This window comes from Salmo trutta, chromosome 5, assembly GCF_901001165.1.
Source record: "Salmo trutta chromosome 5, fSalTru1.1, whole genome shotgun sequence".
NCBI classification, from domain to species: Eukaryota; Metazoa; Chordata; class Actinopteri; order Salmoniformes; family Salmonidae; genus Salmo; species Salmo trutta.
Window position 1 is genome coordinate 42,178,532 of NC_042961.1, and position 259,262 is coordinate 42,437,793.

At 43.2% G+C, this 259,262-nt stretch overlaps 9 protein-coding genes, 1 non-coding gene and 1 pseudogene across 20 annotated transcripts; 3 read left to right on the forward strand and 8 right to left on the reverse strand.

Annotated features, from left to right (window-relative positions):
- Nucleotides 1-22,632: 22,632 nt before the first annotated feature.
- Nucleotides 22,633-72,934, reverse strand: LOC115194195 (protein Dok-7). 3 transcript variants are annotated; one of them, XM_029753660.1, is made up of 14 exons: nucleotides 72,750-72,934; nucleotides 72,606-72,651; nucleotides 70,158-70,388; nucleotides 68,200-68,400; nucleotides 57,711-57,830; nucleotides 54,256-54,360; nucleotides 52,891-53,720; nucleotides 49,941-49,989; nucleotides 49,422-49,664; nucleotides 48,996-49,307; nucleotides 47,931-48,052; nucleotides 47,144-47,213; nucleotides 26,746-26,922; nucleotides 22,633-24,454 (listed from the first exon to the last, which is right to left on the reverse strand). In XM_029753660.1, the coding sequence occupies exons 1-14, from the start codon at nucleotides 72,801-72,803 to the stop codon at nucleotides 24,318-24,320; spliced, it is 2,697 nt and encodes an 898-aa protein (XP_029609520.1). In that variant the 5' UTR covers nucleotides 72,804-72,934; the 3' UTR covers nucleotides 22,633-24,317. The 3 variants fall into 3 exon arrangements, with proteins under 3 accessions (XP_029609520.1, XP_029609519.1, XP_029609521.1); XM_029753659.1 differs by having other exon boundaries at nucleotides 48,996-49,664; XM_029753661.1 differs by lacking the exons at nucleotides 48,996-49,307; nucleotides 49,422-49,664.
- A 246-nt stretch (nucleotides 72,935-73,180) lies between these two features.
- Nucleotides 73,181-91,313, reverse strand: LOC115194196 (hepatocyte growth factor activator-like). The gene is given in 15 exon segments (XM_029753662.1): nucleotides 73,181-73,475; nucleotides 74,246-74,388; nucleotides 76,398-76,538; nucleotides 77,149-77,288; nucleotides 79,297-79,582; nucleotides 81,943-82,040; nucleotides 83,011-83,044; nucleotides 83,047-83,142; nucleotides 83,433-83,543; nucleotides 84,440-84,571; nucleotides 84,900-85,043; nucleotides 86,347-86,420; nucleotides 89,905-89,998; nucleotides 90,660-90,723; nucleotides 90,878-91,313. Coding segments are annotated over 15 exon segments (1,785 nt in total). The 5' UTR covers nucleotides 90,932-91,313; the 3' UTR covers nucleotides 73,181-73,301.
- Nucleotides 91,314-92,725: 1,412 nt separating this feature from the next.
- Nucleotides 92,726-161,918, reverse strand: LOC115194197 (regulator of G-protein signaling 12). Of its 3 annotated transcripts, none has more exons than XM_029753663.1 (18): nucleotides 161,803-161,918; nucleotides 158,221-160,196; nucleotides 155,876-155,992; nucleotides 126,318-126,339; nucleotides 122,604-122,776; nucleotides 122,097-122,189; nucleotides 121,734-121,877; nucleotides 120,995-121,168; nucleotides 120,481-120,634; nucleotides 119,899-119,996; nucleotides 119,293-119,493; nucleotides 117,223-117,296; nucleotides 116,896-117,022; nucleotides 113,818-113,917; nucleotides 111,806-111,876; nucleotides 111,179-111,275; nucleotides 109,876-110,466; nucleotides 92,726-93,287 (listed from the first exon to the last, which is right to left on the reverse strand). In XM_029753663.1, the coding sequence occupies exons 2-18, from the start codon at nucleotides 160,102-160,104 to the stop codon at nucleotides 92,965-92,967; spliced, it is 4,443 nt and encodes a 1,480-aa protein (XP_029609523.1). In that variant the 5' UTR covers nucleotides 160,105-160,196; nucleotides 161,803-161,918; the 3' UTR covers nucleotides 92,726-92,964. The 3 variants fall into 3 exon arrangements, with proteins under 3 accessions (XP_029609523.1, XP_029609524.1, XP_029609525.1); XM_029753664.1 differs by having other exon boundaries at nucleotides 161,798-161,918; XM_029753665.1 differs by lacking the exon at nucleotides 161,803-161,918 and adding an exon at nucleotides 160,856-161,027.
- A 1,420-nt stretch (nucleotides 161,919-163,338) lies between these two features.
- LOC115194933 (myb/SANT-like DNA-binding domain-containing protein 1) lies at nucleotides 163,339-165,090 on the reverse strand. Its single transcript, XM_029754850.1, has 3 exons — nucleotides 164,550-165,090; nucleotides 164,062-164,343; nucleotides 163,339-163,639 (listed from the first exon to the last, which is right to left on the reverse strand). Exons 1-3 carry the CDS (start codon nucleotides 164,801-164,803, stop codon nucleotides 163,339-163,341), a joined length of 837 nt encoding a protein of 278 aa, XP_029610710.1. The 5' UTR covers nucleotides 164,804-165,090.
- A 2,789-nt stretch (nucleotides 165,091-167,879) lies between these two features.
- On the reverse strand, nucleotides 167,880-188,655 carry LOC115194198 (E3 ubiquitin-protein ligase DTX1). Of its 4 annotated transcripts, none has more exons than XM_029753668.1 (10): nucleotides 188,514-188,655; nucleotides 186,263-186,398; nucleotides 183,787-185,893; nucleotides 182,897-183,111; nucleotides 178,856-179,966; nucleotides 171,856-171,917; nucleotides 171,363-171,524; nucleotides 170,878-171,260; nucleotides 170,628-170,717; nucleotides 167,880-170,508 (listed from the first exon to the last, which is right to left on the reverse strand). In XM_029753668.1, exons 4-10 carry the CDS (start codon nucleotides 183,102-183,104, stop codon nucleotides 170,278-170,280), a joined length of 2,247 nt encoding a protein of 748 aa, XP_029609528.1. In that variant the 5' UTR covers nucleotides 183,105-183,111; nucleotides 183,787-185,893; nucleotides 186,263-186,398; nucleotides 188,514-188,655; the 3' UTR covers nucleotides 167,880-170,277. The 4 variants fall into 4 exon arrangements, with proteins under 4 accessions (XP_029609528.1, XP_029609529.1, XP_029609527.1 ...); XM_029753669.1 differs by having other exon boundaries at nucleotides 184,375-185,893; nucleotides 188,514-188,653; XM_029753667.1 differs by lacking the exons at nucleotides 183,787-185,893; nucleotides 186,263-186,398; nucleotides 188,514-188,655 and adding an exon at nucleotides 183,294-183,604 and having other exon boundaries at nucleotides 178,856-179,927.
- trnaa-cgc (transfer RNA alanine (anticodon CGC)) lies at nucleotides 184,396-184,467 on the reverse strand. Its single transcript has one exon. It is a non-coding gene; the product is annotated as a tRNA-Ala (tRNA).
- Nucleotides 188,656-190,503: 1,848 nt separating the features above from the next.
- LOC115194200 (coronin-1B) lies at nucleotides 190,504-204,129 on the reverse strand. 2 transcript variants are annotated; one of them, XM_029753671.1, is made up of 11 exons: nucleotides 203,926-204,129; nucleotides 202,269-202,474; nucleotides 200,414-200,536; nucleotides 199,456-199,585; nucleotides 198,221-198,402; nucleotides 196,235-196,354; nucleotides 195,884-195,988; nucleotides 195,622-195,767; nucleotides 195,340-195,397; nucleotides 194,802-195,128; nucleotides 190,504-192,906 (listed from the first exon to the last, which is right to left on the reverse strand). In XM_029753671.1, the coding sequence occupies exons 2-11, from the start codon at nucleotides 202,470-202,472 to the stop codon at nucleotides 192,784-192,786; spliced, it is 1,518 nt and encodes a 505-aa protein (XP_029609531.1). In that variant the 5' UTR covers nucleotides 202,473-202,474; nucleotides 203,926-204,129; the 3' UTR covers nucleotides 190,504-192,783. The 2 variants fall into 2 exon arrangements, with proteins under 2 accessions (XP_029609531.1, XP_029609530.1); XM_029753670.1 differs by having other exon boundaries at nucleotides 203,665-204,128.
- Nucleotides 204,130-212,407: 8,278 nt separating this feature from the next.
- On the forward strand, nucleotides 212,408-218,366 carry LOC115194201 (proline-rich receptor-like protein kinase PERK9). The gene is made up of 5 exons (XM_029753673.1): nucleotides 212,408-212,775; nucleotides 213,210-213,261; nucleotides 213,402-213,948; nucleotides 217,702-217,838; nucleotides 217,995-218,366. Exons 2-5 carry the CDS (start codon nucleotides 213,247-213,249, stop codon nucleotides 218,100-218,102), a joined length of 807 nt encoding a protein of 268 aa, XP_029609533.1. The 5' UTR covers nucleotides 212,408-212,775; nucleotides 213,210-213,246; the 3' UTR covers nucleotides 218,103-218,366.
- A 10,464-nt stretch (nucleotides 218,367-228,830) lies between these two features.
- On the forward strand, nucleotides 228,831-241,268 carry LOC115194934 (la-related protein 7-like; annotated as a pseudogene).
- On the reverse strand, nucleotides 241,251-245,284 carry LOC115194202 (stabilizer of axonemal microtubules 2). 3 transcript variants are annotated; one of them, XM_029753675.1, is made up of 4 exons: nucleotides 245,219-245,284; nucleotides 243,216-243,398; nucleotides 242,891-243,090; nucleotides 241,251-242,667 (listed from the first exon to the last, which is right to left on the reverse strand). In XM_029753675.1, exons 1-4 carry the CDS (start codon nucleotides 245,254-245,256, stop codon nucleotides 241,628-241,630), a joined length of 1,461 nt encoding a protein of 486 aa, XP_029609535.1. In that variant the 5' UTR covers nucleotides 245,257-245,284; the 3' UTR covers nucleotides 241,251-241,627. The 3 variants fall into 3 exon arrangements, with proteins under 3 accessions (XP_029609535.1, XP_029609536.1, XP_029609534.1); XM_029753676.1 differs by lacking the exon at nucleotides 245,219-245,284 and adding an exon at nucleotides 244,340-244,490; XM_029753674.1 differs by lacking the exon at nucleotides 245,219-245,284 and adding an exon at nucleotides 244,074-244,490.
- Nucleotides 245,285-248,949: 3,665 nt separating this feature from the next.
- On the forward strand, nucleotides 248,950-254,234 carry LOC115194203 (perilipin-2). The gene is made up of 8 exons (XM_029753677.1): nucleotides 248,950-249,101; nucleotides 249,436-249,475; nucleotides 249,903-250,098; nucleotides 251,236-251,318; nucleotides 251,625-251,943; nucleotides 252,812-252,996; nucleotides 253,210-253,320; nucleotides 253,518-254,234. The coding sequence occupies exons 2-8, from the start codon at nucleotides 249,446-249,448 to the stop codon at nucleotides 253,911-253,913; spliced, it is 1,320 nt and encodes a 439-aa protein (XP_029609537.1). The 5' UTR covers nucleotides 248,950-249,101; nucleotides 249,436-249,445; the 3' UTR covers nucleotides 253,914-254,234.
- Nucleotides 254,235-259,262: the final 5,028 nt, after the last annotated feature.

The window sequence follows — 259,262 nt, forward strand, 5'->3', positions numbered from 1 at the left end:
AAACACTCATCCAGAGGCGGCACTCCTAGTGGCTGGGGACATTAATGCAGGGAAACTTAAATCTGTTTTACCAAATTTCTATCAGCATGTTAAATGTGCAACCATAGGGGAGAAAATTCTAGACCACCGTTACTCCACACACAGAGACACGTACAAAGTTCTCCCTCGCCCTTCATTTAGCAAATCTGAGCATAATTCTATCCTCCTGATTCCTGCTTACAAGCAAAAATTAAAGCAGGAAGCACCAGTGACTCGGTCAATAAAAAAGTGGTCAGATGAAGCAGATGCTAAGCTACAGGAATGTTTTGCTAGCACAGACTGGAATATGTTCCGGCATTCTTCCTATGACATTGAGGAGTACACCACATCAGTCATTGGCTTCATCAATAAGTGCATTGATGACGTCGTCCCCACAGTGACCGTACGTACATACCCCAACCAGAAGCCATGGATTACAGGCAACATCCGCACTGAGCTAAAGACTAGAGCTGCCGCTTTCAAGGAGCGAGACTCTAACCCGGAAGCTTATGAGAAAACCCGCTATGCCCTCCGACGAACCATCAAACAAGCAAAGTGTCAATACAGGACTAAGATCGAATCGTACAACACCGGCTCCGATGCTCGTTGGATGTGGCAGGGCTTGCAAACCATTACAGACTACAAAGGGAAGCACAGCCGAGAGCTGCCCAGTGACACGAGCCTACAAGACAAGCTAAATGACTTCTATGCTCGCTTCGAGGCAAATAACACTGAAACATGCATGAGAGCACCAGCTGTTCCGGATGACTGTGTGATCACGCTCTCTGCAGCCGATGTGAGTAAGACCATTAAACAGGTCAACATTCACAAGGCCGCAGGGCCAGACGTATTACCAGGACATGTACTGCGAGCGCGCGCTGACAAACTGGCAAGTGTCTTCATTGACATTTTCAACCTCTCCCTGTCCGAGTAAAAATACCTACATGTTTAACGCAGACCACCATAGTCGCTGTGCCCAAGAAAAGTAAGGTAACCTGCCTAAATGACTACCGACCCGTAGCACTCACATCTGTAGCCATGAAATAGTTTGAAAGGCTGGTCATGGCTCACATCAACACCATTATCCCAGAAACCCTAGACCCACTCCAATTTGCATACCGCACCAACAGATGATGCAATCTCTATTGCACGCCACACTGTCCTTTCCCACCTGGACAAAAGGAACACCTATGTGAAAATGCTATTCATTGACTACAGCTCAGCGTTCAACACCATTGTGCCCTCAAAACTCATCAATAAGCTAAGGACCCTGGGACTAAGCACCTCACTCTGCAACTAGACTTCCTGACAGGCCGCCCCCAGGTGGTAAGGGTAGGTAACAACACATCCGCGAGGCTGATCCTCAACACGGGGGCCCCTCAGGGGTGCTTGCTCAGTCCCCTCCTGTACTCCCTGTTCACGCATGACTGCACGGCCAGGCACAACTCCAACACCATCATTAAGTTTGCTGTTGACACAACAGTGGTAGGCCTGATCAACGACAACGATGAGACAGCCCTGTCGTGTCTTTGGCTATGCCGGATTAATTGATATGACATGCTAACTTATAAAATTATTTCTCTGTAATTAATATTACCTGATTAAGCTAATCATGTAAATGTAATTAACTAGAAAGTCGGGGCACCACAGAAGAACGTTTATAGAGCTGTTATCTTCCGAATAAACTCTTAAAATACTTAGTAATATTTTACATCGATAGCAGTCAATATTAACCCTTATCTTATTTTCAGTCTCATAATGAAAGTTGTAAATTCTTGGTTATCTTCACGAACCCTGGCTAACAAGTTGAATCAGCAATACAAAATTGGGTTTAATTATTTATTTACTAAATACCTAACTAATCACACAGAATTACAAATACACAGAATACATATGATGTCATACAGAAAACGTCCTGGTGGACGGAACCTGTATCATGGCTGGTTACACAAAGGAAAGGGGGTTGGCTTGAATGAAAGGGCGGGAAGATTTAGGAACAAAGAAACAGCAGCTATGCTATCGTAAATACATTATCTTATGCATTCTAAATTACCGCCCATTTGGAAAAGGAAAATGCAATAAATATTTACTCTGAGCTGCGCTTTGGTAGATTGGTCGTAGATGCTGGCCGGGTTGGCCACCAGATCTTCCTGTAGTGGAAGAATGTCAATGGTGGCAAATTGGATACGTGGTGGTATCTTCGTCTGGTTGTTAGACTGGATCCGTCCTTTCCTAGCCCACGTTAGCAGCGCTAACTCAACGGCTAGGAAGTATCACTTCTGTAGTGAATAAGCTCAAAGTTCATACCATTCGCCATCAAAGCTCACGCCAAGGTTGGCTTAGTTCTGTCCTTGATATGTGTCTGTCCTTCTAACGTAGAGGCTGCAGACCTCCCATACTGGAACACACTGGTTATCTTTTCGTCAAAGACTTATATAGTGGAGAGGGGGAAAGGAGGTGTTTCATCGTTTATAACCCCATGTCTCTTCACAGGGTTGGCCACTGATCGGGCAGGGCCCTTTCCTTATGAAAACCCAATTCTCTCATTTGGAAGCTAAAATTACATTTAATCTCCTAACAAACAATTTCAATATCAAACATTTCAATTGCATAACAATTCCATGTGACTCTGATAACTAGAGGGTGTATACTTTCTCAGGTACAGTTTATGTCGTCCTGTCATCAATCATAATGTCTCAGATAACAATGAACTGACATACATACTCATTACGTTATCAAGCATATTTCCAACTGGTTTTATTATCAAAAGATGGTTCCTTTTCCCCATTTGTTTGATGTTCCCAGACTCTCTATATTTAACACAGGCTATTCAAGTCCTTCAGTAGGGTCAGAGAGAGAGGGGAAGGGAGAAGGGTATTTATGGGGAGGTCATAAACCTTACCCACAGGCCAACGTCATGACAGCCCATAGGGAGGAGGTTAGAGACCTGATCTTGTGGTGCAAGGACAACAACCTCTCCCTCAACGTGATCAACACAAAGGAGATGATTGTGGATTACAAGAAAAGGAGGACCGAGCACGCCCCCATTCTCATCAACGGGGCTGTAGCAAAGCAGGTTGAAAGCTTCAAGTTCCTTGGTGTCCACATCACCAACAAACTAACATGGTCCAAGCACACCAAGACAGTTGTGAAGAGGACACGACAAAGCCTATTCCCCCTCAGGAGACTGAAAAGATTTGGCATGGGTCCTCAGATCCTAAAAAGGTTTTACAGCTGCACCATCGAGAGCATCCTGACTGGTTGCATCACTGCCTGGTATGGCAACTGCTCGGCCTCCGACCGCAAGACACTACAGAGGGTAGTGCGTACGGCCCAGTACATCACTGGGGCCAAGCTTCCTGCCATCCAGGACCTCTATACCAGGCGGTGTCAGAGGAAGGCCCTAAAAATTGTCAAAGACTCCAGTCACCCTAGTCATAGACTATTCTCTCTGCTACCGCACGGCAAGTGGTACCGGAGCGTCAAGTCTAGGTCCAAGAGGCTTCTAAACAGCTTCTACCCCCACGCCATAAGACTCCTGAACATCTAATCAAATGGCTACCCAGACTATTTGCATTGCCGTCTCCCCCCCCTTTTACGCCGCTGCTACTCTCTGTTATTATCTATGCTTAGTCACTTTAATAACTCTACCTACATGTACATATTACCTCAATTACCTCGACTAACCGGTGCCCCCACACATTGACTCTGAACTGGTACCCCCTGTATACAGTCTTACTATTGTTATTTTACTGCTGCTCTTTAACTACTTTTACTTTTATTTCTTATTCTTATTGATATTTTTTAAACTGCATTGTTGGTTAGGGGCTTGTAAGTGAGCATTTCACTGTAAGGTCTACAGCTGTTGTATTCGGCACATGTGACTAATAAAATGTGATTTGATTTGAAATCAAATCACCTTGCAGAGTCCATGCCCCGACGAATTGAGGCTGTTATGAGTGCAACTCCATATTAAGAAGGTTTTTCTAATGTTTGATATACTCAATGTATGTTGGTTGTTGTTGTGGTTTTTTGTCAATTTCAATTCACCCCAGAATTTTTTTTTTGCTGTGTGGTTGACTGTGTAATGTTCCAATGAAGAACCACTTTGGGTGTTTCAGAGTAATTTTATTCGGTTTTGAAACACTTTATGTGTATCATAACGCTTACATTGGGTTTACATTCAAACACCCTCCCAACACCAAATATCAGGTTAGGTGCATTACTTTCCATGGTTTTAATACACAATTATGGTGTTTTGAGTCTTTCTATTTTTACAGTGCATGTAATCTTATTCAAATCCAAATTATGCTGCCCACTTCTCTTAACATCCATGACCCTCTCCTCCAATTGGCAGTTATTGCAGTGTAACATGTCCACGCATCTCTCATCTCTGGATCTACTACGCATTTGTCTCCCTGCCGCTATGTGAATACTAATTTAGACCAAGTAGCCGTCTGCTGCTTACTTGGGTATCAGTCCTCTCCAAGCATAACATAATCTCCCTGGGGCAAAGTGCAAAACATTTATCTTTTCATGCCTTCTCTCTATTCCTTTGCTTTTTATTAATACCTGCAATTTCTGTGATCTCCTATCTTGTGTTAGGAGTTGTTGTTATGCAAGCCCAGAGCAGTGGATTGTGGAAGTGGAGGCACCTGATCACTGTCGCTGTTACCTCCTGGGAAGATTGTTGAGGGATAGCTGGGGTCAGAGGGAGGTCATGGGTCATTCCCACGCATGGCAGGCCCATCTGTGACCATATCCCAGACTGCACTTCAAGGATCGTGTGGTTGTTACCTTGAACAAGGGGCTTCACGGTCATTACTTACTTTCATGGTTGTTACTAGGCTACCTGGCCATGCTGGAGAAAAGCACAAATGAGAAGTAAATACCTTACCCGAACCTTAACCCTATGTAAAGCACATACAGTAGAGCTGATTTACTTGCTCAGCGGACCGCAGTTCTGATGTACATTCCACTGTAGCATGGCTGGGGATTCCTTACATGGCTATTGGATAGTACAGGACTCATTCCTCAAAAATCCAGTGATATTGGAAACTGACCTTCTGTGTCGGACATTTTATTCAGCAGAAAATAATTACGTGCCAAAAGACAATATGCTTTGTGTTACAGGGGATTCTAGAGTGGCCTAACTACAGTTTCTACCATAAAAAATGCTTCATACTCTGTGTATGGGTACTGGGTTTCACCTAGGAACTGAGCTATATGGGCTCATCTGAAATGGATCTGTGGTCAACTTCGCATCAAAACTAGTTCGCTGTTCTTAGAAGATATAACTTTTACATTATAAATAGTATATTTTAATACAAAGGAAACCTTATTCAAATCTCTTCTTAAATACATTAAAGTTAAGATGACACTGTAAAACCTGTTTGCCACTAAGTGAGTCAAATCTAAGCATCTTAGAATTGCACAGTGCTGTTCAGATTAGTTAAGGATGTTACATAAAGCATATTTTCGTAGTCGGCAGATTTGTTCAAACAAAAGCAATGAGAAAGTCAGCTCCATTGTGAACAGGATTGAGTGATTACATTGCAAATTTGTGTTCTTTATGTGCTGGGCTTTGAAGCAAAATATTTTAGTTGTCAATATAGAAATGAAAGGGGGGAGTTTTGGGGGGGAAATGGGCAATAAACTCAGTGTGTGTCATAGAATGTGACAGAAAGCTGGAGTCAGTGAAAAGGGAGTGAGGAGAAAGATAAGATGATAGAGAGCGAACAATTGCAAAGATCAGTCTGAATTGAAACGTTGCAAATAATAGCTTCAAATTAAGAGTCATTTAGAAACAGGAGTTTGAGATACAATGCATATTCTGAGAAATGGTTATATTGTGCAGTTATTTAGCATTCGCTAATGGCGCATTAACTGATTATTAGCAGCAATTTGTGCAGTTAGAAGGCCTAATAATTATGTGATGGCATGGTCTTTACATTTTCCCTATAAGTTAATTGAGAATCATTAGAAGACAGGTACTGCTATTAGTTTTCCTAAAGGTCGGGTCGTATTTCATATCGGAATGGTCAGTCCGGTTTTACACTGAACAAAAATCTAAACGCAACATGTAAAGTGTAAGTCCCATGTTTCATGAGCTGAAATAAAAGATCCCAGAAATGTTCCGTACACACAAAAACCTTATTTTTCAAAAGTGTTGTGCACAAATTTGTTTACATCCCTGTTAGTGATCATTTCTCATTTGCCAAGTAAATCCATCCACCTGACAGGTGTGGCATATCAAGAAGCTGATTAAACATGATCTTTACACAGGTGCACCTTGTGCTGGTGACAATAAAAGGCCACTAAAATGTGCAGTTTTGACACAAAACACAATGCAATAGATGTCTCCACCAGAGCTGTTGCCAGATAATTGAATGTTCATTTTTCTTACATAAGTTGCCTCCAACGTCATTTTAGAGAATTTGGCAGAACGTCCAACTGGCCTCACAGCCGTAAATCAAGTGTATGGCGTTGTGTGGGCGAGCGCTTTGCTGATGTCAACGTTGTGAACAAAGTGCTCCAGTGGCCTGCATACTCACCAGACATGTCACCCATTGAGCATGTTTGAGATACTCTGGATCGACGTGTATGACAGCGTGTTCCAGTTCCCGCCATTATCCAACAACTTTGCACAGCCATTGAAAAGGAGTGGGACAACATTCCAGAGACCACAATCAACAGCCTGATCAACTCTATGCAAAGGAGATGTGTCGCACTGCATGAGGCAAATGGTGGTCACAGCAGATACTGACTGGTTTGCATATCTGTATTCCCAGTCATGTGAAATCCATAGTTTAGGTCCTAATGAATGTATTTCAATTGACTGAATTCCTTATGTGAACTGTAACTCTGAAAAATAGTTTAAATTGTTGCATGTAGCATTTATATTTGTGTTCAGTATAGCTGCAGCCACTAGACTTGATCCATCACCAGAATTCCCCTTTCTCCGAGTTTAACAGTTTGTACTACTACAGCTATAACAGTGTCAACATCGACATCAACTGTACAGCATGTCACCCCCCCCCCCCCCCCCCAAGACTTGGTAGCCCTCCTCCCCTCCTTTGTCACTTGTGTGTGTGCATGCATGCATGTTCCATCAATTATTTTACCTTGATGTAGAAATTGGACAAACAGCACAAGGCTAGAAGCATGCATACATCACAACAAGTTTCAGTGCACACGGAGAGAAAACCGCAGAGAGATGAGGAGTCATATCTGTCACATCTGTTCTTCCCCCGCCCGCCTCACACACAGACTGGTATTATGTGATCCAACCTTTGTCACAGTTTATTGTTTGCCAGTTTTCAAGTAAGTGACAGGTACAATTGGGTGTGCTGTTTAAGCATTGAATGTCTCGCGGCGGCATTTTGTTATTGTTCATTGTTTGCCCATCTTCATGTATGTGTGACATTTACCACAATTAAAAACACAATTAAAAGTCGTTTTTTTATTAAAACAATTAAAGGTTATTGTTTACATTTCAAAAGTTGTATATTTAGCCTATTGTTGAAGCATGAAACATCACATAGGGACATTCAGAACAAGACATACTTTTAACAAGCTTTTACATGCTCAGCGGGAATGATTTCATGGAAGTGACCTTTGTGTTTTTGTTCTCCAGATGAGATTTGTTTTTCATTATTTAGTCAAGTCCAGAAGTTTCCCAGCGGCTTTCTGTTTGATGCTTTCTGCCATTGTGTGGCGTTTTGACTAACCCCTTAGGGCAGGGGTAGGCAACTAGATTCAGCCGCGGGCCAATTTTTGTCGGAGCGCATGGTCGGTGGCCAGAACATTATAATTATAATTCTATTATAATAATTTGTACACTGCAAATTGACCACAACTAAGGCCAAAAAATTATTTTACAAAATTGATTTTGAAATTACAATCATTTCAAACCTTGATTACATTGAGATCATATTCGTGGGAATATTACAGATTTCCTTTTGCTGAATTCCTGGTGATTTGAATAGTCTTTTTTGACCAGAAATGAAAATATTATATAACCTCTTCACACACAATGAGGTAGAGGAGAGAGAAGCTTTGCTGTTTGACAAGTTTGAGATGAGTGCTAAGGTGAGTTGTCCCAGAGGACAGGGCACTTGAGAAAACTGAAATTAATTTGAAGGATGTTATGAAACATTGTTTCTACAGAGGCAGGATTAACTACTTTAGTAAGCATTGTTAACATGACATTTAATCAGTAGTGTAAAGTACTTAAGTTAAAATACTTTAAAGTACTTCTTAAGTAGTTCTTTTGGGGTATCTGTACTTCACTTTGCTCTTTATATTTTTGACTACTTTTACTTTTACTTCACTACATTCCTAAAGAAAATAATGTACTATTTACTCCATACATTTTCCCTGACACCCAAAAGTACTCGTTACATTTTAAATGCTTAGCAGGACAGAAAATGTTCCAATTCACACACTTATCAAAATAACATTCCTGGCCATCCCTAATGCCTCTGATCTGGCGGACTCACTCGACAGAAATGCTTTGTTTGTAAATTATGTTTGAGTGTTGGAGAGTGCCCCTGGCTATCCATACATTTAAAAAAAACAAGAAAATTGTGCCATCTGGTTTGCTTAATATAAGGATTTTGTTATTATTCGTCATTTTACTTTTACTTTTGATACTTAAGTATATTTGAACAATTACATTTACTTTTGATACATAAGTATATTTAAAACCAAAAGTGACTTTCACTTTTGCTTGAGTCATTTTCTAGTAAAGTATCTTTACTTTTACTCAAGTATGACATTTGGGTACTTTTTCCACCACTGCATTTAATGTTATTCTAAACTATAAATAGTTAAGTTTCGAAGTACTTTACAGGTCAGAAATTGAGACGTACACTCAGATACAAGCAATCTCTCTGTGTATTTTGAACATGATATAGGGGGAGTGGGGTAAGTTGAGTCAAAGGGGTAAGTTGAGCCACTGTTTGAAGGAAACCATAGACAAAATGTATAATTTGACCAAATATTTAGGAAGAGGTCATCATTTTATGACCATGGAAAAAGTGATAAGCAAGTTAAGTCCACAAAACTGATTTTCACCAAGTCAAATTAATTTCTTGTGTTAGACATTTCATGATGCTTGTATCTAAACCAAAATAGATCATTTTAAGATTGTTCTACAGTATACATCAGCTGCGGTCTCTATAAGCTTCAATATGAGGTCCTAAACCTAGCATGAAAGTGCATCCTCGAAGCTTTGTGAGATAATATAGTCAAAATGTTTGCCATGGGGTAAGTTGAGCCAATGGCCATGGGGTAAGTTGAGAAAATTGAAGTGTTTTCTTCGCATACGTAACGCAAGGTATTATCACTGGGATATGAGGTAACAGCAGGGCCTGGCCTATGTTAAAAGTGTTTAAAAAAGTATGAAGTGTTTGTTAGGAGTGTTAAAAGATTAAAAGATGCTTAAAATGACTAAAATACAAAAAAGTGATTGTTTTGAATTGTGTTTGGGAAATAAAGATAGACATGGTTTTAAATAGGTAGTGGTAATATTTTATGTAGACGGCTTAACTTACCCTGTACCGCGGCTCAATTTACCCCCAACCCAGTGTAAATTGTGCCAAGAAATGTACCCCATACCCGGGGTAAATTGTGTTGTTGTTGTTGTTTTGGCTCTGTACCCTATCACTTTGGATTTGAAATGATACAATTATGAGGTTAAAGTGCAGACTGTCTAATTTGAGGGTATTTTCATCCATATCGGATGAACCGTTTAGAAATTACTGCACGTTTTGTACATAGTCTCCCCATTTCAGGAAACCCAAAGTATTGGGACAAATTCACTTCTATGTGTATTTTTAAAAGTTGTCAAAAGTTTAGTATTTGGTCCCATATTCCTAGCACGCAATGATTACATCAAGCTTGTGAGTCTACAAACTTGTTGGATGCGTTTGCTGTTTGTTTTGGTTCTGTTTCAGATTATTTGGTGCCCAATAGAAATTCATGGTAAATCATGTATTGTGTCATTTGAGTCACTTTTATTGTAAATAAGAATAGAATATGGTTCTAAACACTTCTACATTCATTAGGATGCTACCGTTATTACAGATGGTCCTGAATTAATCGTGATTAATGATGAGTGAGAAAGTTAGACGCACAAATATCATACCCCAAAGACATGCTAACCTCTCACCATTACAATAACAGGGGAGGTTAGCATTTTTGTGGGGTATGATATTTATGCCTCTGCCACTTTCTCACTCATCATTAATCATGATTCAGTCAGGACTATGCGTAATCATGGTAGCATCCACAAATCAAAGAAATCAGCTGTAATCAAAGTCAAAAATAGGATATACATAGTTGATAGCACATTATACTGTATATCATTATTATCAAGCCGGCGAATGAGGAACTTTACTTTCTGAAATGATAGAAAGGATATTTAAGAAATGTTTTAACCTCGGATAAACAGCTGGGTTGACCCTGTATTAAACTATAAATATCTATTCACACTCCTGTTACCTGACAGGTATTTCAATGTCAAGGCACATATATTGATTTGTCCAAAGCTGTATATTTACCCCACCAACAGAAAACTCATACTATACACTAAATGGAACGTTATAGGTTACCTAAAAACTTGCCATTGGCTTAGAATCCAGTTGTTGCTGTTCAATTGTTAAGCGGTAATTAGTTCTTGCTAGAATGCTAGAACATGAGTCATTGCGTTGTTAACCGACTTACAGACAGATTCATTTCACCAGTGCACTGGAATCTCACAGAGCTGAATGTGTTGACTATCACTGCAAGTGCAGTGTGAGTGCATTACAGAGTCAAGGTAAGAGTGAACGGAAGAGTTGTATATGCCACCACAATGGTATACAGTACTTAGTCGCTTACAGAACAAGATGACTGTGTTTCAAGATGTCAATGACCGAAGGAGGCCAGGATCTCTAGTCACGGCTTGTACAGAAAGAGGTCTGATACTCATTTTTACTATAGGTTCATGAGATGAACTAGAACAGCCCAACCACCTTTGAAACTGCTGTTCACTTATTGGTTTTGTGAAAGTTCCCAGGACATTGGTTAGGTCGCGTCAAATGTTCTCATTACACAAAAACAGTCCAGTCGTGGTGATGATTATAGAATGTTTGTATAAAACATTTGCCTGATGTTGCAAGGAATGTTCCTAGAACACATTTAATCTGTTCTTTAATGGTTCCCAGAATGTTTTATTAGGTTGTGGGAACAGTCTGGTAAAAACAATGTGGAGACATCACAAAAGATATGTTCCAAAAACACAAAAAATGTCCAGTTGTGTGGATGATCCTACAATGTTTCTATTAGGCTGCAATTAATATTCACCTGATGTTACAAGACTGTTCCCAGAACACTTTTAATCAGGTCTTTAAAGGTTCCCAGAATGTTTAATTCGGTTGTGGGAATAGTCTGGTGGTAACATTGTGGGGACATCACAGAAGATATGTTCCCAAAACACAAAAACTGTCCAGATGTGCTGATTATTACAATGTTTCTATTAGGTTGCAAAAAACATTATTTAGATGTTGCAAGAATGTTGACAGAACAACCTTTCTGAGTTCTTTAAAGGTTCCTAGAAAATTCTATTAGGTTGTTGGAGCAGTTTGGGTACATTACAAGAGATAGGTTCCCAAAACACAAAATATGCTCAGTTGTGATGACATTCATACAATGTTTAAGTTAAGTGCACAAGATATTCCGTTAATGTTGTAAGAATTAAATTGTCCGTTTTTATTACCACAACCTAATAAAACATTCTGGGAACCTTTAAAGAACAGACTAAATGTGTTCTGGGAATATTTTTTGGACCCTAAACGAAACATTGTAGAATCATCCGCATACTGGACACTGTTTGTGTTTTGGGAAATAAGATTTTGTGACGTCCTCACAATGTTCCCACCAACTGTTCCCACAACCTAATGAATCATTCTGGGAATCGTTGAAGAACAGATTAAATGTGTTCTTGCAATATCAGGTGAATGTTTTATACAAACTTTTTATAATCGTAACCATGACTGGACAGTTTGTGTTATGAGAACATTTGCGGTGACCTAACTAATGTTCTGGGAACTTTCACAGAACTAATTTTGGTTTGCTGGGAAAACATTACTGGTACACTGTGTTATTACATTTCCTATAAACCTAATAAGAACTTTTGGGTAATGTTCTGTGGTGGTTGTTATAGATGTTGTGCACAACATTTTAGTGAATATTAGAACATATTAGAACAAGTGTATTTCATTTTAAAAACATCCAACATTCTTTGAATGTTTTTTGGATGTTATCATCCTAATGTTAGATAAAACCTTAACCATAACTTAATGGGAATCTGAGGTTTAGCTAAGGAAATGAGGGTTTAAGATTGAGAATATATTTTATGTATGGTTTTGACTACAAGACGCTATGGATCTTGTGCTTGTAGTGAATATTTTAATTTTTTTATTTTATTTAATTTTTTTACACAATTTCGATCTTGTCTCATCGCTGCAACTCCCCAACGGGCGAGTCATGCGTCCTCCAGAACATGACCCGCCAAATCGCGCTTCTTCACACCCACCCACACCAATATGTCGGAGGATACACTGTTCAGCTGACGACTGAGGTCAGCCTGCAGGGGCCCGGCCCGCGACAAGGAGTCGCTAGAGCGCGATGAGCAAAGTAAAGCCCCCCCCTGGTCATACCCTCCCTTCACCCGGACGACGCTGGGCCAATTGTGTGCTGCCCTATGGACTCCCGATCACAGCCGGTTGTGATACAGTCCATGATCAAACCCGGGTCTGTAGTGACACCTCTAGCACTGTCTTAGACCACTGCGCCACTCAGGAGGCCCCTTGTTGTGAATATTGGATTTGTACAGTAGATAACTAATGTGGGCAATCATAAATCTAACTTCCTGCTGAAGGACAATTTGTCCAGACCATGACACATTTTACATTTTAGCAGAAGCTCTTATCCTGAGCGACTTACAGTAGTGAGTGCTTGCAAGCACCATGCTCTACCTACTGAGCCACACCAACTTAGCCACATGGGACATGACATCACAATACACCATTCGTCAGACCATCGTATGACCGAGATCAATTGAAATCAATAAAAAAATTATGTAAAGAAATACTTTTAAAAAAAAGTCAAAATCTCATCAAGGATAAGCGCAGGGCTGCATAATCAACACAGTGACGTCATTGATAAGTGGATTGTTTTTGTGATTATATCGCCTTTAGTTTTGCGGACAGGGAGGATGCTCTGCAGGCACTCCAAGGTGCTTGCGCACGACAGTCAAAGCTCAATGTACGAGCTGCGGATTATGATGCGGCTTAAATGTTAGTCATCACATCCTCTGGGTGGCCAGAAGTAACCTCGTCGAGTTCTGATGACAGCACCTCTCTGACGCTTCCATTTCATCCTAATTGGCCTACATGTAGCACACTATACTGCAAAAAAGTTTGTGAGGAGTTGCAAAGACAAAAGTGGTTAACTGATCATTTTGTTCTGAGCCTACCTTGAGCCATGGGGTACCCCCCCGAATATTCAATTTCACCCTAATTAGTCTACATGACTCATAGCACACTATACTGCGGCGAGTTACAAAGACAAAGGCCATTAACTTATAATGTTGTTCTGTACCTTGAGCCTTGTTTGTGCCTCTGGAATCTTCCATGAAGACATCACAGAGCCGGTCTTGTGTCCCCCACTGGCAGTCATTCTGTCAAGGAAGGGCCTAACACAGACAATAAACCGCATGGAGTGTACCCATTCACATTATTTATTTATTTTCTTATTTGAAGTTTATTAATTCCAGATTTATTTCAGGAACATCACTTCTATAGTTTTAGCAACAACGACAAAAGCATTCTCATCAAGGTGTGTCAATCAATTTGAAATAGTGTAACATCAGTGTAACGTGTATCTGCAGAGAGAGAGAGAGAGAGAGAGAGAGAGAGAGAGAGAGAGAGAGAGAGAGAGAGAGAGAGAGAGAGAGAGAGAGAGAGAGAGAGAGAGAGAGAGCGAGAGAGAGAGAGAGAGAGAGAGAGAGAGAGACCAAAACAAGAGAGCATCAGCTAGTGGAGCAGCAATAACAACAACAACAACAAGAAAGAAAGAAAGAAAGAAAGAAAGAAAGAAAGAAAGAAAGTATTATACATTAAAAACAATGAGATTAGGACATCTCTCCTCCACAATGCCTCGTGGGTACTGCGTGTAAGAGCTGCTTTCTGTGGGACATTAGGGGCTGTAATCGAGTTGCGTTCAAAGAGGCCAATGACCAGGGCCCAATGACCAGGACGGAAAGGTCAGTGGCCAAGGTTTATTGGGTTGCCAGGCATTTGGAAATGTTACCCAGCCCTCCAGGCCTTGACCATTCACAACAAATCACGTCCGACAGCTAAACTGATAAGCTGCTATTTGTGGAGGCATAGCATTTACTTAGAATCGATGCAGGTTGAAGGTTGGAGCGCCAATGTGCGTCAAAGACCATTTTAAAACACTTGGAAACCCTTTCCGAACACTTATGAGGACGAGCATGACACCTATTAATTGACATGCTTGGCATGATAGTCGTGATGCTTACTCACAGAGCTGCTTTAGTGGAGGGGGTACATATGAGGTCTTTACCATTCTTACATAAGCATAATATGACACTCAACATTAGTACTACATGTCATTTGAATTGACATGTGCATTATTTTACTTTCACATTGCATGCAACACACTGAACGAGTGCAAAGGCATTCAAATGTCAAACGAATGTGTCAAGTGTGTCATGCTTCTGTTTTCCAGTGCTCAACTGAAAGCCTTTTTAAGTGTGACTCCTTCCTTTCTGCCGTATACACCTAGCTGCATGAATGACTCGAGCAAAAAATGATTAATGTAGATCGAAACAACGTCGGGAAAAAAGGCGATTAAGTAAATCGACAAACAGTGCGAAAAGGGTGTTGATCGATAAAGTCAATGGGTAAAATACTTTAGTGGCTAATGTATTATATCACTCAATATGTACTTTTGTAAAGTTGACCCGCACAGTGCCTTCCTTCCTTTGCCTTTGAAAGGGTTTGTTGGGGAAACTGATGGAGACAGGATGGGGGAAGAGGGAGTCTATCACCTGGTTCTGATCATAGAGCTGGTTGTTATGCTTTTACACCTCTTTCCATCTGCCCTTCACTCCTCTAGTTAGCCAGCCCTATTTTCTCTCTCCTGCACGTAATTAAAAAATAAAAACAACAGATAAGGGTGAGATATTGGCGACCTTTTGGATGGAAAAAGTAACAAGAAGGGATGGAGAAAAAAAAAGGAGAAAAGGGGAGGGGAAGAAGTGAGAAAGGTCATTGTGTGGTCATGTTGACATGAGAGAACTGACATGGTGTTATGCTGACTCCTTCCCGACCATGTCACTATATACCCTGGAAATATAATATCATCATATTCTCAATGTTATTAACTAAAGCTTATTAAACCATGCCCAGGCTCGGCTATTCCTGTGTTGTCCGCTCTCTGTGTTTGATGATAAGGTGCAAAATAAGGCTCAGTCTGCCTCTGTTGTTGAATTTTTTATTGAATTTGGTGGTTTATTCGTTTTAAGTTGTTTGAAAAAACAGGAATGTAGACTGCTATAAAGCTGAGTAAGTATTTTCCAGCAAAATTGCGCCTGAATAATTGAGAAGTGTGCAGTTATTTGAATTGGTTTTTGACGAGACGTAAGATTGACAAATCAAACATCAGGTCTCATTTTCAGGTCTACATAACTAATTCAACAGTTGTAATTTTCTCCAAAGCTAAAAGCTAGAGGGTTTCCGAGACAAAACAAACTCACTGAACTCGTTAAATGCTCTCTCTCATAGGTCAGCTACATCATTGCTTTCATAGGCACTTCACATTGTAGTAGGAATCCTGCTTGGTGAGAGGAGGCTTGAACCAAAGATTATGGATATACTGACAACATACTGTACATGTCTTTCCACCCTAACAATGGGAGTTGTTGTCCACAAAGCGGCACGGCAGGCTATCTAGCTCCCGCCTATCCTGTCTTTGGATTGGTGGATACATCTCATTAATGTAATCCTTTTTTGAATTTCGATGAGGGTTTTCGACGGTTGTTGACATCAACCGCATGTATTCAATGGAGAGAGATGCTATTTTACTAGCCTCATGCCATGAATATGAATAGCCACCTCAAGTCAACTCCAATATAACGTCTACTTATAGCAGTACACTCGTAACAACTTAAGCATTACAAAACTACTATTCGATCAAATAAACCTCACGTAGCAAATAAGCCATTCATTTTTGTTGTTGACCAACTTCTACACTCACATTGACCTCCATACAAAAGCTTCTTGCTTGGTGGGCGAAACAACAACAAAACGCCACCTGCCAGAGGGAAACAGATTTCCCCCAGTTGGGCCTCTCTTCGTCTCTGCTTGAACATACAGTATTATGCATGCCAATCAAAAGAGGCAGGAACATCACTTCAAACACACTTGAATGACAGAAAGATTTCACTACACTTGATTGGTCTTACTGCGGGCAGACAGAGCAGTCGGTTGGCATGGCATCCTGAGGAAACCTCAGACCCATCTCCCTCTGGCTCGGAGCCTCGGATGAGGAGACCTCAACCTTTCCCATTTCAACAACAATCAATCAAAGTGTTGGTCAAAGTTGAAATGAAACTTCAATACATTGAAAGTGGTTGACTGTAGGTTAGGCTATATGTGTCACGGGTGTCGTAGGGTGTAGACCAAAACGCAGCGGGAAAATGTATACTCTTCTTTTATTTAGGACAAAGAAGGAAAACCAAAACAAACACGTCTACAAAAACACAACGACGATTAACAGTCCTGTAAGGCATGAAGCTATACATGGAAACAATCTCCCACAAAATCTCCTGACAAACACACTCCTAAATATAGGACCTTCAATCAGAGGCAACGATAGACAGCTGCCTCCAATTGAAGGCCCCAATCCCCATTACCAAAACATAGAAATACAAACACCTAGACAGAACATAGAAATAAACTAACAGAACGATAACCCAAAAACCCCGGAATACATAAATCAAATACCCCTCTACATAAACAACCACCCCGAACCATATAAACCAAATACCCCCTCTACATGAACACATACACAAACATACCCAGAACCACATAAAACAAATACCCCCTGCCACGTCCTGACCAAACTATAAGAACAAATAACCCCTTTACTGGTCAGGACGTGACAATATGTATATTATTTCACATCCGGGAACACTTTTTACGTGGCCAAGATCCCAAGCTTGTGGGTGTCTAGGTCTGTCTGCCTGTCCATGGGTTACCATGGTGACCTGGTTTGCCTAAAGCCCACCAAGCCAGTGTTTACAGTAAAACCAGGCAACACAATCCTAGAAATCAACGGAGACCATGGAGTTACTTGTGGGATTTACAAACAGCAGAAATAGTGCGAGAGCAAGCAGCAGTTCTGCTAAAACCTTACCAGCTGCCATGTTGGGAGACTAAAGTGGTGTTAATTACCGATCTGCTGTTGCTGGGAGATTTGGGGATGAAGCTCAGCTGTGTGGCTTTGGACAACGTTTGCCTTGTCTGTGGTGCTGATTTGGGCCAAGTCATATTGGCTTTGTGGTTTTCTGCCTATGTAGTCTATTCATAATGTTTTTATGAATAATTCACATCATGTTTGTGTAAAACATGTAAGCATGCTGTCTATATAGACCCAGAGGTATTGAGTAGAATACGCTGTGCCTGTGTCAAGTGAAGTTTATTTGTCATACGCACAGGGTACACATGGTACACAGGGTACACACGGTACACAGGGTACACAGGGTACACAGGGTACACATGGTACACAGGGTACACATGGTACACATGGTACACAGGGTACACAGGGTACACATGGTACACAGGGTACACATGGTACACAGGGTACACATGGTACACAGGGTACACATGGTACACAGGGTACACAGGGTACACAGGGTACACAGGGTACACAGGGTACACAGGGTACAAAGGGTACACTTGGTACACAGGGTACACAGGGTACACAGGGTACACAGGGTACACAGGGTACACACGGTACACAATACAATGAAATGCTTACTTGCAGGTTCACTCTCGACAATGCTGCATAGTAAGAATTTTTTTAAAGGAATAATGAAATAGATTTAGCTCAATGGAATAAAAATAGAGTACATTTTGCAGAAATATAAATACAGGTAGGTATTTAAACAATTTAAAGGGGGCAAACATTTCCAGTAGGATATTTACACGTGCCAGGAAGAGGGAATTGATAGCAAATTGTTGAATGTGCAATAATAGCTGGAGTCGTGGATATGTACCGTGAAAGTATGTGTGTGTGCGTCCGTGTGTGTATATGTGTTTACTTTGTACATACTGTATGTGTGCTAAGGTGTGAGATCCAGTGCAAGGAGACTGTTGGTATGCAGGTGGTTGGTCCCGATTCAGGTGTTCAGCAGTCAGATGGCTTGAGGGTAAAAACTGTCTCTGAGCCTGCAGGTTCGGATCTCGATGCACCGATACCGTCTTCCCGAAAATAAAGGAGTGAACAGTCAGTCCGTGGCTGGGGTGTGTGTGTGCGTCCTTGATGATGTTGCAGACCTTCCTGAGGAACCGCTTGGAGTAAATGTCCTGTATGGGTGGGAGCTGGGCCCCAGTGATAGACTGGGCTGTCTTCAGCACCCATTGAAGGGCCTTGCGGTCGGGAGCGGAGCCGCTTCCGTAACAGGCCGTGATGCAGCCTGTCAGAACGCTATCAATTGTGCAGCGGTAAAAGTTGCAGATTGTTCTGGGGATATGCAGAATTTCTTCAGCCGCATGTGGTAGTAGAGGCGCTGTTAAGCCTTTTTGACTAAAGTTGTCGTGTTGTGGGTCCATGTCAAGTTCTCTGTGATGTGGACGCCGATTAACTTGAAGCGCTCTCTCCACTGTGGTCCCACTGACAGGTCTCTGACCTCCTCCCTGTAGCCCGTCTTATCGCTGTAGGTGATCAGGCCTACAACTTCGGTGTCATCAGCAAACTTGATAATGGAGTTGGTGTCGTGTTTCGCCACGCAGTTGTGGGTGAACAAGGAGTAGAGCAGTGGGCTGAGCACTCATCCCTGAGGGTCCCCAGTGTTGAGAGCCATTGCGGAGGAGATGTTGTTGCCAACCCTCACAGCCTGTGGTCTGCCCGTCAGGATGTCCAGGATCCAGTTATAGAGGGTGGCCCTGAGCTTGGAGGGAACAATGGTGTTGAATGCTGAACTATAGTCAATGAACAGCATTCTCACAGATGTTCTTCTTGTCCAAGTGTGATGGAGCTGTGTGGATTGAGATGGAAATGGCATCTTGAGTGGATCTGTTGGATGGTTAAGCAAATTGGAGTGGGTCCCAGCCTAGTATCAGCCTAAAAACTTCCTGTGACGATTTTGCAAAAAGATAGATATGCATCATGCATTCAATGGGAAAAGATGAGTGTCACAGTAGTTGATGCTTAGGTCAATACATTGCATTCAATGGGAAAAGGTAGGCGTCACAGTAGGGTCATTGCATTGCATTCAATAGGAAAAGATGAGCGTCACAGTAGTTGGCGCTTAGATCAATACATTTCCTTCAATAGGAAAAGATGTGCGTCACGGTGGTTGATGTTTAGGTCAATACATTGTATTCAATGCAATAAAAGCTGGTGATAAAGCTGCAATGGGCAAATTGGTGAGAGACACAGACAGACAGACAGACAGACAGACAGACAGACAGACAGACAGACAGACAGACAGACAGACAGACAGACAGACAGACAGACAGACAGACAGACAGACAGACAGACAGGGTTACGTTCAGGTTTGAGGTTAGAGTTAGGGTTAAGCCTGGCTGTGAACATAAAGCTAGGGTTAGAGTTAGGGTTAGGGTTAAGCCTGGCTGTGAACATAAAGCTAGGGTTAGAGTTAGGGTTAGGGTTAAGCCTGGCTGTGAACATGAAGCTAGTTAGAGTTAGGGTAAGGGTTAGAGTTTGGGTTAGTTTTAGGGTTGAGCTGGGAATGGACATGAAGCTACTGTAGGGTTAGGGTCTCAACCATAGACATAACCCTAACCTTAATCCAATTAGGAATTAAGTAATTTGCCCTTCCCCCCACTGCATGGCAGAAAGGTAGGCCTCACTTGAAGCCTGCCCTAGATTTAAGGTGCTTTTGAGTGACATCAACAGAACTGTTGAGGCTGGAAGCACAATTCACATATGGTATCATTTAGCTGAGGTTAATTGGAGGTCATATGGGGAGTTTTCCTAACTTTTACATATTTCTGACTGGAGACGGTAGAGACCCGGCATGTGAAATTTGAAGTGAATTGGTCCAAAAGTATTTTTGGCTTAATTGGACACAATGGTCTTGCAGTTCGAGAAACTAAGAGCCTTGTCAGAATGAATTCGGTCACATTATTTTACATTGACTTGATACTGTCTGTGTCTGTCTGTCTGGCTGTGAGTGTACATGTCTGTCTGTGTGTCTGTGAGTGTTCATGTCTTGTCTGTCTTTGAAAGTCTGTCTGTCTTTGAGTGTTTATGCCTGCCTGCCTGCCTGCCTGCGTCGCTAAACAATATCCCTATTGCAGCTTTATCACCAACTTTTTTTAATTGAATGCAATGTCTTAACCTAAGGATCAACCACTGTGATCCTCATCTTTCCCCATTGAATGCAATGTATTGACCTAAGTGTCAACCACTGTGACGCTCATATTTTCCTATTGAATGTAATGTATTGACCTAAGCTTCAACTGCTGTGACGCTCATGGTTTTTCCATTGAATGCAATGTAATGACATAAGCGTCATGTATCGTGAGACTTCTATGATATCATGTTGCAGCCCAGCTCCAGTGTGTCTGGCATGCTGGTCTTGATGTAGTAATAATAATAATAATAATAATAATAATAATGATGATGTGGGCCATGACCAGCCTCTCGAAGCACCGTTATGACAAGGGTTAGTGCAATGGGGCGATAGTCATTTAGGCATTTTTAAGGCCTTTTTCGATAGCATCGATTTTGTTTGAGAATGGAAGCCAGAAGCTACTCTACTTGGAACATTAAAACATGCATTACATAAAGGCCTGAATGACTAGAATTCAAGATGTGTTCGCAGGTCTAATCACATATCAAGGAAGTGTTTGGTCAAATTATTAGCAGAAATTTCAGTTTCATGCAGTAAAAATATCAGTTTGCAATCCTCGAAGTGGATGCGATGTTCAAGTGCACACGAACACTCGCTAGTCTTACGAGAAATACATTTTATAGCCTAGTAATGTTTCCTTTGTTTATAATTTGCGCGTCTCGGAGCTCCATGTCTGTCTATCTGCTTTTAGATACCAATGTCAAATATATGTTAACAATCCTTCCTCCAAAGGGCCATTCTATGGATTAAATGTAGAAAAAAATCATCATCTTTTTTTGGCCTGGTTTGAAGCGGAATCACCCCATTGGCATAAAGTTGTCTGTTTATCAGAAGTGCTGTGCTTCACTTCTGTTCTAGCTCAGGTATACAGTATGAGCTGAAGGAACAACATGAAAAAAAGAGTGCTGTTTACTATAGAATACTACAGTACTTACTATAGAATTCTGTAGGAAACACCGACTATACTGTAGAATACTATACTACACACTGCAGTATCCTTCTATGTGTGGTACTACAGTATTATCGGCAAAAAAACGTTGTAGTGAATACTACAGTAATGTCTGCAAAAACACTAGTCTGCAAAAACACTATACTTTTTTAACTATAGTAAATACTACACTATTTAATTTGTAAATGTCCTGCCCATTCCCCTCCCCCATATCCCAAGTTGTGCCACCCATAAGTGAGAAACCTACATGCCAAGAATAGACCATATATTGTGTTCCCTACAGCTTATAGAAAAGAGCAGAAGGCATGAATAAACTCTCTGTTCAGACCCCAGTCCTACCTACCTACCAGTTATGGTAAATGTACTCTTTTAGTTTTTATCCAGTAGGTTTCCTCAAGGAGAACGCTTCAATTTCAATGTCAAAGATAATAAAACAAAACCACTATAGTAAACACTACAGTAAATACTATAGTATACTACAATCTGCAAAAACACTACATTAATTACTAAAGTATATATATAGTACAGTTTTCTTTTACACTACAGTTAACTGTAAATATTACAGTATAGTACAGTAAATACTACAGCATGCTGACTTAAGTCCACAAACACAGTACAGTGAATACTACAGTGAAGTCTGCAAAAACACTACAGTGAATACTATAGTATTTATGCCATAGCATATTATAATATTTTTTCATGTGTGGTGGCCTGGTATACCCCAACCTGCCATAGTTGTTTTGGCAGGGTAGGCCTGATTTTTAGTTTTTTTTAAATAAAATTCAAACCAGTGTTTTGACAGTATTTGAGAATCTGCCTATTTTGTAAATATTTTTGTAGTCCTATGTAAATATTCATTGGATTTCTTACACTTTTTGCACCGGATTCTGTTGCCTCCTGTTACTTACTGCCCTTAAGGCAGCTCCAACATCCAGTCCCTATGACAAACAGGACTAGACTCTTTTACTCCAACCAAAACAAACAACCATTTGATTGTAAAGGTTGTTTTAAGTGCAGTGTAACCATTGGCTTTATGTTCAATGAACCACATGAGGATAAAAATAGTCCAATCAGTGAACCAGTACATAAAGAAATTAACTCACACGTCAAAGCAATGGTTCTTATTTGTTATAAATAAAATGTTCAAATAAAAGGCTTTTGAAAAAATACAGACATCGTATGTAAAACTCTTAACATTGATCTGTACATACACATTATCTTCAAATATATAATGTATGGCAGTCCAAGACATCTAGAACAGAAACAGGGAAATGTATTTACAGATACTGGAGAAATATATGTTGGTTTTAATACAAATATATTTCTCTCTAGACAAGGTTACATTTGCGTATATGAAAAAGTGATATATGGATTAAGATAATGAGAACCGCACTAACATCACAAATAAAATAATGACTGTCTAAAGTATCAGCAAAACAAACGCATACATTCAACACACTGTAGGGAATACAGACAAGAAGCAATTTCTATTCCAATAAGGTTACATTTACATAGGAACTCCTGTCTTAAATCATCTAGCTATTTAAAAAAAAAAAAGATATACGTTTGCATAATGGGGGGCCACAGGCGCTTCTGACAAACATTTCTGAGAAATTGTTTTTCATTTTTCCTTTCTGCGAAGCTGAAAAAAATCCTATGAATTATTTATAGGGTGTATGTTGCTGAAGCTCTGTCTGTCTGTCCCTCAGCGAAGCCACGTGAACCGTGAAGTTGAAAAACAAATGGAGAGCGCCCAGAAACGAACGCTACGGATGTGGTCAACAGCGGGCAATTAGGCACACTCAAGCCAACCAAAGTTCATTTAGCCAACGCGGAACAATTACAAGCCTGGGCTGAGTCACCAGAACCCAATAATGAGGGCTTAATCGCGTTGGTCTCATTGGTATACAAACACCGCCGGAACGTCTATGCCCACTTTGTCGCATTAGCTTCATAAAGTTCTTAAAAAGTTTGTTGAACGTCGCTGTAGCTTCGACATTCTGAATGAGTAAGACTGCATGTACTGTACAGGATAAACATAGACTGATTATCTATCTGGCCCTGTGCTAAACTAGCCTCTTTCAAAAGGCCTCAATCAAGGCTTTCACACTATAGAATTAGTATAACGATAATCAGAGAGGAGTTATGGAGGGTGATGCTTTTTTCAACTCCCTCCTCATCTCCCCCAAACGAGATTCTAACCGTATTGTATTAGATTAGGAGTGGCACAGGCAAGGCTGTGAAAAACCCACTGCTCCTCCGGGGGTTTGAGCCTGGGTAATGACTCAGTTCCAAGACTGGCACTTTCAGCCCCCCACTCCTCCGAAGTCTGCCCAGGGCTGTGACAGTGACAGTGATGCCTTCTAATGAGATGTCTGGTTCCATAAGGGATTGAAATGTCCCCTTACATGCCTTAAATCCATGCAGCAGCTTTTGTCTTTTTAATTACAGTTTGTTTTCATGTTGCTTCCATGATTGCAGAATGACAGTACTGTCCGAAGACGTCAACAATTGATGTTAGAAAAATCAAATGTGGCAGATCTCTGAGGAGTTTGACATCATGGCAGCTGGAGGTGCCCCAGGAAATCCAAGTTTCTGGTGAATTCTAGAGATTTATACAACAGTCTGGTCTGGGCCAGAGGCCCTGTGGAGGTCAAGATTAGAGGTGTGATGTCACTGTGGTACTCCCCTCCTCCTCTGCTCTAGGGTGTGAAGACCCTCCTCTCGCCCCAGGGCATGCTGGGTACCCGTTTTGTGGGCGGCATCCGTAGCAGTGATGTCAATCTGGGCATATTTAGTGGAACTTTTCCCTGTAGAGAGAAAAAACAAGCAGTCTATGAGATGAGTAATAATGAGTATTGTTGACCCCACTTTCAGGGTGTCATGCATAAAAATAAAATAAACATGGTAGAGAGGTTTATTCAAAAACACAGTGACAACACTTATGTATGATTATCATTCAAATGAGAGAGAACAGCAATATCTTCCTGTCCGTGAACTACAGAGGAAGCATTAAGTACCATTGCTTCAGTTATACTTTCTCCAGGCAGTTTCATGAAGTGGAAAAATGAACAAACACACAACACAGTCTGGGAAGACGACCCCATTAGAGCAAGTGAATTCACCGCGGTATTCTGAACGCCCTACGACCTTCCGTCTCGGCTAAGCTGGCACACACTCCAAGTGACAGAAACCGTCAAGATGACATTGGAAATTAACCTCTCGCCTCGAGCAAGGGCGTCCCTCATATTCCCGGAGAGTAACGACGTTATTAGACCGCGCTATCGCATCCCCGCACCTGATGACAGCAGCTTGAGTGTCGCTCGGCAAGACGGGGAGCAATCAACGTGATCGTTGAAGGGTTATTTTCTTATCTCTAACTAAGCGGGAATCGAATTGAGGATTATCATTTACTAAGAGTCTCTTGAGTCTGATTTGAATCGATAGGCTAGTGGTCGCAAGCTACGCTGTCGCTCTTCACCACTCTGTCCCTCTTTGCCATTCTAGTGTGAGAAATCTGAAAGGCCCAGTGCAGTCAAAAACTGGATTTTCCTGTGATTTATATACATTTCCACACTATGAGTTTGGAATAATACTGTGAAATTGTGAAAATGATGATAATGCACTTTTAGTGTAAGAGCTGTTTGAAATGAAATGTCAGCCTGTTTTGGTGGGGATGGAGTTTTAGCCTGCCTGTTGAAATCTCAGGCAGTAAATTAGTTAAAGGCCCAATGCAGCCATTTTTATATCAATAACAAATAATTTCTGGGTACAAGCACGAATTTGACTTGGACTCTGTGGGAGTGGTCTGAGTGGGGACCCACTGGACAAAAACTGGTTGAATCAAACTTTCCACATCATACATTTTTTAAATCAATGCGATGACAATGTGGAAAAGTGATTGGATTTTTAAAAAGTCATCAACATAAGGGAATTTCAACTAAATCCAATGACATGGTGACATTTTTTGCTGATTTCATGTTGAATTCACGTTAGTTGACAACAACCAAATGTAAATCAAAAAAAAAAATCTGAATTGTTGACTGCACTGGGCCGTTAATTGACCAATAAGAAAGAGAGTTCCAAATCTCTCTGCCAATAACTCCCAGACAGTCCTAACAAAATTCTTGGTTGAGAAATTGCTATTTGCTAAGAAGCAATTTGTAACGGCCGTCGTATGAAGTGGACCAAGGCGCAGCGGGTTGAGTGCTCATTTTTACTTCATTTGAGAGACTTAATAACAAAACAAGAAAACGAACGGACGACAAACAGTCTTGCAGGCCACACGGCCGGCCACACACACACACACACACACACACACACACACACACACACACACACACACACACACACACACACACACACACACACACACACACACACACACACACACACACACACACACACACACACACACACACACACACACACACACACACAGCTATGCAAAAACAACCTCCCACACTTCCCATTAAACACACCCCTATACATACGACCTTCAATCAGAGGCAATGAGGAACAGCTGCCTCCAATTGAAGGCCAATCCCAATTAACTAAACATAGAACTAAACACCCTAGATCTAACATAGAAATACACTAACCTAGAACATAACCCATAAACCCCGGAACACTCTAAACAAACACCCCTCTACATAAACACATATACCAACAAATCCCGAACCACATAAAACAAACACCCCCTGCCACGTCCTGACCAAACTATAATAACAAATAACCCCTTTACTGGTCAGGACGTGACACAATTTTTGTTTATTTTTTACCATTCACATTAATGGTAAATATATTGAGATTAAAAAGAATGGCTGCATTGGACCTTTAAATACAAATGGTCACATTTGAGTATGCGGTGCCCTTACTCTGCTCACACAAGAAATATGTTTGCCACTTTATATTTTCTTTGACTACAACATCACTTTTGAATACAGTGTACCTGCATGTACACTATTGCACTTCAAGAGGCACATCATGTCAATTGGCTATAGAAAAATTTGTAGCAAGATCAAAGACATTGGAACCACAGAAGAGCAAACCACCAATTACCTACAAAAAACTGGTTGTTATTGAGAAAATGGGCCCTTACTCTGTCCTGGGAATTGTTGACCAGTCCCCCTGACCCCAGTTTGCTCCTGATGCTCCAGCTCCATGTAGTTCAGCTGTTTCTTGGATGTGGGGCTGATGGGAATATTGACGTAGGTCACTCCATCACCGCGGGGTCTTTCTGGAGCCGCCATTTCTGGCGGGAACACAAACATGGCCCCTGCCAATGGAGAAATACCAGGATGTTATTCAACCACAAATCTGTCTGGGTGGCCTAATGAGGCCGATTTATCAGCAGGCACAGGTGAGGCTAGCCCAATAATGGACTAAAGGAGCCTCACGTTACTCCTTCTAGTCCAAGGACCCTACATGTTCTGTTTAGAGGAGAATTGGCAAATAGTCCATCTAAACGTGAATCGATTCTCAATCGCGGTATAGTTCTAGAAACATATCACATCAAAATAACTTCACAAATATATACGGTTTTAACACAGTTGCAGCCGACAACACGTTTGTTGTGTCCGTCTTCCGTTTCCACACAGGTGTTCGGAGACACAGATAGCTAATTAGCACAGGTAAGCCTATGTCTTCCATCTGTTTGATAGGACCTACAAGCTACAATATGTATTAGCAAATGTGTGCAACTATACATACTATACATAGTACTACACAGTACTAGAGTCATAATTTATTGATGAACAGTTGAAATGCTGTGAAAAATGTGAATGCAACCAATAGCTGTCTTTTATATCCATTTGGCAGGAAAGTATTTTCTGCCAAAAACACAAATGAGGGAAATACAGCGAGTCAATATGTTCAATCAACACGCTTTGAACCAGCTCTCAGATGTGCACAGTGATAAGAGGAGGTCTCCAAAGTGCTTTGCCTGTCATAAAGCTGAAAGCCATTCAGGGTAAAGAGAGGAATACATTGCTGGGTTGCTGAGTGCCATTGACCTCAATGTCTTATTCATACAATGGTATAGACCACAGCTAAAATATGTGCATTTCAGAGAAGTGGCTTTTAATCAGCTACAGTAGGTGTCAACACTTTTCTTTTTAATCCCCCAACAAAAACTCCCTAGTCCTTGCCGATGACAAGCATACCCATAACATGATGCAGCCACCACCATGTTGACAATATTAAGAGTGGTACTAAGCAATGTGTTGTGTTGGATTTTCTCCAAAGATAACGCTTTGTATTCAGAACAAAACGTGTATTTCTTTGCCACATTTTTTGCAGTTTTAAAATCTACAAACAAAATTCCACTTAAACATTATGGAGTATTGTGTATAGATCTGGGACACAAGGCTAAATGTAATACATTTTAAATTCAGGTTGTAACACAACAACATGTGGGAAAAGTAAAATGGTGTGAATACTTTCTGAAGGCACTGTAAATCATTACTGTTAACGTGACTACATCTGCTATTCTAGCCTACTAGCAAAACACTGGAAGCAGCTCTTCTTTAGTAAACATGATTAAATCCACACATCAAATTCATCTTTCTAGGTCAGTGTATCTAGCTACTCTCTAAAGCCAAGGGCCATTTTATGGAAGAACAAACACTGCATTAAAGGCACTTTATATATAAAACAGTTATGTTGTGCGTCTGACTGTGAAAACAGTGGGATATCAAAACAGATATATCTCTACACAGACAGCTCTCAACAGACCATGGGAGGATTGACATCACTTTCTTCTGCAGTAAAGTTAGCTAGCTTCCTTCGGGATCTAAAAGCACCAAATACAAATGTTTCACAGATACAACTAGGATAAAACCTTTTATTCAGACATTTGGAACAACACAAATAAATAATCATAACATTTAAAACTATATAAATAAATATAAATATATACAAAAATAAGACTCATAAATATCAAAAAGACGTAACAAAGACAAATAGAAACAAATTGTAGTATATAAATACAAATAAAAAAGAGAATCAAATTATTACCCCATTGCTATAAAAAACACACAAATAAAACTAAATTGCACAAATCCTATATCACACAAATACACAACTATAATAGCACACTTATAAAGAAGATATCCTGATTATTACACTATTGCAATTCAAACAAGAAACACACAAACTAAATTGCACAACTGCCATCTGGCAAGTTCTTCAATTCCTGTGCAAGCTCTCTGCCATCCAATTCTGAGTGATCTTTATAGTTCCATGTAATACACTGCTCAAAAAAATAAAGGGAACACTTAAACAACACAATGTAAATCCAAGTCAATCACACTTCTGTGAAATCAAACTGTCCACTTAGGAAGCAACACTGATTGACAATAAATTTCACATGCTGTTGTGCAAATGGTATAGACAACAGGTGGAAATTATAGGCAATTAGCAAGACACCCCCAATAAAGGAGTGGTTCTGCAGGTGGGGACCACAGACCACTTCTCAGTTCCTATGCTTCCTGGCTGATGTTTTGGTCACTTTTGAATGCTGGCGGTGCTTTCACTCTAGTGGTAGCATGAGACGGAGTCTACAACCCACACAAGTGGCTCAGGTAGTGCAGCTCATCCAGGATGGCACATCAATGCAAGCTGTGGCAAGAAGGTTTGCTGTGTCAGTCAGCGTAGTGTCCAGAGCATGGAGGCGCTACCAGGAGACAGGCCAGTACATCAGGAGACGTGGAGGAGGCCGTAGGAGGGCAACAACCCAGCAGCAGGACCGCTACCTCCGCTTTTGTGCAAGGAGGAGCAGGAGAAGCACTGCCAGAGCCCTGCAAAATGACCTCCAGCAGGCCACAAATGTGCATGTGTCTGCTCAAACGGTCAGAAACAGACTCCATCAGGGTGGTATGAGGGCCCGACGTCCACAGGTGGGGGTTGTGCTTACTGCCCAACACCGTGCAGGATGTTTGGCATTTGCCAGAGAACACCAAGATTGGCAAATTCGCCACTGGCGCCCTGTGCTCTTCACAGATGAAAGCAGGTTCACACTGAGCACGTGACAGACGTGACAGAGTCTGGAGACACCGTGGAGAACGTTCTGCTGCCTGCAACATCCTCCAGCATGACCGGTTTGGCGGTGGGTCAGTCATGGTGTGGGGTGGCATTTCTTTGGGGGGCTGCACAGCCCTCCATGTGCTCGCCAGAGGTAGCTTGACTGCCATTAGGTACCGAGATGAGATCCTCAGACCCCTTGTGAGGTCATATGCTGGTGCGGTTGGCCCTGGGTTCCTCCTAATGCAAGACAATGCTAGACCTCATCTGGCTGGAGTGTGTCAGCAGTTCCTGCAAGAGGCAGGCATTGATGCTATGGACTGGCCCGCCCGTTCCCCAGACCTGAATCCAATTGAGCACATCTGGGACATCATGTCTCGTTCCATCCACCAATGCCACGTTGCACCACAGACTGTCCAAGAGTTGGCGGATGCTTTAGTCCAGGTCTGGGAGGAGATCCCTAAGGAGACCATCCGCCACCTCATCAGGAGCATGCCCAGGCGTTGTAGGGAGGTCATACAGGCACGTGGAGGCCACACACACTACTGAGCCTCATTTTGACTTGTTTTAAGGACATTACATCAAAGTTGGACCAGCCTGTAGTGTGGTTTTCCACTTTAATTTTGAGTGTGACTCCAAATCCAGACCTCCATGGGTTGATAAATTGGATTTCCATGGATTATTTTTGTGTGATTTTGTTGTCAGCACATTCAACTATGTAAAGAAAAAAGTATTTAATAAGATTATTTCTTTCATTCAGATCTAGGATGTGTTGTTTAAGTGTTCCCTTTATTTTTTTGAGCAGTATACTAAGGGCCTCACATTGTTCTGTCAGCTCCTCATTTGAGAGACTTTGGAAGGTTGACAGCACTCCAAACTTCTCTCCCACATTTTCCAAAGTTGCAGGTTGAGGCTGCAGCATCAACAACGAATTTGAAAAATGTCATCCCCAGATTCTTCAGTGCATCACTCAAGGGCTCATCAAATGATTCGTAAGAAAATTGCCGCTTTGTGGACCTCAGACTTCTTTGTTGTAGAACGGTCTCTACATTCATATCCTCGCAAATATCCTTGGCTGACGTTTGTGCAGTCATAAAGCCTGTTGCCCTGTAGTTACTGAGACCTCTCTGTCTTTCTGAGAAGACTGACTGCAACATCCACATTCATACTGGGAGACCGCATCAGCTTGCTCACATGTTGGATCTGGCTCAAGATGTTATACCACACCACTGTACAGATGCTGAAGATGTATGATCCCACCTCCTCTGACAAGGACTGGGCCTCAATTTTTATCACAGGGTCTTTGGTTTGATCCCTCACCTCAATCAGTGCCTCTCTCACCGCTGCTGCCTGATACCGCAGTGGCTCAACACTCTAAACTTTACTCTCCCACCTTGTCTCAGTCCACATCTTCAAAGTGATGTCCACGTGTTTTTTCAGGATGACCCATCGCTGTGTGGAGGCTGAGAACAAGGTGTACAGTTTGTGTAAGATGCCAAAGTAACCTGTGGCATCGACAGAACTTTTAGCAGCATCAGCCACAACCAGGTTCAATGTGTGAGCCCCACATGGCACAAATAGAGCTCTTGGATTCATTTCCAGGAGTCGGGCTTGGACACCTTTGTTTTTGCCTCTCATGTTGGCCCCATTATCATAAGATTGTCCTCTGCAGTCCTCAAAATGAATTTTTAGCTCCTCTAATTTTTTGAGAATCAGGGATGCCAAATGTTGGCCCGTGGACTCCTCTGCCTCCAAAACTCCCATAAAATGTTCCTTTATGTGGGGCTCCTCCTTCAGTGCCACAATTCTAATCACAACTGAAAACTGTTCAGTGTGGCTGACATCTGAGGTGGAATCTAGAATGATAGAGAAGAATGTTGCCAGCTTGATGTCACTCACCATTATTTAAATGACCTTGCTGCTCAACAAATCAATGAGTTCATTCTGTATTTGGTGGCCAAGGTAGCTGGTGGTGTGACTTGAAGTCCCTTTTTGGACAAAGTTAAGGTGCTCTTTCATGACTGGTTCAAATTGTGCCATCAGTTCAACCTCTGAGGATATTTCCATTTGATGGAGAGTACAGTGTTTCTGTGTGTCCCCTTAGTGCCAGATTTCTAATTGCCAGAGACTGCACAATAGCAGTCAGATGTGTCAACACCTCTCTTCATCTTGTCCTCCCATCCTCCATAAGTGCCACCTCGTGCTTATCAATTGTTTCCCCTTTTTTGATCCTAATTGCCAGTTCTTTCCATGTTTTCATGCAGTTTTGGTGTTCTGGACTGCTGCCGTGTGAAGTCAGCAAAGTTTCCAGTCTGTCAATTCTGAGTTTGCTAATTACATTTTCTTCTTAGAAAAGAGTTTGCAGCTGAAGCAGAAGAGGCTGTTGTTTCTTTCAGAATACACCAACCAACTTCTAGGGATATTTTCACCACTAACCAAGGTCTTCCTGAAATACTGGTGGTGGCGACTTCTTCTATCACTCTCATTCCTTGGGAAAACAAAGTTAGGTGGTACCTCACTTGGTCCTCTGCAAACTAGTTGTGTCCGAATCTGTCAGTCAGTACTGAAGGCCAGTCAGCAGGGTCTGTAGACAGTGGTTCATCCTCAGCAGCAGGATTTGGTGAGGATGCTGCTACAGGCATTTCTAATGGGCATTAGTTTACACACGTTATTCACAGAATTTATAGTGGTGGAACATCCCACATACATCCCCAGTAACAATAAAATCATCATTGTTACCTACAATATGGAAACTTAAAACTTAGCAAAAGGGAAATTATTGATTTTCTTTATGTTTTGCAGGGATGCACACATAAACACATGTGCGTGTACCCACACACACACACACACCTGAAGAATCCTGCTGGGGAGAAGTGGAAGCAAATGGGTCTTCATCTGTCATGTCCTAACCAGTAAAGGGGTCATTTTAGTTTGTAGTTTGGTCAGGACGTGGCAGGGATGTGTTTGTTTGTGTGTTTCGGGGTTTTGTTGTATGTTCTATATTTTCTATTTCTATGTTCCATTTTATGTTGTGTATTTCTTTGTGTTGGCCTGGTATGGCTCTCAATCAGGGACAGCTGTACATCGTTGTCGCTGATTGGGAGCCATACTTAGGTAGCCCTTTTTCCACCTGTCTTTTATGGGAAGTTGATTTTGCATTGCTGTGTGTGTAGCCTGAAAACTGTCTAGCTGTCGTTCGGTTTCTTGTTTTTGTTTAGTGGTCAATAAAAGTTAAAGATGAGCACTCAACCCGCTGCGCCTTGGTCCATTCACTACGACGGCCATTACAGAACTTCCCACCACCAACGGACCAAGCAGCGTGGAAGGGAGCAGCACCAGGAGTGGAGCAAGCAGCGTGCTCGGGAGGTGATGGCATCCTGGTCGCTGGAGGTATTAGAGGCAAGAATAGACTTGACTTGGGAACAGCTATTGGACCATTGCAACAGCCTGCCGGGGAAGCAGGTGGAGGTGAAGAGGCAGCCCCCCAAAACATTTTTTGGGGGGCACACGGGGAGATTGGCGGAGTCAGGCATTAGACCTGAGCCAACTCCCCGTGCTTACCGGAAGCGGTGTGGTACTGGTCAGGCACCGTGTTATGCGGTAGAGCGAGCGGTGTCTCCAGTGCACGCTCATAGCCCGGTGCGCTACATCCCAGCCCCCCGCAAGTGCCGTGCTAGAGTGGGCATCCAGCCAGGTAGGAGTATGCCTGCTCAGCACATCTGGCCACCAGTGCGTCTCCTAGGCCCAGGCTACCCTGCGCCTGCTCTACGCACGGCAGCCATCATGCCTCAGCACAGTCCAGTTCGGCCTGTGCCAGCACTCCGCCCGTGCAGGGCTACAGTTACCACCCAGCCAGGACGGGTTGTGCAGGCTGTGCGCTCCAGACCTCCAGTACATCCTCAAGACCCGGTCTATCCTGTGCCTGCTCCCAGAGCCAGGCCTCCTGCATGTCTCCCCAGTCTGGTGAGTCCTGTGCCTGCTCCCAGAGCCAGGCCTCCTGCATGTCTCCCCAGTCTGGTGAGTCCTGTGCCTGCTCCCAGAGCCAGGCCTCCTGCATGTCTCCTCAGCCTGGTGAGTCCTGTGCCTGCTCACAGAGCCAGGCCTCCTGCATGTCTCCCCAGCCTGGTGAATCCTGTGCCTGCACCGAGCCAGGCCTACTGCAAGTCCCGCCAGTCCGGGGCCGCCAGAGCCGCCCGCCAGTCCGGCGCCGCCAGAGCCGCCCGCCAGTCCGGCGCCGCCAGAGCCGCCCGCCTGTCCGGCGCCGCCAGAGCCGCCCGCCTGTCCGGCGCAGCCAGAGCCGCCCGCCTGTCCGGCGCAGCCAGAGCCGCCCGCCTGTCCGGCGCAGCCAGAGCCGCCCGCCTGTCCGGCGCAGCCAGAGCCGCCCGCCTGTCCGGCGCAGCCAGAGCCGCCCGCCTGTCCGGCGCAGCCAGAGTCGCACGCTGCGAGGGTCCCCCGTCCGGGGTCGGCGGCGAGGAACCTCGCTCTAGTGGCGCCACCAAAGTGGGGTGAGCGAGTGGTGGCAGGGGTGTGTTTGTTTTGTGTGTTTCAGGGTTTTGTTGTATGTTCTATATTTTCTATTTCTATGTTCCATTCTATGTTGTGTATTTCTTTGTTGGCCTGGTATGGCTCTCAATCAGGGACAGCTGTACATCGTTGTCGCTGATTGGGAGCCATACTTAGGTAGCCCTTTTTCCACCTGTCTTTTGTGGGAAGTTGATTTTGCATTGCTGTGTGTGTAGCCTGCAAAACTGTCTAGCTGTCGTTCGGTTTCTTGTTTTTGTTTAGTGGTCAATAAAAGTTAAAGATGAGCACTCAACCCGCTGCGCCTTGGTCCATTCACTACGACGGCCATTACATTATCCTCATCCTCAGTCTCAGACAACATTTGTGAAGACACGTGTGGCTGAGGAGGTGAATCGCTCCTCATCTTGAGGCTCCGAGATAATTTCTGAAGAGGCCTGTGTGGCTGAGGAGGTAGATGCCTCCTCATCCTGGCCAGTGCCAGAGGGTGCTCCAAAATATTTCAGAAGTGCCCCTGAATTTGCATTGAAATACTGTATATGAGTCTGACACCCGAAATACATTTGTTGCACAATTAAATATACATGTCATTATGCACAATTTATCAAACTTTCAGAATAGGAACCAAATGAACCATACAACCTCCTTGGCTAATTCTAGGCATAAGACACCCCTTAAGACTCAATATATCACACAAGATACAAAATATCAGCATAATATAGACGTATTTTAAGTTAGCCTACAGCATTGGAAATTCCCCTTACTGAGCTCAGGACCTAGTCAATACAATCACAGAAAACCTTTATGATGTTACCTCAATGAAAGTTAACCAAATCAATAATGTGCTAGTTAGGTTGTAATCGTTTTTTCTGCAGGCTACACACATTATCATGATAAAACTGTGTGAAATTATATCCAATGTTATGTAAGCTAGTTGGACAGAAAACGGAATATTGTCACCCTATGTGTAATAGCAAAGCAAGCAACATATGCTAACAAACAAGTGTTTTACTAGCCTATTTCATTACATGCATAATATTATACTCATAAAGAGATGACATAGCTGCATACCTTTATCTTTTGCACGTTTCTCCTCTTCTTTCCTCTTTTTCCTAAACTGGGAACCTGATGGCTTAGACCTTCTCTTATCCATTTGTGTTGATTTGGCACTTGAGCATCAATACATTACCCATCCCATCCCCCAACACTGTTGACCAAGAGTCAAGACTAAACCAATTCACCTTGGTGGTGTGCAGACTGGTATTATATTATTCTTAATGATTTCGCACAAACCAGAAAAAAATGCAACAATATGTCTGTGAAACTATATATTCACAGTATTATGAATGAATTGTGGTTTATTTGGTAGCATTTCGTAGTGTGACTGATTTTACTAATTGCATTAGTACTGTACAAAGTTAGAGGTGCGCTATTTGATAGATTCCCCCGCTCCCCCTACCTCGGGCTTCCAGTGGGGAGACCTGAGGTCAGCCTACCCCCGCCCCACTCCCCATTTCATACTTCTGAGTGGGAGACCTTCCCAGGCAGTAGCCTTCCTAGCTCACAAACTCAAATCAGGGCGCCCACTCCGCAAAGGTTAATTGACCCACAGTCCCACACAGTGACATGATATCATTGATGTGACGTGCAAATGAGTGATAGGAAACCGATCATGCAAATGTCACCATTCTGAATTTATTTGTGCGGGCACCCCGTGCCGCCTATACCTAAATCCGCCCCTGCCTACAGTGTTTGACACAAGCCTCTGTTTAGTTTAGCTTCTCTCAAAACAGTCAAACTACAGTATTCCTCATGCCAGTCCCTCCAGGATTTGGCCGATTTTTATATATATATATATATACAGTCGTATGAAAAAGTTTGGGCACCCCTGACAATTTCCATGATTTCCATTTATAAATAATTGGGTGTTTGGATCAGCAATTTCATTTTGATCTATCAAATAACTGATGGACACAGTAATATTTCAGTAGTGAAATGAGGTTTATTGGATTAACAGAAAATGTGCAATTTGCATCAAAACAAAGACAGGTGCATAAATTTGGGCACCCCAATAGAAAAATCACATCAATATTTAGTAGAGCCTCCTTTTGCTGAAATAACAGCCTCTAGATGCTTCCTATAGCCTCTAATGAGTGTGTGGATTCTGGATGAAGGTATTTTGGACCATTCCTCCTTCCTAAACATCTCCAGTTCAGTTAGATTTGATGTTTGCCGAGCATGGACAGCCCGCTTCAAATCATCCGACAGATTTTCAATGATATTCAGGTCTGGGGACTGGGATGGCCATTCCAGAACATTGTACTTGTTCCTCTGCATAAAAGCCCGGGTAGATTTTGAGCAGTGTTTTGGGTCGTTGTCTTGTTGAAATATCCAGCCCCGGCTTAACTTCAACTTTGTGACTGATTCTTCAACATTATTCCCAAGAATCTGCTGATATTGAGTGGAATCCATGCGACCCTCAACTTTAACAAGATTCCCAGTACCGGCACTGGCCACACAGCCACACAGCATGATGGAACCCCCACCAAATTTTACTGTGGGTAGCAAGTGTTTTTCTTGGAACGCTGTGTTCTTTTGCCGCCATGCATAACGTCCCTTGTTATGCCCAAATAACTCAATCTTTGTTTCATCAGTCTACAGCACCTTATTCCAAAATGAAGCTGGCTTGTCCAAATGTGTGTTTGCATACCTCAAGCGACTCTGTTTGTGGCATGTGTGCAGAAAAGGCTTCTTCCGCATCACTCTCCCATACAGCTTCTCCTTGTGCAAAGTGCGCTGAATTCTTGAACGATGCACAGTGACACCATCTGCAGCAAGATGATGTTGTAGGTCTTTGGAGGTGGTCTGCGAGCTGTTTTTGACCGTTCTCACCATCCTTCGCCTTTGCCTCTCCGATATTTTACTTGGCCTGCCACTTCTGGCCTTAACAAGAACTGTGCCTGTGGTCTTCCATTTCCTCACTATGTTCCTCACAGTGGACACTGACAGCTTACATCTCTGCGATAGCTTTTTGTAGCCTTCCTCTAAACCATAATGTTGAACAATCTTTGTTTTCAGGCCATTTGAGAGTTGTTTTGAGGCCCCCATGTTGCCACTCTTCAGAGGAGAGTCAAAGAGAACAAAAACTTGCAATTGGCCACCTTAAATACTTTTTCTCATGATTGGATGCACTTGTCTATGAAGTTCAAGGCTTAATGAGCTCACCAAACCAATCATGTGTTCCAATTAATCAGTGCTAAGTAGTTACAGGTATTAAAATCAACAGAATGACAAGGGTGCCCAAATTTTTGCATAGCCTATTTTTCACATCTGATTTAATTTCATACAACTTAATATTGCTACACTAAAAATCTTTGTCTGGACAATACCCCAGTACTCTGAATGGCATGCCACTGTGATCATTTGCTGTGACGACAGAGTAAATTATTATGCAGCCTCAGAGCGGTGCCCAAACTTTTTCATACGACTGTATATATATATATATTTGCGGGCAAAAATGCTTGATTTTGCTGTGGCAATTCTGACATTTTGCATGGCAATATGCAATGATTTTTATCCAATTTGTCACGAAAATGCGTTGACGGGAGAAAACGTTTGTTGACGTGTGGCTTGCTTGATTTTACCATTATGAGGTAAATGTGCAGCGATTGGTTGAAATTGCGAGCCGTCTTCTTGTACTGCGGTGATGGGTCATTTTTATGCAATAATATTGCAATGATTTGACTGTTTTATGCGGGAAATAGTGCGGAGACTTGTCAAATTTGCAAGCCCTCATATAATATACGGGGAATTTATGATTTTGCTAAACAATTTGCGCGGACGGACTGTCATGCATACTAATACAGTAAATACAATTATGTTAGAGTACTAGCGTCCTATCCTGTACATCAAGCTGCCTCACGCTACAGTAAGTAAATAGGCTCCTGCCCTGTAATCTATTCTGGCTCGGACAAAGCTACTTCTACGGTGATTCCTTTCATACATTCCATTTAAATCCTTCAAAATGGCGACATGGACCCCCTAATCAGCTGCGCACCAACAGTTACAGGGCAATATTTCTCCACAGTCATTGCGAAGCCATTAGAGACTGCCAGAGTCTCTGCGGGTCTGTCCTTTGGCATCATCTGTGAGGTCTGATGCCTATTTGATCACATTAGCCGGCCCTCGCAATCACAACAGGCCATAATGGCTGCCCATTACAACAGTGGGCATGCCCACAGCTTAGTGCAGGGGCCCTTTAGACAGCGTTCACACACAGTTAGCCCAGCAGGGGGGAGGCCATTTTGGCAGATGGGTCTTTGTGAAGCAGCACCGCTCTGTGGATTCTCTTTGAAAGTGGATGTCACGGAGGTAACCCCTGGCTAAGATTAGCAACAGAAGCTCAGCACAGTCGACTGCTCCAGCTTTTAGAACAAAGTGCCAATGGTCGGTGCCTATGCAGTAAGCAGGGGCTCTGTGCTTCTATGCTAGCTTTTTGTTTGGGTCACTGGCAGTGAGGATTTGTTTTATTGAGCCCATGTGAAAGATTATGTTGTCACAGACGTTCTGTGAATTTTGAGAAGAACGGTTGTTTTTAATAAGGAGCTAAAGGTGACCAGTTTTGAGAAGCTCAAGGAATTGTGCAGCACATGTTGGTGGGCATAAAAATGTACAGTCGCTAGACAGCTAATGCTTTCATAAGGTTAACAACACTGTCCCCAGTGCTCATGACCAAAGACCTGTCCTAAAGAGTGTTCTGAGTTCTAGAGGGAGTTCTTGCACTAATTAATAATGTTATGGCTCCAACAGGAGGAGGGTGGGAAGGTGACATGGGAACTAAAGCCAGGTGCGGCAGGCAAATGAGCGGTGGAGTGAGTGATGGATGTGGTGCCAATGTGTGACAGCGGTAAGGATAGTGGCCTTCCCTGTAGCTCAGTTGGTAGAGCATGGTGTTTGCAACACCAGGGTTGTGGGTTCGATTCCCACAGGGGGCCAGCACAGAAAAAAAAAATGTATGATATGTATGAAATTGTATGAAATTTATGCATTCACCACTGTAAGTCGCTCTGGATAAGAGCGTCTGCTAAATGACTAAAATGTAAAAAAAATGTAAAATGCAGAACAGGTGTGTAAAGGACTAAGGGGACGTATCAGGAAGTGACTGGTGCTCCCCTGTGTACGCATGTGTGCGTGTTCTTCTCACAGCTGTAGCACAAGAATGTGTGCTTGTTATGCAACATGAGTTACTGAGTTACATAAATACAAAGGCAGAGTGAATCTCTCAGCAATTTTCAAAGGCACAGGTGAGGTGAGCCACTCAGACATGGAAGCAGACAGAGGCCTGAGAAGTATACAGTGTGTTAACAAAACAAGTTCTAACTCACTGTACAATACTTCAATGCATAAAGCTAGCCTGACACAGGCACTACTGTGCATTCACCCATTATTGTCCATTCTGTAATGCTATTTACAGATGTTAGGTAAGGCACTCTAGAGGTCCGATTCAGATAGGGGAAATGTACTCCTTTCTTACGCATGTCTTTCCTTCTCAGCGTAGTTCTCTTGCGTGCACTGAATACCTTTAATTCAACCGCTGAAAACTCTCCCACTTGCTGGCCAACAGAGTTTTCATTCAATAGGGTTTCTGTACATTTTCTAAAGCCATCCCTTCAAATTTGGTGTACCTTTTCATTCGAATTTTCTCTACAGACTAATGCACAAAATATATTGGTGAATAAAAAAATTGTGGTTTGATTCATCCTGAAAGTTGTCAAATGTAATTGTTCAATCGATGAAATATTGGCAGGTGAGAAAAGTGTACAATAGGGGCTAAACAGTAGTGCTATAAAGCTAACCTAATTATCCTTGCTAATCATGGAACTGTGACGACAACAGTCCAGTCGTCATGAACCATGCGCCAGGCTCCAGGTTTAAATGGCTACATATGGTCTGCGTTCCATATTGATTCAAATTGGCTACATGTCCTAAATGATTTGCCAATTTGTAATACGTTAGCCTAATATCATCCACTATTGCTAGCGATCCTCAGGAACAACCACACAAACGTGACAGAGGAAAGAAAGGTAAACTATGTAATGCAATGATGCAAAATGTATGGAAAGTAACACTAAAGTGACAGTTATAAATGTATGTGGGTGTATAACTAACATTGGCTACTGATAGTGGCTAATTTAACACAAAACACATTTTGTAAAAAAATACAGTGAAAAGTCAGAGCATATAATTAAACATTCTAGAAATCCTAAATCAACTCGGTAGGTTTGGCGCTCTGTCATTTGAGCATGGCTACAGAAGCCTATTGCTTGGGTCTCCAAATGTCATTCTTGAAAGTTATAAGGTCAGCATTTCATAAACCTCACTGTGGAAAAGGTGATACTATCACGGATTACAAAGGGAAACCCAGCTGCGAGCTGTCCAGTGACGCGAGCCTACCGGGCAAGCTAAAGAGAGTTTCAAGTTCCTTGGTGTCCCCATCACTAAGGAACTATCATGGTCCAAACACACCAAGACAGTTGTGAAACGGGCACAACAACACATTTTCCCCCTCAGGAGACTGAAAAGATTTGGCATGGGTCCCCAGATCCTCAAAAAGTTCTACAGCTGCACCATCAAGAGCATCCTGACTGGTTGCATCACTGCCTGGTGTGGCAACTGCTCGGCATCTGATCGTAAGGCGCTACAGAGGGTAGTGTGTACGGCCCAGTATATCACTGGAGCCAATCTTCCTGACATCCAGGTCCAATATACTAGGCAGTGTCAGAGGAAGGCACAAAAAGTGGTCAAAGACTCCAGTCGCCCAAGTCATAGACTGTTCTCTCTGCTACCGCACGACAACCGGTACCGGAGCGCCAAGTCTAGGACCAAAAGGCTCCTTAACAGCTTCTACCCCCAAGCCGTAAGACTGCTGAACAATTAATCAAATGGCCAACCAGACTATTTATATTGACACCCCCTCTTTGTTTTTACACTGCTGCTATTCGCTGTTTATTATCTATACATGGTCACTTTACAAATTACCACGACTAACCTGTATCGCCGCACATTGACTCGGTACCGGTAACCCCTGTATATAGCCTCGTTATTGTTATGTAATTTTCTTGTTACTTTTTGATTTGATTATTTAACTTTAGTTAATTTAGTAAATAATAGCTATTTTTTCTTGAACTGCATTGTTGGTTAAGGGCTTGTAAGTAAGCCTTTCACGGTAAGGTCTACACCATTTGTATTCGGCACATGTGATAAATAACATTTGATTTGAAAAGATTTGGCATGGGGCAGATGTTCCTCAGAAAGTTCTACAGCTGCACCATTGAGAGCTTCTAGACTGTGTCGTGTCTTTGGCATCATTAAACTGAAGACTTATTTTTATCAAAAATTCTCTAATTATTATTAGGTGATTAAACTAACTTACTCATGTAACTGTAATTAACTAGGAAGTCGGGGCACCAAGGAAAATATTACAAAGTTATAATTTTCCTAATATAACTTTCAGATATTTTAAAATCTGATTAATGTATTCCAATTAATGAATTATTCTTTACCTCACGTTAGTCTCATTCCAAACGTCGTAAATTGTTGGTTATCTCCACGAACCCAGTCTTCATTCACTATGAGTCATCCATACATTAATTGTTTTTAATCATTTATTTACTAACTAAATAATCACAGAAATGCACACAAACAAAAAGTAGATATAGTTACAAGGAAATGATAGTGGAGTTTCCCTAGTGGGATAAACCGGTATCGTGGCTTGGTGGACAAAAGGGAAGTGGGGGTCGACTGAGATAAAAGACACTACAAAGTGATAAATATTACAATTGAAATGCTAATCCTTTGCACATGAATGCTCACTCATTCGGGAATAATTGCAATCTATATATAAATATATATAGTGTGTCGCCGTGATCTCTGTTGGAAAGTTCATTTCTGTTGGAGAGTTTGTCCGCCCTCTCTCTCTCTGCCGTGGTTAGAATGGATAGTTCAGAATAACATTCAGCAATGTTGTTATAGAATAGATGTTTCGGCGGTTGTCGGTCTTCGCGTTCAATGATGCCAAATTCCTAGCTGCAGACTAGTAATTTGTATCAAAGATTTGTTCTTATTCTGTCGGTTAGATAGTCTCAGAGTTTAACCACATGGTATGGTTAAGAATTCAGCAATGGACTCAAACCTTAGCCCTCTCGTAATTGAGAGAAGCATGGTCTGAAGAAAAATTCCCAAGGTGGGGTTTATATTCGGAAGAGCAGAAAGGGGCAGTCCCATGACGCCAGATCAATGTCTGCGCTCATGGGGTGGGCCCATGACTTAGTTAAACTCCAAAGGGAATTGGAGTTTCCTTCATTAAACAGCCTAAAATCACATTTTATAATTTCACAAATAGTTTCATCTTTACTCATTCATCCCATACAACAATTAGATGCAAGCCCCACAACAGAGACACTTGTATAAACAGGGTTATGGTAATGTGGCTGTATTGTCTCTCATGAGTTTCACAAAATTGTACCAAACGGACCAGTTTGTAGCTGGCTACCTCACCGACCTTTTATACATTCTCCAGAACATGAATATTGTTCAGTTCTCAAGTTCTGTGAGGTGGAATAAATTCCTTTATTCTCTCTATGAAAACTCCCTCTCTCTCTATACTGTCTGGCCATGAGGAAGAATCTCCTCCAGGAATTTATGACCTGCCTAACAGCAGCCTGGGTGTAGGAGAGAGAGAGAGAGGGGGGGATGGTGCTCGCTGTACCCAAAGAGGGCAATGTCATGACAACTGGCTGCATCACTGCTTGGTATGGCAACTGCTTGGCAATCGGACCGCAAGGCGCTACAGAGGTTAGTGTGTACGGCCCAGTAGATAACTGGGGCTGAGCTCGCTCCCTGCCATCCAGGACCTCTATACCAGGAGGTGTCAGAGGAACATGGCCGAGGGAAGAGGTTTAGTGGTGGGGGTGCTGAGAAAATGTTTGTCGACGCCAGCCACCCAAGTCTCTGACCGTTTGAGCAGATACATGCACATTTGTGGCCTGCTGGAGGTCATTTTGCAGGGCTCTGGCAGTGCTCCTCCTGCTCCTCCTTGCACAAAGGCGGAGGTAGCGGTCCTGTTGCTGGGTTGTTGCCCTCCTACGGCCTCCTCCACGTCTCCTGATGTACTGGCCTGTCTCCTGGTAGCACCTCCATGCTCTGGACACTACGCTGACAGACACAGCAAACCTTCTTGCCACAGCTCGATGCTCTGGACACTACACTGACAGACACAGCAAACCTTCTTGCCACAGCTCGCATTGATGTGCCATCCTGGATGAGCTGCACTACCTGAGCCACTTGTGTGGGTTGTAGACTCCATCTCATGCTACCACTCGAGTGAAAGCACCGCCAGCATTCAAAAGTGACCAAAACATCAGCCAGGAAGCATAGGAACTGAGAAGTGGTCTGTGGTCACCACCTGCAGAACCACTCCTTTATTGGGGGTGTCTTGCTAATTGCCTATCATTTCCACCTGTTGTCTATTCCATTTGCATAACAGCATGTGAAATTTATTGTCAATCAGTGTTGCTTCCTAAGTGGACAGTTTGATTTCACAGAAGTGTGATTGACTTGGAGTTACATTGTGTTGTTTAAGTGTTCCCTTTATTTTTTTGAGCAGTGTATTTCTTTCTCAAAATGAATATCTCAAAATAAGACTCTCCCCCTTAATTAAAAACAATTCCGTTCCAAAATACAGTAGATATCGACCTGGCTACAGTAGGCTAGCCAAGACAAATACTAACGTGTATTTTTGTAGCTTTCTTTTTGCAGACTATCAGCAGTAGCCAGCATATTGATAGTATGTTCACTATTGAAGCTTAACTTTTGAAAAATCACTTTCCCTAAAAGAAATAAGCTCACCGAGTAGATTGATGGGCACTTCTTTTACCTCAGGACAATTCGCGTGTGCTGTGTGAACGTAGCTATCAATTTCTGTACTGCTCGAGTGCTTGAGAAGATCTGACTCGTGGGAGCATAGTGGTGCTTGAATGTACGGCCAATCATATGGCTCAAATACGAATAAGAAGACTTTTTCTGCGTGTAGTCTTCAATGGTTTTCAATGGTAGACTGACAGAGTAGGTGAATGTTGAACTGGAATGCAAAACTGTGCTGAGAAGTTAGTGGCCCGGTCGTTGCTGCTTTGAAAGTGGTGTGGCGGCGCCAAGCAATATTGAAATGTACAGAGGAAAATGCTGTCTCGACACACATTTTCCAGCGGCTCTGGGTCTCAATGAAATAGAGTAAGCCTAGGCTGCCAATTCAATGGGCGGAGAATCACATGGCATTTGGGCTTTCCAACGAAATTATCTTTAATATGATTAGGCTATTGTATACCACAGTGTCTGTAAATAAATATTGGTAATGGAAAGAAGTGGCAGGCGCTTAACCAACGTGATTTGAGCTGCAATCAAAAATTTTATCATAGAAAAGGAAAAGGCGCAACGCACGCATAACATAGCCCTTTCCTTTTCAATAAATATTGATAACCTATTTATTTGTCTCTGCTTTCAAATCGTCCCACTCCTAAAAGGTGGGCTATATCCTTTATGCAATACGTAGGTCAAGAGAAAGTGCAAGTGTCTGCTCTCATCATTCTTGCTGCATCAAGTTCAGTAGCTTACCTCTCCTCTCCTAGTTGGGCATGCGTGTGGGAGGGTACTACGCTAACATGGAATTGTTTTAAGATGGTCATGCAATGGATCATTTAGCTATTTATTTTGGAATTTTAGGACCCCTTTAGGACCCCTTTGGTCCATAGAAACGCATTGAATAACACATTCAAAATGGCAAAAAAATATCATAAATCATATGGAATAAGGTTTAAGTGTCTGTCCTATATTTAGGAGATGTAAGAAAGCTCTGGAAATATTTTTGTTTTTTGGACACATAAGCTGTGTTTGAATACTCATACTAACCGCGCTAACCATACTATTTGTGATGTAAATTGAGTATGTAGTATGATTATTGTTCATAGTATGGATATAGTTAGTATGCCAAAAGTTCCCGGATGTCGTACTAAATACGCCAAAATATGAAGTATAGAAGCAGTTAACACTATTTCCGTGCTTTTAGGGCCCATAATGCAATTCTTCTGAATATGGCCGTGGCTTCACAACATTTTCAGATTTGAAGAAAGTGGCAGAAAATATGCAGACAAAGTCCGACGAGACCGGATACAAATTCATTGCAAATGTTAAGAAAATGTTGAGGAAAGTAATAAAGCAATGACTTTTCAAATAAGTTACGTTGCACGTTATGTTGTCTGACAATTTGTTAGCCACGCTATCCTTATGAACCGCATAGCATTACAGCAATATGTACCCGTATGTTAGCTAGTTACCTAACGTTAGTTGGCTACTAATACATCAAACTTGCCAGGCAGTATATTAACTATAATCTAACTAACTATCCAACGTTTATTGACTTCATTATTCACGTTGTTCTTAGCTAAGCGGTATAGTCGTTGTGCGTTCTCAATGGACATTGTTAATTCATCCGATTACAGAGCACTCTCCTCTTAGTGTGCCAGAGTACAGAATAACTGATGAACTTATGAACACTCAACACCCGTTGAATATACGGCCGGTGTCAGTAAACATTGGCAAAAAAAGCGTAATTAAATTGTTGCCGGCAGCACAGTTACAGTCACCGCTCTGGATAACGTGAAAACAGCCTAACCAGCTCTGCTAGGGCAAGTAAAATGGTCAGAGTGAGGTGTTTTCTCATTTGTGTCTGGAAATAGCTAGCAAACTAGATAACATTAGCCAGTTAGCTTGGGTGCTTGACTGCCGTTGTGAGGTCAGAACGCACAGCTCAACCCTACTCTTCTGCCAGAACGTCCAGTGACGCGCTCTGAAAGCTAAACGCTCTGAATTTACAAACGGACAATCTAACAATGCTCTGGATTTAGGAATGCCCAGAGCGCACTCTGGCACTTCAAATTGAATTTAAGAACACACCATAAATCGTAAAATGTCTAGCTAGTCATTTGTTATGCTAACAAGCTAGCAAGAGGTTGCATAGCAACAGCATCAACTTCCGGTAGACAGGCGAAGTGCTAGTACACGCAACTGAAAGGATACCGTTCGGAGAACATCATCGTGTTCGTGAGAGTCTCTCCATAGTGAAGTAATATTAGTTTGTAGCTCAAACGTTTCAGATCCTACAGACAGAAGTTGGCGCATCAGCGTTACCGACTTCAGATGAGTCCTGTGACACTTGCGAGGGTCGTAGAGCAGCAAAATGGAGAACGCCATCATGTTCGTCTCCCCTTTCCATAGAGTCTAGGCCAAACCGTTTGGACACTACAGATGTTATTGTGAGGAGACAGTTTGGACAGCTGTAGCTCGGCCACCTCCCACCGCAGTTGCGGAAGGACAAAGGTGGATTGAGACGCAGCCCAATGCAAAAAAACTGATATCTCTATCTTAAACTGACAGATTTTGATGGGGAATATTTTATTATGTTACTTAGCACAGGTGCTCTTAAATGAAATAGAGTAGGCACTGGACAGGTATCTTTCCAAGGAAATGTACTTCCTAAATATGATTAGGCTACAGTTTACTACATTGCCTGGAAATAAATATTGATCACCCATATTTGTCTCCGTCTGAATATCGCCCCGCTCCAAAAAAGGATATATGTAAAACGCAGCTCAAGAGAAAGTGTCGGCTCTCTCTCCAACTCAGCTCTCTTCAAACTACGTCTAGTATATTGGCTGATATAGCCCAGTAATACTCATAGCCTAATATAATGGGCAAAGTGAGAATCGCTGGTAATTTAACCTATTTCTTAGGATATTTTTGCGGAGTGGGCAGATCCAGTATAAAAACCTGCGAGAGCGGACAGGAGTGGGATGAAGAAATCAGTCCAGCACAGACCTCTACACTGGAACATAAAATGCACTCACCTTCAGTCTCATGAAGGAACCGTTGTTGTCCACAACTGCCCATCAGCTCGTACTTGCTTTTCTCCTCTGGCTGAAAGACACAGCACACAGTAAATAAGATGCTGGTTTCTAAGTGGTAGCTTAGGCTACATCTAACTAAGGCCAAGCCTGAGGCTGGAATTAATTACAAAGATTTCAATCCAAGTTGAGTAAAACAAAATTAAACCGCAGACAAATGCTAATCTCTATTTAACAGTTCACTGGAGGCACTCGAGTTAGATTTAGACTTGACTAATTTGAGTGTACTGAAACCTCACAGACTTGTCTACTTAAGTTGAAAAAAGCATGTAGCCTGAAGTGTCTCTTGTTCTTATTGAAGCTTATTCATGCCTTTCCAACTGAGTCAAGTGTTCCGGTGGTTTTGCTAGTCTCTGGTGTGAAAACATGGTGGAAAGGTGCAGCCTCATTGCCCTCTGCCTGACTGAAAAGTGGGATGTGACTGAGATAACAGTAGTCTGAGCATTACTGACATTAATTTAACATTGTTGACATTTGCCAATGTTTGTTCCACTCATGTTAAATGCCAGTCTCACAAGGAAATGGCATATACTAAATGTATGGGACAATTATAAAAGCAGTATAAACAGCCCAGTCATATCTTGCGTGTAGCTGTTATTAAGGACTTCCATACTGCAGTGTACACCCTCTAAAGTATTCCTCTTTCTTTCATAGACATTGGCCTCACAGGTATTTAATTATAAGTTTGGACCATAGTAAGAAAACAATTGAAACATGTGAGTGTGATGACCTTAAGAGGATTGAGTAATCCCACTTCCTGATGCTCCACCTCTGAACTCTTCTCCAACGCCCGGCTCTCCATGATCTCATACTCGACTTTGTGCCTCTCCTCCTTACTCTTCTGCTTCTTGTCTGGTGGAAAGAGGAAAATAAAGTGCGATTGATGTGCAACAATACAACAGACTCCTATTACACTGCAGTAAAGCCTGTGAGGATCAGATCCCTATATCATGTTCTCCTTTTCGTCTACTACATGCTGTGAACTAATGCAGTCAAAGCGGCGTCTCTCGGTCCCCAAACACACATAACCTGTTTGATCCAAGGATGGGAAACGACTTGGAAGACGTTTGCAAGGGACAGATTAATCATCGTCATACAAGACCGCAACATGTCAGAGGACAGGATATAGCATTACATTGTTGACGTTGTCTAGAGCTCCCTAGTGTGGTTGGGATAAGTGCTGTATTACTCATGGGGATGGCTTTGTTACGAGCACAGCAGCCAACACAGTGGCCCTGATGTCATTTCCAGTACAAATGGAAACCTCCACAAAATCACATAGTCTAAATAACTGTCAGAGCGATGCTATACAATCTGGGGTCATGCTGGACAAATATGACAATTGTCATTTCAGTTTGTAATTTTCTTGTGTACCGTCACAGTCATGTAAAATGCCATTGTATCTAGTCACATTTTGTTTCATACTGCAGCAACTGGTAGAGCTTCTCTGCATCTATCCCAACCTTCAAAGCAGCTCAATCACAAAATGAATATAGCATGAAGAGAACACAGAGGCATCACCAGCTTGCAGAGGGAGGAGAAATAGTCCCCCCAAAAATACAGAGGAAACGAAGAAGAAAGGATATTTTTTTAATTAAAGTCAAAGAAAAGAACAGGGAGGAAAACATTAAAGAAACAGTTTTAGGGACGCGGATGAGAAGGAAGTAAGGAGGGAGGAAGCCAGAAAGGAAGCCAGAAAGGAAGCCAGGAAGGAAGAGGCTGACTTTGTTTGTTAGCATGAAGTTCATTCCATGAAGAGAGGAGAAGAATAAATCAGAAGTGGGCGTTCTCTTACCTTCAACCGATACTGAATGATCTTTCACCTCCAGACATGGAAGGTCTCCATCTTGGAGTGTAGGGTCCAGCAGTTGCACTTCAATAGGCTGCTCTTCGTTAGATGTCTTTTCACAGTCCACACTGTTCTTCAAGGGCTCAGAGGGTAGTGGCTGTCCAAAACATACACCACTGTGGTGCATTTGATCAACCTGAAGGACAAAGCTGTTCCGGGGAAATGCTGGTGTCTCCCAAGGAGGTGGATGGCATTCCTCCCCTTTCTTGCACTTGAAGCAGTTTTCGTAAATGATAGTCCCCTTGTCCCCTTGTCTTGCTGAGTTCAGATCATGCAAAAGTTCACAGTTGATAACAGGTTGTTGGGATCTAAGCTCACGTCCCAAAATAGAAGCCATTGACTCATAAAGATTCAGTTTGTTTGTCTTTGTACCTGGCTCTCCGGATGTGCCGCCGTAGCCTACTAGGTCTGCTAAGAGGTCAGCTAATTTCCCCTTGCCTTTCTTCTGTAGAGGTGCTGATCCCTCATTCCTCATCTTTAGCTTCTCAGAGCTGTGATTGGTCACTGAGGCAGGTGAGGACGTGGTCTCTGTAGTTTTCCTCAGTGCGTCAACCTTGATATATTCTGAGGAGCTGCTGTTGGGTCTGCACGGGCACTTATCAATACTTTCACCTGCTGGATTTTCAAAATGGGAGGTTCTGAGGCAATTGCCAATCCTCAGTCCATAGGTTATGTCCTTGGAGCTTAACACATCTCATTTCTAGTTATACAGGTTAGGAAATCTGCACATCGGTTTAATAATTCATCGGATTCATTCATAAGAACAAACTACTTATCTAAACACGCTGCAAAGTAAACACAGGTCTGAAAAATCTATTCATGCTTGGACAGGGATATTGAAGGGAAATCATGGCATCGGGTGCGCACACACAACTAGTGGAGCTGACTTACCTGGTACGGCTGGCATTGCTGAGCCCCCAGTGTAGGAGAGTGGAGTCCCCTGTGAGAAGATGAGGAAAGAGAACATCTTCAATAACTAGATGAAACAGTGTCAGCAGGTACAGTTCCTTTCACAATATTATTTTTGTGCCAGAGTCTATCAATGAATACTGCTAAGGCATTGTCTATTGGTAAAAACATGAGAGTTGCTATGGCTTGTTCACATACAGTTACAATGAGTTATTGGAACCCTTGGGCCCTTAAGGGTCTTTGTTTTCCTAGCTGATAACTGAGGTTGAGTATTACAACTGTGTTGATAGATGTCCACCCACACAATGCTTTATCCCATACGACTGGTGCTAGGTAACTAACAGAGGAATTGTTGCACTGTAAGGCTGGAGCTTAACATCACTCTCGGGAAATATCTTTCAAAGAGACTGAATGCTAGACTTAATATAAGTCAGAGGAAACAACTGACATTTTATTTTTGTTTTCTACAAAGATCATCAGAAATGAACCTTGATAAATGTGTCTCTCCAACCAATTTTGGATGATTAATATCTAAATGCACCACCAGCAGATGGGGCTCTAGGTTTAAACGATCAACAGAAAGTCACTCATATACGGGGTAGTAAAAAAACATAAACATCAATTGAAGTTGTTTCATCAGAGAGTAAAACAGACCCGCTTTGACCAAAGAAAAGCACTTTGTTTTATGTTTGAAATTCTGATGGTCTGACATTTTATTCATTGATTTGGATGTCTTTTTAATATAATCAAAAGCAATGCTTAATAAAAGAGGTATATTTTGGATGACAAAGAAAAGATCAATGACTATAATCAGTTATTTTATTCCACAGATCATTTTTTATGAATAAATTGGGATCTAATCACATGTCATACTCTGTATGAATATGTCCTTTTTCAAAGTATATGAGTATGAGGCTTTACGGTGTAAATCACTTGTAAATGAGATTCATCTTCAAAGATCAAACGAAAGGGATATCCTTTCTTGTTTCCATAACAAGCAAAGACAGTGGAAGAAAAAGTTTGTAACGAGAAGTTAGAATGAATTTCTTGCACTTGGATGACCTCAAAGAGAGAGAAGAAGAGCATCAGTTTGAAAAGCCCAAGACAACCCAGACTGATAGTGCAATCCCAAAATGGAGGTCCAATTAGAAGAGCAGTAACTATGGTGACACAGAGGCTCTTATGAAGACACTTCTTACAGAGATGGGAGTCTTTGAGAGCCTATAAAAACAACATCTACGCACAGAGGAGCATGTCCTGACCTTTGTGAGTGAAAGAACAGATAGAACCTCAAATGGCTAGTAGAGTGCACACCTTGCCAGACAGACAGGCAGCAAGAATGTTAATGTTCCAACACCAATTGCTGTGAGATTTCACAGTAAAGGCCATATTGACAGCTATAGCCGACAACAGGTGATACCAAGATGACTAAGCCTTACTTGCAGTCATACAAGCTGTTATAAAGACTTGTTATACAAGAGGAGCAGAGCTGCAGAAAGCACTGAGTTGGGAGTTGGACGGACATGCTACAGTAAATGAGAGTGGGAGGGAGCTATGTTTTTTAATGCAAAGATTCAGATACAAACCAAAAAGGAAGCAATTGCCATACATTTTTCTGTCAAAGACCGCTTTGTTTGTGAATCTGAATGATGAAGTCTAATCGAAAGCTGCTGACAGTATTTTTGTACTTTGGTAGTTGGTACTCATGAGACAAACAAAGCAATACTGAAGAAATGTAACATTTTGTCCCAAACTGTATCAATTTGATGATGATAAAAGTGAGATGAACCAGTGGAATACAGTCAATTGGATGAAAATAAACAAAGGGTACACTTTTCAACCATAGATTAATAAAAGTAACCAGGGCAGCATCTCAATTGTATTTCCTTAATTCCTCGTGTCTACTCTCCTCGCCTCCTTTGCAAAACGCATTGGAGGAGAGGATCAAAAGTTCCTCCACTCCAATAAGTTTTGAGAAGAAACTCAGGAGAGAGGACACACAACCAAGCTAGCACATTTGGTTCCTTGGAAGTTGTGGGAACGTACATTTTTGGTTTCTCGTTGGTTCTGGGAACGAAGCTGTACGATTCCTGACCAGTAAAAGGGAAAGTTATTTTATTGTTCTGAGAACAGAAGTGAAAATGTCGCCTTTTCTAGGACCGTTAATTTTGTGGTTGCAGGGAGATTCTGAGAATGTTTTACTATGGTTCCCTGAAAGTTTTCCTGAGAGGTTTTATTAACGTTCTGGGAATATAAATGATAAGTTATTTGAATGGAATTAAATAACGTTATGAGAAAATGTTTTAATAAGACTGCTAGCTTGACTGTTTTGAACTGCAAGCACAGAACATATGGAAATAAATGTGTTTATTCATTCAAACACATTTATTTTTATTGTGGCATGGGGGTCAGTGGGACTCTAACCTATGATCTTCTGTTCTCTATCTATGGCAATAATCCACTGCCCCACCAGGATGGAGCTAGCATGCCATGTTTATTACTCATACAAAGCTGTTCATTTTAGTCTATTCAAACAGACCACATTTCAAAGAAAACAAGCACTCGTTAAGATCAGGTGTGGCCAATTAGTGGGTGCAGCCAACACAGCTGAACATACTTAACGAGACAGAGGATAGAGAGAGTTTTGTTGACACTGAGAACGGAATGTGTATGTTTTTAGAATAATAATCATTTTTTGAATGTTACAAATGTTTTATTGGAAAGTTTCTTAATGTTCTGAGAACATTACTTTAAATAGAACCATGCTTAAACCTGAAGAAAATGTTATGCTAAAGTACTGTACAAGTTTGTATGCAAAATAACAATAGGACAACCAATCTCTCACCAAGCTCTAAGAAACATATGGTTCTCAGAATGTTATGTGCTAGCTTGGAAGGAATGAAGGAAATACAATAACCCCAGCTGTCTGTACCTTGAATCCTCCACAGGTGGCGCAGATGGTTAGGAGGGTTTTGGAGGCAGTGGCTTGGGAACTGCTGCATATCTGATAGGAGTCTGGGTGTTGACTGTCACTAGAGGGCGCCATCCTGCTCTTACTCTCCTCTGAGTGGCCCAGTAAGAGATCAGCCGTCGAGCGCCTGGCAACAGTGTCCGAGCGACCCCCGAGATGACCCTCTTTTTCCCTCTGTACTGACTTACATGATGGGGGTGATTGGGGTGAACTACCCGCCTGGTCCTTAGATGTTGTGGAGGTCTGGTGCCCCCTGGTCCCTCCTGTTCCCCCCTGCAGTAGATTCCGGGGGGTGTCGTAGAGGTATCTCAGTGACGTGGGGACCTGGTACTCCTGTCCTGGGGCTGGGGGGCAGGTACAGGGGGCCAGGTCCAGGTGAGGGGGCAGGCTGAACAGGGAGCCAAAGTCATCGCCCCCAGAACCAATGTCCAGGCTACCTGCATAGGAGGAGAAACTCCCAGAGTAGGAGGAGTGGCTTCCTGTGGCGATGCCGCTGTCGGATGAGCTCTGTCGACCAATCTCCTGCAGCTGCCGGGACCGAGGGGGCTTGGCTACTGCACGAGCTCCACCCACCTGGATGACGGACAGTTTATCCTCGGCCTGTAAGGCCACCTTGAGCCCAGACTGGCCAATGATGGTCTCTGTGGGGGCGGAGCTTGTTGTGACGGGCTCAGTCCAAATGGCCAGCCGGCTGCCGATGCTGGAGTCTGATTGGCTGGTGTCGGAGGTGTCAGAGGAGCCTGATATGCTGCGGTCGTCTCCCGCCACAGACAGACCATACGTGGAGGAGGCTTCCAAAACCACATAAGAAAACAGATTATTTATTCTATAAAAACAAAACTATTACTTATACACCTTATCTACACAAGCACATCAATAAAGCATAACAGATTATCCAAAATAGGTCTCCTCACTTGCCTGACTGGTATTCACAGTCATAATACTCACAATAAATCAACAACATAAGACACATTTCAATATGACGCAACAGAAACGTACTTTTAGAAAGTTACGATAATGCAACATGTATCATTTCCCATGGATTAGTCATGGAGAATACTAACTCTAATACATGTTCCATACGTTGTTGAAGGAAGATGAATGGTGAGCAGTGGATGCTGGTGTCCCTTTTTTTTCACTCAAACTATAATGTAGCATTATGTTCATTAGCCCATTGTTAATACAATCCCCAAAAAAGGGTGCATGTCAGCAGTCCAGTTTTCAAGATAGAGCACTTTCAGTACAGCGCAATGACTGTGATGATTTTGCATTGAAGGACAGGCTCATGGTAATGGCTGGAATAGAATGAATGGTGAGGTAATGCACCTGTGCTGCTCTGGTGAGACAGCATGCTAAGGCGTTTCTCCAGCTCCTGGGCCTCATGGTTTACCCTCTCCTCAGAGTAGGCCTGGTTGGCGGCAGCGTTGGGGTCTGTCGGGGTGAAACACAACAGTATTATTTTTACTTTACAATTATTAAAATAGCAGTCAACAACAATACATAATATCAATAACACACTATAGCAATGATATAGTAATTCCAATAAATGATATTCTACTGCTCTTTGGTAATTTACTACAGTATCCTAAAATAATATATCCGTTTAGACAGGCCCCTGTGAGACAATTCAGTGGAAAGGACAAAATTCTGTTTATGTCTGTTGATTAATAGTCGTAAATCTCGATAGGAGGCCTACTGATAATAGTATACATCATTATCTGTGAGGAAAGGTTAACCTTGGGTGCCTTTCTGATGTCACAGTGACATGGGATCAATAGAGTGACGCAGAGTGTTTCGTATTGAGGCACCCTCTGCGGGGTCATTATTAACTGGATGCATCCGGTTTTCAGGGGAAATGGAAAGAGAGCCTGTGACGTGACTTCCGCTTTTGGACGTTAACAAGGCAACACTATCTTAACTCCTCCTCCACATTTACTGGATTGGTTCAACAGTGCAGAAGAGAACCTCCCCTGACAGGACTAGAAAGAAAGAAGCGCTGCTCAGGCGTTTATTTTATGCCCGCTGCATTAGGTTAGTATTGAGGTGACACTGGGACAGATGTGAACATAAATCACCAGTGTGCCAATGAATCCTTGGGGGGCCGCTGTGATTAGGGTGATTACATGTCCCGGAATGTGCGGTACAGTCCTGCATTTTAGCGCTTCGTCCCGTGTCCCACAACCAAACAATCATGTACCGCATTTTATCATAACAGTTCTAACACCATTCATTTACTTTTTTTTTGTATTTGTTCCATATTTCAGTCAGGCATTCTAACATGTCTCTTTTGCAACAGAGAGGAAGAGGCAAAGTGAGAGGTTTCACTCCCCAAAATCTGTCCAAAATAAGCACTATGTACAGATCTCTGTTTGGAGTCAAGTTGCACTTTTGACAAGATTATATAAGGATGTGGTATCGGAGATATTAAACACTTCTCCAATCGTTGTTGAGATGTGATATTCTGCGCAGCATAAGGTGAGACGTAGGCCAATGTCATCGTCAACCAATCACATTTATCAAATCCTTTCGGTCGAGAGGACAGTTAAAACAGCATGCTGAGGAAGAGCTACAAAAGTAAGTAAACAGCCGTATTAGACTGAAAATATATATAAGGTGATTTTTTCAAACTTGAGGCTCTCCATGCTCATTAGTTGCTCATTTAACATATTTGCTGCTACTTCACTCAATCCAGTTTTCAAAGTCTCCCTTCCTAACTGTTTTAAATTCACTGAGACTGACCAGAAATGTTGCCTTGGCCAAGAATTGCCAGATATTCATATAACAGACACACATTTGATCTCTTGTTTGGCATGACAAAAATGTGCACGAGGTGTAGCCTATAGGCGCTCTTCAATTAGCTTGTTTGGGCTTTTTGTGTGTGTGTGGTGGTGGGGGTGGGGGGGGGGGGGGGTTATGGCGAATAAACATGTATTCATGTCAAGCAAAATGATCCCTTTGTCCCAGTTTATACACAATTTACATTTTCTCTAGCACGCATCTAATAGGGCAGGCAGTATCAGTAGACGCAAGTACAGGGTCCTGTTCAGTAGGAAGAAAACGGACCCTAAACGAAGTCAAACCGAAAGGTAATACCTGAATGTATCCAATAATACAGATTTTTGTGTTCCTATGCAAAACCTTGCTACGGTGTGCCCTACTGAACATGGCCCAGTACTGAGTGCTATCGTTGTGCTGTCACGTCGCCCTCTATCTGTGAGGGTGAGAACGCCAGGCCTTTAGCGAGGTAATAGAGAACAGGGTCACACAGGGGTACACCTTGCTGTTTGTGCAACACTACATGTGTTTATTAATAGCACTGCTTGCCACGTGGCCCCTGTGGTACGCGTAATGGAGATGGTGTGGCAACGGATCATTAGTACCGCGCCGAGGATCTAATGTAAGTTACCTTAGTCCCAATCCAAGGTCAGCTGTTATCGACCTTGGGTTGGTTACGTTGATTTCCTGGTCAACCAATATTTTGTCAAGGGTCATTTCCAAGAGTCATTGTCGTTTTGATTGTGCAAGTAGAGTGCAAAATGACATACAAATGGCAAAAGACGACCTTGAGAATTTCAAATGGATTGCCGTTTATGTGATACCGGCATATCTATCGGTTACCAAACGGACTGCAATCAACTGGATATAACAGCTGACATCTGCTTCAGCTTCTTGTCAACAACCCTGTTCCCTTTGCACGAGAAGGGACAGTGGTGTTTACAGGAGAGTAGGGATATTAGAAACAGAGAAATGGGGGGGGGGCAAAGCAAGGGGAAAATGTGAAAGAGACAAAGAGAGAGAGAGAGAGAGGCACAGAGTGTGTGCTGGTTGTGGTGGGGGAGGGGGGGGTGCAGTGGACACAGGAATCCTGGGGATGAGGTTACACACATGCACAGAGTGATTAGAAGGGTTTGGTGCGCTCTGCTTGTGTGAACTGTGACTTTGACCTCCCGCTCTCCCTCTGACATCGTCCCCTGCTATTTATTCTACTACAGACTACAATAATAGGAGATGAGCTCAAGGCCTGATTGGCGAGAGGATGTGTGAAACCAGGAACACCCAGTGGGACAAGCCACAGCTGCAGCGCCCACCCTAACCCCTACTGTACCTCTCTCACGACGCGACAGACTATACAGAGGTGACTGGATTGAATTTGCTGCTATAATTACAGTTAGTACAGTGGTTATCCTATTACATATGTATAAGGTGGCCCCGTTGTATACACTGCTTACGGTACAGTTAGTCCAGTGGTTATCAGATTATATTCACTAATATTATAGTCTGTACCCAGCTAATCCAATTATGTATAAAACAGCTGTCAGTCATAATGCTGTTGGATCAAAGTACATTGGATGGAATCCATGGGACTCAGAGTAACAACCTCTGGAAGTGGCTGCATTCCAGAAAGCACATGGTGGGCCACTATTATAGTGAGGATAAATCCCACACAAAGTATCTCTTGAAGAACGCTTGTTTTAATTAAGACAGCAAGTGTTCGATTTAAGTGTTTGCCTTAAGTGTTTGCCAAGTCAGAAGGCGAAGGTGCAATGGATAATATACCTCTACATAACTTACCTCAGAATGACCACAAGGATACATTAAGGCTACATTTCATCCATATTCCCCATTTAAATTGGCCAGAAATTTGATAAAATACTCTAACTCCCATATGTCCTGTACTATAAATTCACCACCCTGGTCTGTATGTACTTGTTTGGGCAAGCCGTATAGCTAGCCGTGACAACTTTCATACCTACGTCGCAGTAAACACCTTTGGTACTGACCAGGCAGGATTGGCCTCAGTCCAAAAGGGCCTCTGGTGGGGGAGATGCCCCTGACGATGCAGTCGAACAGAAAGCTGATCTGCTCGCCCTCCACGGACGATAGGAAGAAGACGCCAGCCCCTGTAGGAAACACACATAGTCCGCCGGCTTAATGTCACATTTCGCTCTTTAGATAGAATGTTTTACCACACCCCTCTGGGTCAATTATAACTGGATGGAAGTAGTGTACAGAGATACATCTTTGTACTGGCCAGTTGGCACACAAGCACACTAATAGCTAGCACCCACTCATTTTGTTTGCAGACTGAATGGACATCACCATGGATTGTCATCCGTCGACTAATTGACATCCATTTCAATTTAGCCAGATTCTGAAATAAGAGCAGCATTGAACTTCTTTAGATATAAAAAAACTGCTGAGGTTAAATTATGTTAACCCACCACATTCCAGAATACATATGTATGATCTTAATTTGAGCCAGTTTGCTGCAGCAGGAAAATATTCATGCAACAATTTCAAAGATTTTACTGAGTTCCAGTTCATATAGGGAAAGCAGTCCATAAATTAATTGGGCCCTAATATATGGATTTCACATGACTGGGAATACAGATTTTTTATTTTTATTTATTTATTTCACCTTTATTTAACCAGGTAGGCAAGTTGAGAACAAGTTCTCATTTACAATTGCGACCTGGCCAAGATAAAGCAAAGCAGTTCGACAACATACAAAAACACAGAGTTACACATGGAGTAAAACAACATACAATCAATGATGCAGTAGAAAAAAATAAGACTATATACAATGTGAGCAAATGATGTGAGATAAGGGAGGCAAAAAGGCAAAAAAGGCCATGGTGGCAAAGTAAATAAAGTATAGCAAGAAAAAACACTGGAATGGTAGATTTGTAGTTTGAAGAAAGTTAAAAGTTAAAATATAAATAATATGGTGCAAAGGAGCAAAATAAATAAAATAAATAAATACAGTAGGGGAAAAGGTAGTAGTTTGGGCTCAATTAAAGATGGGCTATGTACAGGTGCAGAGATCTGTGAGCTGCTCTGACAGCTGGTGCTTAAAGCTAGTGAGGGAGATAAGTGTTTCCAGTTTTAGAGATTTTTGTAGTTCGTTCCAATCATTGGCAGCTGAGAACTGGAAGGAGAGACGACCAAAGGAGGAGTTGGCTTTAGGGGTGACCAGAGAGATATACCTGCTGGAGCGCGTGCTACAGGTGGGTGCTGCTATGGTGACCAGTGAGCGGAGATAAGGGGGGACTTTACCTAGCAGGGTCTTGTAGATGACCTGGAGCCAATGTGTTTGGCGACGATGATGAAGTGAAGGCCAGCCAACGAGAGCATACAGGTCGCAGTGGTGGGTTGTATATGGGGCTTTGGTGACAAAACGGATGGCACTGTGATAGACTGCATCCAGCTTGTTGAGTAGGGTATTGGAGGCTATTTTGTAAATGACATCGCCGAAGTCGAGGATTGGTAGGATGGTCAGTTTTACGAGGGTATGTTTGGCAGCATGAGTGAAGGATGCTTTGTTGCGAAATAGGAAGCCAATTCTAGATTTCACTTTGGATTGGAGATGATTGATGTGAGTCTGGAAGGAGAGTTTACAGTCTAACCAGACACCTAGGTATTTGTAGTTGTCCACAAATTCTAAGTTAGAACCGTCCAGAGAAGTTATGCTGGATGGGCGGGCAGGTGCAGGCAGCGATCGGTTGAAGAGCATGCATTTAGTTTTACTTGTGTTTAGGAGCAGTTGGAGACCACGGAAGGAGAGTTGAATGGCATTGAAGCTCGTCTGGAGGGTTGTTAACACAGTGTCCAAAGAAGGGCCAGAAGTATACAGAATGGTGTCGTCTGCGTAGAGGTGGATCAGAGATTCACCAGCAGCAAGAGCGACATCATTTATGTATACAGAGAAAAGAGTTGGCCCAAGAATTGAACCCTGTGGTACCCCCATAGAGACTGCCAGAGGTCCAGACAGTAGGCCCTCCGATTTGACACACTGAACTCTGTCAGAGAAGTAGTTGGTGAACCAGGCGACGCAATCGTTTGAGAAACCAAGGCTACTAAGTCTGCCGATGAGGATGTGGTGATTAACAGAGTCAAAAGCTTTGGCCAGGTCAATGAATACGGCAGCACAGTAATGTTTCTTCAGATAAGCATCTGTTGGTCACAGATACTTTAAAAAACAAGGTAAGGCCGGTGATCAGAAAACCAGTCAGTATCTGGTGTAACCACCATTTGCCTCATGCAGCGCGACACATCTCTTTTGCATAGAGTTGATCAGGCTGTTGATTGTGGCCTGTGGAATGTTGCCACACTACTCTTCAAAGGCTGTATGAAGTTGCTGGATATTGGCAGGAACTGGAACATGCTGTCGTCATCGTCGATCCAGAGCATCCCAAACATGCTCAATGGGTGGCATGTCTGGTAAGTATGCAGGCCATGGAAGAACTGGGACATTTTCAGCTTCCAGGAATTGTGTACAGATCCTTGCGACATGGGGCTGTGCATTATCATGCTGAAATATGAGGTCATGGCGTTGGATGAATGGCAAGACAATGGGCTTCAGGATCTCGTCACGGTATCTCTATGCATTCAAATTGCCATCGCTTAAATTAAATTGTGTTAGCTGTCCGTAGCTTATGCCTGCCCATACCATAACCCCACCACCACCATGGGGCACTCTGTTCAGAACGTTGACATCAGCAAACGGCTCGGCCACACAACACCATAGACTTGGTTTGTGGTTGTGAGGCCGGTTGGACGTACTGCCAAATTCTCTAAAACAATGTTGGATGGTAGATAAATGAACATTCAATTATCTGCCAACAGCTCTGGTGGACATTCCTGCAGTCATTATGCTAATTGCACGCTCCCTCAAAACTTGTGACATCTGTGGCATTGTGTCACATCTACTCTCGCTCTCCCCTCTGGCGCTCGACGTCGCCGGTCTACTAACCACCGGTCCTGCCAACCCATCATTACGCACACCTGGCAACCATCATTACGCACACCTGCGCCTCATCATTAGGCACACCTGGACTTCATCACTTCCCGGATTACTCCCCCTTTATCTAGCACTCCGTTATCACCCATCGGGCAGTATTGTTTCTGTGTTCATGTTCAGACACTACTCTAGTTCGTGTATTCACTTTGTTTGTTCGTATTAAACTCACCGACTGCACCTGCTACCTGACTCCCTGCGTCTTTGTCACACAATGTGTTGTGTGACAAAACTGCACATTTTAGAGTAGCCTTTTATTTTACCCGGCACAAGGTACACTTGTGTAATGACCATGCTGTTTCATCAGCTTCTTGATATGGCTTACCTGTCAGGTGGATGGATTATCTTGGCAAAGGAGAAATGCTCACTAACAGGGATTTTGTCCACACAATTTGAGAGAAATAAGCTTTTTGTGTGAATGGAACATTTCTGGGATCTTTTATTTCAGGTCATGAAAATTGGAACCAACCCTTTACATGTTGTGTTTATATGTTTGTTCAGTGTAGTATGTAGATTATAATTAATAGCCATTTATTATAGGTCTTGATATATTTTTCATTAGGGCAAATCAAGTCTTTAGAAGCCTTTTCAAACCTTAAATACATTACAAATGTGCATTTCCTGCTGTGATCAAATTCAGATCCAACATCTGTATGCTAAATAACCTAGGCTAAATAAAGCCTCACACAACACAAATGAACGGTCAAAAATCGAAATCTCTGATATAGAGCTCCGGTCACTCAAAATGTAAAATTCAAAGTGTAAAGGTGGCAAAGAGTACAAGGGTGTGAGGGTTAATGAGTCAGGAACTCTCCTGCCCTCTTGCCATTCCCAAGCCCAAGACACACCAGGGGGTGTCACCAAGAGGGTCTTTCTGTCACCTGGTCGTGAGACCACCCACCACAGAGCTATCCCCTGTCGCATGTTTTAGATGCCACCGGCCCTAAGAAGGGGTCAGAGGTTAGCAGCTAAAATCACTCAGATGTTTACACTGAGGGGGACTCACGACATATGTTACAACTAGTGGCGGTCGGTGCCGTTTAAAATGAGGGAGGATGATAATCTTTTTAATGAGCATCGCCTTATTTCTATTACAGCATATTGGATGACTGTCATTCATATTACATTCACCCAGCTCAATATAACATCAATAGGTTTAGCCTATTACATGATACAAAAATTTTCCCTACAGTGAGGGAAAAAAGTATTTGATCCCCTGCTGATTTTGTACGTTTGCCCACTGACAAAGAAATTATCAGTCTATAATTTTAATGGTGGGTTTATTTGAACAGTGAGAGACAGAATAACAACAAAAAAATCCAGAAAACCCATGTCAAAAATATTATACATATACAATAAGTATTTGACCCCCTCTCAGTCAGAAAGATTTATGGCTCCCAGGTGTCTTTTATACAGGTAACGAGCTGAGATTAGGAGCACACTCTTAAAGGGAGTGCTCCTAATCTCAGCTCGTTACCTGTATAAAAGACACCTGTCCACAGAAGCAATCAATCAGATTCCAAACTCTCCACAATGGCCAAGACCAAAGAGCTCTCCAAGGATGTCAGGGACAAGATTGTAGACCTACACAAGGCTGGAATGGGCTACAAGACCATCGCCAAGCAACTTGGTGAGAAGGTGACAACAGTTGGTGCGATTATTCACAAATGGAAGAAACACAAAAGAACTGTCAATCTCCCTTGGCCTGGGGCTCCATGCAAGATCTCACCTCGTGGAGTTGCAATGATCATGAGAACGGTGAGGAATCAGCCCAGAACTACACGGGAGGATCTTGTCAATGATCTCAAGGCAGCTGGGACCATAGTCACCAAGACAACAATTGGTAACACATTACGCCGGGAAGGACTGAAATCCTGCAGCGCCCGCAAGGTCCCCCTGCTCAAGAAAGCACATATACATGCCCGTCTGAAGTTTGCCAGTGAACATCTGAATGATTCAGAGGACAACTGGGTGAAAGTGTTGTGGTCAGATGAGACCAAAATGGAGCTCTTTGGCATCAACTCAACTCGCCGTGTTTGGAGGAGGAGGAATGCTGCCTATGACTCCAAGAACACCATCCTCACCGTCAAACATGGAGGTGGAAACATTATGCTTTGGGAGTGTTTTTCTGCTAAGGGGACAGGACAACTTCACCGCATCAAAGGGACGATGGACGGGGCCATGTACCGTCAAATCTTGGGTGAGAACCTCCTTCCCTCAGCCAGGGCATTGAAAATGGGTCGTGGATGGGTATTCCAGCATGACAATGACCCAAAACACACGGCCAAGGCAACAAAGGAGTGGCTCAAGAAGAAGCTCATTAAGGTCCTAGAGTGGCCTAGCCAGTGTCCAGACCTTAATCTCATAGAAAATCTGTGGAGGGAGCTGAAAGTTTGAGTTGCCAAACGTCAGCCTCGAAACCTTAATGACTTGGAGAAGATCTGCAAAGAGGAGTGGGACAAAATCCCTCCTGAGATGTGTGCAAACCTGGTGGCCAACTACAAGAAACGTCTGACCTCTGTGATTGCCAACAAGGGTTTTGCCACCAAGTACTAAGTCATGTTTTGCAGAGGGGTCAAATACTTATTTCCCTCATTAAAATGCAAATCATTTTATAACATTTTTGACATGTGTTTTTCTGGATTTTTTTCTCCCACTGTTCAAATAAACCTACCATTAAAATTATAGACTGATCATTTCTTTGTCAGTGGGCAAACGTACAAAATCAGCAGGGGATCAAATACTTTTTTCCCTCACTGTATACCCATCATGAAGTTGCTACAACCTATCCTATGAATTCAAGTTTACAACATCCTGTAGGTGCACAGATCGAGAGAAATTTGAAGGTGACAGACATTTACACATTCAATACCGCCTTGCACAATCTTGCCTGCATTTGGGTGATCTAGGGTGTAATCAGTCCAACAGTTGCAAATGAGATTTTCCATTGAACAAATTCAGGTATGTTTATCTAAGTTTTGTTCCGTTTGCTTACGTTTAAGAAATGTTTTTCAACAGAATCGGAGGAATTAATACACCCCTGATCACACACAAACGCATTTCACTTTCATAGCAGCCTGCCAGATCGTTGTATAATTCCTTCTTGCATCTACGCCACAGTGTTACGCTGGTATAAAGGATTTTGGAGACAGGTGCAGGAATACACAATAGGGGTTTTTCATACACCCATAACAAACACATATACAAAAACACTGGGCTGTACCCAAACAAAAGAGCAAGGGTAAACCTTGTTAAACGCCACGGGACGATACCCGTAATACACTATATATATATATATATATATATATATATATATATATATATATAGCACGCAGCATAACAGCTGCACCAACGCATAGGCACTCACACCACCAACGGACATGGGAACAATAACCGACAATGACAGAGGGAACAGAGGGTGCATATATAACATACTAATCAGGGAAAATGGGAACCAGGTGTGAATAATCAGACAAGACAGTCTGGGGTTGATGATAATGAATCCCGTTCAGTGAAGCCTAGAAAGCCGGTGAGGTAGACCTCCGGAACAGAATGAGCATCAGGTTCGGGGGGTATACGTGACACAGGAGGCTGCTGAGGGGAAGATGTCTGGGATGGAGCGAATGGAATTGCATCAAACACCTAGAAACAATGTGTTTGATTTAGTTCATAACATTCCACTGATAACGCTCCAGTCATTATTACGAGCCCGTCCTCCCCAATTAAGGTTACACCAACCTCCTGTGATCTTTAAGCTTTCCTTCTCACACCTTTTTTCCCTTTGCTTGTGGACACACAGCTTAGAAAGTTGTCACCATATTAGCTAACGTCAAGTCAACAGCATAGCTACTATAACTAACGCCTTAGTAAATCCGCTACAATCAGTACAGTGTACAGTTAGCATGCAGTTTAGCAGTTACACCGGCGGCCCCAGTGGCAATAAATTAATAAAGCCAAAAGCTTACCTTCACTTGGAAGAGTTCTGGAGTTGAATAGCCATAGTCAGCTAGGTAACATAGCATCCCTATCTGTTTGAGCAGGGTGTTTGAGTAGGCTCAACTAGCTAGCTGGAAGGGGGTGGGAGCCTCCTAGGTTTTGTATTGAAGTCGATGTACCCAGAAGAGGATGGAAACTAGCTGTCCTCTGGCTAAATCACGGTGCTACCCACCAAGAATGCTGTTGAGCCTACTGTAGACCTCCATTGAAAACAGTGTTTTATTATCAATTATTTGGTGACGTGAATATATTTAGTATAGTTTTGTCAAAAAGGATCACTTTTTTAATGTTTCACTATTTAAATGTTTATGAAATTCACTGAGGAGGATGGTCCTCCCTTTCCTCCAATGAAGAGCCTCCACTGGTTACAACATCTCCTGTTCTGAATATCATCCTGTTCTGAATAAAATAGCCAATTCAAAAGGCTAGTTAATCATCTCACTTGAGTATCATTTACAGTATGAATGGGTTCAACAGATGCAATGTCTACTACTGCATCGATTTATTTCCGTACTTGAGTGAAAAGTCATCTGTCATAAAGTAGTGCTTTGAATGAATGAGTGGTGCTTTGAGGACAACTCAAGGCTCCGGCTACAACAACAACAAGCAACAGGTGAGATAACTAACTTCCTTAATAATGACATCATGAAAAGGTTTCAACAAAGCTAAGCAGCACACATCACACCATCCCCACTCCCACCCTAACGTAATGGACCTCTCCACTTCTACATAATAAAGTCAGAACCATAGGACCAAACCAAGGCACCGCCATTCGCTGCGGGGACAGGATTTTAGACAGGTGTGTAAATAAGTTCTGCAGCGAAGGAATTGTCCGTAGAGCTCCGAGACAGGATTGTGTCGAGGCACAGATCTGGGGAAGGGTACCAAAACATTTCTGCAGCATTGAAGGTCCCCAAGAACACAGTGGTCTCCATCATTCTTAAATGGAAGAAGTTTGGAATCACCAAGACTCTTCCTAGAGCTGGCCGCCCGGCCAAACTGAGAAATCGGAAGAGAAGGGCCTTGGTCAGGGAGGTGACCAAGAAACCGTGGGTCACTCTGACAGAGCTCCAGAGTTCCTCTGTGGAGATGAGAGAACCTTCTAGAAGGACAACCATCTCTGCAGCACTCCACCAATCAGGCCTTCATGGTAGAGATGCCAGACGGAAGCATATCCTCAGTAAAAGGCACATGACAGCCCGCTTGGAGTTTGCCAAAAGGCACCTAAAAGACTCTCAGACCATGAGAAACATGATTCTTTGGCCTGAATACCAAGCGTCACGTCTGGTGGAAACCTGGCACCATCCCTACGGTGAAGCATGGTAGTGGCAGCATCATGCTGTGGGGATGTTTTTCAGCGACAGGAACTGGGAGACTAGTCAGAATCAAGGGAAAGATGAATGGAGCAAAGTACAGAGAGATCCTTGATGAAAACCTGCTCCAGAGCATTCAAGACCTCAGACTGGGGCGAAGGTTCACCTTCCAACAGGACAACGCCCCTAAGCACACAGCCAAGTCAACGCAGGAGTGGCTTTGGGACAAGTCTCTGAATGTCCTTGAGTGGCCCAGCCAGAGCCCAGACTTGAACCTGATCGAACATCTCTGGAGAGACCAGAAAATAGCTGTGCAGCGACGCTCCCCATCCAACCTGACAGAGCTTGAGAGGATCTACAGGGAAGAATGGGAGAAACTCCCCAAATACAGGTGTGCCAAGCTTGTAGCATCATACCCAAGGAGACTCGAGGCTGTAATCGCTGCCAAAGGTGCTTCAACAAAGTACTGAGTGAAGGGTCTGAATAATTATGTAAATGTCATATTTCCGGGGGGTTTTTTGCAAAAATTTCTAAAAACCTGGTGTTGCTTTGTCATTATGGGGTATTGTGTGTAGATTGATGAGGGTAAAAAAACGATTTTATCTATTTTAGAATAAGGCTGTAATGCAACAAAATGTGGAAAAAGTGAAAGGGTCTGAATACTTTCTGAATGCACTGTAGATCCCATGTACACACAAACACACACACATTTTTCCCGTCTTTAAAAAAGGGATGTGCTTTCCTTTTTTTACGACGCATGGATTGGAAAACTCTCCCCGATGTGACCTTCACGATATTAAGTTGTGCCTCTAGTGGAAGACTGAATGGAGCTAAATAAATCACGGTTCACATACTGGAGTCTCGTGTTTCCAGTGGATCGTGTGTATTAATATTGCTCTGATGTCTTCAGCTATGTGGCGTACTTTGCGTGCCTGTCTGCGTCTACTCCAGGTGTTGACACGCGTCCATTCCCTCTCTAACGGTTTTGTGTCTATTCCAGGACGTAAACTGCAAAATACCATACCGCAAATCACATACACATGTTTCAGATATGGAAATGAACTTAATGTGCTCTCTGATTTCTCAAGTATGACTTCTCATTGACTTTTTTTTATATTTACAGATTAAGTCTTGCTGGACCAAGGCTAACTGACATTGGATTTCTATTCAAAGCCTGCAAGCTTTGTGAAACAAAATCGCCCACGACACCAAGTCTTTTATTTCATGTTTTTACCAAAGCAGATGCAATACACAATACTTCATATACACAAAGATACATTTGTATGTTTCTGTGTCTCGCCAAACGCCATTGAGCACATTTAATGTGAGTTGGCCCCAAGGAGAGCTACACTGGAGTCTGAAAAATGAAGAAACACCCAGCAACTCTGTTCATCCCTCTAATCACTAGTCGTAGTTCCGACACTAATGTTCCCTGTCTGAATGATGCCAGCTGGCACGCTGTTCCAACAGGGTCGAGGAATCTAAGAGTAAAAACCCATGGAAGTGTAATAATGCAAATCCTCCGAAATGCCAAACGTGTCTTTCATGCTCTCAATGAAAAAGTCCCAAAGAGGAGATCAATCATAGAAACATGTCAGTTAGACAAACTTGTGGTGTGATACAACAGGCTGAAAGAACAAGTCAATATACTGTGCATGTGAATGAGGTGTGAAACAAAGCAAACGTGTAGTTTGAATGAACTTCTGTAACTGTCCACTTTCCTGTCATTAAATCCCCTCATCATCTTAGATCAATAAAATCAAGCCTTTTGTCCTTTCAAAGTACCCAAAGGTCATCGGAAATAATAACAGTATAACCTACATAAAATGCCAGAGTGCCATTTGACTCATTCTCTCTTGTCACATACTGTTATGTACTGTATTGGATTAGTATTCTTATGACTCGCTCAAGCAGATACATCCTATTTACTACTTCCATGGTACTTAATCAGATCACATAGACATAGATGTTTGTGTCAGTTCTTAGAAAACAGTCCAAGTCTAATCTTATTGGGTTTAGGTTCAAAGGATCCACATGCTGAAGCCAAATGTCAAACTGGAAAGCACCAATGACAATGCCATTCTTTTTCCCCGTGAGACAACAGAACAGCACAATGGTTAAAATGACGTAGCGCAACAACAACAGCAACTTCAGTCAACTCACAGTAGCCACAGCGCGTTCCCCCCTCAAAGACGAAGCCATTTGGTACAGGCCCATATCTGCGCAGGTCCGGGAGGTTCCACTGGCCGATGATAACAGGGGGGATGTCCCTGGCCAGAACCAGCAGGTTGTTACACAAGTGAAGGATCGCAGGCCCACTCTCCAACTTGGTGCCTGGTAAGATGCCAACGCTAAACCTGTGGACTAGACAGAGAAGAAGAGAAGTTGAAAACCACTTAAACAAAAGACAAAAGACAATAAAAACAAATTAGGTCATTGACTTCATAAAAACGTATCCCATTATAGCCTATGCCTCCCTCGGCTTTAATGGTAGGCAATAACTATAAAGGGATAGAGAAAACTATTTAATTCCAAACATTATTGCTCCAGTACGGCTTTGATTTAATTGCTAAATAAAAAGAAGGGGAAACAGTTGAGCGCATTGAGAGTGAGATCAGTAGGCTTGAATTAAGAACAGAGTAGAGCTCAGATCCGAAGCCCAAATGTAATCAATCAGAGCCTGTCACTAACAACAATGTAATAGACTCAATATTTTCGTTAATGAGCAACATAAGAGGAAAGACAGGCCTGGCCAGGGTAGGAACATGTGTTGTGTGTCTATTTATCTATCTGTTTTAAGTGGTGTGTGTGTGTGTGTGTGTGTGTGTGTGTGTGTGTGTGTGTGTGTGTGTGTGTGTGTGTGTGTGCGCGTGCGTGCGTGCGTGGGTGCGTGCGTGCGTGCGTGCGTGCGCGTGTGTGTGTGTGTGTGTGTGAGAAACAGTGAATGAGTATGTGTAAAGGTTGTAGTTCCTCGATGCTAAACAGGAACTACATTAAAACACATGACTGATACCAGTGAGTAAACTCTGTTAGGTGAGAGATTGATGGCTTCGATGATGAAAAAATGACGGCCAGTCCCGTCACGTCATCGCTCAGTTTGAGAGTGATTCATGAGGTGACACAACTCACAACAAATGCGCTGGCGCACAGCAGACCTCAGGCACGGCCTGGCAGGTGACATTTCTACGCGCCTGGCCACACTTCAGACCAGAGCACAACAATCAGTACACACACACACACACACACACACACACACAGTGGAACACACACACAGTGGATTGGAACAGACACACATTGTACACGCACACACAAACTGGCATAAACTTTGGACACACAGACACACACAGCACAGGACAGCTGTGATATGTTCGCCTGACCATTCCAATTATACTCCACACAATAGATGAATACCTCTGTGATTTGTGACCTCTTTTACACTCATTTGTTCCACAACACAAATCAGTTGGACTCTGTGGAGTAATTGAGATTCCAACAAAATCTGAATTGCATTAATAAACTTTTAAAACAACACCAGAGCATCGAAAGGTCGAAGCAGATGTAAATGAATAGGTATTTCCAGGTGCTGACAGGGATATGAGTCGATACAACCCGTTATACCCTTTGTTTCCATACTAAATCAGTTATGAAACCGACATCTAAAACACCTCACTGTAACATTATTTGGTTTGATGCCCATGTTACATATCCATATTACACAACACATGGGTCACCCAGAAGAGCATGTAATTGGAGAACACTGTCAACAAGGACCTACTCATCAGACTACCTGTTGCCTATGCTGTAGCAGATACCGATGCGCCAGCTCAAGTTATACCAAGCTGAATTGACGCAACGCCTCACAGAGTAATACATATGATCTACTACCTACCTGGTGGCATTAACACTTTCTTAGCCCCAGGCTTTGTTTTGGCCCCATGTTGATTCAACCACAGAAACACAAAAGCCTAAGACTTTGAGCCAAAAACCTTTTGGAAGTTAAAACTTCAAAGTGGAAAAGACCTATGGTTTTGCACACCTATTAAAAGAAGACAAATCTAGTACAAAAACAAAATCCCAAATGAATGAATGCTCCCAAAAGTTCAGAAAAGAAAGTATCCCACCTTCACCGAGGCTGTAGCGGATGCGGATATCCCAGGCCAGCAGAGCCTCCTTGCCGTCGAAGCCCAGCACAGCAACCTGGCTCAGGCAGAGGATAGCCAGCGTGTAGTTTACCCCCTCATAGGAGAGACCTGTCTCCAGTCCACAGATGTCCTCCAAGGTGATGCTGCCCTTCTCCCGGTGGCCCTGGGCTTTATCCGACTTGTCTTTGTAGACGAGAAGTACCAAACAGTCTAGGAAGATGGGGAGAGAAAAGAGAACATAACAAAAACCTTACATTTGACAAAATACTGATGGTCTATAACATACAGGTTCAGTTTTCTGGACACAGGCTACAACTTAAAACATGTTCAAAGGAAATCTTCAATGAAAGTGCTTTTTAGTCCAGGACTAGTCTTAATCTGTGTCCAGGGACCTAGCTCACAGTCTAAAAGCAGTCCTAGTTGTTGGTGAATGTTGAGGCTAGGTATGACAGGAACTTAAATACAACCAGGAAAGTGTGTTATGCATTGAGTTACCATAGTATTGAGAAACATTCCAGGAAATAGGATGAAGTGAGAATCAATTTGAGCTTTTAAAAAACAGGTACTCCTTGAACAGTTAGGCTAAAAAGTTCAACCGTGTATTGTATCATATCGTCCTGTATTGTATTGTACTGTACTAAATTGAAGTGTAGTGTACTGTACTGACTGTTCGGATGTGAGAGGATGAGATGGGGAGGAAAAGAGAGAGTAAAGTAACATTAGAAAATGCCAGTTGTTACACTCGACTTCAGTGGATCCCTGCTGTCTAGGGAAGAAATACGGCTGAAATAAATGGACCATATCGTCAAGCCTGCTTCTAAAAGATCAAAAGGACTCTGACTTCACTATAATATCCCGGAACGCTACACTCAACAAGCAACTTTTTCACTTTCAGCCAGCCTGGTGACAGCACCTGGCTCCTGTAAGACATGGCTACATCCCATAATAGGCCTATGCCATTTAAAACATGCTGATTGTTCTCTAGTAGTCCAGTCTCATCATCACTCAAGGTGATCAAACGATAACAGGCCTACTGTAAGTACCAGTACCCCTTGACACGGCATGAAAGTCAGAGGGTAGCCTACAGATATCTTGAGTGCTTGGCATTTACTGTGGCAGCACAGGCACGGTGAAGATAGACAGTAGTCGGTGACAGAGGCCTCCTCGCACCTCTCTTTGGTACTTTCGAAGTACAATCACAGTGTCAACAGACAAAACAAGACCTTTTATTATCTCTGTCACACACACTCTGGCGCAAAGCGCGCACACACACACACACACACACACACACTCACACACACACACAGCTCACGCATGACCGTGGACAGCTGAGATAACAGGGACTTGAAAGGGACGAGGAATGGTTGCATCCAACCTCGGCCTGGTCCATTAAACACCTAGGGGCGGGCAGAGCCCAGATAGGCAAAGAGAAGGAGGCTATAGTGTAACACAATATGGCTGCTCCATCTATTTCCACTGCGGTTGCATAATCAAAGTGTGGAAGAGCATGAAAGCCCATGTCTTTGTGAGTTACCCCACTTAAAAGCATGAAATGTCAGTCAATGGTGCGAAAGAGTTGGCGCCCGCTGCCCTGCAAGTCTTCAATGCGTGCAAATGATTTCCACTTGAGAATAGTGGGCTATTCATGTGGTATCCCACAATCACAATAACATGCACTGAAGAAAAGTCAACACTTCACCAGAGTGCATTTACTATTATATCTGAACATATAATAAATAAACACAATAATTATAACATAGTAAGGGTAATCACTTCCAATCAGAAGACTATAGTTTAAATTCTTTATAACTACAGACATTTTACATTTAACTATAGGCCTACATTTTCTACATTGTATTTACAGCTTAATTGACTGATATTCATGGGTATAAACCAGTTATACCCTGAAGATGGCACAGTGATCATGAAACGTTGGCGTTTTAACCAATAAATGACTGGGAGTTTATACATATGGAGTGTGCGACTCTCTTTGTTTTTATACACCAGTTATAATCACAGGCAACAGCAGCCTCTTTAAATGTACCCTGGTAGCCTACCAGAACACATTAACTTTAATACAGGGGCCACCGGGATAGCCAAAGTTCTGAATGAGCAACCTGAAATTCGAACCTATCATCAGCACAGTGGCCTATGCATGAGAAAATATTTCATTTCATGGCATGCAGTAATGCAACTTCGTTTTCGTTTCCAGTTGCTTTTCATTTGGGATGTTTAGTAAATGACAAACAGAAATTATTTATCAATTTACTAGTGTAGCAATAGATCACAGTAGTAAACTTCCAAATCAAATGGTTTTAAATTACCACATACATTTAACAGAGACAAACATTGTAAAGCTGTGCGCTGTTATTCCAACAACGTGTGTTATTGCGCGCTTTGAAATGTTGAACAGAATGAGCGACGTACCTGCTACAGGCGATGGCTTGCGAAGTACGACCCACCTAGTTTTCCACTGAAAGAGATAAGGGTACAAAATAGACGCAAGCGTTAAAATGCCGAATAACTTTGAAGCACATGCTCATTCAATTAATGATTTCGTTTTGTAAACACCTTTTTTCCATCTCTGAATTTGACATATCCTTCCACGACAACCGAATCCGTCATCTTCAGTCATGGTTCCAAACAGCTGCAGTGTCGCTGTCCCGTGCCCGAATGAGGGGTCACTTTCAAAATAGCTTTAGACTACTGGTGAGGGGCACACACTCGTTTCGTGCACCCCCCTCTGGTACCAACGCACACAACCGCACACACCCAATTAAGACATTTTCCTGGATATTTTTCAGCAGGTGATTTTTCAAGAGGTGATATTAATCGAAATATAAGTATAATAAAACCTGCTTGCAATTGACTCTAAGATTAATTCCAATTAATAAAATATTAAATTGCTATCATCTGGGGGTGGTTCACTAAGACAGAAATAATGTACAGTTACCCCTTCATCAAATTCCGATTTTTCAAGACAGGTGGACATACACGTTTAACAACATTTAAAATGTTTATTCAGTCACAAAATAATATTTATTTCACAGTTGTGTAAATATCACTATTCTTCCACAGTATGTACACATAGTACATATATAAAATACCAGCTGTAATGTCCATTTATTTAGACTTGGGCTTGCGCTTGATAATTGTGTTGATCCAGTTCACGTAGTTAACGACTTTGGTGTAGACGCCAGGCTTCCCAGTCTTTCCACAGCCATCGCCCCAGCTGATAATTCCATACAGGAAGCTGACATCATCCTTCACACAAGCCAGGGGGCCTCCTGAGTCACCCTGGGAGAATACATACGCAGAGCGGCACACACGCATACACACACACACACACACACACACACACACACACACACACACACACACACACACACACACACACACACAAACAACAAACAATGAGTCATCCCCTTGAAATTTTATATTACACACACCAATATAAACCAATTCCATTCCTACCTAAACGCAATATTTGTCATTACAACACATAAACAAGGTGGGACGTTAACCATAACTTTTCATTAAAGAGAAAGCAACTGAAGGCCATGCAATTCTTACAGCAGCCTCCATATGCATGTTCTGTGAACCAAAAGCGCCACTAGCATTTTGGGGGCCGTGAGCTAGATTTTGTCATTTTGGCGGTGGAGAGAACAATTTCAGCATTAAAGTTAATGAGCATAGGGAAAAATGCTATTGGTCGGGGGTCCTATGAGCAGCACGTTGTCTGCGTATAGGCAGAGCCGCTTGTTCTGTAAACTTTGCCCAGTGGTTCCTCCATATTATACAGTATTTTTTTATTTATTTTTTATTTAACTAGGCAAGTCAGTTAAGAACAAATTCTTATTTACAATGACGGACTACCCCGGCCAAACCCGGACGACGCTGGGCCAATTGTGTGCAGCCCTATGGGACTCCCAATCACGGCCGGATGTGATTCAGCCTGTATCACACATCATTATCTCATGGCTGGCTGTACAATCTACAAGAAAACATTATCTATATCATTCTATTCCAATTTGGGTCCAGAGAGCCATAGATCTATGCACCATTACCTGGCAGGCATCCACACATCGGTTGGTCCCGGCACAGACCATGTTGGAGGTCACATGGTTGCCGTAGACTTCAGGCAGGATACACCGCTCAAACGGGACGATCCTCACCCCGGCCTCCTGCAGGTTGGTGTATTTATTTGCCTCTTTGGAAAAATAAGACAAACAAATCAGTAATGAAAGGGATAGAGTCATATACTATAAGCATTTGGTCATATGGAAACAGTGTCATCCATGAGACATTCATGTAAAGACATGAATAGGAAGGACGTGCCTATATGGGAGCGCACATGATTGGATATGATGCATATACAGTGGGGGGAAAAAGTATTTGATCCCCTGCTGATTTTGTACGTTTGCCCACTTACAAAGAAATGATCAGTCTATAATTTTAATGGTAGGTTTATTTGAACAGTGAGAGACAGAATAACAACAAAAAGATCCAGAAAAACGCATGTCAAAAATGTTATAAAATGATTTGCATTTTAATGAGGGAAATAAGTATTTGACCCCTCTGCAAAACATGACTTAGTACTTGGTGGCAAAACCCTTGTTGGCAATCACAGAGGTCAGACGTTTCTTGTAGTTGGCCACCAGGTTTGCACACATCTCAGGAGGGATTTTGTCCCACTCCTCTTTGCAGATCTTCTCCAAGTCATTAAGGTTTCGAGGCTGACGTTTGGCAACTCGAACTTTCAGCTCCCTCCACAGATTTTCTATGGGATTAAGGTCTGGACACTGGCTAGGCCACTCTAGGACCTTAATGAGCTTCTTCTTGAGCCACTCCTTTGTTGCCTTGGCCGTGTGTTTTGGGTCATTGTCATGCTGGAATACTCATCCACGACCCATTTTCAATGCCCTGGCTGAGTGAAGGAGGTTCTCACCCAAGATTTGACAGTACATGGCCCCGTCAAACGATGCAGTGAAGTTGTCCTGTTCCCTTAGCAGAAAAACACCCCCAAAGCATAATGTTTCCACCTCCATGTTTGACAGTGGAGATGGTGTTCTTGGGGTCATAGGCAGCATTCCTCCTCCTCCAAACACGGCGAGTTGAGTTGATGCCAAAGAGCTCCATTTTGGTATCATCTGACCACAACACTTTCACCACAACACTTTCACCAAACTTCAGACGGGCATGTATATGTATTCTTGCAGGCGCTGCAGGATTTCAGTCCTTCACGGTGTAGTGTGTTACCAATTGTTTTCTTGGTGACAATGGTCCCAGCTGCCTTGAGATCATTGACAAGATCCTCCCGTGTAATTCTGGGCTGATTCCTCACCGTTCTCATGATTTACATTTACATTTAAGTCATTTAGCAGACGCTCTTATCCAGAGCGACTTACAAATTGGTGCATTCACCTTATGATATCCAGTGGAACAACCACTTTACAATAGTGCATCTAAATCTTTTAGGGGGGTGGGGTTTCATTGCAACCCCACGAGGTGAGATCTTGCATGGAGCCCCAGGCCGAGGGATATTGACAGTTCTTTTGTGTTTCTTCCATTTGCGAATAATCGCACCAAATGTTGTCACCTTCTCACCAAGCAGCTTGGCGATGGTCTTGTAGCCCATTCCAGCCTTGTGTAGGTCTACAATCTTGTCCCTGACATCCTTGGAGAGCTCTTTGGTCTTGGCCATGGTGGAGAGTTTAGAATCTGATTGATTGATTGCTTCTGTGGACATGTCTTTTTTACAGGTAACAAGCTACGGTTAGGAGCACTCCCTTTAAGAGTGTGCGCCCAATCTCAGATCGTTACCTGTATAAAAGACACCTGGGAGCCAGAAATCTTTCTGATTGAGACGGGGTCAAATACTTATTTCCCTCATTAAAATGCAAATCAATTTATAACATTTTTGACATGCGTTTTTCTGGATATTTTTGTTGTTATTCTGTCTCTCACTGTTCCAATAAGCCTGCCATTAAAATTATAGACTGATCCTTTCTTTATCAACCGGCAAACATACAAAATCAGCAGGGGATCAAATACTTTTTTCCCCCACTGTATGCCTATTTGAGATGTTACAGTGTAGTTTTGAAGGTGATATGAAAACATTCAAGACCATAATGACATATCTGACCACTACACTAGAGTGAAAGACACACAATGAAGCAGAAGCAATGAAGCAAAAAAAGTTTTTGACACAACTCTTACTCTCATGCATGTGGCCCCAGCCAGTAATCTGACAGCAGTATTGGTCCGGGAAGGTCATGTCTTTATCGGGCAGGCAGATTGGCCGTATAAACGGGCTCTTTTTCACACAGCGGCCATCTTGTTTTTTCAGTTTCACAAGAACTGTTGGAATAGAAACATTCTCATCATAACACAGGAAAATGTGACAAAGAGTCAACAGCAGTTGTTATTTACTGAACCTGTATTTAACCTTTAAGTAGGTAAATTAAGAACCATTTTTCATTTCCAATGATTACGCCCTTGATCGGGTGAAACATCCAAATAAGTTACAGAACGCTGTATGATGTACTGTCATCGTTATTGAAATGTTGAATCATGAAATCACAGAACGATTGCTACACTATTGAATAATGTCTGTTTTGCTTTCAGAAAAGAGAAGAAAAAGAGAGAAGTGTGAGTCCCCTCGGAATGGATGCAGATGCCCAGAGACTGTCACACTCAAATGTGTGTGTCAGTGTGTGTGTGTGTTCACATTGGAGCCAGCTGTTCCAAGATGCACAGCTGTGAGTGCAGACAGAGTGTGTTCTGCAGACAGGCAGACTGGCATGTCTGAGTGTTTATGTTAGTCTGTGTGTGGGCGAGTGTGGTACTTTTAGGATGATGTGTGTGAGTCAGTGTACGAGCGTGTGCTACAATGTCAACTTTGTGTGAGTGTTTGAGTGTTTGCTAATAGTCAGTGTGAGTGAATAGGAACGTGAAATAATATATTTACCAATGTCATGGAGAGTTGGATTGAAAACAGAGAAACGCTCTGGAAAGACGTACTTCTCCACTCCAAAGGTTTTGGTGTCGGGAGTCGTAACGTTGAACTTATGCTGACCCAGAATCACACGAATCTTTGACACAAGGGGACTGAGGACAGACACATCATTCTCTGTCATTAGTAGCACATTGTAGGATAATTATGTCACGTGAATTAAACTGAATACAATGACACTTATTTTGTATGATATTAATACCCTTGGGGCTTTATGTATCAGGTATCTCAAAATAAGAGTACTGATCTAGGGCCAGGTTCCCCCCCTGTCCATGTCATTTCTGTCATTGTAATCTAAAAGGTGAAACTGATCCTAAGAACTCCTACAGAGATGCTTGATACATACAGTGCCTGAACTGAAAAGTTTAAACCTAAAGACCCAAGACCATAGTAACCACGAAAACCCTCCCCTATTGGCCTACAAAGGGCATTTGAAAACTAAATGTTTTAAGCTTTTCCTCAAACTGAATATTTGCATCTAAATATAGTGTGTTCATAAAACGGGAAATGTTGAGGTCAAAGTCCAGAATGTAAATCATCTCTGTACTGACCACTAGTGTCTGTGATGTGCTGTGCCAAAATGTGAGTTTAAAGGTTGAATGTGAAAGTAATCACACTAAATACCCTACTCTCCACTGCCTTACGTACCTGTGCAACTACTGGGCAGCCACCCCATGCTAACTCATAAGATATTAATCATTCTTTATTTAACAAGGCCTAAATGTAGGGGCCTCCCGAATGACGCAGCGGTCTGAGGCAGTGCATCGCATGGCTCTCGACCTTCGCCTCTCCCGACTCGGTACGGGAGAGGCAAAGTTGCAGCGATGGGACAAGACTGTAACTACCAATTGGAAATCACGAAAAAGGTGTAAAAAGTACCCAAAAAATAATAAACCATTTATTATTATTTTTTTATTACAAGGCCTATATATGTGTATGGTCCCTCAAGGAACATAGGACTAACTCATAGTTCCATACCACACAAACAGGTGACAAAATAATAAACGCAAATGCCAATGTAGTGTACAACTGCCTACTCTATATGCTCTATTTCTACGGTCAAATAGGCTCAATGTTGCATAACACAAACAGGTGAAAAAAATGAATGCATACATTTCATACATTTCTTTTCTGTACTGGTCCCCCGAAGGAATCGAACCCACAACCCAGGCATTGCAAACACCATGCTCTACCAACTGAGCCACAGTTGGTATTATGTGGATTACAGTTCATGGACATTTTATGTAGGGATTGACCAAAGGTATGTGGACACCTGCTCATTCCAAGATCATGGGCATTAATATGGAGTTTGTCCCCCTTTTGCAGCTATAACAGCCTCCACTCTTCTGGGAAGGCTTTCCACTAGATGTTGGAACATTGCTGCGGGGACTTCCATTCAGTCACAATAGCATTAGTGAGGTATGGCACTGATGTTGAGTGATTAGGCATGGCTCGCAGCCTGCGATCCAATTCATCCCAAAGGTGATCGATGGGGTTGAGATCAGGGCTCTGTGCAGGCCAGTCAAGTTCTTCCACACCGATCTTGACAAACCATTTCTGTATGGACCTCGTTTTGTGCACGGGGCCATTGTTATGCTGAAACAGGAAAGGGCCTTCCACAAACTGTATCCACAAAGTTGAAGTCATAGAGTTGTATAGAATGTCATTGTATGCAGTGTTAAGATTTCCCTTCATTGGAACTAAGGGGCCTAGCCCAAACCATGAAAAACAGCCCCAGACCATTATTCCTCCTCCATCAAACTTTACAGTTGGCACAATGCATTCGGGCAGGTAGCGTTCTCCTGACATCTGTCAATGTTTGTCTATGGAGATTGCATGGCTGTGTGCTCGATTTTATACACCTGTCAGCAACGGGTGTGGTGGAAATAGCAGAATAGACTAATTTGAAGGGGTGTTCACAAACTATTGTATATATAGTGCACATTTTTCGTAAGTGGAATATACAAACTTCAGAAGTCTTTTCAAACCTCAAATAAACTACAAGTTTTAAACGACCTGCATTGCAGAAAAGTTATCCTGCAACAGAGTGATAAAATTAAGATCCTTCACCTGTAGTGTCTATATCCTGTATTTCTACGGTACCTGCGGAAGAAGCAGTGGGCAGCAGAGACCACCCAGCAGGACGAGACCAGGGTACCCGCACAGAAGACGTCATCTCCTATGTAGAGGGCTGCCATCCAGGGATGGGTACCGGGCAGGGCAGAGCTGCCACCCAGGATACGACCCCTGGCCACCGGTATCCTCTTATTGTTCCTCTTTCCGCACACAGGCTTCTTGTCTGGCTTGGTGTGGTTGATTTGGTTGGTATCAGGAAGGACTTTAGGTGGCGATGGCAGCTGTGGCAATGGTACTACTCTCCGCAAAGAAGCTGTGTAAACGAATATGGAAGCAGACTTAAGTTTACAAAGGCTTCCTTACTAATCAGTTCAAATCAGTTCACATTTACTGAAGAGCATTGACTTCATTGTCAACGTGATAATAAGCTGGTACTACTAAACTACTACTGCTGGTAGTCTACTACTACTACTGCTACTACTAATAATAATCCTACTGACACTTCTACTAGTAGTGCTACTACAGCTACTACTAGTGCTACTACTACTACTACTGCTACTACTGCTACTACTACTGCTGCTAATACTAATAATAATAATCCTACTGACACTTCTACTATTAGTGCTACTACTGCTACGACTACTACTACTACTAGTGCTACTACTACTACGACTACTACTACTAGTAGTGCTACTACTACTACTAGTGCTACTACTACTACTAGTACTACTACAACTACTTCTAGTGCTACTACTACTACTACCTACCAGCATGCTCCCACAATTGGAGTAACTGGGCTAAACACAGTTAATTGCTACATCCAAGGCTGCCTCTTCTTATCATTTTGGACGTTACCAATGACTAATTTTCCCCTGAAAAGAGAATCAACAAATAGATCTGTTTTATTGAAAGTACTAAAAAGAATAACGCATTGTCAGAAGTTCCGAATTGCATACAATTTGCCACCCAACAATTAACATTAACAAAAGTGTTGAAATCGCGGTTGGCCGAAAGAATGTGCTTTCGGTGCATACTCATGGCATCATGACGTCGATATAGCAGAGCCAAGTTGTCCCAGTCACTACAGAAGCATTTGGCAACACTTGACATGTTGATTCTGAGTGACTCGTACATCCTCTCATCTAACCTATACTCCTTAAACAGTACATGTATTACATTACATATTACATTATTAGTACTACAGGTGTCAAGATACTATTCTGTCTTTCTATTGAGACAGTACCTATGTAAAGTTAACATTCTCTTCTGGCACGGGGGAAGGTAAGTGCAGTACAATTCCAAGAAGCTTCTTTTTAATCACTAACGCAGACATTTTTTTATTAAAAAAAAAGTGCTGAGTTTTAATTAAGTTTGCAGAGTGCTTTGAATGTTACGGAGGCGTAGTGTCATGGGTTGTCATAGTTCTGTGAAAGCGGAGAACAACATTGTTGGAGGGAATATAAAGAGAGAGGATGTTCTATTCCACTTAAATGAAAAGCAGCTGCTGGTGGGATTCAAAATGCTGTCAAACTCTTCATCGCTCATAATAATACAGTAAAGGTTTTAAGGGAGAAGAAATTGAAGACTGCCAAATGCATATTTCACCGGTGATTAAAGACAAAGCCCCTCACGGATCAGCGAGACTCGTCGAGCTCTATAATTTGAAGCAGGTTCATTAGAGACATTTAACTCAACACTATTTTTTTTAAAGTAAGCTTTATCCACAAAGGTATAATCAATCGATCCTTTAAATGAAGTCCTATAACAAGGTTATTCATTGTGATGTGACAAGACCAGAGTTATTTTTTCAAGATTTGGACACGCGGCTCACACCTGAAAATATTTGATGAAGTGGCTTGCGGCTCTTTTCACGCTGGGAAGAACTAAGCCTCCAGCATAGCAACTAAAAAACCCGCTGCTTTTGCGATGCCCCATTCTAGCACTTACAGGGCCATAGCTACATATGAGGACACCATTTTTCAAGGAACTCAGTCGGGGTCTCAATTTACTGTTGAGAATTAGATTAGTAGAATACAAAAGGTGCAATTTCAAAATTTGGTAGTGCATCAGGAGTTTTCCTCTTGTTATGTCACTCACTGACAATCACTCAATTAGCCCATGTCAGTAAAACATTTTTAGATTGGTAAATTAGTCTAGCCAGCTATTTAAACTTGTAGTAATCATGGCCGAATTACCGACTGAACACGCAGGCACATGCCCAGGGGCCCTGACCTCCAGGGGGCCTGCATTGATTTTGTTAGTCACTCTCCTTCAAATATCATATTAACATGACATAAATCATGGCAAAATGTGTAGAATTGCAGAAATGTTGCTATAGCACAGCAATAAAAAAAAAGTTCTGTAAAGCAAACTTATTTGTTAAACATTTGCTAATAAAAATGCTTTTTCTGCTGACAGATCCATCTGTACGTATTAAATGATCGTTTTGAAATCTCAGTGCTGAGTTAATGTGAGTTAACGTGTAGCGGCTAACTGTATAGCTAATAGGCTATGACCGCTATGTGTTTGTAGATCGACTGAGATTAATGAAGCTACAGCAGCCAATGTGATAATGGCTGGGGTCATTTTTTTGGTTTTTGTTGTTGTCCAAATAACTTGGACGTCATTAAAATTCAGACCCTGGCTACAGCCCTGAGCACTTATGCTACTCACATAAACTTATGACACAAGGCGGAATGTCATAGTTCTCCCAGGAGATGGCTCCATCACTGAGAGTGTAGCACCACGGCATCTTGTCCCTATCTGGGTTTCTGGACACAGTTGACATTTTACACTACTGTTATGACACTTAACAGTATCTTGGCCTGGACTCCCAAAGAGCAAGCAGAAGCACAGTGCCAAGGAAAAATTCCCAAGAAGGAAGAAACCTCAAGAGGAATCAGAGTCAGAGGGGAGGCCGATCCTTTTCTGTCTGTACCGGGTAGAATTACCATATCAGCATCAAGGCCAGACAAAGGGGAAGGTGAATGACCATATCACCAAGGCCAGACAAAGAGGAAGGTGAATGACCATATCACCAAGGCCAGACAAAGGGGAAGGTGAATGACCATATCAGCATCAAGGCCAGACACACAAGGGAAGGTGAATGACCATATCACCAAGGCCAGACAAAGAGGAAGGTGAATGTACATATCACCAAGGCCAGACAAAGAGGAAGGTGAATGTACATATCACCAAGGCCAGACAAAGGGGAAGGTGAATGACCATATTACCATCAAGGCCAGACAGACTGAGGGAGGTATATGATAGTGGTGAGGTAGTTGTCACGCCCTGACCTTAGAGAGCCGTTTTATTTCTCTATTTGGTTAGGTCAGGGTGTGATGTGGGGTGGGCATTCTATGTTGTCTATTTCTTTGTTTTGGCCGAGTATGGTTCCCAATCAGAGGCAGCTGTCTATCGTTGTCTCTGATTGGGAATCATACTTAGGCAGCCTTTTCCCACCTGTGTTTTGTGGTTAGTAATTTTCTGTTTAGTATCTGTTACCTGACAGAACTGTTCACTTTTCGTTTTGTTACTTTGTTCGAGTGTTTCGTTGATCAATAAAAATCATGAACACTTTCCACGCTGCGCTTTGGTCTCATTCTAACGACAAGCGTTACAATAGTGCTGGCATGACAGGCATGAAGCAGAGACTTCAGCTTCTGTTTTGGGTTGCCAGATTGGTTGTCAATAAAGACGTAGAAATAAAGAAAGAAAGACAACCTAATGCTGGACACACACCTGCAGTAGGAGATTTCTCCCAAGCCCCTGAGGGGGACGCTCTCCACGGCAGAAAGCGGGCACCAGAGACAGTGGTGCCCACCACACCACGGTAGTCTGTGCCCTTGTTGTCATAGCACTCCACCTCCGGAGCTGAACAACAAGAGATGTGGGGGATGAGACAGTATACCATGTATATCACAGTTTCCTGTGTTTAAGTGTTATGAGAGTGTGTGCGTGTCTATCTGTTTACCTTATTTATATTGGACTATCTAAATGTTTGTAGTCACAGAGTAGAATAAACATCATAAAATGTCTTCTCTATCCCAGTGTATGACCTCTGGCTAAGACCAGTAAAGCTAAACTAAAGCTATGCTAAGCTAGGCTAACCTAGCAATGTAAATCGAACAGTGACTGTGTTAGCATGTAGCGGTTGTACTCACCAGTGCTACAGTAGGGTCCACTGTAGCCAGGCCTGCAGGCACACACCTCCTCCCTGGTGGCTGTGATGAGTCGGCATGTACCATCGTTCTCACAGGGGTTCTCACTGCAGACTGAGGACAGTTACAAACTTCATCAGGTATAATACATTATGACAAATCACAGCACTGGGATCAGTTCCAACCACCCTTATCCTGCCTCCCGCCACTGCATGATAAACACAGGAGCTGGTCTTGTATCAGTGCTTTAAGGTGGCATCTTTGATCAAAACACACATGAAGCATTAGACTACCTACGTTCGAGCACTTATGGTTCATGGTTGCAAAAGTAGAATGGGAGAAAGGCATTCACAAACACAGACACCGGTGAACAGTAGTTGTCTGATTTGACATGTTGTTCTTGGAGTGGCCATGTGGGGGCAGTATGTGTGGGAATAGCTTACATAACAGGCTGGGATGGTGGTGTGCACGAAATGGTAGCGCTAAATAAAATTTGTTTGCAGAACCTCATAAAAATCCTAATACCATGACAAAATAAAATAGGTTTGGTCCAAGGTGCTCTCTAAAGTGTCTTTTCAACACCCATCAAACGTCACCGTAGAGACGAAAGCACCTTTATCTTTTGGCTGAGAGGTTTCTCTCACGCGTTCTGAGGGATCTCAAAGGCGAGTGGGAGCTCAGAGGGTTTCTCAAGGCCTGGTAGGCTCGCCCGAACCACCCCCAACTATTAAGACATTGAGAATACAGTGAGATGCCTGGCAACACAGCCGAGGCTAAAGATCTGATCATCCAAAAGGCATGGGAGATTGAGGAATGTCGGGATGGGAAGATTTTCAACTAGAGAAGCCCTCATACTCCAAATGTTTTAGGGGACCCTCAACACAGGGACCCATTTCCAAGCCAAGAGACAGCACCTCATCAAGTCTAAGGTTCCACTCTCATTTTCAACAACAACAAAAAAGCACAGAGTGGCTAAATTAACAAAGGATCTAAGTAAGAATGTCTTTTACCAGTATAGCGGACTCTCTCACAGGAGATCTCCCCGTCCACACATGTGCACCGTTCCACGTTACGGAGGTAGATCCTTCCCCATGATTTTCCAACGTCGTAATATCTCAGGTGTATGGTTTCATAGCACTTCCCTGACAAAGGGGAGAATAGAGAGATCAAAGGTAGCTGGGTGAAACGTGAGAAGAGGAGGAAGTGAACAGGTCAATGAGGAGTTAGGGGGGCATGTTTTGTGGTAAGTGTTGGGCATTGTAAAGCGCAAGATAAGGGTTAATGCACTGAAGGTGCTTCTCAAAAGGGAAGACAGTTTCTCTACCATCCCCACACTCTGTCATACTGCGCTGAGAAATAAAACCCCATTGACAATTGACACTAACCGAAAATGTAGAATTGGTTTAGTTTAATTGAAACTGCTTTGAAACACAAGTCCATATAGAAAGTATGATGCTGAAAGTTACTCACTCTGATCACAGTGCCTCCCAGTGAAGCTCTCTGGACAGGAGCACTCGAAGGAGCGTCTGTGGGGGACCAGAGTGCAGATGCCGCCATTTTTACATGGATTCACCTGACAAGGGTCTGTGAATCTGCGTGATGAGTGGACGAACACTAAAACACAACAACTGAGAACATTAGTGAAAACATTAGAAAGAAACAGCATGCTACCTCAGTAACATAAGAATAAAGTATTTGCCAACTTTGGTGTGTTTAATTTGAACACTGTTTGAAAAGGAGAAGTAGTAGATGAACGCAATGGAGGAAAATGAGGAAACCACGTTTCCATCTGCAGTTTTTATGCGGGTAAAGTCAAATCGTATTTTTTTTAAATGGTGGTGTCATTTTATAAATGGCAACAGATAATTTGCTCGTTCGACATGGTGGGATCTTTTTGTGTCTCGGTAAAATTGATAATGCGGGAAATGGCGGTGCAAATGCCTTTATGCGCAAATAATGATATAATAACCATCATATAAATTTGTCACGCGATGATATGGTGTGTGGTCCTCCCATTTTGACTGTGGAAACCATGCAGTTTATTAAACTACAGTTGAAATAAATTATGATGAACTTCACAGGGTGGTGAAAGTGCACAGTGATGAGTATTTATTTTGTATAATTTTTTTATATATTGAATATTAAAACATACAATCTACTTGCAGTGAAGCTGCTCAACATCTACACCACATTCAGTAATCTAAGCGGCCCACCGCAGCAAACAAGGTCAACACCCTTCTCGATCGCACGTCAACAGATCTCCCGCAAGGTCAAAAAGGCGGGGACTCGAACCAGCGACCTATTATCCACCGGCCCTAGCTCCCAACCGCCAGGCCACCAGCCCTTTAAAATCCCCCCCACAGTTCCCCCGAGAGCTGCCCCTCAACCATCCGGGGGGGTCATATTCTGATGACATGATGATCGATGCTTGACTGCTGTTTTGACAAATAAAATTATCCATAATAATCTCATCATGTAGACTAGACTGTATCTGTGAGCTGTTGGCTAGACCGCAAGTGCGAAAACCAGAGTAGACACATTTGCTATTTAACTATCGGTAGAGATGAAAATGCGATGGAAACACATTGAACTTTATATTTTTATTCGGCACATGAAAACTTAAGTGAAAAAGTACATTGTGTGCACTACGTCATCCCTCACTGATTTTTTATCCGCAACAAGTCCGTTTGGTGTAAACATACCACTGGTGGGAACACGGATTCTAGAATATTCGCATGGAAATCTGTCGACAATTGGATGGAAACCTAGCTAGTGATTCAAAAATATTATGTTTATGCATGCCACTACTGTAAATAGCAGGAAATGTATCTTTAAGATCGTATAGATACACAGAGACAACATAGACTTTGTAGACCATGAAGTCTTGTCCACAGATTCCACAAGAATGACCTCTCACCAATGGGTTGGGTGTTCCCAGGTGCACAGTATCCCCAGAGAAAGTCCCGATCAAAGTTGTGCGTCAGAGAACACCTATGATGCGGAAATAAAAACATTCCTGTAGCGCACAAGCAACAGTTTCAACCTGGCCATTGAGATCAAGGAGTCAGATAGCAAATCAACAGCACATTGAACACGATCAGTCACCTGACTAAGAACCATAAGGATCCTCCTCGAAAACCTGTATATCTCCAGTAAGTACAAGAAGTGGGTTTGAAACTGATATAAAATGTATTAACTGTCTTTCATAATAGTTGAGGAGCACTGCACTTTAATCCTTTTGGGACCAAAGCTATATTAGCAAAATGGGTTAGAGGTTTTATTGATTCCCCCACCCATCAATCCACACCCGCTAACTGCAGTAACTACACCCAATACACCAAACCAAAAGACTTGGGTTTCAAAATCCCTTGAGAAACTAATGGAGAAACATTGAGATCAAAGTGACTCTCAAGCTAGGATCCCAGTGGCTGAGTAAATAAGCGGACACACACACACTTACATACACACACCTACACAACCACGCATACATACACACACACACACCCTCGAAATCCCTCAGAGTTTAAGATGAGCCAGCACTGGGCACTTGCTGTTACTTGAGGACTGAGTGGGAGAGGGCAAGACCATGATTCATATTGAATTACATCCTAGTTGTTCATACTTGCAGACGCCCACCAGCCCTGTCATAGCCTGAGTGGATTTACTCTGCAGCTGCAGCGCAGTCACACAGATGACTTTATCATAGCACTCCCTATCCAACAGCTCTGTGGTTATGAGACACAGATCTGTGGTCTAGTTGTTTTCACAAAACAAGAGTTTAATCAAAACAAGAAGGCAGTTAGGCATCTTGCTCTGTCACAATTTGTGAAAAGTAAATAGTTAGTTCTGAGACTTGAGACGGTCATTACTATAAACCATTAAACCATAAACTCAATTCTAGGTTATAAAACCTGCGCAACCGTGTCATAAACATGTTATAACATGACATTAGCATTTATGACCGTTTTTGGAGAATAAATTAGCAGTGCCGACTAGCGTTGGCATATGAAGCCATTTAGGATAGCCCAATTAGGTCGTGGAAGTTTGCACACAGTCACCTCATTACTTTTTTGGGCAATTCCACATGGATTAACGAGGACTATAATTAAGTTTAAGTCTTTATATTTACTATAGTAATATAGGGTCTTGAGACAGTCACGGTGCAAATGCATGTCTCAATGAATGTCTGATAGTGGTTAGAAATGTCTGTTAGTGGTTACGTTTTCAAATCATGTTGTGTTCGTCACATGCTTCGTAAAGAACAGGTGTGGACTAACAGTGAAATGCTGACTTATGGGCCTTCCCAACAATGCAGAGAGAAAAGACATAGAGAAGTAATAGAAAAGTAATAACACGTAATAATACAAGTAATAATAGATACACATTGAGAAACGATAACTTGGCTATATACAAGGGGCACCAGTACTGAGTCAATGTGCGGGGGTACCAGGTAATTGAGGTAGATATGTACATATAACTAGGAATAAACTGACTAGGCAACAGGATAGATAATAAACAGTAACAGCAGCATATGTGATGAGTCAAAGAAGTTAGTGCAAAAAGGGTCAATGCAGATAGTCCAGGTAGCTATTTGGTTAACTATTTAACTAACTATATAGCAGTCTTATGACTTGGAGGTAGAAGCTGTTCAGGGTCCTGTTGGTCCCAGACTTGGTGCATCTGTACCGCTTGCAGTGCGATAGCAGAGAGAACAGTCCATGACTTGGGTGGCTGGAGTCTTTGACCATTTTTAGGGCGTTCCTCTGAAACCGCCTGGTACAGAGGTCCTGGATGGCAGAGAGCTCGGCCCCAGTGATATACTGGGCCGTACGCACTACCCGCTGTAGCGCCTTGCGGGTCGGATGCCATACCAAGCGGTGATGCAGCCAGTCAAGATGCTCTCAATGGTGCAGCTGTAGAACCTTTTGAGGATCTGCGGGCACATGGCAAATCTTTTCAGCCTCCTGAGGGGGAAGAGGCGTTGTCGTGGTCTCTTCATGAATGTGCTGGTGTGTTTAGACCATGATAGATGCTTAGGGATGTGGACACAGCATGGCTTTCACATGGCTCTCGTGTACGTGTGTGTCTCACCTCACTAATCTATGACTGGGAAACCCCTTTGTGTGTACAAGAGTGAGGTACACTACATGACCAAAACTATGTGGACACCTGCGCATCGAACATCTCATTCTAAAATCATGGGCATTAATATGGAGTTGGTCCCCCCTTTGCTGCTATAATAGCATCCACTCTTCTGGGAAGGCTTTCCACTAGATGTTGGAACATTGCTGCGGGGACTTGCTTCCATTCAGCCACAAGAGCATTAGTGAGGTCGGGCACTGATGTCGGGCGATTAGGCCTGGCTCGCAGTTTGCATTCCAATTCATCCCAAAGGTGTTTGATGGGGTTGAGGTCAGGACTATGTGTAGGCCAGTCTAGTTCTTCTACACCGATCTCGACAAAACATTTCTGTATGGAACTTGCTTTGTGCACAGCGGCATTGTCATGCTGAAACAGGAAAGGGCCTTCCCCAGACTGTTCCCACAAAGTTGGAAGCACAGAATCGTCTAGAATGTTATTGTATGCTGTAGCATTAACATTTCCCTTCACTGTAACTAAGGGGCCTAGCCCAAACCATAAAAAACAGCCCCAGACCATTATTTCTCCTCCACCAAACTTTACAGTTGGCACTATACATTCGGCAAGTAGCGTTCTCCTGGCATCTGCCAAACCCAGATTCGGCCGTTGGACTTCCAGATGGTGAAGCGTGATTCATCACTCCAGAGAATGCGTTTCTACTGCTCCAGAGTCCAATGGCGGCAAGCTTTACACTACTTGGCATTGCGCATGGTGATATTAGGCTTGTGTGCAGCTGCTCAGCCATTGAAACCCATTTCATGAAGCTCCCGACGAACAGTTCTTGAGCTGATGTTGCTTCCAGAGGCAGTTTGGAACTCCGTAATGAGTGTTGCAACCAACGACAGATGATTTTTACACGCTACGCGCTTCAGCATTCGGTGGTCCCATTCTGTGAGCTTGTGTGGCCTACTACTTTGCGGCTGAGCCATTGTTGCTCCTAAATGTTTTCACTTCACAATAACAGCCCTTACAATTGACCGGGGCAGGTCTAGCAGGGCAGAAATTTGACGAACTGGCTTGTTGGAAAGGTGGCATCCTATGACGGTGCCACGTTGAAAGTCACTGAGCTCTTCTGTAAGGCCATTCTAATGCCAATGTTTGTCTATGGAGATTGCATGGCGGTGTGCTCAATTTTATACTCCTGAAACAGCCAAAATCCACACATTTGAAAGGGTGTCCACATACTTTTGTATATATAGTGTATCTCTTTGAGTAATGGAAATGTGTGGCAATGTTTTGCTGAATGTGCGTGTGGATGAAGTGGCTGTTTGTGTCTCTAAAACATTGGATACTAGAGTGACTAAGAGACACTTTAAATGGATGACACTGGACTCACCAAGAGCTGGAGAAGCTGATGGTGATACAGTGGTGGTGAATGCTTCCTCCATGACGGAATGGGAATTTACATTCTTTCCCCTCTACTGTAAGGACTGGATCCACAGAAACAGGAGTAGATACAAATAGTTATCAGTGAACATATTGTATTTTACACATATTCTAGTCATAAATTCCTCATTCTCCGCAAGAAAATGAAAAAATCTGTATTTCATTAAGTTTACTGCACAAAATCAGTTCAACACCAATATTGAAAGTAAAAACAATGTCAACCCTAAAACACTTTGCGGCAGAATAGAGGCCACTTTTAATATGCTATGAGAAAGCAGGTGTTCTCCCATGGCTTGGGATCACAGCATATGATAGACAATTCATCTTTTGAGTTTGACAGTGGCTCCTGCCAGGACACAATCAAGTTATGTTACTAGGGAGGCCAAGTAGATGGGATGCATAGATCTCAGCACTATATCATTCCCTAATCGTTGTTCTGTTATGAAAAGAGATTGTGTACCCTTGCCAACACAAGATGAATACTTCTGGATTCTAACTCCATCGACTAAAGAGGTCATTATCATTGAGTTTTTGACTGGTAAATTGGTTGACGGGCTGTATTGTACAGTTATGTAATCCTATTATACAAACAACATATTTCAACATTTTATAAACAACATTGAGACAGGATAGTGAAGACTACGCACAAAACTGTAATCAATTAAACAGGTGATGTATGTTGTTAATGTTAATAGTAATGATTACCTTTATGACTATCTCTGTTCACATTTCTTGTGCTAAACGTTTCATATCTTGGGAGTACCATTCGCTGGAACCAAAGTGAAAACAATATTAAAGTAATGCACGGTAAGTTAACTTTTTTGGCAAATTATGCACGCTAAAATATGCCTATCCAAACGCAAACCGTTCACTTGTTGCGCTCTAGAAGAACTGCTATAATTGTAAGAAACAGCTTCACTTACCGTGCGTGCACTGAGGACATACGGTAGGAAAAGTAACACAAAGTATAGCATCATAATATTTTGGGTTATGTCGTCTCTGTTATCGTGCGCAAAATTATTTGAAGTTAATTTCTTGAATCAGGTCCGTCAGATAAATGTCACGTTTTATCTGTTAATTCGAGAGAACTCAGCCTGCTTTTGGTCATGGAGAACGTGGGATATGCTGCAAGAGCGAGCCTGTTCCCTGCAAACTCTGTTGAGTAAATCAAATGCGTCATTAGACCTACTTTTTGATTATGGCCATCATTCTGAACAAAACATCGAATTGCAACTAATTTCCCTTACGAGACGCCCACGATTAAACATGCAAGATCTTGAAAGTGCTGAGCTTTGATGTAATGGAAAGTCATTTTTTGGATGAGGTGGCGGGTGATGGTGTCGGATCCCTCCTCTCATAGCTTGGTAACCATGCGTAAACATTCCAAGTGCTGCGTGCTGTGGCAAGAACACCACCTGTCCCATAACCAAGCCTCTAATTTTCAAAGATTGCAGTAATTGAAATGCCTGCTATGGTAAACTACACTCGGAGATATATTATTCTTACTGACAAGACACGACTTCCTGACAAGACTGGTTTAAAATGGGTTTATAATGTGTGACTCGAAGAAATTGTTCACTTATAATTACTAATACTGTTAATAAACTGACCACCGTTCTGACCAACTGGGCAAACAGATTTAAGAAGACAAAACACACTTGGGAGAATTCTGCAATGTGAATATCTTAAAGACCAATGATAATGGCTTGACAGGTCTATGTTTAGAGCTGGTTGGGTATCAAGGATTTGCATTCTTACAAATCATTTTTATTTCAAGCTAAATTAATCATTAAAGGGGCCATCTTGGATTGGTACATCCATTTGTGGACTTTTAAATTAATGATATATAGCCACTGATTCTTGAATAACATAACTTATAAATGCCTCGTGAGCTTTCCACTGGGCAGTCACTGGTTCAATCAAGCTGTTTCCACATAATTTCAATGGAATTACGATGAACCAACATGGAATAGACGTTGAATTGACGTCTGTGCCTAGTGGGTTAGTTCTACTGTCATACCCCCATCAGTTGTGGTTGTTTAAATACCAGATTGACCCTTTAACAAAATCCTTCAACATGACTAACAACAAAGACTTCCATTCTGGCATTATAATGGTGGGAATGTTTATTGAGTGGAATTTGAACAACCAAACATCAAGCCAGACCATAATAGATCAAATGTACAGACATAAAGAGGCATCATATTTTGTTCACCATGAAACAGTGTACACTGAGTGTGCAAAACATTAAGAACACCTGCAGTTCTTGACACAAACCGGTGAACCTGGCACCTACTACCATACCCTGTTCAAAGGCACTTAGATATTCTGTCTTACCCATCCATCCTCTGAATGGTACACATATACAATCCATGTCTCAATTGTCTCAAGGCATAAAAATCATTCTTTAACCTGCATCATCCCCTTCATCTACACTGATTGAAATGTATTGAACAAGTGACATCAATACGAGATCATAGCTTTCACCTGGATTCATCTGGTCAGTCTATGTCATGGAAAGAGCCGGTGTTCATAATGTTTTTTACACTCAGTGTGTGACCAGAATAATACAGTAACATGCACTAGAATTGCAAGGAGTTTCTCATGTTCCTACAATGTGTGAATCCTATAATCTACCTGAAAGAGGCTTAATTCTATAGCCCCAGCTTTACAGTACCTACATTATCAGCATCCATCTAAAACAAGGTATCCCCTAATACATTTCCAAACAATAGTTTATTACCAAATTGTTCATTAATCTTAACTGGCAATTATTTTCCTTTTCATCACTTCTTGAAAATGTATACGCGCTAAACAGTACGGCATAGTCAGTAATGATCAATAATACAATATCTATCACCATACAATTATTATACATATACATCAGTTCTGGCATGAAAAACGACAGATTTTTACAGTAAAAATCCCTTGTTCATCAAGTAAGTTCCTGTTTGAACAGACCGTGAATCAAACTTGGAAAGTGCTGGTGAGGGTTGCTCAGCCTCAGTGCTCACACAATGGTGGCCTTGTATGTGTCAGTCTTGGAGTCTTTGTTCCCTTCTGATTGATCGTGGGTGTTGAGGGGGACCTGGGAGGTCTTCATTCGACTCTGGCACTGCCGGAGCTCAGCCGCGTACCCTTGGAAACTGACGCTGAGCTCCGAGTCCTCTCCGTGGGTGATGGTGACCTCCCTCACCTTCTCCTCCTCCTCTTCCTCCAGGCACACTCCCTCCACGTCCATCACCTCCTGCAGCGCTGGCTGAGAGCGGAGTGCTCCAAGACACGGCGACCTCTTGTGGGAGTGGTCAAGAGCACATGCTCTTTGTCTTCTCTCTGGGTAGAGGGGAGTGATGGGAGAATCAGACAAGTTTTAACCACAGTGGTAAAACAAGTCAAAAGCCCAGCTACAGTGTATGGAGGAGAGTTACAAATCTACCATAGCCTTGAGGCCTCAAACACAGCATGCATTGGTTAACATGTCAATGATTTACTGATGGGTTACTACAAACACACATGTTATGACTTGTCTACCACCTCCCTGGAAATGTACAAAGCCTTCCAGAGGATTTTATAATCTGTGTTATAATCAATCTAAAGCAGTGACATAGGCCAGTGAAGGCCACCAGTTCTTTGTGTCTTGACCTACGCCCTTTTTTTGGTGGCAGAGGACAAAAACATTGAACAGGGGAGGGGAAGGGTTAAGAAACCCTCTGGAATAGCTTTTTCCATCTCCATTATGATAGACCTCTGACCCTTGAAATGCAGTATGTACATTGAACTGATTTCAGAGCATTGACCTGTGGGTGACAAAGCATCAGGCTCAGAGTATTTGGCTTGATGGCTTCTGGCCCAGGATCAGTTCAGAACATTGTGCCCAATGAGCTAACAAAATGAAACCATCTCAAACATCAAAAGCTCTATGCATGCCATTCAGCTTGTCCACTTGGCTTCAAATGAAGAAACTGAAACAGCTTAACTGATTGGTTATTTGTTAGATCAACTGTGTACTGTACTGTACTACTGTCTACACCAGGGCTCTCCAACCCTGTTCCTGAAGAGCTACCGTCCTGTAGGTTTTCGCTCCAACCCTAATCTAGCGCACCTGATTCTAATAATTAGCTGGTTGATAAGCTGAAACAGTTCAGTTAAAACTGATGTTGGAGGGAAAACCTACAGGAGGGTAGCTCTCCAGGAACAGGGTTGGAGAGCCCTGGTCTACACTCTAAGAAAAATGTCGTTCTTTGGCTGTCCCCATAGGAGAACCCTTTGAAGAACCCTTTTGGTCCCAGGTAGAACCCTTTGGAGGTCCATGTAGAACCCTTTCCACAGAGGGTTCTACATGGAACCAAAATAGTTCTACATGGAACCAAAAACGGTTCTCCTATGGGGACTGCCGAAGAACCCTTTAGGAACCCTTTTTTCTAAGAGTGTAGACTTGTTGGATGTCAACAAAACGTGGTGCTTGCCCACAAACTGAGCAGTGTTGCATTGATATGATGAGACACTATTAAACATGATTACATAATACCGAACTTTCTCAAAGGTGCATTTCTGGATCCAGATTAAAGTCTGTAGTCATAATGGAGCTGGATCACTATGACCGTTTCACGTTTCTGGATCCAGATTAAAGTCGGTAGTCATAATGGAGCTGGATCACTATGACCGTTTCACGTTTCTGGATCCAGATTAAAGTCGGTAGTCATAATGGAGATGGATCACTATGACCGTTTCACGTTTCTGGATCCAGATTAAAGTCGGTAGTCATAATGGAGCTGGATCACTATGACCGTTTCACGTTTCTGTGCAGTTTTTAGCTGTATTCTTATCTTGACAACTGTTTGACAAGAGTGAATATCGCAATGGAGAAAGAATATCTGACCTGAAGCCGATGTACACAATGAGACATCACATGATTAGAGGAAAGGGTTTTAGAGTGCGTTGACTCATACAGTTCCTCCGCGACACTTCTCTATTATATTGAGGATGTGTGAGTCGAGAGAGACCAAAGCTAACCCCGAGTGGTAATTCTCCTCGTCCCTCCTGCACTCAGTGACCCCCAGCTTTTCAACAGGAGTTCTAAGTGATTCATACACAGCACTCCAACACACACACCTTCTGACCTCCTCCGTCTCTGATTCACAGTCAAAGCAGTTTTATAAACACAGCCTCCACAGCATTCCCTTGTCACAGCTGAACACACAAACAGAACCTCTTTGCTAAGGGTAGGCCTACTTAACAAGTTGATGTGCTCAATATTTTCTCATGAAGCAATAGTAACGATTTACTCTGACTACATTTCCATAACCCATTTATTACACATCTATAAGCATTTTATGAACATGTTATAACAGGTCCAAACAGCATTATTAAAGGTTCATGAAATATATCCTTACCATATTTCTAGCGCATTCATGTCATGCTATGCAGAGCTCATAATTACATATCTTAATAGATGCATCATTACAATGACAGTGTAGTAGTGTCATCATTATGGCTGTTATTTAAAGTGTGCTTCTGCCATATCAGTGTTAGTGAATATTCCAAAAGGCCATGCTGATATGAAGCCTGTACTTGAGATTTTGTGTGACTGACCTATACACAATACCCCATAACGTCAAAGTGGAATTATGTTTTTAGACATTTTTACAAATGAATTACAAATGAAAAGCTGAAATGTCTTCAGTCAATAAGTATTGAAACCCTTTGTTATGGCAAGCCTAAATAAGTTAAGGAGTAACAATTTGCTTAATAACAAGTCACATAAGTTGCATCGATGCACTCTGGGTGCAATAATAGTGTTTAACATGATTTTTGAATGACTACCTCATCTCTGTACCCCACGTATTCAGATAATTCTAAGGTCCCTCAGTTGAGCAGTGAATTTCAAACACAGATTCAACCATAAAGATCAAGGTTTTCCAATGCCTCACAAAGAAGGGCACCTATTGGTAGATGGGTATAAATAAAAAAGCAGACATTTAATATTATATATTATATCATATATTAATTACACTTTGGATGGTGTATCAATACACCCAGTCACTACAAAGATTCAGGCGTCCTTCTTACTCAGTTGCCGGAGAGGAAGGAAAGCGCTCAGGGATTTCACCATGAAGCCAATGGTGACTTTTAGACAGTTACAGTTTTTAATGGCTGTGATAGAAAACTGATGATGGATCAACATAATTGTAGTTATTTCACAATAATAACCTAATTGACAGAGTGAAAAAAGGAAGCCTGTACAGAATACAAATATTCCAAAACATGCATCCTGTTTGCAATAAGGCATTAAAGTAAAACTGCATTTTTTAGGATAAAAATAAACAGAATAGAGCTAAGCAGAGGCAAAATCCTAGAGAAAAACCTGGTTCAGTCTGCTTTCCAACACTGGGAGACAAATTCACCTTTCAGCACAAGGCCAAATATACACTGGAGTTGCTAAGCAAGATGACATTGAATGTTCCTGATTGGCCTAGTTACAGTTTTGACTTAAATCGACATGAAAATCTATGGTAAGACTTGAAAATGTCAGTCTGGCAATGATCAACAACCAACTTCAGTGCTTGAAGTATTTTTAAGGATTGGACCCCTTTTTTTTCAGTTTTCGCCTAAAATTACATACCCAAATCTAACTGCCTGTAGCTCAGGCCCTGAAGCAAGGATATGCATATTCTTGGTACCATTTGAAAGGAAACACTTTGAAATTTGTGGAAATGTTAAAGGAATGTAGGAGAATATAACACATTAGATCTGGTAAAAGATAATACAAAGAAATAAACAACAACCCTTTGTATTTTTTTGTACCGCCATCTTTGAAATGCAAGAGCAAGGTCATAATGTATTATTCCTCCACAATAGTTATATCCACAATACTTATTCCTCCACAATTCTTATAGATCCAAGATGGCGTAGCAGTAAGACGTGTTTGTTTTTGTCCCTTGTAAATATTCATTTTTTTCCCTTGTTTTTTTTTGTGTACATTTCAATATATTTCAATCTCTTTTCCATTTTTGAATTAATTATACCTTCCTGCAACCCGCCTCACCCAATGTGGTACGGATCTGCTATTTTTTCGACCTTAGAACTGGAACCTCCATCAGAAGCTAGCCATCAGCAGCTAGCCAGCTAATTAGCTACTAGCTATTTAGTCATTGTTAGCCACTGCTAGTGGTCTTTACCTTTAGCTCAGACACCAGCCGCTTTAGCCCGGATAATACCTGCCAGTCTGCACAGCGCGATATCAGCCCTGAGCATATCTGACTGCTTTTTTCCACTACATCACCGGATTCCTGCCGCAAGCTCTGGACCATTACGCCGGATCATCGCAGCTAGCTAGCTGCTACCGAGTGGCTATTGTGGCTAACGCCCTTGTCCAGAAGCAAGCACCAGTTAGCGTCGAGCTAGCCTCGAGCTAGGCCCATCTCCCGGCTAGCAAACGAAGAACACCAACTACAATACCTCTCTTGCCAATTGGCCTGGAACCTTTATCGACACGGAGCCCCGCCGATCCATCACGACTGGTCTGCTGGTCTGCTGACGTAATTCGGCCGATGTGCTCTCAACCGGCCTCTGCGTCGTGGATGTCGGTGAAGCCCCATCTGCTAGCACCGGCCCGCTAGCTTTTCTGAACGCCGTGTCTCCCGCTCGCCTAGCATAGTAACGACTACCGAACGGCTCCCCATCTATTGCTGCTCATTGAACCCTATGATCACACGGCTACACAGCTGATGCCTGCTGGACTGTTCATTAACACGGTACTTAATTTTGTTTCTTGCGGCCCCAGCCTCGAACTCAGGCCCTGTGTTCTGACCCTCTCTGCCCATTCGTCGCCATTTACCCGTTGTTGTTGTCTTAGCTGTTTACCCGTTGTTGTCTTACCCGTTGTTGTCTTAGCTCTCCCAATCAACACCTGTGATTGCTTTATGCCTCTCTCTAATGTCAATATGCCTTGTATACTGATTAGGGTAGCTCTCATTGTTTTATTTTACTGCGGAGCCCCTAGTCCCGCTCAACATGCCTCAGATAGCTCCTTTGTCCCACCCCCCACACATGCGGAGACTGCACCTAGCTTAACTGGCGCCTCCAGAGATGCAACTTCTCTCATCGTCACTCAATGCCTAGGTTTACCTCCACTGTACTTGCACCCTACCATACCCTTGTCTGTACATTATGCCCTGAATCTATCCTACCACGCCCCGAAATCTGCTCCTTTTATTCTCTGTTCCCAACGCACTAGACGACCAGTTCTTATAGCCTTTAGCCGTACCCTCATCCTACTCCTACTCTGTTCCTCTGGTGATGTAGAGGTTAACCCAGGCCCTGTGTGTCCCCAGGCGCTCTCATTTGTTGACTTGACTGTAACCGTAAAAGCCTTGGGTTCATGCATGTTAACATTAGAAGCCTCCTCTCTGAGTTTGCTTTATTCACTGCTTTAGCACACTCCGCCAACCCTGATGTCCTAGCCATGTCTGAATCCTGGCTAAGGAAGGCCACCAAAAATTCTGAAATTTCCATCCCCAATTACAACATTTTCCATCAAGATAAAACTGCTAAAGGGGGCGGAGTTTCAATCTACTGTAGAGATAGCCTGCAGAGTTCTGTCATACTATCCAGGTCTATGCCCAAACAGTTCGAGCTTCTACTTTTAAAAATCCATCTCTCCAGAAATAAGTCCATCACTTTTGTCGCTTGTTATAGACCCCCCTCAGCTCCCAGCTGTGCCCTGGACACCATATGTGAATTGATTGCCCCCCATCTATCATCAGAGTTCGTACTGTTAGGTGACCTAAACTGGGATATGCTTAACACCCCGGCTGTCCTACAATCTAAGCTAGACGCCCTCAATCTCACACAAATTATCAAGGAACCTACCAGGTACAACCCCAAATCCGTAAACATGGGCACCCTACACTTCTGCTGTTTTCAACCAGGATCTCAGCAATCACTGCCTCATTGCCTGCATCTGTTATGGGTCCGCGGTCAAACGACCACCCCTCATCACTGTCAAACGCTCCATAAAACACTTCTGCGAGCAGGCCTTTCTAATCGACCTGGCCCGGGTATCCTGGAAGGATATTGACCTCATCCCGTCAGTAGAGGATGCCTGGTTGTTCTTTAAAAGTGCTTTCCTCACCGTCTTAAATAAGCATGCCCCTTTCAAAAAATGTTGAACTAAGAACAGATATAGCCCTTGGTTCACTCCAGACTTGACTGCCCTTGACCAGCACAAAAACATCCTGTGGTGTACTGCACTAGCATCGAATAGTCCCCGCGATATGCAAGTCAGGAACCAATACACACAGTCAGTTACGAAAGCAAAGGCTACCTTTTTGAAACAGAAAGTTGCATCCTGCAGCACTAATTCCAAAAAGTTTTGGGACACTGTAAAGTCCATGGAGAATAAGAGCACCTCCTCCCAGCTGCCCATGGCACTGATGCTAGGAAACACTGTCACCACCGATAAATCTACGATAATCGAGAATTTCAATAAGCATTTCTCTACGGCTGGCCATGCTTTCCACCTGGCTACCCCAACCACGGCAAACAGCTCTGCACCCCCGCAGCAACTGGCCCAAGCCCCCCCCCCCCCGCTTCTCCTTCACCCAAATCCAGAAGACAGCTTATGTTCTGAAAGAGCTGCAAAATCTGATCCCTACAAATCTGCTGGGCTAGACAATCTGGACCCTCTCTTCCTAAAATTATCTGCTGCCATTGTTGCAACCCCTATTACTAGTCTGTTCAACCTCTCTTTCGTATCGTCTGAGATTCCTAAAGATTGGTAAGCAGCCGCGGTCATCCCCCTCTTCAAAGGGGGAGACACTCTAGACCAAAACTATTACAGACCTATATCCATTCTACCCTGCCTTTCTAAAGTCTTCAAAAGCCAAGTGAACAAACTGATCACCGACCATTTCGAATCCCACTGTACCTTCTCCGCTATGCAATCCGGTTTCCGAGCTGGTCACGGGTGCACCTCAGCCACGCTTAAGGTATCATAACCGCCATCGATAAAAGACAGTACTGTGCAGCCGTCTTCATCGACCTGGCCAAGGCTTTCGACTCTGTCAATCACAGTATTCTTATCGGCAGACTCAACAGCCTTGGTTTCTCTAATGACTGCCTCGCCTGGTTCACTAACAAAATAATGTGCTAATATTGTACAATCAAATCAAATCAAATTGTATTTGTCACATGTGCTGAATACAACAGGTCTTACAGTAAAATGCTTACTTACAAGCCCTAACCAACAATGCAGTTAAAAAAATATATTAATAAGAAATAAAAGTAACAAATAATTAAAGAGAAGCAGTAAAATAACAATAGCGAGGCTATATACAGGGGGTACCGGTACAGAGTCAATGTGCGGGGGCACCGGTAAGTCGAGGTAATTGAGGTAATATGTACATGTAGGTAGACTATGCATAGATAATAACAGGAAGTAGCAGGAGTGTAAAAGAGGGTTGGGGGGCAATCCAAATAGTCTGAGTAGCATTTGATTAGATGTTCAGGAGTCTTATGGCTTAGGGGAAGAAGCTGTTTAGAAGCCTCTTGGTCCTAGACTATTTTGTGTAGATTGTTGACAAAAATTACAATTAAATGCATTTTAATCCCGCTTTGTAACACAACAAAGAGTGGAAAAAGTCAAGTGGTGTGAATACTTTCCTAAGGCACGATCGAAGTGGTCTGGAATAAACATTCTCTCATTACAGTAGGCCTATTTGAGTTGAGAGGTATAATTTCTGTCTTAGCACTGTTCGTAACATGAGCTTGTGCTGGCTGGCTGGCTGTCGGGTTCTTGTCCGTCAATGGGCCATGGCACCAGACTCGCCTAGACAGACCATTTCTCTCCAGGGCCAGTTTGGAACAGAACCAGCTGCACAGCTCACTAAGGCTAGCTGAGATCAGCCACAAGACCCCCTGGTTTCTGCCAGATGGATGATAAGACTGATTCAGGGTCAGCTGTAGCCAGCTTTCAGGTGTGTCATTCAGACAGATGGAGAAGACAATGAGATATAACGTGAGGCTAAAGGATCATTGAGCCACTAGGTCCCTCAGGCAAGAATTCTGAATCAGTGTAAGCTAATTGTGTTTATTTTCTGGGTATTACATTTTCATTTTGTTGTTAAGAAGTAGCTGCATTGGGGTGAATACTAAGCCTAACCTTGTGCCTAAGTGGTCGATTGCATTTTAAAGTATAAAAGCTTTTCTAAATTCCAGATATGGGCAAAGATAAATCAGTCCCATTTCTGCAAAAACTTGTGTGAGAGGCCAATGACATCACAAAGCCTAATACTATACAGCTGCACTTGATATGATAAATACAGTGAAAACAGGATATCCCAAACACGGGCAACGAGAAATGGGAGGAAGTCTAATTTTATCTATTTATGTATTGGTTCTTTGCTATGACTAGAAAGTGGAACAGGTTTGGGCTTGTCCTCAATTGCCCTAGTATGGCAGATGACGTTGATGCAATGCATGGTAGTGGAACAACAGTTTAACTATATACTGTCGCCCTCTGGTGGACTAAAGCATTAATTAGAACGCAATTAGCAATACATGATTATCTGACCAGGCGCACAACCATCATTTGATTTTACACAGAAAGCTAAAACAATCATTAAAATAGATAACAGCTGATATCTTTTAGATATTAAAATGGTACATTAATCTCAACACATCACACTCATAAGGGCATATTGGTTGTTATTTCACATCAGGTGGAGTGACCCTAACAGGTGGAGTGACCCTGTTTTGTTTTCAACATGAGTTTACATTAACGTTGTAGTCAAGGTTTGAATTGGGATATCCTATAGGAGCTGACCCAAGAACCACTAAGTCTGAGTGCCAGTCTGTTGATGCCATCATGCCAACTCCCTGTCACACTCACTGGCTTGCATACATTTTAGGCTTGACTGACAGCAATGGAGTAGGCAAGAGCACAAACAGATCTGGGACCAGGCTAAGAATGACTAGCTTTTTCATCCTTAACTTAATTAGTTCATTAACCACTAACTCAAGGTGGAGGTGAACTCTGTTCTACTCCTCTAAGTAAACCCCAGGGAACATAGACCATAGGCTGCTGTGTCAGTTTGTCCTCTTTAAGGGTCAAAGGTTTTTAATTACACGACCATGAGAACGTGACAGAAACATGTTTCCTTTCAGATGTAGCGAGAGAGAGCAATAGTTTCTCTCTGCAGCAAAACAGTCAACTCATGCAAGATGGACACGTTACCATGGTTCCCAAGGTGGCAGGGACAGGCTGATGCGCTTAGCAACCAGAACAGAAGAGCAGAGAGAAACTCACTGCAAGGCTTATACTAACCTCTCATATCAACTTGGTGTACACATATCACCGCACATACATTTTTACATTTACATTTTAGTCATTTAGCAGACGCTCTTATCCAGAGCAACTTACAGTAGTGAATGCATACATTATAATTAATTTCATACATTATTTTTTTCCCCCCGTACTGGCCCCCCGTGGGAATCGAACCCATAACCCTGGCGTTGCAAACACCATGCTCTACCAACTGAGCCACATATATCTATTGACAGAGATATTGAGAAAAAGTCAGGGCTAAACACGTTGTGTCCACCTGAGTGAGGGCCTCTGTACACTTTGAAGTAATCCTTCCTTGGAGCTGCAGGACTGGGTTGGACTTTGGGGACTATTCCATTGGCTCCATTGCACCTGTAAGGCGGTGGGTGTAGCTGGTGCATGAAGTCAGGTGCAGGAGAGCAGAGATGAGTGAACAACGCACTTTACTTGCGAAAATAGCACAAAGTAACAAAACCAATGTGCGAACAATAATGGTTGCCACACAACACGGGTGAACACAGCACCCAGAAAAAATCAGCCGGAAACGAACCGACCTTAACAACAAACAAACACACACAAAGACATGGGGGAATCAGAGGGTTAAATACATGACCAGTAATTGGGAAATGAAAACCAGGTGTGTGGGAAACATAGACAAATGGAAAATGAAAAGTCGATCGGCGATGGCTAGAAGACCGGCGACGTCGACCGCCAAGCACCGCCCGAACAAGGAGAGGAACCGACTTCGGCGGAACTCGTGACAGTACCCCCCCCCCTTGACGCGCGACTCCAGCAGCGCACCGATGCCGGCCTCGGGGACGACCCGGAGGGCGAGGCGCAGGGCGATCCGGACGGAGATGGTGGAACTCACGCAGCATTTAAGGGTCCAACACGTCCTCCAACAGAACCCAGCATCTCTCCTCCAGACCGTACCCCTCCCACTCCACGAGGTACTGAAGGCCCCTTGCCCGACGCCTCGAGTCCAGTATAGATCGAACTGAATACGCCGGGGCCCCCTCGATGTATAGAAGGGGCGGAGGAACCTCCCGCACCTCAGACTCCTAGAGCGGACCAGCCACCACCGGCCTGAGGAGAGACACATGGAACGAGGGGTTAATACGGTAATCGGGGGGAAGCTGTAACCTGTAACATACCTCGTTCAGTCTCCTCAGAACTTTAAATGGCCCCACAAACCGCGGACCCAGGGCAGGTGGAGGGGCAGGTTTCGGGTCGAGATCCAGACTCGGTCCCCCGGTGCAAACACCGGGGCCTCACTGCGGTGACGGTCTGCACTGGATTTCTGGCGCAGCACGGCCTGCTGAAGGTGAACATGAGCGGCGTCCCATGTCTCCTCCGCGCGCCTGAACCAGTCGTTCACCGCAGGAGCCTCGATCTGGCTCTGATGCCAAGGCGCCAGAACCGGCTGGTACCCCAGTACGCACTGGAAGGGGGAGAGGTTAGTGGAGGAGTGGCGGAGCGAGTTCTGGGCCATCTCTGCCCAGGGCACGAACGCCGCCCACTCCCCCGGCCGGTCCTGGCAATAAGACCTCAGAAACCTACCCACATCCTGGTTCACTCTCTCCACCTGCCCGTTACTCTTGGGGTGAAAACCCGAGGTAAGGTTGACCGAGACCCCCAGACGTTCCATGAATGCCCTCCAGACCCTCGACGTGAACTGGGGACCCCGATCAGACACTATATCCTCAGGCACCCTGTAGTGCCAGAAGACGTGTGTAAACAGGGCTTTTGCAGTCTGTAGGGCCGTAGGGAGACCGGGCAAAGGGAGGAGACGACAGGACTTAGAAAAATGATCCACAACGACCAGGATCGTGGTGTTACCCTGTGAGGGAGGAAGATCGGTCAGGAAATCTACCAACAGGTGCGACCACGGCCATTGTGGAACAGATAAGGGTTGTAACTTACCTCTAGGCAGGTGCCTAGGAGCCTTACACTGGGCGCACACCGAGCAGGAAGAAAAATAAACCCTCACGTCCTTAACCAAAGTGGGCCACCAGTACTTCCCACTAAGAGAGCGCACCATCCGACCGATACCAGGATGACCAGAGAAGGGTGACGTGTGGGCCCAATAGATCAGCCGGTTGCGGACAGCAGACGGAACGTACAGACGCCCAGCTGGACACTGGAGGGGAGCGGGCTCTGTACGCAACGCATGCTCAATGTCCGCGTCCAGCTCCCACACGACCGGCGCTACCAGGCAGGAGGCCTGGAACATGAGAGTATGATCCATGAGCCGCTCCTCTGTGTCATACAGCCGGGACAATGCGTCTGCCTTCACATTTTAGGAACCTGGTCTGTAGGACAGGGTAAACACAAAACGGGTAAAAAACATGGCCCACCTTGCCTGACGAGGATTTAGTCTCCTCGCTGCCAGGATGTACTCCAGGTTGCTGTGGTCAGTCCAGATGAGAAAAGGGTGTTCAGCCCCCTCAAGCCAATGTCTCCACGCCTTCAAAGCTTTCACCACAGCCAACAACTCCCGGTCCCCCACATCATAGTTCCGCTCCGCCAGGCTGAGCTTCTTCGAGAAGAAAGCACAGGGGCGGAGCTTCGGTGGCGTGCCCGAGCGCTGAGAGAGCATGGCTCCTATCCCAGCCTCGGATGCATCCACCTCCACTATGAACGCCAAAGAAGGATCCGGATGGGCCAGCACGGGAGCCGAGATAAACAGAGCCCTTAGGTGACCAAAAGCCCTGTCCGCCTCAGCCGACCACTGCAAACGTACAGGACCCCCCTTCAGCAGTGAGGTAATGGGAGCCACCACCTGGCCAAAACCCCGGATAAACCTCCGGTAGTAATTGGCAAACCCTAAAACCCGCTGCACCTCCTTTACCGTGGTGAGAGTTGGCCAATTACGCACGGCTGAAATGCGGTCACTCTCCATCTCCACCCTTGAGGTGGAAATGCGGTACCCTAGGAAGGAGACGGCCTGCTGGAAGAACAGGCATTTCTCAGCCTTGACGTGCAGGTCATGCTCCAACAATCGTCCAAGCACCCTGCGCACCAGGCACACATGCTCGGCGCGCGTAGCGGAGTATATCAGAATGTCATCAATATACACCACTACACACTGCCCGTGCAGGTCCCTGAAAATCTCGTCTACAAAGGCTTGGAAAACTGATGGAGCATTCATCAACCCGTACGGCATGACCGTACGGCATGACCGTACTCATAATGCCCTGAGGTGGTACTGAACGCCGTCTTCCACTCGTCTCCCTCCCTGATACGCACCAGGTTGTACGCGCTCCTGAGATCTAGTTTCGTGAAGAAGCGCGCCCCGTGCATTGACTCAATTGCCGTGGCAATGAGAGGTAGCGGGTAACTGTACCTCACCGTGATTTGATTTAGACCTCGATAGTCAATACACGGGCGCAGACCTCCCTCCTTCTTCTTCACAAAAAGAAACTCGAGGAGGCGGGTGAAGTGGAAGATTGAATGTACCCCTGACGCAGGGATTTGGAGACATATGTCTCCATAGCCGCCGTCTCCGCTTGTGACAGGGGATACACGTGACTCCTGGGAAGTGCAGCATCTACCAGGAGATTTATCGCACAATCCCCCTGTTGATGGGGTGGTAATTGAGTCACCTTCTTCTTACAGAAGGCGAGAGCCAAATCGGCATATTCAGGGGGAATGCGCATGGTGGAGACCTGGTCTGGACTTTCCACCGTAGTAGCACCAAAGGAAACCCCTAAACACCTCCCCGAGCACTCTCGTGACCACCCCGTGAGAGCCCTCCGTTGCCACGAAACAGTGGGATCATGACAGACTAACCAGGGTAGGCCTAGCACCACGGGAAACGCAGGAGAATCAAATTGGAAGAGACTGATTCTCTCCTTATGACCCTTCTGCGTCACCATGCCCAGGGGCGCGGTGACCTCCCTAATCAACCCGGACCCTAATGGTCGACTGTCTAGGGTGTGAACTGGGAAGGGCATATCCACTGGAACAATGGGGATTCCTAATCTATGGGCAAATAATCTGTCAATGAAATTCCCAGCTGCGCCTGAATCGACGAGCGCCTTATGCTGGGAATGCGGGGAAAACTCAGGAAAAGTAACGTTCAAAAACATGTGGGCAACAGAGAGCTCTGGGTGAGCATGGAGCCGGCTTACCTGGGGTGACGCAAGAGCGCCCTGCCTGCTGCCTCGACTCCCAGAGGAACCTCCCCAGCACCGGCCGGCAGTGTGCCCTCTGCGGCCACAGATGGTGCATGAAACGGAACCTCCGGTCTCCCTAAGCGCAGCACCTCCCAGCTCCCTGGGTGTCGGAGCGGTGGTGCTGGGGGATGGAACCGACAGACCCCGATCTGGACGTAGCCAGCAGGTTATCCAACTGAATGGACAGGTCCACCAGCTGATCGAAAGTGAGGGTGGTGTCCCTGCAGGCCAACTCCCGACGGACGTCCTCACGCAAACTGCAACGATAGTGGTTGTTCCATCCCATGCCAGCGGCAAGGGTCCAGAAGTCCAGAGCGAACTCCTGGGCGCTCCTCGTCCCCTGCCTCAGATGTACGAGGCGTTCACCCGCCGCTCGGGTGGTCGAAGACTGCCCGGAAGCGGCGGGTGAAATCTTCGAAGTGGTCCAGCGCCGCATCTCCTTCTCCCCACATGGCGTTGGCCCATTCCAAGGCTCTCCCTGAGAGGCATGAGACGAGGGCGGACACCCTCTCTCGGTCCGAAGGCACAGGGTGGACGGTTGCTAGGTAGAGCTCCAGTTGTAAGAGGAAACCCTGACCTTGTGCAGCCGTCCCATCATACTCCCTAGGAAGGGCCAGACGAATCCCACTGGGCCCGAGTGAAAGAGGGGCGAGTAGTGGAGACCTTGGTTGCGCTGGCGGAGGCGCTGAAGGACCTCCCTTTCTCTCCCAGCGACCCATAGTCCATAGGACGCGATTCATGGTGGCGCCGAGATGATGGAGCATCGCCGCTTGCTCCTGGACGTGCTCCTGGACCCCAATAACAGGGGTACCTGCTCCTGCTGATTCCATGACGACTGGTGTGTGTTTCTGTCAGGCGGTGGGTGTAGCTGGTGCATGAAGTCAGGCGCAGGAGAGCAGAGATGAGTGAACAACGCACTTTACTTGCGAAAATAGCACAAAGTAACAAAACCAATGTGCGAACAATAATGGTTGCCACACAACACGGGTGAACACAGCACCCAGAAAAAATCAGCCGGAAACGTACCGACCTAACAACAAACAAACACACACAAAGACATGGGGGAAACAGAGGGTTAAATACATGACCAGTAATTGGGAAATGAAAACCAGGTGTGTGGGGAACATAGACAAAACCAATGGAAAATGAAAAGTCGATCGGCGATGGCTAGAAGACCGGCGACGTTGACAGCCGAGCACCGCCCGAACAAGGAGAGGAACCGACTTCGGCGGAAGTCGTGACAGCACCAGACAAGCTCAATCAAGCGCAAGTATTTTAAACAAAACAAATGCTGTTTGAGACAGTACTTAAAATACAGATCTTCAAACAGCACAGCTGGATAAGGCTTCCTTTAAAGTTGGGACATCAAAGTGTGTTGTTATTACTCTAATATGGCTTTTGAACAAAGGTGAGACAAGACTGCAGTGAAATCACACAGCTAAACTGGTTGTCTTGTGACAACAATAAATAACTGTGGCGGATAATGTTGGTGATTATGATGGATGCCCTGCCCAGCACAGTAAACTGTTCATTCTGTTTTGACAGACTTAACCGCCCACCCAATAGAGATAGTGAATGATATACAGTCGACTCCAGATAAATACAAAAGCTTGGGACTGTTGTGGTAGAGTGCACTCAATCAAATGTGTAATTTAATTGGGAATTGTAAAACTGCACTTATCAGGAGTTAGTTGACTGCATTCACAAACTTATCAGGCTCACCGTGACTATCAATCTGACTTACTACGTAGTGGAGAACTAGAAACTGACCAGTTGGTAAGAGGTATGGACAATGAAATCCATGTGCAGGATTGATACAACTCTTCACTGCTCATAGAGAAAGCATTATGCATTAGCTGAGGTACATTAGTGAAAGCAATAAAAACTAGACAAGAGTCTAGTGTTGCAAAATTCCAGTAACTTTTCCAAAATTCTCAGGTTTCCCAGAGATTCCTGGAATCAGGAAAGGAATAAGCCGGAAAGCTGGGAGTCTTACAACTGGGAGTTCTGGAAAACCTAGGAATTATGGGAAAGTTACAGTCATTTTGCAATCCCTTAGAAAGACAGACTAAAACAAGAAAGACAAAACAGGCAGAATTACACACAAATGCTACCGAATGACATCTCACACAGACACAACAATCAGAACTACACACAAACAACTCAGAATTACTCTGACACAGATGCCACAAGCTTCCCAGAAGCACATAGACAAAGTAGCTACCATGCAAGCACAGGTCAGGGAGGAGGTGGAAGACAAAATAAAGGAAAGAGGTGTATGTAGTGTTAGGGGAAGTTGGAGAAGAGGCATGGTGGTAACTGAATTTGAGATCACAAACGTGTAAAAAGACAGATGATGTGATTCCAGGTCTAACATTTATTAGATCTAATCAAGCACAGATACAGAATTAATTGTCATGATCATCTACAACAGGCATCTACAGAGAGAGAGGATAATTCCAGACAGTGTGACACGCAATTCAACAACGATACCGTTCATTTCAAAAGGACCTCTATCATTACTGTTTTTTCATCAAGGACTCTATAATTATCAACATCTTGTGAAGAAACTGGTTCAGTTTTCCTTCTATGTATTACCAGAAAAAAGTCTGAGCAAAATTGTTGAATTGCATTGCAGTAGAGGATGGGATGGAAGTAAATACAGCTTTTCGATTAAAAAAGTACAGGCAGGTAAGAACAATCATGATCATCTTTTTTAAAAAACATGTTTTATCTTGTCTGTAGCTATGTACTGGGTTTAGGACCTTACTCCAATTATACATTCATAATGCCGGCATTGAGCATTTTATTGACATGAAAGGCTGTGACTCATTGAAATCTATTCCAGGTTCTCTATTTGAATCAATCAATCAAACAAACAATTCACACTTGCATGGTAATTGTAGCTCACTACAGTTGGTTGCTGTCAAATTATAGTATGTCTATTTTCATGTATTGTAATGACAACTGTCACGTTGAGTATTACAGCATTACAGTATGTAGGCATTATGAAACAAGTTTGTATTCACCTGCATCCTCATATAACCTCTGTGGTACAACAATATGAACCTTTCTAAGGTTTACTATCACCTCAAGTCTCAGTTAAGTTGTAAAACCCATCAGTTCAGTGGTGTGTGAATATAAATGTCATTAATTTCAAATATATACATCACTATTTACAATTGAGCTGAACTTACTATTGAAAGTGACCACATAAACAATGCTATCTATGTTCATTAGAAAATATTCAAAGGAGTAAAAATGACTGGGGTACTACTGAGAGAGAATACATTTTCAGTTGTAAATAAAGTGCATTGAAGTCAGTATAAAAGGACTATCTGTCTCTCTCACACACACACAAACACACACACACACACACACACCAACACACTTATGCATAGTCACACTGTGGAAATACCTGAGCTTGACTGGCCATTCCCACCACCATCATGGAAGGAGTGAGCGCAGGGCGAAGGAGGGATGAAGTTGCCCTCGGGCAGGCTGCCCTCATGGGACAGCAGCGCAGGGGTCAACAAGGTGCTGTTGGGGCTGGTGATGTCTCCCTCGCCCACCAGGGTCAGGTCAGCGTGGGTGTCTTCCTCCAGCGTCCTGAGGGCCGGGCCTCTAGACTCCGAGGGGCGAGGGATGGGTGAGAGGGCGGCGCTGAAGGGGGGGACGGGGCGGCAGGGTGGGGGCAGTAGCGCCCGGCGTCCCGCAGCAGACTGGGAGTGTCCGTTGGTGCTGCTGAGGGAGGAGTCCAGGCTCTCAGAGCGCAGGCTGGCGTTGAGGGGGCCGCGGGCGGGGGCACCGCCAACCCCGTTCTCCCTGCCAGGTCCCTGGCCTTGTTTGACGGAGGTGGGGGTGGAGCAGGCCATGTCTAGGGAGGCAGTGGAGGGGGAGCCGGAGGTTAACCGCAGGAAGTCAGGTAACTCCAGGTCGTCTTTGTTCAGGAGGCCTCTCTGGTCATTTCTCCGGTTGCTCTGCGCCCGGCTCAGGAGCTCAAAGAATTCTAAAGAGAGAGAAAGCAGTAGAGTTACTTCATATTCCTAAAACTAGGGTTGTAACCATGGGGCGGAGCACAATTGGCCCAGCGTCGTCCGGGTTAGGGGAGGGTTTGGCCGGCAGGGATGTCCTTGTCCCATCGCGCACTAGCGACTCCTGTGGCGGGCCAGGCGCAGTGCACGCTGACATGGTCGTCAGGTGTACGTGTTTCCTCCGACACATTGGTGCGGCTGGCTTCTGGGTTAAGTGGGCATTGTGTCAAGAAGCAGTGCGGCTTGGTTGGGTTGTGTTTTGGAGGATGCACGGCTCTCGACCTTTGCCTCTCCCAAATCCGTAAGGGAGTTGCAGCGATGAGACAAGACTGTAATTACCAATTGGACACCACGAAATTGGGGAGAAAAAAGGGGTATAAAAAAAAAGAAGGGAAAAAATATATATATAATAATATGGTTGCAAAATTCCGGTAACTTTCCCAAAAAATGTTTTCCAGAAAGGAAAGTTACCATCATTTTGCAACCCTATCTAAAACCCTCGCAAAGAACAAGAAAATAGGTTAAATAAAAAGGGGATTAGATCATTTAACGTGCACAGTACACAGTCCCAAGCTGCACTGATAGATAACCATGAAGGTTGAAGGCTTCTTTTACAGCTGGTGTTAGTGACGCGGCGAAGCAAAGCTCAGAGAAGCAACAGAACGTTAGAAAGAGAGGGGGATTTACCTTCAGCTTCATCTATATTAATCTTTTTCGGCTTTTTCTTTTCCGCAGGGAGCGACGGATCTGGTCCGCTTGCCTTTCCTGACGACCTGTCATCTCCCTGCAGACGCAACAATAACAACGCACTCCATTAAGGGGGTGAGGGAGGAGGTTGTGCATGCCCTGTACTAACACCACTACAACACATCCTGGGCAGATTGACTTAAGTGTTCGCACCTGTGCCCCTGTTATTAACTATAGGAAACACAAAAAACAACCATAAAACACGAGCGTGTGGTTTCTTTGATGCTTGTTGTTTCTTTTTACGCTTCTTTTATGCTTAGTAAATCAGATGAATGTAATATCCCTAGGAGACAAGGTCGGATCGCAACTACAAAGGTGACCTGGAGGCTGAACTATAAAGTGGGAGGTCAGCCAGTGTTCAAGTCAGCTACAGCCAGCATTTAAGGAAGAAACAACATGACAAAGAGCAAGGAACAAAGTAGAGTAGAGCACTTGAGCAATTATTATGTGACATTAAATTGTTAAGAAGCAGCATAGCAGGGGAGTTACAGCACATTTAGAAATTCAAGGATACTTGAGAAAGTGAAAACCGGGATAAAAGGAGGAGGATGATGGTGGTCTCCTTACTGTTGCAGAAAGACTCTTGGTGGTCAATGATGGCGGATGTGCTTTCAAGGAGCCTGACTTGGACTTAGAGTCTATAGAGAGAAAAAAACAACAGTGAGATAAATAGGAGCCAATGAATCATCCCACATGTCCTCCATCCAGGGGCGGAAATCCCGGGGGGGACGACCCCCCCATCCTGGGAAAAATATGATTTGTCCCCCCAATATATCACTGAAACATAACTATGTAATTTAAATAATATTAATAATACGCAATGAAAGCAATTGTGCTGATTATAGACACTTAATAGCGCGTTTTTAAGTTTCAAAAGATTGCGACCCCCCGCCCTTTGCCTCACAATGGTTTGATCCACTGCCAGTTCCTTAGTTTGCACGTAACTGCCATGAGGTTCATCCAGTCAATCACGCACACTAGCTGAATATGCAGAGCTAGCGCGCAAATATTAACTATTAAGCTAGCTAGTACCTATTCCATTTGTGGCGTCGTCAAAGATGGAATCTTTGCTATCGTCAATGTATTCCAAGATCAGCACGCAGATGATGTAAGTTAGTGCTTCAAAGTCCCTGTGATAAGGTTAGCGATAAACTGAAGTCCAAACTGAACAGAACTACACTCTTCTACCATTGTCTTAAATATATTTAATGGTCTCGTTGCAAAAGCTAAATTGTCGCAAGGGAACTTTTATTTATTTTATTTCACCTTTATTTAACCCGGGTAGCAAAGATTATAGCAAACACCACTAAAACTGAATTGGTGCTCGCTAGCTTTGCAAATTCAGCTATTGTTGGAAGCCAGCCAATATGAAACAAACTATTAAAATTACAAAAGGTTGCAGCATATGTTGTGTAAATGGTGAACTCATACAGCTGTCAACTCTTGTCATTTTAATCCGTTTCACATTTGCTAGCTACCTTTTAGATCGAAGCCCAAATAGAATGAATGAAGATGATAGAAGCCCATCTCCTACTGTAAATAACCTACACACTGTGTGTGTGTGTGTAGCCAGCCAGCCAGCCAGGTAGAAAAATGGCAGAAAAATAAAAGACGGACATCAGAGTATTTTTCAATACACCAAAACGCATAGTAAGAACCCTAGTAGCCTAATATCTCAAAGACTAGTTGATAAAATGTTCATAAGAAAGAAATTAAATTCTAATGGAAATGTTTCACAATGATGTCGTTAGGCAGAGCAGGCAACAGATGGCACACAGACAGCAGAGTTGGGGACAGATATGCAGAGACAGACTGGCAGAGACAGGGAGTCTCAGGTAAGTTTGTTGAGTCTTTGTTTGGCAACATTATGAAAGGTTCTCAATTTTTTTTACTTGTAAAATAGGAACATAATTGGAAAATGCCATGGATACCCCCACTCTCAACTTAAACTGGTGACTGAACTAAGATTTGTTAAAGGCAATGGTATTGCTGTTGTGATTAGTTGTGTAGTTTTGGGTACCGGTAGTTAGGAGTACGGCAAACACCTTATTTCTTTGGTTCCTCAATATACATTTACCATATTACAATGTAGGCTATGTGTTACAGCACTACTTTTGGTGTCCCCCTCAGGAATTGCTCTTGAGAAAATTTCATGTAATTGTCCCCTCCAAACTTGATATCAGATTTTCGCCCCTGCCTCCATCACTCTGATATCTTTGTTTATCACTGGAAGTCAGTGGGGACAAAACAGGACATTGATTACAAGAGCTGTTTGAATTCCTGGAAACAGACAGGATGAAGTGCCAGTCCAACATTGGAGGAATTGGATTGGATCTCTCAAGCCACTATCTTGGTGGCTGCTTGGGGGTTTGAGTGTTTGTGCTGTATAGCCAACTAATGTTTGTTTGTTCGTCATGCCAAATCAATGAGCATAGGACTTGGCAAGACAAACAGATCTGGGATCAGGCTAGGTCACTGTAGGCGTTATCTCTGAGATGGAATGTTGGCTTACTTCATTATCTGTTTCTCATCTGCGTTGCAGGGCATGTTTTGGTGTTCGGTGTGATGGACTGTCTTACCTTTCCCTGAGGCAACAGGGTCTGCCCTCTCCAATACCACACGCAGGCCGTCCAGACTGGATATGGGCGCCCCCAGGTCTAGGGGCTCCGTTTCTCCACTCTGTCAAAACATAACACAAACTTTTAGCAGTCGTCATGCTCATAGGGGGGCACATGGCCCCTCAGATTTGTCCTGTTTATATACACTATATATACAAAAGTATGTGGACACCCGTTCAAATTAGTAGATTCGGCTAATTCAGCCACACCCATTGCTGACAGGTGTATAAAATCGAGCACACTGCCATGCAATCTCCATAGACAAAAATTGGTAGTAGCATGGCCTTACTGAAGAGCTCAGTGACTTTCAACGAGGCACCGTCATAGGGCGCCACCTTTCCAACAAGTCAGTTCGTCAAATTGATGCCCTGCTAGAGCTGCCCTGGTCAATTGTAAAGGCTGTTATTGGGAAGGAGCGACAACGGCTCAGCTGCGAAGCGGTGGCCACAGAACTGGACAGTCGGGTGCTGAACCGCGTAGCGAGTAAAAATCGTCTGTCCTCTATTGCAACACTCACTACCGAGTTCCAAACTGCCTCTGGAAGCAACGTCAGCACAATAACTGATCGTCAGGAGCTTCATGAAATGGGTTTCCATGGCCGACCAGCAGCAAACAATCCTAAGATCACCATGCGCAATGCCAAGCGTCAGCTGAAGTGGTGTAAAGCTTGCCGCCATTGGACTCTGGAGCAGTGGAAACGTGTTCTCTGAAGTGATGAATCACGCTTCACCATCTGGCAGTCCAACGGACTTATCTGGGTTTGGCGGATGCCAGGAGAATGCTACCTGCCCCAATGCATATTGCCAACTTTAAAGCTGGAATAATAGTATGGGGCTGTTTTTCATGGTTTGGGCTAGGCCCCTTAGTTCCAGTGAAGGGAAATCTTGACTCTACAGCATACAATGACATTCTAGACGATTCTGTGCTTTCAACTTTGTGGCAACAGTTTGTGGAAGGCCCTTTCCTGTTTCAGCATGACAATGCCCCCATAACACAAAGTGAGGTCCATAGAGAAATGGTTTGTCGAAATTGGTGTGGAAGAACTTGACAGGCTTGCACAGAGCCCTGACCTCAACCTCGTCGAACACCTTTGGGATAAATTGGAACGGCCACTGCGAGCCAGGCCTAATCCCCCAACATCAGTGCCCAACCTCACTAATGCTCTTGTGGCTAAATAGAAGCAAGTCCTGGCAGCAATGTTCCAACATCTAGTGGAAAGTCTTCCCAGAAGAGTGGAGGCTGTTATAACAGCAAAAGGGGGACCAACTCCATATTAATGCCAATGAAATTAAATGTCTACATACGTTTAGTCATATAGTGTATATTTTTGTTGTTTTTTTCTCTGTAATACTACTAGCCACTTTGCAAATTTATGGAGTTGACTTTAGCTTGCCCAAATAGGTTCACAATCTCCCAACCTCATAACTAGCTACCAAGAAGCCATTTCAGGCTATCAATCAAGTTAGAGTATCTAGCTTGTCTATCTTAGCTGGCATGCCTGCTGGCAAGGTTGGTAGACTTTAGAAAAGCAAGCAATAACTAAATGTACTCACATTCCTTTCTATCTTTTACCCAGATTTGAGCAGAGAAGCATATTTCGTTTCTTTAAAAAAACAACCACCAGTCAGGATGATAGAGACAGCTGAAGAGGTATGCTTAGCTATGCAGAAAAATCTAGATATTTTTGGCATAGAATTAAGCATAATGATTATGGCTCTAGATTGCAGGAAAAAGCTGCCCACATCCGGACTACCCCCCAGCCATCCTCACATACTAGGTGCACGACGTTCCTGTGTTTTAGCATGTTACTTTGCAAGCATTTTAGCCTATTAGCATGTTTCCATCGATTTCTTCACATGACCATGATGCCATATTGACATGTCAGACAGACAAGTTGCTACTTTAGCGTATCGTCACAACTTCTGTGTACTATCATTAACCATGTAAGATATGGATGCCTTCACGCCATTTAGAATGTGGCTTTCAGCTTACTGTGTAATCAGTAGCAAATTTAGGTATAGGCGACATGGGCAGCCGCCTGGGACGGCACGGGGCGTCCACACAATTTTTTGGGAATGGTGATATTTGCGCGATCGATTTTCTATCGCTCATTTGCACGTCTCGTCAATGATATCATGTCACCTTGTGGGACTGTTAACCTTGTCGGAGTGGGCGCCCTGATTCTAGTTTGTGAGCTAGGCAGGCTACTGCCTGGGAAGTTCTCCCACTCAGAAGTATGAGATGGGGAGTGGGGCGGGGGTAGGCTGACCTCAGGTCTTCCCACTGGAGCTCTAGGTAGGGGGAGCGGGGGAATCTATCAAATAGCGCACCTCTAACTCTGTACAGTGCTAATGCAATTAGTAAAATCAGTCACACTACGAAATGCTACCAAATAAACCACAATTCATTCATAATACTGTGAATATTTAGTTTCAGACATATTGTTGCGTTTTTTTCTGGTTTGTGTCAACACAAATTTGTTTCTATGTGTCTTTGTTACTTCTTTATGATATTTATGAGTCTTATTTTTGTATATATTTATATAGTTTGAAATGTTATGATTATTTGTGTATTTCCACATGTCTGAACAAAAATTACAGTTAGTGCAGAATGGTGTTGGGGCTTTCTGGCGGGGGAGGGGGGGTGGGGGTTCGACCAGGGAGCCATACAAGCTAGAACCGCCACTGTGTGTAATAGTAGGGTAATGCTTGGAAAACCACCACAGGATGAAAATAAACCAACTAACTGGCAAGGGTTTGGAAGAGAAGGGAGTATTTCTACTCCCCTTCACCCTGCATGTTTTAGGAGTATCGTCATTCATAATTGTAGCCCTCTCTCTTTGTATCTTCAGAGGCCGGTTGAGTCAGAATGAGCCAACTACCCAGCAACATTTGAAGAGGATGCGGTTCCTCCCCTCTTCCAAGCCAATGAGACTCCACCCAGTGACATTGTCATCTTTTACATGCTCTACAGAAGATTGGTTGGATACACAGCTGCAAACAGAAAAGATTGAGGCAACCCAGCAAGTCACCGACATACTATTTTGGCCACCAGATCCTTGAGGTGGAGGCCGTATTTCGCCACGACGGGACGCAGGACTTCGGTGACGGGTTTGGTGGGTTTGGCCTTCAAGCCCACGGAGCGATTAATGGGTACCAGGTCCAACCTAAAAATAGAGGGAAAATAAATATGCAGATACTTTCTGTAACACGATCATATGATTTTCCTCAGATTCTACTGGGAAGAATGCAGGTGCAAAGAGTTATTTTAAAGTTCACATTGTTGAATAAAAAGGGGGGAAAGAGAGAGAAATAGAGAGAGATATGGAGACATAAAGATATAGGGAGGTAGAGATGCATATTTTACCTGAATAGGGTGCGCTTTTCCATTCTGAGGTCCCGGGCGCTGAGGGTCATGCAGTCTTGGTCCAGCACCAAAGGCTAAAAATAATTAAAAACAACATGAAAACCTACTTACAAAGACATGAAGCGATGCCTTACTAAAACAATAATGTATGCCATTAAGCAGACGCTTTTATCCAAAGTGACTTACAATCATGTAAGTCACATTATGTATTAAATGGAACTAGCCACTTAATACATCAATGAATCTGCATTATTTCACTCTAAATCAGCCTTTCTTAAAGTATGGGTCGCGATCCAGCTGTTAATGGTGGGTTGCGACGTGTCAGAGTAAATTTATAATTATTTCATTAATTACTGGAATTGATTTGGCCAAGTGCATCTGCGCTCTCTGTTCAGTGCGCTCTCTGCTTAACAGCGGTCTCTGCTCAGTTTGCCAGCTGCGCAAGTTTACCGGATCTTTTTCTGCAGTTTCTGCAGTTTCTTGATGATCACTCAGTGACCCACACGCTGCAGCGCTGTCATTCAAGTCACTGACTTGTTATTCCCACTCGCCATCACTCACTTCTGTCATGAAATGGACACATGCTAGCCACAAGTTCTGACTGAGCTCAATCGTCATGAAACGCAAATACAGCGATGAGTTTCTCTCTCTTTCATACAAACTTATAACAAGGAGTCCCCACAATGTGTTTTGTGTGTGCAAGTGCGTAGTAATGAGTCTCTCATAACAAACAAATTAATAAAACGACACGTCCTGACCAAACATCCAGGCACAACATGACGGTAAACCCAGGGAGTTCTTTCAGAACTGGGCAGAATGCTTCAGGAAACAGTGCTTCAACGTGGAAGAGTAAGTCAATTAGCAAGGCATTGTTGTCATTTTATAACAGGTGATGATGAGCAGAAATAAGGGAGTACTAACTAACTCTCATAATAGTAGATGTGAGTTTCTCTTTCAAACAATCCCATTGCCTTGTAACGTTACACAGCTAATAGCTAACATTTGCCAAAGCAAGCTACTGATAGTGCGACCCTAAGAAACTACAGATGAAGATGAAAAATTATCAGGTCTACTGTACATTTTACTGTAGAAATGATTGTTGAAAACAAGTCTAGGCTGGATCTGTTGCTGTTAAAATACAATAATAATTTGTATTCTTAACTGGAATAAACTGATTGAAGCAAGATGCCTTTTGAGGCAAACACACATTTCTGGGTTGTTCATCTACAGCAGGAAGCGTTCAACTGACTGACTGAGAGAGCAGTAGATGTTCTGGTCCAGTTTGGCACCACATACCTATGCGAGTCAGGTTTCTCAACTCTGACATACTTAAAAAAACAAGTACAGAAACAGTTTCAAGGCTGAGCATGACCTCAGTGTTGTACTGTCAAAAACAGAGCCCAGAAAAGACATGCTTGTTGAAAACTTCAACCAGCCACACACCTCTCATTAGGACTGTGTGTACGTGTGTGTTTTCTGGTCTACATCTGTGTGACGTGATCAATCAGTTTATTCCAGTTCAGAATAAAAAATATGTACTGTATTTTAACAGCAACAGTTCCAACATAGACTTTCTTTCAACAATAATTTCTACAGTAAGATGTACAGTAGGCCTGATCATTTTTCATCTGTACTGTTACTTAGGGTTGCACTATCAAAAAGCCTGTGTGTGTGTTCTGTTATTCATCTGTGTGATGTGATCAATCAGCTTATTCCAGTTCAGAATTTAAATGATTTATTGTATTTTAACAGCAACAGTTCCAACCTAGACAGATATGTTAGAGTGTTTTTAATGGGGGAAAATAAACATGAATATATATTGACATGGATATTTAATTTCATTATTTGTTTTTGTCTATATTGCATTTGTTTTAGGCATAAGGGCAATGAAATGTACCGATATTTATGTATAGTTGCATATTTTCCTAAGCTTGGGTCCCAGGAAAAACACAGAATTTCTCATTTGGGTCCCAGGCTGAAAAAGTTTCAGAAGCCCTGCTCTACATCCACATTGAGATGCACAGTTTGGAAACACTAACTGTGCTGGGAACCATGGTGAGTTTGACTCACCTTCTCTCCTCCCACCAGGAAGAGGTCTACGGCAGCCATGTTGATGCGGAGGCTCTGACAGAGGTCCCGGAGAACCTCCCTAATGGTGGCCCCCGGCCGCAGAGTCACAGAGGAACACGAGCCGTCCGGCAGGGTCATGCTGCAGATCTTGGAGCACTCCCTTACTCTCTCCCACACCGGCACCGAGTGACGATTGTCCCCCTGCACGGGAATACCATGACAAACCATAGTCGGAGATGATAGAACTCAACGGAAGCAAGAGAAAATACCAAGAGATAAAACTGCAACCACAACAGTGTCTCTATGATTTGTATGTAGTGTTTGATGTTCGCCCTGCCTGCAAACCAAATTTCCCTGTGGAATAATAAAAACAAAATTGAATGCCTGAACCTTGAAATGAATCCCCTTCAACTCATGTAGCATACAGTATAACACCTGTAACCATCCAGACAACGGTATACCCAAATCCCTTGTCAAGCAGAATTTCTGCAAACATGCCACAAAACTAACAGAGTCAGGATCTGTTTAACAGATGCTTCTACTACAGAACTATCTTGGTTCCGTGTTGCCATGGTGACCTGGCCTGGCCTTGCAGCAGGATCTTACCTCGGTCTTGCCCGTTGAACAGGAAGTGGCCAGCTCCAGACTAGCACCCGAGGACAAGGAACCCTGTGATTCCCTCCGACCGTTGCTGCCCCAGGAATCTACCCAACAGAGGAAGGACAGGGAGGGCACAGTTAGGATACAACTCATTCCACAATTAATATCCATGCATCATCACACACACATAAAACTCACTGACTTCTAAACTTGAAATATTGTTCATCATCAGGTATCGTATGGAAGGGCCACAGGAGGAATGTATATGTTTGCGGTCACTGACAAGGGTGGAGAGCTTTAGATAAGTGAGGAATGGGAGCTGAGGTCAGGTCAGGTCACATTAAGGGAGAAGGAACAGTTTATTACCAACATCACTTAACTTCCTGCCTGTCAATAATAAATGTAAAGCACACAATGCAGTGCTGTGTATTGCCCGACCAAAGAACTACCACCATAATGCATGACAGAAAGCTTTATGTCAATATTGAAATCCTACACAAGAGGTTCCCTCACAGGGGGAAAAGGTATTTGAATTGAATACATAGGATTAACTCCTTGTGACTTATTCTATGACTGAGAGTTGCTCACCAATGTTCATTTCTCCAATGTCCTTTTTCTTGGGTCCCTTCCCGAAGCTCCGGTTCCGGGACCAAGAGAAGAAGATGCCCCGTTTCTTATGCTCATCGTGCTCGTCTCCGGGGTCCTCGTTCAGTGACCTCCCTGACTTCTGATTCCTGGCCTCCTATTGCACAACAAAACAACCAGTTCAAACAACCTGTGTAACACCTGGGTCGATACATTAGTGCATACCGTAGAAAACCGTTTGCCATGGAAAATATCTAGCAGCGGAAAACGGTTTCCAATGGAAAAAGAGTTTCTTATTGGACAAGTTCATGTAGTGCCTCCCTGTTTTGGTCCGTTTTCTTCCGTTTGGTACCTTGTGAATACGACCCTGATGTTTTGAAGACTAACAAACACCTATCCTGGCTACAACACAAAATGTGCATCTCACAGGCAAGTTACACAATCACCAAAGGTGGTTACTAAGACAATAGCAGATACTCTTTTGGCTGTTATGGTTACTATGGTACAAGGTGGGTACCTTATTCGGTGTGGAGTGGCCGGAGCTGGCACTGTGCTTGGAGGGAGCGGGGCTACAGGGGATCTGGTAAGGGTCGGGTAATGGTCGTCCCTCCACCTCAGCCAGCATGCACTCCTGGTACAGGCCAGACTTGAGGAACCTGGAGTAGCTGTCAAACTTCATCAGGTTGAAGATCTACAGAAACAAATAGAGAGAGAAAATGATCTTGTCTCGTGAAGGGTCACAAATGGTTATGACAGGTGTTATGACAGGTGTTATGACATATGTCATAACAGCTATGATTCGATCACGTTTGTAACATTGTACAGACCTAAAACAACATTGTAAAGGCTTGAGAGTGTGTATGTGTGTGTGTGGGGGGGGGCGTTGTATGCTAGTTTGTGTTTGGCCCTGAAGCACAATAGCCCTTTTGGAAACAGGCAGATGGTTGAAAAAAACGACACTGAGCATAAAACATTTTGTACTGGAGTAAAACAGTAAAAGAACATTCACACATAGCACTGAATCATAACAATGTTCCAGCAGCGCAGCCCTGCAGTTGACACTGTGCTGCACCTAGCTGTGTGTGTGTGTGTGTGTTTTTGGTTTTACTATCTTTGTGGGGACCGTAAAACAAGGAAAATTCAGACAAGTGGGAACATTTTGCTGGTCCACTCAAGGAAAAGGGCTATTTTAGGCTTGGGTTAGGGGTTAAGGTTAGGGTATAACATAACATATAGTAGGCAGTTGGTCCCCTCACCTGTAACTGCTGAGCCTTGAACATGTTTGGACATGGGGAGGTGAGGACATCATCGGCCAGTTGGGCCTGACTGTCGATGTTGACCGGTGTGGTGGCCTTACTGGACAGGAAGCTGTTGTAGATCTCCCCCGCCCTCTGGGATAGCTGGGGAGGAGAGGAAGAGGTTTTATAAACACACCCAACCATGACATAACCCAATTACATAAAGGGGAATGGTTTTTAACATTAAGCCATGATCAACCCTCACAATGGAGGGCTATTTCTATCCAGTCCACGACATCTAAAACGTATATGGACTTCTGAACTGGACTAGATAGGAGAGTATAGTTTGGTCTTGGTGTTGAGTAAGGGGAATAAGCTTACCTGCTTTTTGTCCGTTGCAGGTACCTGACTGAAGTATTCACAGGCCTGCCAGAACAAGATATTCTCCTCACTGAATTCCTTTTTGAGGAATTCCTGCGGAGACACAAGCCACAGCTTTATCACACCTGCAATAAGCCTGGTAAATGTTCTGGTCGTGTTGATTGGCTATATAGTTAACTATGGCTTCTATTCCACAGAAGATAATGTTTTCATGTCTAATTAGCTTCGTATTGATTTAATCCAACAGAATGGAGAATGGGAGAGTTAACTGTAACATTTCATAACATGCAAACTAAAACTCAATTTCCCAGTTGTTGATTAGCTGTAAAGCGTACTGCTAATTCTATCCCACAGAACACGTTTGGACGTCTGAGGTAGACGAGTATTGATTTCATCTAACAAATTGAGAATGAGAGAGATAATTAACTGTTCATTTCATTGAATTTCAGATCATATAACTAAACTAAAACTCCCAGTGAACTAAAATGTGTTCTTTACTGTACGTACTGAGAAGTAGCAGACGCCAATGGGGTCCTGGAGCAGGCGCTCGAAGCAGGCGGCCCAGCTGGCCACCCGGCGCTCTGACAGCCTCTTGTGGCTGCTGGCGCCGGGCAGACTGCTGTTGCTGTTCAGACTGCTCTGGCTGCAGCAGCCCTGGAGCTGCACACCACCACCATAGTCTGGAGAGAGAGAAAAGGGGTAGAAAAAGTGGTTAGGATGTGTACCAAACACACTAAAAGAGGCAATAATAAATCCTCTCCTGAAAAAGCGAAACCTTGACCCGGAACATTTAAAAAACTAAATTGGCCTATATCAAATTTCCCATTCCTCTCTTTTAAAAAAAAAGCTGTTGCTTGGCAACTCACTGCCTTGCTGAAGACGAATAATGTATACAAAAAACTCTAGTCTGGTTTTAGAGCCCATCATAGTACTGAGACCAAACTCGTAAAGGTGGTAAATGTAAGTTTCGGTATTCCTCAAGGTTCTGTTTTAGGACCACTATTGTTTTCACTATATATGCTACCTCTTGGTCATTCAGAAACACAATGTAAACTTCTATGCAGATGGCACACAGCTAGCTGTACATTTTAATGAAACACGGTGAAGCCCCAAAATAGCCTATCCTGGAAGCCTGTTTCAGACATAAGGAAGTGGATAGCGGTAAATGTGTTGCTATTAAACACGGACAAAACAGAGATGCTAGTTCTAGGTCCCAAGAAACAAAGAGATCTGCTGCTTTTGTCACTTCAAGATTAGACTACTGCAATGCTCTACTCTCCGGCTATCTGGATATAGCACTAAATGAACTTCAGCTAGTGCTAAATACAGCTGCTAGAATCTTGTCTTGAAGCAGAAAATTCAATCATATTACTACAGTGCTAGCCTCTGGCTTCCTGATTTCAACCTACAAAGTATTACATGGACTTGCTACTGCCTATGTCTCTGATTTGGTCCTGCCGTACATACTTACACGTACGCTACGGTCACAAGACGTAGGCCTCCTTATTGTTCCTAGAATATCTAAGCAAACAGCTGGAGGAAGGGCCTTCTCCTATAGAGCTCAATTTTTATGGAATGGTCTGTCAATCCATTTGAGTGATGCAATCTTTAGGTCTTTACTGCTAAGGTGAACGGCAAGGCACTGGAGTGACGAAACACCCTTGCTGTCTCTGCCTGGCCGGCTCCTCTCTCTCTCTCCACTGGGATTCTCTGCCTCTGATTCTATTACAGGGGCTGAGTCATTGGCTTGCTAGTGCTCTCCCATGCCGTCCCTAGGAGGGGTGCGTCACGTCTTGGCAAAGTGGGTGGGGTTATATCCTGCCTGGTTGGCTCTCTCTGGGGATTCCCCCCCCCCCCCCCAGTATCTATGCTGCAATAGTCTATGTGCGGGAGAGCTATGGTCAGTTTGTCCTATCTGGTATAATTCTCCGGTCTTATCTGGTGTTCTGTGTGATCTTTAGTATACTCCCTGTAATTCTCCCATCTCTCTCCTTCCCCTCCCGGAGGACCTGAGACCTAGGACCTGCCTGATGACTCTTGGCTGTCCCCATCCCCAGTCCACCTGGTTGTGCTGCTGATCCAGTTTCTGCTGTTCAGCCTGCGGCTATGGAACCCTGACCTGTTCAACGGAACTGTGTGACACTTGGGACTGGCCACCCCTCTGAACCTGGTTCCTCTCTAGGTTTCTTCCTAGGATCCTGCCTTTCTATGGAGTTATTCCTAGCCACCACGCTTCCACATCTGCATTGCTTGCTGTTTGGGGTTTTAGGCTGGGTTTCTGTATAAGCACTTTGTGACATCTACTGATCTAAAAGAGCTTCATAAATACATTTGATTGATTGATTGATTGATTGATTGGTTAGGGGAAAAGGGGTTAGTGACAGTGACTGCTCTGACAACAACAGCCCTTATAGTGCTGCAACCCACCACCATTATATTGCACCCTGCCACCATCTTCTACAGCAGAGAGAGGTAATTCAGGGACACACACGGGGGGACATGATCACTATACTCTAAAAGATGGGAGACAAGGCTATTACTCTAGATTTTTACAAACACCCAAAAGAAGGGAATAGCTTCGGAGCTGTGGAATCTAGACAACTAGGCCGATTTAAACAAGTACTTCTAAGGACTCACAGTTAGTACTCGCTATCATGGCACCAGATGGCAATTTCATGGCTGTAAATCCCACCAATCAGAGAAAGCACAATAGCAAAAACACAAATGGAAGACAGCAGGGTATGTTACCAAAATGCCCTTGAATGGTCAATGTCAGACAAGACAAGTGTTCACGATCTGCCAAGGTTAACAAAATTGAGGAATTTGAATAGCCTCTGTTGGGAGTTTTATGAAAACACTACACTGAGAATAATCTAAGATTAATCCATAGCCTCCAGCACCAAGGTATCTAATCAATGATAAGCATGCAGAAGCACAGGAGGAATTACAAACAGATGTAGTTTCAATTGAGGTTTATCAAGCAAAGTTTCTTAATGCTATTGCAAATATTACATGACACCTTGGACACCAAATCATGACTGTTCGTGACTGACTACTTTACAATGCTGTGAGTAATGCCACAGCATGCAGTCTAACTATAGCATCTCATGCCTTTGTTAGCCAATTCATCCAGCTGAATCAGCACATGTGCCAATAGAGTTTTAAAGGCATAAAACAAGCTGATTTCACAGACCATTACATCTCCCATTCAAAGACGCAAGAGTCATATTACATTTTCTATCGAGACAATCAATTTGTCCCAGACATTTGTTTATATTTTTATTTCAACTCTGCCAATTGACCTTGGTGACATTATATTTGGTTTCGAGTTGACAAGATATTTGGTTTGGAGTTAGCTGTATTAGATTCGGATGTTGGGAATATTGTGTTTGCCAGCAGAGAGAAAATATGGGGCCTGTGTTGCTTTGTTAATGAGATGGTTTTCAGGGTAAATAGCATAGGGTGTCTGAACCAAAACCTCAGTAAATGCGGTAAGCAGCGGCAACGCCGAAGCTCCATTAACCGTGGCCTTCAGCAAACATGATTAAATGTCTGTGAAATGGGGAACAGACAGCAAACACCAAAGCCCAAACCCTAAAACCCCTGCACAAGCGCCTTTTGTTAAAGTTGGAAATAAATAGGTTGACATCATATTCTGTGTGCCTGTTTTATTCAATAACTTCCAAATTGCGTGTGGTGGAAAGTGTAATAAAAAAGAAACTGGAAACCGAGAAAGTCGCATTCAAAACAAATGCACACAAAAGTGACCATAATTGTTCTACAAAAGGGTCTACACTCTTAGAAAAAAAGGTGCTATCTAGAACAAAAAATGGGTTCTTTGGCTGTCCCCATAGGATAACCACTCTTAGTTCCAGGTAGAACCCTTTTGGTCACAGGTAGAACCCTTTTGGGTTCCATGTAGAACCCTTTCCACATGGAACCCAAAAGAGTTCTACCTGGAACTAAGAGCCGCAGAACCCTTTTTGGAACCCTTTTATGTAAGAGTGTATGGCGGGACAAAATGCCCCATTTGGTCTGGGGCTTGTTTAGGAACTTAGTTGAACTCAACTTAAAACTAATTTGGTCAGTTAGTTACAGCTAGTACATACAGCTGCATGCAACAAATCTCTTTGCTGTGTTTTGATATCACGGATAAAGTAGCTAAATGGGTGGGTGTATGGGTGGGTGTAATGGGTGTAATGAAAAGATAAATGTACTCACCAGCATCTGAGGAAGCAGTCGACTGAAAGAGAACAAAGAGAGACATGAGTGAGAAGCTGCCCTCATGTCCTCATCCTGCTCTGAGGCAAGGAACGACTGGAGCCTGAGAAACAGTGTCTCTCCAGACATCCCACCAGTGTGTGTGTGTTACTGCAAGGGGAGGGCCCCTGTTTTCTAATCAGGGGCCATTAATGTAGGGATGTGGGTGGACCAAGGGCCTCTCCACACACACAGCTGTTCACACCTCAAGATCGTGGCCCGCCCCTCACCACACACATTCACCACCTACGACTCACACGTCTTGAACACACAAGAACATGCTCAGAGAAAGAACGAGAGACACACACACAGACAAACACACACACACACTCTCTTTCACACACACAGACACAAAGACCAAGAAGTAGCACAATCCCTTTCGCTGGTGTCGTGATCAGATCAGAAGTCATTATGAGGAGCCACTTAAGCGGCCGTTGCTTGCAGTAATGGGCCACTTTTGTCATGCTAATTCAGGGGCTGAGTGGGCTATAAAAGTCTATACAAGGCTATAGGTCACAGAGTGAAGAGTCATTCCAACAAGCGTCTTTGGAAAGACTCAACAATTGCATTTCACCAAAATGTTGGTATTTCACTGGCATGTTTATTAGCGTGATGCTCTCACACAACCAATGCCTGACTTGATTTTATATATTCACATGGCAGACAGAATGAGAAGACATTGCTGGAAGGAGAATGTCAGAAAGCCAGATATACCTGTTATCAGTTTAGACAGAAAATAAAGATTTAGAGCAAAAAAAATGACAATATTTTCACATGCCGCAAAGGAAATGAGTGGAGCATCATTCTTTCCAAGAACACTCTTTAAATCAGTGTGTTGGAGGATTCATTAAGAAAGAGAGACTGATGCCCGACGAGCATTCGAGAAGCCACTTCAAACTGTGAATGTGCTGGGATATATGTCTAGACAGGGCACTTCCAGCAAGGCTAATGCTTGAGATAATTCAAGCCCTGATTTTGGATTTCAATGGATTTCAACAATATTGTGGAATATAAATCAGATCTAGAGACTTGAAAGTTGAAATTGAAGAGATTTGAAAGTTGTCATCAACATAATATAAACACAACATAAGCATTTCTATACACTCGCAATAACATCTGCAAACCATGTGTATGTGACCAATGAAATTTGATTTGAAATTAATAAAAAAGATTTCTATGCATAGGCCTAATTAGCAATGTTTTAAGTTAAAGGAGTGCATAATAAGATATCCTTTCTTTGTGGATCTACTATTGGTCACAGCTGGGAGAAGACGTGACACATACAGCCTGGGCCTCTTCTGTGGTGGCTAGACCACATATAGTCAGGAGTCAAAGAGAGAGAAGATGAAGAGGTCAATAGAAAATAGAGGAAGAAAATGTAGAGAGCACCCGCTCAAAACGACTCCAGCACTTAAACCACCACCCTTAAATACACAGTAGTCTCCAGTAACCATGTTTCATTCTAAACTAGACAGTCATCATCTATGACATACGTCTTGACATGTTTGAACTCGTAAAAAGTCCCTGCTGAAACCATGAAATGATACAGGGGAGTCACCAGAGTAGTAGCCTGTACAGACCTAGTAGTAGTTTGAGATTGGTGTTCAAAGAGTTGAGATGTCAGCCATATTCTGTTCTCTAGGATAATGAACTCCCTTCCCAACCAATCTTTCATTCATGACGACTCATAGGAGAGCATGTCCCAGGAAATCTCATCATGACACACTGCGGATGTTAGCCAACCTAATACCTGCCCTTCTAAATTACTATGTGTCATATGAGAAGTATTTCTGATGAATGAAAACATCAGATCACGTGACAAGTCACGTTGCCTTTAACATCATGAAGGCTAAAGTTCTTGCCACACCTATTAAAGTTGTTACTGCTCTGTTGATTAATGAAACGGAGTGTGTGTGTGTGTGTGTGTGTCTGTGTGTGAGTGTGTGTGTAGCAGCCTACAGGGGTTACTGAGACCACACATACGCCTCAGTGTGTTTTCCAGCTCGTTATTGCTTCCACAGCAATGCAGTCCTGTGAAGAGATCAAGTGATGGCTGGCCACTTCTGTTGTCTCAACTGCTCTGCTCTCTTCCTCTGTTCACACCTCCAGTGACACCCCGCAGACAAGCTCTATCCATGGGTGGCACTAGGCAGGACAAGCCTTGACCATAATATCATTAGTAGCCAACAAAGGGCTTACAAAATAGACAAAGCTATGTTTCTAGCTACAATCCGGGCTTTAGTGATCGATCACCAGCGGGTCCTAATCCACTATTTGGAAAAGACACTGTTAAAGTGTAATTTACTGAAGTTATGAGGTTTTCATATAGCCTAGGTGCTGGTAGAGAGCTCCAGGGGGCACAGATTATACAGGGGTTTCTCAAAAGGAATGTAGGCAATATCGGATAGTGCAATCCAATGAAGCATGACAAAGAAGATATAAAGATAAAGTGAAGAGCAAGACAGCCATGGGGGATGTAAAGAACATATCAGGTGCGACAACGTACAAGCACAATCAGGTTAAGAGAGAAGAAAAAACTACTTTTCCAATGTAAGTATTAACATACAGTATGGTGGGCACAAGCTATGCATACATTTCCAACACTGATGAGGCTTTGTCCTAAACACCACACATTCAAATCACATCACACTTCTTGACTTGTTTAGGCATGCTCGTGTCCCTAGAACCGTGTTAAGAGAGATGAACTCTGTCGATCACACCAAGTAGAGCCAGAGAGAGAAATGCCTTCACAACCTTCACAGTTCCTCTCTCCCAAATCATAACTGTGGAACGTAATGACTAAAGCAGCTGAGTCCTTCACCACCACCAGACAAAAGAGTGAAACTGTCCTACAAAGTTCTCAGAAGTTTACTTACAGTGTTGAAATACCAGGTTTTCTTGAAGGAGAGTCTCTTTTTGAGACTCATTATTCTCAGAGTCTGGTGAATGCTAACAGGCAGACAGATGTGTGTCTGAGCGCATACCTGAACACTCCCCACCCAAACGCTGCCACCATGTCTGTACAAGTCAGAGTGAGCCGGGGAAATTTGACGAGGTACCAGACAGGGGAAGCTCTGTTCCCCTATACTCCTGTGCTTTCTGTTACCGTGGCAATCCACACGAGCAATACAGTACAGCCTCTGCCACCATAGGGCGTTAGGGATTCAGATGAAATAACCCCCCCCCCCCCCCCTTTGTTTCCAGACACAGTATTCTATATTCATTGCTTCGAGAAGGCTGGAGTCACTGCTAAATTGAAACCAGATGAATTTTCAATCAGATTTAGTATTTATTAAAATCCTTACATTTCTGCTCCAGTTTATTTATCCTCATCAGGTTGCACCATTTAGCTATAATTTGATCCACCATAACTATCAACTACAACTACGAAATCAATGGACAATTGCTATAACCAAGAAAACAATTTATGATTTCATGAAAATAATCATGTCAACTATTTGACTGGGTCTACTAGCACAAAAGAGAAGAAAAATACGTTTGCAAACCTTTGGCATTGGAGTCGGACTGAGTCGTACTTCTGCTGCTTTTTGGCAATCTCTGGGATCTGTCTGCAGATTGCTTTGCACCCACTCTATTTTCCTTAACATGGGTGGCCCATTCTGAGGTTTTCCCATAGCTAATGGACAAGCCTGATTGCATTTAATTCCTCTCTAAACACTCGTTGCCTCATGACCTGAAAGTGCAGTGTAATCGTGCTTTCACATGCAGTACTTCTTAACATGCAATATTTTAGGGTGGATTTTTTCCTGTCCTAGTGCATTTAAACATGATCTATTATGGTCTACACATTTTACTATTATATTAGGATCCCCATTAGCACTCTTCCTGGGTTCTATTCGTGTTTATCAGTCAGGGTCTGTTTCAAAAGAGTGAGAGCGAGAGAAGAGGGAAGAGAGAGAGGGTGTGTATAATAACAAATAACATCTGACAAGCTGTAACTAGAATCGGTTGAAAATAGACAAAATGAGTCAGACCCTAATGAATAATCCGAATAAAAACAGCCCTCCTGACCTCTTGACTCTTTCACATCTTGGGGTGGACAGTTCAGGGTTGGTGAGTTCATCTCAACTTAGCTCTGAGAATGTGTTCAACTTCACACAACACAAACAAGCAGTAACCAATCAATATGTTTTGGTTTCACGTAAGGCATCTCTTTAGATCTGTTCTTCATCCAACTGTCATGCTTACGATTCTACCTTGCTGAATTAACTGGCTGTAAGAAGAAAGCCTTGCAGAAAATTGCCACGCTTGATTACTGACATTTCAAAAAATGCCTTAGTCTGTCCCAACCATTGTCTGTTGGGTCCCAGGGCTTCTAATCATCAAAATGAAGGCATTTTATGATGAGACTCCAAAAGTGGACTTAATGACACTGAGCCAACATTCCCCACAACCAGAGCCAAATCAATTACTCAAATATTTCCTATCCTCCCTATATCCTCCCTGTATTCCTATGCAAAAAAACGAACACTCTAATGTCAACGAGACCCAGGCAACACAGGTCGACTTCTAAACAAATCAATCTCAAACTGAATAAGACAACTAATCTCTGCCTGCTTTCTTATGGCAGACAACAAACTATGCCTCCGAAAATAATTACAAGAGAAAGCCTTGGAAGCCACTTCCTTTTGAGGGAGGGAGGGCAAGGACGCAGCGACTGATAAGATGGAAGAGACATTTCTTCCCCAACCGAGTGAGGAGAAGAGAGAGAAGAGAGACTCCTCTGGCGATATGCGAGCAACTGAAGAAACCCCCAGACAGAGAGACAGCCTTGTGTTGTGTGCTTTAGAGATTATGACTTGTGTCCAAAAATGTTTTTGTGTCCAAAAATGTTATTGTTGCGACAAAGCCACAGTAGGTCTGATACACACTGTGAATCATCAGCTCAGATGTGATGATGAGCTCATGAACGATGGTTAGATGACTGGCACCACAATGGTGGAACCAGCTTTCTCAATGCTAGGACAGCAGAGTCCCTGTCCATATTCCGAAAAACGTCTAAAACGACACCTCTTCAAAGAGTATCTTAAATAAGTCTGTCTTTTCCTACTAGCACCGACTGTACATATTACGATTCTGATACGTGGTTGTCCTAGCTATCTTAAGATGAATGCATGAAGGGCCTTTGACTGTCATTTAAGATCTTTCTAAATTTGCATGTAAACGGCAGCCATTGTCCCCCTGAGCTGGTGTGTGTGGATGACGTGTGTGTGTGTGTGTGTGTGTGTGTGTGTGTGTGTGTGTATATATATACAGTGCCTTCGGAAAGTATTCAGATCCCTTGACTTTTTTCATATTTTGTTACGTTACAGCCTTATTCTAAAATTGATTCAATGTTTTTTTCTCTCATCAATCTACACACAATGCCACAATGACTAAGCAAAAACTGAAATATCACATTTACATTTATTATCATACAGCCTCGAGTCTTTTTGTGTATGAGGCTACAATCTTGGCACACCTGTATTTTGGGAGTTTCTCCCATTCTACTCTGCAGATCCTCTCAAGCTCTGTCAGGTTGGATGGGAAGCGTTTCTGCACAAGTATTTTAAGTCTCTCCAAAGATGTTCAATCGGGTTCAAGTCCGGGCTCAGGAGCAACTTTTCATCAAGATCTCTCTGTACTTTTCTCCGTTCATCTTTCCCTCGATCCTGACTAGTCTCTCAGTCCCTGCCGCTAAAAAACATCCTCACAGCATGGATCTGCCACCACCATACTTCACCGTAGGGATGGTGCCAGGTTTCTTCCAGGCATGACGCTTGGTATTCAGGCCAAAGAGCTCAATCTTGGTTTCATCAGACCAGAGAATAATGTTTCTCATGGTCGGAGAGTCCTTTAGGTGCCTTTTGGCAAACTCTAAGCACACTGTCATCTGCCTTTTACTGAGGAGTGGCGTCCGTCTGGCCACTCTACCATAGAGGCCTGATTGGTGGAGTGCTGCTGAGGTGGTTGTCCTTCTGGAAGATTCTCTCATCTCCACAGAGGAACTCTGGAGTGCCATCTGAGTGACCATCGGGGTCTTGATCACCTCCCTGACCAAGGCCCTTCTACACCGATTGCTCAGTTTGGCTGGGCAGCCAGCTCTAGGAAGAGTCTTGGTGGTTCCATTTAAGGATGCCACTGTGTTCTTGGGGACCTTCAATGCTGCAGAATTGTTTTGGTATTTTGGTACCCTTCCCCAGATCTATGCCTTGACACAATCCTGTCACGGAGCTCTACGGACAATTCCTTCGAACTCATGGCTTGGTTTTTCCTTTGACATGCGCTGACAACTGTGGGACCTTATATAGACAGGTGTGTGCCTTTCCAAATCAGGTCCAATCAATTTAATTTACCACAGGTGGACTCCAAGTTGTAGAAACATCTCAAAGATGATCAATGAAAACAGGATGCACCTGAGCTCAATTTCGAGTCTCATAGCAAAGGGTCTGAATACTTATGTAAATAAGGTATTTTTTTAATTTTGAATAAATTTGCAAACATTTCTACAAACTTGTTTTCGCTTTGTCATAATGGGGTATTGTGTGTAGATTGATGAGGAAAACTATATAAGGCTGTAACGTAACAAAATGTTGAAAAAGTCAAGGGGTATGAATACTTTCCGTATGCGCTGAAAAACACCAGCCCACAAATCACAAGGCTCGCTACAACAAAACCACCCAAATAAGATGACCCCAGATTTTCAAAACACTGCATGCAACCCTTCAAGATTTCTCTCTCTGTAGTAGGACTATTTTGGTGGAGACTAAGGGGGAAGAATCTGGGATAATTACAAGTTTCATGTTGGGAAACCCATTATTTTGTAATTGTGTGGGAGTGAAAGGGGGGAGAAAGCAGGACAAGGGTGTGGTGGCATCTTATGTGGCTAACTCTGCACGCCCTCGAGGCTCATGGGAGGGGAGCCTCTCCTCCATCATAGTCAACTAGGCTGCGAGGTCACCTGTGTCCTGTGTCTGAATATGTGTCTTGCATGGACCAGTTCGGTCTTCCTCAATGTTCCTCAACTGATTTACCCCAAAGATTATGTTTTCAGCTTAACGTTGAACATCACACACTGTACAGTAGGCCTGTCATGAAAGTCTGAGATTCCAGCTATGTTATCCAATCTATTCTAAATTAAATTACCCATTTTTGATGGTTCCACCACACTGACGTATTTGCATTCAGAGTGACACTAGTAATTACTTAATAGAGCGAATGTCATGCCTCAGAAAAAAAAGGTGACTATATTTACGAAGGGTCAGGCGGGGTTACATTTATATGGTCTCTAGAACAAGGAGGAAACACACAGTTTCGACTGTTAGGTAGCCTGGGCTTGGTGTGTCTGACCCTGAGAGAAGTGGGGCATCAGGAATGAGAAAGGTAAACATCTCCAGCGAGAGGAATGCTAACAAAGTAACTCCTTGCTAACATGGCATCACCATCACTGCTGCCCTAGTATGGCCTGGCTAACACGGATTATATATATATTTATATATATATATATTTCACACAGTACCAGTCAAAAGTTTGGACACACCTACTCATTCCAGGGTTTTTCTTTATTTTTACTATTTTCTACAATTTTGAATAATAATGAAGACATCAAAACTATGAAATAACACATATGGAATCATATAGTAACCAAAAAAGTGTTCAACATTTTTTTATATTTGAGATTCTTCAAAGTAGCCACCCTTTGCCTTGATGACAGCTTTGCACACTCTTGGCATTCTCTCAACCAGCTTCACCTGGAATGCTTTTCCAACAATCTTGAAGGAGTTCCCACATATGCTGATGATTGCGGGTGATTGTGGAGGCCAGGTCATCTGCTGCAGCACTATATCACTCTTCTTCTTGGTCAAATAGCCCTTACACAGCCTGGAGGTGTGTTGGGTCATTGTCCTGTTGAAAAACAAATGATAGTCCCACTAAGCGCAAACCAGATGGGATGGCGTATCGCTGCAGAATGCTGTGGTAGCCATGCTGCTTAAGTGTGCCTTGAATTCTAAATAAATCACAACAGTGTCACCAGCAAAGTACTCCCACACCATCACACCTCCTCCTCAATGCTTCACGGGAACTACACATGCAGAGATCATCTGCATCTCACAAAGACACAGCGGTTAGAACCAAAAATCTCATATTTGGGCTCATCAGACCAAACGACAGATTTCCACCGGTCTAATGTCCATTGTTTCTTAGCCCAAGCAATTCTCTTCTCCTTATTGGTGTCCTTTAGTAGTGGTTTCTTTGCAGCAATTTGACCATGAAGGCCTGATTTACGCAGTCTCCTCTGAACAGCTGATGTTGAGATGTGTCTGTTACTTGAACTCCGTGAAGCATTTACAGTGCCTTGCGAAAGTATTCGGCCCCCTTGAACTTTTCGACCTTTTGCCACATTTCAGGCTTCAAACATAAAGATATAAAACTGTAATTTTTTGTGAAGAATCAACAACAAGTGGGACACAATTATGAAGTGGAACGATGGGACAGGAACAACCATGCCGGCCAAACCCTCCCCTAACCCGGATGACGCTGGGTCAATTGTATGCCGCCCCATGGGTCTCCCGATCGCGGGCAGCTGCGACAGAGCCTGGACTCGAACCAGGATCTATAGTGGCACAGAGCCACTGCGCCCCTTCCAAGGCCTTGAGGCTGGTAACTCTAATGAATTTATCCTCTGCAGCAGAGGTAACTCTGGGTCTTCCTTTCCTGTGGCGGTCCTCATGAGAGCCTGTTTCATCATAGTGCTTGATGGGTTTTGCGACTGCACTTGAATTTTTTTTTAACAAGGCACACCTGTTAATTGAAATGCATTCCAGGTGACTACCTCATGAAGCTGGTTGAGAGAATGCCAAGAGTGTGCAAAGCTGTCATCAAGGCAAAGGGTGACTACTTTGAAGAATCTCAAATATAAAATATATTTGTTTAGCACTTTTTTGGATACTACATCATTCCATATGTGTTATTTCACAATTTTGATGTCTTCACTATTAGTCTACAATGTAGAAAATAGTAAAAATAATGAAAAACCCTGGAATGAGTAGGTGTGTCCAAACTTCCGAAAGTATTCAGTTCCACATTTTGTTACGTTACAGCCTTAATCGAAAATTGATTATATAAATAAAAAATACTCAGCAATCTACACACAATACACCATAATGACAAAGCGAAAAAAAATGTTTTTAGAAATGTTTGCAAATGTATTAAAAATGAAAAACAAAAATACCTTATTTACATAAGTATTCATACCCTTTGCAATGAGACTCTAAGTTGAGATCAGGTGCATCCTGTTTCCATTGATCATCCTTGAGATGTTTCTACAACTTGATTGCAGTCCACCTGTGGTCAATTCAATTGATTGGACATGATTTGGAAAGGCACACACCTGTCTATATAAGGTCCCACAGTTGACAGCGCATGTCAGAGCAAAAACCAAGCCTTGAGGTCGAAGGAATTGTCTGTAGAGTTCCGAGACAGGTTTGTGTTGAGGCACAGATCTGGGGAAGGGTACCAAAAAATGTCTGCAGATTTGATGGTCCCCAAGAACACAGTGGCCTCCATCATTCTTAAATGGAAGAAGTTTGGAACTACCAAGACTCTTCCTAGAGCTGGCCGCCCGGCCAAACTAAGCAATCGGTGGAGTAGGGCCTTGGTCAGGGAGGTGACCAAGAACCACATGGTCACTCTGACAGAGCTCCTCTGTGGAGATGGGAGAACCTTCCAGAAGGACAACCATCTCTGCAGCACTCCACCAATAAGGCCTTTATGGTAGAATGACCAGATGAAAGCCACTCCTCAGTAAAAGGCACATGACAGTCGCTTGGAGTTTGCCAAAAGGCACCTAAAGACTCACATACCATGAGAAACAAGGTTCTCTGGTGTGATGAAACCAAGATTGAACTCTTTGGCATGAATGCCAAGCGTCACGTCTGAAGGAAACCTGGCACCATCCCTATGGTCAAGCATGGTGTTGGCAGCATCATGCTGTGGGGATGTTTTTCAGCGGAACGGACTGAGAGACTAGTCAGGATCGAGGCAAAGAAGAACGGATAAAAGTACAGAGATCCTTGATGAAAACCTGCTCCAGAGCGCTCAGGACCTCATACTGGGGCAAAGGTTCACCTTCCAACAAGACAACGACCCTAAGCACACAGCCAAGACAACGCAGGAGCGGCTTCAGGACAAGTCTCTGAATGTCCTTGAGTGGCCCAGCCAGAGCCCGGACTAGATCCATACCGAACATCTCTGGAGAGACCTGAAAATAGCTGTGCAGCGACGCTCCCCATCCATACTGACAGAGCTTGAGAGGATCTGTAGAGAAGAATGGGAGAAACTCACAAAATATAGGTGTGCCAAGCTTGTAGCGTCATACCCAAGAAGACTATATTTAATCAATTTTAGAATGAGGCTGTAATGTAACAAAATGTGTAAAACGTCAAGGAGTCTGAATACTTTCTGAATGCACTGAAGCAGGAATGGAGAAGGACTGGGCCTTGACATTGGGATAGTCCCATTCCCTGACTTCCTGAGTGTAATATTCAATTCTCAATTCTGTGACTTTGTGATCTAGTGCACAATTGGTTCTACTGGTCATACTGGGAACCTGAGCTGACTGGGTGACATTGGGAGAAGACAAGGGGGACCGGAGTTTCGGTTAAGTCGGTCCCCTCTGGGGAAAGGTGAAGGGATGCAGTCATCTAGTTTGTCCTCATCGGTATTTGGCATGGGGACAAGTTCGGGGCAGCTCTCAGAGGGGCAAACTCAGAAGGGTTCGGGGCAGCTCTCAGAGGGGCAAAAATAGACGTTTCTGAAGGGAAACTGTTACGGAGACTGAGTGGATTAGAGGAGAGAGTTATGTGGATTGCTGTATAAAAATACACTGAAATATTACAAACTGGTGCCAATCTAACTTAGATTCAGTAGTGTAAATTACTACTTAAGTATTTTTTGGGGATATCTGTACTTTACTATTTATATTTTTGACAACTTTTACTTTTACTGTCATGTGTGCTCCTTCTCCAGCCTCTAGGTCACCAGGCTTCTCGTTATGGCGCACACCTGTCACCATTGTTACGCGCACATGCGCGTCGTCAGACTCACCTGGACTCCATTATTTCCTTTATTACCTGCCCTATATATGTCACTCCCTTTGGTTCCTTTCCCAGATGTCATTGTTTCTGTTTCATGTATGTATGTATGTATGTATGTATGTATGTATGTATGTATGTATGTATGTATGTATGTATGTATGTATGTATGTATGTATGTGCGTGCGTGCGTGCGTGCGTGCGTGTGCGTGTGTATGTATGTTCGAGGTTCTTGTTTTGTATTATGTTCTGTTTATTTTATTAAAACACTCACTTCCTGAACTTGCTTCCCGACTCTCAGCGCACATCGTTACATTTACTTCACTACATTTCTAAAGAAAATAATGACTTTTTACTCCATACATTTCCCCTGACACCCAAACGTACTTGTTATGTTTTGAATTCTTAGCAGGACTGGAAAATGGTCCAATTTACACACGTATCTAGAGAACATCCATGGTCATCCTACTGCCTCTGATCTGGCGGACTCACTAAACACAAATACTTAGTTTGTAAATTATGGCTGAGTGTTGGAGTGTGCCCCTGGCTTTCCATCATTTTTTTTCAAACATGAAAATTGTGCTGTCTGGATTGCTTAATATGAACAATTAGAAATTATTTATAGTTTAACTTCTGATACTTAAGTACATTTTTGCAATAACATTTACTTTTGATAGTTAAGTATATTTAAAACCAAATACTTAGACTATTACTCAACTAGTATTTTACTGGGTGACTCACTTTTACTTGAGTCATTTTCTACTAAGGTATCTTTACTTTTACTCGTATGAACATTGGGTACTTTTTCTACCACTGCATAGATTCCACACTATCCACACGCAGAGCTATCCATCCTTTGAACCACCCACCCATCTTCCTTCCAGAGAGAGTTGTGGCCCGCTATAAAAAAATGCAAAGAAATAAATCTATCATACTGGTGCTAAGTAATCCAAGCATTCATATTTATATGCATCCTTTATCCACCCACCTATCCTTGCAACGTTTGCAGCCTTTGCCAGGTATAGAATGTTAGATCAGTGATGATCTCAGGCAGTTTTCACTTAACCTCCTATGGGGAATGGGGAGAGTAAGCTGATCCCATTTTAGGGGCAACATCCACCTCCAGCACCTCTGGAAATACCATGACCACATTCCATGTGCTGCATGTTACAGCACAAACCACAGGTGTTGCTGCTTTGATCAACAGCAAGCGTGTAGCATGTTAAATTCACCTGTCCTCGGTTGCAACACTCACTACTGAGTTCCAAACTGCCTCTGGAAGCAAAATCAGCACAATAACTGTTTGTCAGGAGCTTCATGAAATGGGTTTCCATGGCTGAGCAGCCGTACACAAGCCTAAGATCACCAAGCGCAATGCCAAGCGTCGGCTGCAGTGGTGTAAAGCTCATCGCCATTGGATGCTAGATCAGTGGAAACGCGTTCTCTGGAGTGAAGAATCTCACTTCACCATCTGGCAGTCCGACGGAAGAATCTGGGTTTGGTGGATGCCAGGAGAACGCTACCTGTCCGAATGCATAGTGCCGACTGTAAAGTTTGGTGGAGGAGGAATAATCTGTCTGTTTTTCATGGTTCGGGCTAGGCCCCTTAGTTCCAGTGAAAGGAAATCTTAACACTACAGCATACAATTACATTCTATACAATTCTATGACTTCAACATTGTGGATACAGTTTGGGGAAGGCACTTTCCTGTTTCAGCATGGCAATGCCCCTCTGCACAAAGCGAGGTCCATACAGAAATGGTTTGTCGAGATCGGTGTGGAAGAACTTGAGTCGCTTCGGATAAAAGCATCTGCTAAAAGGCAAACATTATATACCCTACATACTATATTTCAGTCCACTGATATGGGTTGACAAGTTTTTGAAATATCTTCCGAGAAGAAAAGTTAGTGTTTGGTTTGCCAAAGCAAATCCATAGCAAAGCTCTCACAATAGCATCAGAGAGAAACTGGTCTAACAACAATCTGTGTTAATTACATCCATGGTGTTAAGGAAACAGGACCTTGGCACCGTTTCTCGACGTTCTCTGCCAACCCAAGGCCAAAGATACCAACAAACGCAGTAATTCCCTGCATCATTGAACAACCACATTCTCTTTTCCCACACTACTTCAAACATGACACCACCTCTTACCCAATTATCAGGGATGTGCGGAAACATGCCCGTGCAATACAGTCACAGGTGTGAGGTTACTTTTGTATTTTATAAGAATAAAAGTGTACCCGTTTCTCTCTCGGACATGTCTAAACTGTTTCCTTTGATGATAAACAGAGTTATAGTTCCACGGTTTTCCTTCATTAAGTAACTTCCACACGCTTGGCAAGGGATGTACTGCAAACAAATCAGTATGAAGGAAAGTGTTAATAGTAAAAGGAAGGTAAATAGCGTAGATGGCCTTAGAGCTGAATCACACTGCTTCATTCCCAGAGCCTTCCTGAATCCCTGATAGGAGGTTGTCCAACACAGACAGATAGATGGGACAACAGCGCGCTGACTGTTGCAAAGTAATTCAATAAATCTCGACGACAAACCTTGGTACTTGACAGCTAAGGGTTTCATCCCCTCTTCTTTCACTCTTTTCGGTTTCCGGTTAAGGTTTTGGGTTGAGCAACAAGGGACAAGGGTGGGGGGCATTGTAGTTCACAGAAATAAAGATATATAGGATAGGATACGAACCCAATTTAGGGGAAAGGTTTAGGGTAAGGGATGGGGTTTGGGTGTGGGTGTGGGGGGGTAAAATAAAATATGGCAATGTATGATTGGAGTCAGTTGTGCACGGCTATGTCAGAGATAGGGGGATATGTTGGGTCAGTTTTCAGCCTAGTAGCATGTTGGACATGGGTGTGTCTGTGGTCCACTTGGCCTCTTCCACAGCTTCCTTCAATGATGGGTTATTGATGGCTTTGTTAATTAACTTCTGACCAATGACCGAATGTCTGTCTTTGATTGTGTGTCCAGATATGCTGTGGGTGAAATTATTACCAGTTGGTAGTCTGTAGGCCATATTTATAGCTATTTTTTGGATTGTCTGTAGCCAATTCATCTGCTGTGGTAAGGCTGTTATCCAGGCTGGTAGGGCATATTCGAAGAGAGATCGGATATAGCTGATATAAACTTTCAACACTTTCTGCGGTGGGGCTCCATATTTTCTTCCACACAGGGTTTTTAAGTGGCTGAGTCTTTTTCATCCCTCTCTCCCTATGTTCGCTATATGTGTTGTCCAGTGCATGTTCTTCTGAAAAGTGATGCCATGGAATTTAGCCTATTTTTCAACTTGTATTATTTCGAAATAGAGCTTGAGGTCTAAGAGGACACTTTAGGTCTTTTGTGGGTTCAACTTTACGCGTCACATGTTAAACCATGTCTCTATCTCTTGAATAGACTGCTGGAGCTGGACCAGTAGCAGAGGTCATCGGCAAACTGTGAGACTTGACCTATGGTGGGTGGGGGGTTAATAGAGGTCTGACATGTATAACAGGAAGAGTAGTGGGCTTAAGACTGCCCCCTGTGGGACAATTGCTTCATGGGTAAATGGTGGGGATATTGCTGTGGAGACCTTTAATTGTGTGGTTGTGGAAGAAGCTGGTGATTATGTTTCTGATGGAGGGTCATAGTTTAAGACTGGAGTCTGCAAGTTGATATCACAGCCCATTATGCCACATAATGTCTTCTGAAAGTCTTAGAATGTTATCTGTGGTTGATCTCGTTTTTCTGAAGCCAGCCTGATGGACTCCAAAAAGGCCCATTTCCTCAATGTGGCTGCTCAGCCTTTGGGTGAGTAATCTCTCAAACAGCTTTCCAACATGGCTGCGGAAGCTGCTTTGTCTGTAGCTTGTGACGTTGTATGGGTCTTTACCAGGTTTGTGAATCATTATAACAACTGCAGATTTCCAAGGAAGGGGGAAGTGGCCGTGGGTGAGAAATAAGGGGAAGAGGTTGGAAAGGAGGTGCAGGTATTCATCGGGTGCTTGTTTGATGAGTGGGCTGTCAACGTTGTCTTCCCCAGATGCTTTGTTTTTCATTTTTTTCAGATGGATCTTAGTTTCTTCAATAGTGAGGGATCAGGTGAGAGGATGGTCTACTGGTGTCGGGAGAGAGGTTTGTTTTTCCATTCTTGGTCAAAGAGAGGGTCATTGGGGTAAGAGTGGACATTTTGTAGGTGGTTTCTGAATAGTATTGCTTTGTTAACTTCTATGAGTTGGTCTTGGGACTTCAACACAGGAATGATATTGTTGGTTTTGTTACCGTTAATGCTTTAGATTTTTTACCAGAAGGTCTGGGTGTTGGTGTCTGTATCTAGCTGGTGGTAAAAGGCAGTCCACTGTTTCTGTTTATGAAGGGTGAGTTGATGTCTAATATGATTCTGTAGCCAGTTAACTTCTGTTTTCAAGTTTGGTGCTCTTGTTCTGATAAAATCACTCCGGACCTTTCTCTTCTGCTTGATAAGGCTGAGGATGTGTGGTGGGAGTTGTTGTCGTGGTGGTAAGTGAAATAGTCTCTTCCAAGCCTGGATGAGGACACTCCCGAACCTCTCAGCCAGCTGGTCCAGCTCCTTGGTGTTCTGTGTTGCTGCTGCAATGTTTGTTATGCATTTTCTGTATTTTTCCCAGTTTGCTTTCTTGTAGTTGTATCTTTGTTTTGCAGGTGCTTGTTGAAGTTGGAGGGAAAAGGAGGCAAGGACAGGAAGGGGGTCACTTCCCACGTCATGACTGACGGAGAAGCTGAGGAGTTTAGCAACCAGGTCCGGGGAACAGGGGACAAGGTCAAGGATGTCTGCAGTGGAGGAGGAGTGGATGTGTGCGGGCTCATCAATGTTGAGCATGCTCAGGTTTGTGTTGTCGAGGATGTCCCTTAGTACTCTTCCCGAGTGGTTTGTTGTGTTACAGTTATATTTGGTATGGCCGTGAGAGCAGTGACCAGTTTTTGAGAGGGTGTTCTTGAGGTTGGGCAGTGGCTATCAGGAGAGCTGTGTGTGCATTTAAAACTACTTTTGCTGCAGTGTACACATTGTTGTTAAATTCTTCTTTTGTGAGGTTAAAAACAGCTTCAGAGTACTCAATGCCTTCCTTTAAAACATCTTCGGGATCGGTGTCCCTTCCACGGGACGGTTGAGCTAACGTAGGCTAATGTGATTAGCATGAGGTTGTAAATAACAAGAACCTTTCCCAGGACATAGACATATCTGGAATTGGCAGAAAGCTTCAATTATTGTTAATCTAACTGCACTGTCCAATTTACAGTAGCTATTACAATGAAAGAAAAACATGCTATTGTTTGAGAGTGCACAATTTTGAACATGAAAAGTTATTAATAAACAAATTAGGCAAATTTGGGCAGTCTTGATTCAACATTTTGAACAGAAATGTAATGGTTCATTGGATCAGTCTAAAACTTTGCACATACACTGAAGCCATCTAGTGGCCAAAATCAAAAATTGCACCTGGGCTGGAACAATACATTATGGCCTTTCTCTTGCATTTGAAAGATGATGGTACAAAAGAAATACAAAAGAATGGTTGTTTTTTTCTTTGTATTATCTTTAACCAGATCTATTGTGTTATATTCTACTACATTCCTTTCACATTTCCATAAACTTCAAAGTGTTTCCTTTCAAATGGTACCAATAATATGCATATCCTTGCTTCAGGGCCTGAGCTACAGGCAGTTAGATTTGGGTATGTCATTTTAGGTGAAAATTGAAAAAAAAGGGGGTAATCCTTAAAAGCAGTGCCACACCCCCTCTGCATCCCTCTGGTTGATAATTTCTTAAAATGTTAAAGCCAGGAATGAGGAATCTTGTATTAGTACTTCAAAACATTTTGTTGATGAGGTGATGCTGGTTTGCTTTTCTGAAAGAAGTTGTATCAGCTCCTGTTTGTTTCTCCTTATGCTTCTGATGTTAGCATGTAAAACATTTGTTGGAGTAGCCATCTGGTTTGAAATGCAGTTAGGCTATAAAAGGTGTTTAAAAGTTAAGAGTTAAGACTGTCTCTGTGCTTTTTTATGCTCTCCATGACTCTCTTAACCATTTCTTCGTCTCTGAATATTTTTTTCAGGTCCTCCTGCAGGTGAGTGGTGTTATTAAGAAGCTGGGAGCCAGAGACGCTTGGTGTCGTGGGATGGCTGGTAGTGGCGGTGCTGGTGGGGTTGATGGTGTTAGCGGTAGCAGTAGTGGGCTTGGTCGTGGTGAGGGCTAGATAGGTATACATCTTTCCCACCAGGCAGTTAGCTAGATGTTGTTGACAAATGATATCATGGTTCTGGTATGATGGTGATGACATCATTAAGCTGTGAGCTGGATGTATAATAACAACCCAAACACTTGGTAAGTGTGGGAGTACACAGTACTGTATTTCTGCCCTCGGTTGGTCAGATGTTACTTTCCTTCTATGGTCACGAGGCGGTCGAACAGCGAAGTCAGCAACCACTTTCACATCTGGTTGTTTGGTCACTGAGTTTCCATCTTCTGAGTTCAGCAGCTATATTAATCCGGAGTCGTTGGCCATGTTAACGTAACAGTCCAAGTCAGCTAGCCATTTTTTGGGTCCGTGGGCAGAAAGGCTGCATATTTAATGCAGTGAAACCTCTGCAGGAGGAGAAAAAAGCACACCACTGTGGAGAGATTTAGAAAATGTCAGGCCGCTTGCTCTTTACATCCCATAATACTGTGCCCGAGGACACATTTCGTTCCACCCACACTCCGACGCTGGTGCCCTGTGATGTCAGCGAGATAAAAGTGTGTCGTGCTCTTCCTTCGACTGCTAATCCCCCCAAGAACACACTATTTCTGCACCACCTTTCAAGTCACAACATCAGCATCATACACTGAAGAAAAATGGAACATGTAACAATTTCTAAGATTTTACTGAGCTACAATTCATATAGGAAAATCAGTCAATTGAAAAAAAAAATTTTTAGACCCTAATCTATGGATTTCACATGACTGAGATTACAGAATACAGTATCTCTGTGCAATCAAATTTCCATGGATAAAATGCAATGGTGTTCATTGTCCATAGCTTATGCCTGCCCCTACCATAACCCTACCGCCACCATGGGGCACTGTTCACAAAGTTGACATCAGCAAACCGCTCGCCCACACAACGCCATCTGCCCGGTACAGGTGAAATAGGGATTCATCCGTGAAGATGAATCAGCGTGCCAGCGGCCATCGAAGGTGAGCATTTGCCCACTGAAAAAGTTAGTTACGACGCCAAACTGCAGTCAGGTCAAGACCCTGGTGAGGACGACGAGCACGCAGATGAGCTTCCCTGAGATGGTTTCTGACAGTTGGTGTAGAAATTATTGGGTTGTACAAACCGTTTCATCAGCTGTCTATGTGGCTGGTCTCCGACTATCCCACAGATGAAGAAGTCGGATGTGGAGGTCCTGGGCTGGCGTGGTTACACATGGTCTCCGGTTGTGAGGCCGGTTGGACGTACTGCCAAATTTTCTAAAATGACGTTGAAGGCGGCTTATGGTAGAGCAATTAACATTTAATTCTCTGGCAACAGCTCTGGTGGACATTCCTACAATCAGCATGCCAGTTGCACTCTCCCTCAAAACAAACTACACATTTTATTGGCCTTTTATTGTCCCCCGCACAAGATGCACCTGTGTAATGATCATGCTGTTTAATCAGCTTCTTGATATGTCACACCTGTCAGGTGGATGGATTATCTTGGCAAAGGAGAAATGCTCACAAACAGGGATGTAAACAAATTTGTATAAGCAAATTTAGAGAAATAAGCTTTTTGTGCGTATGGAACATTTCTGGGATCATTTATTTCAGCTCATGAAACTTGGGACCAACACTTTAAATTTTGTGTTTATATTTTTGTTCAGTATGCCAAACACAATCCAGTTGTATACTATACATACTAGGCATTTTCTATATATGGCTCGTATCCGATATATTTAGATTCGAATAGAACATCTAGCCCTACATGTTCATAAAAGTTGCTTTAAGAGAAAAATAGACCAAAGAGAACATATATACGAAAAACAAATGTGCCACCACTGCCAGTAGTAACGTTAACAAAGGCTCCTTTAAGACAAAACGGACAGACTGTCTAAGAGCAGGGGGTGAATCACAGTAAAATATTCTAGGAAACTGAGAGGGGCAGGGCAAAACCACATACAACCACATCAAGTTCAAACTCAACTCAAGTGGCTATAGGCAACCCTAAAAATTGTAATGTTCTCCACGTAGGTTGGGTCTGATTTCAGGTTGACAACGTCTCCAACTCTAATTCCTTCACACCAAAACTCTGCTTCACTCCTCCACTAATTCATTTGAAATGGGTCACTAGCCAAGGGACCCCAAACACAGCACCGCTCAGTCAATAGTTCATAATGAACGCTTCATGAGAATCAACGACGAGAAAAATCGCTCATCACTTCACAAAACCCTTTTAGTATGATGCCTGATTTAAATTCAGTTTGTGTCCCCGGTCCCAGGATTCAGGAAGTGGGACAGTATCTGTATACAACGACACAGTGTGTCACATAGCCACACATGTGAGCTCCGTTGGAGGCTGGAGCTGATCAAAACATTCCTCTGAAGGAGCACACAAGCTAACCACTGTGAGCCACCTAAACACTCAAATATGAGAGAAAGAGCCCAAAGAAGGCATGAAAGCTGTCAGGGAGACACTGGAAGACACAACAGCACAGCACAGGCAGCATTCCTGTTCAATAAGCATGAGCTACTGTATGAAAGCAAAAGGATGAGAGAGGGATAGATAGAGAAGAGAGAGCGAACAAAATATACACATGCTCAATGAGGTAGAAGACTTACAGAGTTGAGAGTTAAAGTTTTCTCCATGTATGGGGCTGAGTGCAGCGTGTGTGTTTGGCTTGTCTTCAGCGCTGCTGCAGCTCCACACGCCCGGTGTGTGTAAACAAGTCCATCCGCAGGCACGCTCTGCGGTGTGTGTGTGTGTTTGCAGCCAGGGAGAGCTCAACTCAGGGGCAGTGCAGGAACGCCCAAGATCCTGACAGCTACTGAGAGTTCAAACAATCTCTCTCTCTGCTGCTGCGGCTTGCTTCTTCTTTCCCTCCTTCCCTCTCTCTACCCTCCCTCCCTTTACCTCTCTATTTCTCTGTGACTCCCTCTCCCTCCTCTGTCTTCATTTCTTCTCACCGTTCCTGCTACGCCCACAAAGTAGATATCAGAACTACGCTATCCAGCCTATGATATGAGGGGGAAACACAAAACCTTAGACTAACATTTGGGAGCACCTTCAACTCTTTGCACACACATGTCATAGGTACCCAAAATAGCATATAGTCACAAGCATTCCTTCACACCATTTGCAATGCATTCGTACACAGACCACAGAAACGCACAGACACTGCAAACAGAAACGCTCCATGTCATCTCAGAAATTTGTGAACTGTGTTGTGCTTGCCTTCCATCGTCTACTTAGTGTGCAAAGTGCCTGATTTGAGTCAGAAATTAAAGCCTGAAATGAGGAAGGAATCGTCTCGGGTGCAAGGGGGGGTGGGGTGCCGGCAGGTCTTTGACAAGTGTGCGGAAAAACAAATAGAAGAGATACAAAGCGCCACATTCTTTAACATGCCCAAACAAAAAGGGGGTTTGGCAAAGCTCCAGTGTGCAGCGAGCCGCTCCTATCGCTCTAACCCCACACACACAAAATACAGTGCCTTCAGAAAGTATTCACACCCCTTGACTTTTTCCACATTTTGTTGTGTTACAGCCTTAATTTAAAATTGATTAAATGTAGATGTTTGTGTCACTGGCCTACACACAATACACCCCATAATGTCAAAGTGGAATTATGTTTGTAGAAATGTTTACAAATTAATTTAAAATGAAAAGCTGAAATGCCTTGAGTCAATAAGTATTCAACTCGTTTGTTGTGGCAAGTGTAAATACATTTAGGAGTAATTTGATTAACAAGTAACATAATAAGTTGCATGGACTCACTCTTTGTGCAATAATGGTGTTTAACATGATTTTTGAATGACTACCTCATCTCTGTACCCCATACATACAATTATGTGTAAGGTCCCTCCGTCATGAATTTCAAACACAGATTCAACCACAAAGACCAGAGGTTTTCCAATGCCTCACAAAGAAGAGCACCTACTGGTAGATGGGTAAAAATAAAATAAAAAGCAGACATTGAATATCCCTTTGAGCATAGTGAAGTTATTAATTACACTTTGGATGGTGTATCAATACACCCAGTCACTACAAAGATACAGGTGTCCTTCTTACTCAATTGCCAGAGAGGAAGGAAACTGCTCAGGGTATCACCTTGAGGCCAATGGTGACTTTAAAACAGTAACAGTTTTTTTTAACTGAGGATGGATCAACAACATTGTAGTTACTCCAAGATACTAACCTAAATGACACAGCGAAAAGAAGGAAGCCTGTACAGAATAAAAAAATATTCCAAAACATACATCCTGTTTGCAATAAGTCACTCAAGTAAAACTGCAAAAAATGTGGGAAAGAAATTAACTTTATGTCCTGAATATGTTTGGGGCAAACCCAACACAACTCTTCATATTTTCAAGCATGGTGGTGGCTGCATCATGTCATGGGTATGCTTGTCATCGGCAAAGGACTAGGGAGTTAAGCACAGGAAACATCCTAGAGGAAGACCTGGTTCAGTCTGCTTTCCAACAGACACTGGGAGACAAATTCACCTTTCAGCAGGACAATAACCTAAAACACAAGCCCAAACATACTGGAGTTGCTTACCAAGACAACATTGAATGTTACTGAGTGGCCTAGTTACAGTTTTGACTTAAATTGGCTTAAAAGAGCCTCCCGAGTGATGCAGCGGTCTACTGCACTGCATCGCAGTGCTTGAGGTGTCACTAGAGACCTGGATTCGATCCCAGGCTGCATAACAACCGGCGGTGACCGGGAGTCCCATAGGGCGGCGCACAATTGATCGTCCAGGTTAGGGGAGGGTTTGGCCGGGGGGGGGGGCTTTACTTGGCTCATCGTTCTCTAGCAACTCCTTGTGGCGGGCCAGGCGCCTGCAGATTGACTTCGGTCCTCAGTTGAACGGTGTTTCCTCCGACACATTTGTGCAGCTCGCTTCTTGGTTAAGCAGGCGGGTGTTAAACTTCTTATGGATGGTGGCAGTATTGAGTAGCTTGGATGACTGACGTGCCCAGAGTAAAGTGCCTGCTACTCACACCCAGAAGCTAAGATATGCATATTATTAGTAGATTCGGATAGAAAACACTGACGTTTCTAAAACTGTTTGAATGATGTCTGTGAGTATAACAGAACTCATATGGCAGGCAAAAACCTGAGAAAAAATCCAAACAGGAAGTGGTTTGTAGTTTTTCAAGTGATTGCCTATCCAAACTACAGTGTCTGTGGGGTCATTTTGCACTTCCTAAGGTTTCCACTAGATGTCAACAGTCTTTAGAACCTTGTTTGAGGCTTCTACTGTGAAGTGGGGGAGAATAAGAGCTCATTGAGTGAGAGGACTGCCAGCAGCGCATGAGCCTCAGCCATGCGCGCTCAAGTGAGAGGTAGCTCAGTTCCATTGCATTTCTGAAGACAAAGGATTTCTCCGGTTTAAACTTTATTGCAGATTTATGATAAAAACATCCTAAAGATTGATTCTATACATCGTTTGACATGTTCCTACGAACTGTAATGGAATTCTTTGAGTTTTCGTCTGACCTGCGCGTCGTGAATTTGGATTTGTGAACTGAAGGCGCGAACAAAAAGGAGGTATTTGGACATAAAGGATGGACTTTATAGAACAAAACAAACATTTATTGTGGAACTGGGATGCCTGGGAGTGCATTCTGATGAAGATCATCAAAGGTAAGTGAATATCTATAATGCTATTGCTGACTATTGTTGACTCCAACATGGCAGATATATTGTATGGCATGTTTTTTGTCTGAGCGCCGTACTCAGATTATTGCATGGTGTGCTTTTTCGGGAAAGCTTTTTTGAAATCTGACACAGCGGTTTCATTAAGGAGAAGTTTATCTAATGTTCCATGCATAACACTTGTATTTTCATCAACACTTATGATGAGTATTTCTGTAAATTGATGTGGCTCTCTACAAAATCACCGGCTGTTTTGGAGGCAAAACATTACTGAACATAACGCGCCAATGTAAACTGAGATTTTGGGTTATAAATATGAACTTTATCAAACAAAACATACATGTATTGTGTAACATGAAGTCCTATGAGTGTCATCTGATGAAGATCATCAAAGGTTAGTGATTCATTTTATCTCTATTTCTGCTTTTTGTGACTCCTCTCTTTGGCTGGAAAATGGCTGTGTTTTTTTGTGTATAGGCGCTGACCTAACATAATCATATGGTTTGCTTTCGCCGTAAAGCTTTTTTGAAATCAGACACTGTGGCTGGATTAACAAGAAGTAAAGCTTTAAAATGGTGTATAATACTTGAGATTTTTGTTGTTTTGAATTTGGCGCCCTGCACTTTCACTGGCTGTTGTCATATCGATCCCGCTAACGGGATTCCAACCATAAGAAGTTAATTAAGAAGCGCGGTTTGGTGGGTCATGTTCGGAGGACGCATGACACGACCTTCGCTTCTCCCGAGCCCGTTGGGGAGTTGCAGCGATGAGACAAGATCGTAATTGGATATCACGAAATTGGCGAGAAAAAGGGGGTAGAAAAATAAATAAAATAAACATAAATATTAAAATAAATAAACATAAATATTAAAATAAATAAACATTTCAAATTAAATTAAATAAATCGTCTTGAATATCATTGTACCATCTAAACCGCTGTGAAATATATTTTCCACAACCAAAAATATTGCTGTTTCTGCTGGTTTACAAAACTGAAAGTAAACTTCTTAGTTTCTTAGACTTGCTTTCAAGTTGAATGATAGATCTATAACTTACATTTCTATGTGATTTTGGTCGGGTCGCCCAAAAAGTTCCATATTGCCACTAAGAGAGCTTGAAGAATATTGTACAATTCAGGTGTGCAAAGCTCTTAAACCATGTTCACATTGGCAATTTGAAGTGACTCAAATCCTATTTATTTGCATATCCGATTGAAAAATCTGTTATTTTTCCTGCAGACTGAACAGCCAAAAAGCACATGGAATAGGATATTTCAAGCCACATTTCAAACCACTGTTGTAGGTGGTTTGAAGTCAGATACAAATCTGATTCCTGTGTCTGAACGGTCAAATCTAATTTATTTGCCCTCAAGTGGTTTTTAGACCATTATTCGGCATATCTTGTTCTTGCTAGCTACTCTGTTGACAGTTTGACAAGAGCATGTGGTAGCTAACTAGCTTGTTACTGTTTACAAACAAATTAGTGAATTTGCTAGAAAGCTAAACAGCTACCTAGCTAGCTAGTTGACTGCTGTGGCTAGCCAAAAAGGACTCGTTTTGAAAGTTGGATCCTCTTATCCTTTGAGGCTTTAAAAGGGGTTCTTACCCTATCATTTTGAACATTCAAAACAACTGGGAAATGTCCATGGCAGGCATTGTTGTCATCTTAGCTTGCTACATAACTAATACCTTAGCTTGCTACATTAGCACAAGCATCACCACCAACCTTTGCTAGGTATAGCTCTGCCTTATCTCAGCTCACTGGTCACCATAGCAATACCCACCCGTAGCACATGCTCCAGCAGGTATATTTCACTGGTCATCCCCAAAGCCAACACTTCCTTTGGCCCGCCTTTCCTTCCAGTTCTCTGCTGCCAATGATGGGAACGAATTGCAAAAATCACTGAAGTTGGAGACTTACATCTCCCTCACTAACTTTAAGCGTCAGCTGTCAGAGTAGCTCACCGATCGCTGCAGCTGTACACAGCCCATCTGTAAATAGCCCATCCAACCAACTACCTACCTCATCCCCATATTTGTTTTTGTTTTTCTGCTCTTCTGCACACCAGTATTTCTACTTGCACATCCTCATCTGCACATATATCACTCCAGTTTAAATTTCTAAATTGTAATTACTTCTCCACTATGGCCTATTTATTGCCTTACCCCCTTACTTCCTTTGCACACATTGTATACTGATTTTTCTGTTGTGTTATTGACTGTAAGTTTGTTGACTGTAAGTTGACTGTAAGGTTGTTTATTGACTGTAAGTTTGTTTATGTGTAACTCTGTGTCGTTGTTTTTGTCGCACTTCTTTGCTTTATCTTGGCCAGGTTGCAGTTGTAAATGAGAACTTGTTCTAAACTGGCCTACCTGGTTAAATAAAGGTTAAATAAAATAATAAATCAGCCTACACCACTGCACACACACCCGTCGTTACTATGACAACTACTGTAGCCATGTCAGCAAATGACTGCTGTCTGAACACGCACAAATCCGATTTTGTCACTTGTAACTTGCTGTTTGGACAGTCAGTAGTCCAAAATGTATTTCAAAACCTAAACTGAATTGAGCATTAAGGCTTGCAGCGTGAACAAGGCTTTAGAGACTTACCCAGAAAGACTTACAGCTGTTATCACTGCCTAAGGTGATTCTAACATGTATTGACTCAGGGGTGTGAATACCTATGTAAATTAGATATTTCTGGATTTCTGTCATTTTGAATTCAGGCTGATCCCCCAAAAATATGGAATACGTCAAGGGTTATGAATACTTCTGAAGGCTCTGTACATCAACCACTGATCATCACAGTCCTCTGCTGAGACCAAACGGCAACCAGGAAAAACACCAGATTAGGCTAGCCGACAGGACAATCTGGGGTAGCTACGTGTCAGAGGCTCTGTGATGTGCGGAAAATATAACAGCGTTTACCGATTCCTGACTCCTATTGCCACTGCTCTGACGCACACTACTGACCACAGAAAAAGAAACAAGGCCCCGGCTTCCTGAGCATCAAACAGCGAGAGGTTATCCACAGGCAGGGGTCTCGCCACAACCCGGCTGGAAGGGTCTACCAGGGTCCCACGGTGTCCGCTCATGTCCAGATGTGTGCAGTGACCAATGGGGGCTTATCACATTTTGGATTCGCACAGCGTGAGAAAAGGGCTCCACAACATCCTAAGGAGCTCAGGAAGGAACTTTAGGAGTCAGGAGGGTAGTCGTAGGAAAAGCTCCCCTCAAAAAACACCTTGTAATCCCTGTGTAATGGGATATTCCAATATGATGCAAACTACTTAATAAACATGTGTGTTCACCTTTGCTTCTGGAGAGGCTGAGATACGATGACACTTGCTATTTATATGGTGAGGAACAACTAACAACATAGGAAATCTTAGTTTGGGTGTAAAACTCCTTTGATGTAGCTTGTACTTCACGCCCCAGTTTGTCATTCCAGATTTTTTCTTCATGGAATGCCTGCCAAAGGGAGGCTCTCACTTTCCTCATCATAAAAGAGTAGATTACTTATCTATTGCTGTCATTTTTCCTCTTCTCTAGCATTGAATAAGGTAGCTGATCATGTTACCAGGCAGGATAATAGACATGGATGTTCCATTACAGGGTGTGGTATTAGGAGGCTTATGACACTGAATCAATGGTTCATGGAATCCGACACAGTGAAAATACAGAGAAAAATAACTGCCTAACCTCTGCAAATAGATGACCTATTATCTCAGCATAGATGATAATCATATTCCTTATGGTTGAGATCTGCTAGCGTAAAGCCTTTAGGAGTGACTCGTTGATCTTTGACTGATAATCCTGTGAAGCTGCTATAGGCTGGTTAAACCAGACTGAATGAAACAATGGTGTCTGCAGCATTCAGTCTAGTTTAGCCAGGCTGGTGACGCTGAGCCCTCGAGGTAATGAGCTCTTGACATGGAAACCAGTGGTGGGTGATAGCCATAGATGAAGATCTAATCGCCTTTGGCCGCCATTAGAACAAAACCTCAAACAAAGTAATTAACCTGAAACTGACTTGCCTAGTTAAATAAAGGTTAAATAAAATATATCTTTTTTTTATGTATATCATCAGCATGAGTAAATTTCACTCATTGCACTCATTTCGTTATGGTTCCAGGGTGGCTGAAATAGTGACTACACAAGGAAAATCCCCGAGGACCAGCAACTCTTAAGTTTGAACTCCACAGTTTCATAACATGGAAATGTACATCTTGAGGAAAACGCTATACTGTAAAGGCGAGGCTCCCTTGGCCAAACTGTGTTCAAATTCACTTAGCCCCACTTAGGTAAGTGGGCAGCCGGCCGCTGACCAAAATGCAATTTAGCTCATTGAATACACACAAGCCTTAGTGTTCCAGGAAACACTTTAGGGAATCGTACTACTCTTACTTACTGTTCCCCATTTGAACTGGGGATTCCCATACAGTCTGTGGCCACCCAAATAGAGCCTTTTTTGCTTCACAAGTAGCTAGGCCAAAGCTATTTCTGATGTATGTACAAAATAAAATTACAGTTTGCGTCATATAGAGGATCAAATAGCAGGATTAGCTACTACCCTGAAAACCCAGTTAAAAAAGGGATGTCAAAATGAGCCAGGCCTAGTTATTATTTAATTCAATACATGCTTACGTTAGAAAACCCAGTCCTATATGTCAAATGAAATGCTCTTAATGACAAAGTATTCCTAGTATTGCAATATTTTATTTATATCTATAAATGACATTTGTGTGAAGCCAAAGGCAAATGTCCTCGTCGTGCAGACAATACCATGTTGTATCCATTTTAGTCTATTGTATTAGAGCTATAAGTAGCAGACTTTTAATGTAGGCCTATAGCGGACCCTTTTCTATAGGTTCCTATTATAGGTGTATAATTAAGCAATAAGGCACGAGGGGGTGTGGTATGCTGCCAATATACCACGGCCAAGTACAGTTCGTAGGCACGACGCAATGCAGAGTGCCTGGGTACAGCCCTTAGCCGTGGTACATTGGCCATATACCACAAACCCCAGAAGTGCCTTATTGCTATTATAAACTTGTTACCAATGTTATTAGTGCAGTAAAAATAAATGTTTTGTCATACCCGTGGTATACGGTCTGATATACCACGGCTGTCAGCCAATTAGCATTTAGGGCTCAAACCACCCAGTTTATAATTATGTGTATCATACAGTTGTTTACATGCCTGCATGTACAGTTAGCATGTGAGGGTGGGCTCTGTAGACAGAGATCATATCTAATGCTAACATATGAAAGCCTGTGTGTTCATTTATTGATGTCACGGACAGTTTCAACACTTAAAACACCCTGTCTTTCTCCCTAGCCATCACAGTAGCTGTTGACCCTGAAGAGGCTGCAAGGCCCGAGTGTACTTGGCTCCTCGCAACCGGAAGAATTCCAGATGGCCTACAGCAATGACATCATCGCTGTAGCATAAGCAAATGGTGAACTGGAGCAAATCTTTATATAGTTCCCAGTTCAGGGTTCACACACTGACTGACAATACCATTATCTTCTCTTCACTCCTCTGCAGCACCAGTGACTCAGAAATCGCTCAGACAGTATGAGTAGAAACCATTAGTCATGACATCTTAATGCTGTGTAGTAAAGAATGTGCAGCCGCGTTGAGATAAGAAAGCAAATCATGCGTTGTGCTGACAGACGGCTTTGAAGTTGAGTCGTTCGACGACAAACGCAAAAGTGAGCAAAACTAAATGTCAAAACCTATTAGGTCAGACATAAGAAATGTGTTTTACATTGTGTGAGGCTGTTCGGTACAGGTTTATCTTCCAGAGAGGCTTGTTGAAAACCCTATGGAATTTAAACAGAGAATAAGAGGCCGCAAGTTTCTGACACTACTGTTTAGTGTGGGGGTGAGTGACAGGGTGTGTGTTTATGCAGTGTGTGTGTATATGCAGTGTGTATGTGTGTATGCAGTGTGTGTGCGCGTGTATGCAGTAGGGTATGTGTGAAAGCAGGAGCCAGTAGAATCCCAAAGAAGCGCTAATAGGGGAGAAATGTGGGCAAGTCGTTCAGTCATTCAGCAGCGCTGCTCATTAGCAAGGCCAAACCAACAGGGCCCATGCCTCGGGCCCACACAAAGGCCACTTTGTGAGCCACCCTCAACGCAAGTGTGGCACCAAACACGAGAAGGAAACAGAAATGAAAGGTTAAGAAAGAGCTGAAACTGGAGCAGAACGGAAGGGGGAGGGACGTTCGGCTGAATGTCCAAATTAGACCATCTCCTCTGCATAGAGGTGAACGGCATGATGGAAAAATACCGTTCCCATAAAAGATGGGTACACAGTGTAACAGGGCCATTGTTAAACGCTGTAATATAAAGGCATTGGTACGATAAGCCGGAACAGAGTTGTATTGAATTAAGTCGATTGAATTGCACCAGATACTTGACGTTACTCTCATTCAAATAATTATAATTCCAAAAACTCCAATGGGTTAATACCAGGCAACCCCCTGAATAGGAGGGAGCTAGGTTTAAATGTATATGACTGCAGTTATAAATACTGTACAGGAACTGTATTGGGTCTACCTCCAGGTCATCCAGTGATCGTGCCAGGCTGAGCTTCTTGGGGTGTCCAAATGAGCGACGGCCCGAGAAGCGACGGCCAGAGGAGCGTCCCGCACCGATGCCCCAGAACTTGGAGCCCTGTCAAGGGGAGAAGAGAAATCATAAGAATGAATGATTGTCTGCCAAAACATCACACTATTACATGGACACAATTGATCTTATCGTGGTTTTTGTCATACGTAGTTATGGGATATGAGCCTACATAACACCATCATAAACATGACAAAAACATGACATAACACCTTATTAGGTAAGCATTAGGGATTAGTACATTTATCAATGATCAGTTTAACATGATCATTCTTCTGTCTGGAATACACTTCCGTACAAAATAGACAAGGCTTAAACAAGCTTGCAGTGTTGGGGGAAAATTGGAGAGGGTGATAAGGAACTATCTCACTGGGCAATTTAACCGAGATGATGTAAACCAACCAAGGTGACAAATGTTCTTCCTGCCTTGACGTTAAGGCCATATGCTGTGTCCTTATCTAACATGGGTTAAATAACATTTAAAAAACTCCCTTCTGCCAGACAACATAACTCATCATGGCAAATGTGATTGGCTCACAGATTGAAGACTTACAGTGAGCCCCATGTGAAACATGGTCAAGCCCATTAGTCTCAGTTTGGCACAATGCTGACGATTTCACAGACACCAGTTGGGCTGAGGAAGTGAAGAAATTGATTTTCAATTTATCTCAAAAGCCTCCATCAAACTCAACTCCTCCCCTATTCATCTGCACCTTAATCTCACAGTTTAACTGCTATATGCTAAACGAGCATGTGAAACGCATTTCGCCAGCAGCCCTGCTATTATAATGATGGGTGAAAGCCCAGTCTGTTTGAGCTGGAATAAAGAACTACCGGTAATTACCATGGTATCACATGGGCTCTACCCTGTAATTTTCTTTCGCTTCCTGTGCAAAATTGTCTTCTTTTTCAGAACAGAGACAGACACGCGATTCATCCCGGAGTATGCACACAGGACAATAACTTTCACTTGGATAAACAGCGAGAGACAAACACAATGATAAACAGCGCACATATTTTCCACTATCATTAGACTCTGGGAATCTGCTCTCTGCACTGGAAAGAAGAGCAGAAGAAAAAAAACACATGGTGGAGGAGGATTCTCTCCATTTCTTACCAGGTTCTGCTTAAATATACCACTCTGTCAAAGCAAAGTTTCTGTTTTGACAAATGGCTGCATTTCCATGGAACACATCCATCTTTATCTACACTCATACCCTCCAATAGTGCAGCCACAAAAGAAACATATTATAAAAGGTCAACTTTCTGTATTGGCTATTACATTTTTTTTGGGGGGGGGGGGGGGGGGGTTCCAGAATATCACAAGTTTGGAATGCACATTTCCTTGTGTCAACAAAAAACATAAATAAGTAGCAAAGTACTTCTTCCATGGGGAAAAATCCCTCCCATCCCAGCTAGATAGTGAAACAGGGACATCTTGTGGATAATGAGGAAAACAACAAAAAAAGCCTGTTTGGAACTAAATCCTGGATGTGGATTTATGACAATGACGTCATTGTGGTATAAGTCAACAGGTGGCATTTTTTTGCTCAATTCACAGCCAAATGAGCGGTGAAATGGTGTATTATATTAGGTGTGAGAGTGAATGGACTGTCCACCCTATCAGTGCTTGGCAACTCGACTCCCGCAAACCATTTATTACTTCCTGTGGAATAAAGTTGAACAAAAAGCTAATAGAAACACAAAACCAGATGTATGTTCATACTACACACACATCGCAACTGCCGCTACCAGACTATTATCATGATTGCTGAATACTGCACAATTTAAAAAAAAACACTTGCCCCCAATCCGTCGTTACCCAAAATATTGGACTATAAATTGTGACTTCCTATATTATACTTACACTAAAATGTTTATTCTACTGAACCATTTACTTAATGTTCATATTTTTATCTACTGTTGTTGCATTGTCGAGAAGGAACCTGCAAGAAATAATTTTGTTGGACGGTGTATACCATGCGTATCCCATACAGACAATAAATAAAACTTGAAACTACCTGTAGAATAAAGTTGATCAAAAAGCAAAAAGAAAACACAAAACTGGGTGTTAAACAGAAGGAACATGCAAAGGTATTTTTGTTCAGACTTTGCACAATCTCCTTTATTAACTTTGGGTTAGGGAAAACACAAACTCTGGCCTATACATTAAGTAAACACACACACACGCACGTACACACATAGACACACCACAGAATCATCAACACAACAACAAATCTCTATCAACACAACAACATTCTCGCTTCTAATCTCACCTTGGTATTAGCATCTCTCCTGGGCTTTCCATTTAGCAGCTCTCCAGATTCTGCTCTCCAGAGTTGTTTGGCCCACTCCTCCCTCTGGGGCAGAAGCATCATGGCCTCTGCTGCCTGGTACCTGGCTGGTGGGATCTGGCTCGTGGGGTGTGGCAGTGCGTTGGTGCAACCCACCGTGGCTGGTCCTGACCAGCTGTTAGTGGCCGGTGTTGCCTGGGGTTCAGGCTCTCCACTATGGCCCCTAGGCCACCTCTGCTTGACGCTCATAGAAAACCGGCGTTGACTGCTTCTGAAGGGGCCTCCTCCTTCTGTTAGGTTCTGGATCTTACCCACAGGGTAAGGTGGTGGTGGGGGCTTGAACTGAAACTCCATCTTGGGAGGAGGGCCTCCGGATGGGCCGGTTAACGACGCTGGGCCCGGTAGAGATTCGGAAAGGGAATGTGTGCTTCCCGGATTAAGATGGCCATTTAAGTTTAGGCGGCCATTTTGGTGAGCTACTATTTGGGTGTGGTTTGCTTCGGCCTGGGGGTAATCCTCCCATGGACAGCTGGGGAGGTTGCCCCCGGGTTTGGTTCCGTGGGCAACTGGGAAATCCCTGTCCGGTCTCTCCTCAGGGGGGGAAGCGTTTCCGATCCCGCTGTCTCTGTTGCTGCTGGCACTGCCGTTCTTGCAGGCTCTGCTGCTGTTCTGTCGAGTGTGGAGGTGGTGGGCCGACTCTCTGTCCAGCCTGGTTCTAAGCCTCTCCACCGCCTCCCCCATGTTACAGTATAAGACAGACACAAACTGGAGGACGGAGGGGGGAGTGAGGGGGAACTCCTGGCAGCCCTGGGTGTCTGGGGTGCAGTCAAAGCCGAAGCGCCCGGCGATGCCCAGGTGGTCACTGTGGTGGCACAGCTCGGGGTCGATGAAAAAGACATGGCAGGAGGACCTCAGAGGACCATTCTTCCCCACATGGCCACCAGAGACGTGTGCAGTGGTGACCAAACAAAAGAAGCGCCTGTCCTCGGAACACACAACTCCCACGACAAGGTTCTCAGAAGGGAAGGCTGCCAGGACGGCTCCAGCGTCGTCACAGAGGCGGACGCAGTCGAACATGATCTTTATCATCACCAGCGTGTGGGTCTCCTGCTCAATGCCCATACGTCTAATACATCTGCGGATCAGCTGTAGGCAGTCATCCTCTGAGCTGGGGCCAGACAAGGCCAAGATCAGTTCAGTAGAGCCCAGGTAGCCCACCACCATGGCTGTGTTCAGCATACTCCAGTCTGGATTCACATTGTTCTCCTGGTCATTGAAAACAGAGTCAATGTCTGCCACTTTGGCGGTTTCTTCCTCAGACAGGAAGCCAGGTTGGATTTTGGAGTTCCACGGTTGGGTCCAGTGGGACATGTCCGGTTCTGACAAAGGCCTTGGCTTAAATGGAGTGGCGTTTACTGAGTTACATGACGAGTTGCCAGAGTGGTCCAAAACTGTTTGAAAAACTCTCCCCTTTTGAAAAAGCCCCTTTCCCTCTGTTCTAGAAAGCCCTAACTCCTCTTTGCTGGAGGAAGGGTCCACCGTGGGCCCAGTCCCGACAAGCACCACCAACCGCAAGGGTCCTTTACAGGTGCCAATCAACTGCACCACAGCCTCGTGGGAAGCCTTTGCCACATCGATTCCGTTTACACTTACTATACAATCCCCCTGCTTTAGTTCCAGCAGGTCTGCAGGGCTCCCCTCCAATATACCACTCAAGACGCACGGGCCTTGTCCTGATAAGGTGAACCCGTATCCTACACGTCCTCGAACAACCTCGACCCCTCTGACTTCCTGAGGGGCGGTCAAATTCAGACGCCTTCGTGCCCTGTCGTTCTGTCCCGGCATCCTCATCCTGAATGTGGGCATTTTTCAAATGGAGAGCGTGGGAACTTAATGTCACACTGGAATGTTATCTTTTAGTGCCAACACTGAAGTGTTTTAGTCATCCTGCATAAACACTAAAAGTAGACAAGAGAGAGACAGAGAGAGGGCAAAGATAAGTGAGATACAGTGTATCAAATATTGATTAAGCATAGGCCTCCAGAATCAATATTTTTAACAAACAGCAACTGTAACCCTTATCCTGTGATAATATTGTTACAACGTATTTGTTACACAATGATACAAAAGAATAATGATTACATCAAATGCTTCCCCCTTCAATTAAAAAATGTTATTCCACTTCAACAGGCTAATGTTGCACACAATAACAATCTCCGTATTTTGGGACAAAAATATGTTGAGTTATTATAGTTTAACCAGACAAGTATGGGCTGTGAGCGTGAAAATAAACCGCCTACTAGAGCAAACAGCGCCAGCTGGCCCCCTTCTCAAGAACAGTTCAATCAAAGCAAGAGCTTTCAAACCAGACAAACCTGTCCGAGCGCCTTGAATTGGTTTCGTTGGACATCACATCCTTTTTTTATTCTACCTCCCTTGGTTATTACATTTTTTTACCAAACTGCACAGCAGTTAGGCCTTGTCTGTCAAAATACAGCAAACCCAAAAATATTTTCTAAAACATTTGCTAGAGTTTTAAATGTAAAGTAGCCCGGCCTATCCCGATGAAGTTTAGGCGCAGATACAATGTTGCCAGTGCCACTGAAATTAACGTTACCGTTTCCAAACTTTATGAAGTCAGCTCAAATATTGCACCATCCCAAACGTTCAAAAAGTGTTAGAAATCTACACGTGTGTAGTTTACGAAAAATAATAATTTATGTTTTCAAAAAATCCCTCGCATTCCGTATTCCATATGACGGTGACAAACACCACCCGAACTACATTCATGTTGGGGACAAAGCGTATTTCATAGTAACCATGACACCCTAACGTTTTCAGAGCACGTGATTTATTTCATTCGCCAATGAGGGGATTCGATTAATCTTGACCGTGTAGGCGTGTTTTACATCGGCTGAAAGTTGATTGCATTCGATTTGGAATCGGGCTGCCTTCCGGGCTCGAGCCAGGTGCCCTGTTCAAAGCCCACTGCGAAGTCGGCTCCAAACAAAAGTGACGTAAGTAAGCACTTGCATAAGGATTCTGTGTTATCCCATGTAAAAGTGATTGCTTTTGATAAAAACGCTTTATCTGCCTTACCAATGATTTGTTTTTGAAAATTCAAACATGTATTTTATGTAAAGGAGATTTCTGGACGATGCACCATACTGCCTTGTCAAAATGGCCGAGCGGCACATATTACTGTTCGATATGAGAATGACGCTCCTCCCTCCCCGTTTTTGCCCGCTGACGTGACGGGACTTTGCCCGGTGGCTCAACATAATCGAATCCGCCCAATCTCTCGTGTTGAATATTCAAATATTTGCGGTATGATCCTATTGTTTCTGATGATCAAAATTGATAGGCTAAATATAAACATTGTTACCGATATTTAAGCTACAATTCACACAGATCATTACCTAAATGCACTTTTAAGCTTTTCACATAGGCTAACTATGCTCGTTTAAATCAAAGCTATAAGATGATAATGTAAGGCAACATCCACTGCACAATTAATAATGGATTTATTACAAGAAAATGAACATAACATCTTAATTACCTTACATTAAATCTTAACTGGATGTATTAACCACACAGCTCGAGAAGTGATACTTTGTTGCATCCTGCCACTCGCTACTTGTAAACAAACTGCATTGTGGTCAAAGTTCTGCAACGGTCGCAAGGGCGAGTCACGTGGTCCTATTACACATGTACTGTACACACCACAGTCTCTAGACAAATATACACTCAGCAGTGAGTCAATCAATGGAAACATAGTGCAAGCCCAAAAGTAGATGTTTACTAATGTTTAGGCCTACTAAAACCCTGGATAAAAAAACTTAGGCCTAGTAGGCTAGTGAAATAAAAGACAGTCATTTAATGAGAATAAGCAGGCTATTATTACCTTTTTGTAGTAGGACCCACTTTCAGTATATTGATTAATTACATTTAAAAAAGTGCATTTAAAATGCTAAACCTATACGTCGCAAAGCTACATTCAACTCCCTTCTATTTAATCCCGTGGTTTCCCATAATCCTCTCAGAGAACAGTTAATTATTCAAGACAATGCTGTTTATAGTGAGTTAATGTAACTGTCCTCTCACATTACCCACAACACTGAGGGTAAACCCCTTCCTGGATTTTCCTGTCTAGCACTTTCAATCGTTTAATGTGGTGATATCCTTTCTCTCTAACCCAGACCAGCCACTACCATGCAATAGCAGCAGATACTGTGTCATATATCATATAATATTATGTGTTTTATTGTATAAAGATCCTATTACATTACTTTACGTTAACTTTATGTCTGCGTTTACACAGGCATCCCAATTCTGATATTTTTTCCACCTTTTCACATCAAATCTTTTTCAGAGCTAATCTGATTTGTCAAAAAATCGAATTAGTTTAAAAAAGATCAGAATTGTGCTATCTGTGTAAAGACAGCATATGATTTTAGAAATAACTAGAATGCAAGGGAGACGTGATGGTACCAGGAATAGTTGAAAGACAAACCAAAAATGATAACAGAACATATGTTTTTATTTCAGTAATACATTTCAAACAAGTAGGCTATGCTAGTTGGGATATGCATATACCATAGCAGGACAGACATTAAAACATCATTGATACCTTTTGTCATCAAGGTATAGAATTTGTGGACATACATTGTCTTTTGTTGATGTGAATACGCATTTTCCTAGCTTGTAGATATCTTTCAAATCTGAATGGTGGAACATGTCTAAAAACTAGCCTTAGCTGAACACCTCAGAACCCTCACCCCTGACCTCTCACAGAAACTACAAGATGGCCATTCTAGAAAGGACGAAACCATCTATATTATCTCAGTAATGTTAAGCAAGTTGATAAGCTTTTCCCTCTCTCTGGGGGTCTAGGTTAGGGGTAAGGGTGAGATTGACAATTACAGTCAGTATTCGCTATCAATCAGTTGTTAAAAAGTGCCATATAGCAAGTCCTTTCTAGCATAGCCATAGCGATCACCAAGCATAGCCTTAGAGCATTTTGTCATATATAGAATTTATTTTCTAGAATAGCCATATATTGACCACCCCCACCCCCCTTGACCCCTTACCCTTGACCCTTCACCCCTGCCCTGGCTCTTTGACCCCTGGCTGGGCGGCAGCACCCCAGGCGGGTGTGGGGGCAGCGGGTGGCTGAATCATCTTCTCCAGCAGGTTCATCATGTGCTCCTGGAGCTGTAGGCTCTGCACCTGGAGGAAGTTCTGCTGGTGCATGACGCGGCGCACCTCGCGGCACGTCTCCTCCACCGCCCGGCTCACCTTCCGCTGCTCCTGCAGCATTGCCTCCATCACCTTCAGCTTCCACCGCTTCAGGGAGAGGTGCTGGTGTACTTTTTTCCTCTTGGCCGGTGCCGGGTGGGAACTGGACAGAAAGTGGTTTTGTTAATCAAAGTAATGGTAATGACACAATTTATAGAGAGTTTACACAAGTACTCAAGAGTTTTCATGGATATGTTTTTCTTTCCATATGTAGGAACCTTTTTCAATCAAACGGTTTCTGGGATAAGCCAGGAACTAAAGAAGAGGTTGAAATTAAAGTAAACTCACTGTATGCTAAGTACTTTCATGCTAACTAACTATCATCACAATTCATTGTTCATCTTTATTACTTAGAGAGCCTTTTGGAGACTCTTTATCTCACCCTACCAATGACAATGGAGGACCCCTCTTGGCAAGGGTGGGCAGTTTAGTTCAATACCTCAGCTTGATCTCTCTCTCTCTCTCTCTCTCTCTCCCCCCCCCGCTCTCTCTCATTTGAAGACCAATATGTAAACATGACCTTACTCAGGACAGGGAAGCCCGGAATGCAGACTGCCAGAGCTCTCCGATCCACCCAGGTCCTCCCTCATCTCCATCTCATCAGAGGAGCCTGTGTACTCCGGAAGGACGCCCATGTGGAGGCCCTCCGCATGGGACATCGAGGCCTCCGTGGAGGGGCCCGAAGACTGGAACTCAAATGGGTTCACGGTCCCATTATCGGCAGTCTTGGCGAGGATCTTTTCTATGGCTTTGTAGTATGGCCAGTCCGGGGTACCTCCATTCTCATTGGTCGTGCACTTCATTTTCCTGTCAAAGAAGGACAGAAGTTAAGGATGGTATATATTGGTTTGGGTCCAGTAGTGGGCATCAGACGTCTGGGTTTCTAAATATCCCACGTTTGTCTACTCTCTCTGTGGATATTTAAGTAAGTTCATACAATATAATATTTTAATGGATTTATGTTGCCACCTCTTTCCATCCAAACAAATAAATTGGGTATTTCTTGCACTTGCCTGTACTGGAAAGACATGTTGGTGATTTTCATCTTGATCTCCTCCCGGTGGCGCTGTTCTCCCGTGAGCTCGAAGAACTTCTGGGCCATTTTCTCATAGATCTTGGCATTCCTCTTGCATTTCTTCAGCTTGGCGACGTTCTGTTCCCAGACGTACAGGAGCCCCTTCATCTCCGCATCGGTCCAGTTTCGGGCCCTTCTGTGCTTCTCGCTGTGGCCCAAGAAGAGGTAACTGAAACTGTCCTCGGTGGCCATTTTCAAAGCCCACTCAAAAGTACTATATTCCTGTTTTGGTTTGGTAAACAAAAATAGGCCTCCAAAACGGTTTAGTTTGAAAGCCCTTTTCTGCTCTAAGGTGTTTCTAGCAGTTGTCAGTGGAATGTGGTTGCAAACAGCCACACACCGCTCTGCTTTGCCTGTGCTTTTCCCCCGAGTTTAGCTGAAAGAGGACTCAAAATGGGGCCTTGGGCAGGAGAGGGATCCGGTTAAAAGCTTTTAAATGGAGGAAATCGTCACTGTGATGTCAAGTTGCCCTGGCAACTAGGAGGACCCTCTTTCTTCCTCCCCCAGCTGTCTTAACCATTCCCTGTCTCTCATGTCCTCTCTGGCTCTCTGGCTCCAATGCCACAACAAAAAGCTTTTAGCTGAAACGCAACGAGTTAGGCCAGAGATTACAGGGAAAACAGATTTGAAATGTGAGCCTCAAGGGAGGGAGGGAGGGAGTAGAATGAGAGAGCGGGTTTAATTTGTTTCCTTGGCAACAAGGCTGCCAAGATGTTGCTGCATTTAAAAGCTTTTAATAACATTCAGTTGGGAGTGCAGGGACTGTGTGGATACTATTCTCAATGAAAGATGAAATTATATGCAAATTGTATGAAAGTGCAGGGGAAAGACGTTTGGGGGGGGGTGTCAGTGTATATTAAACCAAGACAATAGGAGTCCTGTCAGTAGGTCAGGTTATGCGTGGACACTTGAACCCCTCCCCCACTCCTTACCACGATATGGCCCTTGGCGTGCAAGGGTGGGCTCAGCATGTTATCTCTCACTCTCTTGCTCTCTTTCTCTCCACTAGCAACAGGTACAGGTTCACACAAAACGGAGTGCAATGATGGATAGGAGCCATTATAGTCACTGTTTAATTCCAATACTAGAGAACAAAAGCACTCTGGAGACAACATGAACATAATACTGTCTGTGTAAACTCCCCCAGTCAATCCCCAGATTTCCAAGAAGGGGCCACATTGAAGTCGGAAGAAATTATAATGCCAGTGCCACTAATAGCCGGATCCATCTGTGATTTACCATCACTTTGTCTTTATTAGTGACCCTTTGCTGTCACTGTCTTAACACAGTTTTGTCCTTATTAAATCTCGAGGTCCATCTGCTCCATAGAAACTGACAGACATTCCACCATGCCATAATACTGGATTTTTCTTTGCAACTCTGCCTAGAAGGCCAGCATTCTGGAGTCGCCTCTTCACTGTTGACGTTAAGACTGGTATTTTGCGGGTACTATTTAATAAAGCTGCCAGTTGAGGACTTGTGAGGCGTCTGTTTCTCAAACTAGACACTAATGTACTTATCCTCTTGCAAGGTTGTGCACCGGGGCCTCCCACTCTTTCTATTCTGGTTAGAGCCAGTTTGCTCTGTTCTGTGAAGGGAGTAGTACACAGCGTTGTATGAGATCTTCATTTTCTTGCCAATTTCTCGCATGGAATAGCCTTGGAATAGACTGACGAGTTTCAGAAGAAAGTTATTTGTTTCTGGTCATTTTGAGCCTGTAATCGAACCCACAAATGCTGATGCTCCAGATACTCAACTAGTCCAAAGAAGGCCAGTTGTATTGCTTCTTTAATCAGAACAACAGTTTTGAGCTGTGCTAACATAATTGCAAAAGGGTTTTCTAATGATCAATTCGCCTTCTAAAATGATAAACATGGATTAGCTAACACAACGTGCCATTGGAACACAGGAGTGAGGATAGCTGATAATGGGCCTCTGTACGCCTATGTAGATATTCCATAAAAAATCTGCCGTTTCCAGCTACAATAGTCATTTGCAACATTAACAATGTGTACACTGTATTTCTGATCAATTTGATGTTATTTTAATGGACAAAAAAATTAAGGACATTTTTAAGTGACCCCAAACTTTTTAACATTATTGTACCTCCTCCATTGAAGTGGACAGAGATCTAGAGGTTTATGTTAAGCCACTTACTGTAAATTGTTTTGGTTAAAGTTTCTAGTAAGTTGAGTGCATATATTTTTTGTATGTGATCCCTGCAGGAATTGAACACATGACCACAAAACACCACATATTGTTTTTAAATATCTGTCCTGAAGTGGCAGAAGATAGTAAAAGAGCAAACCTTGCAGTTTTATATAATTACATAAAATACATAACTCATATGTTAATCTATTTTATACCTCTTGACTGTCTGCAACTGTATTCATGCAGCTCGAGCCTGTCAAACAGATCAAAACCTATTGAGAAATTGGACTTAATTGACCAGAACTGGCACTTTGAGGCACAAAAGCCCTCTCATAACCACACACAGTGATATAGAAACTGTCTGGTAGTCTAGAGACTGCCCGATGCCAGTTAGTGTGTTGGCTACTGTGCTACACATTAGCCTAGTTACTAAAAGAAGAGCAGAAATTAAAGTCATTGTTTAATCTTATAGGCTATTCTTAAATAGTTATCTTACTACCTTTTCTCATTTGTTAAAGTGGACATAATCCAGACTACTAATCCAGAGCTCAGACTAATCTAGAGATAAACTGTTCCTCGTAGTTTCGCATGGTTAGACTGACCATGTCATGTCAATAGAATGAATGATCTGGGGACAAACCTTAGAATTACTGTATTTCCGAAAGGCACTTGCCCATCGGGCAAATCAGGAGTACATTTATGGTCACTTGCCCATATATACTTACATGTAGAAATGCCATAAATTGGCCGTATTTCACTTTAACGATGGGGAGGAGCCAGAAAGTCCCGTGTGGCTCAGCTGGTAGAGCATGGTGTTTGCAATGCCAGGGTTGTGGGTTCAATTCCCACGGGGGACCAGTACGAAAAAAAAAGAATGAAATGTATGCATTCACTACTGTAAGTCGCTCTGGATAAGAGCGTCTGCTAAATTACTAAAATGTAAAGTTTAGGGTTAGGCTACTGGAATTCTTGCAGTTTGAGTAGGGAAAACTGCCCACCTTGCCCGACTGTTCAGTATACTTGCCCCGGCCAATATGGAAACCCTTAATGTCAATCCCTGCATAATAGGTACATACATACATACATACACCCACACGAAAAGACACCAACACTGTAATCATAATACTGTTATTTTAATTGTCCCACTGTTACTTTAAATGCAAGTCTTTTGTAGTTCTATACGTTACTACTTTCTCTGCCATCATAGTTCTCAACGTCATTCGTTCTCGCCATTACAACTTTTACAAAGGTTTTATTAACAGTTTTTATTTTACAAAGTGGTCATGAGCCTTGAGCCGTTGTTTTATTCCCATTGACGGACATGTAGTCAAACTGTGCCTGGGAAAGGAAATTACATTTACCAAACTGAGCAGTGCAAGAACTGAATAGACATAAAACATGACTACATAAAGTCCTGCATAACACATCCAAACCAGCTGCTGGCATCATTGGGGAGGGGGGGATACAGGGTCACATGACATGTGCCAAATGCAGTACCCTAACCCACAAAGTACAATACAGCAGTCATGTGATGGATATGTAGACTTCATGTAGTCATACAGCTGTAAAATGTGGCTAAACAATACAAAGTAAAAAAAATGTGATTTAGATATGCCACTTACAAAAAAAACAATTAGATAAAAATTATACAAAAATAGAGCACAATAAATAAAATTAATTAAGTATAGAGTTACGTTATAACCGTACCTTTAAAAAATGTTTAATGTAAAGTTGAATACATAAACACACACACACATACAGAAAAAACATAAACTATAAATGTTGACCTACCATTTGCATGTTAACACACACACTCAAACATATTGTCAATAGTCCCGCTTTATAAGCAGGTCCGTCATGGACCTAACACAAACCGACTGGACCGTTTGACCACAGGTTAGATCGACGACAGAGCAAATCTTTGTACCTCCTTACAGCAAAAACAACAGAAGGTTCGCTTTTCTCAGAGACGAATGAAGCTGGTGTCTAAAAGAAAGAAAATTAAACCCAAAGTAGTTTTAACTGTTAGATATAACTTCTTAAGGTCATGCCTAACTTTCCATGTTTCCTTTTGACTGAAGGAATAAAGAAAGATGATGCTCTGTGCAGTGCAAATCTGACCTCTGGTGGCAGGTCCAATCATAGCTTTATATCTGATTTAATTCCTTCTGGGGGTGCATCTCAATAGTCTAGTGGCCTTCCCACCCCCCCATCCCTGTTCATTCATCTGCATTGATGTGAAAGAATCGGAGAGGAAGCTATGTAAGACTATTGAGATGCACACATGGTTCGAAGAGGACTCTCATTTTGTGCTTTTAGGCTCACCCACCCCATCGAGAGGGTTCCCAAATCATTAATACTGAAAGTGACTGGCAACGGATGAGTCTTAAATCGTCCGAGGTAAAAACTCAGATATTAACACACACCCACAGAGGCTTGTAATATTTAGGAGCCCTCTCGAGGAAGACTCAAGCTTGACTCATTTCTTTACAATGTCACATATAGAAAATAATGCTATAGCAATCAAACAGACAACGTTAACAAGGTAAAAACAAAGTGGAATGTAAAAATGATAAACTCAACCGAGCCAATATATACCTACTATTTAAAATGTACAATGCATTTTTAAAATGATACAGCAATTAATAAAATACAGAAGAAAACCTAGAGGCAAAGGGAATGTATTTTTCAATAAGTACCACTAGAGGGCATTACACATTCATGCTCACACATCCAGTCATAAACATGAAATATTTTGAATGTTCTCGGTAACGTTTTCTGTAATGACAGATGTGTTACTCTGCTGCCAGTGGTCTAATACTTTTTGCCCTCTACCATTCATTAGCCCATCTATCATATCCCCACTAATACCCTTTTTTAGCGCTCATCCTACCACTTACAGCAGCTCTGGTAACTTGGTTCACCATTGAATTCAATTGGACCAATACAGATTCCGTACATTCTTGTCGAACTCTCACAGTGTAAACAACAGCTTCTGTCCAACACTGAATTGTATGTGCACTGTTGCCTCAAACGTCTCACTGAATGACATTTTGTGACGCCACCATTAATGTAGCAGAAATAAACTAAAACATTCCATCATACACCCGACCCATGCAGCCGAGCCACAGCCCACCTGTTCAGAGGGTGTTTGATGTTGTACCTCAGTCAGTGTCGCTAGAAACTACAGTCAGACAGTCGATTTGTCTGTTTCTCTATTTGTTTAATTTTCCGTTGGTTCTTTTTCTTGGCTCATCTTTTCACCGGTTCAGTCATTTCTTCTCGTATGCAGTCTTTCAGGCATTCGGTTTCTGTTGCTGTCACAGTTGCGCTATCTGTGTTAATTTCTGTATTTCTCCCTCTTTTTTTTATACATATTCATTTGTCTATTTCTTCTCATCTCTGTTCCATTGTGTCGCTCTGAGTCTGTATGTTCATTGTTTAAGCTCCGTCTCAAGTCTCCAGAGTCAGAACAAGTCTCTGTGTTGCCGTTTCCCCATTGACCCGTCTTTAGCTCAGTCTCTGGGTAGGCACTCCTCCTCTGTGATCCCCTGGGCCTTAAGCTCCTCCAGAACGTTGTCCAGGTGGCCTGGGTCGGGGTAGCCATGGCCTGTTAGGTTGGAGCCAAACTCAGTCTTGTGATGCACTTCGTTCCAGATGACCGTGTCCGACTCGCCCGTGGTGCTGGACGTGCCCACTGAGAAGATGAGCCGGCGGTCCCATGCCACCAGCAGCAGCTTCAGTACCTAGGGGGAAAAAAAGAGTGAAAGAAAAAAAGGGATGGAAAGGTTAGCTACACAACCCAGTCATTTCATCTACAGCAAACCAGTACAAAATAGTGAACAGGAAGTCAGCTGCTGTTGACCTTGCGTCCCTTCTCGCTATCAGGGAGGTAGCAGTGTCGGGGGAATCCCCGGGCGGTGAAAGGCTTGCCCGGGTTCGGGTGCTCAGGCCCCTGGGAAAAGGTGAAAGGGATTAGAATATGAATAATCATGCACAGTCAATGGGTGAATTCTAACTATGCACAAAGGAGTGAATTAACGAGAATGCCCATCATCTTGTATTTACAGTACATCAGATGTGTGTAGTATGTGGATGGGCAGTAAGGCTGTTACCTGGATGCCGGGGGGGATGTTGTAGATGATGCGGATGGTCTTGCAGTCAGGGTGGCCGGGCAGCGAGTGGGGGATGACGTGGTACTCCATCTTGCCCGGTGGCTGGTTGCCCGTCTTCACGCCGTAGATGGTCTTGCAGGTAGGGCACTGTAGGCTGCCGTCCTTGTTGCCGTTGTTGTACATGGCCACCAAGCACTGCAGGTGGTACTGGTGCCCACACTGAGCCAGGCGACCAACCGACTCTGCCCGCTGGATTCCCCCAACTCCGGGGCCCTTGTATCCCGAGGGCCCAGCCAGGGCCTCCATGCAGATAGTGCAGTCCTCCTCTGGGGGGTTGCGGACCTTCTGAAGGTACCTCTTCACTACTTCCTCAGGGGTCTTGCCTGAGGGAAAGTGATGAAAGAGACATTGTTAGTGAATTAATCACTGTGACCCACATTTCCTATGTTGGGGGGTGTGTGTGTGTTTATGGGCGCTACACCCACCTTTGCGAGCCTGCTTCTTGGTGGTCTTGCGGCAGCAGTGGCCTAGGCCGGGGACGGGCTTTATGTCACTCTTGCTAACGGGTGGGGGGTGGAGCACCAGCTTGGGAGGGCGGGTCAGACAGACAGGAAGTCCTGCAGCGCTCATCAGGATCCCTGTAATACCTAGAGACAACCAGCAGTGGGAGCAATGAGACTCCTCCATCACTGTCTATTGAGCTTAACTCAGGTAGACACTGGTCCATCATAAGCTACACTCATTCTCTATTTATGGGTCCCATTAACAAATTAAGCCTGATTCTCTGTAACACTGTCTATCATTATTAGATAAAGTGACGTTGACCGCTAAATGACCAAAATAGACCTAGTAAATGAAGACTGAAAATGGGCTTTAGACACTGGTACAAAGTTCCCCAATAGCTCGACTAGGAAACATAGCTTCCCAGGCAGCTTCAAGCTTCTTGTTTTGATATTAAGACTTAATGGTTGTTCTTACCTGCCAATGCAGGGTGGACAGGGCTAGATCCATTGAGGTTCTTCACAGGAACTGTTGGGACACTGAAACATAACACACACTTCAGAACACACACACCTAGCAGACACAAAGGATTTCACTGTAAGGTCTACCTACACCCGTTGTATTCGGCGCATGTGACAAATAAAATGTGATTTGATTTTGAAACAATCAGAGGTAAACTTCAGGTGAGCGATGACCACGGTGTCTGGTGTTTTCTGCGTCAAGGGTCATACCATGTCAGCAGGTCAAAGAGGTTTTGCTGAGCCACGTTGTTGGCGCGTTGACACGTCGCTACGCCACCCAGGACTCCCCTAGTTGTCTGAGCCATGACTGAAAACAACAACCCTCACCTGAGCCAACACTGCTTTCAGAAAATCATGATTGTTAAGATTCAGAATGTTTGTTGGCCAGTTGATTAATTTCATCTTAATTCCGATCAACACAGGAATGGAATACCACTCTTATAGAAAAATGCCATGCCCAATATAACTGACATGAATTGAAACAGAGTTCAACAGCCAGGATTGAAATGACCCATCATTCCCTACAGCCTTCTCTATACTACAGTTATTCACATCCAACATTGTCCCACTGTCAGACAACTGAAAAAAATACTTGTAAGCATTTGTCATGAGCCTCCACATTGTTCACAATATGATCCAAACAGAAACCGTACTGACTAGGTGTTCAATTTCATTATTGTCATCTTGACTTTGATTGTGGGGTTTACTTCCCAGCTGAAATCTGCAAACCCCTCGGGTACCAATTAAAATCGTATCCCAAAGAAGATTTTCACTATCGCTTCTCCAAACTTTAATCTTCCTCAATCCTCTCTTCCGTCTCCTTTCCAAATCTCAATAATAAATCCTCGTCGAGTGTGTATATCCTCAGATACGCTGCATCTCCCTGCTCCAGTCTCCCTGCTCCAGTCTCCCTGCTCCAGTCTCCCTGCTCCAGTCTCCCTGCTCCAGTCTCCCTGCTCCAGTCTCCCTGCTCCAGTCTCCCTGCTCCAGTCTCCCTCTCCTCTCTCTGTCAGTAGGTGTATGAATGTCTCATATTCCTCTGCCTTTTACAGTATAGGGATTTTCCATCCGTTGACGTCACCACACTGAGATTACCTGCCAATTAGCAAGTCACAGTGCACGGCTGCCATACGGCTGACAGACACCAGCGCACACTGGAGTAACGGCATTAGCCGAGGTCACCCCCTCTAGCCTTACACGCTGTGAGGGAATGCTGTGGGTTTTCACTGAGGGATATTCTGTGACATAAAGCAGAGGCGTGGATTGGTATTGGGTGATTAACCGAAAGTACTTTAGGTAGAGAATATTACTTGTGACGTTTACCCCCCCCCCCGCACACATAAAACCTAAACATGGGAATGTTATAAAGGCTACATTTAGTCCAATGATTCATCCACATTGTTTCAAATAGTTACTGAAAAAAATACTGTTCGCTCATCACCAACTTGGATATTTCTTAGCAGCTTTCTATTGTTGAAGACAACAGAGCACTGCACTGAACAACTGTGGCTCATTTGTTGTGTATAGTATGATCTCCAAGGTCTATTCCCCAACAGAGGTATTCCTCATCTGCACATTTCAAATCAGTTACACCCTCACCAGTCCCTCTTTGAACATTTTTGGTAACACTTTATTCGGAAAGCCCCTTGCCAAAACAGATGATCTAGTATAGATGTTCAGGAAGCACGATTGGTTTCATTTATCGAGTGCGTCAGCTGCAACATATTACAACAAATTTGAAAGCCTGAGTGGCTGAGGAGAGTAAACCAACGATTACATGTCAACAGTACCTGTAGGCGACTATCCAAATAAAGTGGGACCAATGTGGTCTTTCAACCGTACACTTTCCAGACCCTCAATTCAACTGTAGGCCATTTCCCAAGTAACCAATCAAGGCTAAACCCCAAAATGAACCCCGTTCCGGCGGACGATGTGGTTGGTGGCATCCCCAACTTGGCTTACAGTTAGAGAAATACAGAGCAGTTCATTGGGTCACCGGTCTTGTGTGTGGTAAACAAGTGACTGTCTGGGTGCTCTCGCCCTGTGTTCTCTCACAGGTACGAAGATGTGGGCGATTGAAAAGCACCTTGTGAACTGGAGCAGACGGCATAAACACATTGGAGAGCACGCTTCGTGCCAGGGAGCGGACGTGCAAGGTGTGAGATACGGAAGGGGGGAGGGTGGAGGAGAGGGGAAAAGAGTGGTGGAGAGAGGTAGAGCGAAAAAGTGGGGAGGACTTGGGAGTTAACTATGTGGTTTGGTCACGTTTGTTTGATCCCTGGTTAATCTAAAAGCTTTAGTGGACTTTCTGTCTGATCCATTCAAGAGGCTGCTATGGCGTATAGGACACGAATAGTCACACACAGCCATAGGAAACATACAAAACCTACAGGCTCCAAAATCACATGTCGTGGGTCAGATCCTAAAACAACTGTCTGGTTCACAGATACCTGGCAATACAAAGTGCCTGGACCACTGATGCCTGGACCACTGATGCCTGGACCACTGATGCCTGGACCACTGATGCCTGGACCACTGATGCCTGGACCACTGATGCCTGGACCACTGATGCCTGGGCCACTGATGCCTGGGCCACCGATGCCTGGGCCACCGATGCCTGGGCCACCGATGCCTGGGCCACCGATGCCTGGGCCACTGTGCCTGGACCACTGTGCCTGGACCACTGTGGCTGGACCACTGTGGCTGGACCACTGTGGCTGGACCACTGATGCGCACGTGACGGGGGAGAAGGGGGTTGACCCTGTAACGTCATCGGTTAATCTCTTGACGTGGTCGACCATGCCCAGGAAAATAAAATTCACTTGTTAACCATCGGTCATCGTCCCACCTACTCACTTCAGGTCTTCCAAGGACAACTTCCCAAATAAACACGAACAGAGAGTTTACAACTATGTTATGAAGCGCTGAGTGAGGCTGACATAATGAATCAATTCAACATATTGGGCCAGTGGTCCTGGACAGAGATTAAGCCTAGTCCTGGAAGAACTTTGAATGGAGATTGGAGAATCTGTCCAGAAAACTGGTCCAATATGTTTCTCCTACGTAATAAAATTGCATATTTGGATGAGCTTATAAAGGGTTTGGGAGGGTGGGGGGCTCAAGTCCATTGTAGCAGAGCCAATTGAAGATTGAACTTGAATTATATAAGAATCCCCCCCCCCAAAAAAAAAAAAAAATGGTGGCACTGAGGTTTCTTAACTCTATTTTTGAGGAAAGCGACAGCTGGTTTACAAGTGAATCTTTTGGTCCATGTTCAACGTCAGAGATTTTTTTTAAATGACGTCACACAGGTGTTTGTTTTTTCCCCCTTCACACGCCTGTTCTACCTCCCTTTTATCCCCCTCTGTGTGTCAGTGAACCTGGCATGGTAACTGTTACAGTGTGTGTGGGTCAGTGGAACAGTCTAAAGTTGTTTGTCTGCTGTGCATTACTAGAAATGATTTTGTTACTCTGGGTACGTTCGTTATAATATGAATAAATAAAATCATAAAATGTGTATAAAACATAAAATAACTCTAAACAATAACATGAATACTCAAATCATATGTTTTGAGGAGTATACACTGGCAAAATACTAATTCAACGCAACTGATGAGGCTTTTAGTTCCCCTCTGGGAAGCTAATACTAGGCAACTAAATACCAAATATGCACTTTAAAACGATCTTGTTCGGTTAACAAAGGTCTAGGTAAGTGCAATATTGAATATATTCAGATTTTTGCCCAAATCCTAATGTAAGATCCCATGTAGTCTAGTTTTCATGTAAATCTTCCATTGAGGTTTCATGTACATATTCTATTGACATCAATGCATGACTGAGTTAGAGCTGAGCACATGCAACTCAAGTTAGGATTCGGCCCTAAGTGATGAATGTGGTCTATTAGGAAAAAAAGCATCTCGGCCTCCCGAGTGGTACAGTGGTCTAAGGCACTGCATCACAGTGCTAGCTGTGCCACTAGAGATTCTGGGTTCGAGTCCAGGCTCTGTCGCAGCCGGCCGCGACCGGGAGACCCATGGAGCGGCGCACAATTGCCCAGCGTCGTCAAGGTTAGGGGAGGGTTTGGCCCGGCAGGGATGACCATGTCCCATCGACCACTAGCGACTCCTGTGGCGGACACGGTCGCCAGGTGTACGGTTTCGTTTCCTCTGACACATTGGTGAGGCTGGCTTCCGGGTTAAGTGGGCATTGTGTCAAGAAGCAGTGCGGCTTGGTTGGGTTTTGTTTCAGAGGATGCACAGCTCTCGACCTTCGCCTCTCCCGAGTCCGTACGGGAGTTGCAGCTATGAGACAAGACTGTAACTACCAATTGGATACCACAAAATTGGGAGAAAAGGGGTACTTAAAAAAAATATATAATAATTTAAAAGCGTCTTACTAAAACTTGATTTAACTTCTGAGGCAAACGACACCGAGAAACAATTGAAGATAATTTCGTCAAGTGAATTCTTCTGGAAGCCACAAAAAAGACCTAAAAGCTGCCCTCTCATAAAACTGTATCACTTGACAAAAATGATAATTGAAAAGTAATTAATAAGCAAGTTATCACCACTTCCTGGCCTGCAAGCTAGTCTTCCACAAATAGCTGACCCTCCACAAGCTGGCCTCCCACGAATACATCTCTCAGCCTCTGACACCAGACTTCAATAAGCTGTCTGTCTGGTAAAGCTCAAGTTCTGACGACTCAACGACTCAAACTGAATTCTTCCGCTGCTCTACGTTCGCTACATACTTCAGTCAGACTGCCATCACTGAAGTCGTTTGTGGTGACGTCAAAATGAGGGGTACAAAGCAAAGTCATCAACAATTGGATCATCTCTAACCAATCAGAGTATCAAAGCCAATGACGAACTTTCAAAACGTCGCTTTACCCACGTGTGTCCTGGCTCTGGCCCAACCCATCGGTTTCTGGGACCAATCAGACGGTCTAGAATGTATTTCCAATCTAGAAATCACCGGGGAGGTACTCTGATCCGGATTCATTGCGGAGAGGAAACTAACGTCCGTGGGCGTGGCTCTTGGCCAGGCAACAAGTCCTCAGCTCTTCACAGTGAGTTGGTCACGCGGTGAACAATGCCCTCTAGTGTTAAGAGGAGATCATTGCTACACTCCCTCACAATAACACATTATTCACACAGAGCCAGTAACTGTGTCAATATTGATACTCGCTCTGCGAGCATATGCTCAGGTGGCAACTCGTCTATATGCGTGTGTGGATTACCGAAGTAACTGCTACCTCTCTGTAAACAAAACTCTACCGCTGTTGTCCTTTGCCAGGACCCCATTCCACACAGTCTCTTGCACCCAATCCCCCTATGCACAGATTTGAAAACCTTAGACAGGAGATATGGCGCTATTATCCCATTGTTTAAACCTCTCTCTCTCTCCTATCCTTTCCGAACTACACAAGTGCTCGCTTGGGTAGTGGCTCAGTATGGCATCACCCCAAGACCCTAACCCTAGACCCTTTTCATTGGCCCCTCTGAAGTATAGGGTTGGTGAAAGCAATATGGTAGTTGTTGAAACCGAGTCCCCCGGGCACTGGGCACACAAACTGAGACGCAGCCTTGTGTCTACAAGACTGGAGCCGTCTGCCTCCAACTACCCCCATCCCCTCCCCCCCTTCCCAATCCCTCCTCAACCAAACTTCCCCTATTAACAGGTCTCATGTCTCCAAATCCCCCACCTCTATATATCAACATCACATTCATTCTCAGGGCCAACTCCCCAGCAAACAGTCCCATAGGCCATAGTGAAGCAGCTTTGCCTTCTCAGGGTAACAAGTGGGACAGCAGTCACTACAGCTTTGAGTTCCCCTCGTACCCCCTGCCCTGAGAGCCCCCTGCCTCTGTCCGTGCCCCAGCATTGTTTTGGAAATGGGAACCAGGCCTCGGCTGTGCCCACAATGGTTACCACGGAGACAGCACACATACACACCAGCGAGGGCAGAGGGGCCTCTAGGAATGAGAATAGGCCTGGGAACTGGGTGTGTAGAGATGATGTCAGTATTACAACAGTAGCACTAAGCATGTCATGAGAGTACTGGGGAGGTTGTGTGTGGGTGTGTGTGTATGGGGGGGGGGTCAATCTATGCATGTAATGAGAAAACTATGCTTACCCCAAGCCCCCCCCCCCCCCAATCCACCCTCCTGGCTCTCAAATTCTAACTGGGTGAATCAAATCTGAGTGACACTCGTGAAAACGCAGCCTATTTCATATGAATGCGTTATGGAATTTCACATAGAAATGAACCAGCTAACAGAATGTGTCATAGGGATTAAAGGTTTATTAATGCTAATGGGGTGCTAATGTCAGATATGGGCAGTGATTATGGAGGCATGTCTACGCCAGTGGAAACGCTTTGGATCACAATGTTTAAATTCCTCGTCTATCCTTGATTTTCATACCTTGTGTTGCGTTTATCTGCGAGAGACAAGTCTATGTCGGGCGTAGTCCATCGTGTATTCGGATTGGGATTAACCATTGTATAGGCTACATAACATCACTAAGTCTCTCTCAACACTGAAATTCCCTTGTCTTCAGAAAGAATACTTTCTTTAAGCACTGTTTGGGACGATATCCAGTACAGATTGAGCCCAGTTCTGATATCGGTTCAAATGGAGACATAACTATGTATTAACAACATGTTCTTGTCCATCTTGCAAGTTGTGTAGATCAATGTTTGGGTCACGACGGACTTGTTTTGGGTTACGCCAAGAGACTGGACTGTCAAAGTAGACACAGACAATTCTAGTCACTCGCAGCACAAAAAACGTTTCAAAACCACTAGACGTGTGTGATATTGAGTGTGCTGCTTGTGGCATTAGATACCACATCATATCAGATAGACAAGTGTAGAGATATACTTCATAAAGGAGGTACACAGGAGGAGAATTTTTGTGAACTGTAGTGACATAACAGCTGGAGCAGTGACTCACCCGGAGGCGATGAGGGCTCTGGACTGGGCCATGGCGATGCGCTGCAGGGCGGGTCGGCTGAGCCCGGCGAGGCTGGCACGAGGCGGCAGGGGGGCTGCACAGGCCGCCGCTGTTGAAGACACGGGCCCCAGGACCCGGGCAGAGGGTGAGGGGGTGCAGGAGGAGGCTGCCGTGGAGATGAGAAGAGGGGCCGGCGCCGGCATCGACGGAGGGCCGGAGGACGCCATGGAGAAGGAAGTGGAGGGAGGAAGAATGGCACTGGACGCGATGGAGGAGGGTGGAGGCGGTGGAGGAGGCGGAAGGGGGGGTAGAGGCGGGGGAGGGGGCCGGGTAGAGGTGAGGGAGAGTGCGGCGGTGGCCGAACCCAGGAGGGAGAGCGAGGGGGCGAAGCCGCTGCCGACCCCTACACCACCGCTAGCCCCGCCCGCGGACGTCCTGTGGGGGGACAAGGACCTGGACATGGAGGAGGGGGGGCGGGGGAGAGTCAGCGAGTAAGACCCCCCCATGGCCGAGTAACCACCACCTAGTTTGGGGCTAGGCAGCTTGTTCTGAGGCGGCCTCCTGCCCAGGGTGTGAGCCGTCGCCATGGCGCCTGCCTTGACGCTCAGGACCAGCATGCATTGCTGACAGGCGCAGGGCTGGCCCAGCGATGTGATGGCAGAGGCCGGCAGGGCGCCGCTGGGGTAGGCGCTACCGTTCCCGTTCCCCATGCCCACTCCGGAAACCCCCACCCCAGGCAGTCCTCCAGGGCTTGGTCCCCAGGCGTGGTGTGTCTTGGGAAGGGGCCCAGACACCAGAGGGTAAGCCAGGTCGGAGCGGCGTTGGATGCGGCGGCAGCGCTGCGTCTGCCCGTTGATCTGGGTCATGCTCTGAAAGTCGATGAGGTAGCAGAAGCCCAGTGCCGCCAGGTCTAGCCAGGGCTGCTGACGGTCGCGTGCTGCCTGGATGGCAATGCCCACCTCTGTGTCGTAGGCTGTCCACGAGCCTGTGTCGTTCTCCCACTCCCACAGCCAGCCCTGGCCCGGCGCCGACGTGGGGTCGTAGAAGCTGCGGCGCACCGGTCGGAGGGTACCTGGGGTAACGGTAGAGAGACGAGGGTCACGCCACAGAACTACAGAGAGGGGAACACAAGAAGGACCTGTTCCAGAAGACCTTTCAACTAACCACATTCAGTCATAACACAACACCTATGACATTTGTTCACAATACCGATGACATTTGTAGCACAGTGTAGTAATAGACATACATTGACACAAATTACTATTGATATGACCTGTTCAAGTGAAATAACTTTTTATTCATGCTTTTATGTTTTTTTAATTAGTTGGTTGACAGCACCTTTTTTGTTGGTCTATCTAGAAGGGTTATTTTTTAAAAGGGTTATTTTTACCTGGAACCAAAAAGGGTTCTCTTATGGAGCCAGCCGCAGAACCCTTTTGGAACCCTTTGTTCTATGAGTGCAGATGAGCTAAATGTTCTGTAGGCCCTGCTGTAATAATTGTTGTAGACAAGCAAATTACACCACCACCAAATTTGATAAAATCGGTGTGTTCACTAAGAATTTGGGCAAACAGGCTGCCCCTGGTAACAGCAAACCATGTTCTGGATTGTGATTGGTTGCTGGCCTTGGTTGGGCTCAGAGCTGGTCATGTTTGCTTTCCCAGTCCAGAGACTTAACTCCACGAATGTTCAAAAAAAACGTTCAGTCCATATCAAATGTCGTCCTATTACCTGGGATTCAAAGAATTTCGAATCCTGGGTTTAACTCATTTATACTCCCAAAAAGTCTTATTAAAGTGAGCATGACTGGCAGACAATGAATGACGGTTGCTTTTTTTAATGAAGAACACATTTTGAGAGAATAAATCCGGAGTGCTTGAGATGCCAAGCTGCAATAGAAAGCTACATCTTCAAATAAAAAGACATAAACCAATATAAATGTATCTATAAACACAGTTTTCTGTTCAAAACAATAGGGTTTGAATGTAAAGAATACATGAACATACTTATTGAATTATGTAATAGACGTATAACAATGCAACAGAGTCATTTTTCCATCGTATCTGAACTCAACCCAACTACCCCCTTTTCTCTCAATGACCTCAGACTTCTGCAATTCATCTCATCCCCCTCCTCCTTTCACCTCCCTCTGGTTTTGGGACAGGGGAACCCTACCCCCCTCTCTCCCCACAGCTATCCCCGTCTGGGAAGCAGGCAAACCGCACAAAAGTGTTTGTCAGCCAAAGTGTTGAGAAGGGCGGCAGAGTCAAAGTTAGACGTCTGACAATTCTTCCCTTTGTGTTGTCGCCCACTTTCCTCACTTCATTGTGTGAAGACGTCTCTCAGTCTGGAGGGCTGGATACAATCAGCCATAGCATTAATAGCCTTTTTAAGAGTTTTGGGGTGAAGTTCAGATAGCCAGTCATAGGTGAGAGTAAATACAGTAGTTTTACTTTGGATATTTGCTGCTCACGAGAATGAATGTGAGACTTGCAGTTGCACTGTGAATGTGAACCCAATCCAGGATTGGAGGCATTTGTACACATGGTTTGGGTATGTGTCATGAAAGTAGTGTGTAGGATACACACTTTTGATTTTAAGAACAATGTTCTTGAGATCAAAAGGGGAACAAGCTAAAAATCGATGCCAATTTTCCCTCAACATTCTCATCTTTATTCATGATCATGTTTTGCATAATAACTCATAATGAGAACAGCTCATCCATAACTGTGCCCTACATATACTGTAGATGTCCACTCACACACAACAACCACCCAGCTAGCACATTTGGTTGCTTGGAAGTTGGGAGCACATATATTTTTGGTTTCACATTGGTTGTGGGAACAAAGCCATACGTTTCCTGACCGGAAAATGTAGAACCCTCTGTGGAAAGGGTTTCACATGGAACCAAAAATGGTTCTACCTGGAACCAAAAAGGGTTCTCCTATGGGGCCAGCCGAAGAACTCTTTTGGAACCCTTTTTTCTAAGAGTGTGCCATGACATCATGCACTACACATGCTGGTATCTAAAAATACATCTATGGAAATATGTGTAAAGCAACTAAATTGGGCAAGGAAAACTGCACTTAAGTGTGCTCAAACAGTTGTCACTTATCAGGGGCCATATGTATCAAGCGTCTCAGAGTATGAGTGCTGATCTAGGATCAGGTCCCCTCTGTCCATGCAATCTTTTTTGATTGTGATCTAAAAGAACTGATCCTAAATCAGCACTCTTGTACTGATACACTTGATACATACTGCATCTGTAGTCTACAGTACATACAGTAAGACTGGAAGGTGGTTCGTCTTCTGTGCTCACTACCTCAAGGGCTGTGAGTGTACAGTGTGTCACTGCCCAGCTAGCACATAACGTTCTGAGAACCATATGTTTCTTAGTGTTTGGTGAGAGCGTGGTTGTCCGATGGTTATTTTGCATACAACTTTCCTGGAATGGTGTAGGATAGTTGCTTGGCTTTGGAACATACTAAGCTCATTTAAAGAACTTGACAAAAAAAGAAATTCTTGGTACTTTTAGGTTCTAGATAGACAGACAGAAAAAAAGGTGCCATCCATCTATCTATCTAGGATACTATTCTGCCCCTACCCATGCTATGCAGATCCAACATCGAAAAATTATAACAATGATGATGCTGAAAGACTCTTGTGAAAGAATGTTTAGTGAAATGCAAAACACATGATCATGAGAAAAACATAAAATAAGTGGAGGCAGTTAATAAACAAGGCCTTGAAAAATATATGTGAACTATACACACACACACACACACACAACTATACATGCACACATAGGCTAGTTTGCATAAGATGCGGTAGCCTATCAAACAAGAACATAAAGGCTGTTATTAAACCATATTATTTTGGTTCTATGGGGTAACTGGATAGTGCAGGCTATTGTACTGATATGTTGTAGGCCTATGCTACATTATCGGTTTCACTGCGGTAATAACACTGTAATAGCGGAGCGCCTATATTCACATTCCCTCAATACACATTTGTCATGGTCGTCAATCACATTAGTCATACCTGTATCTTGTCGGAACTGGTGCATGGAATGCAAGTCGATGATGTAGGGCGAGAGGCGAGAGTCCACCTGGCCTAAGACAACACTACCACCCCGTGGGTCGTTGCGGATGACTGCCTCGATGTGGTGAGAGACGGCCGGGCTGTAAGGCCGCCAGCGCCCGTGCTCGTTCAGCCATTCCCATACCACCACGGCCGACGCTAGTAACATCCTACGCCTGCAAAATAGAATAGCACAAATGCATTTTTAGGTGGTTTTCTTTTGACTATGTCTCATTCTACGTACATATCCGTGCGCAGCTGCATCCATCTTGAGCCATTTGCAAGCTAGGATAGGCTTTCGAGATATATTTAGCCTATAATATCAGCGTTGCTCTGTCAACCTGTAAGTGGCGCCTACCTTCCATGTTGATATTCTGTACAGGTGCAACAATATTTCGTTTTTTTGTTCAAGCGAATCAATAAATCATTAAAATCGTTGTTCATAGGCAGGGGGGAACAAACAGGTTCGTTGCATTTTAGCCTGTATTCAGAAAAATGGCGTGTAAATCATTTCTATGGCACAATCAGTTTTGGTGTGTGAAGATGCTGTGGTGGTGTGCTGAAGTGATGGGATGGATAGGCTACATCATACATCGACAAAGTGATTTAGTGTAACAAGTGGTTTCATTTTGCGACACTGTAGCTAGCTTATATGAATTTCTCATGCTATTATTTTAATACAATGTAACAGATACGCAGTGAGCTTCCACTGGTCACTGTAAAGACCAAAAACCCATGAACTGTCGAGAGTTCCACGGCTTTATTCCACTGTATATCCTTCACATTTTAGGAATATTGGTTTATTTGTAGGTAGGATATAGCCTAAAGTAAATCAATATAGACATATTTACCAACGCCGGATACTTTTAGTTCGCCTTCCGTAGGCTAACGTTACCTCCAATCAAAGCCAATCCAGTGTAGGCTAGGGTATTCTTGGTTTAGCTACTATCCATCTCGTTATGTTAGAAAGTATTGCCTATAGTAGTGCAAATCCAAGGCTGTTGCGAGAAAATGTGTTTAGGCTATTTGTTTGAATCGCCACGAAAGCCTGCATAGCCATGTCGTGCAATTGGTCCATGATGTGTCTTGGTTTTATGAGTGGGCTGCATTTAAACGCGAGGAACAGCTAGAAATAATTCCGTGGGCCATCCCCGGTCAAAAATATATTTTTTACAAAATGTTGCCATGAGTGCGTGGACAAGCATTTCAACCAGCCCTATCTATCAGCAAGAGGTAATGTAGCCAATCAAATTCCAGAAACAAAGCCCAATACTCCGCCCATGACTGAGCGGACAAGGAGGCACATTTTTCAAGCAGCAGTAGATCCAATTAAAACGTCGTAAATAAATTACATTATTACATGTTTTAATGTGGTAGAATGGCTTCAGCTCCGAATTATCACTTGGTGTTGTAATCAATAATTAATTGTGTAAGGTTACCTTTTCAGTAAAAGAAAACAGTGGAGATGCCGGGGATTGAACCCGGGGCCTCATACATGCGAAGCATGCGCTCTACCACTGAGCTACATCCCCATTTCCTGTAAAAAGATATTCAAAATAGAATATAAAAATCACAACAGGTAAATCTTAGGTAGATTAGGTTGTATGAAATTATATTTATGATTTAAAAATGTGAACGTATTATACACGAATTATTGTATGTGATTAAAAAAACTCAAGTAATAATTCGAATTAGGCCCTTTATTTCAATACAAACAGCTATTCCTAAAATATACAAAACACACAATACATTTTTTTATTTTTTTATTTAACCTTTAACCTAGGCAAATCAGATAAGAACACAATTATTATTTACAATGACGACCTACACGGCCAACCCCGGATGACGCCACCATATGGGATTTCCAATCACAGCTAGTTGTGTTACAGCCTGAAATCGAACCAGGGTGTCTGTAATGAGGCCTCTAGCGCTGATATGCAGTGCTTTAGACCCCTGCGCCACAAATAACCCAATAACAATAAGACTAATGCAGAAAACAGTGCCACCCAAAACCTGAGCTTTATCATATGAAACCTTTAAAAAAGCTTTTTAATATATCAAAAACATTCATATTGTTTAATGTATTCATTCTGCAATTGTTGCTCTTGTCAGTCCCTTTATTCACTTTGATTTATTCTTTCACACACTTTTGTCTCTGTTGCTCTTTGCTCTGATTGTTGTAACCTGGTTGTAACACTGGTTTGTAAGGTTTACAATTTACAATTATGATGATAATGATGACAAAACCTACTGTCAAGCACTATTGCTGTACAAAAATGAAATATGGAACTATTTTCCCTCACTGATCCTTCCCTCACAATGCAGTCACATCATCCTTGTCTCTGCCTCCCTCACTCCTCTCTTCAGACCAGATGGCACTACCAGAGAACTGATGCAGGTCTATCAGCAAACCTCCTCCTCCACTTTTTTCTCCTCCCACTGCTCCCTCATCACACTCTCCATCCTCTTTGCTTTCCCACTTTTCCTTCATATTCTCCTCTCTCTTCTCATGCGCTCTTATCTCTTCCTTCTCATCCGTGAGCTTTGCTCTCTCCCTCAGGTCATAGCCGCCCATGCTGGAGTAGTCATCCGACGAGTCATCCCCTGCGTCTTCCCTCTCATCGCCTTCCTCCTCCCCCTCACTTTCCCTTCCCTCGCTCCCTCTCTCCACATCCCTCGCTTCATTTTTGTGTTCCTCCTCTCTTATGGCCTCCTCATCCGTGCCGAGAGGCCACAGCCGGCGCCCAAGCCGCACTTCCAGGACTCTGACCCCACTCATGATCCGGTCCCTGGCCCCATCCTGCCCATAGATCAGTTGGCGGACTGTGTACTGGCCATTAGTCTTGCGGTTCAGCCACATGTACAGGGAGACCAGGAGGCAAACAAGGAAGACCAGGATGAAGAAGGCGATCAATACGTTTTTGGTGGATGTGGTTTCGTCATATACGTTGTCCATGCCTAGAAGTGAAGAGTAAAATTGGAATGACTGTTTAGACTGACATTTGAAAGGGACATTTGGTTGGGATCTGAACGCCAAATTAATCTGGATCTAAGGGGTTTTACACTGTCTGTATGATTCGGATCCTGAAGTGTTTGTTTGGCCTGATCTGCACTGTAACAATTATATTTCAATTGTCAAACCGAATTTAAATGGAATTGACCCCACCTTGACGGTCACAAAATACAAGTCTCTTAATCTAAAGCTGTTCAAGTCCAGTCATGCTTGGCCTGTTATTAGAACAAAGTAAATCCTCTCAGAATTTCAAAACCATAAATCCACCCTTATTGGGGTGAACGGGTTCAGATAGATTTGATTTCGCAACGTACCTCATCAAATAGTTCTCCGAAAAGTTGAAGGAATCCAAGGCCAAACTCTGCTGTGAAGGAGATCTGATTTTCTGGAAAATGAGGGTGCTCTTTTTTTCCAACTGGAGCTGATCCATACATAGACGTATTACTGGATCTGTAAATAAAGTATATGGACCATTAGTTACCTACTGCCCAAAACATGTCAATATCCATGCAGCAAAATCTTTAATGCAGAAAGTTACACCTTAAAGAAATATATGTGGCAGAAACGTAGATTTTCCCACACTTTTTTTAAAGGATAAATTGAGGCTTGTTTTGAATGCAGCCTGAAACCTGCCTATGAATAATAATACAATAAATGTGTTACGACACCACCAAGGTGTATATCCAGGTGTCATGGTGACTGTTTATGAATGGTTCTGACAGGTGTCATTTCATGGTAGTTGACGTGCCACGTCATTGTTGTATTGTGCTGTACACACTTACTGTCACTATATATGCAGCATCCCACACATTCAGACACAGGAAGTGTCTGTGAAGCCATGATTCTGCCTGAGTGACTCACTAACAGGAAGCCAGCGTACTCTCTCTCTCTCTCTCTCTCTCTCTCTCTGTCTCTCTCTCTCTCTCTGTCTTGCTCACTTTTTTTTACAGAGAATCTACATTTCCGCCCCACATATTTCCATCTACCATAGCGTCCTTCGCTTTATTACAGGTGACAGTTTTAATATGCATCACTGTATCCTGTATCAAAAGGTTGTCTGGTCCTCATTAAAGTCCTGTAGATCATTTAATTACTCCCTTTTAATTTACAAGGCTCTACTACCCAAGCTTCTAACCTACCTCACTTCACTGTTAAAATGTAAAAATATGAGACACCAAACCCGTTCACAGGGATGGTGACCTCTCAAGGTTCCACTAGTACATACCGATCTAAGTAAATCCGCCTTCAGTTTTAGTGCCCCCCCCCCCATTTTTGGAATAGCCTGCAAAACTCCCAACATCTAGACTCTGGTGCCTCTATGGCAGTTTAGGACTTTAATGTTGTATGAATTTAATGTGAATTTGCAACTGTTTGGATTCAATGTAAGTAATTGTATTTGTGATGTTTGAAGTTGTAGTGTTGATTCTGTAATTTGTAGTTTTTTATTTTTATTGATCATTTTGAATTTGTTGTATTGTAAATGAGACCCTGGTCTCAATAAATAAAAGTTTATTTTTTTTGTTGTTGTTTCAACTATTATATACATAGATATGGATGTCAACAAGTTATTTAAAAACGTAAGTTTTGCAATAAGTGTACCTGTTCCCTCTCCCTGGCCTGTGTGGATAACTGACACATTGAACACTAAATGAATATAATAAACAAGACTAATAAATTTTTCTAGTTCATACATGAATGCAATGGGATTCATGTATGTGGACTTGTTGTTTCATATGATGCACAAATGTGACATTCTGCTCATCAGATGAAAGTTATTAACAAAGCACAGCTAATCTCAACTAGATTACCAATTAGACTATGCAAAATATATATATATATATATATATACATTTTATTTAACCTTTATTTAACTGGGCAAGTCAGTTTAAGAACAAATTATTATTTATAATGACGGCCTACCGGGGAACAGTGGGTTAACTGCCTTGTTCAGGAGCATAACGGCAGATTTTTACCTTGTCAACTCGGGGATTCGATCCACAAACCTTTCGGCTACCTGCCGCCCCAAAATATGATAGTCAATCTTTTCTCTCTCTTTCTACATTTTACAATGACTTTACATTTCTGCATATGACCTTACACATTTTCACATGTAATAGGCAGTCATGGTACAGTATTGGCGCGGAGCATAGATGAATAAAGATCCCAGTGTGCAATGTGCTGTTAACATACTCCATCTGTTTGTCTATTACCTATGCACCATAAATTAGTACAGATAATGTAAATGTTTAAATCAAAAGCCCACTTGATATGGAAGTATTAACTACACTCTTTAGAACCGAATACAGATTCTTACTACATTTCTGAAAGTAAATAAAACAGGGACACGGACAAAGAGTTGGTGTGACAGAGAAAATAAAGACAGCGTGGAAGGAGAGAAACAGTGGTGGTAGGGAAGTGAGGAGGAGATGTGGAAAGAGATTGGGAGGAGAGTGTGAAGCGGAAGGATTATCATGGAGAGAGTGGAAATATGAGACAATAAATGTCAGATAGAAAACGGGAAATTTTAATTATGGTCAGTAGATTAAAAAAATCTATAAAACTCACCAATGTCTTGCTTTAAATGAACATGCTTTAGGATGGTTTTGAAAAAGATTAACAGACACCCAGAGAGGAAGCAAGAACTCACAGGCGTGTCAGTGGTGGAACTTTTTTTGACAAGCTAAGGGGATGCATAAATTTAAAGAAGGGCATGTAAGAAATAGAGCAGGAGGGGGATATAATGTGGGTGGGGAGAGAGACAGAGAGAGAGAGAGAGAGAGAGAGAGAGAGAGAGAGAGAGAGAGAGAGAGAGAGAGAGAGAGAGAGAGAGAGAGAGAGAGAGAGAGAGAGAGAGAGAAAAAGAGAGTAAAGCGCAGAGATTAGCAAATGTGTACCCAAATATAGAAAAGGGAGGTGTAGCGTGCTTTCAAGTATGACAGAAGGTGTGACAGTTGGTGTACAGGGTAAGGTTGTGGTTTGGTTACTTTTCAAGTAAACCTTTTCTAATATGTCTCCAATATGCTATGGAATGTATTTGTACAGCCATAGGAATTTAACAGCTGCAAAGGAACACACCTACAGTATGAACATACTGTACCTGCAAAGTTCAAAGATGCATAAAGTGAGCAAGTCATTGCAGTCCCGTGTGGCTCAGTTGGTAGAGCATGGTGTTTGCAACACCAGGGTTGTGGGTTCAATGCCCATGGAGGACGAGTATGAAAAGATTTGAAATGTATGCGTTCACTACTGTAAGTTGCTCTGGATAAGAGCGTCTGCTAAATGACTGTAATGTAAAATAAAGTGGATTAATGTAACTGGACCTACTGATTCTGCTAATAAACACCAACTCTCACAATGCAGCCTAAACAAGTGAGATGTATTTGAGTTGCACCAGGTTCTATCCAGACTTACACAAATAATATTTAGACATCTTTAAAAAAAAAAATTAAACAGTTAATGCATGGTTAGAGTTGAGTTTGTTCGCTGAAGTGCAGAACCACTCAGCTAACACTGCAGAGCCCAGAAGCAGGAAGTGAATGATGGAACACGGGCAGGTTCAAAAGAAATGCACAGAGCTGATGTGCTTTCAGCCTTGAACCACATCCTGTTATGTGCTCTACTGGCTCGTACAAACACAACACCAGAAGCTACTGGGGAACCATACAGATTCTGTATGTTTAAAACCTACTAACAAATGCACTGTATGATCTCTTAAATGAGTTTTATTTAATTTCAGCAATAATGTTGTGGGAGGACTACACTTCATGGTCCATTTGTAATGCAGAATTTCATTGAGTTCTTTCCAAAGACTCTCATTTTCTTATTTTCAAAGAAGCCCCCTTCTCTGAGGAACCAATCAGAACAGCCTTAGTAACATGCTTCCTTTACCCTGTATGATAACACAAGATAACCACTGTGTTACACAATGTATCATAAACATTCATGATCTGTGTTTGATATGAAACTAAATAATTGTACTACTGGTTGTAAACACTGAGTGCACAAAACATTAGGGACACCTTCCTAATATTGAGTTGCACCCCCTTTTGCCCTCAGAACAGCCTCAATTCGTCAGGGCATGGACTCTACAAGCTGTCTAAAGCATTCCACAGGGATGCTGGCTCATGTTGACTCCAATGCTTCCCACAGTTGTTTCAAGTTGGCTGGATGTCCTTTGGGTGATGGACCATTCTTGATACACGGGAAACTGTTGAGTGAAAAACCCAGCAGCGTTGCAGCTCTTGATACAGTCAAACCGGTGAGCATGGCACTTACTACCATACCCCATTCAAAGGGACTAAAATCTTTTGTCTTGCCCATTCACCCTCTGAATTGCACACATTCACAATCCAAGTCTGAAAAATCCTTCTTTAATCGGTCTTCTCCCCTTCATCTAAACTGATTGAAGTGACATCAATAAGGGATCATAGTGTTCACCAGGATTCACGGAAAGAGCAGGTGTCCCTAATGTTTTGTATACTCACTTTTCAATGACAGCTAAGACTTCCTGTCATGTGACCTGAGAGGGTTAATAAGTGGTCATTCTACAACCGCAAAAGAGGAAGGACTGTTTATTGGAAGAGTCGCACAGTGGAGTGTCATTTTCATCGCCTATTAGTTCACAACCACACAAAACGTGTGTAGTATGACAGTGCATAAATAAATATTAATCTAGTAAATAAATTAATCATGTGATGAGCTTGATGTGAACCAGCCTGGTCCCAGACCCATTTGTGCCGTCTCGCCAACTCCTGTGGTCGTTGTCGACAATACAGCCAAAAGCAGATCTGGGATAAGCCGAAGGCTGCAAAACGGTGCAGTATAAACTGCTTACAAATGCAAAAAATCTAAATGTAACAGTGAACTATTATTTTTCAGTTCCGTCTAACAGTTGAGCATTGTTTGCCCTATCTTTCCTATCTTCAAATACAAACCACAGCTGCTGCTGCTATATTAGTCTAAGACAGTGGTATTCAAAAATCGGTGTCAAATCGGTGTTCATTATTTGATACATTTTTGGGGGTAAGATTACAGATTATTGTATGGGACAAAATACAAACTTTGAGAAAGATAATTTGAAAAATACAATTTTATTGGGTGAATGTATTGTGGATGGTTGTGCATGTAAAAATCATAATGTACAGATTTTAAGGTTGTTATTAGTTTTCGGGGTAGGGTCGTGAGAAATACTTGCAGAAAAAAAATGGGGTCCCAGCTAAAAAAGTTTGAATACCACTGGTCTAAAATGATTCTATTTAGTTCTACTGACTTGGAATACATCATTCACACAGTAAAAAAAAAAACTCCTCCTCAAATTTCATTGCAACTTTCTTTAGTTCTGTGCCTCGTGACACTCACAGAACTGCTATGATTTAAATGGTATGATATTAAGTTTGTTCTACTCAGAACACATTTTCTGAGGTAACACTTTACTTGAACTCCCTGTTATAAACTGTCATTGGAGTTTACAACACCTTGTGACAAATTATACTGCATGTTGCTAGTCAGTCTGCTTTTGGCTTCACCAAATCATTCACCTAAGACAACTTAAGTTGGAGAGCACAAATTTAGTGTTACCTCTTCGAACGCAAACAATTTAAATACAAATCACACAAGAGATTAACAACATACATGATAGCAATCATTTAAGGTACCTCCAACTCAAGTCCTTCACATCATTTGTAAGAAAAAGCCCCATATCAAAATCAACATTATTTGGATATTGACCAATGTTTTTTCTTTATATGTCGATATAGGTGCCATACAGCACAGTTTCATACAACTTATCCAATCGCAATTAACCAGTGCAGTTCTGTAAACAGTATATATCCATTTTAGCATATACGCCTGTATTGATAATACCAATGGTCTGACTTCATCTCTTCAGCTAATCTAGGGTAAGAGATTCCTATGATGGAATGGAAAAATAATGTATAGATGCACACATGTACAAATGTATAAGTACAAATAATAAACTGGAGTATGACGTTTGATATGCATCACGGTTAGCAGCTCTAACTACCCGATTAAACAATCCCTAACGGATTCACAATGTGAGTGCTTCAATGAGCGCAGCAACTGTAAATGATCTGCCTATCTACTTGATAACACTTGTTGAGGGTGTATTCATATTATACAAAATAATGTAGACAGATGTGCCATTTTGTAAATGTGCCAAATTAACATAGACCTTTGTGCCAGTTGTCATACTGTATGGCATAAGGATTCGTGAGTAGGCTACAATTGAATCCTCATGTCTTAAGTTTTGTAGTGATACACAATATTGGATACTTAAATGTATACACCTTCAAATAGTGTCACCATCAACGCTCCTTAATAAAAACCGGTAACATATCTTACTGCAGTATGGAAGTCCTATGCAGATTATCCCCCTTCATCCTATATCACCACTATCCAACTGAATCAGCATCTAAAGAGTTGCAGGGTGCATCTCAATGGTGTTTCCTTCTTTCCCCGTGTCTTCTCTTCTCGCCTCCTTCTCAAAATGCATTGGAGGAGAAGGTCCGAGGGTAGGAACCTCTGACCTTCTCCAACGCGTTTTGAGGAGGCGAGGAGAGCGGAGGACACGAGGAAATACAATTGAGATTCACCCGCAGAATCCAATTGGTCTCTTTACACCTTCACTATAATAGTTCACCTTATTCTTGACCCCTCTGTGATTCACACAGTTTAGTAACTCAGCTACACTTCACTACATCCTCCCACTCCCACACGCACACAGCTTAAGGTACTGTTGTTGATTCTAGTAAGGCTATGCTCTATGGAGTTTTAGTAAGAACGCCCTTTGGGTGTAGTGGTGACGCCCCTCGGCCAATCAGACGTCCCCGTCCTCGATGCGGGCCAGCTGCCTCTCCAGCAGCTCGATCCTTTGGCCCTGGGCCAAGACCACCGAACGTAGGGCCTTCACCTCCGCTAGCACCTCGCTCAGCACTTCCTCCTGGAGTGGGGAAGAGGGATGGATGGATAGGGAGGGATGGATAGGGCGAGATGGAGGTTAAGAGGAAGAATGTAGTCACATACAGTAGCAGTCAAAAGTTTGGACAGACCTACTCATTCAAGGGTTTTTTGTTATTTGTACTATTTTCTACATTGTAGAATAATAGTAAAGACATCAAAACTATGAAATCATGTAGTAATCAAAACAAGTGTTAAATCAAAATATATTTTATATTCTTCAAAGTAGCCACCATTTGCACACTCTTGGCATTCTCTAAATCAGCTTCATGAGGTAGTCACCTGGAATGCATTTCAATTAACACGTGTGCCTTGTTAAAAGTTAATTTGTGGAATTTCTTTTCTTCCTAATGCGTTTGAGACAATCAGTTGTGTTGTGACCAGGTAGGTGTGGTATACAGAAGATGGCCCTATTTGGTAAAAAGTCCATATTATGGCAAGAACAGCTCAAATAAGAAAAGAGAAACAACAGTCCATTACTTTAAGACATGAAGGTCAGTCAATACGGAACATTTCAAGAACTTTGAAAGTTTCTTCAAGTGCAGTCGCAAAAACCATCAAGTGCTATGATGAAACTGGCTCTCATGAGGACCGCCACAGGAAAGGAAGACCCAGAGTTACCTCTGCTGCAGAGGATAAGTTCATTAGAGTTAACTGCACCTCAGATTGCAGCCCAAATAAATGCTTCACAGAGTTCAAGTAACACACATCTCAACATCAACTGTTCAGAGGAGACTGCGTGAATCCGGCCTTCATGGTCTAATTGCTGCAAAGAAACCACTACTAAAGGACACCAATAAGAAGAAGAGACTTGCTTGGGCCAAGAAACACGAGCAATGGACATTAGACCGGTGGAAATCTGTCCTTTGGTCTGATGAGTCCAAATTTGAGCTTTTTGGTTCCAACCTCTGTGTCTTTGTGAGACGCAGAGTAGGTGAACGGATGATCTCCGCATGTGTGGTTCCTAACGTGAAGCATGGAGGAGGAGGTGTGATGGTGCTTTGCTGGTGACACTGTCAGTGATTTATTTAGAATTCAAGGCACACTTAAGCAGCATGGCTACCACAGCATTCTGCAGCGATATGCCATCCCATCTGGTTTGCGCTTAGTGGGACTATTATTTGTTTTTCAACAGGACAATGACCCAACATAACCTCCAAGCTGTGTAAGGGCTATTTGACCAAGAAGGAGTGTGATGGAGTGCTGCAACAGATGACCTGGCCTCCACAATCACCTGACCTCAATCCAATTGAGATGGTTTGGGATGAGTTGGACCGCAGAGTGAAGGAAAAGCAGCCAACTTGTGCTAAGCATATGTGGGAACTCCTTTAAGACTGTTGGAAAAGCATTCCTCATAAAGCTGGTTAAGAGAATGCCAAAAGTGTGCAAAGCTGTCATCAAGGCAAAGGGTGGCTAGTTTGAAGAATATAAAATATTATTTTATTTGTTTAACACTTTTTTGGTTACTACATGATGCCATGTGTTATTTCATAGTGTTGATGTCTTCACTATTATTCTACAATGTAGAAAAAAGTAATAATAAAGAAAAACCCTTGAATGAGTAGGTGTGTCCAAACTTTTGACTGGTATTGTCCATGATAACATCCTAAATCCACAAGGCACTACACAAGTCTACTCAACACTTTTCTGGCACTTCTATGTCGTACTCATACCTACATCTCTAACCTCTTATTCATACCAAAACGGAAGAAAACAGACCAAAACAGGGAGGGACTACCTGAACTTGACCAATATGAAACTCTCGCTCTTGTTGCAAAACGTTGTCGGTTACAAAAAGTTTTGCTACGGTTTGCACTAGTGAATACACCCCTGCTATGCCTACTGCTATACCCACCTACACCCAAACTCCATTCTCACCTCTCTTTTCACCCTATCGGATGCTCCTTCTCCTTGAGTGACCCTCTGCTGCACCACCCCCACCCCCTCGCTCTCCGGCTCCCTGGTTGTTGCGGTGGGCATGGCAGCCTGCTGGGGGACTGGGGGAGAGTCTGTCCCGGAGCCCTGTGACGACAGCTTGGGCTTGTTGCGGAGGGTGTCCCTGTTCTTGGAGGGGGCGCCCACGTAGCCACCGCTCAGAGAGACCAGCAGGGGCGGCGCATCCTGCCCGGCAATCCAGTCCTCGGCCAGAAGGGAGGGCTCCACGCTGGCCGTGTCCGGGTATAGGTCCCCCTGGAACAGGTCTGACTGAGGTGGCAAGAGAGGGAGGGGGTCACAGGGAGAGCGTTTTAAGTCAAATTCAGTCAAGCTTGACTGGTTCCAATATCCACATTAGCATGCCACTTAGTATAAAGCAATGTTCTGGGCATGCTAGTAATTGGGGTTCTAGTATGGCTATTTGAACATAGTCATAAATGAAGAAGGCCTTCTGTTTCAAATTGTGTGCAAGGCAGCTTACCTTCCGTGGTACCGTCATAGAAATGGGCTCTACTTTCCTTTCGTGCAGTTTGTAGAACCTGCAATGAGAGAGAGAGAGAAAGAGCAAGAGAGAAAAAGAGAAAGAAACAGTGAATGAAAGAAAGAATGAATGAATGAAATAAATGATTTACAGTGGGAGGGCATGAAAGAGGGAACGTATGAGGTGGAAATGAGGGGTGAAAAAGAGAGCAAAATACACTGTAAATACACTGAGAAACAATTCAAGTAATAATCAGAAAGACATGCTGAAAAACCTGTTCACCTGGCAATCTCACACTTGTTGACGTCCACGCCCCTCTTGCTGAGAAAGCCTGCTCCTCGCTGGGGCTCTTTACTGCTGTACAGGCTGAGGAAGTGGACATAGGGCGATTCGTCCGTCACCTCAAAGTACCGGATGGTACAGTCCCCCTGAGAGTGATCAACAGATAAACGGGGCTAAACCAAACATCCGGTGGGGAGATCTGATCATATGACACCAGCTGAATTTGTTATTGAAAATGTGGTCGGAAACAGGTGTACTGTACCTTTCCACACAGGTAGACCATGTTGGTGTCAGGGTCATAGTAGGGGAGGAGAACGCCATTACTGGTGTCCATCTCCTGCACGGCCATTGGCTCAGACATATCCCTCTGCAACACACAGATAGAATCATTAGAACATCTGGTCAGTGTGTGTAGCGAACCCCTCAGTGCGGTGTGAGTTGAGTCAACTGAAAATAAACAGGTTGACCTGACCTGTACTGTCATGATACCTTAGCTCAACACTCTCCTCTACCATACAATCAGAGCATCGTTTCTGAGGCGTCAACGTCCCATACACTCCCATAAGACTCTGCAAAGTCCTGTTAATGACATATATCCACTTAGCCGCCATACCGTATCCCACAAGGCTAGCTGCCTCTCGCTCATGCGGCTGAATCCGGTGGTCAGGATCTTCCCGTCGGAGAGGAACACGGCCCTCATGGGCCTGGTGCCGTCATGGACCTTCTCTTTCACCTGACACACACAACAACATCACAGGTGTTATAAGGGAAGGTAGAGTCAATGTCAATAAGTCATCTTATGTACAGCCAGTAGACTGTAGTTAATGTAGACACAGTGGCTTCGGAAAGTATTCAGACCCCTTGACTTTCTCCACATTGTTACGTTACAGCCTTATTCTAAAATGGATTTAAAAATGTTTGCTGAGGATTTCAATCTAAACACAATACCCAATAGTGACAAAGCGAAAACATGTTATCATTTTTTTGCTAATTAATAAAAAATTAAAAACAAATACCTTATTTACATAAGTATTCAGACCCTTTGTTATGAGACCCCAAATTGAGCTCAGGTGCATCCTGTTTCCATTGATCATCCTTGAGATGTTTCTACAACTTGATTGGAGTCCACCGGTGGTAAAATCAATTGATTGGACATGATTTGGAAAGGCACACACCTGTCTATATAAAGGCCCCACAGTTGACAGTGCATGTCAGAGCAAAAACCAAGCCATGAGGTCGAAGGAAATGTCCGTAGAGCACCGAGACAGGATTGTGTCGAGGCACAGATCTGGGAAAGGGTACCAAAAAATGCCTGCAGCATTGCAGGTCCCCAAGAACACAGTGGCCTCCATCATTCTTAAATGGAAGAAGTTTGAAACCACCAAGACTCTTCCTAGAGCTGGCCGCCAGGACAAACTGAACAATCGGGAGAGAAGGGCCTTGGTCAGGGAGGTGACCAAAAACCCCATGGTCAGTCTGACTGAGCTCAAGAGTTCCTCTGTGGAGATGGGAGAACCTTCCAGAAGGACAACCATCTCTGCAACACTACACCAATCAGGCCTTTATGGTAGATTGGCCAGCCGGATGCCACTCCTCAGTAAAAGGCACATGACAGCCCGCTTGGTGTTTCCCCAAAAGGCACCTAAAGACTCTCAGACCATGAGAAACAAGATTCTCTGGTCTGATGAAACAAGATTTAGTTCTTTGGCCTGAATGTCAAGTGTCATGTCTGGAGGAAACCTGGCACCATCCTTACGGTTAAGCCTGGTGGTGGCAGCATCATGCTGTGGGGGTGTTTTTCAGCGGTAGGGACTGGGAGACTTGTCAGGATCGAGGGAAAGATGAACGTAGCAAAGTACAGAGAGATCCTTGATGAAAACGTGCTCCAGAGCGCTCAGGACCTCAGACTGGGGCGAAGGTTCACCTTCCAACAGGACAACAACCATAAGCTTTGGGACAAGTCTCTGAATGTCCTTGAGTGGCCCAGCCAGAACCAGAGCCCGAACCCAATTTATTATCTCTGAAGCGCCTTGAAAATATCTGTGCAGCAACATTCTCCATCCAACCTGACAGATATTGAGAGGATTTGCAGAGAAGAATGGGAGAAACTCCCCAAATATAGGTGTGCCAAGCTTGAAGCGTCATACCCAAGAAGACTCAAGCCTGTAATTGCTGCCAAGGTGCTTCAACAAAGTACTGAGTAAAGGGTCTGAATACCTATGTAAATGTGATATTTCTTTTTTTGCTTTGTCAATATGGGGTATTTATTGTGTGTAGATTGATGAAAAAAAAACATTTTAATCCATTTTAGAATAAAGCTGTAACCTAACAAAATGTGGAAAAAGTCAAGGGGTCTGAATACTTTCTGAAGGCACTGTATCAAATATGCTGTATTTACAAGTGCTGATTAGCTGCAGCCAATTTAGCAGGGCAAAGGTCACTTTCTTTCAAAGGAAGGACATTATGTGAACAAGGTGGTGCTTATTTGCTTTGGTCTCCTGTGTGTAATAATAAGGGAAGTTATGGTATTTGGTACTATTAACTTGACTTATTTCAATTCATTTGCATGCGTGTCATTCATGGGCTAGACAGGAAGCACCTTGAGGACGGTCCCCCGTCGCGGGTCGATGACACGCAGCGCCTTGTCCTTGCACACAGTGCAGATGGCACTGCCCTCCCGGTTCCAGCTCACGCTGTAGATCAGGTCTGGGTGGGCATCGGCTATCTGGTACACCAGCTCCCCTGTGCCCACGTCCCACACGCACACCAGGTTGTCACAGCCTGAGAGCGAGAATGAGAGAGAGTTGCATCAGTCAAATAGTCGTGAACACAGAATCTGGCAGAGCACAGACAAAACTAAGTTCACAGAAGAGGGATTAAAACGCACGCGACCAAGCTTATTTTACCGAAACGTCAATCTCAATAAAAGTGGTAAAATCATGTTTTTTTTAAAGAGTTCCCACAATAAATATGTATATGCAAAACATTCAAATAATCAAAAGGACACAGAGAGAGGTAACATCTAAAAACGCAGACATAAACATACAATTACTGGCACAGACTAAACATTCAGACATACCATTCTAAGTAACACAGACACATACATAGACAAATCAATTGCTTTTAACTTTTGAAACCTTCCGATGCCCTCTTGAAGGATAGTCAGTTTCCCATTAACCTTAACTACATTCTCCTTTAAACGTGCAGCACATGCTGTTAATTGCAACGCAGGGATACTCAATTCCTGGCTTGCATAATGCATTGGGAATTGAACGGTCTGTCATGGAACACCTCTCCAGTACGTTTAAAGCTGTCCTTCAACTCTCACTGTTTCCCCTGACTGACTACTACATATTCCCTTTCTCTGGAGGTCCAATGTTTAACACATGGGTGACTAGTACTACATGCTACCATGACTCGTGGCCAACCATGTCCCAACACTATCAGCATGTCTATTTGCAGTTGTGACTACATTCAACACTTCCCCCTAAAAAAAAACACATTTCCTCTATCTCAGACTACGGACCTATTAACCATAAAAATCAAAGTCCTAGCATAAGCGGTCTCACATTATCATGACTGGTGGTGACCAACGTGTGTCACAATACTATCAATTTGTCTATTCAACCTTTCCTTGCAGCTTAAAGCACACACATTCACTGACATAGGAGGCATTGCTTGTGAATAGTGACCTGGATAGTCCAAACTGGCAGGCAGACATACACTGTTTGAGGTGAAGACATTGTCCTCTGCCATGTGTTGCCACGAACCATCAGTGCAGACGATTTCGCTCTATCTGACGTACGACAATGAGGTGCAGATAGATTAAGTTACCTGCAGTTAGGAGGATATTGAAAGCTGTCGGGTGCCAGGCTAGGATTCCCACTCGTTTACTATGGCCCTCCAGTGTCACCACGGGCTCTGTCATTGGTCCAGTCAGCCCTCCGTCAGGGATTTGCCACACCTTTAATAGACAACACAACCAATAACAACGCTTTGTTACAGAGGTAGAGCATACAGATGACCCTCCCTCCCATTGGCATGCATCTGCTGATCTGCAGCATTTTCAACACAGATATGCCCTCTTGATAGTAGTCATCAGGCCATCATTGAACAGCGCATCTGTTATTTACTCTTTTTAAACACTTATGACTATTCATCCAGCTTTATGCCATCTTACAGCCCATCTCAATCAATGCAAAGGTCTGGACAAGGGTTGAACCTTTTCTCATTAACAATAGTGAGCTGCTAAGGGTTGCAAAGCTACCGGTAATTTAGCAAAGTTACCAGAATCTTCAGTAAATTTGGTAATTAATCGATAATCAATGGTAACTTTAGTAATTTATGTCCATGGGTTTCTAGTGGCTAGACCAAATGTTTCAAGAGAAAATAGCCTAATTAATGAAAAAAGTACCTAATCAACAATGGCATTATTTTCAATGAACTCTGCAACTAAGATTTTTTTTTTTTTTTTTTTTTTTTTAACAACTGCCACCAGTTTGGCGGAAAAACATTTACAACAAAGACATAGTCAAATAAATAAGTGTGTAAAATAATATATATATATAAAGGATGTGAAACCCTCATATTCTTCATGATAATTAAAGACACCTGAGAATCTGAAGTATCCAAAAAGGCCACTAGATTTCACCTTATACAATTCCCCAAAACAAATATTCTCGTAGTTTACTAGTAAACGTCGAAGGTTTCCAGTAATATACCCTCCCTTTGCAACCCTATAACTGTTTATGTTTCCTTTTTAGAGGGCAGCTACCTTCACATCACCACCTACCTTTACAGTGCAGTCCTCCGAGGCACTGGCGATGACGTTGTCGTCATGGGGACACCACTGGACATCCAGCACTGGAGCTGCGTGTCCACACACTGTGGGTGTGGCCTGGTCAATTCTGCCACTCTGTGGAAAAGAAGCAGGTGGGCATGGTCACCATCATCTGATTAGCACAAAACCCCAATTCAGTGGTTTTCAACTGGTGGTCTGTTATTTGAAAACAATATCAGTTGGGAGTATCAATGGTGTTATAAGCAATTTTGTTACTTTTCAACATGCAAATTGTTTATTATAATAATAGGCCTTTAATCTGTTACATTTGTCATAAAATTGAAGGAATAGGATATCAAGATAGGTAGGCACTTTTAGGGTATTGATCCTTATCTTCCATCTGAGAGGTTTGATGCCGTGGTGTAGTGGAGGGTATCCGTAGGTATATGCCATTTTTTTTATTTAACTAGGCAAGTCAGTTAAGAACAAATTCTTATTTACAATGACGGCCTACCCCGACCAAACCCGGACAAGGCTGGGCCAATTGTGCGCCGCCCTATGGGACTCCCAATCACGGCCAGACGTGATTCAGCCTGGATTCGAACCAGGGACTGTAGTGTCGCCTCTTGCACTGACATGCAGTGCCTTAGACCGCTGCGTCACTCGGGAGCCCATATACCCAGTTATTTTTTAGTGGGCATTGCATATACTCACTTCTTAATCCCCACCGTGCGTATCAAAGTAGTGTAGTAGTCATATGCTGTATCAATTAATAAGGCTGATGGAACAAATCAGAATGTTTTGCTTAAAATGTTTATAAACTATAATTTCTTCACATTTTAGGAGCAGCAATGTGCACAGGGCTATAGGCCTACACGCGAATGTTCCAAAATGTAATGTGCGGGAAAACACAGTTCATGTTCCGCACATGCAAGCGATTTCATGGACAGAGATGGAAACATCCGTTAGAAATGAAAGCAGGAGATCTAAAGATGCAACAACTATCATGGGTTGCTAATATGACCAGGATGCCGCCTTTGGCTGCTACACAATGAAAGAAAGTTGAAAGAAAACCAACAGAACAGGAGAATGCATATGAGAAAGTGCCTCCATGTTTCTATAATGGGATTTTGGCTATAGGCTCCTTTGAAGCAAAGTAAAACATGGCTCATAACATGAAGTAAAATGTCCAGGTTTCAAACAATTAAGGAACAGGAAAAATATAATGATGCTAATGATGGGCCTAACAGTCTTCTTAATTAAATGTTAACTAGCTACAAAGTAGCTGATGCCTACCTGGCAGAATTCTATGATTATTTGCATCAATCAAGTGGCCATTTGTTTTGCAAACTCAATCGCATGTGCTACAGAAATACTGCTAAACAAGCAACAGTGCTAAGTGCCTGTGCACTTGAACTAAAGGGTAACTACAATCAAAAAATCAATTTTGTAGATTTTTCACAGACATCAAAAGTGGTCTCCTAATGTGGTTTAAGCATTTTTATGGACTTAGGACCAACAATTTTGCTGTTTTTATCTTACAAAAGTGTGACTTTGAGAGCAAAAAAATCTAATCTGAAACCTGGATTTAGTTGATTAATTTAAACATAATTTATCGGTTTCAATAGTAGGCCTACTATAAGCCTACTAGCACAGTACAGCTTAGGTTGGCCTGACTGTGAAAGACCAACATGGGATTTATTATTTCAGGTCATTCAGAGTACATGCGACTGTTTCTCAAATAATTTCTCATGCATGGCACCTTTCCTTTGGCCGGGCGGGATGATTGGAAAATTTGGGGCAAAATTTGAGTGTACCAACTTCTCCAGGAACCCCTGGGTGGATGCTTAAGTGGGCTAGCACAAACCTTATTGAGCGGTAGAACTAGGAAGGCCCCTCCTCCACCTGATTCGATGACAACTGCGGTGAATTTGGGGTTCACAGCGCAGAGGGGCCCGTCCCATGTGACACGGGACACTCGGACGTCATCGATGCAGTGCTCTGCCTTCCAAGCCTGGGCGAAGACGTGCCTGAACTTGCTCTGTCTGACCACACCTCTTCGGAACGACATGACTGTGAAGAGAGAAATTGGGAGCGTTCAAGCGGATCACTTTTGTCAATTCGGTGACCAAGGCAAAAGATGTGCCTTTTAACAGTGTATGGTAGTAGGTGCCAAGTGCACCGGTTTGATTGTGTCAAGAACTGCAACACTGCCTGTTTTTTCCCAAGTGTATCAAGAATGGTCCAACACCCAAAGGACATCCAGCCAACTTGATAAATGTGGGAAGCATTGGAGTCAACATGGGCTAGGATCCCTGTGGAATGCTTGACACCTTGTAGAGTCCATGCCTCGACGAATTGAGGAAGATGCAACTCAATATTTGGAAGATGTTACTAATGTTTGGTATACTCCTTGTATATTGAAATAGTCACATGCAAGTGGTGGTTAAAAAGTATTTGAACTCTGGTGGGGCTAGTTTTGCAAGTCATTACTAAGCCAATGAGTTCCTGAAGTGAGCCATGTTCTTTTAAGAACAACCTCCAGCAGGCTACAATGTCAAGAGTCATGCTTAACTTATTTTTTTTTGCCCATCAGATCAAAGTACAGGATATGGCACTGACCAACACAAACTTGTTTATTCAGTTAATCAGTAACATGTAATGAATGTTAATACTGGAGAGAAGGAAGCAAGTAAACATCAGCCAAATTCCCCCATACTGTGAGTCAGTCAGTTCTAAAAAGAACAGTCAAGGCTGACTGGACAAGAGGGCATGATCCGCCTGCAGTCAAAACACAAGGGGGGACGGAGTAATTCTATAGGCCTATGCAGGGTGATACCACATTCTTTACAGTTGACGCTACAGTATAATCTAATCAAGGGTGTTAACATGTTACATTCTAAAGTAACAAATTGTTTGTAAATTATAATAACATGACGAAACGTTGGCTTGCATCCAAATCATTTGAATGTAGGAATGCCTGTGGGAGTGGCAGGTGTAGTTTCCAAATAGATTATCTGCACAAGGCACATTATTATCATCAGCATCAACAAGAATTTAAAAGATGGGTCGGAAAATATCCATATAAGGACACAAAATACAATTTAGGGAAGGAATGTCACAGACGACAAATAACCTAACGTTAAGTAGCCTACATGATCGAGAAGAGGGTCGATAATGTGTGGTTCTAAGAGATTATGCAAGGTAAATACAATAGCAAAAGGTGTTTTACAAAGAGAAGGATATTTTTTCAATTACTATACCTCGATTTCAGACAACCTTTTAATTGGAAAAGATAAAAAGGCTGAAGCTACACCGTGACAAGAGGAAGCCAATAAAATAATCCGCCACCAGCAGTAACTTAATCCTTTGCTATGTTGGAAAGGCGGCTACACAGCCGACCTACTGCGATGGCAGGAAATAATTGTTGTAGATGATTAAACACAGCCAGGTGATTGATGATTAGAGCTCAAGAAAAATAAAACACGCGCAGCGCACAATCCCGATGCAAAGTTATTACCCACCCAGTTGGTTAAAAATTGCGTATCTGTGATGCAATATTTAACCTGAGCAAGCATGTCAAAAGATTCGTAAATGTAGACGAAGACAAGGGAATGTAACCGCGAATGACGGGCGGGCGACCGAAAAGATGCTGACACTACGCACTCCGTTTTGGAATGATTACTGTTTGGAACAGAAATCCAGACTTCCGCCCCTGGCAGGATATATTGGAGGTAGCCAGAGAGGAAGAGGCGAAGCGAGAAGGTTTGCTCCGCTGAAAATCTGTCCACGAAAATAAGACCACGGTAGAGAGGATTTTTTGAATGGAGGTCAATGAGAGAATGTCGAATTTGGTCAACAAAAACATGTATTTCTAATTTCCCACGTGAGGCTTATTTAATGGAATACACGTTTCGTAATGTTCAGGTTGTTACGAAAGCACTGATAGAATTGGACGCACGTGACATTTCGGCAACAAAAATACAATAAAATAAACTGTACATCAGCGGTTTGCCTGTACGCGTATCTGCCCTCTCATTGGCTAGAAGGTTCCCACCTGATCTCGTCTCCTCCCGCATGCGTTCCATCTTTGAGGATATGCATTTCCATTGTTAGAGCGGTCACTCGAGTATCTTGTCAATATAATAGAAACTCTTCGATGTAGCGTTGTATTCATCGCATTACTAACGATTGGGCTGGTGCTCTTACACAAAGCCCTACTGTACTAACTCAAATGCATATCAAATGGTGGACTTAACGGGTGTGTAAGTGACGTATTCAGTCAACATTTGCATGGCATTACATTATGTCAGCAAAAAAAGCTGTTAAACCATATGAAGCATATCAGGCCATATATGCACAGTTCTGCTTGTCCCTTGTTGTTTTTCAGGTACGACCCACCCACTTCCAGAAGGTGTCTGAAATGCATGACAAGTGAAATGATTATGGGTGTGTGACACATTCTGTCTATATTTGCACATATATGAGAACAGCAAAAAAGCTGTGTAACTGACCACGTCAAAAACTGGACATATATGGGTATACATGCAGGGTTGGGTATTTACCCATTTACTAAATGTAATCCGTTACAGTTACTAGTTACCTGTCCGCAATTGTAATCAGTAACGTAACTTTTGGATTACCCAAACTCAGTAACGTAATCTGATTACATTCTGTTACTTTTAGATTACTTCCCCTTATGAGGCTTTAGAAGAAGACAAAAATGTATGTTACCCAATTGAACGACATCTATTGTAGGATAAATCAATGTTAAAGTTTACATAGCTGGTCATATATGGATGTTAAATGTTACTTTATGGGTTGGTTATGTAGGCTTCTTCTAACCCATCGCTTAATGCTACATATAATAATAATATTAAATTATATCTTTACATAAAAAAATTTAATCTATCAGAATTCCAGTCATTCCAATAAATGTTATACCCCTTGATCTTGAAGAATAGAACTTGGAAATATGGAAGTATATATTAGCCAAATTGTTTTACCTGAGCATGACCCCAAAACTAAGGACTTAGTGGCCAGCCCTACTCAGTTTTTTATGATTTTGTTGATATAAAATGTATAAAAAGTATTGTTTTAACCATGTTCTGAGGCTATACAGTGTTTGTTTACATTTACAATGTTTACAAACATTGGAGTAAAACAGGCTTATATTTTGGGTTCTCATGGAGTGTGAGACAGCTAAGCTCATGAGGCATTTATATTCTTCAAGAATCAATGGTTATATATAATTTATACATCCAAAAATGGATGTAGCAACTACAGATTGCCCCTTTAAGTCTATCAAAAAGAGTGTAAGTTTGAGCATGTGTCCATTAGGCCTATGAATTATAATTTTTTTATCAGCATGAATTAGAAATAAAAGCCCCACTTTTATTCCACAGGCTTGGATCCGCACTATGCAGCTGTTGCAAGAGCGCATTTTTCACTGTCTGTCGACTGGTTTCAAAAACAATGATTGATAGGCAGCCTAAACTTCTGGAATTCAACCATTATTGGGTTCAAACACACATTTAGATTTGTGAACAGACATCAACAACAACCACAATCCGTAAGGCGCAAATAGCTAAATGAGAGAGCAGCAGTGTGATTCACATCAATGCACTATGTAGATATCAATACACACCACTGCTGTCATTCACAGCGTTTATTCAAATTGGATCATCTTTGGATGCCGACAACAGTCGCACCATTGGAATTCATAGCTTGGAGTGTAGCCTACAAAAGCATATTCCTGCTCCTTTCACGCGATCCATCAAACACATTTGGTGTGTCATCATAGTGGTCTCTGACTTGTGGTCAGACTCGCTCAGGTGGAAGAAGCTTAAACTTTTTTTTATCTTGTGATGAGTAGACATTTAATTCAATTATTTGTTACACTTGAGATTGAGAAATACAATTTTCACATTTTAATATCGCTAAATTATTATGTATTTATTTGTGTGATTATTTGGGTCAAGAAATTATCTTATCCCTTCCAATATCATATCATATGATCATCTTTATGTATTTCTCACCCCTAGAAATATGATTGTAAATCCATGCTCATACTAACCACAAGATGGCGATCATGTCCCACAAAGAGAAATGCGCTACTTAAAATAACTTTGTGGAAAAGGGAGTGAGTGGGACGATAGCACAGCTAAAACGATGAGACAGATATTTCACCGGATGTATAAATGTGAAGCATCCGTTTGGCTTTTCCACTCACTACAAAATCTGGAATATAGAAGCCCAGTGACCGGCAGTAGGAGAAGATGGAACGAGATGGATTTTGGCCGACATTCTGCACATTTTCTTATCGATTAAACAATTAATCTCTATACAGTTTTCGGTTCCCAAAACTAAAATCTGTTATCAAAAGAGTGGACAAAGTTTTGTAGACTTTTACCCTTTGCCAACGTTTTAAAAATAGCGTTGTTTAGCAGTGCCGACAATAATTTAGTTATTGCACACTTCACATAGTAGGCGTTCCCTAACGGAAATATGCAAATATTTTCTAGAACGCGCCAATAGGATCTCCCTAGTTTGTGCTGGGCTCTTCCCATCCCCGTTCTGCCCACTATGAATAATTTGTTCCCGGTCTATCTTGGGTTAGTTATAAAAATATTTGATGCAATTGGTAATTGTATCGCGTGCACGGGTTAGTAAATGAAGAGGCTTGACGTAATCTCCCGTGAAGCTCAGTTGGTAGAGCATGGTGCTTGCAGTGGCAGGGCTCTATTCCCACGGGGGACCAGTACGAACAAAGTATTATAAATCTAAGGAGGGAACAAATGTTTTTTGAGAAGAAGTCTTCGCGTGAGAAGTAGTTGTTTCTGGTTATAATAGCTTAACGATATCCAGTACCTAACTTAAGTTCACAAGTCACGAAAACAAGAAAAGTAATAGTAAGACTAAACAACCGTAAAATTTCGTTTGTCACTTGAGTTTGCTAGCTAACCGGCGGTGATGTGTCGGTAGTTAGTACGTTTGACGTGGAACATTATAGAGCATCTCTGATTGAAAGCCTAAAGCAGACAAAATAAGTGAGAGGAAGTACACGATAACAGAAGGTCCGTTTTAGTACTTTTCCAACAGCTAGGTGTGTTTGAGCAGGTATAAAACAAGCCTGGACACCCAGTAACTGTCCAGGAGGATTTGTTTAGGCTACTGTTGCATTTAAAACATGAGACCAATGTAGACAAATTACTTAATCCATAAAACTACAGATATTTTATAGAAAATGTGTCTCTCTCACATTTCACCCTTGTTTGGGACTGTGGGGCCCATTTTCAATGTTTACTAAAATAAAAATTATACAATAGTTTTTTTTCAACCTGAGACTCATTGGCTTTGGCTCATTTTCTGTGAAGAACTTGTAAAATAACACATTTTCATTTTTCTTGCACTCTTTACCCTTTGTAGTGTGTGTGTGAAACAACGTCTTGCTGGAATACATTATTTTGAACTATCACAATAGAGTCGCACACTCCATATAAACTGCCAGTAATTTATTGGGTATTTACGTTTTGCCGAAACGTTGGTAAATACCCAATAAATTACTGGGAGTTTATATATGGAGTGTGCGACTCTCTTTATTAGCCATTAGTCGGCACCTACACACGAACAAATCTTTCTGGGTGTGCGCCAGCTCATGTTCTCTTATGATATACATTGTAAAAAATTAAGTGTATTCCCACATTCTACCCCAGCCAGGTGAAAATTGGGGGAGGGACACAACAAATAAATATCTTTGCATGTGTGGCTCCTTACCACAATCTGTCAGTATGGCAAAAATAATCTCTGCTCAGATGGCCTTAGAAATCATTTTTGCACAGGGAGAAGCTAGTGTGGAAGGAGCGTCTTCCACTTTGGATGATTAACAATTTTCCCAATGAGGTTCATGTCTGACAGTGAGTTGGAAGAAGATGAGATTAACCCTCAGCCAGGCCACAGGACCAGCCTGTCAACAACCAGCTCATCAGCAGCCTGCAGAAGGAGAAATATGGATGAAAAAAAATGATAAAATTGAATGGTCTTCTTGCCCAAGGAATAAGCCACCCCGTATGGCTGCCAATGTGATAAGGATGCAACCAGGGCTGACGCGGATGGCGGATACTCATGTACAGGACATAGTCTTCTTTTGAACTGTTCATCCCAGACACCATCCAGAAAATCATTCTTAACTAATGGACTGCACTAATTTGGAGGGAAGGTGTGTTTTTGGAGAGAGATGGGAGATGGACCAAACTCATTTACATACATACTTTGGGATTCTTATCCTTGCTGGTGCTTTCAGATCCAGTGGAGAATCCACAGAATCCCTGTGGGATGCAGAACTTTTCTGTGCAACAATGTCTCTGGAAAACTTCCACATTATTTCCAGGATTATCCGCTTCTATAACCGAGACACCAGACCAGCTCAGCAGCAGAGAGACAAGCTAGCTGCGATCAGGTCAGAGTGGGACAAGTGGGTGAACTGCCTTATCGTTTTACAACCCTTAACCCAACGTAACTGTTGATGAGCAGGTTATGTCATTTATGGTCCACTGCCCCTTCAGTACATACTGTCTAAACATGCAAAATATGGAATCAAGATCTGGGCTGCCTGTGATGCTGCTTCATCACATGTCACTAGTGTCCTATGTGCCAAAGAAAGGCAAAAATGTGTTACTCATGAGTATGCTGCATAGGAATGGGAGAATCTGTGGTTAGGAACATCAAAAACCAGAAATCATAATTGATTACAATGCCACAAGAAGGTGTGGACAATTTAGACAAGCTGGTGACTGGCTACAGCTGCAAAAGAAGAACCCTACATTGGCCTCTTGTGATATTCTTCAATATCTTGGACATCTCAGAGTACTGTCAGGGCCCAAGTCTGACATAATCTGTGTAGAAGATCTAGATGCTGCTGTAGATCCTCCTTTGGTTGGAGACAGAAGCACCAGATCATCAGCAAACAGTAGACATTTGACTTCAGATTCTAGTAGGGTGAGACCGGGTGCTGCAGACTGTTCTAGTGCCCTCACCAATTTGTTGATTATATGTTGAAGAGGGTGGGGCTTAAGCTGCATCCCTGTCTCACCCCCTGGCCCTGTGGAAATACATGTTTTTTGCCAATTTTAACCACACACTTGTTTGGGAACTTGAATTTTATAAGTTGTATGTTTTTCCCCAAACATCACTTTCCATCAATTTGTATAGCAGACCCTCATGCCAAATGGAGTCAAGCTTTTTTTAAATAAACAAAGCATGAGAAGACTTTGCCTTTGTTTTGGTTTGTTTGTCAATTAGGGTGTGCAGCGTGAATACGTGGTCTGTCGTACGGTAAAAAGACTATTTGACATTTGCTCAGTACATTGTTTTTGCTGAGGAAATGTACGAGTCTGCTGTTAATGATAATGCAGAGGATTTTCCCAAGGTTGCTGTTGATGCATATCCCCCGGTAGTTATTGGGGTCAAATTTGTCTCCATTTTTTTGGATTGGGGTGATCAGTCCTTGGTTCCAAGTATTGGGGAAGATGCCAGAGCTGAGGATGTTAAAGAGTGTAAGTATAGCTAATTGGAATTTGTGGTCTGTAGATTTTATCATTTAATTTAGGATACCATAAACCCCACAGGCCTTTTTGGGTTGGAGGGTTTGTATTTGTCCTGTAGTTCATTCAATGTAATTGGATAATCCAGAGGGTTCTGGTAGTCTTTAATAGTTGGTTCTAAGATTTGTATTTGATCATGTATATTTTCTTGCTTTTTGTTCTTTGTTATAGAGCCAAAAAGATTGGAGAAGTGGTTTATCCATACATCTCTGTTTTGCGTAGATAACTCTTTGTGTTAAGAGTTTTCCAATTTTCTCAGGAGTGGTTCAGCTCTATGAATTCTTCAATTACATTGAGCTGATTTCTGACGTGCTGTTCATTTTTCTGTAGTGTATTTCTGTATTGTTTTAGTGATACACCAGAGTGAAGGCGTATAGGCTCAGGTTTTCTGGGTTTTTGGTTGGATAGGTTTCTCAATTTCTTATATATTTTTATGCATTCTTCATCAAACCATTTCTCATTGTTGTTAATTTTCTTAGGTTGTCTGCTTGAAATGTTTTAATTTGAGGGAAGCTGAGAAGTTAAATATACTGTTTAGGTTTTCTACTGCCAAGTTTACACCTTCATTATTACAGTGAAACCTTTTTGTCCAGGAAATTGTCTAGAAGGGATTTAATTTGTTGTTGCCTAATTGTTTTTTGGTAGATTTCCACACTATTTTCCTTCCATCTATAGCATTTCTTAATATTATTCAGTTCCTTTGGCTTTGATGCCTCATGATTGATTATAGCTCTGTTCAAGTAGTGTGATTTTGCTGTGATCTGATAGGGGTGTCAGTGGACTGACTGAACGCTCTAAGAGACTGGGTTGAGGTCAGTGATAAAGTAGTCTACAGTACTATTGCCATGAGATGAGCTATAGGTGTGCCTACCATAGGAGTCCCCTCGAAGCCTCTTTCTCTCCCCAGCCCGTGTAGCGGAGGCAAGACAGAGGCGTGTGTTAGACGATGCAACACTACCAGTGGAGGTTAAATCGGCAGCTGGATGCTTTAGAGAAGGACAACTTCCAGGATGACCCTCTGTCCTCCCTGCCTCCCACCAGTCCTACCGCCCGCCTACCTGCCTTTAGCGAAGGCGACGAACCTGGTGTGTGTTTGTGTATGAGGAACACCTTTTAGACCTGCCCAGGGCTACTGTGAGGAGTTGTTTGGTGGAGAGCTTTACATACACTTCCCCCCCTTCTCTCCTTTTTTTATTTATCTCTCTCGCTCCCTTTTCTCCTGCCTCTCTCTTCCTCCTCCTTCCCTCTTCCTTCCTGTCTCTAGGTAAGAAGAAGAGGAAAACTAGAGTTGATTACTTCAAACAGAGACAACGCAAAAACTTCCAGACTCTACTCGAAGAGGCGGCAGATAATAGAACTAGGACACCTCAAAAGTATCCTTGCGGTGGCAAGCGCATTTTCATCCACGTTCCCTCTCCTCGACGCATCTCCTCGGTTACCTTGGACCTTTTTCAAAAGGAGGCGAGAGACGACACAGGAGTTGTGCAAAACCAAATGAGATTCTCCCCGTCTTTGCTGAGTCTAACCCTATAACCTGTCCTTGCTGTGTTGTGATTGGCAGAGCGTGTCTGAGAGGGAAGGGCCTAACTATCTGTCTGCCGCGGTAACCTGTCTGCAGCTGCTAATCTGACCGTATTTGGTCATGCTCACAGAATTTTGATGGTAAACACCTCCACCTGTAGCTATCTAGAATGTTACAACAATACAGGATCGGCACTACGGAGAACTACTAGTGTACCTGAACGTTGCTACAATGTCTCCAAAAGGATGCTATGGATAGAAGGCTACCAGAGAACGATGAGGAACGCTACTAGAACGTTACAGCACACACACTGTGGCACAGCACTCTGCAGTGTGATGTTAGTGTTGTGGAGTAGGATCTGAAGGGGGGGCAGGAAGGAGAGGGGTCGGTTTGTGTCATATGGGGAGTAGTAAGGAGGGCACTTGGTCTCATGCATATGCCTATCTTTGTCTGTCTGTCCTGCTGTGATGATTAATTAAACATGTTTTGATATGACTCTGTCTACTGTCCTTTATGTTTTAGCTTAGTCTCCTGTATTTTGTCGTTTGTGTCTGCGTAGCTGTGTGTCTTCACTGAGCCTGTGCGTGTGACTGGTGGGTGTACCCTGGTCCAGGTTTGTATACAGATGTTTGTTAATGAACTTTGACCTGTTAGAAGAAATGTTCATAGAGGGAACAACAGGTTGTATGATTATTAACTTCCAGGGGTATGAATAAAACACTTTATTTTCTGAAACCATTGCGCACACACAACTGACTAAAGTCTAGCAGTGGTTGAGTATATGAATATATGTTAATTTATTGCATGTACTGAATAGGCTATATAACTTATATGGTGAAGGGGGTCAAGTGGTAACCAAGGGCAACAACCCCTGAACCTCGAGCTGAAAAGGATGTAAATTATTAATGTGCGCGGATGGAGGAGAGCATGAAGTGTAGCCCTGAATTTGGCACAGACCGGACTTCGGAGTGCCAGAGAGTGTGTGTTTAGTGCTTTGGTGTTTTTGTATCATGTTGACAGCACTTGGGAGTGTCGACTAGTGAAAGCTGCGCGGGCATCGTGTGTTGTGTGAATGGCGGATGACTAGGCTAGGCTCGGTACAAAAATCGGTCACCTGTTCGCCCGGCAGACTTTGCCCAGTGAGGGAGTGTGTACGGAAATTCAGTAACAAGCAGCTGGCAAGCGAATCTAGCAGCGGAACGGGGGCGCCTCGAGCTGTCAAGCGCGAGCCGATCGCTGAAGCGCGCCAGGTGAGTAGGATGTAATGAATGGATGTAGCCTATTGGTCGTCCTTTTAACACACATCTAGGATCAGATTACTATACCCAAACCACTATGGGGGGATGGCAGAGACCGCGGGCAGATTCATCATTCTGATCCTCGGATCAATGGCTCGTTGATCAATACGCACAATAAACTAAAGGCTTTCATTTCAGCCAGGTATAGCCACATAACGCATTTTTCACCGAACTCAGAGATAAGAAGCATGATTTGCTTGTTTTTTCGATTTTTGTTTATTTATTTGACGCTGAAAATCCCCTTCAACGGTGGGAATAGACAAAATGCTGTGATTGGCCAAGCTCTGTGTTCTCTGAGGAGCACAAGGCTCCTATTGGGTAAGAGGTGTGTGCACACTGCACATATTGTGTGAATATGTTTTGTGTGTGTGTGTTTCTCTGTGTAGGGTTATAGGCTAGATTCCCACTGATACTGCTGCTGCCATGGAGAGGAGGGAGGTAAGATATCGGAATATTTGATTGTGATGCACAATGAAACAGCATCCACTGCAGAACATCTGCTCTTACCCCAACCTGCCTCTCTCTCCTTCTCATCTATCTATCTATCCCTCTCTCTCTCTCTCTTTCTTGTTCTTCAGTATCCAGTCGGCGAAGTCCTCATCATTCCAATGACGTCGACTTCACCTTCACCCCAGGACTCAGCTCGACCCCAAGCCCTTCCCCTCCAGCCCTCTTCCCCTCCTCCCCCTGTCTCCTCCCCTCCTCCCCCCCTTTCTCTGTCTAATCCCCAGCTCCAGGCTGAGTTTCTGAGGAGAGCTCCCAGAGCTACCTCCCCTGACAACGACTCGGCTAGATCCCAAATCCTTCCCCTCCAGCCCTCTCCCCCCATCTCCACCTCTGTGGCCACCCGCTCCTCCCTTCCTCCCCCTCTTTCCTCCCCTCCTCCACCCCTCTGTCTGTCCAGTCCCCAGCTCCAGGCGGAGTTTCTGAGGAGAGCTAGCCGTGGTCTCAGAACTGTCTCCTGCGACACCGACGATGTCCTCACCTCCCCCAGCTCCCCCCTGGTTTCACCCTTTACCTCCACCACCACCTCCCCCCTTACCTCCCCACCTCAGCCTCTCTCCCCCACCTCCCCCTTTAGCTCTCCACCACAGCCCCTCTCCCCCTCCACGCCCACTACAGAGGGTGAGTGTACGGTGTAATACTGATAGTATAGTCTGAGTAATGTGTTGCTAGTCTGTCTCCAGTTCTCAGCTACTGAGTATAGCTAATGTAGTAGTAGCATTGTTGTAGTTGCAGTAGTAAGTGGTGGTGGTGGCGACATTGTTGTTGTAGCAGCAGCGGCGTTGTTGTTGTAGTAGTAGCAGCAGCAGCGGTGTTGTTGTAGTAGTAGTAGTAGCAGCAGCAGTGGCATTGTTGTAGTAGCAGCAGTGGCATTGTTGTTGTTGTAGTAGTAGCAGCAGCGACATTGTTGTTGTAGTAGCAGCAGCGGCGTTGTTGTTGTTGTAGTAGTAGCAGCAGCAGCGGCATTGTTGTTGTTGTTGTAGTAGTAGCAGCAGCAGCGGCAATGTTGTTGTAGTAGCAGCAGTGGCATTGTTGTTGTTGTTGTAGTAGTAGCAGCAGCAGCGGCATTGTTGTAGTACCAGCGGCGTGGAAGTAGTAGTAGTAGTAGCAGCGGCATTGTTGTTGTTGTAGTAGTATTAGTAGTAGTAGTAGTAGTAGTAGTAGTAGTAGTAGTAGCAGCAGCGTAGTAGTAGTAGTAGCAGCAGCATAGTAGTAGTAGTTGTAGTAGCAGCAGGGTAGTAGTAGTAGCAGCAGGGTAGTAGTAGTAGTAGCAGCAGCGTAGCAGTAGAGCAGTTGTTGTAATAGCAGCAGGGTAGTAGATGTAGTAGCAGCAGGGTCGTAGTAGTAGCAGCAGGGTCGTAGTAGTAGCAGCATGGTCGTAGTAGTAGCAGCAACATAGCAGTAGTAGCAGCAGTGTAGTAGTAGTAGTAGCAGCAGCATAGCAGTAGTAGTAGTAGCAGCAGTGTAGCAGTAGTAGTAGCAGTAGTTGTAGAAGCAGCAGCGTAGTAGTAGTAGTAGTAGTAGCAGCAGCGTAGCAGTAGTAGTTATAGTAGCAGCAGCGTAGCAGTAGTAGTAGCAGCAGCGTAGCAGTAGTAGCAGCAGCGTAGTAGTAGTAATAGTAGCAGCAGCGTAGCAGTAGTAGTTATAGTAGCAGCAGCGTAGCAGTAGTAGTAGCAGCAGCATAGCAGTAGTAGCAGCAGCGTAGCAGTAGTTGTAGCAGCGGCATTGTAGCAGTAGTTGTAGCAGCAGCAGCGGCATTGTAGCAGTAGTTGTAGCAGCGGCATTGTAGCAGTAGTTGTAGCAGCAGCAGCACTGTAGCAGTAGTTGTAGCAGCAGCAGCGGCATTGTAGCAGTAGTTGCAGCAGCGGCATTGTAGCAGTAGTTGTAGCAGCAGCAGCGGCATTGTAGCAGTAGTTGTAGCAGCAGCAGCGGCATTGTAGCAGTAGTTGTAGCAGTGGCATTGTAGCAGTAGTTGTAGCAGCAGCGGCATTGTAGCAGCGGCATTGTAGCAGTAGTTGTAGCTGCAGCAGCGGCATTGTAGCAGTAGTTATAGCAGCAGCGGCATTGCAGTAGTAGCAGCATAGCAGTAGTTGTAGCAGCAGCAGCGGCATTGTAGCAGTAGCTGTAGCAGCAGCAGCGGCATTGTAGCAGTAGCTGTAGCAGCAGCAGCGGCATTGTAGCAGTAGTTGTAGCAGCAGCGGCATTGTTGTAGTAGTAGCAGCAGCGGCATTGTAGTACTATATAGCGGCATTATTGTAGTAGTAGCAGCAACGGCGTTGTAGTAGCAGCAGCAGCGGCGTTGTTGTTGAAGTAGTAGCAGCAGCGGCATTGTAGTAGTAGTAGTTGCAGCAGCAGCATTGTTGTAGTAGCAGCAGCGGCGTTGTTGTTGTAGAAGCAGCAGCAGCAGCGTTGTTGTTGTAGTAGTAGCAGCAGCGTTGTAGTTGTAGTAGCAGCTTTGTAGTAGTAGCAGAATTGTTGTATTAGCAGCATTGTTGTAGTAGTAGTTAGTGATGCACCGATATGACATTTTTGGCCGATACCGATATTAAAAATTTTAGCGGCCTTTTAAGCATTCTAGTACAGTTAACTATTTAACACACACGGACGCAGCGGTCTAAGGCACTGCATCTCAGTGCAAGAGGCGTCACTACAGTCCCTGGTTCGAATCCAGGCTTTCTCACATCCGGCCGTGATTGAGAGTCCCACAGCGGCGCACGATTGGCCCAGCGTCGTCCGGGTCGTCATTGTAAATAAGAATTTGTTCTTAACTGGCTTGCCTAGTTAAATAAAGGTTACACACACACACACACACCCACACACACACACACACACCAAACTGACTAAAAAGTTATTGTCCCCTTACCAGTAAAACATAATCAAAACCTATTTCTTTCACTTACTTGTGAAACACATACTGTTTCGTTCTCAACCAGGATTTCTATGGAACGCCATTTGGGTCAAATAACACTATTTGACCAATCAGGACCTGAATATGACTGCATGTCACATAATAATTGAACGCATTCATACATTTTTTACGTAATTATTACACATTGATTACACTATCACTCGTATTTCATGTCACAACGATCCATCGATATGTATGCTATGGTAAAGTTGTCTCACGCACCTACAGTGCTGTTTCAATAGCTAGGTGTCATCATCTAAAATAACCCTAATTTATAAGACAGTTCTTATTTGATTAATGGTGGTCGGACCCATCTATGTGAAGCTAGCCACAATAAGGATTAGCCACAGTAGTGGACTTTGCTGTTGGCCTTCAAAATAAAAGTATAGCATAATTCTACCATTTGTATTCATTTGCATCACTGTCAATTACATACTTTTATTTTGAAGGCAAACTGCAAAATCTCCTATTGTGGCTAGCTACACAACACATACCGGTCCGTTCGAGCCTCGCTAGCCAGATGAAGCTAGCTGGTTGCTTATAATGTTAGCTTTGGGAAACAGGGTTAAGTAGCAGGCTAGCTATTTATTTTCATGAATTGAAGGTCAATTTCAATAGGCGAACAACAAGTGGCAACCTAGCTAATACTTACTCACAAGGATTCCTAAATCATTGCTAAGAATAATGAAAATGACTGCAGTTTCTACTGGTCATTGTTTTCAGGCTGGTTGTGTTGGTACTAACTAGGTACCAAGCTAAAGCTAGTTACCCCAGAAGTTTCGGTCGAACAAATCATGCTTTATTACCAACGCGGTGTTGTAAACACATCGTTCGTGACCAGACTTTTTGTACAGCTTTGACAGTGCTACTGTATCTTTTTTGACACGCAAAGACCCAAACGGCGTAACATAGTATATATGTCGTGAAGCTAATAGCAGTGATGCTATTATTGTGTAACTCCAGGCTTGACCAGTCGGCAAAAGCCAACATCACCCCCGACAGAGAACGGTTGATTGTCAAGGGCAATGAATTCCATTATCTAGCTTTAATGGATTTCGCCTTTGAGTTGTCTTGCTAAAATGTTCTTACTCTTTCAAATAACTGCTCGACTTGTTGACTGCTCGATCCACACAGCAGACATTGTGGGCTAGGTTAGGAATGCTGTGTTGCACTTGTAGCGCAAAATTTTACGTGCCGTCTTTACATCATGTACCTACGTTATATAGGTATGCACGGTAGCTTTGACATCGGTTTTTAACATCGTAGTTAAACTAGACATCGGGCTGATAGATACCGATGTTGGCATTTTTAGCTAATATCGTCCGATTCCGATATGTTCACCGATATATCGTGCATCCCTAGTAGTAATAGTAGTATAATAATACAGTAGTAATATGTGTGTCTCTCTCCAGTCAAGAGCTGCTGTGTGTAGTGGTGTACAATAATATTTGTGTGTGTGTGTGCAGGTCACGCTACTCGCCTGTCTCTTTCCAGTCCTGAGCTGCTGACAGAGCTGCGTCGGTCTCAGTCCCGTCCTATGAAGCACGTCTCCATCTCTAAAGGACTCACCACTGTCTTCTGTGGACGGGGCAGGGGCGTAACGGTAAGGTGTGTGTGTGTGTCTCGCCACTGTCTTCTCTGGCAGGGGTGAGGACAGAAAATATTGGGGGATGATGTGAGAACCTATCTACTGTGGTAAATATAAACTCCTCCTGATCCCCCCCTCCCCCCTCGTTCTCTCTCCCTCTCTGTGCACCAGACTCCTAGCTCTGCCCCTGCCTCAGGAGCAACCAACCAGACACTCCGCTCAGACTCCACGGCCAATGGAAGAAGACAGGCGGGTCCCAGGCTGTCCAATGGGACATAGCGTTAGACTAAGTTAAAGTGCCTCTGAGGAAACCAGCTGTTGTATAGTGTCAATGTTATTGATATTAATGTAAACCAGTAGTACTGTGGCTGGAATATGATACATGATCACACACTATCTATACTGCCATGTGCCAACAATAAACACAATGCAAACTAACCGACAGACGAACACACTGTAGCTCTTCATGTAAGACATGGAGAGCAATGTGTTGAGCTGAGGCATGCCTCTCTCTTGAAAAATAAATTCTAAAATGTATCATAACACACTTGTTTGTCTCAGTATTGTGGGTGTGTGTGGGTGTCACATCCCTGATAAGATCCAGCCCATAGCCAGAGTCCAGAGACATCATGAGATATGGGGACATCATAACTTACCTGCTCGTGTGTGTTAGCTGACAGGGGTGATATAACAGTGGTTGAGATAAAAGCCAAAGGTTACAGGTCAAGTACAGAGTGTTCCAGGGGGTGTGGCTTAAATAGGAAGTGTATGTTTACTGTGTTACATTTAGAAAGGGAGGGAAAGGAAAACAGTACTAAGAAAGAGTATAAGAAGCAGAGAGAGTACAGGAAGAATGAGAAATTACAGAGAGACAGCAGAGGGAGAAAGAGAGGGCTCACTTGTCATAACAACCACATAGTAATAACATCCACCATGCCACAACCCGTTCTCTCTATGAGCTATAGGTAGAAAAATAGAGTAGGTGATAGCCGTTTTCTACCGGTTAGATTTGCTCACCAGCCGGATCTGTTCTGGTAGCAATTAACCTGGGCGCGAGGTTAACTACCGGTAGGTTATGTGAAGGGTGGTCTACTGACATAGTGTGTGTTTGTAGACAAGATGGGACTCTATGGGCAACTGCAACGCTACCTGCTGCTGGCCTCCATGGCTCTGCTGCTCTTCCTCAGCTCCTTCTGGCTCCCTAAGTTTCCACTTTAATCATAGTGTTTAGCTGAAACTGTTCTCCGTGTGGCTCTGTTTGTATAATGTGACATGCACGTGTCCCTCTCACTGCTCAGGTTGGAATGTGTGATTCCCGAGACCTTCTGGCACCCCTGTCTAAGTTTCCATTTTTACCATCCAAAGGTAACACACACACGTGATTTAGTCTGTAGGAAAATGTAGTTATATTTGAAAAGTATTAGTGCAATTGATATTCTAGTGTAAAACAAAGTGAAAGATTTGAATATACAACTGTGAAGACATCTAGGAAAATGATGTGATTTCTCTTTTTTTGTGCATTCCTCTTCCCCGCCTCTGCCTCTCTCCTCTTCTAGCTGGAGACCCCTGTTATTCCAGATGCAGGAGAAGTGCAGAGTGGGGGACAGCAGGGTGACAAGGGTGTAACGTTGCGTTCCGTGCCCCCTTTCCAGGTGTGTCCAGGTCAACAGTTCCAGGTGTGGCATCTCATGCCCCACCTGACCTCTTCCATGGCTGCACACACTGATGACGTTCTGCTGGAGCACTACCTCTACAGCTGGGACGAACTCATCAAGTGCGACTAGTGTGTGTGTTTGTGTGTGTGAGAGAGAGAGAGAGAGAGAAAGAAAGAACGAAAGTGTTTATAAGGGGAACATCTTTTAAACTTGCCATGAATGATGTAGTGAGGAGTTGTTAGGTAAAGGCCAGACAGAACGCACACAGATACACACGTGGGCACACACACACACTCTAAAGGTCGGTTCACAATCTCACTGAATTATCCCACACTACCCATACACCGGTGGCCATGCCAGCACAGATGCCTGCTCTCTCACTCATAGGCCCGCTCACACACACACACACACACACACACACACACACACACACACACACACACACACACACACACACACACACACACACACACACACACACACACACACACACACACACACACACACACACACACACACACACACACACACACACACTAACCCTAACCTTGCCCCTGTTCCCTAAGGAAGCATACACTGTGGCCCTGGCCCACCGTTGATCCGCAGGGCGCCTGAGCTGGTGTTTGTAGTGCTGCCAGACAGAAGACTGTTCCTGGACATGGTGTGTGCTCAACATTGTTATAAACGTTATGAGAGAAGTACACACACGCACACAGAGCATACTGGAACAACACAACATTATGGAGCTGCCCTCGACAGACATGGACAGACAGAGACACAAGACATAGCCTGCACAGACTATACTGAGTCTACAAAACATTAGGAATTAGCTCTTTCCATGACATAGACTGACCAGGTGAATCCAGGTGAAAGCTATGATCCCTTATTGATGTCACTTGTTCAATCAACTTCCCTCAGTGTAGATGAAGGGGAGGAGACAGGTTAAAGAAGGATTTTTGTTTGTTTGTTGAGACATGGATTGTGTATGTGTGCCATTCAGAGGGTGAATGGGCAACACAAAATATTTAAGTGCCTTTAAACGGAGTATGGTAGTAGGTGCCAGGCGCACCAGTTTGTGTCAAGAACGGCAACGATGCTGGGTTTTTCACACTGAACATTTTCTCGTGTGTATCAAGAATGGTCCACCACCCAAGGACATCCAGCCAACTTGACACAAATGTGGGAAACATTGGAGTCAACATGGGCTAGCATCCCTGTGGAATGCTTTTGACACCTTGTAGAGTCCATGCCTCGACGAATTGAGGCTGTTCTGAGGGCAAAGGGGGGTACAACTCAATATTTGGAAGGTGTCCTTAATGTTTGGCATACTCAGTGTATACTGTAGAGACACACAGCAACTCTGTTAGTTAAGCCTACCGTATAAGCATGTTTACAACTGTATATGTAGAAAAGCCCATCTATATTATTCTAACCCTATAACTCCTGCTTTATGTCAGTGAAGTGAAAGGAGTGAATGGACATGTTATTTATTCATAATTGTCTGTACAGATGTAGGACCTTAATTTGAGCCAGTTTTCTACAGCAGGAAACTAATCCTGCAGCAAGAGTAAATGTAAATTATTATGTGGATTATAATTAATGGACATTTTTGTAGGGGTTGATACATTTTTCGGCAAATCAAGTCTGCAAATTCAACATCAAAAGTGTGATCAAATTAAGATATGTATTTTGCTGTAAAAAGTGACTGTTTCCTGTATATTATTTTTTTATATCCTAGATATCTCAAATGCATGATGTTACAGGTTCCTTGCATGTCCTTATAATTTCAATCGTTTCCCAATAAACTGCAGTAACAAGTTTTCAGGGCCCCCATTTACAATGTTCACGGAATATTGATAATGCTGAACAAAATGAAAACTAATTAGAAACAAACAGCTTATTTGTTGAACATCTGATTATTAGTGAACTATTGTACTTCTTTAAAAGTCTGAGACATTTAATGCTCTAGAGACAATCAGTGGTTGGTGTAATATCCCATCCAGGGTTCCATCTCAAACAGTATGCATACTGTCACGCCCTAACCATAGAGAGCCCTCTGGGTTCTCTATGGTGTATAGGTCAGAGCGTGACTAGGGGGGTTTCATTTTCCAATTACTGGTCATGTATTTAACCCTCTGTTTCCCCCATGTCTTTGTGTGTGATTGTTTATGGTTAAGGTCGGTACGTTTCCGGCTGGGTTTTTCCGGGTGCTGTTTTCACCCGTGTTTTGTGGCAACCGTTATTGTTAGCACATTGGTATTGTTACTTTGTGCTATTTTCTTAAGTAAAGTGCGTTGTTCACTCATCTCTGCTCTCCTGCGCCTGAATTCATGCACCAGCTACACCTAACGCCTGACAGTATGCAATGCTCCTCCTCATGGGGTAACTTAATCTGGTCCTATGCTTCCTCTGAGGGCTGGACCTTTTTGTTGATCAGTTTGAAGGGCTAATTGTTTCAAAATAAAAATGGTCTTAATGAATATAGTTCTTAAAACGCCATAATTTAGACAATAGCAATTCACAGGGTTACTAATTGAAGACAAGTATAAAGTAATACCATTGATAGGTTTTCATATTGTGTAGTAAGATACCCAAAGTAAGTAATAAACACAATAATTACAACAATACTCAATGATATCATTTAACTACTACCATCAAGTTCTGTCACTCGAGAAGTAGTGGAACTTGAGCTACGGTGACTAGACGCTCTTGATGGAACATTGTGAAAGCAGGCTTCCTGACCAACCCCCATTATGAATGAGGGACGATCAAATGAAGCAGCAATCACAAATCTTCTCCTTTTGACATAAAAAAAAATGTCCAGCCTTGTTAGAACAGAGTCTGGAGAAGTGACCTGCTGCAGCACTTCAGGATCAAGATTTTCAATGACGAGGCTCACCCCATTATTTCTTGGGCCAATCAATGAGGCCTCCGACACAATATCATTCTTCATATCAATACATGTGCTTCTAACGATAGGGAACTATTGTCCAGCAACTCAGTTGACATTGGAGTTCCTGGGAGTATTGCCAAATCTCTGAGACCTTGAGACTTTTCCTACAGTAGATAAAGAAGATGAAGGCCTTTGAGTCTCTCGCCACGCTCTTTATCCCCCTTACTGCAAACTGTCTCCACACTCTCCAGTATTGTTCCCACCATGTCATGGGGTTGCACCAGCTCCCCTGAGGTCATCAATTCCTCTGAACTGATCAGGTCCCCTTGGATGTCAACCAAGATTTGACTGATGCTTTTCTGTGGTGTTCACATCTGGTTGATGATGCCGAGTGAAAAACTCTCAAATAGTCTGTGCTGTAGTCCACATTTTTTTTATTCAGAAATGGCAACACCACTTTCCCAGCTCTTTGTTGAAGTCGCAGAAGAACTTGAGGTACCCTGTAGAAGGACAAAATCAGTTGGCTGTAAATCCATGCTCATAGAAGAAGTTAGAGAGAAATCCTGTCGAATGCCAAAATCTGGTTGACTGACCTGACAAGTGCGGGACTCTGATCGTCTGGAACTTCCCGAATTTCACTCGTTTAGCTGCCTGTGTCTGAAACGTTTCACCTGAGCTTTCGCAAATTACTGCTTTGGCAGCAACGCACAAACCTTCTGATGAAGAAGTTGTGGAACTTGCGGCAGAGATGTCCTCTAACCAAGCCATGGCGTTGTCCACAAACTCAGTAGACAAAAGAGACATATCCGAGGACGTCTCTTCAGCTGAACATGTCAATTCCTCCTCAGGAACCTCTGTCTTGTAAAATGTCACAATTGTGCTCATAACCTCCTTGGTGGTACAGTCAAGGTGAAGCTGAGTGATCTGAGGGATAAGAGCCATCATAGATCTGGAGCTTATGCCCTGACCTCCACGAAGGGACACTTTTTCTGATGACATGACCCCTGGAAGCAAAGCCCCACTCTTACTGGATCTAATATACTTTTGGATCAAATTAGGAGTGAAATGTTTTTAGTTTGCTCTAGATTCTCCTCTTTGTCTCGATCTGAACTTTTAAGGGCCAAAAGTCAAGAGTAAAATCCCCTCAGCATATTCTGCAACCTATTAGTCTGCACCCTATTAGCCTAAGAACCACAGATAGAGCTTTCACTTTTGTCAAATCTGATTGTGCGACACACTTCATATCACTCACAAAGGAATCCATTATTTCAGAGGCCTCGGAGCCTAATGGTTGTAGATAAATGTTCTGGCATAGCTGGCAGATTTGTTTCACTGGCCAGATTACTTGAAGGCTCAGGTCTGCCAGCAGACATTTGTGCAGATAGACTTCTGCTAGACCTAATGAGCCTCTCTAATAGCTTCAGTGACTTCTGACTTCAGCTCAACACTGGATATATTCTCAATGGTTGACATTACAGGAGAGTCAAGCATTTTGTCTGGAGGTGAAAGTATGAGCATGTTTTGACTCACCAAGCTGCCATAGGACACAGTCTTTTCAGACATTTTTTTTCTCCACTAGGGAATCTTCCAGAAGACCACCAACACAATCCTTTCAAGCAAAAATGTTTACTTTGTGTGAGATTTCTCGAAGTGCATACATTGTTCCTTGCTCTCCTTCCTGGCATTCTCCGGAGTTGACAGTGACAGCCATGACCGCTCCTGTCAACGGTGTAAGGGGGGCCTCAATGTCTATATTCTCCATAGATGGATTAGTCTTGGCTTGAGACGCAGCCTTTTCAGTGACTCCAAACTGCCGCAGCTTGGCAGAGGTAACAGACACCATCATCTTCTTGGTGACCTGGATGCCATTTTGCCTGCTAGTTCACACAACACTGGGCTTAATTTACCTGAGTTGGAACAGGAGATGATCAATGAGATCTAAGAGTTAACCTGAATCACGACATCTCTTACCACAGATCTGGTCACTCCAAGTGAGCAAAAAGAGCAGGATTGATCTCCCAGAACCTGAAGAATTGTGTCCTCTGTGATCCCAAAGAGGGCATTAACCTCTCTGGGATCGTTCGGGACGTGAGGGTCCCACCTCGTCAACAGCTAGTGAAATTGCAGGGCGCAAAATTCAAACAACAGAAATATCATAATTAAAATTCCTCAAACATAAGTATTATACACCATTTTAAAGATAAACTTCTTGATAATCCAGCCAGTGTCAAATTTCAAAAAGGCTTTACGGCGAAAGCACACCATGCGATTATGTTAGGTCAGCGCCTAGCCACAGAAAACCATACAGCCATTTTCCAAAGAAGGAGAGGTGTCACAAAAGTCAGAAATAGCGTTAAAATTAATCACTAACCTTTGATGATCTTCACCGGATGGCACTCCCAGGACTCCATGTTAGACAATAAATGTGTGTTTTGTTCGATAAAGTTCATCTTTATGTCCAAAAACCTCATTTGAAATTGGCGCGTTATGTTCAGAAATGCATTGTCTCAAACAAACATCCGGTGAAATTGCAGAGAGCCACATCAAATTACAGAAATACTCATCATAAACATTGATGAAAGATACAAGTGTTATACATAGGATTAAAGATAAACTTCTTGTTAATCCAGCCGCTGTGTTCGATTTCAAAAAGGCTTTACGGCGAAAGCACACCATGCGATTATGTTAGGTCAGCGCCTAGCCACAGAAAACCATACAGCCATTTTCCAACCAAGGAGAGGTGTCACAAAAGTCAGATATAGCGTTAAAATGAATCACTTACCTTTGATGATCTTCATCTGATGGCACTCCCAGGTCTCCATGTTAGACAATAAATGTTTGTTTTGTTCGATAAAGTTCATCTTTATGTCCAAATACCTCCTTTTTGTTCACGCGTTTAGTCCAGTAATCCAAATGCACAAAGCCCGGGCACAAAGTCCAGACGAAGAGTCAAAAGAGTTCCATTAAAGTTAGTAGAAACATGTCAAACGATGTATATAATCAATCTTTAGGATGTTTTTATCATAAATCTTTAATAATAATATTCCAACCGGACAATTCCGTTGTCATTAGAAAGGAAAGAGAACAAGCGTCGCGCTCATGTGCGAGACTAAACTAATGTCTTTCAGCTTGACCACTTGTTGAAACAGCTCTTATTCGATTCCCTTTCACAATACAAGCCTGAAACAACTTCTAAAGACTGTTGACATCTACCGGAAGCCTTAGGAAGTGCAATCTGACCCCACAGACACAGGATTTTGGATAGGTAATCACTTCAAAAACTACAAACCTCTGATTTCCCACTTCCTGGTTGGATTTGTCTCAGGTTTTTGCCTGCCATATGAGTTCTGTTATACTCACAGACATTATTTTAACAGTTTTGGAAACTTTAGAGTGTTTTCTATCCAGATCTACCAATTATATGCATATCCTAGCTTCTGGGCCTGAGTAGCAGGCAGTTTAGTTTGGGCACGCTTTTCATCCAAAATTCTGATTGCTGCCCCCTATCCTAGTGAAGTTAAGAGGATCTGTCAGTCGAGCCTCTCCTCCATGTGCTCTCTGCAACAGATCTAAATTTAAATAAAAAAATGTTTTTATCAATCTTGTCTAATGTTTACATATTGATGATCTTTACAAATTGTTGCTTTGAATGAACCAATAGTTAATTATCTAACCAATATGTAAAATGTAGTTCTATGAAGTGTTTATATGTGGTGTCTGCTTTGTTATTTTACAATAAAAATGGTAGTTTCTTAGCTTTGTATTCTAACAGTCAAATGCTGTGTAATATGTTAAAGTACAGTATACAGTGATAAGATCAGTTGGGTCAGGCACACAGTTGAGGTTGGTGAACATGTGGTTGATGAAGATACCTTCCAGAAGAAGAACGTGGAGTGGGTGTGCAGGAGTTGTAATAATGTATACCACTTCTGCTCTTCCTCAATTCTCTGTTGTAACTTTTCACGCATCGACTCCAGCCTCTGTTCAAATTCAGTGGATGAGGGTAGGGAGTCTTGACCACCCAGAGACTTTCCACTGCTAGGCCTTGTGGGTAGATCTGTCATTTAAACGTCACCATGCGTGACTGCTTAAAGTCAGTGGCAGAGGGGTATGGAGGCTTGACCCGTTGGCTGAACAGACTTTCAATTGCCAGGGATCTTGGGTGGACCTTCATTAACCTCTCTGGGCTACGTGGGACGCTTTCAACAGCCAGTTGAATCCCGTGGCGCGTTATTCAAATACATTAGAAATGCTATTACTTCAATTTCTCAAACATATGACTATTGTACACCATTTTAAAGACAAGACTCTCGTTAATCTAACCACACTGTCCGATTTCAAAAAGGCTTTACAACGAAAGCAAAACATTTGATTATGTCAGCAGAGTACCCAGCCAGAAATAATCAGACACCCATTTTTCAAGCTAGCATATAATGTCACATAAACCCAAACCACAGCTAAATGCAGCACTAACCTTTGATGATCTTCATCAGATGACAATCTTAGGACATTATGTTATACAATACATGCATGTCTGTTCAATCAAGTTCATATTTATATCAAAAACCAGCTTTTTACATTAGCAGGTGACTAACATGTGACTAGCATTCCCACCGAACACTTCCGGTGAATTTACTAAATTACTCACGATAAACGTTCACAAAAAAACATAACAATTATTTTAAGAATTATAGATACAGAACTCCTATATGCACTCGCTATGTCCGATTTTAAAATAGCTTTTCGGTGAAAGCACATTTTGCAATATTCTAAGTAGATAGCCCAGCCATCACGGCTAGCTATTTAGACACCCAGCAAGTTTAGCACTCACCAAAGTCAGATTTACTATAAGAAAAATGTTATTACCTTTGCTGTTCTTCGTCAGAATGCACTCCCAGGACTTCTACTTCAATAACAAATGTTGGTTTGGTCCCAAATAATCCATTGTTATATCCAAATAGCGGCGTTTTGTTCGTGCGTTCAAGACACTATCCGAAAGGGTAAATAAGGGTGACGAGCACGACGCATTTCGTGACAAAAAATGTCTAAATATTCCATTACCGTACTTCGAAGCATGTCAACCGCTGTTTAAAATCAATTTTTATGCCATTTTTCTCGTAAAAAAGCGATAATATTCCGACCGGGAATCTGTGTTTAGGTTCAACAACGATAGAAAACGTGCCTCAGCCCATTGTCCTCTGATAGAGCACTTGCCAAAAGCGCTAATGTGTTTCAGCCTGGGGCTGGAATTACATCATTCAGCATTTTCCCGCCTTCTGAGAGCCTATGGGAGCTGTAGGAAGTGTCACGTTACAGCAAAGTTCCTCAGTCTTCAATAAACAGAGTCAAGAAGCTCAAGGAATGGTCAGACAGGCCACTTCCTGTAAGGAATCTTCTCAGGTTTTTGCCTGCCATATGAGTTCTGTTATACTCACAGACACCATTCAAACAGTTTTAGAAACTTTAGGGTGTTTTCTATCCAAAGCCAATAATTATATGCATATTCTAGTTACTGGGCAGGAGTAGTAACCAGATTAAATCGGGTACGTTTTTTATCCGGCCGTGCAAATACTGCCCCCTATCCCCAACAGGTTAAACCTCAACACACATTCCTGGATGCTTGCAATGTTTACATTTTACATTTACGTCATTTAGCAGACGCTCTTATCCAGAGCGACTTACAAATTGGTGCATTCACCTTATGATATCCAGTGGAACAACCACTTTACAATAGTACATCTATATCTTTTTTTGGGGGGGGGGGGGGGTTAGAAGGATTACTTTATCCTATCCCAGGTATTCCTTAAAGAGGTGGGGGTTCAGGTGTCTCCGGAAGGTGGTGATTGACTCCGCTGTCTTGGCGTCGTGAGGGAGCTTGTTCCACCATTGTAGTGCCAGAGCAGCGAACAGTTTTGACTGGGCTGAGCGAGAACTGTGCTTCCGCAGAGGTAGGGAGGCGAGCAGGCCAGAGGTGGATGAACGCAGTGCCCTTCTTTGGGTGTAGGGACTGATCAGAGCCTGAAGGTACGGAGGTGCCGTTCCCCTCACAGCTCCGTAGGCAAGCACCATGGTCTTGTAGCAGATGCGAGCTTCAACTGGAAGCCAGTGGAGTGTGCGGAGGAGCGGGGTGATGTGAGAGAACTTGGGAAGGTTGAACACCAGACGGGCTGCGGCGTTCTGGATGAGTTGTAGGGGTTTAATGACACAGGCAGGGAGCCCCGCCAGCAGTGAGTTGCAGTAATCCAGACGGGAGATGACAAGTGCCTGGATTAGGACCTGCGCCGCTTCCTGTGTAAGGCAGGGTCATACTCTGCGAATGTTGTAGAGCATGAACCTACAGGATCGGGTCACCGCCTTGATGTTAGCGGAGAACGACAGGGTGTTGTCCAGGGTCACGCCAAGGCTCTTAGCACTCTGGGAGGAGGACACAATGGGGTTGTCAACCGTGATGACGAGAACATGGAACGGGTAGTCCTTCCCCGGGAGGAAGAGCAGCTCCGTCTTGCCGAGGTTCAGCTTGAGGTGGTGATCCGTCATCCACACTGATATGTCTGCCAGACATGCAGAGATGCGATTCGCCACCTGGTTATCAGAAGGGGGAAAGGAGAAGATTAATTGTGTGTCGTTTGCGTAGCAATGATAGGAGAGACCATGTGAGGATATGACAGAGCCAAGTGACTTGGTGTATAGCGAGAATAGGAGAGGGCCTAGAACTGAGCCCTGGGGGACACCAGTGGTGAGAGCACGTGGTGCGGAGACGGATTCTCGCCATGCCACCTGGTAGGAGCGACCTGTCAGGTAGGACGCAATCCAAGAGTGAGCCGCGCCGGAGATGCCCAACTCGGAGGGTGGAGAGGAGGATCTGATGGTTCACAGTATCAAAGGCAGCAGATAGGTCTAGAAGGATGAGAGCAGAGGAGGGAGAGTTAGCTTTAGCAGTGCGGAGAGCCTTCGTGACACAGAGAAGAGCAGTCTCAGTTGAATGACCAGTCTTGAAACCTGACTGATTTGGATCAAGAAGGTCCTTCTGAGAGAGATAGCAAGAGAGCTGGCCAAGGACGGCACGCTCAAGAGTTTTGGAGAGAAAAGAAAGAAGGGATACTGGTCTGTAGTTGTTGACATCAGAGGGATCGAGTATAGGTTTTTTGAGAAGGGGTGCAACTCTCGCTCTCTTGAAGATGGAAGGGACGTAGTCAGCGGTCAAGGATGAGTTGATGAGCGAGGTGAGGTAGGGGAGAAGGTCTCCGGAAATGGTCTGGAGAAGAGAGGAGGGGATAGGGTCAAGCGGGCAGGTTGTTGGGCGGCCGGCCGTCACAAGTCGCAAGATTTCATCTGGAGAGAGAGGGGAGAAAGAGGTCAAAGCATAGGGTAGGGCAACGTGAGCAGGACCAGCGTTGTCGTTTGACTTAACAAACGAGGATCGAATGTCGTCAACCTTCTTTTCAAAATGGTTGACAGTCATCCGCAGAGAGGGAGGAGGGGGGGGATTCAGGAGGGAGGAGAAGGTGGCAAAGAGCTTCTTAGGGTTAGAGGCAGATGCTTGGAATTTAGAGTGGTAGAAAGTGGCTTTAGCAGCAGAAACAGAGGAAGAAAATGTAGAGAGGAGGGAGTGAAAAGATGCCAGGTACGCAGGGAGGCTAGTTTTCCTCCAATTCCGCTCGGCTGCTCGGAGCCCTGTTCTGTGAGCTCGCAATGAGTCGTCAAGCCACGGAGCAGGAGGGGAGGACCGAGCCGGCTGGGAGGATAGGGGACATAGAGAGTCAAATGATGCAGAAAGGGAGGAGAGGAGGGTTGAGGAAGCAGAATCAGGAGATTGGTTGGAGAAGGATTGAGCAGAGGGAAGAGATGATAGGATGGAAGAGGAGAGAGTAGCAGGAGAGAGAGAGCGAAGGTTGCGACGGCGCAATACCATCTGAGTAGGGGCAGAGTGAGTAGTGTTGTAGGAGAGCGAGAGGGAAAAGGATACAAGGTAGTGGTCGGAGACTTGGAGGGGAGTTGCAGTGAGATTAGTAGAAGAACAGCATCTAGTAAAGATGAGGTCAAGCGTATTGCCTGCCTTGTGAGTAGGGGGGGACGGTGAGAGGGTGAGGTCAAAAGAGGAGAGGAGTGGAAAGAAGGAGGCAAAGAGAAATGAGTCAAAGGTAGACGTAGGGAGGTTAAAGTCACCCAGAACTGTGAGGGGTGAGCCATCCTCAGGAAAGGAACTTATCAAGGCGTCAAGCTCATTGATGAACTCTCCAAGGGAACCTTGAGGGCGATAAATGATAAGGATGTTAAGCTTGAATGGGCTAGTGACTGTGACAGCATGGAATTCAAATGAGGAGATAGACAGATGGGTCAGGGGAGAAAGAGAGAATATCCACTTGAGCGAGATGAGGATTCCAGTGCCACCACCCCGGTGACCAGATGCTCTCGGGCTATGCGAGAACACGTGGTCAGACGAGGAGAGAGCAGTAGGAGTAGCAGTGTTTTCTGTGGTAATCCATGTTTCCGTCAGTGCCAAGAAGTCGAGGGACTGGAGGGTAGCATAGGCTGAGATGAACTCTGCCTTGTTGGCCGCAGACCGGCAGTTCCAGAGGCTGCCGGAGACCTGGAACTCCACGTGGGTCGTGCGCGCTGAGACCACCACGTTAGAGTGGCAGCGGCCACGCGGTGTGAGGCGTTTGTGTGGCCTGTGCAGAGAGGAGAAAACAGGGATAGACAGACACATAATTGACAGGCTACAGGAGAGGCTACGCTAATGCAAAGGAGATTGGAATGAAAATTAACTAAACAACTGGGGAAGCGAGAGCGCAGGGCCTCCCTCACTAACCATTCACTGAAACACTCATATACATTTTCCATCTTCCACTTTAGAAATATAATTGATGTAAACTACAGTGGTTCAATGTTTCCAGGAATAGGCTCAAACTTAGTTTATTCAGCTAGATAACTTGGTACAGTATTCTTCCGTGAAACCCACCCAGTGCACCGTGTCCTATGACGCCGTAGCTAACTAGCATGCTAGCATCCAATAACACATGGTTAGCACCAATACACAATCTTAGCACCAATACTTGGTTACAACAAACTACCAATGGATCATACATGTCTGTGTCTAGTTCCTTTCATAGCGCAGAAGTGATTAAACGTTGACTAGCTAACACAAAGTCAGCCCTGCTAGCTACACAAGTGGACTACACGTCTCAAAAGTTCAGAAAGTTAAGCTTACGTTGCAAAAATCTTATTGACTAAAAATGATACAGTACTGCTAGCTGCTAGAGTTGGCTAGCTAGCAATGGCTGCGTTTACCTTTATCTTACCTTTATCTTTGATACAAAGACAACTATGTAGCTAGCTAACATTACACTAATCAAATCGTTCCGTTGTAATGTATTAGTTTCTACAGTAATGCTAGTTGGTAAAGTTGGCTAGCTAGCAGTGGCTGTGGTGTTGTGGTGTTGACGCCGTTAAGAAAACGGCGCAAACGAACGAATACAGCTGGCTAGCTAACCTTGTTAGTTTCTCAAAGTTACACCTTTGTCCTTGATACAAAGACAGCAAAGACAACTATGTAGCTAGCTAGCTAGCTAATCAAATCAAATCGTTCCGTTGTAATGTAATGAAATGTAATATTACCCGCGGAGCGAAGTACAGCACGACTACCCGCGGAGCGAAGTACAGCACGACTACTCACTCCATCATCCGGTCCAGAAGTTGAAGCACTCCAGTCAGTTGAAGCACTCCAGTCAGCGAGGGGGAGGAGCTAGCTTCCCTGACAGCATTAAGCTATAATATATGTGCAATGGCTGGCATGAGGATCTCTACCACTATGGGGAAACCGTTTTCGCTATCTTCCAGCACATTTTGGCAAGGTGTACTTTGGGCGCCTGTTTCAATACAAAAAGAGCAGATGTATTTTGAGATGATGTGGTGTCAAGATGACAAACATGTTCAAATATATATAATATAATCATATAATCTATCAAATGTTGACAGATAAACTTACAGGAGATCAAATGCCCCCTCGTATCACTTTCCACTGCCCTATAAAGACACAAGTAAACATGTTCAGTTGTTTTGTACTCGTTCAGAGAGGTTTGTTGTATACAGAATGTGTGCTATTGAAACTGCATTCGGAAAGTATTCAGACCTCTTTACCTTTTCAAAATGTTATATTACAGCCTTATTCTAAAATAGTTATTTTTTCTCATCAATCTACACACAATACCCCAATAATGACAAAGCAAAAACTTTTTTTTTTTTTTTGCAAATGTATAAAAAAAAAACTGAAATATCACATTTACATAAGTATTCAGACCGTTTACTCAGCAGATATTTTTTGATACCCTTCTACAGATCTGTGCCTCGACACAATCCTGTCTCGGAGCTCTACAGACAATTCATTCGACCTCATGGCTTGGTTTTTGCTCTGACATGTACTGTCACTGGACCTTATATAGACAGGGGTATGCCTTTACAAATCATATCCAATCAATTGAATTTACCACAGGTGGACTCCAATCAAGTTGAAGAAACATCTCAAGGATTATCAACGGAAAAAGGATGCACCTGAGCTCAATTTCGAGTTTCATAGCAAAGGGCCTGAATACTTATTTAAATAAGGTAGGTGTGTGTTTTTTTGCACACATTTTTTTTAAAAACTGTCTTTATGGGGTATTGTGTGTAGATTGAGGGGAAAAAAATATTTCATCCATTTTAGAATAAGGCTGTAACTGAACAAAATGTGGAAGAAGTGAAGGGGTCTGAATACTTTCCGAATGCACTGGACCTATCAGTGAGATTACTCATGAAATTGGTGAGGATAAAGAATCAGACGTCCTCTGCCATTCCTGAGGGGTGAAGTAGACTATTGAGAAGTTCCTCCTGTAAGAGTTGAATTACTGCTGCCCTGTTTTTGTATTTATCCAAAGAGAATGCCACAGAGGGACCTAAAGGACAACAATTATTATGAGTTTTTCCCTTTTTTTATAATGGATCTGCACAACAAAGGGCACACTAACTAAAAAGTACATGTACTGGGAAAAGTAATGTTTTAATATCGAAAAATCTCTAACCTGCTTCAGTGTCACGTTCAGCTAAGGTCTTCTTGGCACTTGATTTCCATTTGGCCTTCAAGAAAAAGATTTCAAATCACACATTATTATGCTTAATGTGAAACGTCAAGTCAAAGCAGCCCATTTTTTTGCCAATACATAGACAAAACTAGCAAAGAGCCCAAATGACCAGAGGACCAATCTTACCATTCTCTCTTCCTTCAGCTGAGCAACTGGCTCTTCTTCCTACCTTCTCCTCCATCCCTTTCTTCTGATGACTATCTTCCAAGTCCTGTTCATCAAAATGAAAGTAATACGTTTTTTTTAATCTGTAGAGATTCTATAAACGTTTTGTTGAAACAACTGTAACACAAAGTGGCCAAAATAGACATACCTCCTTTTGTCTGACATTGAATCAAGTTTGTACCAGATAGATTAGGCTAAACATATCAAAGATCCCAAATGACCAGAGGACCAATCTTACCTTGCCAGACTTGTCCTTCCTCTATTCCTTTAGCTGAGCAACTGGCTCTTCTTCCTTTGCCGCCTCCTCCATCCATTTTTCTTGGGGACTATCGTCCAAGTCCTGTTATATACAAGTGTTGTTAGTGTTATTATCACCATAGCCTATACAGTGTTAATCAAATTAAGCTTGTTAACCTATCTGTAGACATTGTATAAACGGTTTGTTGAAAAGAGTCTAACACAAATCTGCCAAAATAGACCTACTTTCTTGTCGTTTGATATTGAATCAAATTTGTAAAACAAAAACAAAAAGTGCAAACATCTGTCCAAGTTCTAGGTTAGGCTGCTATCTAAACGTGTCTGAACTGTGGACACGGCACAGACGGTCTGTCTGAACTGTCTACAAACCATGATCTTCATGTGCTACTTTGTAGACCTGTGTGGTGACTTTAGCCATAGTCACGATGGTGCTAAAGTAGTCCTACCTGAACAACAACAAAACAGATGCTATTGGTTATTCAACACAATTTTAACAGACAGCGTCTGAAGCGGAATCCCACGATCTGATGTTCAGCTCCACCGTGCGGTGGACAGCCGCCGTCTCTTGTGCAACCCCATCTCTCATTATGATGGACGGTAGATAACCAAACTCGTCCTTATTACTGTAATACGTCATGCATGTTGTACATGTCATGCATAGAGATTAGAATGAGTATTCTAATTCCTAATTCTATTGAGGTGAGTGGGTGTGTGTGTGTGTGAGAGAGAGAGAGAGAGAGAGAGAGAGAGAGAGAGGTGGTATCAATATTTTCATAGGGCAGAAGAAAGGCTTAGATTTATAATAAAAAAGTTTGCCCTAGGCAATCACAATGTAGGCCAAACGGATTCTTAATCCATAAAATGAGGCGGCTCTATCGTTTTCTTACACAACTAGAATATATATAATTATATCCGTAACAAAAATAAACAACATTTGCCTTTCATCTGCATAGGAGACAATCTAGTGAAAATACAGAGTACATTTCCTGAACAGGCTACAGTATTTGGTATTTACCATAGAGATAGATAGAGGACTGATCTTTATATGTTTGAAATTATAGCCTCTGTGACAGCATGGGGAGCGCCATTGAGGCTACAACCCATATGAATCCCCACTCAGTTGACTACTTTGAATACTTTGAAATGGCGGAAGCATGGTGTAAGCCCCCAATGCCGCTGGCCATGCTAAAATAGCCTTTTGGTCCCTAGAGGCCTCTATCATTCTCTATGGTATTTCCCTCCTTTTTTGAATTCCCGCGGATGACACGTCATCAACAAGAGACAAAATAGGTTTGCAGAAAGCTTGGTTAGAAAATTAGAGTGTGTTTACCAACTAATTATTCGTCAAGAAAGGTTGTCATACACTGTTTCTCAGTGTATGAGGACCTCACAGAACACAAACGCGAGTAGCTCTAGTCTTAAGTCTGAAAGATACGTTAGCTAGCTACCGTTCAATTTGCTACCTGCTTCCTGAAATATAGTTCAGGTGAGGGGTCCCCTTGCTATGGCTATCTCAGTGCCGGCTGGCTTTCTAGCTAGCTAACTAAATGCACGTTAGCTACATAACATTAACATTTGACTCTGTGTTCTCAATTAGCAGAGTTCAAAACACTAGTTAGCTTATGATGAATTAATGCCAATAGCTACCTTCAGTGTAATTTTACACTTTAAAAATATATATATATTTAACCTTTATTTTACTAGTCAAGTCAGCTAAGAACAAATTCTTATTTACAATGACGGCCTAACAAAATGCCTCCAGCGAGGACGGGGGCTGGGATTAAAAATATTTAAATATAGGACAAAACACATCATGACAAGAGAGACCTAAGGTAACAACATAGCAAGGCAGCAACACATGACAACACAATATGGTAGCAGCACAAACATTATTGGGCACTGACAACAGCAAGAAGGTAGTTTCAGTACAGTACTTTCTATTATTTAGGGCATTAGTAATATCATTTACAACACGTACAGTGGCCGTAGTGGTACTGTGTTTAGGTCTGAAGCCAGTTTGATTGCTAGAAAGAGTATTGTTAACAGTTAAAAAAGATTGTTGTTGCCTATTCACCAATGACTAGAATTTTAGCCAAACAGGAGAGCTTAGAGATGGGCCGATAATTATCCAATTCACTACCATCACCTCCCTTGAGGAGTGGTAAAACAAAAGCTGTTTTCCAAGTTTTAGGAATCTTTCCTACCACTAATGTTTGATTAAAGATATGCGTCACTGGACAGCAATGATAGGTGCCGCACACTTGAGTAAATATGGATCCAGATTGTCAGCGCCTAATGATTTCTTAGAATCTATCAGTTGCATGCTGGTTGGAGTTTTGTATTGAATCCATAGACTTATGGTGTTCACTGTGGTATGTTTTGGTCCTTTAGGTCAACCTAGAGGGAACTAAAGTGTGGCGGCAGCGTCCAATAGGAAAGGATCCAAAAGATGTAGACAACCGAACAATCTATGTGGTAAATACCAGTTACATTCATGTTTGTCAATTCATGACGTGGTCCTTTGGCTATTATAAAATACAGCTTCCCCCCAGGAACTTCTGCCCAAGAAAGTAACACACGACTGACTAGAGCAAGTGTTCACCAAATGTGGAAATGTGGTTTACGTCAGCGTGCCGAGATACAAAACCACAGGCCACTCCAAAGGGTTTGTCTTCGTTGAGTTTGAGACGGAAGAGAAAGCACAGAAAGCCATAGAGGTGAGATATCATAAAGATTCCTCTGTATTTCATTGATGTGTCTGTCCTATGTAGTAACAAACCGGTAGATAGCTAACCATGTTCTCCTTGTCCAGATGCTAAACAACCCTCCAGAGGACACCCCCAGGAAGCCTGGCATCTTTCCCAAGAACAGGAAGCCTATCCTTGATCCACCCTCCCTGAACACCACACAAGGTGGGTATTGGGAAGAATGTAGCATCACTAGTTAACTCTAGAGTGACTACACACAATAAGAACAAATGCGTATATTGGCCACTTTTGATTTAAGTGCCAATGCTTAAAGTGTCAAGTTAACACCCTTTACCATCTGTTAATCTACTGTGTGTGTGTGTGTCTGTCTTTGCAGACGAGGAAGAGGAGGAGAAGAAGAAATCCAGGGGAAGCGCCAAAGAGGATGCCTCGTCACAGACGGAGACGACAGTGGGCGGGGGCAAACAGGAAATAGAATCTGAGTCTAAACCGTCTGACAGGAAGAGGAAACACACGGCCGAGGTTGAAGAGGGCGTAGCACCTGCGGAGGGCACAGGGAAGCCACCCATCCAGAAAGCTAGAGAAGAAGAGACGGCGGTCCCAGACAGGGGAGAGCTCAGAGAGTGACGCACAGGGAGACATGCCATCCAAGCTGAGGAAGACGAGTGAGGGGAAGGAGGATGACAAGGTGGAGAGCGATGGGAAAGGTACTTCATTATATTGAACTCGCATCACATTGCTTGTAGGGCTGGGAATTACCAGGGACCTCATGACACGATATCATGATACTTTGGTGCCGATACAATATGTATTGCAATATCGCATGATTCTATATGTATTGTGATTCGATACAGAGAGCCATGAGAACGAGTTTTGATCAGTCATGGAAATAAAAGTGCTGAAAACAAATTGGCTCCCTATTTCAAAAGATGGAGAACCACCTATGAAGGAAAAATTGAGTTTTGGTGCAACTAGTGCAAAAATAATATTGCAATATTGTCAAAATGATACAATATATCATCAAATTATATCCCTATATGTAACTATCGACCCCCACCTCCCCACCATCACTAATTGCTTGTGAACAGATAAAATCACACAAAATGGTTTGGCATACAAGAAAATCTGGGTACACGCCTCTCATTAACAGGTCGATGCTCCTGGTTCAGAATAACATGTGGGCAGGTTTGACTAAATCCTGCCCTAAGGCTGGTCTCCTGGTCCGACACTATGGTGAGTTGGTCAGCAGTGATGAATAAAGCCTAATAATAATCTTGTGTTCTTCAGACCTGCAAGTCAAGGGTGAGGAAGAGGAGGAGAAGATGGACGACTCCCTGCTGAAAGCCAAGAGGACCAGGAAGAAGAAGCACAAGGAGAGGGTGAAGATCAGGGAAGAGGTTATTCCTCTCCGGGTTCTCTCCAAGTAAGAAACATCATGCATCTTTATGACTACTAGCTTACTCTTAGTCAATCAGACCAACAGCATTGATGTAATCTAAATAAATGCCTAAATAACTTAGTCTAAAGCATAGCATCTTTATTGAACAATCCATTACCCAAGTGACAAGATATCATTTAGAATCAAGCTCTTTCTTTTGTTCTCTCTCTCTCTCTCTCTCCTTTATCTATCTCTCCTTCTGGCTCTGGATGGAAGGAAAGACTGGCTGATCAGGAGTATATGACCCTGCAGAAGAGGAGCATGGGAGTTCTGAAGACTTGCTTGACCAAGTTCCACTACAAGGGGGCAGGAGCAGGAGGGAAAATGGAGATGGACACCAGTCTGCAACAGACATGTAAGTGCCAAAACTGAACAGAAATATAAACGCAACATGTAAAGTGTTGGTCCCAACATACATGACGTTTCATTTTTCTCAAAAATTGTGCACAAATGTGTTGACATCCCTGTTAGTGAGCAATTGTCCTTTGCCATGGTAGTGTGGGCAAGCGGTTTGCTAACGTCAATGTTGTGAACAGAGTGCCCCATGGTGGCGGTGGGGTTATGGTATGGGCAGGCATAAACTACGGACAATGAACACAATACCGTGCCGAGATCCTGAGGCCCATTGTCGTGCCATTCATCTGCCACCATCACCTCATGTTTCAGCATGATAATACACGACCCCATGTCGCAAGGATCCGTACACAATTCCTGGAAGCTGAAAATGTCCCAGTTCTTCCATGGCCTGCACACTCACCAGACATGTCACCCATTGAGCATATTTGGGATGCTCAGGATCGACTTGTACGACCGACCACATGCTCCAGTTTCTGCCAATATCCAGCAACTTCACACATCCATTGAAGAGGGGTGGGACAACATTCCACAGGCCACAATCAACAGCCTGATCAACTCTATGCGAAGGAGATGTCACGCTGCATGCGACAAATGGTGGTCACGCCAGATACTGACTGGTTTTCTGATCCACACCCCTACTTTTTTTGTTTTGGTGTCTGTGACCAACAGATGCTTATCTGTACTCCCAGTCATGTGAAATCCAGAGATTAGGGTCTAATGAATTCATTTCAATTGACTGATTTCCTTACATGAACTGTAACTCAGTAAAATCTTTGGAATTGTTGCATGTTGCGTTATTGCCTAATATTTACCCACTACTTAGCCATCTGTCAGTAGTACAACTTCTGCATAATTAAACCTCTTAGTACTCTCATATAAACACCCCAAATATTGAACATATTGAGTCAAATGTTAGTTTGCTGTCCACATATTACATTACAATAAATGCTAGAAAAACATTTGAAACCGGTTCCCTTACAATTGAGCATTTCCGAACACAATATTATGTCTTCACCATGTATTTTAGTGTTGTTTCTTTTTTTCCTAAGCTGAGGAGAGTAAGGCAGGTGAAAAGGAGACTTCCCTCGGGCCTCAGTTTGAGAGTGGCTGCATCATCAAGATCACACTCACCAAACCCTTCCCTGGCAGAAAAGTCATCAAGGTAGAGATGTGCTTTTAGCTCTCTTCTTTTACCACGTAAAAAAAATATTACAGCCATGTATTCTTCTAACTAAAAGTTTGTGTTTGCCCGTGTGTCTAGGATGCTCTCGCAGAGGTTTCCCCAGTGGTGTATGTGGACACCATAGAGGGTGACGCTGAGGGTTACATCCGCTTCAAGAGTCCAGTCGAGGCCAAGGCCATCATTGACGCTCGCACCGGGCTGCAGAACAAACACAGCTGGCAGCTAGAGATCCTCTCTGGTATGGTGACTCTTCTCTGTAGTTCATCAAGGGCCCTGTTCAAATCATCTTTAATTGCGTCCTTCCTTCCTCCCTATCTTGAGGTAATCACTGAGCTGACATGGCTAGTGACAGCAACACAGAGATCAGTGATTTCTTCAAGGATGGGAGGAGGGAGGGATGTATTTGGGAGAATTCAAACAGGGCCATAAACTATTTACTACATCTGAACAGAAGCAATGGAGATGTAAGATAATGGTCAATTAACAGTTGGGGGTCCTCTGTAGCTCAGTTGGTAGAGTATGGCACTTGCAATGGCAGGATAATGGGTTCGATTCCAGGGACCACCCACATGACTAAGTTGGTTTGGATAAAAGCGTCTGCTAAACGGCATATAATATAATATAATATATTAACAGTTGTTTTTCAATTCCTCTTACAGCATCATCATTAGAGGATCAAGAAAGTATATTTATGAATGGATGTCTTTTACCGAAAGATGTTTGATTAATTTGGCTTCATTTGCTCATTAGGAGAAAAATGTGGCTGAATTATGTCACATCGAAATGAACAATTGCTCAATTGTTCATACATTTTTACTTTTAGGCGACCATGAACAAAGGTACTGGCAGAAGATCCTGGTGGACCGCCAAGCTAAGCTGAACCGACCCAGAGACAAGAAAAGGGGCACAGAGAAGGTAAGATTCCCCTCCATTTTAATTTTCTACGGATTATTTTCAAGGATCTCTAGCAGCACCCAACCATTTTAATTTGAGGAAAAACATTTTGTTAATGAGCATGTTGTTCACTCATTATTGTATGCCTTAAATTGATTTTAACAGAACAATGTCTCCCTTTTATCTCTTTCTGCCCCAGCTCATTTCCAAAGCCGAGAAAATCATCATAACCAGGGCCAAGGAGGCCACTAAACACATTCGCTTCATGGAGGACTGATCAAGACTGTCAAGTTCTACTGCGCGTCCTTTCTTTTTCTGAATCATTTTCTTCCTTAAGAGTTTGACTGTCGGCCATTTTGTCATTTCTACATAGGATGATGTTTTTGTGAAGCTTTTTTTTTTACTCTTCATGAGAATGGTACAAGCAGAGAAAAGCCATGGTTTTAAAAGGGATGTTGTCGTTTTAAAAGGGATACATAATAACCTTCCACTGATGACAAGGTTATCATGTATGGCGACTGTTTTACAAGCAGAAAGATGCTACGTTATTTAAATTGGGAATAGGTTCGCTCACTAGTTTTTTGTGTTGCAGTGAGAGGTGCCAAAATTACAGTTATGAATTGTGAATGTGTATATACTGTAAATATGCTTTCAAAACGTGCCCAGAAAAGCTTTGCTCAAGAACGTTTTTTCGGTAACATGGCAACGATAACCTTTTCTTTTTGAAGAAATGTTACTATTTTCTAAGTAATAAATATACATTTTGTTGCATAGTAATGGAATTGTGTCTTTTTTATTCCGCCCATGAACAAAAGCCTCATGGATTATATTGCTCATACGCATTAGGTGCATTACCATGCTAAATGGTGTCTGATCTTCGTGTCCACATTGTTAACATTAAATAGAAAACAGCTTAACAATTACATAATATTCAAAGTAAGAATTGTTATGAATTCTTTGTATATATAAAAAAAGCTCATGCACAATCAGGATTATGCTTTTTTTATGTGAGTGACCATACAAAATACCTGAGGTGCTCGTGATGAATTCATCTAAAATGTCAATTAATATATTTGAATAGAAATATAAGAATCCCCTCTAGCTAGCTGTGTGTGTGCAGGTCTGTGATCGGGACTCTATGGCGCCCTCTTGGCTCGGCTGGGGACCCTGCAGCTCTTTCTGCTGTGGGAGTAAGAGGGCTTGTCGGTCGTTGCAGCGGCCAGCTGACTCAGCCCCATTTCCTGTACCGAGATGGTTCGGTACAGCCTGTGTCCTCCAGCCCCCATGGAGCTGTACTCAAAGCCAGGAGGACAGCCATCCCGGGCTGGACAAGGTGGGATCTCCTTGGGTGTGTAGGTGGAGCGATAGATGGAGTCTACATCCATGGTCTGGGGGCTCAACAGCTTCTGGGTGGGTTTAAAGCTGGTGGCGCGCTGGGCCGTCTTGGGCGTGTATGCTGAGCGGAAGGTGGTGGTGTTGGCGAAAGCCCCCTTGGGTTTCTCTAGCTCATCTGCGTAGACCATGGGGGGACGACGGACCACGTCCCAGGTCCGGTAGTCCTCCTTCATGGTGGACCTGGTCTGGAGGGGCTCTCTGGCCTCCTTTGTCCAGGCCTCGACCGGGGGACGGGCGCACTGGGGCCGCTGCTGGCTCTCGTGGTCGAGATAGTCAGCATGAGCTGTGGACAGACCGACCATAGTGCCCTCGGGTGGGCAGTACTCCTCAGCCTGGTGCCGGTGCTTGGGCTGCAGGGGCCAGGCCTTGTACTGGTCGCGGAACTCACTGGTCCCCTGGAATACAGCCGGGCTGCTCTCCCAGGCCACCTTGGCCCTAAAGGGCTTGGCGGGCTCAGCCTGCAGGCCCCGGTAGTCCTGCCTGTGGGTGGAGACCCCATTGAGGGGGGCGCTGGTGGGCCTGTAGACGACCCTCTCTTTGGGCTGCCTGGGCTGGACCGGGTGGGGGACATACTGCGTCTGGTAGTTGGTGGCGCCGTCAAAGGGCAGGGTCTCCCGGGTGTCGGCAGCCGGTTTGAAGCTCTCCCTGGCCTCGGCCGGGCCCTTGTGGCAGTAGTCGTCTTGGAAGGTGGTGGTCACCTCGAACTTGCTGTCGTTCAGCTTCAGGTTGTCACAGGTCCTGTAGGGTTGGACTTTCTGGTTGTGCCATGCTCGGAATTCCCCTGGAAACAGAGTGAGAGGACTACATTTTATGTCAATTCATTGTCATCTCTGATCATTAAAAACATTTACAAATTCTACGAGCGACCCAATGTTAACTCCAAGATGTATTCATTTGATTTGAACAATTATTGTTGATTTGATTACAACTGATTTATTAATCTTCCGTATACTGAGTAGCCTAAATCTTAAACTTTTCTCCTACTAAAGACACAGATACTGTACCTGTGTATAAGGACTGAGCGACCATCTTTGCTGTGGGCGGATGATACTCCTCCGGCTTGGTCACGATGTGCTTCTGAACAGGGTGTGATGGGTAGTCCCTGGCGTAGGTGCTCCTGTGTCTCATTCTCCCGTCAGGTGGCACATACACCTTGGTGACCTTTGGGGGCCTCTGGGTCACTTCATGGGCCACGTAGTCTGACCTGGAAGACATTACCCTCATGACTTGCAACGTGCAGGCTGAATAAACTACGCAAACAATTCAACGGTGAATGTTGTCATTCACTCTTTTTCTACCAGAATATCATAACTTCTTTGTGTGTCTCACTTGAAAGTGGTCATGTTGGATATCCTTCCCTCCAGTGGCTGATACTCATTATTCTGCTTCTTGGCTGCCCGGACAACAGTGGTGCAGTAGGCAGGGTACTTTTCCTGGTATTCCGAGACCATGCAGCCTGGGATCAGGACACAAGGTTCCTCTGGAAGGGATCCTTGTGAGCAGTGGTGATGCCTGCCAGAGGAAAGGGATTAAGTGTTGGGATTGGTTGGAATGGCACAATAAAGTGTGTTGTTGAGAATCTGCTGTTGGTCAAAGTGGTGTTCTGAACCACAGGAGGTTGGTGGCACCTTAATTGGGGAGAACGGGCTCTGGTAATGGCTGGAGCAGAACGATATCAAACACATGGTTTCAATGTGTTTGATGACCATGTGTTTGATGCCATTCCATTCGCTCAGTTCCAGCCATTATAATGAGCCGTCCTTCCCTCATCAGCCTCAGCGAATGTAGTTCTCATCAGAAGAATATTACAATTATATTGAGCTCCGATTAGTTTGTCTCTCTTCTCTAAGATAAACTACATTAAAAAACATAATTTGGTGTCACACAGCATGCAAAATAATTCTACGGCAGTTAAACTTGTAAATGTAATTAGAAGATGAACGATAATACTAGCATGATGTATAACGATCATGTGCTTTCATTGGGTCACAGTCAATATATTTGCATTATGTTGGTACGCGCGTATCCTACCCTGCCTTCAGGTAAAACTGTATTGCAACCCACTCCCCTTTCTCCCATCAAGGATTTTACAGCCATATCATCTCTCCATCATCAGAATATAACTCACACTCCATGCACGATCCGAGGTATTTAACGACCGCAAAGTTAAAACGTTAATGATTTTACCTCATTGGCAAAGGTGGGCATCTCCAAATTCCGGATATAGCTTGAAACATCACACTATGGAATAGGCCTGCGCGTCTTTACGCTGTGCGCTCGGGTGTTGTGTTCCAATCCAATGTACAAAACCCGTTTAAATTATTGACCAGAAGAACATGGGCTGTGTTGTAGTAGGCTACATGAAGTGCGTAGCGACCGAGAGAGCTTCTAAAAATAAATGCCCGTGGATTATTCACTCTCTCTACTCTCACTCTCTCAAGCCCTGTTTATACCTGATGCTTATATGGGTCCTTTATCCTGATCTTGTCGACATTCTGATTGTGCCTACATTTCCAGAAATGTGTCTACACACAATGTGTCTGTTATCCGTCCACTATGTCTGCATTGTGACCAGATTTCCTGGTCCCTTCGTTTATGCAAATGATTTCACAGCTATTCTTTTAGAATTATATTTATTGTAAGAGACATATTGATGTAATCAGTCAATGGTGCCACCTCTCAATGATTTTAGTGGGCGGAATAATTATGATTTATATTGTTTCTCTGTCAAGATATGTCTACACTTGTAAGATATCCAGACAAAATGCGTGTCTGACTACCTCTGGGGGTGGGCGGGATGATCTGATGACAATCAGATCACAATGTGTCTTTTGATTGTCACACCTGTCTAAAAATGTGTGCACAATCAGAATGTGGGCACGATCAGGACAAAGGACGCAAATTAGAACTAGGTATAAACGGGGTTTTAGACTCTCTCCCAGCTCTGGTTCGCTCGAAGGATGAGGACGCGACTGCTATTGCTCTATGTGGAGAGTTATTTACAGGGCATTCGTTGGGGAAATGGATTACATAAATCCCAGCTACTTTAAGTAAACAAAATACTAACAATTAAATGAATGCTGAGCATACATATTGGTCATCCCATATCCACTCCAGTTACGAAATAGGAGTAGAAATTGGTGATAGACATCAATGAGAATAGTCTATGAGACATGTTGCAGCAGATTTTGAGTCAGTGTGACCTCGTAGGCTGTGTCTTAGTTGCAGCTCTCTCCATCTGTTACCTTTTCTTTGCCAAAAAAAAGCAGTAGATTACACTACAGCTGAAATAGATGTGTGAGTGCACCGTCGGTTGAGATATTGGTACTTACCCGCAGGTGCATATCTGGCACAAACATTGGATTGTCATGGTGTCTGTCTGTTGACTATACACTCCACTCTTGCTGTCAGATTAAACTTTGAGCATAATTTTGTGGTTGAGAGAATAATCATTCCAAAATTGGAATTTAATATTCTAGAATGTGTTTTTTGTGTCATAATGAAGGCTTTGTTCCACAGGTGTGATCATTCTTTGAATGTGACAAACTTTATGACATATATATATTTGGGGTGTTCTTATTCTTTTTGTATAGATTTGTCATACTGAACTCAACCTGTTATGCCATTAATACCGGCATTGTAAATAAGAATTTGTTCTTAACTGACTTGCCTAGTTAAATAAAGGTAAAATAAAAAAATAAAAAAATACACGGCTGGGCATATGGGCCCCAATCTAAAAAGGATATCCAATCTTAACTTGCAATGTATCAAAGAGTCCACACAGGGGCAGCAATACCCTGTATTTTACAGTATCACCACAGAATCAAAATCACACTACCTGCTTTGTGTCGAATTATTTAATAATCACGTTGATAGAGGGAGAGAAAGAGAGACAGAGAGAGAGACAGAGAGAAAGACCCAGTGGCAGGTATTCCTAGATGCCAAGGGAAGCATAGCTGCAGGAAGTAGTGCTGCAGCACCCCATGAAAATCACAATTAAATGAAAATTGTTAAAAAAATATATAGTTTTTTCACAAAAGTAGTGCACTGTGCCTTTACTAGTATTACTGGACCGATATAGAGGTCTGTAGCATGGGCAAAACACATTTTCAGTATTTCCACTTTGGCAAAAAAGGTAGTTGTACACCTTTGGCAGAGATTACAGCCTTGAGTCTTCTTGGGTATGGCACTACAAGCTTGGCACACCTGAATTTGGGAGTTTCTCCCATTATTTTCTGCAGATCCTCTCAAGCTCTGTCAGGTTGGATGGGGAGGTTTGCTGCACAGCTATTTTCAGGTCTCTCCAGAGATGTTCGATCATGTTCAAGTCCGGGCACTGGCTGGGCCACTCAAGGACATTCAGAGACTTGTCCTGATGCCTTTCCTGTGTTGTCTTGGCTGTGTGCTTAGGTTCATTGTCCTGTTGGAAGATGAACCTTTACCTCAGTCTGAGGTCCTGATTGCTCTGGAGCAAGTTTTCATCAAGGATCTCTCTGTACTTTGCTCCATTCATCTTTCCCTCGATCCTGACTAGTCTCAGTCCCTGCCGCTGGAAATCATTCCCACAGCATGATGCTGCCACCACCATGCTTCACGGTAGGGATGGTGCCAGGTTTTCTCCAGACGTGACGCTTGGTATTTAGGCCAAAGAGTTCAATCTTGGTTTCATCAGACCAGAGAATCTTGTTTCTCATAGTCTGAGAGTCCTTTAGGTGCCAATTGGCATACACCAAGCGCACTGTCATGTGCCTTTTACTGAGGAGTGGCTTTCGTCTGGCCATTCTACCATAAAGGCCTGATTGGTGCAGTGCTGCAGAGATGGTTGTCCTTCTGGAAGGTTCTCCCATCTCCACAGAGGAACTCTGGAGCTCTGTCAGTGACCATCAGGTTTTTGGTCACCTCCCTGACCAAGGCCCTTCTCCCCCAGATTGCTCAGTTTGGCCGGGCCGCCAGCTCTAGGAAGAGTCTTGGTGGTTTCAAACTTCTTCCGTTTAAGAATGATGGAGCCCACTGTGTTCTTGGGGACCTTCAATGCTGCAGACATTTTTTGGTACCCTTCCCCTGATCTGTGCCTCGACACAATCCTGTCTCGGAGCTCTACAAGCAATTCCTTCAACCTCATGGCTTGGTTTTTGCTCTGACATGCACGGTCAATTGTGGGACCTTATATTGACAGGTGTGTGCCTTTACAAATCATATACAATAAATTGAATTTACCACAGGTGGACTCCAATCAAGTTGTAGAAACATCTCAAGGATGATCAATGGAAACAGGATGCACCTGAGCTCAATTTCGAGTCTCATAGCAAAGGGTCTGAATACTTATGTAAATAAGGTATTTCTGTTTTACATTTTTTATAGATTTGCTAAAATTTCTAAAAACCTGTTTTTGCTTTGTCCTTATGGGGTATTGTGTGTTGATTGATGAGGAACATTTTTTATTTAATCCATTTTAGAATAAGGCTGTAATATTACAAAATGTGAAAAAAGTCAAGGGGTCGGAATACTTTCCAAATGCACTGTATTATATCACAGTCACAAAGCATATGAACTAACAGATTATAGAGCAAACGCAATTATCACAACACATACTGTAGGTTGTAAACTGCAATTTTTTCTGGCTTCTCCAGTGATTTTACCCACGCACCACTACTGGAGAGACCTATAAACTATAAAGCTGTGGCATGACTCAGACGCGGTCAGAGAAGTCAAAAAAGGACAATGAACTTTGATCACACTCAACAGGCCATTGAAGATGCTTTCACAACTAGCAACACTAAGTAAACATTTATATAAAGTTGGATTACAAAACCTACCACATCCCGTACAAATACGTAATCTTGTCAGTTTCTCATGTCACATGCAAGACATAGCCTAAGGCAAACGGCAAAAACCAACAAGACAAAAACACAAAGCTACACATTTATTATGTGCTTCTAGACAACTGCAACTTATAAAATATCCCTTATTGTCCATGCTATGTAGGCCTACTGATTCTGTACAGTTGACGGTGATATCACAAAGTGCATCAATAAAGTGACGACATTCATTGTTCTTGGTCCACAGGTTGTACTTTGCTTGACATCACATCAGGCCAGGCAAATAAAAGTATATGATGGACCCTTCTGGATTGTAATACACTATGTGATTTGATTATAGTCCAGATCAAAACAGCAAAGTAATCACAAACGTCACTTAGTCATTGGAAGGGTCAATTCTAGCCTATTACAACTTAGAACTATTGAAGTAGTGGAGGGCAAACTTTGCTTTTACCCACCTTTTTATTACCCTAGATCATTTTTTTCCCTTTTTCTTTAGCATTTGCCCACCTATTTACCCGCGGTGCTCAGGGTTAACCTACTTTACCACTACTTCCATACTTATAAATATAAAAGGCTAAGGAAAGGGGGTTCAGTTATGTAGAAACATCTATTGTAGTCCAATATCTCTTTAATCCAGACTTTTGAGCAAGGTCAAAAATGACGGCCAACTGGGGAATAGTTCATTGAGTAATACTGTATTCCAAAATCACATGGCATGATGATTCATAGTCTAAGTATGAATTACACTGTATTACAGCCATTGTAATTATAGTGTAACACACAGAGTCAGGTCATACATCCTAAATAGTTTGATAAAAGTATCCATTCTTCTGATACCTCTCACTGTAAAGACTCTAGTACCTTAAAACCCAGATTCAATAGCCGGTCAGTCTATGAAATTCAATGACTTTTTGGCTAGGGATGTATTCCCGAAATGGCCACCGCCTACTTTAAGGGTTATTAAAAGGGAATCTCTGAATGAATGTGGAATAGAATCCAAACAGCAGTAAATTATATATTCGTATACATGTTATCCCAGTAATCCTACAAAAATGAATATAACATCTATGGGATATCCACTATAGAGGTTGTTAGTGTAAGAAGCTACCACATGCAATGTGTTAAATGTCTGACATCGTTTATCCTCAACTGTTGCAGGACTGTCAGCCCATTTATTTATCTAGGAAATCCCCTGCCAATTTCCCCCTCGTTACCTTTGCCCTAGAATTTTTTTGTGGCGATTACGTCAAGTTATTAGCAATATCTCGCGAGAAGCAGAGACTATAAATGGGACGTTGTTAGTTCACTATCAAATCAAACCTGAAACGGAGTAAGTTATTACAGTGCTGGGATCATCATCATCATCATTCACCAAAATTAACCAACTAACGTGGTAGGTAACCTTGTTCAATTTTTTTTATTATCATACTTTTGTGTTTATTTGATTTCTTTATCAACCAATTTGGTGGATATTTGTCTGAACGCGAGAGTTCCTCTTTCGAATTTGACAGCATACAGTAACGTTTGCTGCTACACTGTATCAATCAGTATCACTTTCCCTGTTGTTTGGGTAGATAATTGAGTCGACATAATGATGTAGAAATATTAAATCGTATTTTTTTCCTTGCGAGTTTATCAAAGCAATGTAGCAGAAAATAACCTATTTTTGTATTGTTGAAAGAAATGAAATGTCTATAACATTCATTTGTCTTTCTCCTCTTGTTTAGGTTTGCAGACATGGAAGTCGTTGAAGTCGTCAATAACCAGGTGTGTCTATTTTGGGGAGTGAAACGGATCATAGTAGTGTGTGCCAGCTGATAATAAAACAGGACAGAAGTGCATATACAGAAAATGATCGAAAGTAGGCTACAACTCCTCCGAAAGTTGACATTCAGTTGGCAAGGTTATAGGTTTGTCTTTATTTTGATTGTGTGTTTACAGGTCCAATGTTATGATAAAGGATAGCAAGTTAAAGTTTCATACTACAGTAGCGAACTTTAGTCAGGAGCTGCTAGGCATTGATCCTTTGGACCTCAGGTGGGTTAGGTTGCTCATCTTAAATCTGAAGGAAAAGCTATACATTCAGAAGCCTATAGCATACTTAGGGTTTCTCCTTGTAGCATTGCTGACATTACTCTTGAGATGTTGTAACACGCAGTGTTCTAACATCCATTTTCAACTCATTTCTCACCAGAATGTGGTTGAGAGGGTGGCCAGCCTCCCCTTGGTGAGCTCCACCTATGACATGGTGTCCAGTGCCTACTGCACCACCAAGGATAACCACCCCTACCTCAAGTCTATGTGTGAGGTGGCCGAGCAGGGCGTTAGGAACCTCACCACTGCAGCGCTCACCGGTGCAGCACCCATCATCAACAAGCTGGAGCCACAAAGTAAGAATCTGTAGCCATCTCCAAATCTACAGCCACCTGGTATATTTTCACTAATGTAGACCTACATATTGAGTTTAATCTATTTGATTCATTTCCTATGTGGTGGTCAAATCTTGAGAGCTGAAAATGAAAAAAGCAAGCGCTTTGCCAGAATGGAATTTCTAGTATAAGATTTTAAACACATGCTTATTACAAAAATACTGTGCTTTTCTAGGTCGGTTTGGTTTCGATTATAAACAAATAAGCAGGATTTTTCGGTTTCGATAATATTTTTTAAACATGACAGTTACTTTGGAGATTTCTAATGGCAATTCCAAAGCGGGGTGCTGAGAATACCCCCATCGCTACAGAAGCCTATATCGGTCCGATATACAGGACTACTGCACAACTTTTTTCAAAAACCAAAACTTTTAAAATATTTTATTTATCATTATATTTCTCAGCACCCCAATTTAGCTAGGCTAGCTGCAGAACTGTCTGACAAAATAATTGTACTGGTTCTTCAAAGGCATAAGGCATACTATCACGAACTGTCTCTATCCCTTCCCGTGTTTATGTCTAACCTAACGTATTAGGCTTAAAAGTATATCTATCTTTGCCTGAGCCGAAAAAAAACTGGCGTAATGGATTATGGTCATTGTAGTTAATTACCACGTTTCTGCACTGAAATAGGTTGGATATTAGCTTAATGAAAACTGCAACTCGCTTTAGCCCAGCGCCCCACATAAGTATTGAGTTTATTTCTCTCGTGAATGATTAGAATTTTCTCTAGTGAAACGGCGCGTTGGGCTCACAAAACCCCCGAAGTAAATGGAATTCAAGTAATTGAACCGACATCGGTTGTTCAATAACTGAAAATCCCGGAAATATTGGTTAATCGCTCAGCATTAGATCGTGGAAAGAAATATTGAGTTACACTTCCTAATTGTGTAAGGAGCAGGAAGCCCGTCCAGTCATCTATGAGCTGTTGCTCAACAACATAACCTTTTACCAAGTAATCACATCTTTGGCCTTGTCTTGAACCAGTAACACTTTTTTAGTATTCTTCTGTAGTGCTACAATTTGTGACTCTCCCTTCCCAACCTTGAATGTGATACATTTTGTTTATAATGTTATGCCCTCTTTTTCTGCCACCAGTTTCCATGGCCAATGACCTGGCCTGTAAAGGCCTGGATAAGATTGAGAAGACCTTGCCAATCCTGCACCAGCCTTCTGAGCAGGTACATGACTCACTGCCCAGTTATTACTTGGTACCGAATGACACAACACTGCATTTCACAATGAATCAAGCGGATGCCAGTCAGGTTGGTCACCATAGAGGGTGGAGCAATGACTGTGTCAAAATCAGTGACGCATCATCTATTTGGACCGGGCTCTCCCTCTGTCGTAAGCAAGTGTCTAGTCAGTCAGCGGTAATCCAAAGGCCAGGGCTCACTCATTTGAAAAATTAAGTTCAATCTCAATGTGACTTTCCTGGTTAAATGAAAAACAACCTTTTTTCTCTCTATCCCATTCTACCTGTCTAGATTGTTGCCAACGCCAAGTATGCAGTGACCGGTGCCAAAGACGTGATGTCTAACACTGTCACAGGGGCCAAGGACAGTGTGTCCCACACCTTGACCAATGCAGTGGACCGGACCAGGGGTGCCGTGCAGGACGGTGTGGAGATGACTCGTGCTGCGGTCCAGGATGGTATGCAGATGACCCGGGCTGCGGTCAGCGGCAGCGTGAATACGGTGATGGAGAGCCGTGTGGCCCAGATGGTCAGCAGCGGAATGGACACGGCACTCACCACCTCTGAGAGCCTGGTGGACCAGTACCTGCCTCGCACTGAGGACGAGTTGGGTGAGTGAGAGCTAGGCTTATAACCTAACAGTCTCTTACAATGGATTCTCAGTGATGACTGAAGAATTGGACTGGGGCTAGCAACAACACCAAAGAGCATTAAGATCAGTCATTGATACTATTTAGCTATGCTGTTGATCTTCATCCACATTCCGGAGAAAAGGCAGCTAATCGGGTTCGGTTGAGATTCTCAGAAACTAAGATTATTCAGACACGGCCCATGATTTCTAATGACCAAAAGAGAACATTTCTGGTTGTTTTGGGAAAACTAATTTTGGTTTACAGTACAGAGACAAATAAAGAGGAATAATCCTGTACACAATGTTTCCTACAACACTTCCAAAACATATATGTTGTCAATAAACTCAGCGTTAGGAAGTCAACTACTCATTTACTCATTATACTATGTGTGATTAGAGTCACTAAGCTTGCTCACTTAAACCCATACAATGTCAACAAGCGTTTACATTACATTTACAATGATTACAATAATAACTTTGATATTTTTTTACACAAAACACACAAAGGGACAATGCTTAAAGGGACAATCAGCAGTTGCTACACCCATTGATTCTTGATGAATATAATTGATAAATGCCTCATGAGCTTAGTTCAACTGTCATACCCCATCAGAACCCAAAGTATAAGCTTCTTCTTATCCAATGTTTGTAAACAAAATGTAAACAATCACTGTATAGCCCGAAAGCATGGTTAAAACTATAATTTTGATACCATGGATGGTCAGTCCTTGCATCCATAGCTGTCTTTGAATATGAGAGTAGTTACATTTCTCTAGTCCTAATTCCCCTTTATTGTTTCAACTCCTGATTGCCCCTTTAATTTCATGTTCCTTTTTTCACCTTGACAGAAATGGAGGCTAAAATGGTCGAAGGATTCGACGTGGCGAAGGATGCACCTAGCTACTATGTCCGTCTGGGCTCTCTGTCTACCAAGCTGCGTAAGAGGGCATACCACAAGGCTCTGGCCCAGGTCAAAGACGCCAAGCAGCGCAGCCAGGAGTCCATCTCACAACTCAACCACACTGTAGACCTGGTGAGTGTTGACATCAAATGATAGAAATGGAAAACTTTATTCTCCATAGAATGTGTAAATTCTGCAGAAGAGGGAGTAAATTGAAATTATTTTAACTGTCTTTCATGAGATGTAATAAGATCTCATGAGGTTCCCTTGCACTGGATTCATTTAAATTATGTGGGTATGAGATGTTCGTTGTGAAGTCTATCATTTCGTTTTCAACCCTTTTAGATTGAATACGCCAGAAAGAATATTGACGGAGCTAACCAGAAGGTGAAAGGGAAACTGAGCTCCCTGGTTGAGTGGAAGTCTAATGAGGAAGGAGATGGCAATGAGGCTGAGGTAATGACCATACTAAAGAGCACTCATCATAGAATACCATTTTAGCCACATCATATTGTACATGGACCATCTCTTGCAGTTTTGTGTCCAAATTGCATATTTAAGTAATTTTATTTGACTACTCCTTGAGGAAAAAGCTACTTTATTTTATGTGAAGATACAGGTGAATTAAATGGTCATCATCATTTATCCCCCAGAATATAGAGTCAAGGACCCTGGCCATAGCACGCTCCCTCACCCAGCAGCTGCAGACAACATGCCAGGTGCTGGTGTCTGGCCTGCAGGGCCTTCCCCAGAACATCCAGAAGGAGGCGCTGTTCCTCAGCCACTCAGCCTCCCAGGTCTACTCCAGCTTCAGCAAAGCGGTGGCGTTTGGGGACCTGTCGGACGGGGTGCTGGCCAGCAGCAAGGCCCAGCTGGGCAAGATGAAGGAGTCGCTGGACGACATCATGGACTACCTGGTTAACAACACGTCCCTCAACTGGCTGGTAGGTCCCTTTTACCCCCGGCTGGCACCACCCCCCACCACCACGTCCTCCCAGTCCCAGAAGACACCAGCCCCCGCAGAGGTTGAGATGAAATCAATGGACTAACTAGCTGCCTGTTTAACGACTTTCTATCCCATATTATTCCTCCATCAAATATCTTTGATAGTCACACTAATGAGCTTGTTGATGAATAAATGTTGACCAACTGTTTGTGAATGTTGCTCAGTGTGTGCTCAATAATCTAGCTTCATTTCCATATGCCTTTTCTTATGCAGGACATTGCTTTTGATGCTACTGTTGTTTTTGACACCACTTTATATCCTGTTGTAATCATAACCTGCCATATAATAGATACAGCCTTGTGTTAATACCTTACCTTGTATGCTGCCATCTTTGTACAATTCTAATAAATAAGTTAATATGTAATCTGTGTGTTGTCTTGCTGCCTTGAAAATGACAAACCAGTGTGAAGGCATTTGAGAATGGAATTGGATGTTTTATACATTGTCGAAACCCATCTTCGGCTTCAGTGAATTCAGTGTAATACATTGAGATTGGATATGAGGTTTGTCTGTGAGTGGTTCAACTAACTAAACTGTATTTGTATGGCTTTCCAGGACTAGGTTTGGAAATGTAACCCTCCTACTACTTAGTAGTCCAAAGGTCATACAGTGAGGCAGGTTCTTGTGCTTAGATGTGTTTTCCATTTACAGGTACCAGACTTCACCTTGTCCGACCTGGCCTCGGAACCTGACCTCTCCTCAGTTGAAGACGATGAAATGTCAGATGAGACCAACACCAACGAACCTCCATCAGCTCCCCTTGCCCACCAATAACCTGCATTGTCAGCTAAATATATGGCTGATATAATGATTAGTTATTGAAAATAGTATTTATTTTCAAAATACTTTCAAATACCATTGGTAGACATTCAAATACTTCAAATATAAGTAGTTGACTTGGCCAGTGTATTTGAAATACAATACGTAAATAATCATGTATTTCAACTGTCTGTTCTGTTGTGGATTGAAACATTTTTGCATTCGCTAAGTGACCGCCTCTCCCACTTACATATCCAGTTTTGAATCGGATTCAAGATATCATAAAATTCATAATGCGGTCATTTAAGATATAATAAAATTAGTGTTTGTGGATTAATTTACTTCTACTCGATGTCTTTTATGAACATGTTCGCTTGGGTTTTCATTTTTGTAGATTTTGCACTTGAAAACGTTCAAAAAGTTAAACTACAAGGCGGTCACTTTCCTAGGGTATTTTCATGGCAGGCATGTGAGCGTTTCAATAAACATTGCAGCTATACAGTAACTATGGTTTCCTTTACAGAATATAATGTAAAGGTAGTGAGATATAGACTGAGGCCTCCAGAATAAGAATGCTATTTCTCATAGTTGCAGGGGATTTAGGAGTAAATGTAACCAGTGTGTGGTTGTATGTTCTAATTAGCAGTTCTTTAATAAGTAAATAGAGACAGTGTTCTGCCCCATTGCTGCTCATAACAATGTCTTTATTAACAAGAGGAATAGTCATATACGCAAAATCAAAAAAAAAATCTAAAATCAAATCCTCAACAATTATGACAGCCTTCATAATGTGTCATGCAGGGATCATCAACTAGATTCAGCTGTGGGCCAATTTCTTTCTGGAGCGGATGGTTGTGGGCCGGAACATAATAAAAAAAAGTTTTATACTGCAAAATGACCGCAAGATGCCTAAACAGACATTTGACATAAAAATGGTCACTGTGCATTACTGAGGTGGGTGCGGTGAGTTTCCCCCTACTATGTAAACTACTTTGAGTACCTCAGTTAGCAGAAAAGTGCTATACAAATCCAATCAATTATTATTAATATTATTATTTGTATACAATCAAATATGTCTCTCTATTATGCGTGGCAGTACTTAGGAATATACTTCCGAAATGAAAACCACTTGGAGCTGATTTCCTGGGGTTTTTACAGTCTTATGTCCAACAATGAAAATCAAAATTTGGTCCGCGGGTCGCCAGTTGGGGAACCCTGCTGTACAGAGCACAACGTCCCTCAAGAACTTTCAGACAACTTAGACTTTTTCCTCGATGAACTCGCTGGTGCATTTTCAGGTTGCCGCTTTCAGTGAATCTCTTACCACACCTTATACACTGATAAGGTTTCTCCCCTGTATGAGTTCTCATGTGTTTTTTAACGCAGCTGCTGGATGCGAAACGTTTGTCACACAGTGTGCAGGGGTACGGCCGCTCGCCTGTGTGACTCCGCAGATGCACTGTGAGACTTTCAGGTTGTTTGAACCTCTTCCCACAAACTTGACAGCTGTAGGGTTGCTCACCTGTGTGTGTTCTCATGTGTACCCTCAACTGACCTGAGGTGCTTAAGGTCATTCCACAAACGCTACATAAGAACGGTTTCTCCCCTCTGTGCATCCGGAGGTGTTGCGTCAGGCCATTCGACTGTATAAATCCCTTCCCACAGATAGAACAGACATAAGGTCGCTCCTCGGTGTGGGTGCGTTCATGTGACTTTAAGATTTCTGTTTTCCTAAAGCCCCTGCCACAATGTGAGCAAACGTATGTCCTTCAATTCGATTTGCCTGGTGAACTTTCTGGTGCTGTTTTAGACATCCCTTCGTGTTGTATCTCTTCTCACACTGGTCACAATGGAACGGCCTGGCTTCAGAGTGAACGCTTTCATGTCGTCTCAGGTCACAGTGGTTTCTGAAACCTTTCCCACACTGGGAGCAGGTGTACCTGTTGATTTGATAAGACAAGATATGGTAAGGTGGTTTAGTCAAGGAACTTACCATAGTCACAAACTATAGAACAACCGAGCATCACTATCTTCACCACCGTAGTCCTATACGGAGCTCAAACTCATTTTGTTCGGGGGCCACATTCTGTCTTCACTGAGGTCCAGAGGCTGCACTGCAAATTCTGTATATTGCCTTGTCTAATTACACAAACTGTATAAATATGTAAAAAAGAACAATTGATGCTCCCTGACTAACAGCCTAGCTTTCATTTCAGTGACTGTTAGTGGGCAGGATACAGTGAATATGCTTGTGTGATTAACTAATATATGGTGTTGAAAAGCTACCACCTAGAGAAACTAAGTAACTAATTACATCAATATTAGGAGAAATCATATTACGCTGTCATTAAATGCCGCAGTATTACAAAACAGCCAATTATCTTGCTACTATGAGAAAGATGTTATTACGATGTAAGCTAATAACTTGTTATTATGAAATAATTCTCGTTATAAATGGAAACATAATGTTTTTACAATATAAGGTGTGTTCTTAGAACATGGATACACTGTGGTTACTGTAATTCCTGTCCAACGAGGAGCGGCGGGATTTTGTATTTCTTTCTTTCCTTCTTTCTTGCCACACTTGGTGACTTGTGGTGGGCCGTACTGATATTACACACTGAAACTTTCAGGTTGCCGCTTTCAGTGAATCTCTTATCGCACATTTTACACTGGTAAGGTTTCTCTCCTGTATGAATTCGCATGTGTCTGCTAAGGTCGCTGTGGGACGTGAAGCATTTGTCGCACTGTGTGCAGGAGAACGGCCGCTCACCAGTGTGGATCCGCCGATGTATTGTGAGATCGTAACATCTTCTAAAGGAAGTGCAAAGGAACTGCATCGCAGTGCTAGAGGCATCGTCAAAGGAACTGCATCGCAGTGCTAGAGGCATCGCAGCCGGCCATGACCAGGAGACCCATGAGGCGGCGCACAACCTGTGTAAAGCTGGGCACTGGGAGCATCTCCTCCAGTCTGTCAAAGAACTGCCACACCAGTATCTGCAGTGCTGTGTCATACCTAGTGCTGTACTGTACAGGGAACACCTCCTTTAACACAGAGATAGAAAGGGAGAGTCATGTGGTTTTAGCCAAGGCACATGTAGTAATTTCATCGTATTCAATATTTGCCTTGAGGTTATTCTAGTCGAGGGATGGGTAACTTTAATGGGGTTAGGGGAAACAAAAAATCTGAACTCATCAGGGGCCGCAGTCGCTAGCGAGTCTGCGTACCCACATGTGCATACCCCCACCACCACATTTTGAGCAAAACATTTTAGCAGCCCCCCTCTTGACAGCAGGGAGACATAAAAATAGATTTAATTTTGTGCAATTCTACACATTTTGCCATGGAGCAGAGAGAAGATTTAGCAATTTTATAACTCATTTCCTGCAATTCAACACATTTTGTCATAGGATGGAGAGAAATGTTTGCCGTTTTTAATAAGATATCTGGATGAGACTGACTAACACAATCAATGTGTGCCCCTTAGCTGGTAATTCGACCATTATTACAAAGTTTAGGTAGCTGGCCACTAAAAAATGTTAACTTACATGGGCTAATTGAGTGTCTATCAGTGAATGACGTAAGAGAAAAACTGTTAATGAACAATCCAATTTCGAAATTGCACCTTGTGTATTCTACTATTTAGCTCTGAACAGTAAGTTCAGACACGGACTGAGTTGGCAAAAAAATTATAATTGAGTTGCCCATCCCTGTTCTAGTCCTTTGAAGGAGGGATTTGTAACATCTATGTTAGATATCTCACCTGAAAAAAGTGTTCCCTCTTTGTTGAGTCTTCTAGCAGAGTTTGGACCAGCTCCACAAAGTTATCCTTTGAAGTCTCCACGTATCTGTCTTTGCTCTGAATATGTAAATCACACACAAAACAACTGTAACCATCTACAATGAGAACTAGGTAAAGCAGACTTGCCATTAATAGACTGGTATTACAGGTTACTTACCCCTTTACGTGTTGTGCATGAATGGATTTTGTCCAGGTGGGGCTGGATGGTTTTGTAGCCAGCTGGGTTAGACTCCACACCCCGACACAATTCAAGAACCAGCTGAAACAGGAGGCATATACTGTTGCAGCTATGAACAAATTATTACTGACCAAAAATATAAAACGCAACATGTAAAGTGTTGGTCCCATGTTTCATGAGCAGAAATAAAATATACCAGAAATGTTCCACACGCACAAAAAACATATTTCTCTCAAATTTGTTTATCTCCTGTTAGTGAGCATTTCTCCTTTGCCAAGATAATCCATCCGCCTGACAGGTGTGGCATATCAAGAAGCTGATTAAACAGCATGATCATTACACCGGTGCATCTTGTGCTGGGGACAATAAAAGGCCACACTAAAATGTGCTGTTTTGTCACACAACACAATGCCACAGATGTCTCAAGTTTCCATTTTAGTCATTTAGCAGACACTCTTATCCAGAGCGACTTACAGTAGTGAATGCATACAATTCATACATTTTTTTCTCTGTACTGGTCCCCTGTGGGAATCGAACCCACAACCCTGGCGTTGCAAACACCATGCTCTACCAACTGAGCCACACGGGACCAAGTTGAGGATGTGTGCAATTGGCATGCTGATTGCAGGAATGTCCACCAGAGCTGTTGCCA

Coding starts and splice junctions, on each gene's coding strand:
- LOC115194195 (XM_029753659.1), bottom strand. CDS start 72,803: ATGACGGATTCGGTTGTCGTGGAAGGATATGTCAAATTCAGAGATGGA. Junction 72,652..72,749: donor AATTCAGAGATGGAAAAAAG/GTGTTTACAAAA, acceptor TATCTCTTTCAG/TGGAAAACTAGGTGGGTCGT. Junction 49,990..52,890: donor CCACCTGTGGAGGATTCAAG/GTACAGACAGCT, acceptor ATCTTCTCACAG/GGGACTCCACTCTCCTACAC.
- LOC115194197 (XM_029753663.1), bottom strand. CDS start 160,104: ATGCCCACATTCAGGATGAGGATGCCGGGACAGAACGACAGGGCACGA. Junction 122,777..126,317: donor GACTGCTTCCTCAGATGCTG/GTGAGTACATTT, acceptor CTCTCTCTCCAG/ACTATGGTGGTGGTGTGCAG. Junction 122,190..122,603: donor TTGGCGTCTGCTACTTCTCA/GTACGTACAGTA, acceptor GTGTCTCCGCAG/GAATTCCTCAAAAAGGAATT.
- LOC115194933 (XM_029754850.1), bottom strand. CDS start 164,803: ATGGCCACCGAGGACAGTTTCAGTTACCTCTTCTTGGGCCACAGCGAG. Junction 164,344..164,549: donor AACATGTCTTTCCAGTACAG/GCAAGTGCAAGA, acceptor CTTCTTTGACAG/GAAAATGAAGTGCACGACCA. Junction 163,640..164,061: donor TCCGGGCTTCCCTGTCCTGA/GTAAGGTCATGT, acceptor CTTTCTGTCCAG/TTCCCACCCGGCACCGGCCA.
- LOC115194198 (XM_029753666.1), bottom strand. CDS start 183,379: ATGAACAACGATTTTAATGATTTATTGATTCGCTTGAACAAAAAAACG. Junction 183,112..183,293: donor ACAGAATATCAACATGGAAG/GTAGGCGCCACT, acceptor TCTATTTTGCAG/GCGTAGGATGTTACTAGCGT. Junction 171,918..178,855: donor AGAGCCCTCATCGCCTCCGG/GTGAGTCACTGC, acceptor GTTATGTTTCAG/TGTCCCAACAGTTCCTGTGA.
- LOC115194200 (XM_029753671.1), bottom strand. CDS start 202,472: ATGTCGTTCCGAAGAGGTGTGGTCAGACAGAGCAAGTTCAGGCACGTC. Junction 199,586..200,413: donor CGGAGGACTGCACTGTAAAG/GTAGGTGGTGAT, acceptor TGTCTATTAAAG/GTGTGGCAAATCCCTGACGG. Junction 196,355..198,220: donor GACGGGGGACCGTCCTCAAG/GTGCTTCCTGTC, acceptor TGTGTGTGTCAG/GTGAAAGAGAAGGTCCATGA.
- LOC115194201 (XM_029753673.1), top strand. Junction 213,949..217,701: donor CTCCACGCCCACTACAGAGG/GTGAGTGTACGG, acceptor GTGTGTGTGCAG/GTCACGCTACTCGCCTGTCT. Junction 217,839..217,994: donor GACGGGGCAGGGGCGTAACG/GTAAGGTGTGTG, acceptor TCTGTGCACCAG/ACTCCTAGCTCTGCCCCTGC.
- LOC115194202 (XM_029753674.1), bottom strand. CDS start 244,123: ATGTTTCAAGCTATATCCGGAATTTGGAGATGCCCACCTTTGCCAATG. Junction 243,399..244,073: donor TGCCCACCTTTGCCAATGAG/GTAAAATCATTA, acceptor TTCCTCTGGCAG/GCATCACCACTGCTCACAAG. Junction 243,091..243,215: donor TCCAACATGACCACTTTCAA/GTGAGACACACA, acceptor AATGTCTTCCAG/GTCAGACTACGTGGCCCATG.
- LOC115194203 (XM_029753677.1), top strand. CDS start 249,446: ATGGAAGTCGTTGAAGTCGTCAATAACCAG. Junction 249,476..249,902: donor TTGAAGTCGTCAATAACCAG/GTGTGTCTATTT, acceptor ATTTCTCACCAG/AATGTGGTTGAGAGGGTGGC. Junction 251,944..252,811: donor TCGCACTGAGGACGAGTTGG/GTGAGTGAGAGC, acceptor TCACCTTGACAG/AAATGGAGGCTAAAATGGTC.